The sequence below is a fragment of the Capra hircus genome, chromosome 12 (assembly GCF_001704415.2).
Source record: "Capra hircus breed San Clemente chromosome 12, ASM170441v1, whole genome shotgun sequence".
NCBI lineage: Eukaryota > Metazoa > Chordata > Mammalia > Artiodactyla > Bovidae > Capra > Capra hircus.
The window spans coordinates 14,774,082-15,017,874 of NC_030819.1; the positions used below are offsets into that span (position 1 = coordinate 14,774,082).

At 41.4% G+C, this 243,793-nt stretch overlaps 2 protein-coding genes across 2 annotated transcripts in view; one reads left to right on the plus strand and one right to left on the minus strand.

Moving 5' to 3' along the window:
• The window catches only part of LOC102173859 (multidrug resistance-associated protein 4-like), a 180,169-nt gene extending 153,856 nt beyond the window's left edge, over nt 1-26,313 (plus strand). The window contains 7 exon segments of the mRNA XM_018056299.1: nt 517-708; nt 9,226-9,381; nt 15,472-15,561; nt 18,907-19,079; nt 19,513-19,618; nt 23,210-23,344; nt 26,164-26,313. Coding sequence (XP_017911788.1) covers nt 517-708; nt 9,226-9,381; nt 15,472-15,561; nt 18,907-19,079; nt 19,513-19,618; nt 23,210-23,344; nt 26,164-26,313 — 1,002 coding nt within the window.
• LOC102185549 (multidrug resistance-associated protein 4) lies at nt 67,130-237,560 on the minus strand. The gene is given in 32 exon segments (XM_018056443.1): nt 67,130-67,830; nt 79,297-79,431; nt 90,483-90,588; nt 91,027-91,199; nt 100,066-100,155; nt 106,913-107,068; nt 112,972-113,163; nt 114,456-114,556; nt 122,252-122,362; nt 123,508-123,627; nt 136,781-136,931; nt 159,879-159,958; nt 163,926-164,072; nt 170,513-170,607; nt 171,300-171,337; nt 172,093-172,233; nt 173,577-173,774; nt 176,249-176,345; nt 183,185-183,271; nt 183,495-183,589; nt 192,740-192,931; nt 196,908-196,997; nt 199,035-199,136; nt 204,084-204,333; nt 205,675-205,800; nt 208,301-208,464; nt 210,791-210,880; nt 214,497-214,546; nt 214,549-214,720; nt 229,130-229,250; nt 229,789-229,899; nt 237,075-237,560. Coding segments are annotated over 31 exon segments (3,855 nt in total). The 5' UTR covers nt 237,149-237,560; the 3' UTR covers nt 67,130-67,830.

Below are 243,793 nucleotides of genomic sequence, written 5' to 3' on the forward strand. Positions count from 1 at the left end.
TCCTCTTTTGAATATTTACATCTTCTTCTAAAGGGAGAAAAGCAATCAAAATGAAATCTTTCCACTTCTCTCTTCTTATAGAGTAGAAAGTGATTAATAATTAAAATGAGGCTTGATGACTGTCCAATTCTGCTCATCAATGACACAGGGCCCTTCTGTAGCTGCACATTACTGATTAGTGTTCATAATTATTCTTTTCTTTGACAAAACTCTTATTTGCCTATTTAGATGTGAAAGGTAGATCAATAAAATCTTACCATCTTTCTGATGTTTTTAGTTTTAATACCATGTTAAAGGAAGTAGCTATAAGTGAAAATGTTATAAGAAAATGGCATATCATCAAAGTCCTCCTTAGACTCCTACTTCTGTGCTTTGGGGATGATAAGACCTGGGATATTCTTAACCATAAAAAAGCAGATATCAAGATGAAAAAGCAAAATATCTCATTTACAGTCTCTGAACATGCATAAACCAGACCCTCTGTTCCTAACCCATGTGATGTCATGTATCTTTCAGATGATGTCAGCAGAAAGGGTGATTGAATATACAGAACTTGAGAAAGAAGGACCATGGGAACTTGACTTTCGTCCACCAGTATACTGGCCCGACAACGGAATAATTGCCTTTAACAATGTGAATTTCAAGTACAGCTCAGACGGGCCTCTGGTATTGAAGGACCTGACCGTAAGCACTGAATCAAAAGAAAAGGTTTGTTTATGCCATTTACCTCTTTAAAATCTAGATTTATCACCACACCTGCTGTTTACTTCCTTGTCCTTGTGTCAGGGAACTCTGTTCCTCTTGGATGCAGATTAGATCAATGACATCGTGGGTGAAACTTTCTTAGAAACTAACTGTGTAGTGAGGATCCCAGCACTTCTTTGTGTTGTGAGCTCCCTCATTGTGGTTGGTGGGCCATGGATCCTGGAGCTGGAACTTAACCTGACCCAGGATACTATATGTTTCACCCAATTATTCACATGGAGTCTCTGAAGTCAACCCCTTCACCCTGTCCATAACTCTCCAATATCTCCTTCCTGTCCATCTTTTCTTCTTTATGCTTCTGGAATCTTCTCCTCCTCCCATGACACCTTTCAGTTGCAGCCGCCTCCTCTGTCCCTTGGCCCTTCCCATAGACTTGTCTTCCACTCACCCACACTGAGCTGTCATCCCCCTGCTGTCACCCACGGACTGCTTCTTTCTTTAGCACAGATTTGATCCTTACTGGCCTGGGTAAGATGATGCTGGAACCATAGTTCACCCCTAGGTACACTCCAAATAGGGACTGTTTGGCCAGCTTGGGGCCATCAGAGAAGAGTCCAGAATCATGAGTCCATCAAGGGTGAGGAACCAGAGCCCCCAGCTGGATGCAGGGTCCAGAGACCTGCTTAAAGTGGATGAAAACAAAATGAAAGAAGCAGGGGAAGATCCACCTGGGAGATGGCAGAAGGGTTTGTGGTCTTGGCAGTGTCCATGTCCACTGGTGATGCTCCTTTCACACTCAGCTTGGGACCCTCAGCTGGGACTAGGGTTGACTCTTTAAGAAGAGAGTAAACCATAACAGACAAGGCAGTAGGAGTCTCTTTCCCCACCTTCCTCTCCAGCCTCGAGTCCATACACACCCCCTACACTTGGATCTTGCATTGTTGTTGTTCAATCCCTAAGTTGTGTCTGACTCTCTGCGACCACAGGGACTGCAGCAGGCCAGGCTTCCCTGTCCTCCACTATCTCTCTGAGTTGCTCAAGCTCATGTCCATTGAGTCCTTTATGCCATCCAACCATGTCATCCTCTGTCTTGTGTATATTCTCCCAGAGCACCTTGTCCTCCCAGCTTCCAGTGTGAATGTTGCCCTAGACCCTGGGGACACTTCTCCTCCATCTCTAGATGGTGGATGTATCATTTTCACAGTCAACTCTAATGCCCCTCTATGCTTCCACAGGATCTTATATATTCTTTAAGATAGTGTGTATGGTACACTTGTGTTCATAGCTGCCAAAGTAGGAAGCAACCCAAGTGCCCATGTTGAAAGTGAATGGAGAAACAAAATGTATTACATCCTTAAAATGCAATATTATTCAGTTTTAGAAGAGGAAGAAAATTCTGACCCATGGATTAACCCTGAGGACATCATGATATGTGAAATAAACCAGATACAAAAAGAATAAATACTATATGATTCCACTTATATGAGGTTCCTAGAGTGAAAAAAAATTATAAAAACTGGAAGTAGAAAGATGGTTGCCAGAGAATGGGAAGATGTTTTTTAATGGGTACAGCTTTAAAGGCAAAAATAATCTGGAGGTTGGTTGTACAACAATGTGAATGTACTTAACATTAAACTCCCCACTTGAAAATGGTTGAATTGGTAAATGTTATCACAGTTAAAAGCACCTGTGGCATGCTTTGTAATTTTGGATCTGTGTCACACAGAACCCTGAGGCTTCTTAAGATCAGAGAGCATCTCCTGAAAGTGGCATTCTGCAGGGCACCAAGAGGGTGCCCTGGCTGGGAAGGTGTGAGTAACACAGGTGTGAGTAACACAGGTGTGAGCAACCAGTAACCAAAACACACACAAGACAATCCCATAAACTGATTACTTTGTGTTTTAAATACTTTAAGAACTGTTCTTTAAAACTCTTTCCACCATAGACGCATCTAGTAGAGTATAGCTATAATTTAATGAGTGACACCCTTGTGGCATGGGCTTCTGCAGTGGTTCGGTGGTCAAGAATCCACCTGCCAAGCAGGAGACATGGGTTCAGTCCCTGAGTTGGGAAGATCCCCTGGAGAAGGAAATGGTAACTCATTCCAGTATTCTTGCCTGGAGAATCATTTGAACAGAGGAGCCTGGCAGGCTACAGTGCATGGAGTTGCAAAAGAATCGGCCATGACTTAGTGACTAAACAACACTTGTGATAGAAAAAAGAAATATTCACCTTGGTGCCTAAATGATACCTAGGGAGCAGTTTCAGCAAATCATATGGCAAAAGCTCTCCCCTTATTATTCCCAGTTTCACTGAAGGCCAGGGAGAAGGTGAGGACTCCTGTGCTGGGAAAACATTTACTGGAGCTCATGCCCAGTGATGTGTCTGTCAGATTTCCCGTTACAAATGTAATTCTGTTCATTTACACTCATCTTAAATTTCCCCAGATGCCAAAAATATTAGTTATTACTGTATGACTCTATAGTACACCTTAGAGACAAACATACTTTTATTCTTCCATTTTAAACCCCCAAAGTCTTAGAGTCTGAGATTCTGAAATGCTTGAGGGAAAATTAGATTTGGAGACTGAACTAATAATTGTGATAGCTTAACTTTTCATGGTGTCTTGGTCTACTCAGAGCATCACCAGTAGCTTCATTTCTGAGTTTGGAGATTATACCGAGGCAGTGGAGAAGGCAATGGCACCCCACTCCAGTACTCTTGCTTGGAGAATCCCATGGACAGAGGAGCCTGGTGGGCTGCAGTCCATGGGGTCGCGAAGAGTTGGACAGGACTGAGCGACTTCACTTTCACTTTTCACTCCCATGCATTGAAGAAGGAAATGGCAACCCACTCCAGTATTCTTGCCTGGAGAATCCCAGGGACAGAGGCGCAAGGTAGGCTGCTGTCTCTGGGGTCGCACAGAGTTGGACATGACTGAAGCGACTTAGCAGCAGCAGCAGGGTGTTCATGAAACCATTGCACTCCACCTGTGTACACCCCATGTTCCCCCTCCTGCTCACCTGTCCCACCCCCATCACTCCAGGTCACCCCTTTGTTGTTAGATTTGATTGGGAGAGGCTTCTGGAAGGGACATGGGAGCGAGCCCACTCAGCAGAAGTGGGGCTCTGTTCTTTTTCCATTGTTTCCTCTGCTGTCCTGATTCCTGGACGATAGAGTCAGTACGAAAGTGTAGAAGGTACTATGCTGGTTTCTAATTCGAGGAAGAAATAGCAAGTAAAAATAAAGCCCCCAGACAAGGTAAATATCACCCTAGGCTTCCTGGGTAGATTCTGAACATCGCTGCATTTCTCATGTTGATGATTTTATAATTGATTTGATCATTTTAGAGAGTCCTGGGCCATTTTAGAGCTTTTCCATCACTGGAGGTAGATTGATTTGGGTTGTTGTTTTTTTCTTGCTCAGAACTATTGCTTGGATAACCCATTTTTACAGAAGCCTACTAGACCTTGCTATAATGTGCAAAAATATGCTTCCTAACTTTTCTCCTTTTTTACATGATATTTTCTCAGAAACCCATCTCCAAACTCCCAGACTGTCCACCTTACCCTGCCTGCTTCCTAATTCCCTGTGATTCAGACTGTGGTGCCAAGGCCTGCAGCACTTGCATCTCCTGGAGCCTCTTAGAAATGCAGAGTCTCAGGTTCACCCAGACCTCTTGACTCAGCATCACATTTGAACAAGACCTTCCAGTAAAGTCCGTTCTCTCCCATAGGCAGTTTTTGATGACTGATAGCCTGTGATTTCCAAGATATTTCCTTTGACACTTTGAAATTGAGCTCATGAATCACCCAAACCTCTCTGGTAACTAAGCATGAGGCTCTAGAAGGTTCTGTCACTTACCCTACAGATTTATTTGGTTTTATATTCTGCAAAGCATGCCTTTGCATCATAATTTAATACCCTGTGATTCCACTGCATTTCTTTGCATCTTTATGTGAAGTCTGTCTTCATCACAGGCAGTTTTCATCCTGCCCCTGCCTTCCCTACACCAGCCTCTTGCAGGGACTGGAGGGATTTCCCACAGGCTCAGCCCCGCCTGAACCTGGAGTAAGAGACAGTGTGAGATCCTTTCACCACCTGATGGGATCAGATCAAAAATGGCAGGGCACGAGGTCTGTTTGGCCTATTTCCTGGGGAACTATGTACCCCACTTAGCTGCAGGTTTCTCTTCCAGCCCAGCTGTGGGTGCCAGTTCTTCCTGCTGACAGCCAGCCCACCTGACTTTAAGCACCCTCTTTACTTAGTGACGTCAGCCCCCTTGTGCCACCCACCATGTTATACTCACCAATATTAATGCCATGCTTTAATTGTCTAGCCATAGGACCTATATGGGAAGCCAGTTGTTTGAACTGCAGCTACACCTCTCTCCACTTTCTCTGTTCTACTTAGACAGAGGGACATACTAAGGGGTCTGGCCATCTGGGTGATAAGGAGGCCATCAGCAGATGGAAAAGAGCCTGACAGGCATGGATTTGAGTCCCATGCTGTGACTTATGGGCTCTCTTATTTCAGGCAGACTAATTCCTCTTATAAGCCTCAATCTTTTCTGTTGCAAAATGCAAGTGATAGGACCTAACCTTTAGGGTTGTTGAACAACTTAAACAAGATAAAACACATAACACCTGGCATGGAGACCAGCACACAAGTCAATGGTTGAGCAAAGATAGTTGTCATTTTCATAGGATATAAAATGACCTTAACCACTTACACTGTGTAAAATTTTGTCTATCAAATTGAAACTGAGGAGTTGGCCATTTGCAACTCTATTTATAGCTGTAAGATTAATCTCCCATGCCTGTCTCTTTGTTTATTTATGTACATAAGCAATATGACAATCAATTTTCCATAAATTTCTCTAGTCTGAGTTAAAAATCTCTCCCTCCCATGGAAGCCTCTTTTGCACAGGACACCACAGATACCATAAATAACACAAAGGCAAGTCCAATGCAGATCCTGCTGTCAACACATCTAGTCTACTTGATGAAACAAGAAAAGTACTAGGTTAGCTTTGTAAGATAGAAGTGATCACAATTTTTATAGAAGCTTGGAAAAAGATGATATAGCATTTGTTAGGGTTGGGAGAAGTCCACAGGAGAGGATAGGGAGAGAATTCCTGGGAAATTAGGCATGTGAGACAGACTTCGTGATGTGTGGTTAGGATTTCATCAGATGGAAATGCATGTGGAAGTCATTCTGGGTTGGACCTGCATGAGCAAAGGTGTGATGCCCTGATCCAAAGAACGAAGAACTAGGCATCTGGCAGTTCACTCCTCTGTGCAGTGAACCACGAGGTGTGTAATAGTTACATGTCCAACCCTCACAACTACCTAGTGACCCCAAGGAAGCCGACTTGTAGAGATGAAGGATGGAGAGGTCAGTGGGAGCAGTTTCGTAGAAGAGACATCCTAGGGTGGAGTGATGGGCATGGAGCTGGCTTTTGGGAGTTTAACCTGAGAAGTGAGTACGTGGACTAGAGTAGGCAGATGCGGGAGGCAGGGAGCCTGTAGCTGTCATGTCTCCAGTAAGACATCCTGGGACAGGAACTCCACTTCTTGGAATCAGACTGATGTTGATTAAAACAAAGCTATAACACCCGGGTTTGTGAATGTGCAGAGAAACGAGTGGGAGTAGAAAATGGCATGTGGAATTCCCTGGAATTCCCTTCCAGTGGTTAAGAACTGGCCCTTCCACTGCTGGGGGCCCAGAGTTTGACCTCCATATTGGGAACTAAGATTCCCCAAGGCACATGGCATAGCTAAAAAAATAAAAAAAAAAATCTTATTTCTAGAAAATAGGTTGCCACTCCTTAACAGCTTCCTCTGAAGGTTCATACCTATTTCTTGTCAATTACATATCTAAGAATTTCTCTGAAGGAAATTATGGAGGTTGTTTGCAAAGATTTAGCTTCAAGAATATTAAACAGTTACTTATAAGAGCAAAATATTGGAGACTATCTAACTACCTGGAAATCAGGGGTTTGTTAAATGATCATACACACTGTAATATTATGTAGCCATTAAAATACTTTTATGAAATACTAAATGAAAAGAGATTACAACAGTATGTTTGTGTTAATCCCATTCTGTTTAAATGTATGAATTTATATCTTTAAGAACACATCCACATACAAGTATAGAAAGTAAAAACATCAACATCTTAAGAATGGTTTTTATCAAAGTATAGTTAGAATTTATTTACTTTTCAAATACATTTGCATGGATTATGATTAAGAAAAAAGTTTGCTTTAATTTGTTTTTTAATAGGTGATACAGACTGGCATTCAGGTGCTGAATGTAGGCATTAAAATGAGGGATTGAGTCATGAGAAGTAGAATCAAGGCTTGGCACCAAGCTTGGCACCCAGAAATACAGACATACCTGGTTTTATTGTGCTTTAAACATAGTGTTATTTTAAACAAATTGAATGTTTCTGCCAATCCTTTATCTTGCAAGTCCATCTGCACTATTTTTCATACAATCTTTGTTCCCTCCCTGTCTCTGTGTCATATTTTGGTGATTCTTGCAATATCTCAAACATTTTCATTATTATCATATTTTGATGGTAATCAGTGGTCCGTGTTCTTTAATTTTACAACCCAGTGAAGGTTCAGATGATGGTTAGCATTTAAGTATTTGAAAATTAAGGTATATATATTACTTTTCAGACATAATTCTATTATCCAATTAGTAGACTACAGTATAGAATAAACATAACTTCTGTATGTAAAGAGGAACAAAAAAATTAATATGAATTACTGTATTTTGCAGTGTTCACATTATTGTGGTTGTCTGGAACTAAATGCACAGTATGGTCAAGGTCTGTGTGTACACAGAATATGAATCATATATATACACACTGCCAAGTCACTTCAGTCGTGTCTGACTCTGTGCGACCCCATAGACGGCAGCCCACCAGGCTCCCCCATCCCTGGGATTCTCCAGGCAAGAACACTGGAGTGGGTTACCATTTCCTTCTCCAATGCATGAAAGTGAAAAGTGAAAGTGAAGTCACTCAGTCATGTCGACTCCTAGCAACCCTATGGACTGCAGCCTACCAGGCTCCTCCACCCATGGGATTTTCCAGGCAAGGAGTACTGGAGTGGGGTGCCATTGCCTTCTCCAATAAGCAGAAAATGGCCTATCTGTGTTATATAAGTTGGGGTATAGCATGAAGGACAAAATGGCTACAAAATAATAAAAATATCTAAACTCACTATTCTTACATTTAATCTCTATAGAGAAACATTCTTTTTTGAAATGCTATGACTGAGTTTGCAGACAGTCATTTGAAACTTTGGAGACATTTAAATGAGAAAATGTGAAAAGTTCTCAGTGTTCTGATTACAGTGTTCAGAAAGATTTAGTTCTTCTCTGTACAAAGCCATGGGTTTTAAAATTTTACTGAATGAATTTACAAATGATTGAAAGCATGTCTAACACCCCTCATCAATTTCAAATTCCTACTCATCAATTTCAAACTCCTAAAGAGAAATGAAATCATCTCTTGGAAACTTCCACAAAGGAGCTGGGCAAGCTCATTAGGTAAAAAAAAAAAAAAAAAAAAAGGCCACTTTCTATATAGTACATGTTTATATGTACACATCTGAAAGCCAGTTTTTACAGTATAATTTTATTCCTAACCAGCGTTTTACCTGCGTTATATTGATTCCTCAATCTTATTCTTAATGCACTTAATTTCTCTCTACTTGGGTTTCAATAACTAGACTGAAGCTTGCATGTATCTTTCCAGTAAACAGTTGTATTAAGTTGTTTATAAAATGCTTTTTGAACTGTTCCAATGAAAGTTCCCATATAAAGAGCAAATGTTGTTGATCACAGACCAATGTATTTTAAGACACTGAGACCTGCATTTTATAATTTTAAGATGTTTCCTTTCAAGATAGAATATAATTAATATATTTGCCATCAGGAAATGATTTAGTTTCTCTGTCAAGGAATAATTCTTCTCAAATAACAGACCCCTGAGAAAATAAGTCGTTGTTTGTGTATAACACTTCTGACTTGACTGGTTGACATCTCTAATATTATCCATGTAGTTCTCAAGGTCAAAAAACCTAGAGAGTAGGAATAAAGTTAATTTAAAAGTGAACTTCTTATGGACCACTTAGGAGACTGCTGGCTTTTGCACTGCCAGTAGATTGATTCTATTTTTTTTTTTAACTCTTTTGAGGACCAGGGAGTCTCAACCAGGGACATTTGTGAATATCTGCCGTTTTTAGTTGTCACAATTTGGAGGTTGTGTCTGGTGTCAAGTGGATAGAGTCCACGGCTACTGCTAAACTACCTACAATACTCAGGACATGCCCCCTGACCCCCCAAGAATGAATCACCTGGCCCATAATGTCAACAGGGCCATGCTTAACAAACTTATAGGCTACTCTATATAGAACTTTTAAAATTCATCGTCAATATCCAGGGTTTCTCCTAGGTTGGCTTCATATTGTTAATTCTTGATCCCTCTTGGATCTCTCTACAGGTTTGCATTGTGGGAAAAACAGGAGCTGGAAAAAGTTCCCTCATTGCTGCACTTTTCAGATTCTCTGACTTCCAAGGTACAATTTCAATTGATAAAAATTTGACAACCAGTATGGGACTTCATGATTTAAGGAAGAAAATGTCAGTTGTACCTCAGGTATGCACGTCAGAACATTCTCATGTATTCTTTTTATAAAGCACCTAAGTTCAATTGCTTTTATGTTGATTTTTTTTTTCAAATTGCATTAAGGGGTTGATCCCTTTCCCCCAATAGATCATAGCAGCAGGTATTTTCAACAGATATTTTCATCAGATACCAGGGTTTGTTTTTTTGTTCTTTCATCTGTTTTGTGAGCCTATGATTTAGTAACTTACCCAGGCAGATTTCTGCACTCACACTTCCTCAGATGCCATAGTTTTACCCACTGATAACCACAGAATACTAATAACAAAATGATAGATGTTTAACACTTGAGAGGTTTCTGTAGAGAAACATGAATTTTAAGTGACAGATGAAATTTTGCTATAGAAAATAAAGCTATCTTTTTTCAAGGTGATTGTCTTTGAGTGGAGCTTTGAGAATTACAAGGTGTTGATGCTGTGGGGAAACTCAGAACTTAACCCTTAATAAATGATTAACCAGGGATGCAGTACAGCATAGTGAGAAAGAACACAGGGCACAGAATTCCATCTCTGTGCTCCTCAGTTTTCTCTCCCTTGCAAGACAGCTAACAGCACCAAATCTTCGAGCTGCTTTGAGGACTATATAAATAGGTCAGCACATGTAGGATGCTTCATGTAGACCCAGTATGTGGTTGCTGTGATGGTGGAGCGTTGAATAGACCTTCTCTTCCTGACCTCTGATTCTATTTTATTTTTTTCTGTTTCTTAAACGAGTACAAATTTCACTGAGTATTTTGGAGACTGGATTATATATGCACATGTAAATATGTCATATTTATATTCCACATATAAGTGATATCATGTGGTATTTCTCTATCTGACTATTTTACTTAGTATGACAATCTCTAGGTCCATCAATGTTGCTGCAAATGGCATTTCCTTCTTTTTTATGGCTGAGTAGTATTCCATTGTATACATGCACCACCTCTTCTATATCCATTCACCTGTCAATGGACTTTAGGTTGTTTCCATATCTTTTTGAGTAATAGTTTGTCCCTGGAGAAGGGCATGGCAACCCACTCCAATTTTCTTGCCTGGAGAGTTCCATGGATGGAAGAGCCTGGTGGGCTGCAGTCCATGGGATTGCAAAGAGTAAGACAGGACTGAGTGATTAACACACACACCAGATATATAATCAGAAGTGGGACTGAAACTTCCATACTGTTTTTCATAATGGCTGCATCTACTTCTTAATACATTCCCACCAACAGTATAGGAAGGTTCCCTTTTCTCCACACCATCTTCCACATTTGTTATTTGTAGACTGTTCAGTGATGGTCATTCTGACCCTCGTGAGGTGGTGCCTCTTTGTAGTTTTGTTTTGCATTTCTCTAATAATTAGCAAGATTGAACATCTTTTCATGTGTCTGTTGATCATCTGTATATCTTCTATGGAAAAATGTCTGTTTGGGTCTTCTGCCCCGGTTATGATTGGGTTGTTTGGTTTTTTGTTGTTGAGTTTTATGAACTGTCTATATATTTTGGAAATTGAGCCTAGTTGGTCTCATCATTTGCAAATATTTTCTCCCATTCTACAGGTTGTTGTTTTATGGTTTTCTTTGGTGTACAAAAGCTTGTCACATTAATTAGTCCTATTTGTTTATTACTGCTTTCATTTCTATTGCCTTGGGAGACTGGCCTAAGAAAACACTGGTATGATTTATGTCAGAGAACATTTTGCTTGTGTTCTCTTCTAAGAGTTTTATGGTGTCATATCTCGTTTCAGTCTTTAGGCCATTTTTTTTAAAATTTTATTTATTTATTTATTTTTTAAATTTTAAAATCTTTAATTCTTACATGCGTTCCCAAACATGAACCCCCCTCCCACCTCCCTCCCCATAACATCACTCTGGGTCATCCCCATGCACCAGCTCCAAGCATGCTGTATCCTACATCAGACATAGACTGGCGATTCAATTCTTACATGATAGTATACATGTTAGAATGTCATTCTCCCAAATCATCCCACCCTCTCCCTCCCTCTGAGTCCAAAAGTCCATTATACACATCTGTGTCTCTTTCCCTGTCTTGCATACAGGGTCGTCATTGCCATCTTCCTAAATTCCATATATATGTGTTAGTATACTGTATTGGTGTTTTTCTTTCTGGCTTACTTCACTCTGTATAATCGGCTCCAGTTTCATCCATCTCATCAGAACTGATTCAAATGAATTCTTTTTTATGGCTGAGTAATACTCCATTGTGTATATGTACCAAAGCTTTCTTATCCATTCATCTGCTGATGGACATCTAGGTTGTTTCCATGTCCTAGCTATTATAAACAGTGCTGCGATGAACATTGGGGTACATGTGTCTCTTTCAATTCTGGTTTCCTCGGTGTGTATGCCCAGAAGTGGGATTGCTGGGTCATAAGGTAGTTCTATTTGCAGTTTTTTAAGGAATCTCCACACTGTTCTCCATAGTGGCTGTACTAGTTTGCATTCCCACCAACAGTATAAGAGGGTTCCCTTTTCTCCACACCCTCTCCAGCATTTATTGCTTGCAGATTTTTGGATCGCAGCCATTCTGACTGGTGTGAAGTGGTACCTCATTGTGGTTTTGATTTGCATTTCTCTAATAATGAGTGATGTTGAGCATCTTTTCATGGGTTTGTTAGCCATCCGTATGTCTTCTTTGGAGAAATATCTATTTAGTTCTTTGGCCCATTTTTTGATTGGGTCGTTTATTTTTCTGGAATTGAGCTGCAGAAGTTGTTTGTATATTTTTGAGATTAGTTGTTTGTCAGTTGCTTCATTTGCTATTATTTTCTCCCATTCAAAAGGCTGTCTTTTCACCTTGCTTATATTTTCCTTTGTTGTGCAGAAGCTTTTAATTTTAATTAGATCCCATTTGTTTATTTTTGCTTTTATTTCCTTTAGGCCATTTTGAATTTATTTTTGCATAATGTCTAAGGGTTTTGGCTGTCCAACTTTCCCAACACCACTTGCTGAAGAGACTGTCTTTTCCCCATTGTATAGTCTTGCCTCCTTTGTTGAAGATTAATTGACTGTTGGTGGTAGGTGTGTGGGTTTATTTCTGGGATCTCTCTTCTGTTCCATTTATGCATCGTCTGTTTTCATGCCAATATCATGCCATTTTGATAACTGTAGCTGTATCATCTGAAGTCTGGAAGGTTATGCCTCCTGCTTTGTTCTTTTTCCTCAGGATTTCTTTGGCAACTGTGGGTCTTTATGGTTGCATATATATTTCAGGAGTATTTGTTCTAGTTCTGTGGAAAATATCATGGGTAATTTGATTAACAATTGTCTTAAATCTGTGGATTGCTTTGGATAATAGTCCTTTTAGCAATATTCTTAAAATTAAAGAGCATTTAATATTGGATATATTTCCGTTTCTTTGAATCATTTCTTTGAGTCATTTCCATTTCTTTGAATAATTCCATATTCTTTGAATATTGGATATATTTCCATTTCTTTGAATCATCTTCAATTTCCTTTTATAATATTTTCTAGTTGTCAGCATGTAAGTCTGTCACCTCCTTTGTCAGGTTTCTTCCTAAGTATTTTAATTTTTTTTGATGTTATTTTAAAAGGGATTTAAAAAAAATTACATTCCCTTTCTTTAAAAATTTAAAATTTACATTCCCTTATTTCACTGTTACTGTGAAGAAATGTAACAAGTATCTGTATGTTACTCTTGTGTCCTTCTTTGTAGAATTCATTTGTAAGTTTTAGCAATTTTTGTAATGGTCTTCAGGGTTTTCTATATATAGTATCATGTCATCTGTATATTGTGACAGTTTTACTTCTTCTCTTTCAATTTAGATACCTTTACCTTCTTTTTTCCTGTATGATTGCTGCCTAAATAATCATTCTTTTCATTCAACTTTTTACTGAAATTTTACTGATTTTGAAATATATATTTGGCATATAATAGCAAAGAGAAATACTCTTGCTTTACTAAACTATGTTATTCCATCTCATACTGCTGAATAAACACACATAATTGCCCAATATGTCTTTTTAGACTGACAGATTAGCTCAGGTAATGGCTCTATAGAGTGTACCTTGAAAAACCAGGTGGATAATTTAAAGCTTAGACCTCTTAGTAGACGTAAATTTGCTCTGAGAGGAACATGAAGGGTAAAACTGTTCAGGTCATTATGAGCCATGACTAGGAAAGAAATGTTCTTGTCATTGCTGAACGCAGAGCCCCATCTCACTTCTCCCAACTGGATTCAAAGCTGGTTCCTTAACCTGGCCTCATTTGGGCCCTTCATCTCCTCAAAAACTAGTCCTTGAAGAATCTCTCATCTTGGACCCCAAAGCAGAATCCTGCCCTTGGGGGAGGGGTATGGAATATTGGGGACCAGCCTTCTGCCCCTTGCCTGGCCACATCTACATGATTTTGTAAACCTAATGGGAACAGCTAAAAGTAAGGGAAATCACCTGCATGTTAGGCTCTTAGAAGTAATAGTTATAAGAAGCAGTTTTTTATAAACATCTAACGTAGAATGACGATTATTTCCTTGATGAGGAGCTCTTACCATTGCTTACATGGTGGTTGAGTCTTTGATTCTAAATTAGTTTTACGGGAGACCTTAAATTTGTGCCTCATATTTTTCAGTGCTGTTCAATAATCATTTTAAAATGTCGTGTGACCAGTGATTTTCAGTGCTTTGGAAGTATATCGGCCACTTAATCAACTTTGGGCAAATGAAGCTCCCTCTATAATGTCTTTTTAATTTTGGATTTTGCTCAGGGATACATCTTTTTTGGTGGGATATAATTCTGCATCTATTTCTCTCTCACCAGACTTGAAACTAAGACAATAGGGAGAGAGAGGGAGGCTCACTGAGTGTCATTTTTCTTCATGACTAGGGAATAGAAATGTCTGTCTTCTCCATCTTTCTTCTCAGGCGTTCGTGAAGTGAGGAGGAAAGTCCAGCCCCAAGGCCAGGTGGGATTTTGAGGCTGGTGATTCCAAGCAGTTACGGGCACTTGTGGAAGCGTCAGGTCTCCTCTTGTTCCCACACGTGTGCCTCCCCTTGCTCTGCCCCCTTCACTGAAAGGAGCCTGTTGGGCTCTTCTCTGCTGCCCATATTCTTGTGGCCTGTCTTACTGAGCCTTCCAGAGGAAAATGCAAGTGGCCTACATGGACTTATGTACAAGATTTTCTCATGAAACCCAGAAAAGGCATATATTTCCACAGTAATTACCTTGTGGTTCCTCCCAAAGCAGATGAATAGGAAGAGGTATTCATTAATTTAACATTTATAACATTATTTTAATAATGTTATTATGACACAGGTCACAGTGGTTTCAGGTCCTCCTGGCCTTGCAGTTAGTAATGAGGTTCTGTGAGGCAGGTCATCCTGACGCACAGGTGAGAGAACGTGGGGACCAGCTGGTACAGAATCAGAGGAGCTCTCTCCATGGGCAGAGGAACTGCGGACCCCAGGAGCTGACGTTCTCTTTGTTACGTGTGCAGATGTTCCATTCACACCTGTGGAGAGAGTCCTTATCCCAGAAGGCTGTTTACTGATGGAGAAAATATCCTAGCTCATTCTTCAGTGCCAATGTGTGGAAATTTAATGGGTTTGCTCTGAGGCACAAACTGCAACTAATTGTGCTATTGGTATTTCCCAGCATCACATCAGGATTGACAATGAGTTTATCTAGTTTTCTTGATGTAAAGTTCCTCCAATAAGTATATCCTCATTTGGGTTGGAAGCAGACAATTGGTAAGAAGCAGTCTATGGGTCACAAAGAGTCAGACATGACTGAGCGACTGAACAGCAAGACATTACCAGGAAGGCATTTTTGAAAAATTATATCTTCCTTTATCTTCTTCTTAAGGTGACACTTTTCAACATTTTCTTTCGTTAGCGTCCAATGGTCCAGAGATATTTTGGAGCATACTTTCTACAGTGGGAGGTTAATTTAGAGATGCTATTTTATAAACAAGCATTTGCAGCCTTATTATTAATGATTATAGTGAATTGTGAGGGGATATTTTTTTGGCACTTTAATTCTGTTCTGTAAGCATACAAGCAAGATGACAGATGCTACAGTAATAACATTTCCTGTTTTGGGATATTTAGGAACCAGTTTTATTCATTGGAACAATGAAGGAAAATCTGGATCCCTTTAAGGAGCATAAGGAGGAGGATCTATGGAATGCCTTAGAAGAGGTAATTTTTGTTACAAAATTAACTTGTTAGCATCAGTATATGATTATGTACATTTATAGTAGTGCAGAGTTGGGAAGATCCTCTGGAGAAGGGAAAGGCTACCCACTCCAGTATTCTGGCCTGGAGAATTCCATGGACTGTATAGTCCATAGGATCACAAAGAGTCCTACTCAACTGAGGAACTTTCACTTTCAGGTAATTAAGGAGAGTTTATTGGTTTAACTGACTTTGTTTACCTGCTAGGAGAACACGGATGAGATGGGTACATGAGTAAATTAAAATATGTATATAATAGTGATGGAAAGCAACAAGATAATGCCATATGCTTTTATTTTAGCTTTTCCTGTAATACCCAAAGCAACTAGATACATTTTCTTGTCTTAAAATAGAACGCTAAACTAGAATTTATAATTATGGGTTCAAATTCTACTAAGTGACCAAGTGAATTATTTACCTTAATTACCTTGCAATGTTCACTTTACTCCTCTGGTCTTAAGGAATATCAGCTAAGTGGAGGCAACTAAGTAGTTTTTCATTATTAACTGAAAGATAAATGAGATCATACTAATAAAATGCTATGAAGTTTCAGAAGGAAGTATCTATAAAGGTAAGTTATATAATTGGAATGTGATAGTTACTTATTGACAATCAGGTTCTTTTAATGCTGCAACATGAAAGTAGGTAAGAGACCCTGGAGATTTGCTAAGTTTTTAATGGGTATGTTCATTTCTAGAGAATTTTCTGTTATTTGTATTATATGTCCTTTTGGCCCACTTCTGTGAATTTCTTCACCCTTGCATGCAAAGGATTTTGACTTGTTAATTTGCTATTGGTTTATATACTTTGATACAAATTATTTTGTGTATTGGCCCTAGTTTTGCAAATTGATGGCAGGAACTGTATTTAGACTTCTAAAATACAGTCAGACTTTCCAATTTTTCATAGGACCTAGCTTAATCTTTTGCTTTTAAAAGGTAACCCTTGATAAATAGGTATTAAATATTTGATTGACTTCATTTTAGAGAGTGTGGCTTATTTCTTTAAAAAAAGACATTGTTTTTTACACAAATCCAAATGACCAGTTGTTCATGTTGTTTTGAATTGATGCATTTGTCATTTAGTGTCATTCTTCCAAGGATAGCTCTGGAATCTGTAACATACAGATGAGCTTTGACTGTGAGCAAGCAGATTCGGAGGCCTGATGATTTCCTGCCAGTAATTCTGATTTCTGAAGGATTTCAGCACCCAGTCTTTACACACCCACCCTGCTTTTCAACAACATGGGGATTTTATTTTCCTAAATCAGGCTGACTGCTTCGCCTTCTACTTGAGAAGTTGTGGACTCCTGATTTCATTTAAATTTGTGAGTCTTTCTACAGTGAAATTCTAGAAGAGAAGAAGTGAGGATTATACTTAACGATCAAAGATAAAGATAGGATGATCCACTGATCTTGAAACCACAGGGTATATTTAATGGTGATAGCATGGTATCTTAAAAAAAAAAAAAAAAAAAACTGGAAGTACTGGCAAATTATTTTTCTATTTGTTCCCCAGCTCAAGATCTGTCTTCACAGGTTCTCAAGTACTAAAATTACTCCAGAATTTTAGAACACATTTTCCCATGAACAGAGAGGAAACGGTAATTGGGAGACAAATCCTGTCAAAAGCTACCTTAGTACTTGGCCCAAACTTAATTTATCTGTACCAGGCAAAATTTAGTAGCCTCACAATTCTGAAAATGTTGAGGTGGTGGAAGTGGTAGACGACACTAAGATCTACCTTTATTTAAACTACATTTGGAGCTTTCTGTGAAAAGAAATAAACATGAGTTCATTTCACAAAGTGAAGCGATTAGTTTCCATGTATTGCTTCTGGAATTGACCCTGTTACTTTGTTGATGTCCTAGAGTGAGAAATCGTTCCATCACTTTGTTTCTGTAGGAATTGTTTATTACTTTTAAAAAGAAAAACTGCCATATCTTTCATTGAAAAACATACAAATGCCATAAAGAAATAATTTCTAGAGGAACAGAATGATGAGATGATTCCTTCCTCTTAGAGTTGTCACTAAAGCAGTGAGGTCAATTTTCAAGTGAACTAAAAACCCAAGTCATTGGTTTTTAAATGATTCTAAATGAAACCTGCAAACCCAAACTCATAGAGTTGACCTGCAAATGAGTGGGAGGGCACCAATATGTTTTCTTCTTTAAGAACTTCCATTAAAAGAAAAAATTCTCTTAACCTATGTCCTGCTTCACTCTTGGCAGATATGGACATTCAAAAAGAAGACAGTCTTAAGAATGGAGCCCAATTCATCTTGGTTATTTCTCAGAATATGCCAAAAGTACATTTTTCATATGCTGAATAATAGCCAGCTGATGGCCAACTGAAGAAAGCTTATCAGAAATTAGTGCCAATTGGGGCACTTAAAAAGCAAGGGCAGCTCTACAGACATAACATGAGTAGTGACTTTATCACATAAGTGAGCACTTTATCACTCAAAGGCTAAAAGAGTACAGTAGATAATGCTCTGGAAATGAATCATTGATATGTTGCTTCTGTTAAAAGAGCAAAACAGCTTAGATACTAGGATATATGCAATTAAGAATATGGTCTATTATGTCCAAACTGGGAGCATGCAGGTAAATGTTCAACATTGATAGTGTCTCTGTCAGGATGCAAGTATGTCTCATTACACAGGAAACCAAGACATAGAAATCTGGGCATCAGCAGTGTGTGCATTAGGAATCACATGGTTCTGCCCTTGCTGTGGGACAGCTCACATGTCCATTTCCTGGGCCTTGTATTAAAGTGAATGGGCTCTCCCTTGACTTCATTTACTGCCAGTCCTGCTCTAGTAAAACCTCTTCCCCATCTGTTTATTGGATTTCCCTGTCTCCTTCCAGCCCACACCAGCCTTTCTTTTTGAGAAGTAGGAAGGTTCCACAACATGTAGAGAACACTGAAATCTTTCTGTACTGACTAGACTCTAGCATCTTTCTCAGTGAACGCTAATTGGTAATAGCTCTCTCCATTACCTGGCTGTACATGCACATAAGAACTCGTGAAGACCTCAAAGCCCTTATGTCTAAGTGAAAGTGGAAGTTGCTTAGTCATGTCTGACTCTTTGTGACCCCATGGACTATACAGTCCACAGAATTCTCCAGGTCAGAATGCTGGAGTGGGTAGCCTTTCCCTTCTCCAGGAGATCTTCCCAACCAGGGACCATACCCAGGTCTCCCACATTGCAGGTGGGTTCTTTACCAGCTGAGCCACAAGGGAAGCCTAGGAGGCTTGTCTATTCAGTAGCAGTTTGTTTAGGAAAACGTTATTTCTGTATCCACAGGTACAACTTAAAGAAACCATCCAAGGTCTTCCTGGTAAAATGGAAACTGAATTAGCAGAATCAGGATCAAACTTGAGTGTTGGACAAAGACAACTGTTGTGCCTTGCCAGGGCTCTTCTCAGAAAAAATAAGATACTGATTATGGATGAAGCCACATCAAACGTGGATCCAAGGTAATAAGCTGAGATCTATAAAACCTGGTATCCAAGATATAAGTGTGGTAAATGGAAATCTTTTAGCGATGCTAAGAAAAATTTCTAAGAACTCTCATTGCCTTAAAGGTATCTCTTGTTAATATTAATTCAAGAAAACAAAAGAAGAAACCAAGACAAGTTATATGGTGGTGTTATTTTGAGGCATCCTGAGAGAGCTAGATTTCTAAATCCAGCTCCTGATACTTTCAAGTGATTTTGAGGGAAGACTATTTCCCATTGTTTTATGAAAAATAGTAAATTTCTAAGAGCTTTTATACTTATGTTTTTAGGAACAAGATTATGCCTTAAAGTGTCCATTTAAAAAACATTATAAAAATATCATATGATATTTTAAAGTCTTAAGTCAACTTTTCCAGTCAATACTGAACGAAATTCACTTCTTTAATTCTAGAACTGATGAGTTAATACGAAAAATAATCCATGGGACATTTGTTCAGTGCACTGTGATAACCATCACAAACAGATTGAGCAGCGTTGTTGACAGTGACAGGATAATGGTAAGACCCCTCACCTGCAGAGTCTCAGGTGTTTCCATTTATGCTCAGTCCTTCAACTTACCCTTCCTTGAAAAATTTGACAGGATCCTCTGGTAATTTAATTTTCTCGGTTTCTCCTCTCATTCCTGACAGTAACTCAAGTACTTAACTATACTTTCAGAATGTGCTATTAAATAATATATCCAGTAATTTCTTATTTTTATATTAACACATTTTTGACCAGGGGATTTTTACAAAAACTAACACCCTGGCTGGTGATTTGTTACATAAGTGAATATTGAAACATCTCTGGTCGGTAACATTCAGGTAACAAAAGATGTATCAATGCATCTCTGGTCAATAATGAGTTAAAAGTTTATTAAATTGTCATTTTTTTAAAAGATGTCCAATCCTGAAAATATGCCACATCCAAGTTATGGCTTCATATTTCAGAGAGGTAGAACACCATCATTTTGGCTGAGTCACAAATACTTCAGCATTTTTGTATTCCCTTAATCAAAAAATTAGCATTTCATTTAGACTGCAGGAAAGTTGTTGGCTAAGGTTGCAGGATTTCATAGCTATTGCTGTCAAAGGTGAGTCCATGAGAAGAAAGGGCCTAATAAGAAAAACAAAGTATTTCAACAGGAACAATTTAATACAGGAAATTTGCTACATAGTAATCAAAGGGCTAGAAAAAGAGAACACTAGGGTAATAATTTTAGGAAGCAGCTATCATGTCCTAGGAGAGATCTCCAGACCTAAGAACTCAGAGGAGAAGCTGTAGCGAGTCAGTGCTCAGACCTCCAAGGAGAGGTCCCTGCCCAGGTGCTGGTCATATTTGTGAGGGAGCAGGATGGGGCTGGTTCTCCATGTGCTAACAGAAGTTGGGAGCTGGAGTCACATCTCACTGCTGAGGCGATGCTGCTGGAGGTACAGAAACCAGGTAGACCACTGGCTCCGACTCCTGCTTTCAGTCTCCCTCGAGTGCCGGCTACTGGCAGAACCTAACAAAGGGCCAGCAGGCCAAGGGTACTCTGAAACGTGATTTGCAGAAACCCAGCCACTGCATCACAGATAATAGCAGAAAAAGAAAAGTGCATGGGGGCTGAGATGCTGCAGATAACCAACCAGGAGGCCTCTTACACAGTAGATCTGGGCTGCACACCCAGCAGGCTCCAAGTTTTGGTTTCTGGATGTCCGTCTAGTATCTTCCAGGTTTGATTGGTTCTTTCTTCCTTCATAATTTAATAATCTAGTAATTTCCTTCCTTAGCTTTATTTCCTTCCTTCCTCCTTCTATTCCTCTTCTGTCTCATTTTTATCTTCTCTCTTTCTTTGTTCTTTCCCTGCTGGCTTATAAATGTTAGGATGTGGGTTTATAAAATAAGAAAATCATCCTTCAAAGGAAAATTGAGTTGTGTGAATTGTCTGTAGATATTAATCCCTTGCCTTTTTGTTAACCCCTTGTCGATAGCATCATTTGCAAACATTTTTTCCCAGTTTGTAGGTTGCCTTTTCATTTTGTTGACAATTTTTGTTGCTGTGAGAAAGTTTCTAAGTTTGATTAGGTCCAATTTGTTTATTTTTTGCTTTTATTTCTTTTGCCTTGAGAGACTGATCTAAGAAAACATTGCTACAATTTATGTCTGAGAATGTCTTGCATATTTCTCCTCTAGGAGTTTTATGGTGTCATCTTATATTAGGTCTTTAAACCATTTTGAGTTTATTTTTGTATATGATGTGTGGGATTATTCTAATTTTATTGATTCTCATGCAGCTGTCCAGCTTTTCCAGCACCACTTGCTGAAGAGACTGTCTTCTCCGTTATATATAATATGTATAGTTATATTATATATAACTATACATATTATAAATATATATTTATTTTAATAGAAGGATAATTGCTTACAATACTGGTTTCACTTCTGCCATACATCAACATGAATTGGCCATAGGTGTAGATATATCCCCTCTCTCTTGAATCTCCCTGCCACCCCTGCCCTTGTCTACCCTTTCTTAGATTAATTGACCACAGGTGATAGAGACCTGTGTTTTAAAACTGCATTTTTTCTTCTTCTTCAACATCAAAAAGAGTAGTTATGTTTTATTGTGCTATGTTTAAGTAAAACTACACAATTTGGGTCATCTAAAGTGACGCAGCATATTATAGAACATTTGAATTACTATGTGGATGTGACAGATTCAATTATTCTTGAACTCTTTTGAGAAAGCCATCCTTAGCAATGATTCACAGGAGTAAACAAAAAACTAACTGGAAAATGGCCTTTATGAGACAGTGTTTCCCATTAGATGCTCTGGGATGGAATAAACTGTGATACCTAGATATGGAAAAAACAACCTGCTTCCTGTTTAGAGCTTCAGTGTATTCTCTTAAGATACAGTCACTCTAAATATGACCTAAATGAAGAACTAAGTACCACCTAACATCAGAAGTATTTTTATAGCTATGTCATTTAAGCCAGTGGTTTCAGACTCTCTTTTCTACTTAAAATCATTATGCAAAGTCACTAATAAGTAGAAAGGCAGAGTTAAGAGCCCCTCCTATCCCCCTTCAGCTAGGGGACTATCAGTGTGCACAAAAGGGCCAAACGACAGGCCCCTGAAGAAAGAAAGAAAAAAGGACCAAAGAAAGACAATTTGTGAAATCAGATTCAAATCCTCTGCAGTTCACATTGGGCTATCCACCTGGGTAATGTGTGGGCTGTGAGCATTAGAATTTGAAGCTCAATTTCTTACTTGCTTCTTTAGCCTTATTCAAAGAGAAAATTGGATTTCTAGAGATTTCTTTTGTACAGTGCAACTCTGCTAATGCTGCTATGTAGCAGCTCCTTTTGCCAGTCTTTCACTCTGAGAGTAATAAACTACAAAGTTAGGCTGAAGAAGCATCTTAACCTTTCAGACAAGGTATTCTGCCCCTCTCCAGTTCAGTTCAGTTGCTCAGTCATGTCCGACTCTTTGCAACCCCATGAATTGCAGCATGCCAGGCCTGCCTGTCCATCACCAACTCCCAGAGTTGTGGTCGCTTGATGGTTGCAATATCCTCTGTTTAGTGATACTACAAGCACTTGTTTAGTTCACAACCCTTTGAAATTCTGGAGACATTTACTTTTTTCCCAAATCTTGCTCAGATTCTATCAAAACAACTTGACAATTAATTTGCTGTCAGGTCACTGCCATCTGGTTTGTCTGACATTAACCTGCTTTTTAGATAAATTGAGATTGATTTTCTTGAACCAGGAAATTTCCCAACTCTGTGTATCTTTATAAATAGCCTTCAAACCTCAGAATTTAAGCTAAAAGACTAATGATAACCACCCCAAATCCCCTTGGCAGAATTTAAAATATTTCACACTGCTGAAAACTTTCATTTTTCTTTCTTTCCTATAATGTTATAATAAAAGGTCAGGTTAGGCCTTTGTCTGCCTAGTAGAACAAGGCAATCAAACCATTAAAACACCAGCCAGGTCTACCACCCAAATAAATTTTCTCTATTCTTCTCCTGTCCCTTTATAAAATATTGTCTGAGTTATAATACTTTATTGCAAAACACTGTATACTATGGGTTTTATTTTTTTCTGCTGATTAACAGGTCTTGGATTCAGGGAAACTGGAAGAATATGATAAGCCACATGTTTTGCTGCACAATAAAAGCAGTCTATTTTACAAGATGGCACAACATCTGGGTGAGACCGAGGCTAATGCTCTCATTGAAAAAGCAAAACAGGTGAGCCTGCTGCAGAGAGTTGTAATTAAAGTTCATCTCCAGGGTTCACTCTTAACACTAGGGGTCTGGTACAAGCACTTTGTGCCCTTTTCAATTGGAAGCTTCCAGAAACTAAGCTTCATGACTGGGTCTTAATAACATGTGGCAAGTGGAAGGCAGATCTGCTGAGAATATGCAGCAGTGGTGAGGTGGGGTCACGATGTGTGCTCACTCATGTGCATAAGTGAGAGATGGCAGATTGGTCTTCCCACACGCTTGGACTCTGGATTCTGATTCTCATGGAGCGCAGAATACTCTCATCTTGCAGAACCTTTACATTTCATTCTGATTGGTGCTCAGCACATTTGTCCCTTGATACAAGCGCTATCAAGGGACATCCAGTAAATTTTAGAGTTTAAGGAAAATTTTTTGGAATATTTTAGGTCTAAGAAGATCTACCAGGGAAAAGTGTAGGTCTCTTCTGTTTTCTAATCTGTAAAGAAAATACCTACCTGATACTGTCCCTTTCTTCCTAATTCTCTGTTGTTTAGAATTAGGTCCACTTACCCCCCATGTTTCCTCTACCTACTAGAAGATGAAATAGTCATCAGGACAAATCAAGAACTCACAATACCTAACTCTATAGTCAGAATGGTGCTTGAAGGTTTACAAAGCACTTTCTCAGAGATGATGTGTGTGAAGTACTAAGCAGTGTAGAGTGTGAGAAGGGTTCTCAATGAATAACATTCAGGTCACGTGGCATCTTCCTAACAATGGTCAGGTCCTACAAATGTGGTAACTGAGGTTTGGTTAAGGGACTTAGCCAATGTCATGTAGCTTCCTGTAATTCTTTCTGGAACAAGGTGGGAGTGGGGTTGATGGAGGGAGGGAAGGTCTGGTGTTCCTGCCCCTTGAGATGCATGGCTCAGGGTGGAATGAAGCTTCCCATTGAAACTTTATCTCTGAACAATAAATTATGGGTCATATTTCCTTTTTTATACTTTTCCACATTTCCCAGATTTTCACTTGTATGTAGAATAAAATTACTTGTGTAATATTTAAAATATCGCTTAAAGAAAACATATCCCAGTATGTAAGTACTTCTTTGTGAAAAGTTTATCTAAAATATAGCCTAAGTTCTATCCGTCCCTGTTTCATCTCATTCTTCCTCCTCAGAAATGAAAAGCTGTACCTTCCACTGTTCAAAGGGTAGGAAATTGCACAGGGTCACAGAACGGGGTGAATAGTTGACAGAGTCATTCAAATTTAGGTTTAGGGATGACAGTCTGTATTCGGAACTTTTCAAAGTACTTATATTGTATGCAGATATAGAGTAGCTGCACTTGGAGCCCTATATTTATTTTTATGCCTGAAAATCAGAGTGCTTTCAACCACTCTAGTGTGTCTCCCAGTCAAATCTTACTTCTGAACATTTGATAGTCATTTGTGATTCCCTGTATAACCTAATCACAGAACAGCCAGGAATCTCTCAAACCCTTTTGTTCTTTTGAGGTTAGGTATTTCACATCAAAGAAAAATGTCCCCACCTATGTGTCAAAGTCTTCATTTAAAAACTGTTACTACTGTATATTATCAAGACATTGAGTAATGGGAAATTGATCATAGAATTTTAGATAGGTCCATATAAGATAATAGGATTCAACACCCTCATTTTACAGGTGAGGAAACTAAGACACCTTAGAAGGAAGATGGCCCTATGTACTAATATATAACTGGTGTTAAGCTAAGTTTGCAATAGATTCAAAATTAAAAATATTTTCTTTTAATGAATGTTTTAAATCAAGTGTAACACACATGCAGAAGTAAACATAGGTCATAGAACTAGAAATCTTATCTTCCTGGTCTAGTAATCCTGCACCTACTCTAACAATATTAATGGTAAGTTACATTTGTCTAGTTCCTTATAATTTATTGTACATTGTTCTCACATGTATGATTTTACTTAATCTCACGATGGTTCATTTTTATCCATGTCATAGATGAGCACATTGGGTCCAGGGCTCACCCAAGGTCACCTGGTCCTGGGATCACCAGAGGGGCAATTATTGGGGGAGGCTGAGGGCTGCCTTAGATACTGCATTCTGTGTAGAGTCTGAGAACACTGCTCCTTCTGTCACGTGGTAGCCAAGGCTAGACTATCACCCAGGTTCACAGCGTGGCAGAATATCAGTGTTGGATTTCAGGCCTGCCACTGGCTCAGGTCACCGCTATGGAAAGATATAACAAAATACTTATCCTGATTCCCATCCCAGTTGAGTATCTTCTTGACATTATTTCTGCATGTGGTCAATCCTCTTAAGAAAACCAGCTGTCAGACCGTCAACTTTTAAAATTTTGTTTACTTATTTTTGGCTGTGTTGTGTCTTTGTTGCTGTGTGCACACATTTTCTAGTTGTGGCAAGTGTGGACTATGGGCTTCTTCAGGGTGTTTGGGGTTCTCGTTGCAGTGGCTTCTTTTGGTGCAGAGCACAGCTTCCAGGGTGCTCAGGGTTCTCGTTGTGGTGGCTTCTTTTGGTGCAGAGCACAGCTTCCGGGGTGCCCGGGGTTCTCGTTATGGTGGCTTCTCTTGGTGCAGAGCTCAGGTTCTAGGGTGCTTGGGCTTCAGTAGTGGTGGCACACAGCCTCAGTAGTTGTGGTGCATGAGCCCAGTTGTTTCACGGCATGCAGGATCTTCCTGGACCAGTGATCGAACCTGTGTCCTTTGCTTTGGCAGGTGAATTCTTACCACTAGACCACTGGGGAAGCCTAGAAATACACTGCCTTAGAGAGGAGGACTTTAAAACTTCTAAAGATGTTGTTTTTGTCTTTTTTCTCCTCAGGTGCACTTCAAAAGAAAATAGCCAGATAGTACTCACAGTGACCAGGTGACTATAAAGGCTTTCAATGGACAGTCCTCAGACTTAATTTTGGAGTCAGCATTGCAATTCTACCATAAGTTCACATCTGTTCTGAAGGCATTTATCCAATAGTTTTTGCACTGCATGAGCTGTATTATATTTTCCTTATACCAGCAACAAATATTTACAGATACAAAATCTTAATTTGATTCCAAGCTCTTGCAAAAAGATTTTTATTTGTATATAATACTTTTTTTTTTCTTATCCAAATCAGAGATTCAGGCCACCAGTAAAAGCTGTCTACCAGGTTTTGTGCCTTGAGAGACTCCAGAGCCAAAGCTCATTCTCTAAGGTACAAATTGAAGTCATCACAGATGATTTTTGCTTCTCCCCAAATTATATACTGCTGTCCAATTATATTAGACAGGATTCCATTTACTTGAAGACTATGTGAAGTTGCCTTTTTGTCTCATCACTTCTTTTAACAGAACTGGGCTCCATTATCCTACCCAAAGACCTCTGGTTAAAACAGTACAGAGAAAATGGGAAAAACAAAAAATATAGACTAGTTTAAGTTTAAGTGACATTATATGAGAGCAGGGCATCCTTCCTCCGGAAAAAAAAAAATACAGAAGGACAACATTATATATTTTAAAAGAGAAGGGAGAGAAAATATACTAGGTGATTTGGTAAATAAGAAAATATGTATAATAACTTATCTTCTAGATTGAGGATTTTTTTTACATTTTTTTCATAAAATATATATAACAATTTGCCACATAACTGTTTTTAAAGATACAGTTGCACTAATCATATTCAGTATGCTGTGTAACCATCAATGTCTGGTTAATTTCTGATAATTATTTTAGGACTATTCAGTTATTTCTACAGAGTCAATTCTGGTAAAGTTTCATTTCTCTAGGAGTGAATCTGTTTCTGTGAATTTTGATTAGCATAAGGTTATTCACAATATCTTATAGCTTTAATTTCTGCAGCATCTATAATTGTGGTTTAATGCTTTTTAATTTTCTTTGAGTCTTTTTATGAATAGTCTTACATGACTTTTTCCTATTTTCAAAGAATCAATTTTTTTGGCTTGATTGAATCTCTGTTTGTTTTCTAGTTCATATTATTTCTTTCCCTCTACATTTGAGATTTTTTCCTCTAATTTCTTAAATTGGAAACATTAATTTTTAACTTACTTCTTTTTATAATTACATAGAGCCTTTTTTTCCCCCCACCTAAGTCCCACTTTGGCTGCAAACTACAAGTTTTGGTACTTGGCACTGATCAATAACCATAGTATTATGTAGTTTCTGATTTCTAATTTGATTAATTAAGTTCTCTAAATTTAAATGCTAATGGAGTTTTTCTGTTAGATTGAACTATGTGTATGTAACTGCTAACATTCAGCCTTTTTTTAACCTATAAAATGGTACTTTCATATGGTTCAACATGATAGTTTTATTATTAATATATAACTTTCATTTTGGTCAGACAACTTTAGATTCAGGTTTTTAAACCAAAGGTAACCACATTCACAAATCCTTGTTTCCACCCTTTTATTTGGCAATTTTAAAATGTTATATATATAAACAGTAATGTTCAAATAAAAATCCTCCCCAAGTACTGGACTGTTTTTTGATACCTCATGCAGGTTGGTTCTCTGGGATGCAGACGTGGATGCTGCTAAGTGTTGGGGTGTGTATTAGGGGTGCCCCTGGCATTCCACACTTGGTGAATGAAATCGGAAGAAATGGGGTAAGGATACAGAGGGAAAAAGTCAAGCTGGAATACTGGCCAGGCAACGTTACCTGACCCTGTGGGGGCTCCGGAGTGAAGATGGCTCTTCAAGGTTATCCTGACATGTCCGCTGGCCAGGGCTTTATACCTCTACCTGCACAGGACATTGCATAGAGGCTGCCTTCAGAAAACTGGTGACTGAAGACTGCCCACTGGCAGCACTTCCAGCAGCTGAACACAAGTCCTTGCAGGGAAGTGAGGACAGTGTGTCTCCATGTCCCCCCACAGCATGTGCCCCAGCTCCAGAGGCAGGTGATAAGGGTGTGCTGTGGGCGAAACTCTTGGTAACTTACAGTTAAGTCAAAATGAGGAAGTAATTCTCCTTAATGCTCTCTGGTCTAAAAAAGACAAGGTCCATGTAGGGGAGATATCCACTGGGTCACCTCAGGTGTAGCCACCTTAAGGTCAATCCTCATCCTAGATAACTCGTATTTCTGTTATACTCTAGCCACCTCTCATTCATTAAACTGAACCACTTGTTTAGTGTCCTGTTTTTGCCATCTTGAGATAATTTTTAAACAAGGGGCCCTCCTTTTTCCTTTTTGCACTGCATCCCGTAATTTACATAGCCTGCCCTGACTGGAGTCTGCAGGTCTTAAAACCATGGGCTTCTAGAGACTTGGAATTGCACCCTATTCACTTTTTAATTACATCTTCCATTTCCTTCTCTGGGGGATCTTCCTGACCCAGGGATCAAGCCCAGGTCTTCTACATTGCAGGGAAATTCTTTACCGTCTGAGCCACCAGGGAAGGAAAGGGGCTTGTCAAATACACACTCTACTCCAGGCTGTGTGTCCAAGGCAGAAGCAAAACATGTTCAAGAATAGTTCCCCTATTCATTAAATAAAAAATCATCCTTTTTATACACATGAAGTTTGTCACAACTGGGTATCAGGATATACAGTGAGAGAGTCACACAGAGAGTAGGAGGGAGACCTGGTCATAGACTTGGGTCAGAAGGAGCTCCATGCAGTTGCAACACAGCTGTCACTTAAGGAATATGGGAAAATGTGGGGATGTTACTGGAAGACTGCAAAGGTGCAGGACACTAATTAGATAAAGGAAGCTGTTCATAAGCTGCTTGCTTAGGAAAAAAAGGAGGGGCACTTTGGTTCAGAACTGAGGAATATAATTATTCAATAAACCATGACGGGAAAGGGGACAGTTTGGGGGGAAAATAATGGAGCCTATCTTATACTGAATACTAAATAAAATTCTAGCTGCCTTTGTTGTTAGAAAAGGAAGGGTAAAAGAACTAAAATATTTATAGAATTTTAGATGATGCCAGGATTGTAATAAAGACATTACATAAGCAACAGGAGAAAAAGAGGCTCAACATAATTAATGATATATAATGTAAAACTTCAACTAAATTACAATACAAATGAAAATCTGGCAAAGTATTATAAACACTAGTGCAAGTTATTTAAAAACTATAAATGCCTCATAGGAAAAAATCCATTAACAGACAATTGAAAAACAACAAATAGATAGAAAGTTCAGTTCAGTTGCTCAGTTGGGTCCGACTCTTTGTGAGCCCATGGACTGCAGCACGCCAGGCCTCTCTGTCCATCACCAACTCCTGGAGTTAACTCAAACTCATGTCCATTGAGTCGGTATTGCCATCCAACCCTCTCATCCTCTCATCCCCTTTTCCTTCTGCCTTCAGTCTTTCCCAGCATCAGGGTCTTTTCAAATGGGTCAGTTCTTCACATCAGGTGGCCAAAGTATTGAAGTTTCAGCTTCAGCACCAGTCTTTCCAATGAATATTCAGGACTGATTTCCTTTAAGATAGACTGGTTGGATCTCCTTGCAGTCCAAGGGACTCTCAAGAGTCTTCAACACCATAGTTCTAAATCATCATTTCTTTGGCACTCAGCTTTCTTTATAGTCCAATTCTCACACCCATACATGACTACTGGAAAAACCATAGCTTTGACTAGATGGACAATTGTTGAATTCAGAGTTCCCAAGAATATCAAGGAGAGATAAGAAAGCCTTCCTCAGTGATCAATGCAAAGAAGTAGAGGAAAACAACAGAATGGGAAAACTAGAGATCTCTTCAAGAAAATTAGAGATACCAAGGGGACATTTAATGCAAAGATGGGCACAATAAAGACAGAAATGGTAGGGACCTAACAGAAGCAGAAGATATTAAGAGGAGGTGGCAAGAATACAAAGAACTATACAAAAAAGATCTTCGCAATTGAGATAATCACAATGTTGTGATCAGTCACCTAGAACCAGACATCCTTGAATGTGAAGTCAAGTGGGCCTTAGGAAGCATCACTAAGAACAAAGCTAGTGGAGATGATGGAATTCCTGTTCAGCTATTTCAAATCCTAAAAGATGATGCTGTGAAAGTGCTGCACTCAATATGCCAGCAAATTTGGAAAACTCAGCAGTGGCCACCAGACTGGAAAAAGGTCAGTTTTCTTTCCTATCCCAAAGAAAGGTAATGCCAAATATAGATGGAACAAAAAATTCCATCTCTCTGAGTCAAATAAATTCAAACTGCTTGATATTATTTTTAACTTTAGACTGAGAAAAAAAATGTAATTCAGGAACTCAAAGTTGACAGTGAAATAAGCATACAAACAGTTATTAAGGGGGCAAATTCCAAACCCTATGAAAAACAATGTAGCCTTTCACCAGTTATCCTAGTTCTGGGAATATAGATAAGGAACAGTGTACCAGAAGCATGGCTGTGGATACTCCCCATATCATAATCAGAAATCAACTGTGTTAAACAAAAATGAAAGGATGCACAAATTACAGTACCATGTTTCAAAGACTATTTAATGCCCAATGTAAACCACAGAAAACTAAGAAAGATTCAGGATTCAAAACTGTCTGGTTTTATAGAAAACAATGTGGTTGTATGCAGGTGTGCATAAAGATTTCTAGGGGAAAGACTAAGAAACCACCAAAATATCAGCAAGTATATTTGGCTAATAGAAAGAAATCCTTATTCCTTTCTTCTGCTACAGTTTTAAATTTCTTACAGAAATAGTAAAATATTTATTCTTTTCTAAAATTTATAATCACCACTAGCCATAATGTATGATTCCTCTTAGACCTTAAGTCCAAACTGAACTGTGAAAACACTGAAACCCCAATGATGTTGAAATGGAGTAGGACCCTACGTGCCTTCCCCCCAGGTACTCCAATGGCCTTTTGCCTATAGCAAAACTTTAGCCAAAGGATCAGTTCAGTTCAGTCGCTCAGTCGTGTCCAACTCTGCGACCCCATGAATTGCAGCACGCCAGCCCTCCCTGTCCAATACCAACTCCCGGAGTTCACTCAGATTCACGCTGAGTCAGTGATGCCATCCAGCCATCTCATCCTCTGCCGTCCCCTTCTCCTCCTGCCCCCAATCCCTCCCAGCATCAGAGTCTTTTTCCAATGAGTCAACTCTTTGCATGAGGTGGCCATAAGTTTAATCAAAGTGAGAAAATACATAAGCAAAGGAAAACAGTCAAACAGGACAAAACAACAGTAGTTTAGTTAATAAGCAAATTCAAGGACCATTAGTTCCTCCTTCAGTTCCTCCTATTCGAAACCATATCCTGTGAGCTGTCTTGCAGATACTAAAACCCTGGCCAGGTAGAAGAAGTTAACTATACTATGACCAGACTGTAGCTATGATATGTTGCTAAGTCACTTCAGTCGTGTCTGACTCTTTGTGACCCCACAGACGGCAGCCCACCATGCTCCCCCGTCCCTGGGATTCTCCAGGCAAGAACACTGGAGTGTGTTGCCATTTCCTTCTCCAATGCATGAAAGTGAAAAGTGAAAGTGAAGTTGCTCAGTAAATGTCCAACTCTTCGTGACCCCAAGAACTACAGCCTACCAGGCTCCTCCATCCATGGGATTTTCCAGACAAGAATACTAGAGTGAGTTGCCATTGCCTTCTCTGAGGTATGATATGAGCTGCTACAATTTTGAGAACTGCTTCAAGGAAATGGGAAGAAATCAACCCTGGACCCAAAGATTAGCTGCATCTAAAACAATCAAGACGATATTAGTCAGACTGCCAGTGACCAATTTCAAGATGACTATCCGAGCTGACTGTGCTGTTTCTCCATGGAGCCCCTGCCATTGGTCTAAAAAAGTTCTTGCCCACTGATTGTTGGGACGCAGGGGTAGGGAGTGAGACTTTGGGCTGACATCTGCCCTCCCCGATACCCCTGTGACAGCATCCAAAATAAAGCAAACTTTCCTTTCCACCAATTTTGCTTCATTATTGGCTTTTGAGAGGTGAGCAGCCAGACCCCACTTTCCGTTTCAAGGTCATTTGTATAAAAGTCAGTAAGCTAGTTACTGGCATCATTTGCAAGTTTCAAAAGCAGATGAAATTTGGGAAGAAAGCAAATACCCAAAGAATAGGTGAAAAAACAGTTTTTATCTATGAGTCTCTGGGCGCCACTTCCTAGCTGGACTCATTCTCACTTTCCCGGCTCAGCAAGTGAGGTACACAAAGAAATCACTCAGCTACCTCAGACTTCACATACAGATGGCAACAACTAACTTCATAAAGTCTGGACCCCTTTTGAAAGTTAACATTGAAGGAACAATGCCAATGGGAGAAGCGGCTTAAAGCAGAAGCCGGCCTCCACCTTCCATCAGAATCTCCTGGAGCTTGTTTAACCCCATCCCCAGAGTTTCTAACTTTACAGAACTGGTCTAGAAGGAGCACAGGGGGATCTGCATTTCTAACAAGCTCCCAGGTGATGAGGATGCTGCAGGTCTGAGAGCCAGACTCTGAGAAAGTGAAAGTGAAGTCGCTCAGTCGTGTCCGACTCTTTGCGATCCCACGGGCTGTAGCCCACCAGGCTCCTCTGTCCATGGGATTATCCAGGCAAGAATACTGGAGTGGGTTGCCATTTCCTTCTCCAGGGGGTCTTCTGGACCCAGGGATTGAACCCAGGTCTCCCGCATTGCAGGCAGAGGCTTAACCTCTGAGCCACCAGGGCAGACTCTGAGAGCCACTACCCTAAAGCTTGATTACCTAGATGTTTCACATGCATCATTTCCAACAGCAAGAGCTTGAAGAACTTCCCTTGAAAGACTCCTGCCAACAAGACCAAAGGTGTGTTTAGAATCACCTTCTCCCTGCACTTAAGAACAAGTGTCTCAATAAAAGGAGCTTGGTACAGTATTTGCATCCAGGATAGCACAGGCTGGGGAGACAGATGGCCTGGTTTGTGTTCCCACTCCAGCACTTACTAGCTGTGTGATGTGGGCAATTTACTCAGCCTCTCTGCTTCAGTGCCTTCAGGTGTGAGATGAGAGGTACTAGCTCCTTCCCTTCCTGCAGGAAAACTGGAAATGGGTATCTACCAAAATCAACGAGAAATCCTCTCCTTCCCATTTGTATATACATGCATTATTGAAAATCCACAAACAAAACAGAAATGAGTTTCTTGCCCTCCCTTAAGGAGATGTCTGGCTACTTTATTATTATTTACATTAATCTCACCCATATTCCTTGCCATTTTTTCCTTAAGGGCCAACAAATGTAGCTATACACATTGGAATCACCATGATCAAAAAGCAAAGGAGACGTCCCTGGGACATCCTGCAAGCTGTCCTGTGATAAAAGGAAATAGAATTTTGGAAAGATGAATGAGTTAGGGTCCAGTAACAAAAGATCTCATCATCACCCAATGTGATTAAAGTCCGCCTAGTTAGTAGTTCCAGCTACTGGATGGATGACTTTAGTTAAAAGTTTCACCTTTTCCAAGCCATTTTCCACCTGTAAGCTTCCTCCCAGCTTAGGGACCTGTCGGTTTCAGGACCATAGGACTCCTGGGCAGGACCACCTGCATTAACAGTCTGTGTGTGAAGTCATTTAAATCATGTCCAACCCTTTGTGACCCCATGGATTGTAGCCCGCCAGGCTCCTCTGTCCATGGGATACTCCAGCCAAGCATACTGGAGGGGGTTGCCACGCCCTACTCTAGGGGATCTGCCTGATCCAGGGATGGAACCCACATCTCTTCTGTCTTCTGCACTGGCAGGAGGGTTCTTTGCCACTAGTGCCACCAGGGAAGCCCCACCTGTATCAAGACCATGCACCACTTCTCTAAGGGCTGGGAATAGAGAGAAGACCCCACCAGCTTCAGGGACCCCATCCCCCGAAGATGGAAGTGAAATATTCACAATAGAGAAAGGGGCTGGTCAAATATTAATACAATACAGGGCTGTTAAAAGTTAACACTGAAGTAACAATGCCAGTGGAAGGGGTTGCTTAAAGCAGAAGCCAGTCTCAACCTTCCACCAGAATCACCTGGACACAGTCCCGGCTGTGTATCCCAGGCAAAAGCGAAAACGTGTTCAACAACAGTGTTTTCGTCCATTAAATACAAAATAGTGTGTGTGTGATCACGTGAAATTTGCCACAGCTAGGTTCCAGGACATACAGTGAGAGCCACAAAGGGAGGGCGGGAGACATGGTCATGGACAGGGACAAGGGGACGCGGTGGAGTTGGACCGCAGCTGTCACCTAAGGAACTGGGGGAAAGTGGGGACATTATTGGAAGATGGCAATGGCGCAGCGCACTATCTGGATACAGGAAGCTGTTCACAAGCTGCTTGTTTAGGGGAGAAAAAAGGTGCAGCTTTAGTTGAGAACTGAGAATTCCTGACCGATTTGGGGGAACCCGGCTAAGGGTAGGTTGGGGAGGGGGTCTAGACCATTCGAGACGCCACAGACCTCAAGAAGCCGACTCACCCCGACATCTGTCCCACCAAAGGCGCCGGCGGCGGGGGTGTCACAGCCCGGGCGGGGGACGGGGGGCACGCTCACCAGACAAACGCGCGCGAGCAGAGGTTCGTGTCCTGCAGCGGGTTGGGCTTCTCCTCCGGGGAGGGGACAGCGGCTGCCTCTTGCCGGCCGGGGCGGGCGCGGAACCGGGACACGCTGCTCCTGGAGGCGCCGGCGGGATTGCTGGAGACCCAACCACCTCACCGGTCCGCTCGGCGAGAGCCCGGGAACCACCTGCTTCTGGGAGAGGAGCGTCGGCTGCCCGCCCTGTGGTCAGCTAAACCGCCTCTCGGGCGTCGTCTCGGGGGCATCTGCTAAACGCCCGCGCTGCCACGGCTGCTGGAAGCCAAGCCGGGGCGTGGCTGCGGGAGGAAGGGACGGCCGGGAGGAATCTGCCCGGAACCACGGGGAGATGCGAGATCAGGAGCCAGAGCAGTTGATGGAGGCGGGTAAGCTAAATGCTCAGCAAGCGGGGCCAGCACCTGGCTGCAAACTCTACGGAAGAGCTTGCTCTGAGCCCAGGCACCCACCCAGATGCAGAGAGGGAGCCGCAGACTCTGTCCGCCTCTGCTGCTCTGAACCGCCCCCTAGCTTCTGGAACGACCCAGAGAAAGCTGGGCAAAGGCATTAACCGCCCACCCCCTGGGCACTCTGTCCTCATCAGGACCAAACAAGGGGGAGAGGGAGGTCCCCAGCTGTAACCAAGCAGACCCTGTGGGACTTTCCTGGAATGGACCCCTCCCCCACCCCAACCCCTGCACTTTCACTGCCATAGGTATGGCTTCAACCCCTGGGTGAGAACTGAGATCCCACAAGACTCTCAGTATGGTCCCCCCCCAAAAGAAATTCATTAACTTGAGATGGCTATGTATGCGTACTAGGTCGCTTTAGCTATGTCTGACTCTTCAACCCCATGGACTGTAGGCCGCCAGGCTACTTTGTCCATGGGATTCTCCAGGCAAGTATACTGGAGTGGGTTGTCGTGCCCTCCTCCAGGCAGGATCCCAACCCAGGGATCGAACCCGAGTCTTATACGTATCCCACACTGGCTAGCATGTTCTTTACTACTAGCACCAGATGTCTGGTTTCCTTTAACTAAAAGGGCTTCCCTGGTAGCTCATCTGGTAAAGAATCTGCCTGCAATGCAGGAGACCCCAGTTTGATTCCTGGGTCAGGAAGTTCCCCTGGAAAGGGAAAAGTTACCCACTTCAGTATTCTTGGGCTTCCCTGGTGGCTCAGACGATAAGAAACTGCCTGCAGTGTGGGAGACCTGGGTTCAATCTCTGGATTGGGAAGACCCCCTGGAGGAAGGCATGGCAACCCACTCCAGTATTCTTGTCTGGAGAATCCCACGGACAGAGGAGCCTGGTGGGCTACAGTCCATGGGGTCACAAAGAGTCGGACATGACTGAGAGACTAAGCACAATTTTTGATGCTCTGACTACTTGGTTTTTATTGCAAAATCCCATATATATCCTGGTTCCTCCCTTATATCTTGGGAGCAGTCCTTAGAGCTATCTCTGAACTATGGGGTTTAAGTCCTCAGCAAGTTGGCTGAATAAAATATAATTCTCAGTTAGGATTCTGGACTCTCTTCCTTACCTTACCTTTAAAAAATTTCCCCTGAAATCCATCTGGGAATTCAGGTCTTTTAAGCATAGGGCCCTTGTACTCCCTGCTTGACTCTCACGATAAAGCTTTCTCTGCTCAGAACTTGAACATTTTGGTTTATACAGCATCACTGTGCCTTGGGTACAGGAACTTGGGTTTGATGACACAACCTGTGGCCAAAACAAAACAGAATTTATCCTAGATGATAAAGACCTGCAAAGAGCTATGCTGGGGGCCTGGTGAGGAACTCCGCCCATGGCAAAGGTCATGAGGAAAGAGGCTTGGCATACACAAAGGCGTGATCAAGCCTCAGGAAACCCCCTGTTCCCGAGCATCTACCCCAAAACCAGAGTCTGTTTTATGCTCTCCCCCATAACCGTTTCTCTCGGAGAAGGAATAAACGTGCAGCTCCAAGGCAATAAAAATTCCTGGGTGTGACAAGAGTGTTTCAGCTTACAGACTCCTGTGAAGGTTATCTAGCCCGCCTGTATAGGTTCGTCCGACCACATGTGATTGTTTACAGCCTCCCAACCTGAGAGGCACGAGATGATTTAGTCTTACTAAAGGCAAATTCTTTTGGGGAGTTAGAAATTATTAGTATAGTGGGTTGGTTAGGAATTATATTGGTGAAGGGTTTTTTCATTTGCTGTGTCAATGATTGCTGCTAATTCCCTCCCCTGGATGGGACAAGGATGTTTCAGGTCAAACCTCTCTGCTGACAGACTAGTTTGTGTGACAGGATTATCCATACTCCTGCCACTATGCACATGATTGTTTACTACCTCTCAACCATAAACAGCACAGAGAGTTTTGGAGTATTTTGAGAGTCTTAATTAGCATAGGGCTTTTTCTTCTTGTTGAGTCAATGATTGCCACCAGGCCTCCATAGCCTTAGGCACCTGGGAATATATTAATCAATGTATTTGGACTATAGAAAAGGAAATATAGTAGTTTTTAAGGTTAGCAATACTAGACTTTTTGAGTTAATGAATTTTCTCTTTTGTAATAGATCACTGTACTTTGTTATAAATCACTGTGTCCTTGCTATGTAAAAATGTAACTTTATCACTATCTTAAGACTAAATAGATCTTAAGGGGAACATTGGTGAAAGGATTTTCATTTGTTGGGCTGATGTTTGCTGCTAAATCTCCATGTTCCCTGCCCTTATAACGAATATAACTATCATATAGGAGAAATAAGTATTAACCTTTAAGCATATAGGAGAAATAAGTATTAACCTTTAAGATTAATCATGTTAACTTTGGGTTAAATAAATTCCCTTTCTTGATTGTAACTCACTACACCCTCACCCTATAGGAATGTAACTTTATTTGGAGGGTGGTGCCTGGTTTAAGAAAAAACACCCTTGAAAAAAATAAGTTTTTGGTTATCAGAAAGAAAGGATCATAAAATCCCTAAGACCTTTTTATGTGAAGCACCTGATTTTGATAAAGGTCGGGATTGCTGACCCCCGCGTGATTCTGTACTCATCCCTATATGTAACAAAATGTATATAAGCAAACCCAAAAATAAAGAAATTGGATCAGTTTCCAGAAAGACTGATTCCCCCATGTTGCTTCTTTCTCGCTCCCGTTTTTCTGGCTGAATTCCCATCTGGAGCATGGATGCTATTCCATGTGAACCAAGTTATTCAGCCTCTTTTTCTCTGCTAATCTTCTAATCCCTCTCTATCTGTAATTAAACAAGTTATTTCCAAAGACGCCGACGCCGTCCCCACCTTCGAATTCCCTGGATCCACCTGGGCTGGACCCCGGCAGAGCTACAAAGAACCAAGAAAGGCAACAGAAGTTTAAAGGAGCTCAAATGCTTTTGAAGGATGACTGAATGCTATCAATGGGGACAGGCCTTGGCATGTTGCACTGTTTAGGGCACTGTGCCTGTTAGCTGTTTGCTATCCTCTTAGATTGGGAAAAGGGAACATGGAGAGAGAGAGAGAGACTGCCTTATGATTTCCTTCATCATGTGTGCTCAGAGCCTGGACGAATAACCGTGGCATATGTTACAGATCAGCAGCCTACATAACTAGTCCTCACCTGATCTACAGTTCTCTTTGACTTTTCCTACACTTTCCAGCCCTGAAAATGCTCACCTATTAGTTCTACTTCAAAGATGAAGAAACTGCTTGCTGAAGCTGGAAGTCTAGTGACTTCATTTGTCAGAACCTGGACTGTTCTCTCCAGTCCCCACAACTATCTCAGGACCATGATTATTGTTTAGTTTTTAAGTCATGTCCAACTCTCTTTCGACCCCTAAGAACTGTAGTCCACCAGGCTCCTCTGTCCATAGGATTTCCCAGGTGAGAATACTGGAGTGGGTCACCATTTCCTTCTCTAGGGGATCTTCCTGACCCAGGGGTCAAACTTACATGTCTTGCTTTCACAGGCAGATTCTTTACCACTGAACCACCAGGGAAGCCCAGGACTATAATTAGCTGTCTCCAAACTGCCAAATACAGCCAGTCCCTTGAGGTTCTGCTGTATTTTTTTTAAAAACTAAGATCTTTTAAAACTTCTTGGTATTATTTTCTGAACATTAATAAGGTATTTTAAAAACGTATTGAAAAATCAATGTTAAATAGTACAGAGAAGACTGGATATGAAGCCAATCTAAATGCTTCAATTATTACCCAAGTTTCCCAGGTCTAGAACAGGAAATCCCCAGTCTTCTTACATCCTACAGTGTTATGTTGAGCCTTAAAATTTGTGAATGCACTTTGTAAAAAGCCTAAAACCTAAGGCAATATACAAATAAAAGGTTTGGATTTTTTTTCATTCATTGGATAGATATTTAGTGAATGCCATCTAGGTGCATGACTGATAACCAGGGCACAGAGCTTACAAACCTGGAGGAGATGTCCTAAGACCATTATCTGCACTTATTTACTGATCTTAAAAGATTCAACACTGTAACTAAAAAGACATAACAGAGCTGAGGATGTGGAGAAACTGGAACCCTCATACATTACTTCAGGTCCCTGTCCTGGCCCTTCCAGATTCAGCTAAACCCTTTGAGCTTTACATTCAAGAAAGAAGAGGCATCGCCTTGGGAAATTAGGTCAGACTGGGGCTCCTTACTCCAGTGGTTGCTGATTTCTCTAAACAGATCAAATTGCTAAAATATGGCCTCCATGCCCGTGGCAACAGCAGGTACTACAGCCCTGCTAAAGGAGACTGAAAAAGCTACTGTTTGGTCAGACAATCTCTATGTGGTCCTCACACCAGGTTCAGTTTTAGTAACTTCTAAGGACTGCCATCTATGGGGTTGCACAGAGTCAGACACAACTGAAGTGACTTAACAGCAGCAGCAGCAAGGGAATAGATTGGCTATCCCCCAAAGGTCAATTCAAATTCAGGTTATGCATTTAGATAAACCTAGTGGTCACCATAAAAACTGTCATACACTAAATCCCACTACCTACAGAAACAGGGTCCTTGGAGTCTGACTGTATAGAAACCGCAGACATGATCTATTCCAGCTGCCTGACCTAGGAAGTGAGTTTCTCCCAAATGCAGAAGAGGAATAGCTCACAGTTTTATAAGAGAGGAAAAAGGCTGGTAGGATGTGCAGTGACCTCCTAGACCCAGACAGACACGCATGAAGCCTCTCAAAAGGCTGAGCTGACAGCCTTCACCTGAGAATTAGAACCCGAGACAGGGAAGATCTTAAATGTTAACACAGATTCCAGGTGTGCATATGAATCCCACACACACGTGGAGCTATTTGGAAAGAAAAGGGTATGTTTACTGTAGAAAAGAATCAGGTAAAATATGGATTAAACATATTAGGACTCTTAGAAGAAGCTCAGCTTCTGGAAAAAGTGGCAGTGATTCAATGTAGGGGTCATTAAAGAGTACAGAGATAATAAAGGGAAACAGCAAAGTGGAAACAACTGCCAAAACGGTGGCCCTAGAACCAGTAACTTGGCAATTACCCCTCATAACGAGGCTGCTGCTGCTGCTGGTGTCCGACTCTGTGCGACCCCATAGATGGCAGCCCACCAGGCTCCCCCGTCCCTGGGATTCTCCAGGCAAGAACACTGGAGTGGGTTGCCATTTCCTTCTCCAACGCATGAAAGTGAAAAGTGAGAGTGAAGTCGCTCAGTCGTGTCCGACTCCTAGCGACCCCAAGGACTGCAGCCTTCCAGCCTCCTTCATCCATGGGATTTCCAGGCAAGAGTACTGGAGTGGGGTGCCATCGCCTTCTCTGCATAACGAGGCTAGATCCATCCAATTATTCCCAGGATATATGAGCAAAGAATCAGACAAAGCCAAGAATCGTGGCTTCAGTATATAACTGAGCCGGACCCTTCTGGGATAGACCTCCCTACTCCCCAGTCCATGTCCTCTGTGTGCTTCTTATCTGTAGGAAAACTTTAGTCTCCCAGGCCTCCCCTAAGTCATCAAAAGCTGACTTAAAAATTAATAATTGAAAGATCAACATGTAGCAACAACAACAACATTAAACAGTAGATCAGTCACACAACAGTCACAGACTCTTCAGTTCCTCCCTGAAGGACATAAATAAAAGTGTCTGATACACATCCCTGAGTTGTTTTGCAGATACTAAAGCCCCATCAAATGGAAGAAACTAATTGCATGATGGCCATGAGCAAGTGGTATCCAGACCAGCTGGGACTTGAGAATTGATGTTAACCCCTGCAACACCCCCTGTTACTTCACCATCAACCAGAGAATTGTGCACGAGCTAATCACATATCCTACAACTCCCTCACTTTGCCTTTAAAAACCCTCTCCTAAAATCCATTTGTGTTTTCCAGATTTTTAAGCATTCCTCCTTATTTGGCACCTGCAATAAAGGCTGCATTTTTCTTCACCACAACCTGATGTCAGTAGATTGGCTTTACCGTGAGAGGGCAAGCTGAACCAAGTTTGGCTCAGCAACAGATGGAGATCTAGGAGGCCACATGGGGCTAGTTACTGAACGTGAGCAATAGTTCTTTCCCCAAACTTCAGCTTCTCAAACCATCAGGGGAGACTCATAGGAACTCATCACAGGAAGGAAGCTCTATATAATCGGTTAGGTGAGTTCATGGTGACTCCAGGCATAGAAAGTATAGCTAGTCTGAAAGTTGAGCCATGCCCCATTCTGCATAGTGAATACCCAGACCCCAGATAAAGCCCATTCAGACCAGAGGGACATATCCTGGAGAAGACTGGCAGGCTGACCCCACTGTCATGCCAACATCACACGGCAACTTCAGGGGTCTCTAGGCACTAGTGGACATTGTTCAGGCCAGGCAGAAGGGCTCCCCACTAGAACTGAAATGGCAAAGTGGCTTAAGTAAGAGAGAAAACTCCCAGGTTTGGGTTCCCAGGATCCTTATGATGAGGAAGATCATAAATAACAGAAAGAAAAAAAAAATGACAACTGACATGCCCCATTTATGGCAGGCCTTTCCCAAAGTGCAACGTGTACCTGCATTACACATTAACCAGACCTCCTCAAAGCAGGAGGATGAAATCAATGTGAGACAAAACTGGCCCCTTTCTTCAGAAGTCAGCACTGTAATAATTCTATGATTAATGCTTCTTTTTCATCTCATAGAAAGGTACAAGGGGTCACATGGACCAAAGGCTTGTCTGTACATGAGTAATTTTTTAAAAAGACAAAAAACCCACAACACTTTGTTGGTTGAACTATGGATATGATGCTAACCTGTGAACCTGGTACATAATTTGTCTCAAAAATGTATGAAAATGCATCTTTAATTCGTAATCAATGAAGACATTCTCACAGCTTTGAGAACCTGTTTCCTGGGTTAGCACCTTCATTTGGCTTGAATAAAATTCTCTATTCTTTCTTATTTTGATTACTATTTGCTTTTATGTCAGCACAAAGTGATAATGGCCCAGCATTCCTGCCTCAAGTGACAAAAGGGATGACAAGTGCCTTGGGCATAAAATGGACCTCACGCTCATCCTGGAGACCTTGCTTATCCAGGAAAGTAGAGAGATCCAACCAGACCTTAAAAGGAATTTAGTCAAGCTATGCCAGAAGACTCAAAAAAATTGATTAACTTATTCCCAATTGCCTTGCTCTGCATGTAATTAGCCCAGGGATAAAGTCAAGTGTGTTTGAGCTCATGTGTGGTAGACCCACTCCCCAAGCCCCAAAGAGGAGACATTTTAGACCCTTTGAAATGAAACAACTTAAGTGTGCCCTCCAGGTAGGAGAAACTATGGTAACCAGACAAGGCTGCACCTGCTCACCTGCCCTCCACTCGTTCCAGCCAGAGGATGAGGTGGATCTAAAAACCCAAAAACCAGCAGCCTGCAATACCAATCACTCCTGAGAGAAGCAGACCCCACCTGGTGATGCCAACCACCATCAACCAGAAGCTGCAGGAGGTCACTCCATGGGGACACCACACTCAAGAGAAGGGGCCCGGAGCACCCACCTATGAGGAAACAACCTGGAGCAAATGGACGCCTTGGACTACTTGTGTGAAGATCTCTCTGACCTGAAGCTTTCTTCAGAAAACAATAAAAGTGTGTCCCCAATGAGCAAATGACTAATTGCAGGAATTGTTGCAATGAAGGCAGTTAGAGACTTTGGCCGAAGGAAACGTATACAACACTCACCATGAAATAGGTAACAGCCACCCTTGTGACGCTGGCCGACGAGACCCGCCTGGACTTCTAGTGTGACATAAGCCCACTGCCTTCCTGGCTGGGAAGGTCCTGGGGACCGAGTTGCCTCTGGTCATCCGTTCATTGCCTAGGGAGGGGTCTGTGCACCGGGCAGCGTGTGAAACTGTTTTCACGAGGATGCACGTAGCCTCACTGAAGGAGGCGTGGATGGACACTGGGCTGCAGACACCAGGATGGCTGTTCTGGGGAACAACGTAGGGCCAGGGTGATGGGGCCACATGAGCCGCACTGAGTTTGTCCTTTCCTGGGCCTCTCCATGACCCTCAGAATCTAGAAAACTCCAGACGCCTGTAGCTCAGGGACAGCAGTTAGGGCCGAGGCCCAGGGGCACCAGACACGTCCACAGGTGGTGAGATAAGTCTTTCCTTTCCAGGGCCTGACGACCCCACACTCAGCAGGAAGCAGCTGCAGGAGCTGGACCTGCACCTTCAGGACAAGGAGAAGGATGGGCACAGAGGAGGGATGTGTCACCACAAAGCCCATCAACAGTTCCTGGGGAGAAAGCACAGAAGCTGCTCATCAAACAGTCTAACCTTTTTTTTTTTTTATTTGTGCTGAGCTGAGCTTCACTTGTTCAGAGTGCCTCCTGCAGAGGCCTTGCACCCAGCCTTTCAGACCAGATGCCCTGATGCAAAATGGCCACACCTTAGCTCTTGAGGGCTGGGCACAGAGATGCCGCACTCGGCACTGTGATCTGGAGCTTCAAGCAGCACAGCTGAGGCCTCCTGGGAGAACCTCGCCCTCTCCCAGCTGACAGGAATCATATAAAACAGCCCTGCTGGTTTGGGGGAAAGCATGTGCTCTAGAACAAACTCCTACCTCTCATGCTGCATTGGGAATAAAGCTCTCCTCTCATTCTGAATCAAACTTCTCATTCTATGGGTGCAAGTGACTCCTGGCAGAAGGACCCTTTTTGAGGTCTGACTCAGGAGTGTAGGGGACAAAACAGGAAGAAACCAAACCCTCTTATGCCCAATAACAGTAGGATTCTCCTAGAGACTTAGATAAGGGAGAAGTACTAGACTAGCCAAGAAAACTGTTGGATTCTTAAATTCAACTGTGGTCTGCGTTGTTCCCTTGAAACGTGATGCTTACCCTTGGAAACTCATTGCTCCCTGCCTTATAGAAGCCAGGTTAGGTGTGTAGACCTGTTCTATCAAGAACCAGACAGCCAGGAACCTCTCAGAGGTGGGATTCTTGAGGGAAATCTATTGTCCAGGAGACCCAGGAGCCAACAGCATCAGAGTGTTTTCTCCTTCAGATGCCCCCACTCTATTTGCTATGAAGTAATGAAACTGGATGTCATGATCTTAGTTTTTTGAATGTTGAGTTTTAACCCAGCTTTTTCACTCTTCTCTTTCATGATTCTCAGGCAGGGTGCCACCTTTCTGGTTACTTAGATGGTAAAGAATCTGCCTGCAACATTGGAGACCCAGGTTTGATCTCTGGGCTGAGAACATAGAATTCTGGGAAGACCTAAATGGATGTGAGGGGAAGTCCAATGGCAGAGGGAACAGAAGGGTGGAGGTGCTGGGGGCAAGGCAGGGGGAGGACCAGCTGGATCCAGAGGGCGCTCATTCATCTCACTTTCCTCCCCACGTTAGTCACAGGCTCATTCACACAGTCAGGGGGCTGGTGATGGAGATGCAGTAGGCCTTCTCTTAGCCTCAGCCCTGCTCTTCTGGGGAAGATGAGAGAAGAATTTGCAGAGGCTGAAATACAGGACTAAGTGATATCCATATCCTTCCAACCCTGGGAAGGGATGACAGATCTGGACACTATAAAATGTGTGATGTCTGTACTTTGGGGTGGAGAGTAGCAACCATTTATACAAAGAGACACAACACGTGTGTCCCTCAAGTCATTTTCCATTCACAGCCTTGACCTCAGAGTCTCAACTGTTATGCCCAGAGAGTCCCTAAAACTGAGAGAATAAGACATCCACAGCAATACAAAAGCATGAAGGGGTTTTATTTCTAGCTCGAGCTAGGGCTCCTGCCACATCCAACACAGTGGAGTGGAGCAAGGAGCCCCAAGCCCAGATTTACAGCAGTATTTATAGGTTTTAGAACAGAGAGTTGGCAAGGGCTGATTGGCTGCAGGAGTTTCCTAGTATTTACTAATTGGCTAATCTTTATTGGCTGCAGGGGTTTCCTGGTATTTACCAATTGGCTATTGGCTGCAGGGGGATGTCTTTTATGTCCTGATAAACTCAAACCAGGTTACGGGGGAGTATGCTGATTAGACAAGTCCTGGCATCCGTGGGGATGACCTCACTGGGCAATGACTGAGCTTTTCCCCTGAGTCCTACCTTAGTCCCTGAAGCCTATCATGGCATTTGTTAGGACCCAACATTCCCCCCCTGTCTTTTGGTATACTGAGGAATCTTCCTCAGCATTTTGGGGCAGGGCCTGATATTGCTGCCTAAGTACTAGTACCTGGACTGTATTGATGCACTCCTTAACAAATGTGATGTCTATTTAGGATACAGGGGCCAAGAGTGAGCTTGGCCAGGGACTCCCTGATTACCCCTGAGTGATTCACACAAAAACAACGTTTTTCTCCCAACACAGCACATAGGCCCCCTGAGAGACTTTATACTCAAGATACTTTTTGGGAATTGGGGCGGAGGTCTCTTTCTTCTGTAACTTCTTCCTGCTGTACATGGGCATAGGCCTGCCTAGCAGAGCAGAAGTCTCTCTACCTGATCTAAGTTGGAGTTTTCCACATCTAAAACCAGCTTTTACCCTTGTAGTTGCAGCAATTTAGTTGGCCCCTCTCAGAGATAAAATAGACAAGGGCCAAACAAGAGACCTAACAGGATGGTCATCTCTGGTCCCCGGAAACAGAAGGCAACATTTGGGGTGAGGGTTACAGGGTTTGTGACCCCTTCTGATTGGTTGGTGGTGAGGCAACAGAGCAGTGCTCCAAGAATCTTGTGTTCAGTCTGAAGTTACCATCTTCCACCTGGGTGGGGGCTCAAAGACATTGTTATGCTTTTTTTTTTTTTTTTGAGTAGGAACCAGGACTCTGTCTGGAGGCTGTACCAACCTTTGATTGTTTTTGTTTTTGTATCCCCTCCCTTCCCCGACTAGCAATTGTTTGAATCCATGCTTTGGAATTCAGGGAAGGCCATGGAGGCTGAACAAAGTCTATATCCTACAGATAAGAAATGGAGAACACAGAGCAGATCTGTACTCCAGAGCCCCACAGAATCCCGCTCAGTTTTAATTTTAGGGAACTAGGCAACAATGACTATGATAACTTCCTGTCAAAATGGGGCATAGGACTGCCCCAGCTTGGAGCAATACAAGCTGTAATCTGAAAGTACACCCATAGCATCACCTAGTTATTTTTCAGGATATCTGAACTGTAGCTACTCTATTTTGACTTTTAATTGTAAACTATATCTTAATAGCCAAAGCAGATTTCACCGTTAATGATGTCAGTGTTTCTCTAGATATGAGAAGATGCAAGAATTGGGACTCAAAATTTTCTCCTGAAAAGATCTAATTATCTGACGGCCTGTTCTGCCAGTTTTCCCAGAGCACAGAGTGCCTCATTCCTGATTTTCACCCTGAACTCCTTTCAGGGGCATTGAAAGTCAGCAGTTGCAGTGGCCATGATTTAATCTTTGTAGATGCAGATGGCGATGGTGTCAGTCTTCAGTTGGCAGAGCCCCTTTTTGCTCATAAACTTGACCATGATTATGGGGTGGGGGGGGCACTTCATGACCATTTTATCCCATGGTGCTGAGAATGTCCATTCTCAGGTTTGGCAAAGATTTTGTTGACAGGCCACTCAATGTGCTGTTACTGGATTAGGCCATAAAACAGTATCCAAAATTCTCTGGACCACCTGTCTTATTAGCTTCTTGGTCCAGGAAAATATTTCCTCTTGTTGCTTCTTGCCATATCTAGAGTTACACCGTTACCATCATCGATCTCATATGGGACTATATATTATTCTATTAGAGTCCTCATACACACATTTGACAGTGCAAGAAGCAGCAATTTTGTAAGACAGGGGAAATACAAATAACATAGCCAGCAGTATTAGTAAAGTCACAAGTAAGACTTATGTTAAGAACTTCCATTAGATGTAGCCCAGTATATCTTCAGGTCATCTGACTTAGTCTGTCCTGTAGAATCTTTATCTTCCAGGGAAATTATATATTGGTACCATCTATAAGGCACATAGCCCAGTTTTCTAGTGTTACTAGACTGATTATTTTTAGTATGATTTAATTTTTTTTAAGTAAATTTTCTCAGGGCCAACCAGTTAGAGTCTGGTAGTAGAGAAATTTACCAAGGTAACCCAGAACTAGACACAGGTAATTGGCTACAAACCCAACAGTTGGATTGATTTTTAAAACTAGCATAGGATCAGGCCTATGATAGAAAAGCATTTTTGACTTATATGCAAAGGTCTAAGAAGTCAAGAAAACATAAATGATCATACGAATCAGGTCCAGCATCTTGGGGAAGCTGTCTACCTCTGATGTCGTCGTCTTCTCATCCTGGTGTAGTGTCGTTTCTCCTGATAAAAAAGTTCTTCCATCCATGTTGGAGACAGTCCCTTAAATTATGTCTTTTTCCAGTCCTGGTTGCAGGTCATGAGGCATCTGATCTTCATCCAAAGATAGATTACTGAGATAAGCTTCAGAAACAAACTTAGGGTGTTCTTCAAGAATTCAATTAAATTTTACATTAACATCACATAACAGCAAAAGAACTATCTAAGAGATGAGTCTTACTAGATGCAGACCTCCATTAACAAACTGGTATTTAATGTTTTGAAATATCTTTTTCTCCTTAAAGTTACCCTTATTTTTATTAAGTATAACCAAATTAAGGCTAGTTTGTTTGCCAAATAGTTCTGTTCTCACTAATTTTGGTCTGATGATTTTTATAACCATAATTGATTATAGGCTTTTTGTTTTGCTGAAACATTTATAGAGTCTCAGACTGAACTTTTAAAATAAAACAGGGCTGGGAATCTCACACCAAAGGCTTATCACAGATTTTGCCTAACAAATCTTAGGTGAATTCTTCCCTTTCTTAAGGTCTCAAAAATTTCTTGAGATTTTTGTATCCGTGAGATAACCTTCCTAACTCATTTGATAAACCTACTGGAGACCTAAGAACTTCCAATTTTTGAAGGAGTCAGATAGAAAATATAATTGTTTTGTTTATAATGTTTAATTTTACCAAAGTATTGTCATAATTAGTTTGAGAGGAAGATTTTCCCTACTCCCCGAAAACATAAAATTCAACCCCATAATTTTTCAGATAGAAACCATAAAAGTTATAAGCATATTCGCTGGTTCATTCAGTCCTTTTGCTAACTTTTGTGAAGTCATCAGGTTTTCCATTAAAATACCAGGACATATCAGAATGTTAAAAACTCCATATAATTTTTAGGATATCTGTATTAATAATTTTACCATACATTATAACCTGAGTGGATTTATTACTCATCTGATAATCTTTTTCATGTAATTTAACCAACCAAATAAACAGTTTAATATCTCTCTTTGGGATGTTTCAGGGGACCTCTGAAGCACCCCAAAGTTAGCTAGAGATATAAAAGCTCATATCTCATTTACATTTTTTAGAAGTTTCTTCACTTGAGGTAATTTTCTTGCTGAAAAACTTGTAACAGATATAATATTTGACTTATATTAATCCTAGGTACAATGAAAATATTCTACTTAACATTAATTATTCTAAGACGTGTATATTAGATAGGTCAACAAACATTAATATCAGGTATTTAACATTTAATATTTCCCAGTTCGCATGAACCTGGAATTTATTGTTTAATTTAGAATTACTTGATTTGTAAGCGCTTACCTTTTTTAAGCCAAATAAATAGAGCTCATATACAAAAATATTACCAAGACATATTTAGACAGACACAGTGCAAGATCTAGCTTCAAGTCTTTTTTTTTTTACCTTTTTCCTCAGTGTCAGATAAGTGTTCCTGAGAGCCCTGGTCTCAAGGCACAGGGAAAGAAAATCAAGTTCTAACAAAATGGCTGCAGGTCTAAACCACATGGTTGCCAGACAAAGCAAAATTTCCTTTTCCTGAGGATTTTCTCGACCCAGGGATCAAACCCAGTCTCCCATATTGCAGGCTGATGCTTTAACAACAAAATGAACACACAAAGAGCAGAGACAATGCTGGCACTCACACAGACATGGCAAACAGATAACAAATACACATCGGCCAAGAACACAGCACTAGGTCTTCCTGGGCCCCCCTGAAACTTTATTTCCCTCGAAGTAATCTTATCAACAAGGCGCCTACAGAGCCAGCTGCCTCCCCAGCACAATGCCAGGCCTCGGCCTTACACTGGTCTTAACCAGAACTAACACCAGTGTTCAGATATCTCTCCTCCTAGTGAGGAAACCCCTTCTACCGGGAGAGTGTTATTCTTCCCAGTTAAAGGGATCCCAGACAGGCTCCCAAATGTTATGCCCAGAGTCCAAGTCCCCAAAACTGAGAGGATAAGATGTCCACAGCAATGCAAAAGCATGAAGGGGTTTTATTTCTAGCTCGAGCTAGGGCTCCTGCCACATCCAACACAGTGGAGTGGAGCAAGGAGCCCCAAGCCCAGATTTACAGCAGTATTTATAGGTTTTAGAACAGAGAGTTGGCAAGGGCTGATTGGCTGCAGGAGTTTCCTAGTATTTACTAATTGGCTAATCTTTATCGGCTGCAGGGGTTTCCTGGTATTTACTAATTGGCTATTGGCTGCAGGGGGATGTCTTTTATGTCCTGACAAACTCAAACCAGGTTACGGGGGAGTATGCTGATTAGACAAGTCCTGGCATCCGTGGGGATGACCTCACTGGGCAATGACTGAGCTTTTCCCTTGAGTCCTACCTTAGTCCCTGAAGCCTATCATGGCGTTTGTTATGTCCCAACATCAACATGTCAGAATAGCCAGAGTGAACCCTCAGGGAACGTCTCCATGGCACATTCATCCTGGGAGGCCCCTTCACACACACAGGACAGGCTTTGTGCAAATCATGGCAACTGGCTGCTGGCCATGATCTTCCTGAACTAGCAAATTATTTTCTCCCTTCTATTTCAACTCTCTTCTATTTAAATCATATACGTGTCCTTACTCTGATGCCCTCCTCCATTACACCTGAAATTTATTAGCCACTAAGTCCCTAATTGAAGGGGAAAAAGAAGCGTTTGGGACTGGAAACTTGTTCACCTACAGCTTGGGTGCTTTCAAAGTCTAGCTGAACTAGCTGATCCATCCTGTGCCCAGGCTCCCAGACAAGTGCTAGGGTCCCTGGAGGTGACATAGCTGCTACCATTCCAGGCTGAAGAAGGATGGAGATGAGAAAGGATTGGACACACGAGAGTCAGGAGAGGGGACAGGGAAATGGGGGTCTCATCTCACAGAGGAGGAGTCCTGCTTGGCAGACCCATGTTTCACTTGTGACCTGAGAGTAAGAGTCAGTCAATAAAAGACAGAGGGGAATTTCCAGGCAGTGGAAAGATGGACCCAAAGATCCATAACAAAGGAGAGGTTGGTGAATTCGAGGAACTGAAAGGGATTAAGACACTTTGGAGCTCAGGCTGGAGAGAAGAGAGAAAGTCTGGAGATACAGACCTAGAGATCAAACCCAGGGCTTCTGAATTGCAGGCAGATTCTTTACTGTCTGAGCCACCAGGGAAGCTGTAAAAACCATACCTGGACAAAGAAACAGTAAAAGTAATCAGGTGATTCTTCAGGAGTATGTGTTTCCTGTGTGTGGAGAGTGGAGTAGATGGGGAGGGTGAGGCTAGGGCCCCCACCCTTCCTGTTGCCTGTGTGGCCTACCAGACCCACTTTCCATGGCCTTTCCCCTTTGCTCACCTGGATGCCTGAATTCTGCTGCTCCTTGGTGGTCATTTTCAGTATGGTACAGTTGTCCCTGGAGGTTTCGTAAAAGCACAGCTTTAGTTCATCACAACCCTAAGAGCAGGATTCCCAAGGTGTGGCTTACTGGGAGGGAAATCATGGGAACTGTATGTGATGAGCAGCTCAGCAGTAACTTCAGGAGTCTCTCCTGCACAGGGAAGCTCAGGGAGCTCTAGGTTACCAGCCAAGCACAGGTCTGGCACATGCCTGTTACTGGAGCCTTCCTGTGCCTGCAGTTTGAGGAAATTGGTCTTAACAGCCAGTGACAAGCGCCTATGATATCAATCAGAAAGTGCAGAACTGTAAGTTGACAAACTTCACAGTAAATGGCAACAGTCCTGCTGTATATTCTGCCCTGTATAGCAAAGATGTGCTTTTATTTAATTACAATGTTTACCTGTAGCACAAGCCTAGAGGGTGTTAGGATCCCCATCTCACAGACAAGGAAGCAAGCCTACAGAGCTTAAGGAAATTGCTCAAAGTCATACAACTCCTAACTGACAGATGCAGCCTCTGAACCCAAGCAGGTGGGACCACAGTCTGTCCCAGCTCCTCCCGTGTCCTGGCAGGACCCTGTCCGAAGATCTGCCCAGTGGCTTCAGCCCGACTCCCCGGATGGGTCTGGGTGGTCCCTCCAGGCGTGCACAGCCCCTTTGCTCCTATTGCCCCTGATTTGGATCCCTCCTTCTGCAGGGCAACACCACCCCCGCCCCAACTCCAGAGAGCCCCACAGTCAGCAGGAGGACACACTTGCCCCGTTCTGGCAGCTTCTCCCTGCAGCCAGCTCCTGGGGGTGGGTCAGGCCAGGTTGTGAGGACTCATGAGAGAAGCAGGAAGGGAGTGAGCTCGTGGTCAGCACCTTCCTGTGATCTGGGACCTCCCTCTCTCCCTCTGACACTTCCTGCCACTTGTGGCAGCTCCTATCTATGTTCCTCCCCATGTCCCCCAAATACAAGTACTCCTGTAGCTCTGCTGTGGATCACAGTCACCAGGGGAGAGTCAGAATGCAGAGTCCTAGGCTCCATTCCCAAAGATCTGATCCAGGAGGTCACACAGTGGGGCCTGGGAATTTGAATTTTTATCAAACATCCCAGTGGATTGGGGGATTGGGATGTAGCGGGTCCTGTGAGCACTCTGAGAAACATTTAATAGACCTGCCACTCACATCTGTGGGTCCTGGATCAAGAGTACAAATGAAGGCCACAGTGTATTTTTAAATATTTAAAAGTTATAAATCAATCAAAGAAAACTGTCAAGTACATCTTCCTAGCTATTAATACCTGGCCGACTGGGGTTTTGGACACTGAGCTCCAAGCCAGAAGGTAGCACAGCAGAGGGAGGGGCCGACTCAGCCCCTGGCCCTCCCCCTGCTCTTCCCACCTCTGGCTCTGACCCGCTCTGTGCCCTGAGGAATCTGCTGCTCAAGCAAGAGCACCCCCATTTTCAAGTCTAAGCTCAGGCCGCCCTCTTCCCACCCATAAACATCTGTATCTTGACCACCTGTCAGGCTAGGACATGGACCCCAAAAAGGAGGCCTGCACTGGCTCTGGGAGCAGGAATTCTAGGGTCCAGGTGCTCAGAGCATGGCCTGGAGGGGGCGGGGCTCCAGGTGGTCACACCCCCTGGTACTCTCTGGATGCCTGCACCTGGGGGAGGGTGCAACTGCAGGATGACCAAGCAGGGCCTCTAAACAAGTGCTTCTCAAACTATAATGTGAGCAGGATTCACCTGGGATCTGGAGATTCTGAGTCAGTGGGTCTAGGGTAGAGACAAGATTCCGTGTCCTAACTGCCTCCCAGGCCAGCTGATGCTGCTGGTCCACAGGCCACACTTAGAACAGCAGAGCTCTGGGGCAGGGTGAGCAGAATTTTTCTGTAAAGGACCAGGAAGTACATTTCCAGACTTTGTAGGTCTTTGGTTTCTGCTCAGGAAAACATCTACTTCTGCTTCATTGACTACACTAAAGCCTTTGACTCTGCAGATCACAACAAACCAAAAAACTTAAAAACCACCTTACCTGTCTCCTGAGAAACCTATATGCAGGTCAAGAAGCAACAGTTAGAACCAGACATGGAACAACTGCCTGGGTCAAAATTGGGAAAGGAGTATGACCTGTATATTGTCACCTTGCTTATTTAACTTATATGAAAAGGAATGTATGTATATATATAACTGAATCACTGATGTACAACAGAAATTAAGATATTGTAAATCAATGATACTTAAGTAAATTTTTAAAGAAACAAGAAAAAAAAAAGTCAAGGGTGTCAGTAGGTTCACTATTAATAATATTTACTCTGGTTACTTGCTTAGCCAGGTGTTTGCCAGACTTTTCCACTTTGAAAATACAATTCTTCCCTAAAGAGTTAATCTGAGAAGATACTTTGAGTCCATAAAAATGCTGTATCTCCCCTAACCCATGAACATTCACCGTGTATTCAGACAATGATGAATTTTGTCTGAATTATTTATGACAAGGATGGCTGCTATATGGTACTTTTCTGTCAATCTGTCTACATTTGTGAGTTGACCTTTTACTGCAAAAAAGGACTTTCTCTTCCTACTATCTATTTTATGTCTTATAAGAATCAATATAAACTCATGGATTTAAAAAAATTTTTTAGTGCTGTAAAAATGTAGGGTTTAGAAGCCCTGTCTTCTGCTTATGGTTATTTACTTATGACATTTCTAATGTGATAAAAATGCCACCTCAGAGACTCATTTTTTTGTCCAGATAATCTGAAAAATTTAATTTAAAAAATGTTTTTCCTGCAATGTCCTCCAGAATTAAATATGATAAGCTTTTTAATCAAACACTGGTTTGGAATACCCAAAGCTTTCACCTATTGTGATGGATTCTTGTGAGCATGTTTGCTGAGTGAAAGAATGAATTTAGTCAGGATCATCCAATGTAGACTTCTTGTAGAACATTCCTAGTGTGTCTAAGTCTTAACCTTGGTTCTTATTTAAAAAAATCACACAATCCCAGTTTGACTCCTAAGGCAAGTCAGATGGGCCTGGAGTAATGATGGAAGTCTCACAGGACTGGGGTATACTATTCCTTCTAATAATGTTATTTTTTAGGTCTAAGTTAAAATAAATATATATTTCTCACAGTTTCCAACACACATTGCTGTTTTAGTTTTTGGAAAAAAGAAACACTTTCCTTAGAACATTAGTTTTAAAAAACAAAAGCTCAGTTAATCCACATTCTTTCTGTTTTTAAAGGAAAATTAATAGCTTACACGTAAAACCTTGTGTTTAAAAAAATTCTGAAGGTTTTAAAGGGGCCTGTTGTGCTTCCCAGGACCTTCAACAGTAAGACCATGCTGTTGATTCAATAATAGAATTGGTAAAATATATGCACAGTATTGTTTTTAGACTTGATTAAAAAAAAAACAACCTTTAAACTTGAACAGGAATTTAATTATTTCTAACTTTTTAATGCTTGGGAACGCATGTAAGAATTAAAGATTTTAAAATTTAAAAAATAAAAAAATAAATAAAATTTAAAAAAAATAAAAAAATAAATTAAAAAAAACAAAGATAATGGCAAAATAAAAACTATTTTCAGATAAAAGAAAAAAAATACATCTTGTAAATATTTGTCAAAAAAATAAATAAAATAAAATTATAAATATTAAAAAAATAAAAGCATTGATAATGTATAATAGGGCCTTTTGAAAGCCTGTGTGCTCTAATTTTAAGATAAATATGATGGTAACCATTAATAAAGAGGATAGGGCTGGAGAGGATAGTACTGATTAACAGATAACCACATATCCAGCATTGCTCAAAAGCAGTGTTTTTCACCTGTCTGGGATTAAATATGAGTTTTATTTAACTTTACATTTTCAGCCCATTGAAACGTAATCAATGATCCACTGTGCATGACTAGTGTGCAGCTCAGCCACAGGCCCCTCCCCCGCCCCACAAGCGCAACCCTCACACTGGTCCCTGGGGAGTTCAGGATCCCACCCATCCTAAGGGCAGATGTCACAGCAATACAGGGTTTTGTGTTTCTAGCTTTCTTGAATTTCCTGTACTTATTTCTAACCGGGTTACAAACAGGTCAGGGACTGGCACTAGCACACAGACCACACTGTGTCACTGTCATAATTAATCTTTGCAGCAGCCCTCTGAGAATCATACTATCCCCACCTCAACTTTCAGACAAAGACACTGAAGCACAGTGGGCTTCCCAACCTTAAGAGCCCACACTTACCAGCTAGCAGAACTTGAATCCAAACCCAGTCAGTACCCAGAGGAGCCAGTATTTGTCCCGACTCCAGAGCTTGTGCCCCTCCCCATGTGTTTGTGTCATTTTAACTACATGTGGAGGAAGAACACTCTGGTTTAGGCCATCAGATGAGGACCTCCTCAAGAACACCTTCTACAGCCTACAAACCTCCTTCATCCACACCCATCCTGTTCTCTCTGGTGATAAGAATCACCAAGGTCAGTGATTCCACCCTGTGTCTTTGTTTTATTTATTTACTCTGTTTTACTTTACAATAACGTATTGGTTTTGCCATACATCAACATGAATCCGCCACGGGTGTACATGAGTTCCCATTCCTGAAACCCCGTCCCACCTCCCTCCCCATACCATCCCTCTAGGTCATCCCAGTGCATCAGCCCCAAGCATCCTGTATCCTGCATCGAACCTAGACTGGTGATTCGTTTCTTACATGATATTATACATGTTTCAATGCCATTTTCCCAAATCATTCCACCGTCTCCCTCTCCCACAGAGTCCAAAAGACTGTTCTATACATCTGTGTCTCTTTTGCTGTCTCACATACAAGGTTATCATTACCATCTTTCTAAATTCCATATATATGTACTCAGTTGTGTCTGACTATTTGTGACCCCATGGACTATAGCTTACCAGGCTCCTCCCTCCATAGGATTCTCCAGGCAAGGGTACTGGAGTGGGTTGCCATTTCCTTCTCCAGGGGATCTTCCCGACCCAGGGATCGAACCCCGGTCTCCTGTATTCCAGGCAGACGTTTTAACCTCTGAGCCACCAGGGAAGCCCCAATATATGTGTTAGTATACTGTATTGGTGTTTTTCTTTCTGGCTTACTTCACTCTGTATAATCGGCTCAGGTTTCATCCACCTCAATAGAACTGATTCAAATGTATTCTTTTTAATGGCTGAGTAATACTCCATTGTGTATATGTACCACAGCTTTCTCATCCATTCCTCTGCTGATGGACATCTAGGTTTTTTCCATGTCCTGCCTATTATAAACAGTGCTGCAATGAACATTGGGGTACACGTGTCTCTTTCAATCCTAGTTTCCTCGGTGTATATGCCCAGCAGTGGGATTGCTGGGTCATAAGGTAGTTCTATTTGCAATTTTTTAAGGAATCTCCACACTGTTCTCCATAGTGGCTGTACTAGTTTGCATTCCCACCAACAGTGTAAGAGGGTTCCCTTTTCTCCACACCCTCTCCAGCATTTATTGCTTGCAGACTTTTGGATCGCAGCCATTCTGACTGGTGTGAAATGGTACCTCATTGTGGTTTTGATTTGTATTTCTCTGATAATGAGTGATGTTGAGCATTTTTCATGTATTTGTTAGACATCTGTATGTCTTCTTTGGAGAAATGTCCATTTTTGGATTGGGTCTTTTATTTTTCTGGAACTGAGCTGCATAAGTTGCTTGTATATCTTTGAGATTAGTTGTTTGTCAGTTGCTTCATTTGCTATTATTTTCTCCCATTCTGAAGGCTGTCTTTTCACCTTGCTTATATTTTCCTTTGTTGTGCAGAAGCTTTTAATTTTAATTAGATCCCATTTGTTTATTTTTGCTTTTATATCCAGTATTCTGGGAGGTGGATCATAGAGGATCCTGCTGTGATTTATGTCAGAGAGTATTTTGCCTATGTTCTCCTCTAGGAGTTTTATAGTTTCTGGTCTTACATTTAGATCTTTAATCCATTTTGAGTTTATTTTTGCGTATGGTGTTAGAAAGTGTTCTAGTTTCATTCTTTTACAAGTGGTTGACCAGTTTTCCCAGCACCACTTGTTAAAGAGACTGTCTTTAATACATTGTATATTCTTGCCTCCTTTGTCAAAGATAAGGTTTCTGTAAGTGTGTGGATTTATCTCTGGGCTTTCTATTTTGTTCCATCGGTCTATATTTCTGTCTTTGTGCCAGTACCATACTGTCTTGAAGACTGTGGCTTTGTAGTAGAGCCTGAAGTCAGGCAGGTTGATTCCTCCAGTTCCATTCTTCATTCTCAAGATTGCTTTGGCTATTCGAAGTTTTTTGTATTTCCATACAGATTGTGAAATTATTTGTTCTAGCTCTGTGAAAAATACCGCTGGTAGCTTGATAGGGATTGCATTGAATCTGTAGATTGCTTTGGGGAGTATACTCATTGTCACTATATTGATTCTTCCAATCCATGAACATGGTATATTTCTCCATCTATTAGTGTCCTCTTTGATTTCTTTCACCAGTGTTTTATAGTTTTTTATATGTAGGTCTTTAGGCTTCCCTGGTGGCTCAGAGGTTCAAGCATCTGCCTCCATTGCAGGAGACCTGGGTTCGATCCCTGGGTCGGGAAGATACCCTGGAGAAGGAAATGGCAATCCACTCCAGTATTCTTGCCTGGAGAATCCCATGGACGGAGAAGTCCATGGGGTCGCAAAGAGTTGGACACAACTGAGTGACTTCACCTCACCTCACCTCATGTTCCTAAGTATTTTATTCTTTTCGTTGCAATGGTGAATGGGATTGTGTCCTTAATTTCTTTTTCTACTTTCTCATTATTAGTGTATAGGAATGCAAGGGATTTCTGTGTGTTGATTTTATACCCTGCAACTTGACTATATTCATTGATTAGCTCTAGCAATTTTCTGGTGGAGTCTTTAGGGTTTTCTATGTATAGGATCATGTCATCTGCAAACAGTGAGAGTTTTACTTCTCTTTTCTAATTTGGATTCCTTTTATTTCTTTTTCTGCTCTGATTGCTATGGACAAAACTTCCAGAACTATGTTGAATAGTAGCGGTAAAAGTGGGCACCCTTGTCTTGTTTCTGACTTTAGGGGAAATGCTTTCAATTTTTCACCATTGAGGACAATGTTTGCTGTGAGTGTGTCATATAGAGCTTTTATTATGTTGAGGTACATTCCTTCTATTCCTGCTTTCTGGAGGGTTTTTATCATAAATGGATGTTGAATTTTGTCAAAGGCTTTCTATGCATCTATTGAGGTAACCATATGGCTTTTATTTTTCAATTTGTTAATGTGGTGAATTACATTGATTGATTTGTGGATATTGAAGAATCCTGGCATCTCTGGGATAAAGCCCACTTGGTCATGGCGTATGATCTTTTCAATGTGTTGTTGGATTTTGATTGCTAGAATTTTGTTAAGGATTTTTGCATCTATGTTCATCAGTGATATTGGCCTATAGTTTTCTTTTTTTTGTGGCATCTTTGTGAGGTTTTGGTATTAGGGTGATAGAATGAGTTTAGAAGTTTACCTTCCTCTGCAATTTTCTGGAAGAGTTTGAGTAGGATAGGTGTTAGCTCTTTAAATTTTTGGTAGAATTCAGCTGTGAAGGAGTCTGGACCCAGGCTTTTGTTTGCTGGAAGATTTCTGATTACAGTTTCTATTTCCATGCTTGTGATGGGTCTGTTAAGATTTTCTATTTCTTCCTGGTTCAGTTTTGGAAAGTTGTACTTTTCTAAGAATTTGCCCATTTCTTCCACGTTGTTGATTTTATTGGCATATAATAGCTGATAGTAGTCTCTTATGATCCTTTGTATTTCTGTGTTGTCTGTTGTGACCTCTCCATTTTAATTTCTAATTTTATTGATTTGATTTTTCTCTCTTTGTTTCTTGATGAGTCTGGCTAATGGTTTGTCAATTTTACTTATCCTTTCAAAGAACCAGCTTTTGGCTTTGTTGATTTTTGCTATGGTCTCTCTCTTCTTCTTCTTCTTTTTTTTTTTTTTTTTTTGTCATTTATTTCTGACCTAATTTTTAAGATTTCTTTCCTTCTACTAACCCTGGGGTTCGCCATTTCTTCCTTTTCTAGTTGCTTTAGGTGTAGAGTTAGGTTATTTATTTGACTGTTTTCTTGTATCTTCAGGTATGCCTGTATTGCTATGAAATTTCCCCTTATTACTGCTTTCATAGTGTCCCACAGGTTTTGGGTTGTTGTTTTCATTTTCATTCATTTCTATGCATATTTTGATTTCTTTTTTGATTTCTTCTGTGATTTGTTGGTTATTCAGAAGCGTGTTTTTCAGCCTCCATATGTTGGAATTTTTAATGGTTTTTCTCCTGTAATTGAGATCTAATCTTAATGCATTATGGTCAGAAAAGATGCTTGGAATGATTTCAATTTTTTTGAATTTATCAAGGCTAGATTTATGGCCCAGAATGTGATCGGTCCTGGAGAAGGTTCTGTGAGCACCTGATAAAAAGGTGAAATTCATTGTTTTGGGGTGAAATGTCCTATAGATTTCAATTAGGTCTAACTGGTCTATTATATCACTTAAAGTTTGCATTTCTTTGTTAATTTTGTTTAGTTGATCTGTCCATAGGTGTGAGTGGGGTATTAAAGACTCCCACTATTATTGTGTTATTGTTAATTTCCCCTTTCATACTTGTTAGCATTTGTCTTACATATTTCAGTGTTCCTATGTTGGGTATATATATATTTATAATTGTTATATCTTCTTCTTGGATTGATCCTTTGATCATTATGTAGTGTCCTTCTTTGTCTCTTTTCACAGCCTTTGTTTTAAAGTCTAGTTTATCTGATATGAGAATTGCTACTCCTGCTTTCTTTTGGTCTCTATTTGCATGGAATATCTTTTTCCAGCCCTTCACTTTCAATCTGTATGTGTCCCTTGTTTTGAGGTGGGTCTCTTATAGACAACATATATAGGGATCTGGTTTTTTATCCATTCAGCCAGTCTTTGTCTTTTGGTGGAGGCATTCAACCCATTTATGTTTAAGGTAATTATTGATAAGTATGGTCCTGTTGTCATTTACTTTATTGTTTTGGGTTTGGGTTTATACACTTTTTTTGTGTTTCCTGTCTAGAGAATATCCTTTAGTATTTGTTGGAGAGCTGGTTTGGTGGTTCTGAATTCTCTCAGCTTTTGCTTGTCTGTAAAGCTTTTGATTTCTCCTTCATATTTGAATGAGATCTTTGCTGGGTATTATTTTCTTTCATCACTTTAAGTATGTCTTGCCATTCCCTCCTGGCCTGGAGAGTTTCTGTTGAAAGATCAGCTGTTATCCTTATGGAAATCCCCTTGTGTGTTATTTGTTGTTTTTCCCTTGCTGCTTTTAATATTTTTTCTTTGTGTTTGATCTTTGTTAATTTGATTAATATGTGTCTTGGGGTGTTTTGCCTTGGGTTTGTCCTGTTTGGAACTCTCTGGGTTTCTTGGACTTGGGTGATTATTTCCTTCCCCACTTTAGGGAAGTTTTCAACTATTATCTCCTCAAGGATTTTCTCATGGTCTTTCGTTTTGTCTTCTTCTTCTGGGACTCCTATAATTCGAATGTTGGAGCGTTTCATATTGTTCTGGAGGTCTCTGAAATTGTCCTCCTTTCTTTTAATTCGTTTTTCTTTTTACTTCTCTGATTAATTTATTTCTACCATTCTATCTTCTATTTCACTAATCCTATCTTCTGCCTCCATTATTCTACTATTTGTTGCCTCCAGAGTGTTTCTGATCTCATTTATTGCATTATTCATTATATATTGACTCTTTTTTATTTCTTCTAGGTCCTTGTTAAACCTTTCTTTCATCTTCTCAATCTTTGTCTCCAGGCTATTTATCTGTGATTCCATTTTGATTTCAAGATTTTGGATCATTTTCACTATCATTGTTCAGAATTCTTTATCAGGTAGATTCCCTATCTCTTCCTCTTTTGTTTGGTTTGTCGGGCATTTCTCCTGTTCCTTTACTTGCTGGGTATTCCTCTGTCTCTTCATCCTGTTTATATTGCTGCCTTTGGGGTGGCATTTCTGTATTCTGGCAGTTTGTGGAGTTCTCTTTATTGTGGAGTTTCCTCACTGTGGGTGGGGTTGTATCAGTGGCTTGTCAAGGTTTCTTGGTTAGGGAAGCTTGTGTCAGTGTTCTGGTGGGTGGAGCTGGATTTCTTCTCTCTGGAGTGCAATGACATGTTCAGTAATGAGTTATGAGATGTCAGTGGTTTTGGAGTAACTTTGAGTTACCTGTATATTGTAGCTCGGGGGTGTGTTCCTGTGTTGCTGGAGAATTTGTGTCATATGTCTTGCTCTGGAACTTGTTGGCCCTTGGGTGATGCTTGGTTTCAGTGTAGGTATGGAGGCATTTGATGAGCTCCTATCAATTAATGTTCCCTGGAGTCAGGAGTTCTCTGATGTTCTCAGGATTTGGACTTAAGCCTCCTGCTTCTGGTTTTCAGTTTTATTTTTACAGTTGCCTCAGGACTTCTCCTGCTATACCACACCATTGATAAAACATGTAGGTTAAAGATGAAAAGTTTCTCCACATTGAGGGACACCCAGAGAGGTTCACAGAGTTACATGGAGAAGAGAAGAGGGAGGGGGGAGTTGGAGGTGACCTGAATGAGATGAGGTGAAATCAAAAGAGGAGAGAGCAAGCTAGCCAGTAATCACTTCCTTATGTGCTCCACAGTCTGGACCACTCAGAGATGTTTATGGAGTTATATAGAGAGGAGGAGAGGGAGGAAGGAGACAGAGGTGGTCAGGAGTATAAAAGAAGGGAATGAAAGAGAGAGAGACAGATCCAGCCAGTAGTCAGTTCCCTAAGAGTTCTCCACCGTCTGGAACACACAGAAAATCACAGAGTTGGGTAGAGAAGAGAAGGGGGATGGAGGAGACAGGGGCGATCTAGTGGAGAAAAAGGAGTGTCCAAAGGAGGAGAGAGCAGTCAGGCCAGTAATCTCGCTCTCAAGTAAAAATGGGTATTGAAGATTGGGTTTTTGAAGGTACAAAATTGATAACAAATAACAAAAAGAAAAGATTAAAAATCTAGAGTAGAGGATGGATTTTCAAAAATACAATATTAAAGAATAGAAGAAGAAATAAAAGTCTCAAGAATTATTTTTAAAAATAAAATAAAAATTAAAATATATATATATATATATATATATATATATACGAAGTTTGCTTTAAAAATAGGGTCCTTTTGGAGAGGAAGTAATAGTAGGTTATAAAAATGAAAATTAGAGGAAAAATAGAGGACTTAAAAATTAAAAAATGTTAAAAAGAAAAGAAGAAAAAACAAACATCAAAAAAAGAATGATCGTTATAATGGTAACGATATATCTAGGACTTTCTCTGGTGTTGTTGTGGGCAGTGTGAGGTCAGTTCATTTTCAGATAGTTCCTTGGTCCAGCTTATATTTCTCAAGATCTATAGGCCCCTTCCTATGTAGTCGGTACTAACGACAGGGTTTTAATCTATTGCACCTGTCACTTCCAAGGTGGTTCCCTCTGTTTTAGCTTCTTCTATTTGCTGGTCTCTTCAGTGTCTGATTTCCGCCCTGACACAAGCAGGGCGGTGGTGGACACTTTTTTTTAGGCTCACTTGTTCAGTCGCGCTGTGGGGAGGGAGGGATGCTGCAAACAACACTGGTGTGTGCTCGCAGTGTCCCAGCCACTTTGGGCCTACCCCCGTTCACGGCATACACAGCTCAGGCTCTAGGTTGCTCCACTGGGAACGGTTTGAGGCTGGCCCTGGGCTGCATGCACCTCCCAGGTCTAAGCCACTCAGGCTCACGCATTCAGGTAGCCCTCAGAGGCGCAGACTGGTTGGTCCTGTGTTTTGCGCCCTTCCCAGGTCCGAGTAGCTCAGGTGTTTGGCAAGTGCGGTTCCTGTGACTTATCGCCTCTCCCGTCCCTCCTGCTCAGTTTTCTGTGTGTACAGCTGGCGCACCTTCTCAGGCAGATGGTGACTGTCCAGAGCCCCAAGAAGTCTTAGCAAAGAAGCTTGTTTGCAGTTTGGTAGTTAATGTCTCTCTGGGGCCGCTATTGTCCCCTTCCGGCCCTTCCGGCTCTGGCTGCCTGTCACCAGAGGGGGATGGTCTGCAGCCAGGTAATTCTGTTCCATCCTTTGTTCTGTGCGTGGTCCTGGTGGTGTCTTATGTTAGAGCTTTTCTCGTGGTAGCTATTCCACAGCCTGGTTTGCTAGCCCAAGTTAGCTTGCTCTGGTTACACTCTGGGCATTCAGAGCATTCAGGCCAATCCTTGTAAAGCAATTCAGCCCGTGCCTCCCTGCCCAGCCCCCACTTGATAGTGGTGGATGCAGGCATCTGCACAACTTCTCCGCTGGGGGAGTTACCGTTGGGCTCATAATCTGTGGGTTTTAATTATTTATTTATTTTTCCTCCCTGTTATGTAGCCCTCTATGCTTCCAAGGCTTGCCACAAACTCAGTAGTGAGAGTGTTTCCTGGTGTTTGGAAACTTCTCTCTTTTTAAGATTCCCTTCCCGGGACTAAGCTCCCTCCCTACCTCTTTTGTCTCTTTTTTTGTCTTTTATATTTTTTCCTGTTTTCAAAGACAATGAGCTGCTTTTCTGGGTGCCTGATGTCCTCTGCCACAGAAGTTGTTTTGTGGAATTTACTCAGCGTTGATATGTTCTTTTGATGAATTTGTGGGGGAGAAAGTGGTCTCCCCATCCTATTCCTCCGCCATCTTAGGCCGCCCCCACCCTGTGTCTTTGGGCGCTCTTAGGTCATCCATCATCCCAACCAAACCAATGGGTCAAGAGCAAGAACTGTATATGTTTTCCAGACAAAGAAGCTGAGATTCAGAGGTTGAGATGCTTACCTGAGCATATAACTAAGACTACGTGGTTGTAGGGTGTCCAGAGCCTATTTTGTCAAGGATGGTGCCATCCTAATATCCTGGCACCTTGACTGGTTACTGCTTGCCCACACCCACACTGCTAGTGAATACTAAAGAAAGGACAGACCAGTGTGACTGGCTCAAAAACCAGGACTTTCTGTTACCCCAGGCTATCTCTTAATATCTCAAAGTTATAAAGTTGAGAAGGAAGGCTTGCTCTCACTCATCATTTCTCATTCTACAAACATTTACTGAGCACCCTCTGTGCACAGATACTCTGCTGGAAGACATAATCAAAAAGTGAACAAGGAACAGTTTCAAGTCTTTTTCTCATTTAGTTGAGTGAGAAAAAGACCACGTGTGAACATTCACAGTCAGGGCAGGCTACATGCACAACAGAAAGAACAGGCCAATTGTTTAATAATAAAGTCTCTCAAGATGGTGACACAGGACACTAACCTAGTATGGCTCAGTTTAACATGAGAGGGGCTCAGGGTAACACACAAATCCGAGTTACCTAGGATGATGACTGATCTTAATGTGAATTCATAGAAGAGGTGACAACTGGGCTGACCCTGGAGAATGAGGATATCTCCCATACATGGACCTTCTCCTCTATTTTTTAGACCAGAGGGTATTCAGGAGAATCACTGAGTCATCATTTTGACTTAAACATCAGTCATCAAGAGTTTCCCCCATAGTACACGCTCATCACCTACCTCTGGAGCTGTGATACATGCCAAGGGGAAACATGGAGACATACTGTCCTGACCTCCCTTCAAGGACTTATTGTCCAGCAGCTGTAAGTGCTGCCAGTGGGCAATCTTAAACCACCAGGCCTTCTACATTCAATGACCCATCCAGGTGGAGATATAAAGGCCTGGTCATTGGATGCATCAGGACAACCCTGAAAGGCCATAAGTCACTCCAAACTCTCATGGGGTCAGCTCAGGTCGTCTGGCAAGTGATCCAGCTTGATCCTTCCCTCTGCCTTACCCTGTTTCTTCCCTCCTGATTCCACAGTGTTGACCCCAAGGGCAACCCTGATACACATCCCAGCACTAAACTCCATCTGAGTTTGCATCCCAGAGAACCAGCCTGCAACATGTATCAGAAAACATTCCAGCATTTGGGGAGAATTTTTATTGAAAATTACTGGTTACATATATTTTTATAACATTTTAACCCCCCCCCCAATAAAACATAAAATGGAAGAAACCAGGACCTTTTATGTGAATGTGGTTACCTATGGTTTAAAATTCACAATCTAATGTTGTCTGACAAATGAAATTAAGTTATATGTTAATAACAAAAGAAAACTATATGTTGAACCTAATGAAACTGCTACTTTATCACTTATAAAAAAGACTGAATGTTAGTAGTTCCACATGGCTGAATCTAATCTAAAAAAATCCATTTGAATTTGAAATTTAGAGAACATTATACTTATGAATAACTCATGGGTAAAAGATATAGTTAATGAATTAGATTAGGAATTAGAATATGCATTATACTATGGTTATCAACAGTGTTGAGTATCAAAACTTGCAGGTAGCAGCTAAAGTGGATCTTAGGGGAAATGTCAGCTTTATATATTTATATTAGAAAAATAATGATGTTAATAATCTCTTTTCAATTTAAGAATTTAGAGGAAAAACCTCAAAGTTAAGGAAAAGTTGCAGGAAAGAAGGATATGATGAACTGGGGAAAAGAGCAGAAAGTTGATTCTTTGAAAACAGGAAAAAGTTATGCAAGATTAATTATTAAAAAGAAGGCTAAAAGAAAATTAGAAAACCAAAAGAACACAGTTAGAGGTGCTGCAGATATTAAACATACAAAATATTGTGAACAAATTTATGCCAATCAAGAAAAACTCACAGGAAATAACTTATCAAAATGACTCTGCAGAAATAATACACTGAATAGGAAAAAACATAGTTACCAAAATTTACCCAGATAATGTGGCTACACAATACTGTAAATGTGATTAATGCCACTGGATTATGTGACTAAAAATGGTTATATGGTAAATTTTATGTTATATATACTTTACCACAATTTGTAATGTAAAACAAACAAACAAACAAACAAAAAAAACTAAAATCCTCTATCTAGAAGACAGTCTAGCACATGTCTGTCCTTCATTAACAAATACCTTAGAAGGGCTCCTATTTTGAGAGAGCATATTTTCTCTTCCTTCTCTTTTAGAACATATAATATTGTCCTTCTGTATTTAACCATATATCTATTTTTTGTTACTTTTTTTTTTCAGTCGCTCAGTCATGTCTGACTGTTTGACATCCCATAAATCGCAGCATGCCAGGCCTCCCTGTCCATCACTAACTCCCAGAGTTCACTCAGACTCACATCCATCGAGTCAGTGATGCCATCCAGCCATCTCATCTTCTGTCGTCCCCTTCTCCTCCTGCCCCCAATCCCTCCCAGCATCAGAGTCTTTTCCAATGAGTCAACTCTTTGCATGAGGGGGCCAAAGTACTGGAGTTTCAGCTTGAGCATCATTCCTTCCAAAGAAATCCCAGGGTTGATCTCCTTCAGAATAGACTGGTTGGATATCCTTGCAGTCCAAGGGACTCTCAAGAGTCTTCGCCAACACCACAGTTCAAAAGCATCAATTCTTCAGTGCTCAGCCTTCTTCACAGTCCAACTCTCACATCCATACATGACTACTGGAAAAACCATAGCCTTGACTAGATGGACCTTAGTCGGCAAAGTAATGTCTCTGCTTTTGAATATGCTGTCTAGGTTGGTCATAACTTTTCTTCCAAGGAGCAAGCATCTTTTAATTTCATGGCTGCAGTCACCATCTGAAGTGATTTTGGAGCCCAGAAAAATAAAGTCTGATACTGTTTCCACTGTTTCCCCATCTATTTCCCATGAAGTGATGGGACCAGATGCCATGATCTTCGTTTTCTGAATGTTGAGCTTTAAGCCAACTTTTTCACTCTCCTCTTTCATTTGCATCAAGAGGCTTTTTAGTTCCTCTTCACTTTCTGCCATAAGGGTGGTGTCATCTGCATATCTGAGGTTATTGATATTTCTCCCAGCTATCTTGATTCCAGCTTGTGTTTCTTCCAGTCCAGCGTTTCTCATGATGTACTCTGCATAGAAGTTAAATAAGCAGGGTGACAATATATAGCCTTGACATACTCCTTTTCCTATTTGGAACCAGTATGTTGTTCCACGTCCAGTTCTAACTGTTGCTTCCTGACCTGCATACAGGTTTCTCAAGAGGCAGGTCAGGTGGTCTGGTATTCCCATCTCTCTCAGAATTTTCCACAGTTTATTGTGATCCACACCACAGTCAAAGGCTTTGGCATAGTCAATAATTGTTACTTAAACTATAGTATATTGTTATGTTTTCCTATCAGTTTTCTCTGTAGTATTTTAATCAGTGGTCTTTTGGTTGAAAAATGGAGCCTAGTCACGTTAAAGGAAGTGGTGAGACAAAACAGCACCTTCACACAGTCTTCAAGTAAACAGAATCCCTGATATAACTGGAAAGTAATAGGGAATTCTGGAAACAGTGGGGGGAAAAAAAAAGAAAGAAAGAAAGAAAGAAAGAAAAACACCTGTGACAAATTTGTCTCAAAACTTAGAAAATGAGTTTGGCTCTGGAGTCTCTGAAGACACAAAACCTGGGAAATGGCTATTATTGGTGGTCTGCACCTCTGATTTGGATAAGAAAGAAAGCAATATAACATTTAAGTAAACGTAATAAATCTTTTTCAAGAGCTTGAAATCACTGAGTGAAGTTGGAGAACTCACATTTTTTAATGTGTAAATATTTTTGGCTGGTGTAAAAGAAGTAGAATATAGTTTATGCAGTGCAAAACCTATTGGAAAAAAGCCTTCAGAATAGACACGAACTCATGGTAGAATCACAGTGTTGACTCAAAATTTGTTGAGGTTGAGGGCTGTCCACTGGAAACGTTGATAACCACAAGGTCACTATAATATCTGGCTATCTCCTTTTGAAGTACACCTGAGGGAGAAAAAGACAAAAACAATATGTTTAAAAGTTTTAAAGTCCTCCTCCTAGGGCAACACATTTCTAGGTTTTCTTCTTCACGTGAAGCAACCATATCACTATTGGAGACAGTTTTAAAAAACCAGGGCTGTATTTATTCTATGGAGGAAGTAGCCCCATTAAAACCCCCAGTGGGTCTGGACGTAATGCCAAATAACCTGTAGATCTCCTAGATTTCTGATCATTCTGATTCACAGATATGCTTTATCACTACAATAAATTGATAAGCAAAATCATTTTATTCCCTGAAATAAATTAAAAACAGGGTAACAGGGAGGATAGGAAATCTAGCATCTGAACAGGGTTTGTCATTTTCACACATAAAAAGAGCACAACAGATTTGGATGTTAGTATCAGGTTGTTATCTTTATATTTTATAAACTCTGATTGACAGGCACTGAAACACTGGCATATATGTATGAAATATCCTGGTGTTTAATTTGTGTAGCAGAGCAGTTATAGGGCCTATAGAGATGTGATCTGTGGATAGTGGGCCCCAAGAATGAAAAGGGAATCCAATGCTTTAACAATGACTCAACCAAGAGACTTCTCTAAAACATAAGATGATACCCAATAATAGGACAGATCTGTGCCAGACCTTTGAGCTCTTGAATTCTATCAAATTCTAGCCGAACTGGAAGAGATACATCTATATCAGTATTTTTAAGTACATCAGGTATATCAGTATTTTTTCAGTGTATAATCAAAACACAGAGGAAGTAAAGTGCTGTCAAGTTCAACAGTCATCAGTTTTTAGTAGCTGTATTATATCTTGGTTCTTTACATATGCACATAACAAAATAAGGTTTCACAAGCCCTGACATTATTTTATCTCTGAACAGGTTTGGGCAAAAAACGACTTCAAGTGTAACTCTTTTCCTCAAAGAATGTGAAAAGTTTCAATTGAGTCTTTAAAACAGAAAATGTATCCTCTAACAGAGGCTGACTCATATCACAAACTGGGTTGCTTAGACATATGATTCCAGATCTCTTTTATAAAACCTGACCACAAGTGCATTGTGGGCCCTGTGAACAAAATTATCATGAGAGAGAATGAACTTCACGCATGAAACAGAAAAGGACTAGGACACCTACCTTCATAGTAAGTGCACTTTGTTATTCTCTTGTTGCTAACGTAACCTGCTCTACACATAAAATGCTATATATTTAAGTGTCACTTAAGGGGAAAAATAGAGTTTTGCCAAGAAAATGCACTGGTCATAGCAAACAACCTCTTCCAACAACACAAGAGAAGACTCTACACATGGACATCACTAGATGGTCAACACCAAAATCAGATTGATTATATGCTTTGCAACCAAAGATGGAGAAGCTGTATACAGTCAACAAAAACAAGACCAGGAGCTAACTGTGGCTCAGATCATGAACTCTTTATTACTAAATTCAGACTCAAATTGAAGAAAGTAGGAAAAACCGCTAAACCATTCAGGTATGACCTAAATCAAATCCCTTATGATTATACAGTGGAAGTGACAAATAGATTTAAGGGCCTAGATCTGATAGATAGAGTGCCTGATGAACTATGGAATGAGGTTCGTGACATTGTACAGGAGACAGAGATCAAGATCATCCCCATGGAAAAGAAATGCAAAAAAAGCAAAATGGCTGTCTGGGGAGGTCTTACAAATAGCTGTGAAAAGAAGAGAGGCAAAAAGCAAAGCATAAAAGGAAAGATACAAGCATCTGAATGCAGAGTTCCAAAGAATAGCAAGAAGAGATAAGAAAGCGTTCTTCAGCAATCAGTGCAAAGAAATAGAGGAAAAGAACAGAATGGGAAAGAAGAGAGATCTCTTCAAGAAAATTAGAGATACCAAGGGAACATTTCATGCAAAGATGGGCTCGATAAAGGACAGAAATGGTATGGATCTAAGAGAAGCAGAAGATATTAAGAAGAGGTGGCAAGAATACAGAGAAGAACTGTACAAAAAAGGTCTTCACGACCCAGATACTCACAATGGTGTGATCACTCATCTAGAGCCAGACATCCTGGAATGTGAAGTCAAGTGGGCCTTTGAAAGCATCACTATGAAAAAAGTTAGTGGAGGTGATGGAATTCCAGTTGAGCTATTTCAAATCCTGAAAGATGATGCTGTGAAAGTGCTGCACTCAATATGCCAGCAAATTTGGAAAACTCAGCAGTGGCCACAGGACTGCAAAAGGTCAGTTTTCATTTGAATCCCTAAGAAAGGCAATGCCAAAGAATGCTCAAACTTCTGCACAATTGCACTCATCTCACATGCTAGTAAAGTAATGCTCAAAATTCTCCAAGCCAGGCTTCAGCAATACGTGAACCGTGAACTTCCAGATGTTCAAGCTGGTTTTAGAAAAGGCAGAGGAACCAGAGATCAAATTGCCAACACCCGCTGGATCATGGAAAAAGCAAGAGAGTTCGAGAAGAACATCTATTTCTGCTTTATTGACTAGGCCAAATTTTGACTGTGTGGATCACAATAAACTGTGGAAAATTCTGAAGGAGATGGGAATACCAGACCACCTAACCTGCCTCTTGAGAAATCTGTATGCAGGTCAGGAAGCAACAGTTAGAACTGGACATGGAACAACATACTGGTTCCAAATAGGAAAGAAGTACGTCAAGGCTGTATATTGTCACCCTGCTTATTTAGCCTCTATGCAGAGTACATCATGAGAAACGCTGGACTGGAAGAAACACAAGCTGGAATCAAGATTGCCGGGAGAAATATCAATAACCTCAGATAAGCAGATGACACCACCCTTATGGCAGAAAGTGAAGAGGAACTAAAAAGCCTCTTGATGCAAGTGAAAGTGGAGAGTGAAAAAGTTGGCTTAAAGCTCAACATTCAGAAAACGAAGATCATGGCATCTGGTCCCATCACTTCATGGGAAATAGATGGAAAACAGTGGAAACAGTGTCAGACTTTATTTCTTTGGGCTCCAAAATCATTTCAGATGGTGACTGCAGCCATGAAATTAAAAGACGCTTACTCCTTGGAAGAAAAGTTGTGAGCAACCTAGATAGTATATTCAAAAACAGAAACATTACTTTGCTGACTAAGGTCCATCTAGTCAAGGCTATGGTTTTTCCAGTAGTTATGTATGAATGTGAGAGTTGGACTGTGAAGAAGGCTGAGCACTGAAGAATTGATGCTTTTGAACTGTGGTGTTGGAGAAGACTCTTGAGAGTCCCTTGGACTGCAAGGAGATCCAACCAGTCCATTCTGAAGGAGATCAACCCCGGGATTTCTTTGGAAGGAATGATGCTCAAGCTGAAACTCCAGTACTTTGGCCACCTCATGCGAAGAGTTGACTCATTGGAAAAGACTCTGATGCTTTTGGAGGGATTGGGGGCAGGAGGAGAAGGGACGACAAAGGATGAGATGGCTGGATGGCATCACTGACTCGATGGATGCGAGTCTGAGTGAACTCCGGGAGTTGGTGATGGACAGTGAGGCCTGGCATGCTGCGATTTATGGGGTAGCAAAGAGTCGGACACGATTGAACGACTGAACTGAACTAAGGAGAAAATTAAACCCTCCAAGAATGCTTCGGCCCACCGGCTGAAATCTGAGGCTATTTCTACTGTAATGGAAGCACTTTAAAAAAAGCCTTTGGTGGGAGTAGAGTGAAGTTTAATTGCATAATATCACTCTCCTCCTTTTTATTAACATAGACATATTTTGTGATTATACAGTTACTCTTTTGGTGAAACTAAAAAGAGTTAAAGGAACAAAAGAAAATTCATTGCATTCTACTGCTTAATATTCTTTCCAAAATTATCTGGTTCTTTTCTCCATAACCCTTCTCAATATAATTTTTTTTAAGAAAATATTATTTTTAGCAACTTTTAACTGAAAAGGACTTTGCTTCATGGTCTGAAATACCTGAGCTGAATACTGAAAAGCATCTTCAGCAGTTGGGGGCCCTTGATTTAAAGTCTCTAAAGCAACCTAGGAGAACTATGGGTATATTTGTTTTATTATTGGGAGGCAAGGTTTTACCTACAGCCTTTTACAAAATGATCCCATTTTTATACCGTAAAACGCTCTATATTCTCAAGGCACTTAAGCATCTGCTCTCTCATCTGATCCCTGTGATAAGTGTGAAGAAGCCATCAGGGCTATAATCCTGCTCTACACACAGGTGAGGACCTGAGGCTCAGAGACCCTGAGAGACACAAGACCACGTGGATGCTATGTGCCTCCTCCATCTATCCAACTGGACCAGGCTCCTAGAGCTCGGATATGAGAATTTTATAACTTTTGGGCTGTATTAGATGATTTCACTAATAGACAAAATAACACCCCTGTTATACACTGGGAACAAAGAAACTTCAAAAAACCTCAACCTGATCTGCGTCATCATAGAACAGAATGGATGACAAGCATCTATTCTTGGAGCTGAACCATGTCCCCTCTGAAAGGCTGTTGCTGAACCATGAAAGATACCATGATTCTTGGCCTCCAGAGGAGAAGAATTCAATTTGGGGCCAGTGATGAGGCTTGATCACTCAGAGCTTTTGTGTAGTAAAGTTTTATTAACGTATAAAAGAGATAGAGAAAGCTTCTGACATAGACATCAGAAGGTGGCAGAAAGAGTGCCCCCTGCTAGTTTTTAGGCGGATGTTATATAGCTACTAGTAGTAGTAGTTAGTCGCTCAGTCGAGTCTGACTTGTTGCGACCACATGGACTGTGGCCCGCCAGGCTTCTCTGTCCATGGGATTCTCCAGACAAGAATACTGGAGTGGATTGTCATTCCCTTCTCCAGAGGATCTTTCTGACCCAGATACCTAACTCAGGTCTCCTGCATTGCAGGCAGATTCTTTACCATGTGAGCTACAGAGAAGATCCATATAGCTACTAGATGCATGCTAATTAGAGAAAGGAAATGTCTCAAAACTCAGAGACTGGCACCAAGCCCCTCACACACAACATGCATTTATTTTGAGATAACATTGGCACAAGGTGAATTTTCCCTGGCCATAAAATAATTGACATGAGTCTTGAATAAAGTCAGGTTTCTAAGCAGATACAGTCTCACTGACATATCTTAAGAGGACATTTGCATGAGAAAAACATACTGGTTTGTCAAGTTAATTCTGAGTCTTAGGGGGAACCCACATGAAGACAGAGTCTAGGGTAAAGGCATAAATCATTTACATAGTTTAAGACAAACATTTCCATAAGAAAAATGCTTTGGTTAGCTCAAGGTTTGAGAAAAGTTAAGTTCAGGTGGAACCAGGTATCCTTATGGCAACAGAGAATTTTAAAAGAAACCTCTTTTTAAATTTGTATCAGTTCAGTTCAGACCCTCAGTCCTGTCCTACTCTTTGTGTCCCCATGGACTGCAGTACACCAGTCTTCTCTGTCACCAACTCCTGGGGCCTACTCAAACTCATGCCCATTGAGTGACTGATGCCATCCAACCATCTCATCCTCTGCCATCCCCTTCTCCTCTTGGCTTCAATAATTCCCAGCATCAGGGCTCTTTCAAATGGGTCAGTTCTTCACATCAGGAGGCCAAAATATTGGAGTTTCATCTTCAGCATCAGTCCTTCCAATGAATATTCAGGACTGATTTCCTTTAGGATTGCCTGGTTGGATCTCCTTGCTGTCCAAGGGACTCTCAAGAATATTGTCCAACATCACAGTTCAAAAGCAAAAATTCTTCAGTGCTCAGCTTTCTTTATTGTCCATCTCTCACATCCATACATGACTACTGGAAAAACCATAGCTTTTACTAGATGGACCTTTGTTAACAAAGTATAATGTCTCTGTTTTTTTCTTTTTTTAATATAAATGTATTTATTTTAATATGCTGTCTAGGTTAGTCATAACTTTTCTTCCAAGAAGTAAGCGTCCTTTACATGGCTGCAGTCACCATCCGCAGTAATTTGGGAGCCTCTAAAAATAAAGCATGCCATTATTCCCATTGTTTCCCCATCTATTTGCCCTGAAGTGATGGGACCGGATGCCATGGTCTTAGTTTCCTGAACGTTGAGCTTTAAGCCAACTTTTTAGCTCTCCTCTTTCACTTTCATCAAGAAGCTCTTTAGTTCTTCACTTTCTGCCATAAGGGTGGTGTCATCTGCATATCTGAGGGTATTGATATTTCTCCCAGTGTTCTTGATTCCAGCTTGTGCTTCATCCAGCCCGGCGTTTCTCATGATGTACTCCGCATATAAGTTAAATTAGCAGGGTGACAATATACAGCCTTGATGGACTCCTTTCCTGATTTGGAACCAGCCTGTTGTTCCATGTCCAATTTTTACTGTTGCTTCCTGACCTGCATATAGATTTCTCAGGAGGCAGGTCAGGTGGTCTGGTATTCCCATCACTTGAAGGATTTCCCACAGTTTGTTGTGATCTACAGTCAAAGGCTTTGGCATAGTCAATAAAGCAGTAGATGTTTTCCTGGAACTCTCTTGCTTTTTTTGATGATCCAGTGGATGTTGGCAATTTGATTTCTGGTTCCTCTGCCTTTTCTAAATCCAGCTGCTTAAACATCTGAGAGTTTATGGTTCACATACCGTTGAAGCCTGACTTGGAAAATTTTGAGTATTACTTTGCTAGACTGTGAGATGGGTGCAATTGTGTGGTAGTTAGAGCATTCTTTGGCATTGCCTTTCTTTGGGATTGGAATGAAAACTCACCTTTACTAGTCCTGTGGCCACTGCTGAGTTTTCCAAATTCGCTGGCATATTGAGTGCAGCACTTTCACAGCATCATCTTTGAGGATTTGAAAGAGCTCAACTGTAATTCCATCACCTCCATTAGCTTTGTTCATAGTGATGCTTCCTAAGGCCCACTTGACTTTATATTCCAGGATATCTGGCTCTAGGTGAGTGATCACACCATCGTGATTATCTGGGTCATGAATACCTTTTTTGTATAGTTCTGTGTATTCTTGCCACCTCTCCTTACTATCTTCTGCTTCTGTTAGGTCCATACCATTTCTGTCCTTTATTGTACCCATCTTTGCATGAAATGTTCCCTTGGTATTTCTAATTTTCTTGAAGAGATTTCTAGTCTTTCCCATTCTATTTTTTTCCCCTCTATTTCTTTGCATTGATCACTGAGGAAGGCTTTCATATCTCTCCTTGCTATTCTTTGGAAATCTGCATTGAAATGGGTACATCTTTCCTTTTCTCATTCGCGTTTAGCTTCTCTTCTTTTCTCAACTATTTTTAAGGCCTCTTCAACAACGATTTTACCTTTTTGCATTTCTTTTTCTGCAGATATAAATTTGTACACTGAAGGGGAAAAATATAACACTAGTAGTTTGTTTCCTCCTGCAGCTTAAGAGAGAGATGAAAAATGTCTGACACTTGCAGCCTACTCCCTCCATTTGGAGACCCCTGGTCTTCCTGACTATTACCCTCTTACCTCCAATTTTACATGTTGAAGTCCTAAATCCCCCAGTACCACAGAATGTGACTGTGTTTGGAGACAGCATCTTTAAAGAGGAAAGAAAGTTAAAATGAAATCATACAGGTGGGTCCTAATCTAACAGACTGGAGTTCTCATAAGAAGAGACCAGGACACAGGCTCACAGAGAGGGAAGAGCATGTGAGACACAGAGGGAAGATGGTATCTCCAAGACAAGGAGTGAGACCTCAGAGGGAAACAACCCTACTGACACCCTGACCTCAGACTTCCAACCTCCAGGGCTGTGAGGATATAAGTTTCTGCTGTTTAAGTCCCCTACAATTTGGTCTTTGTATGGCAGCCCTCACAAGCTACTGCCCCCTTTAGCTTTATATGTCTAAAAGGTACTTTCTCTACTATTTCATGGATCATTCAAAAAGGGTCAATCAGACAGTGATCAGCTCACCTGAGCTACGAGTTCAAGAAAATGTGATGTGGAAGCATCTTCTCCCAGATGTTGGGTTTTCTTTCAGATGAGTGAATTCTGTTCTATCAGTAAAACCCTTGTGACTCAGGCTACTGCTCCCTGTGTTACAGCTCTGAACAATGCACTGATATCTGATGCTTACATATTCAAAAAACTGATAGTCTGATGGTTTATGCACCTAAGATGATGCAGAGTATGCAGAAATAATGTCAAGATATGATGAGAATTAAGAAATGTATTTGTTTCTGTAGAGGTGACCTGAGCCAGTGGCAGGACTGAAATCCAAGAGTGAGGTTCTGCCTCTCTGTGAACTTCGGTAACTGGCCTTACCTTGGCTACCAAGTGACAGGAGCTGTGTTCTCAGGCTTAACACAGAAAACAATACCTAGGACAGCACACAGCCTCCCTCAGCAATTCCCCCTCTCTGCTTCCTGGACCAGCTCTGTGACCTTGAGTGAGCCTTGGACAAACTCTCCTCATTCATGACATGGGATAAAAATGGACCATCAGGAGGTTAAGTGAAATCATAAAAGTGTGAACTGTATAAAATAAATTATAAAGGACTACACAAGTGTAATTTACCATTAATACTCTTAGAGTAGGTGCAGGATTACTAGACCTCCTGGAATCACAAGATTTCTAATTCTAAGACCTATGTCTGCTTCAGTATGTATGTTACACTTGATTAAAAATATTTACCAAAAGAAGAAATTTATAATTCTGTGTCTGCTGCAGACTAGCTTAACACCAGTTATATACATAGGGCCACCTAATGCTGGGCTGGAAGAAGCACAAGCTGGAATCAAGATTGCCAGGAGAAATATCAATAACCTCAGATATGCAGATGACACCACCCTTATGGCAGAAAGTGAAGAGGAACTAAAAAGCCTCTTGATGAAAGTGAAAGTGGAGAGTGAAAAAGTTGGCTTAAAGCTCAATATTCAGAAAATGAAGATCATGACATCTGGTCCCATTACTTCATGGGAAATAGATGGGGAAACAGTGGAAACAGTGTCAGATTTTATTTTGGGGGGCTCCAAAATCACTGCAGATGGTGATTGTAGCCATGAAATTAAAAGATGCTTACTCTTTGGAAGAGAAGTTATGAGAAACCTAGATAGTATATTCAAAAGCAGAGACATTACTTTGCCGACTAAGGTCCATCCAGTCAAGGCTATGGTTTTTCCAGTAGTAATGTAGGATGTGAGAGTTGGACTGTGAAGAAAGCTGAGTGCAAAAGAATTGATAATTTTGAACTGTGGTGTTGGAGAAGACTCTTGAGAGTCCCTTGGACTTCAAGGATATCCAACCAGTCCATTCTAAAGGAGATCAGCCCTGGGATTTCTTTGGAGGAAATGATGCTAAGGCTGAAACTCCAGTACTTTCGCCACCTCATGCAAAGAGTTGACTCATTGGAAAAGACTCTGATGCTGGGAGGGATTGGGGGCAGGAGGAGAAGGGGACGACAGAGTATGAAATGGCTGGATGGCATCAGTGACTCGACGGACGCGAGTCTGAGTGAACTCCGGGAGTTGGTGATGGACAGGGAGGCCTGGCATGCTGCGATTCATGGGGTTGCAAAGAGTCGGACACGACTGAGTGACTGAACTGACTGAAGTGACTGACCTTCCTTCTAAAGCACCTTAGTTTTCTCACCTGTACAAAGAGAGGGTTGAATTCTTTTATCTTATTATCTGGACCAATCTAAAATTCTGTGTTCTATTTCTCATTCGCAACCCACTCCCATACTCTTGCCTGGAAAATCCCATGGATGGAGGAGCCCGGTAGGCTGCATTCCATGGGGTTGCAAAGAGTCAGACATGACTGAGCGACTTCACTTTTATTTTTCACTTTCATGCATTGGAGAAGGAAATGGCAACCCACTCTAGTGTTCTTGCCTGGAGAATCCCAGGGATGGCGGAGCCTGGTGGACTGCTATCTATGGGCTGGTACAGAGTTGGACACGACTGAAGCGACTTAGCAGTAGCAGCATTTCTCATTACTCAATGTCACGATAATAAAGTTTTAAAATGAAGACTTTGACAAACAGGTGGGAACACCTCTTTTTAATGTGAAATACATAAGGCCAAAAGAGCAAAAGGGTTTGGGAGATTCCTGGCTCTGGAGGTCTCAGGAGGGATAGTCTGACTGGGAGACATCTAGTGGATAAAAGCACTCTCTGAATTTCAGGCATAAAAAATATACAGAGTTCCTTGTTCAGCTTCTCAACATTTGCACACAATGTAAGTACTTATGAAAAGTTCAGAACACAGACTTCTTTTCCCTAAACCTAAGCATGAACTCTAGCTCTGCCAACTCTTCAGCCAACTCTGGGACCCAGGAAGTCTTCTACCCAATGAGCAGTGGAAGGCCCTGCTCTGCATTTCCTCATTTCTAGAGAGGACTGAGAGGAGACAATGAGGAACTCAGGCCACATTTTAGATAAATCTTTCATATAGAAGTATTTAAGACACTGGGACATATTTTCTTTAAGACATTTTAAATATTACACAGATAATCTTATTCTATTTACAAATGAAAATCTGGGAGAGGCAGAAAAGAATGAAGAATGGAAAATACACCCATAATTTAACATCCAGGAATAAATTTTCGATAGGGAAGCCAAATTCCACCCTGAGCCATGCATGTTAAGGGGCAAAAACAGTAGGCCTTCCTTCCCTCCCTCTATCTTCCCATCAACTTCAATCCCAATCCCACCTGGTTCCAGAAAGACTTACAGATGGCTACATGACAGTGGCTAAGCCTCTTAAACCAGAACTTGGTCACCACTACACCTCTGTTAGGAAGATACCACGGGACCTGAGTGTTACCCATTGAGCCCCTTCCTCACACCACATATAGTGCTTAGTGCCTCACACACCTCATCTCTGTGAAAGTGCTCTGTAACCTTCAGGTACCATTCAGACCACAGTGTGAAGGTGTTTTGAGCTCTTGATTTGTCCTGATGACAATTTCATCTTCTAGAATATAGAGGAAGCATGGGGGACAAGCGGACCTAATTCTAAACAACAAAGAATTAGGGAGAAAGTGGTAATTTCAGGTAAGAGTTTTCTTTATAGATTACAAAACAGAATAGACCTACACCTTTCTCTGGAAGATCTTCCTAGAATCAAAATATTCCAAGATTTTTCCCCTTAAACTCTCAAATTTCCTGGATATTTCTCAACAGAACTTGTATCACTAATATACTGAGCACCAATCAGAATGAATTTAAAAGATCTGCAAAATGAGTGTTCAGTGCTCCATGAGAATCTCAGCTCAGAGTCTGAATATGTGGAAGGTCGATCGAAAATCTCTGTCTCAGGCACAGGTGTGTGCACACAGAAGGGTGCACACATCCAGACCCCACCCCCAACACTGCTGCAGATTCTCAGCAGACCTGCCTTCCACCTGCCACATGTTGTTAAGACCCAGTCAAGAAGCTTTCTCTCTGGAGGCTTCTAATTGAAAAGAGCATAGAGTGCTTGTTCCCAGACCCTTGGTGGAGATCCTGTGAACAGTGAATCCTGGAGGTGAATTTTAATTACAACTTCCCGCAGCAGGCTCACCTATTTTTCCCTTTCAGTGAGATCAGCAGCCTCCGCCTCACCCAGTTGTTGCACCAGCTTGTAAAACAGGCTGTTTTCATCTCGCAGCAACTTATATGGCTGATTATATTCTTTCAGTGTCCCTGAATCCAAAACCTGTTAACAGCAGAAAGAAACCCATTAGCACACAATATCCGCCGGTAACATAACTCAGACAATATTTCAAGAGGGGGCATGACAGGGAGAATTTAGGTGGTAGGACTAGAGGTATTTAAGTGGATTGATTCCCCTGTTTTACTGGGAGACAAGGGCCCAGCCCAGCCTTTCATCATTATATGGTTATAGGAAAGGAAGAAAATGAAAATTTTAGAATATGGTAACTGGAACTGAACAGTCTGTAGTATTTTATATTCTGCCCAGGGCATTTGGGGTTGTTATCATCAGTTAGTGCTTTTAGTGCTCGGACTTTGACCTTTGAGGGCTATTTATAGATACACAGAGTTGGGAAATGTCTTAATTCAAGAAAATCAGACTGCATTTATCTAAAAAGTAGGTTGACATCATACAAACCACATGGCAGTTTCCTGACAACAAATTAATTGTCAAGTTGATTTGACAATCTGAGCGATATTTGGGGGGAAAAAGGTAAATGCTTCTGGAATTTCTTTAGGGTCCTGGATTATGTCAGCCCCTCCTGGAAGGATTAACACTGAAGCTGAAGCTCCATTACTTTGGCCACCTAATGGAAAGAGCTGATTCACTGCAAAAGACCCTGATGCTGGGAAAGATTGAAAGCAGGAGGAGAAGGGGACAGCAGAGGATGAGATGGTTGGATGGCATCACCAATTGAATGGACATTAGTTTGAGCAAACTCTGGTAGGTAGTAAAGAACAGGGAAGTCTGGGGTGCTGCAGTCCATGAAGAGTAGGAAACTGAGAGACTGAGCAACTGAACAACAACAAGAGGGGCAGAACCCCTTGTCCAAGAGGTTAAGATGCTTCCTGAAGTTAGCTGTGGCTGTGGTTTATTATTATGAGAGTGGAAGGCTGGCAAAAAGAGCTGCTATATAAGCAGCTTTTGCAGAACTGTTGTGCACAGAAGGAATTTCTAGAAATCCAGTTTTCTTTTTGGATAAGACTATAAAAGCAAATAAGAAATTGAGCTCGAAACTGAAGTGATCACAGCCTGCACAGCACATGGGGCAGCCCAACCTGAACTTCCTAGGATCTGAATATGTTTTCACAAATTACCTTTATTTGCTTCTTTCTCTTTCTTTCTTAAGCTGCCTGCCTTTCACCCCTTTTATTGCTCATTAACAAACCTGCTAATTGGAAATTGAAAGGGAGAAGAAGGGGCTCTTAGCTCTGCCTTTCTACTTTTGAGTGATCTTGGTTAATGGTTATTGAGGGGGAAAATGTACCTGAAACAACTGACCCAAATAATACAACTACAAAAATAGTTCTGATGTTAAGTGGGATTTAATTCTTCATTTAGGTCATATTTAGAATAAATGTATCTAAAGAGAATATGTGGTATGGGCTTACCTGGTGGCTTAGTGGTAAAAGAATCTGCCTGCCAATGCAGGAGTCACAGGTCTGATCCCTAGTCCAGGAAGACCCCACATGCTGTGGAGCAAATAAGTTCATGCCCCACAACTACTGAGCCCACATGTCACAACTACTGAAGCCTGAGTGCCTAGAGCCTGTGCTCCACACAACAGAAGCCTCTGCAAGGAGAAGTCTGCACATTTGCCGCAACTAGAGAAGAGCCCACAAAGCAACGAAGACCCAGCACAGCCAAAAATAAATTAATAATGTTATTTTTTTTAAAAGAAGAGAATATGCTGGAACTCTAAACAAGACACAAGTTATTTTTTCTACATGTAGGTATCGCAGTTAACTTCATCCTTTGTATTTAATTGGAACCATTTTTTAAGTCTCACAAAGGTCATATTCCTAATAATCTTTTGTTTATACTGTGAATCATTGTTAAGAGCACCTTTCTCAAAAGAGTCCAAGAATAATTGAATGTCTCATCCACATAATGAATTTTCTGTGTCAATTGGGCATGTCAATTTAGATGCCCTGAATGTGCAATTTTACTTAAGCTTAGCATAGATAGAACATAACTGTTCCTCCTGATGTTGAAGAAGAAAAACTGCAGTTCTAAAACACAGGTCTCCAAATATCTGTGTTCAATTAATCTATGAAAGATTAGGTAAGAATTTATATTGAAGAAAAGACAGTCTCTTTGCTAGATAGTTCTGGGAAAGCTGCCTACCTGGAAATGAAAGAAATTAGAATACTCCCTCATTAGTTCAGTTCAGTCGCTCAGTCGTGCCCGACTCTTTGAGACCCCATGAATTGCAGCACGCCAGGCCTCCCTGTCCATCACCATCTCCCGGAGTTCACTCAGACTTATGTCCATCGAGTCCGTGATGCCATCCAGCCATCTCATCCTCTGTCGTCCCCTTCTCCTGCCCCCAATCCCTTCCAGCATCAGAGTCTTTTCCAATGAGTCAACTCTTTGCATGAGGTGGCCAAAGTAATAGAGTTTCAGCTTTAGCATCATTCCTTCCAAAGAAATCCCAGGCTGATCTTCAGAATGGACTGGCTGGATCTCCTTGCAGTCCAAGGGACTCTCAAGAGTCTTCTCCAACACCACAGTTCAAAAGCATCAATTCTTTGGCGCTCAGCCTTCTTCACAGTCCAACTCTCACATCCATACATGACCACAGGAAAAACCATAACCTTAACTAGACGGACCTTAGTCAGCAAAGTAATGTCTCTGCTTTTCAATATACTATCTAGGTTGCTCATAACTTTTCTTCCAAGGAGTAAGCGTCTTTTAATTTCATGGCTGCAGTCACCATCTGCAGTGATTTTGGAGCCCCCCAAAATAAAGTCTGACACTGTTTCTACTGTTTCCCCATCTATTTCCCATGATGTGATGGGACCAGATGCCATGATCTTCATTTTCTGAATGTTGAGCTTTAAGCCAGCTTTTTCACTCTTCACTTTCACTTTTATCAAGAGGCTTTTTAGCTCCTCTTCACTTTCTGCCATAAGGGTGGTGTCATCTGCATATCTGAGGTGATTGATATTTCTCCCGGCAATCTTGATTCCAGCTTGTGTTTCTTCCAGTCCAGCGTTTCTCATGAGGTACTCTGCATAGAAGTTAAATAAGCAGGGTGACAATATACAGCCTTGATGTACTCCTTTTCTTATTTGGAATGAGTCTGTTGTTCCATGTCCAGTTCTAACTGTTGCTTCCTGACCTGCATACAGATTTCTCAAGAGGCAAGTCAGGTGGTCTGGTATTCCCATCTCCTTCAGAATTTTCCACAGTTTATTGTGATCCACACAGTCAAAGGCTTTGGGATAGTCAATAAAGCAGAAATAGATGCTTTTCTGGAACTCTCTTGCTTTTTCCATGATCCAGAGGATGTTGGCAGTTTGATGTCGGTTCCTCTGCCTTTTATACCAGACATAAAAATAAACTCAAACTAGTTTAAAGACCTAAGATAAGACTGGGTACTATAAAACAAAAGGAAAACACAGGCAGAGAACACTTTGAGATAAACTACAGCAATATTTTCTTAGAACAGTCTCCCAAAGCAAAAGAAATAAAAGCAAAAATAAACTGGCTCTAATTAAAAGGCAAGACAATAGAGGCTACAAGAGCTAAGATGGGACATAGACTGAAAAATAGCTAGAAACAGAATTTCACCAAGTTAGCTTTTACATTACTGGCTTGATCAAAGATTCCAGATATTTCAGAATAAATAAACATAAAGCAAATCTAAATGCTCTTTATGTACAGAAAAATAGGTATAGCTTTGGATTTTTTTCATCCCCTATAAGAAAAATCTCGTAGAATTTCCCACTATGTCCCCACACTTTCTGTAACACAAGTTAAACTATAAACTAAATCACACATTAAAATTGGTGTGATAATAATCCCTGAACCCCAAGATCTCTCCAGGAAATCCAATCTTGTCAAGCTCTAGTAGGTTAATCAAACTACATTATGTTGGACAACTAAGTGAGTTACATAAGCTCAATGAAGATGTGTTTATCAAACCTGTTTATGTGTAGATATTCCTGGTAGCTGTCTAGACATAAAAATTAAATGGACCCACTGCAAGATAACCTGATCCATTCATTGGCAAGATGCCATCAGTGAAAAAGAGGAATGCAAGGAGAGGTGGGCGAGTGCACAGAGAGGAGCGGGGCAGGAGAGGATGAAGTGAGAGCCTGATAAGAAATGATGACAACAATAGAGAGAGAGCCCCACCTATTGACAAGTAGAGTTGCATGGGGAAGCTCTGTGTCATATCTCTGTTTCTGGCTGCCAGGTAATGACACAGGGACCGCTGTTCAAACTTGCATCGTGGGCCCCTCATTGGTAACATGGGTGCCTGTGATTTTCTCAGTGACAGGATAATGTGGCAAGAATTAGCTCAAAATCCTTTCCTAGACCTTGAAATAATAAATTAGTCTCTCACTAAGGGGGTGATGAAGGCTGGGTCACAGTCACCTCCACAGTCACTTTCCCAAATCTGTTGCCTTTGCTCATAAGCACTCCCCTCTTAAAGTAATCTCTTCTCCCCACCTGGGCTTTCTACCACCATATTAGTTATTTTCCTTTGAAAACTTAAGTGAAATCTTTTGGAGTTTTTGAAGGAGTTTCCACTTCTGAAATATTCTAATTGCAGCCATGTAGGCTTCTGAAAGAAATGTTCCATGAAGGTGAAAAACAGAACTTAAGTAAAACTCTAGTTAGGTATGAGCTGTTTTGTGCTTTCCAGGTGGGTATATTACAACAGTTTCTGGTTTTGATTTCTCTAGGAAAAATTCTAAACAAAAGAGGTGGAATCTGAGTTTCCTGTCCCTGGTTTTGGTTCTTTATCATTCATTTCCAAAGAATTCTCTAGCTGCAGACAGTGAAAATGTTGACCACAAACAACAATACTGTTAATGCAAGTGCAGACTGTCACATGCCTCTTTGTTCATGGTTCTAGGGAGAATTCAGGTGATATGAAGGCTGCAGTGTGCAGGAATTAGAGGCAATAGCTGTGCTATGGGCTACAGAGAAAGCAGGTCACAAGCACCCAGCTAATCCTAAAATCTGTAGGAAGAACCCTCTAATGTAGAGACAGTAGTGAGTCTTAGGAGGAAAAGGATTTCTAATTTGTCTGTCTTGCTCCATTATTTTGGAGCAAATGAGGACAATTAACTTAGTTGCTGTTATGACTTTTATGCTTAATCATAACTTAGATGCTATTATGACATCTTTAAGATACTTAAAATTAAGAGAATTTCCTTGGAAAATAAAATTCTGAAGTGGTTTAATGAACTAAAACTGGGTAAATTCCTTCATAGAGCCAACACATACACAAAGCTATTAACTGGGTCACAGTTGTTTCCCAACAAGACTTTTCTCTTGTTCACTTACACTAAGCAAAACTATATCCATCTAATCATTTCAAGATTTTTGAATAAAAGTGAAAATTTAAAAAATATGTAATCTCTAAAGTGAGAAGTTTTAGTTGCTCAGTAATGTCCGACTCTTTGTGACCCCATGGACTATAGCCGCTAGGTTCCTCTGTCCATGGAATTCTACAGGCAAGAATAGTGGAGTGGGTAGCCCTTCCCTTCTGCAGGGGATCTTCCTGATCCAGGGATCAAACCTGAGTCTCCTGCATTGCAGGCAGATTCTTAACAGTCCGAGCCACCAGGGAAGCCCATATTATGTCAAAGTTTCAGATTAATTATACTCAATCTCTAAGATGAAATTTTCAGTTCATTTCAGTCACTCAGTCATGTCCGACTCTTTGTGACCCCATGAATCGCAGCACGCCAGGCCTCCCTGTCCATCACCAAATCCCAGAGTTCACTCAGACTCGCGTCGAGTCAGTGATGCCATCCAGCCATCTCATCCTCTGTCGTCCCCTTCTCCTCCTACTCTTTGCATGAGGTGGCCAAAGTAATGGAGTTTCAGCTTTAGCATCATTCCTTCCAAAGAAATCCCAGGGCTGATCTCCTTCAGAATGGACTGGTTGGATCTCCTTGCAGTCCAAGGGACTCTCAAGAGTCTTCTTCAACACCACAGTTCAAAAGCATCAATTCTTTGGCACTCAGCCTTCTTCACAGTCCAACTCTCACATCCATAACATGACCACAGGAAAAAACCATAGCCTTGACTAGATGGACCTTAGTCAGCAAAGTAATGTCTCTGCTTTTAAATATGCTGTCTAGGTTGGTCATAACTTTTCTTCCAAGGAGTAAGCGTCTTTTAATTTCATGGCTGCAGTCACCATCTGCAGTGATTTTGGAGCCCCCAAAAATAAAATCTGACACTATTTCCACTGTTTCCCCATCTATTTCCCATGAAGCGATGGGACCGGATGCTATGACCTTGGTTTTCTGAATGTTGAGCTTTAAGCCAACTTTTCACTCTCCTCTTTAGGCAGCTATTAAAAACATGCTATAGAAAATTAATTAATGACATGGGGGATTTTAAGAATATATTGTTGCTATAAAAATTCTGCTGATGAAATACTCTGTTTTGCATAAGACTAATTATCAAACTATTAATGGTTTTAATTTTATCCAAATAATATTATAGCACTACACAACTGTTACTTTCTGGTGGTGCATATTTTATAATCTTCCTTTATGAGATTTAAAAAATTTTTCCTAATTTTACCTTGCACATTTCTTGCCTTTTTGTAACAACAACAACAAAAAAATTTATGAGTTAGGCTCTTCATTTTAAAAAACAGAATAAAAGAAAATATCCATCTATTTTTGTGCCGAAGTATTCATCAGTGCAACAGTATGTAATTATTACACCTTAACATTTGCAGTGACAGGCCTTCATGGTGACAGCACTGTTGGTTATGTCCTTCGTCAGCATCTGTCATTTCCCCAGCCCCTCCCCAAGGCTGGCAGCCCTCCCTGTGAAGCATCAGGCTTTGCAGCAGATTGACTTGTCTTTATATCCTTAAAGCTTTCAGAACAGAAAATCACTTGCTTTCCAGAAAGGAGCTGGTACAGGCATCCCTCAGAGCTACTGCGGGTTCAGTTTCAGAACACCGGAGTACACTGAATATTGCAGTAAAGTGAATCCCGTGAATTTTCTGGTTTTCTGGGGCATATAGAAGTTATGTTTACACTATACTATACCCAAGCATGTGTGCAATAGCATTATGTCTGAAAAAAAAATAATGTACAGACCTTAACTTAAAAATAAGGCTTGCTAAAAAACATTAACCATCATCAGAGACTTCAGTAAGTCATAGTAGTAATATCAAAGATCACTGATGTTACAGATCACCAGAGCAACTGCAATGATAGTGAAAATGTTTGGTATATTGTGAGAATTACCAAAAGGTGACACAGAGACATGGAATAAGCAGATGCTGCTGGAAAAATGGTGCCTATAGACTTCCTCAATGCAGCTTTATGACAAGCTCTCAATTTGTAAAAACTGCAGTATCTGGGAAGCACAATAAAACAAGGTATGTCTATAGTTCTAAAGCAAGAAATAAAAATAAGATTGCCTCAAAAATTGAAGGCTGGAGAGAGAACATTATTTGTGATGTTTTTGCTATATTGAAAGCCAACTGGTAATTAGAAGCTCTAGAATAACATATAAGCTTTACACCCGGGGTGAATGGAGCACAGAGGACAATTCCCAACCCTGAAGCTGGGGGATGCCTGTCTCTTGGTGCCCTGAGGTCTAATCCTATTATTCTCACCAGAGGAGTCAGCAACCACAACCAGCTCAGACCGAGATGTAAACACAGGGCCAAGTTTACATCTCCTCGTGGGACCTCCCCATGACATCACTGATGACCTCAACCAGGGGACCTTAAACTGAAGGTCTCCCAACACAGGAGTGGAAAGAGCAGCTCCACAGTGAAGGGTAAGATCCTTTCCTGGAAACAAGGTCACTCATCACAAAGGTGACAGGCTCCAAACAGAACCCTTGCCTTTCCCTTCTCCCTCCATCTTCCCCCTTCACCCAGATGCTCAGTCTCTGCACCCAGAAACCAGCGTCAATCTCTCTCTGCCCTCAGAGCCCATGTTCAATCCATCACACAGTCCACTTGGCTCCACTTCCTTATCTACCCCAGCTCCCACCATCTCACCATTTCCACTGCAGGCACCTTAGACTAAGCCAACAGCATAGAGAGGGCACACTGTAAGAGAGTGAACATTGAATCTGGAGAACTGAAAGACCATTAGTGTGGTTTTAGCTGTAAAGGAAGGAGGAAGAACAGAGTGAGACAAAACTAGAGAGTTGGGGAGGGATGGGCAGTGAGCTGCTTCATGAAACTACTTTAAATATTTGTTCATAGACATTGACCAAGAGAGAAAAAATGTGAGGTTATAGAAATTTATAATGTCCTTACCAGGAGATATTGGTAAGTAAAAGACACTTGCAAGAAAAGTTATGCCAAACCTAGACAGTGCATTACAAAGTAGACATTGCTTTGCTGACAAAGGCCCATATAGTCAAAGCTATGTTTTTTCAGAAGTCATGTATGGATGTGGGTGTTGGACCATAAAGAAGGCTGGGTGCCGGTCTAAGAAATGATGCTTTTGAACTGTGGTGCTAGAGAAGACTCTTAAGAGTTCCCTGGACTGTAGGAGATCAAACCAGTCAATCTCAAAGGAAATCAACCCTGAATATTCACTGGAAGGACTGATGCTGCAGCTGAGGCCTCAATACTTTGGCCACCTGATGCAAAGAGCCAACTCACTGGAAAAGACCCTGATGATGGGAAAGACTGGGAGAAGGAGGAGAAGGGGATGACAGAAGGTGAGATGGTTGGATGGGATCACCAACTCATTGAACATGAGTTTGAGTGAACTCTGGTAGATAGCGAAAAACAGTGAAGCCTGGCATGCTGCAGTCCATGGGGTTGCAAAGAGTTGGACATGACTGAGTGACTGAACAACAAACCAGCAAGTAAAGCATTTAAAAACTGAATGTATTTTGATAATATCAAGAAAGCTGACTGGTTGAGAGGGTATAGATGTTCACATCTGCAGATCAGGTGCTGAGTGATAACACTTTAGGACTGAGCAGGAGACATGTCCTCCTAATTCTGTCCTTCAGTTTCCCTAACCAACCACACATTTCAAGCTGACAGTACTTCTAAGAATTAGATGATAAAAAGAATCTGCTACCATGAATGTCATTAATGCTGTAATACCAAAAACCAAAAGTAAATCTTCAGGGTACATTTAGGAACAAAGAATTTAATTGAACAGACACTTAACTGAGCTGGAGATCAAGCCATCTTTCTGCTGCTATGTCTAAAGCCTACCAAAGAACTTGAAATAGGTAAATTTCAGGGCATCATTTATTTGTTATGGAAAAATGGTGCATTGGGGGACAGTCTTTGAAATACAATGTTGAGAGGTAAGACCAACAAAGTGACAGGTAAAAACTAGAAATAAAAGGTTACTTTTCCAATTAGCATTCAAGAACACAAAATGAAGGACTAAGGATGCCTGACACAAAACATTTCTAGACATGAAGAGTCACTGTTGGGCAATCTTGAATGTCACCCCATCTCTCATGAAAGTCTGCAAGTAGAGCCTGCTTCCTACCGTGATGTCAGTCCAAGTAGCCATACACACTGCTTGGAGCCTAGAGCATCCTTTTGGTTAGGGATGCCCCTCTCCTGTCATCTGCCTTCCCAGAGGGAGGCATGTCCAGCTTGGGGAGTGAGACTACAGGCACTGCCTCAGTGCTGACAGCCTGGTATCTGCTCAGTGCCCCACTGACGATCCCATCTGACAATGCATGTGAAGTAAGGACAGGAGGTGATATTCCAGAAGCTGCCCAAGAAGTCAAAAGAGATGGTACTATTATCCTTAGACATAAGGAACTGTGGGTATTACTGACCACTCATTAGTGATTATTACCTGTTTTGTATGGACCATCAAAATACCTTAAAGTATCTTGCATTCCCTGAGACTATTTGTTGTCAAAATTTTTCCTTTGAGGAATGTTTCCCTTATGTTATAAAGCCACATCCCATTTCTCATTTATTGAAACTGAGAAACTGAGGGAAAGGACAAGGAAAAAGATAAAATGAAAAAGAGAGAGAAAAGGAATAGATGGAGGAAGGAAATATTAAATTCCTAAGGAAGAAAGAGCCAACCAAACCTGGAAAGGATGATACTAGACAGCTATCCAGAGACCAAAGCCTAGAGCCTGCCGTGTGTACAGAACAGAGCTATTGTTAAGAGACTCGCTGGTTGTTTAGTTAGTCTCTCCTCCCTGATTTGCCTTTCTTTCCAAACTCTCATCTGTGATGCAGAAGCTGGGTCTCTGCAAGTCACTGCAGCAGTTCAGAGACTCTTTTGCCAGGTGGCCTTTGTTAGGTCCTGCCAGTAGGGGGCACTAGAGGGAGACTTAAGGTGGGGAACACAGCTAATGTTCTACCTGAATCTGCTACTAGCATCACCTCAGCCCTGGGACCTGACTCCAGCTCCCGGCTATTAGCACCTGGAGAACCAGCCCCATCCTGCCCCCTCACAAACATGACCAGCAACCAACCAGGCAGTGACCTCTCCTCAGAGATACGAGCATCAATTCTTTAGGGCCTCTCTTCCTAGTTCTCAGGTCTGGAGACCTGTCTGAGCTTATGGTAGCTGCTTTCTAAAATCATTACCCCAGGGTTTCACTTTTCTAGCCCTCTAATCCCTATGTAATACATTTCTTATATTAAATCCTTTCAGTTAAAAAATACTGTTTTTCTCACTAGGCCTTTTCTTCTCATGGACTCCTGAGAAATTCTACAACTTTAACCATCAACCTCCTGGCAGTCTAAATTCGAGCTATTACTTTGATAAGGGAATCCAAAAATGCTGAAACAACTATGACACAGAGAAAATGACTGTGTTCTACCCCACTAAAATATGGAGCTATAACTTGGGTTTGGAATATTTTAACAGTTAGCCATCATAAAGAAATGACAACTCAAACTTTTAATATGAAAATACAAGATTATTGGATATATTATTTAATAGTACATTCTAAAAGTATAGTTAAGTACTTGAGTAATTTTCAGGAATGAGAGAAGAAACTAAGAGAAACATTAATGGAGGTTCCTATCAAATTTTACAAGGAAGGATACATTGAAAATTGAACATAAATGGTGAAAATGGTGAGGGTCTTACCATTATCCAATCAGAGTCAATAATGGTGCTCAACCTGTGTGCAATGATCACCACAGTGCACTGGGCAAATCTCTCACGAATTTTTTTTTGTATTAACTCATCAGTTCTAGAAACAAAGAAGTTGATTTAGTTCAGTAAAGACAGGAAAAGCAGACTTAAGACTTAAAAATATCCTATGATATTTTTACAATGTTTTTAAAAGTCAATACTTTAACATATAGTCTTGTTCCTAAAAAAACTAAGTAAAAACTCTACTTAGAAATTTACTATTTTTCATAAAATGATGGAAAATTAGTCTTCCCTCCAAATTGCCTGAAACTATCAGGAGCTGGATTTAGGAATTCAGCTCTCTTATGATGCCTCATAACAACATTGACACCATATAACATGTCTTGGTTTTATCCTTTGTTTTCTGGAATTAATATTATCAACAGATATCCATGAGGACAAGCAAGCACTTAGAAACATTTCGAAGATTCACTAAATGTTTCCCATTTACCACATTTACAAGTCAGTTTAACATTTCCTGGGCTCAGCTCCATACCTTGGATCCACGTATGATGTGGCTTTGTCAAGAATCAATATCTGATTCTTCCTGAGAAGAGCCCTGGCAAGGCATACCAGTTGTTTCTGACCAACACTCAAGTTCAATCCAGATTCTGCTAATTCAGTATTCATTTTAGCAGGAAGACTTTCGATGCATTCTTTAAGTTGTACCTGTGGATACAGAAAGAATGACATTTTTCTAAGCAAACTGCTACTGAAGTAGACAAGCCTCTTAGACGCTAGAACTTTGACATCCTCAGGACTTCTTATGTATCTTACATGTACAGCCGGATGATGGGGAGAGCTCCTTCCAGTGAATGTTAACTTAGAAAGATGGTGGCGTCAAGTCAGGACAGAAAGATCTCAGTGTCGCCCATTCCCATCACAGGACATCCACCAGAAACCCCACCTAGGGGTTAGTTAAGGAAGTCTCTCAAAAAGTGAAGCTATTTCTCCCAATGTGATTTAAACAGAAATGTTAAAAGGATCTTTATGGTTGAGTCAAGTTTCCCAAAGTACATTTTGCATAGGGGTTGGTACACTAGAGAAAAACTTTCAAAAATTTTACAGAAGCTCTGGTTCTCTGAAGATATAGTCTTATTGGCCCTTTACTATTTTCTAAAGTTTAATATATGCAAGTTTCAAACAATGGCAAACTGCCCCTTATACATTAGTAATCCTGGAGCCCATTCTGATGATGGTTCTTTCCCAAGTTTAATCCTATAAACAGTGGACCAATCAAATTCATTTTCTTCAGTGTCATAAATGCATTGTAGTGAATGAAAACACATGAAAAATAAAACAAAACATCTTATTTCCCCCAGCATATGGATATAGGTTGCTGTTGTTCAGTCGCTGAGTCATGTCCAACATTTTGCAACTGCTTGGACAGCAGCACACCAGGGTTCCTTGCCCTTCACTATTTCTTGGAGTTTGCTGAAACCCATGTCCATTATGTCAGTGATGCCATCCAACCATCTTGTCGTCTTTTGTACCCTTCTCAACCTGTCTTCCATCTTTTCCAGCATTGGGGGCTTTTCCACTGAGTTGTCTCTTCACATCAGGTGGCCAAAGTACTGGAGCTTCAACTTCATCATCAGTCTTTCCAAGGAAAATTCAGGGTTGATTTCCTTTAGGATTGACTTTCTTTATCTGCTTGTGGTCCAAGGGACTCACAACTATCTTCTCCAGAACCGCAGTTCAAAAGCATCAGTTCTTCAGCGCTCAGCCTTATTTATGGTCCAACTTTCACACTGGTACATGACTACTGGGAAAACCATAGGTTTGACTACATGGGCTTTGTCGGCAAAGTGATGTCTCTGCTTTTTAATATTCTGTCTAGGTTTGTTATAACTCCTTTTCCCAGGAGCAAGCATCTTTTAATTTCATGGCTGCAGTCACCATCTGCAGTGATTTTGGAAATAAAGTCTGTTATTGTTTCCACTATGTCCCCATATATTGCAATGAAATGATGAGATAGGATGCCATGATCTTAGTTTCTTGAATGTTGAACGTTAAGCCAGCCTTTTCACACTTCTCTTTCACTTTTGTCAAGAAGATCTTTAGTTCCTCTTCACTTTCTACCATTAGGGTGGTATCAGGTGCATATCTGACATCATTGATATTTCTCTCAGCAATCTTGATTCCAGCCTTCATCCAGCCCATCATTTCTCATGATGTACTTTGCATATAAGTCAAATAAGCAAGGTGACAATATATAGCCTTGATGTACTCCTTTCCTGATTTGGAAGCAGTCCAAATTGTTGCTTTGGAACCAGCTGTTCCCTGTATGGTTCTAACTGTTGCTTCTTGACCTGAATACAGGTTTTGCAGGAGGCAAGTAAGGTGGTACGGTATTCCTATCTCTTTAAGAATTTTCCACAGTTTGTTGTGATCCACACAGTCAAAGCCTATAGGGTAGTCAATGAAAAAGACATTTTTCTGGAATTCTGTTGCTTTTTCGATGATCCAATGGATGTTGGCAATTTGATCTCCAGTTTCTCTGGCTTTTCTAAATCCAGGTTTCACATTTGGAAGTTCTTGGTTCATACACAGTTGAAGCTTAGCATGAAGAATTTTGAGCATTACCTTGTTAGCATGGGAAATGAGTGCAATTGTGTGGTAATTTGAACATTTCTTGGCACTGCCCTTCTATGGGTATGGAATGAAGACTGACCTTACCAGTCCTGTGGCCACTGCTGAGTCTTCCAAATTTGCTGGCATATTGAGCGCAGCACTTGAACAGCATCATCTTTTAGGATTTAAAATCAGTTCAGTTCAGTTCAGTCGCTCTGTCATGTCCAACTCTTTGCAACTCCATGGACTGCAGTATAGCAGGCCTCCCTGTCCATCACCAACTCCCAGAGTTTACTCAAACTCATGTTCATTGAGTCAGTGAGGCCATCCAACCATCTCATCCTTTATTGACCCCTTCTCCTCCTGCCTTCTATCTTTCCCAGCATCAGGCTTTTTTCAAATGAGTCAGTTCTTTGCATCAGGTGGCCAAAGTACTAGAGTTTCAGCTTCAAGATCAGTCCTTCCAATGAATATTCAGGACTGATTTCCTTTAGGATGGATTGGTTGGATCTCCTTGCAGTCCAAGGGACTCTCAAGAGTCTTCTCCAAAACCACAGTTCAAAAGCATCAGTACTTCAGTGCTCAGCTTTCTTTATAGTACAACTCTCACATTCATATGTGACTACTGGAAAAACCATAGCATTGACTAGATGGACTGTTGTTGACAAAGTAATGTTTCTGCTTTTTAATATGCTAAGTTGGTCATAACTTTCCTTCCAAGGAGTAAGCATCTTTTAATTTCATGGCTGCAGTCACCATCTGCAGTGATTTTGAAGCCCCCCAAAATAAAGTCTGCCACTGTTTCCACTGTTTCCCCATCTATTTGCCATGAAGTAATGGGACCAGATGTCATGATATTCGTTTTCTGAATGTTGAGCTTTAAGCCAAGTTTTTTGCTCTCCTCTTTCACTTTCATCAAGAGGCTCTTTAGTTCTTCTTCACTTTCTGCCACAATGGTACTGTCACCTGCATATCTGAATTTATTGACATTTCTCGTGGAAATCTTCATTCCAGCTTGTGCTTCCTCCAGCCCAGTATTTCTCATAATGTACTCTGCATATAAGTTAAATAAGCAGGGTGACAATATGCAGCCTTGACGTACTCCTTTTCCTATTTGGAACCAGTGTGTTTTTCCATGTCCGGTTCTAACTGTTGCTTCCTGACCTGCATACAGATTTATCAAGAGGCAGGTCAGGTGGACTGGTATTTCCATCTCTTTCAGAATTTTCCACAGTTTATTGTGATCCACACAGTAAAAGGCATTGGCAGAGTCATAAAGTAGAAATAGAGGTTTTTCTGGAGCTCTCTTGCTCTTCTCATGATCCAGCAGATGTTGGCCATTTCATCTCTGGTTCCTCTGCCTTTTCTAAAACCAGCTTGAACATCTGGAAGTTTAAGGTTCACATATTGTTGAAGCCTTGCTTGGAGAATTATGAGTATTACATTACTGTTGTATGAGATGAGTACAACTGTGCAGAGTTTGAGCATTCTTTGGCATGACCTTTCTTTGAGACTGAAATGAAAACTGACATTTTCCAGTCCTATGGACACTGCTGAGTTTTCCAAATTTGCTGGCATATCCAGTGCAGCACTTTCACAGAATCATCTTTTATGATTTGAAATAGCTCAACTGGAATTTCATCACCTCCATTAGCTTTGTTCATAGTGATGCTTCCTAAGGCCCACTTGACTTCATATTCCAGGATGTCTGGCTCTAGATGAGTGATCACACCATCCTGATTATCTGGGTTATGAAGATCTTTTTTATACAGTTCTTCTGTGTATTCTTGCCACCTCTTCTTAATATCTTTTGCTTCTGTTAGGTCTATACCATTTCTGTCCTTTATTGAGCCCATCTTTGCATGAAATGTTCCCTTGGTATCTCTAATTTTCTTGAAGAGATCTCTAGTCTTTCCCATTCTATTGTTTTCCTCTATTTCTTTGCATTGATCACTGAGGAAGGCTTCCTTTTTTAATTTTATTTTTATTTGGAGGTTAATTACTTTACAATATTGTATTGGTTTTGCCATACATCAATATGAATCTGCCACAGGTATACATGTGGTCCCCATCCTGAACCCCCCCTCCCACCTTCCTCCCTGTACCATCCCTCTGGGTTATCTCAGTGCAATTGTATAAAGGATATATTCTTATAAAAGTAACTGGCTCCAAAACATCATATCACATTTTAAACAAAGGAAAGCACTGAAAAAGTTATAATTTAAGGAAAACAAAACAAATAACTACTATTCAAAACTATACATCTCAGTATCGAATACTTCAGATTGATTTTGAGCTTGGGAAAATGATAGAATACAGCAAAACTGAAGAATAATACACTGGCCTCTAAGGCAGCCTGCCTCCATCATTGCTGTGTGCACTCTGTGTAGTGGCTGCTGACGCCCCTCACAGGAGGGGAACACAGAGGTCAGGTGGTTTCCACATTTGGTGGAAATTTCTTACTTTTCAAATAGAAAATCTGGTGTGGGTCAGAAGGAGACACTGAAATGCAAACAACAGATGGGGAAGAGCTTTTACTAGAGCAGGGCCAGCAGTAAAGGAAGTTCACCTAACACAAACCCTGGGGAAATGGACATGTAACCTGTTGCTCCTGTAAGGACCAAACCCCATGATTCCTGATGCACCAGCAGCTGATGCCCAGGTTTCTGTATCTTTGTTTCCTGTGTGATGAGACACACTTGTGTCCTAACAGAGACACTATCAATGTCAGACATTTAACTGTATGATTTCTTCCCAGTTTGACAGGACATTTTTGTTGTTTAGTTGCTAAGTCATAGACCTTATAGACTACTGTAGCCCACCAGGTTCCTCTGTCCATGGGATTTCCCAGGCAAGAATATTGGGGTGGGTTACCATTTCCTCCTCCAGGGAATCTTCCCAACTTAGGGATCAACCCCACTTCTCCTCCATTACAGGCAGACTCTTTATCACTGAGCAACTGTGGAAGCCCCCATACTTTACTCTTAATTCCAAATTCCAGTATCTAAGGTGTTTTGTTTTTGCTTTTAAACAGAAGCAACACATCAATGATTCATTTCCAGAGTTTTATCTACTATGACCTTTTAACCTCTGAGTGATAAAGTGCTTCATCTTCAGGCACTACTCATGTTATATTTTTGGAGCTGCCTTTGCTTTTTAGCACCCCAATAGCACCAATTTCTGATGAACTTTTATCAGTTTACAGTAAGTTGGCAAATTTCAGTACATGAAAAATGTATTTTCAGCATATTTAGAAAAATAACCAAAATGAGACAGGCAGCATCCATAGGATTGTCTTCCTTCTGAATGTCCATTACTGCCAATGAAAAAGGAGAAAACAGAACTAGAGGACCTTAAAAAAAATTTTAAGCCATCATTTCCATTTAATTGCAGTTCATAAAGAGGAAAACATAGTGGTTCCCTCCTACTCATTCTCAGGTTAACTCTGTAAGTTTGGGTTCACATATCCAGTTAGGCATCATTTACAAGTTAATAACTAGGGTTTCTGGTTCACTTAAAACCTGACTTCATTGATTTAGTGATACCTCTTGATGAGGGTGAAGGAGGAGAGTGAAAAAACTGGCTTAAAACTCAACATTAAGAAAACTAAGATCATGGCATCCAGTCCCATCATTTCACAGCAAATAGAAGGGGAAAAGGTAGAAGCAGTGGCATATTTCTTCTTCTTGGGCTCTAAAATCAGTGCAGATTGTGCCTTGAAATTAGAAGATGGTTGCTTCTTGGCAGGAAAGCTATGGCAAAACTAGACAGTGTGTTAAAAAGCAAATATATCACTTTGTTGACAAAGGTCCATATAATCAAACCTATGGTCTTTCCAGTAGTTATGTACAGATGCAAGAGCTGGGCAATAACGGAGTGCTGAAGAGTCAATGCTTTTGAACTGTGGTACTGGAGAACACTATTGAGAGTCCCTTGGAAAACAAGGAGATCAAACTAGTCAATGTTAAAGGAAATCAACCCTGAATATTCTCTGGAAAGACTGATGCTGAAGCTCCAATATTTTAGCCACCTGATGCAAGCAGTTGACTCATTGGAAAAGACCCTGATGCTGGGAAACATTGAAGGCAGAAGGAGAAGAGGGATCAGAGGATGAGATGGCTGGATGGCATCATCGATTCAATGGACATGAACTTGGGGAAACTCCAGGAGATGGTGAGGGACAGGGAAGCCTGGCATGCTATAGTCCATGGGGTCACAAAGAGTCAGAGGTGATTTAGCAACCAAACAACAATAACATAGAGTGATAAATCACCCCTTTATCCAGATCATCTAGGAGTTATTTCTTTATCACATTTGTATGTTTTTCAATGAATGATTTGGTAAGTTTTCTTTTAAAATAGTCATAAGGAATCAATTCCTAGAGAAACATAATGATGGGATGATTTCTCTAAGTGATATCACCAAAGTTAACAGGGTTAATTCCAGAAGCAATACATGGAAACCACACACTTGACTTTGTGAAATAAACTCACATTTCTTTCTTTTTATAGAAAGTTCCAAATGTAGTTTAAATAGAAGTAGAACTTAGTATTTTTATAATTTAGATTGCCTATAAAAATAGGCAAGGTATATAAAAATACTTCATTATTTTTATAATTTAGATTGCCTCTCTGTCCATGGAACAATGTGTTCTAAAATTCTAGAGTAAGGCTACTTGAGAATCTGTGAAAAAAGATCTCAATCTGGGAAACAAATATAAAAATAATTTACCAGTACTTCCAGTTATTGTTTTTAAGATGTGTCCCAATTTTCACCATTAAATTTGTCCTATGAATTCAAGAGTAGTGGATCATCCTATCGTTCTTTGTGTTTAATGGTTAAATGCTCTACACACCTCTTCTCTTGTAGAATTTTACTGTAAAAGACTCACAAACTTAAATGAAATCAGAGGTGCACTGTTTTTCAGGCAGGAGAAGGTGAAGCAATAGACTCAATTTAAGAAAACAAAATCCACATGCTGCTGAAAAGCAGGGTGGGTATATAAAGACTCAGTCGTGACATCCTTCAGAAACCAGAATTACTGGCTGGAAATGGTCATACCTCCAAATCTGCCTGCTCATAGTCAAGGTTCGTCTGTATATTACAGATTTCAGAGCTTACCTAGAAGGGTGACACTAAATGATAAACACACCAATTCAAACCAATGTGAACAATCAATCTCTCAAATTTGTGTAACAACAACAACAAAAGATTTAAAACATATGCCACACTTCTCTGAAATGAAAAGATCAATAAACATTTAGTTATTATTAAATTATTATTATTATTTAGTAGTTATTTAGGTAGTGCATTTTCCCTGTGTTCTCCTCTAAGAGTCTAATAGCATCTGGTCTTACATTTAGGTTTTCAATCCACTTTGAGTTCAGTTTTGTATATGGTATCAGGGAGTGTTCTAATTTTATTCTTTTACACATAGCTGTCCAGCTTTCCCAGCACCACTTACTGAAGAGACCACATTTTCTCCATTGTATATTCTTGCCTCCTATGTCATAGATTAGTTGGCTACGGGTTTGTGAGTTCATCTCTGGGCTCTCTAGCCTGCTCCATTGATTTGTATTTCTGTTTTTGTGCCAGTGCCATACCAACTTGATTACTCTAGCTCTGTACTACAAACTTTTTTGCCAACTCAATAATACATTCTGAAGTCAGGGAACCTAGTTTCTCCAGCTTCGCTTTTCTTTCTTAAGACTGCTTTGGTTACTTGGGGTCTTTTGTGTTTCCATTAAGACTGTAAGATTTTTGGCTCTAATTCTATGCAAAATGCCATTGGTAATTTGTCAGAGATTGTACTGAATCTGTAGATTCTTTGGGTAGTATAGTCATTTTCACAATATTGTTTCTCCCAATCCAAGAACGTGGTATATCCCTCCATCTGGTTTGCATCATCTTTGATCTCTTTTGTCAGTATCTTGTAGTTTTATGAGTATAGGTCTTTTGTCTCCTTAGGTAGGTTTATTCCTAGGTATTTTACTCTTTTTGTTGCAATGGTAAATGGGACTGTTTTCTCAACTTCTCTTTCTGATCTTTCATCATTAATTTATAGGAATGCTCATTCTTACTTTTTAAAAGCAAAAGACTATGTATGGCAGAATCACTACAATATTGTAAAGTAATTAGCCTTCAATTCAAATAAATTAAAAAAAGAAGTCTAGGGTTTCTGCCATCAGTAGAACTGATTTGTAAAAGGAGTGCAAATACACAAAATAGTTAAAAATAAAAAAATAAAATACAAACTGACAGCAACTTTATAGTCAATTTTTTTTTTTTTTCATGCAAGGGTGAGGAAACTCAAAGAAGTAGAGCAAGGGACATGACATAAATAACAGAAAATTCTTTTGAAATGAACCAATCCATATAAAAGCTGAGCAGATGTTCCAGGGTTCTGTTATCTGCATTAATGCTACAGCATTACAATGACATAATTGCTAATAAATAATCATCATTAATTCTGACTATATAATTTACCTTTATAAACACTTTTCTATGAAACTTCTACATTTTTCTAGTATGATCTTGTTTATATCTTTTAGCTAATAAGGAAAAATTACCATTGTCCCCACTCCGGAGATGTTTCCTAAGACCAGAGGAATAAAATGAATATTGGAGTGTAATGGAGTAATTAATTCACTAGGTCACTAGTAGAATTTGATCCCACAGTTTTAACATCTTCTTGAGTACTCTGCTAAGGACAAGATAATGTGTCTATTTGTTCAGGGTTCTAGGAAAATAGCTGAAATGCAAACATGTCACATTATATTGTTGCTTTTCATCATCATCAATACACATATTTTTAAGCGCACACATGTCATCAGTGTTTTCTTAGGAGGTTACCGAAGTCAGTGAAACTGATACGCTCCCCTTAATTATCTGCAAAGCTCTCAATGTAAACACACATATACTGATGCTAACAAGTTAATTACAGTTACTATTAATAAATTACCTCTTCTAAGGCATTCCACAGTTCGTTATCCGTATGCTCATGATAGGGATCCAGATTTTCCCTCATTGTCCCAGTGAATAAAACGGGCTCCTAAATATGCCAAAACAGTGAGTGTTATTACCTTAACCTATTTTATTTTATTCTAATGTGTACAGACTGTCAAAATTAAAATACAAAACATCTAAATTCATTAATTATTAATAATAAAGTTGCAACTGTATGTTTACAAAACAGTAGCTCTAAAATAATTTTCCATTGTACAAAGTGTGCTACAAAATATCTTCTGAACTACTGAACACTAACAGAAGAAAGTGTTGAAGAAGTTTTTTTTCATCTTAAGGAAAAAACTGAAGACAGAGGAAGATTTGATTTTTTTTAAAAATACCACCCTGGTAATAAACATCTGTTTAAACACTCACACAAAGTGAGGAAATAATTACATGAGAAACTTAACATCAAGATCTACATAAATTAACTGTCAAGCCTGGTGTGACTGGGAAATATCGAAAGCATGATTAGTAGAGGTTTGTGCCTCAAAGCAAACCATTAAATATTTACACATTAGCACTGAAGATTAAACTAGGTTATTTTCTCCATTGGTCAGATTGTCTTCTAGGATCTGGAATCTCTCCACATGTGTGAAATGAACATCCCCACATGTGCAAGGAGAACGTCAGCTCCTGGGGTCTGCAGCACCCCTGTCCATGGAGAGATCTCCTCTGATTTTGGCAGCAGCTGGCCCCCACATTCTCTCAGGGGGGAGAATTCTCATTCTCATCTTGTGTCAGGATGGCCTGCTTCAACTTCGTTATTAACTGCAAGGCCAGGAGGACCTGAAACCCACTGTGACCTGTGTCATGATACTTTAATTTAAATAGTTCTTCCTATTCATCTGCTTCAGGAGGAGCCACAAGTAGATTACTCTGGAAATATATGTCTGCTCTTGGCCTCAAGAGAGAATCCTGTACATAAGCTCATGTAGGCCATTTACATTTTCCTCTGGCAGGCTCGGTAAGCCAGGCCAGAAGAATATGGGCAGAAGAGAAGAGCCCAACAGGCTCCTTTCAGTGGAGGGGGCAGGACAAGGGGAGGCACACATGTGGGAACAAGAGGAGACCTGACTCCTCCACAAGTGCCCAGAACTGCTCAGAATCCCCACGTTTAAATCCTGCCTGGCCTTGGGGCTGGACTTTCCTCCTCATTTCACAAAAGCCTAAGAGGAAAGACGAAGAAGATAGACATTTCTTTTCCCTAATCATGAGGAAGAATGATACTCAGGGAGCTTTCCAAACCTTCCATCAATATGGTCTCAGGTTTAAGTCTGGTGAAAGAGAAATGAATACAGAAAACTCAGGGTGTGCCACCAAAAAAAGAGACATATGCCTGAGCACAATCCACAATTAAAAAGACATTATAAGGGGAGATTTATTCGCACAGAGTTGATTAAGTGGCCAACATGCTTCCAAAGCACTGAAAATCACTAGTCATACAATATTTCAGAATGAGTACTGAACTGAACTAAAAAACCTCGAGACCAAATTTAAGGTTTCCCTTAAAACTTGAATTTAGGATCAAGGACTAAACAACCACCTAAACAATGGTAAGCGGAACAACCATCATTCTACTTCAGATTTTTATAAAAACTTGTTACTGTTCGTAATTATCAACCTTAAGATTCCCACATGCTGGTGATTTCTCATCCTTCAGCTGTCTTCACACAAGCAATGTAGCCAGGCAAGGGGAGGATGGTCCCCAATATTCTTCCTCCTTCCTTTCTCCATCTTCCTTCCATTTTCCAGGTCCTTTCAAGTAAGCAGGCTACTCCCTGCATATAATCTCAATCAGTGTTCATTCTGGGGGACATATTTAACTACTTCAGATCCTGAGCACAAAGAACACACATACTTCAGCTACCTGTTGTGTTTAAGGAAATTATTTAAGAAGAACTTTCATTTTAGATTATTCCTAAAATTTTGAACAGAAGTTGAGGAGTACCTTCTTAAAAATACAGTATTCATCTTTGAATGTTCCCCCCATGACTGATGGTCTATGTCCCCACTCCCCTGTCTCTGCTCTTACCCAGGTCCTTGTTACCATCACTTCTCCCCCAGTTCTGACCTGTTCATGGGGGGTCAGCAGTGATGGGAATGAGCCTGGGAGGAAGAGAGACCACCATGGATGCTCCCTGCTGCTTCCAGGATCACAGGGACCAGCCATCCAGGGAACATGGTGTGGGCCTGGCTCAGCAGAGAGGGGCAACTCAAAGAAACAGCACTGGTCTCCCCCTCTGCAGAGTCTTCTCTCAGCTTCCTAAGTTCCCTGCATTGGGGTGTTGAGACACAAACATCATTGCTTCCTACTCATTTGAAGGGAAGACAAATATAAGTTTGCACACTTGGACAAGTAAATTCAAGCAACCAAACTAACAGACTTTGTCCACCTCTGCAGCTAGCAAGACGCTGTAAAGACAAAGGGCTCTTGGTTGGGGAGGGATAACATTTTGAGTATCTTCTCCTGACACATACCAGCCCATGACATACAAGTGCATAAACCCATTTGTAAACTGAATTTGTCCAAATGAAGGACAGGGCAATAGGAGTAGTATCTTCTGGCTTTGCTCTATACTTACTTACTCTTGCTATGTTTTGAGGAGTCCTTTCAAGTGGGACGGTAGGAAAAATGGGGAAAATATCTGATGAGTACAACACAGTTGAAGAATGGATGCTTTTGAACTGTGGTGTTGCAGAAGATTCTTGAGAGTTCTTTGGACTGGAAGGAGATCTAACCAGTCAATCCTAAAGGAAATCAATCCTGAATATTCACTGGAAGGATTGATACTGAAGCTGAAGCTTCAATACTTTGGTTACCTGATGTGAAGAGCTGACTCACTGGAAAAGACCCTGATGCTGGGAAAGACTGAAGGCAGGAGGAGAAAGGGATGATTGGATGGCATCACCGACTCGATGGACATGAGTTTAAGCAAGCTCCGGGAGTTGGTGATGGACAGAGAATCCTGGCGTGCTGCAGTCCATGGGGTCACGAAGAGTCAGACAAGACTGAGAAGTGGACAGGTGGAGACTGGAGAGCGTAGGTCTCTGTCATATGCCTAGTACTTTGGGTTTTACTCTGCTACGATGGGAGTCTTTGGAGATAAAACTGAAACTCTTTGCTATACAACTGAAAAACTGAATCAACTATACTTCAATTTTTAAAAAAATAGACACACATAAAATTTTAATCCTGGCTCTGCCCCTTACTTGAAAAGTAGGATAACCTCCCAGTGACTCAGTTTTTAAATCTGTCAGATAAGGATATCAACAAATTGTGAGGATTAAGCAGGAAATGGTGGGATAGAAACTAAAATGTGTTAACAATTCCATAAATGTTAGGAATTATTATTAATACTCGTGTAACTTGTCAGGGACTGTAACAAGCACTAGAGGAACAGAAATGAGAGATACAGGCCCTGTCCTCAAAGAGAGAAAGAAAATAGTCAAGAGTGTGGGGAGGGCTGAGAAAAAGGCTGGAGGTCTTGGTAGGGCATTGGAAAGTAAGAGTGTCTATAAGGGGATGGTCAGGAAAGAAGCTGACGGGAGGAAAGACAGAAATCAAAATACAAAAAAGTTTTAGTCTGACTTCTTGCTCTTGGTGGAAAATGTTAGATACATTTCTCTGTGGTGCTTTTCCCCAAAATTCCTATTGTATTTTTTTGTTTGTTTGTTTGTTTTTATTTTCTGTTTCTTTGCTTTACTATTCATATTTATGTAACAATTTAGTTTTTATTATTAAAAGATAAATATAAAGAAAATCAGCAAAGATGATAAATATAAAAAAAAATCACCAAAGACCATGAACACATAAACAGAAAGTAAAGAGAAAAGTTATTTCAGAAGGTGTTACTCTTTTTACTTAAGTAGAAATAATACCCAAAAGGCCAGTGCCCTGATTCTTAACAATAATAACAGTTCCTGATGACTAAACATTCCTAAGAATGAGACAAGGGCACAAACATTATCTCACTAAGCTACATCTTCACCACAAATCTGTGGATCAGTGATTTCCAGACCGGGTTTAAGGATGAGGATGTTGAAGCTTGGCAGCCAAGTGACATCATCAAGGCCCCACAGCTGACAAGGCAGAGCAGGAATAAACTGTGGGTCACACTGACACTGGGTCTACACTCTTAAACATTCTAGCCCTCTCTGCCTCCTGAATGGCTTCCTGGGAACCTTTACACATTGCAAGTTCTCTCCAGATTTTCTCTCTTTAATCAGCCAACACTGCATGTTGGAGACAAAGGCATATAAAGTGGAATTTACACAGATACAAAGCTTAGCACTATTTTGCAAACATGCTTTCTGGAGTGTGTACCTAGAACATGCTCAAAGGAAGGATGGAAATCAACAGAATAGAACCAAAACATGCTGATGTCAAGGCAAGTTTAGTCTTTGCTCAGATGTGCTTCCAAATATTATTAGCAGAGCCAAGAATCATCTAATGTTATTTATTTACAGAGTTATTTTATGTACACAAGCATACAACTTTTTCCTTTTAAGAAGCATTAAAAATAATGCAGGGATGTTTCTAAAGCTTTGCATTCAAGGATGTGAAAGGACTTTACAGACATACCCTTTATTTCTACTAACTAGTCTCACATGGCCATTTCAGAGATGAGTACCATCAAAACATAAAACTAAGTTCATTTATTTTCTACTGCAACCATAAGTCATAAATCTTATAGCCAGAGGAAATCTTTAAATATGGGGACTGAATGTGCTAAAAAGTTCTTCCCATTTTTCCTAAAAGGGATACCTTTGAAATTTTTTTTTCCAATTGTGATAAAATATACATAAAATTTGCTAGATTAACCACTTTAAGTGCACAGTCCAGTGATGCTAAATACATTCCCATTGTTGTACAGCCATCACTACCACCCAGCTGCAGATCTCCTTTCATCTTGAAGAACTGAAACTCTGTGCCCTTTAAACAAGTCCCCTCTCCTGGCCACTCCTGGCACTCACCATTCTACAACCTGTATCCATGAATTTGCTATTCTAGGTAACTCCTATTAGTAGAATCATAGAGTATTTGCCCTTTGTAAATGACTTACTTCACTTAGCTTAATTTTTTCAAGGTCATCTGTGCTGTAGCATGTGTCAGCATTTTCTTCTTTATCAAGGCTGAGTAATACTCTACTGTATGTATGTGCACCGCATTTTGCTTGTTGATTCATCTGTCAATGGACCCTTGGGTGCCTCCACTTTTTGCTGTTGAGAATAATGCTGCTATAACATGCATGTTCCAGTCTCTCTTCAAGACCTTTCTTCCAATTCTTTTGGGTTTATACTCTTGAGTAGAATTGCTAGGTCATATGATAATTCCATCATCAGCTCTTCAGAGCAACCATCAAGTTGATTTCCATAGTAGCTGCACTATTTTACATTCCTATCAGCAATGAACAAGGATTCTAATTTCTCTACATCCTTGCTAATACTTATCATTTTCTTTTTTTCTCTCTCTTTTCTTTGATAGCAGACATCTTAAAGGGTGTGAGATGGCATTTCACTAGAGTTTGAAAAGAATATCTTGGTTTTAAAATTACTTAGATTAATTCCAGGTATTTTTGAGGTCACGGGCAGGTAGCAACAGCCATACCCAAGTCCGCATTCGCCTTCCTTTGGGTGCCATGTTGTACATGCTTTCTGATAACGGGCATTTCACATTACACCCACATTCCAGGAAGCACATTTGCCTGGCTCGTTTTGTCTCACCTCCTTTCTGTTTCTCATCTCAAGGGGGTATTTTTCTGAGTTTGCCTTGATGGGCAGATGATTACTAAGTATATAAATAAAAACTCATTTTTTTTTTAATCACCAAGTCTATCAAAGCAGAGAGCAGGACGATAGATGAGGACACAGGATCTAGGCTGCCCTTGGCTATATACCTGGAGGATAGTAATTTCTCAGTAAATGTCACAGAGTTATGTTGAGTGAATGGACCACAAGGAAAGACAAGAGTGTCTACCTGTGCATATAATCCAGTCTCCAAACTCTCCTTGAAAGTTTTACTACCTTACGAAGAAGAAGAAAAGAGAACAAAATCAGAGCGCAGGAAGAGATGCCCAACTCAACACTCCACCATCACAGCAGGCACATATGGGTCTATACAAAGCACTTCACACTCACTGACCTATTTTGTCCTCACAACTGATTGAGGGGATGATACCATTATCTGCCTTGTAAGACAGATAAAACCAAGGTACATAGAGACAGAATTCTGAGTCCCCTGCTCTTCCTTATTATTCTGTACTGCCTCCCTGGTGAAAATTATTCATTAATGACTGAATTGTCAAAGTCTCCCCAAAGCATCTATATATCCTATGATTCTCAAAGCCCCACAGTTTCACAGAAAGTTCTCCAAGGAGACAAACACTTTAAAAAGATGTCCTTGTTTTCCTCAGCAAAATTACATCTGTAAGACACTTATTAATAGAATTCATGTTTCCCTATAGGAACCTCTCCAGCACTAAGCAAATCATGTATCCTTCTGTTCTCAGAATTATGTGATTATCAGTGGAAACACTGTGGAAAATGAGGAAGTCTGAGTCCAGAAATCTATCTCTGTAAGTTATTAAATCACATGCACAAAACTAATAAATGAACAACAACAACAACAAAACTGGTATCGATGAAACTGTCTGTGAAAATACCTGCTGCTAAATATATGCTCTATTGGGAAAAAAAGCATCAACTCATTCACTTATCTTGAAAAGACCAAGCAAATTAAAAGCACTTAAACTTTAGACACCTTATGAAAAGAACATGTGAAAGTGCTCTGCTGTGCATACCTGAAGTGCAACTGACATTTTCTTCCTTAAATCGTGCAGTCCAATACTGGTTGTCAAGATGTCATCAATGTAAATGCCACCTTCAGGTTCTGACAATCTAAAAAGCGCAGCAATGAGGGAACTTTTTCCAGCTCCTGTTCTTCCCACAATGCCAACCTGTAAAGAGACCCAGGGGGATGAAGAATTAACAGGATGCACAAAACCCAGGAGAACTCTGATTGTTGAAGATGAATCTTAAAAGTTCTGTTGTATATAAAGAGTCATCTATAAGTTTCTCAAGCAAGGCCCTACTGACATTTTGAACCAATAATTCATTATTGAGGGTTGGGGCCTGTCCTGTATATTTTAGGATGATTAACAGTAGCCATGAACCCACTAGATACCAAATGCAACCCCCAAAATTGTGGCAACCAAAAATGACAGAAATTCACAAATGTCCCTGATTGAGACCACCATCATCCCAAGAACACATAATATAAACTATAGTGACTTTCATGTCTTCTATTCAGATTTCCCTGATTAAATGTTTAATATGCAGAAAATTCTTTTCCATAATTATCACATAGTATCCATTATGTAGTATGTTAAAGGGGGAGACACATATGTGTATGTGGTGTATATATGTATGTGAGTGTATGTTTGTAACTAACATTATAAATAAAGGAAGATAACAAATAAATAAATAAATAAATAACCTGACTGCAGTGAAAAACCAGCAGTCTCCTAAGTGGTCCATAAGAAGTCAGCTTTTAAATTAGTCTTATTCCTACTCCCTGGGTAATTTGACCTTGAGAATTACATGGGTAATTTTACAGAGATATCAACAAGTCAAGTCAGAAATATTGTACACAAACAAGTTCTCACTTTCTCAGGAATATGTTATTTATTTAAGAGGAATTATTCTTTGGTAGAAAAATGAAAACATTTCCTGATATTAAATATTTTAATTATATATTATTTTGAAAGGAAACATCTTCAAATATAAAATGCAGGTCTCAGTCTTGAAAGACAGAGGCCAGTAGAAAAAATGTACATAATGAGACCAACAACAACACAACCAAATTTGCTATTTACACAGGACCTTTCATCTGAGTAGTTCAAAAGGCACTTTCAGTTCAGCTGAGTTCAGTTCAGTCGCTCAGTCGTGTCCGATTCTTTGCGACCCCATGAATCACAGCACGCCAGGCCTCCCTGTCCATCACCAACTCCCAGAGTCCACTCAGACTCGCATCCATTGAGTCCGTGATGCCATCCAGCCATCTCATCCCCTGTCGTCCCCTTCTCCTCCTGCCCCCAATCCCTCCCAGCATCAGAGTCTTTTCCAATGAGTCAACTCTTCACATGAGGTGGCCAAAGTACTGGAGCTTCAGCTTTAGCATCATTCCTTCTGAAGAAATCCCAGGGCTGATCTCCTTCAGAATAGACTGGTTGGATCTCCTTGCAGTCCAAGGGACTCTCAAGAGTCTTCTCCAACACCACAGTTCAAAAGCATCAAATCTTCGGCGCTCAGCCTTCTTCACAGTCCAACTCTCACATCCATACATGACCACTGGAAAAACCATAGCCTTGACTAGATGGACCTTAGTCGGCAAAGTAATGTCTCTGCTTTTGAATATGCTATCTAGGTTGCTCATAACTTTTCTTCCAAGGAGTAAGAGTCTTTTAATTTCATGGCTGCAATCACCATCTGCAGTGATTCTGGAGCCCCCCCAAAAAATAAAGTCTGAAACTATTACCACTGTTTCTCCATCTATTTCCCATGAAGTGATGGGACAGGATGCCATGATTTTCGTTTTCTGAATGTTGAGCTTTAAGCCAACTTTTTCACTCTCCTCTTTCACTTGCATCAAGAAGCTTTTTAGCTCCTCTTCAGTTTCTGCCATAAGGGTGGTATCATCTGCATATCTGAGTTGATTGATATTTCTCCCAGCAATCTTGATTCCAGCTTGTGTTTCTTCCAGTCCAGCGTTTCTCATGATGTAGTCTACATATAAGTTAACTAAGCAGGGTGACAATATACAGCGTTGGAACCAGTCTGTTGTTCCATGTCCATTTCTAACTGTTGCTTCCTGACCTGCATACAGATTTCTTAAGACGCAGGTCAGGTGGTCTGGTATTCCCATCTCTCTCAGGATTTTTCACAGTTTATTGTGATCCACACAGTTGAAGGCTTTGGCATAGTCAATGAAGCAGAAATAGATGTTTTTCTGGAACTCTCTTGCTTTTTCCATGATCCAGCAGATGTTGGCAATCACAGGTTATCACTCATCAAAAACTGCCCATGGTAGAGAAAGGTGGAGGTCATGTTCAGATACAAATCTGAGTGAGGAGGTCTGGGTGAACCTGAGACTCTGCATTTCTAAGAAGCTCCAGGAGACACAGGTGCTGCTGGCTCTGGCACCACAGTCTGAGTCACAGGGAGTTAGGAAGCCAGCAGGGGAAGGGGATTATCTGGGAGTGAAGGGGGCAGTTTTTAAGAAAATATTACATAAAAAAGGGAAAAAATGAGGGAAACTAATATTTTTGCACATTTTAGCGTGGTCCACTAAGCATCTGTAAAAATGTAGCATCCAAATAATAGCTGTCAGAAAATAGAAAGCAGAATCAATCTACCTCGAGAGCTGAAAAATATTTTATTGACCAGGACTCTCTAAAATGATCAAATCAACCATAAAATCATCTAAATGAAAAATGCAGCCCATGTTCAGACTCTAACCAGGAAGTCTAGGGTGCTATTTAACTCATGTTGATTTTTTTCTGTTTGGCTGTGCTGGGTCCTGATTGCTTTGCACGAGCTATCTCTAGTTGTGATGAGTGGGGGCTACTCTCTGTTGCAGTGCACGGGCTTCTCACTGAGGGGGCTTCGGTTGTTGCAGAGCAAAGACTTCAGGAGTTGTGGCACATGGGCTCAATAGTTGTGGTGCAGAGCTCAGTTGCTCTGTGGCATGTGGAATCTTCCCAGACCAGGGATTGAACCAGTGTCCTCTGCATTGGCAGGCAAATTCTTATCCACTGCACCACCACAGAAGTCCTAGTTCCTTATTTTCACTTGCAATTTCTTCTGCGAATCAAAATCCTGACTAGTACCTACTATATTTTCCTATTGGCTCTAACTTCCAGGAATCGGAACAGAAGAGGAAATGAGGGAAAGAGAATAAAGCCCCACTTCTGCTGGGCTGGCTCACTCCCATGTGCCCTGCCCGCCGCCCCCCCAACCCCCGCCAACAGCCTCTCTCAATCAAATCCAACACCAAAGGGGCGTCCTGGAGTAACGGGGGCTGGGACAGGCGAGCAGGAGAGGGAACCTGACATATACACAAGTGGAGAGGAATCACTTCATGAACACGCTGCCCGGGTGTCATCTCCAAACACAGAAATGAAGCTACCAGTGATACTGAGAGTGGACCAAGGCACAGATCAAAAGATGAGTCACTTTAGTTATTAATTCAGTCTCCAAATTCACTTTTCCCTCAAATGTTTTAGAATCTCAATAATCCTATGATTTGCACGTTTTAAGAAGGAAGAATAAGAATCTGTTATGTTCCTAAGTTGTCCTACAAAGTTTCTTAGATAATTCCTATTTTATGGATTTGGGGGAAATTTAAGATAAGTGCAGGTGAACAGAATTACATTTACAACAGAAAATCTGACAGACACACTGTCTGAGAGTGAGTAAACATCACATACAATGGTCTCAGGGACAAGACTGTATCAAGAGCTGCGGTTAATGTTTTCCTGACACAGCAGTTCACATTTTTCCTGAACTACACTGAAACTGGAAATAATTAGGAGGGAGCTTTTGCCCTGTGACTAACTGAAACTGCTCCCTGGGTAGCATTTGGGCATTAAGTTGAATATTCTTTCATGTTAGAAGTGTTTCATTCATTAAATCACAGCTACAGCCATTAGATGGGTCTGGGGTGGTAAGAGTTTTAAAGAGCAGTTCTTTCAGTTATATAAGGTGTTGTCATGTGTGTGTGTGTGTGGGGGGGGTGTTGATTTCTGCTTGCTCACACCTGAGCAGTCCCTCAGCACCCTCTCTGTGCCCTGCAGAATGCCACATTCTTGGAACAAAGATGAAAACAAGCTGCTCCCTGATTTTAAAAACCCTAAGGTACTATGAGATACAGATCTCAAATTACAAAGCATGCCACAGGTGTTATCTTTTAATTATGATGAAATTCACATAAAATTTAACCATTTTTAAGTATATAGTTTGGTGTTCAGTACATTCACATTTCTGTGCCACCAAGCTTGAGAATTTTTTTTTTTTCCCTCGTAAAACTGAAATCCTTACCCATTAAACAAACAACTCCCCATTTTCCCTCCCCGAGTCCCTGGAAATCACCTTCCTACTTCCTGTCTTCTTGGATTTGACTACTCTAGGAATCTCACATAAATAGAATCAGAGTATTTTTTCCTTTTGTGTCTGGCTTATTTCATTTAGCAAGATGTCATCAAGATTTATCCACAGGTCAGAATTTTCTTCCTTTTTAAGGCTGAATAATACTTCATTGTAAGGATTTAGTTCCTTCCAACGTTTGGCTGCCATGAACATAGGTGTACCATAAATGCTATCTTAAAAGAATATATAAGACACTAAGGATATATTAGTATATATATGTATATAACATATACATATTAGTATATGTATATGTATATGTACATATACATATATAGTACATAGTATATGTATATGTAATATGTATATGTATAACATATACATATTAGTATATATATGTATATAACATATATATATGTATATGTACATATACATATATAGTACATAGTATATGTATATGTATATGTAATATGTATAGTATAACATATACATATTAGTATATATGTGTATATAACATATATTAGCATATATTAAGTATATGTTAGTACATTAAGTATGTAGTATATTAAGTATGTATATTAAAATATATAATATATATTATCATATTAGTGTATATAAGGGTATATTAAACCAAGGGTCTCAAAGATACACTAGACTTGACTCAGAAAATGAGGAGATTTTCACCATCCAGATGGCAGAGGGCCTGAGTCTCTGAGGCTGAGGGGCAGCGTGCGCACTGGGAACAGGGAGGACGTGGTGCTTTGGGAGAAACTACACACAATCCCAGTGCAGGGGCGGTGTGTATGTCAGAGACATACTTACAGCAGAGGGAGGTGGGGAAGAGCTTCCAGCCACCTTGCCAGTTCTTGTTTAGTCTCTTCTTCAAGACTCTGTCCTGGTCCCAGCTGAGGGCCTCAAGCTGAGTGTGGAAGGAACATCACCAGCAGACATGGATGCTGGCAGGTCCAGGTCACAATCCTCTCTGCCATCTTTCACGTGGATCTTCTCTGCTCCTTTCAATTTGCTTTTGACTTTGAGCCAGTCTCTAGACTCTGCCTCCATCTGAGGTCCTGGTTCCTCACTCCTGACTGGGTCATTATTCAGGCTCTTCTCTGGTTCACATAAGCTCACCCCACGGCCCCTGCTGGAGTGGGCTTGAGGCTATGCTATGGTTCCAGCAGCAGCTCACCCAGCCCAGTAAGGATCAGATCTGGGCTAAGAAAGAAGCAGTCTGTGGGCAAGGGCAGGGGGCTGGCAGCTCAGTGTGGGTGAGTGGAGGACAAGGCTACAGGAAGGACTAAGGGACAGGGAAGGAGGCTGCAACCAGAGGGCACCATGGGAGGAGGAGATTTCCGAAATACAAACAAGAAAAGATGGAAAAGAATGAGATATTGGAGAGTTAGGGCCAGAAAGACAAGGCTGATGTCCCAGACTTTGTATGAATAATCAGGTGTCACATATAGTGTCCTAGGTCAGGTTAAGATGGAGCCCCGGATCCCAGGGCCTGTCAACCACCATGAGGGAGCTCACAACACAGGGGAAAAATTGCTGGTATCCCCATTCCATGATCAGTTTCCATGAAAGATTCACCTACAATGTCACTGATTTGCATCCATTAGGAGCAAACAGTCCCCCTGACATAGTGATAAGGAAGCCAAGAACAGATGTGCTACTAAATCTTTAGCTGGATTTAAAGAGGCAAATGGCTTAAACTAACCTTTCCTCCTGGGTAAATGAATGCTTCCAGGTTCTTCAATACCAGAGGATTGTCCAAGTTATATCTCAAGTTCACACTGAAAAAGGAAATCCTTCCATTTGGGGGCCATATTGGTGGTGGACGATACTCAAGTTCCCAGGGTGCTTCATTCTCAAGGTCTGTATATTCAATCCCCCTTTCTACTGAAATCATCTGAAAGACATATGACATCACATGAGTTAGTATCAGAGGACCTAGTTAATGGGTGTTCAGAGATTGTAAATGAAACCTCCTGCTTTTCTACGGTTCAGAGTATCTCAGGTCTCAACATCCACAAAGGACAGAAGTAGGAGTCTGATGAGGCCTTGGATGATCTGCAAAGTTGCTCATCATCTTCAACACTTTTACACACGACTACTTCCTTCAATTTTATATAAAAGCTAAAAAATTAGAGAAATGAATGGTAACGTTTTATGGATCCACCTTTCACATCTGAATTAAAAAAGCAAAAGTTTTTTTTTGAAAGAAAAGCACCCTTATGGTCATCGATCAGTATGTGTGGCTACAGAAGGGTCATGTGTTACAGATGTCCAGAACTGGACAATCATCAAACATCATTTCAATAGTCACTTTCAACACTGTTAGCAGAAATAAATGGGAAAACTTCATTTTTATTGCTTTTGTCCCTTTAGGAGAAGGTACAAATATTCAAAAGTATATAATTTACTTATTGACTAAGGCCTCTTAAACAACCGTAAGTCCACACCTTTAAGAGCACATTCTGAGAGGAAGCCTACCTACCAGGAAGAAGGGCCAACAGCAAATGCAGGTGTTCAACACACACAAGAATAAGTGATAAAATGGGGTGGGGGTGGAGAGAAATATTAATTAAATAAACCTTAAAATACTGGATTCTTTTCTTTTACCAAAAATAAGGAATTATCCATTAAGAAGCAAAGATAAATAAACTGCTAAGAAATCAGCTTACATTGTCTCCAGAATTTCAGAACCTCTCTCCTACAGAGACATTTATTGTATTTGAAGACAATTTGTGATGAATGTAAAATCTTCTGACATGGCATACATATGTGAGAAAAGATGTGTATATTTTTATTAAATTTAAGCAGATGGAAAGTGAAAGTCAGTCAGTCATGTCCAACTCTTTGCAACCCCATGGACTATAGCCTGCCAGGCTTCTCTATCCATGGAGATTCTCTAGGCAAGAATACTAGATTGGGTAGCCATTCCCTTCTCCAGGGGATCTTTCCAATCCAGGGATAGAACCTTTGTCTCTTGTGGCTCTACATTGCAGGCGGATTCTTTACCATCTGAGACACCAGGGAAGCCCTTAAGCAGATGGAGGAGAACATTAACAAAATTTGTAAGATTAAGTTAAAAAAAAAAAAGAAGAAGAAAGGGTTTTATTATTTTACGTAAGAATTGCTTTTATGCCGTATAACAGCAAGGAAACCTGAAAAGGCTAAGAACAGAAAGATAAACATCACCATGTTCTCAACTTCGGCACTTTGCCTGACGCACCACTGGAACATCCCCGTGAGTGTGAGCGTGAGAGACAGCACCAGGCCAACCTGCCCGAGATCCAAAGCTAAATGAGGAAGAAGAGGAATAAAGTCAGTCTACTTCTCAACCCTTCACACAGGTCCTTCTGTCAGTCTATAAGAAAGACTCCTTTATTTTTATGATTTTCATTGAAGTATAGTTGATTTACAAAGCTGTGTTAGTTTCAGGTGTAAAGTGAATTAGCCCGATATGTACATATAATCTGCTCTTTTAAAATTATTTTCCCATATATGTTATCACAGAGTATTAAATAGAATCCCCTGTGCTATACAGTAGGTCCTTTTTAGCTATCTGTTTTATTATATAGCAGTGAGAAGACTCCTTTATAATATTTAAATCATTGGTATGTAATGATATTATCACTCATAATATTACTTCTATTGTATGAGACAATAATATAGTAAAACACACACACACACACTATGAGGGACTTCCCTGGTGGTCCAATAGCTGAGACTCTGAACTCCCAATGCAGGGGGCCCACGTTTGATCCCTGGTCAGGCAAAGAGACTCCACGTGCCACAACTAAGAGTTCACATGCTGCAACAAAAGTCCTGCCTGTTATAACTAAGACTGAAGATCCTGCGTGCCACAACTAAGACCCAGTACAGCCAAATAAATAAAATTTTTTTAAAATTATTATGAATTTAGAAAGAGCTAGCAAAGTTGTCGTTGTTCAGTCACTAAGTCATGTCTGACTCTGTGACACCATGGACTGTAGCATGCCAGGCTTCCCTGTCCTTTGTTATCTCCCAGAGTTTGCTCAAATTCATGTCCATTGAGTTCATGATGCTATCTAGCCATCTCATCCTCTACCACCTCATTCTCCTCCTGCCTTAAATCTTCCCAATAGCAAGGTCTTTTCTAATGAGTCAGCTCTTTGCATCAGGTGGTAAAAATATTGGATCTTCAGCATCCGTGAATATTCAGGGTTAATTTCCTTTAGGATTTCCTAATTTGATCTCCTTGCTGTCCAAGGGACTCTCAACAGTCTTCTCCAACATCACAACTTGAAAGCATAAACTCTTCAGCCCTCAGCCTTCTCAATGGCCCACTTTTACATCCGTTGACAACTCTTACATGACTACTGGAAAAAAACATAGCTTTCACTATATGGACCTTTGTTGGCAAAGTGATGTCTCTGCTTTTTAATATTCTGCATAAATTTGTCATAGCATTCCTTCCAAGAAGCAAACGTCTTTTCATTCATGGCTGCAGTCATAGTATGTAGTGATTTTTGGAACCCAAGTAAACAAATTCTGTCACTGCGTTCAACTTTTCCCCATCTATATGCCATGAAGTGATGGGACTGGATGCCATGATCTTAGATCTTTGAATGCTGAGTTTTAAGGCAGCTTTATCACTCTGCTCTTTCACTTTCATCAAGAGGCTCTTCAGTTTCTCTTCACTTTCTGCCATTAGCATGGTATCATCTGCATATCTGAAGTTACTGATATTTCTCCCAGCAATCTTGATTCCAGCCTGAGCTTCATCCAGCCTGGCATTTTGCATGAGGTATTCTGCACATAAGTTAAATAAACATAGTGACAACATATAGCCTTGTCACACTGCTTTCCCAGTTTTGAACCAGTCCATTGTTCCATGTACAGTTCTATTTTTTCTTGACTGCTTACAGGTTTCTCAGGAGACAGGTAAGATGACCTGATATTCCTATCTTTTTCAAAATTTTCCACAGTTTATTGTGATCCACAGAGTCAAAGCCTTTCACATAGTCTTTTCTGGAATTCCCTTGCTTTCTCTATGATCCAATACATGTTGGCAATTTGATCTCTGGTTCCTCTGCCTTTTCTAAACCCAGCTTTTACAGTTGGAAGTTCCCAGTTCACATATTGTTGAAATCTTGTTTGAAGGATTTTGAGTATATCCTTGCTGTTGCTGCTGCTGCTGCTAAGTCCCTTCAGTTGTTTCCGATTCTGTGCAACCCCATATATGGCAGCCCACCAGGCTCCCCCATCCCTGGGATTCTCCAGGCAAGAACACTGGAGTGGGTTGCCATTTCCTTCTCCAATGGCATGAAAGTGAAAAGTGAAAGGGAAGTCACTCAGTCATGTCTGACTCTTAGCGACCCCATGGACTGCAGCCCACCAGCTCCTCCGTCCATAGGATTTTCCAGGCAACAGTACTAGAGTGGGGTGCCATTGCCTTCTCCTGAGTATATCCTTACTAGCATGTAAAATTAGTGCAATTGTATGATAGTTTGAACATTCTTTGCCATTTCATTTCTTTGGGACTGGAATGAAAACTGACCTTTTTCAGTCCGTGGCCACTAGTAACTTTTCCAAATTTGCTGGCATATTACATGAACAGCATCATCTTTTAGGATTTGAAATAGCTAGGCTGGAATTCCATTACCTCCACTAACTTTGTTCGTAGGGATGCTTCCTAAGGTCCACTTGGCTTCACCCACCAGGATGTCTGGCTCAAGATGAGTGGACTACACCATCGTGGTTATCTAGGTCATTAAGATCTTTTTGGTACAGTTTTTCTGTGTATTCTTGCCAACTCTCCCTAATCTCTTCTGCTTCTCTTAGGTCCTTGGAGAAGGAAATGGCAACCCACTCCAGTATTCTTGCCTGGAAAATCCCATGGGTGGAGGAGCCTGGTAGGCTACAGTCCATGAGGTCGCAAAGAGTCAGACACGACTGAGCGACTTCACTTTAGGTCCTTACCATTTTTGTCCTTTATCCATATTAATCCCACCTGGATTGAGATATACTTGACAGTATAATATAGTTGAGGATTGTTCAGATTTTTGTCCTTATGCTTCAATTATCATTATGTAATTTCATTCTCTACAACCAAAGTAGCTGCAGTTGAAATCACAAAAACAAGGCAGTGGGTTCTAAGAGCCAGTGCTTTTAAATCTAAAATATTACTCTCATTTTTCTACTATTAAAGAATGTGATTCTGGGCTATTTCTATCGAATAGTGAGGGATGGTGAATTCATGCCACACTTTCCAACAACTGCTCATCTGGGACCCACACAGCAGTAAGTATAGTGCTTTTGCTATAGAGAGTCTTTCTCAGATCCCTAAAAGGAAGGGATCTAAGTAGCCCTAAAGCTAAAACCTAAAACCTAATCTGTATAAACAGTTTAACAGAAAACCTGGTTCTCTCTATCCAGCTATAGGACACTACCTGGGATTTTCAGAAGGTCATCTTGCTACAGTGATGTAGACCTCAACCCATTCAAAGAAAGATAAAAAGATAAAAGATCTCAATGGAGACCTACTGTAAACAAACAAACAGGCAAACTACTCAAAACAATCTACAGATTCAGTGCAGTTCAGTTCAGTTCAGTCGCTCAGTCGTGTCTGACTCTTTGAGACCGGATGAATTGCAGCACGCCAGGCCTCCCTGTCCATCATCAACTCCCGGAGTTCACTCAGACTCACGTTCTCTGAGTCCGTGATACCATCCAGCCATCTCATCCTCTGTCGTCCCCTTCTCCTCCTGCCCCCAATCTCTCCCAGCATCAGAGTCTTTTCCAATGAGTCAACTCTTCGCATGAGGTGGCCAAAGTACTGGAGTTTCAGCTTTAGCATCATTCCTTCTGAAGAAATCCCAGGGCTGATCTCCTTCAGAATGGACTGGTTGGATCTCCTTGCAGTCCAAGGGACTCTCAAGAGTCTTCTCCAACACCACAATTCAAAAGCATCAATTCTTCAGCAGCTCAGCCTTCTTCACAGTCCAACTCTCACATCCATCACATGACCACAGGAAAAACCATAGCCTTGACTAGATGGACCTTAGTGGGCAAAGTAATGTCTCTGCTTTTGAATATGCTGTCTAGGTTGGTCATAACTTTTCTTCCAAGGAGTAAGCGTCTTTTAATTTCATGGCTGCAGTTCACCATCTGCAGTGATTTTGGAGCCCCGAAAAATAAAGTCTGATACTGTTTCCACTGTTTCCTCATCTATTTCCCATGAAGTGATGGGACCGGATGCCATGATCTTCATTTTCTGAATGTTGAGCTTTAAGCCAACTTTTTCACTCTCCTCTTTCACTTGCATCAAGAGGCTTTTTAGTTCCTCTTTACTTTCTGCCATAAGGGTGGTGTCATCTGCATATCAGAGGTGATTGATATTTCTCCCAGCTATCTTGATTTCCAGCTTGTGTTTCTTCCAGTCCAGGGTTTCTCATGATGTACTCTGCATATAAGTTAAATAAGCAGGGTGACAATATACAGCCTTGATGTACTCCTTTTCCTATTTGGAACGAGTCTGTTGTTCCATGTCCAGTTCTAACTGTTGCTTCCTGACCTGCATACCGATTTCTCAAGAGGCAGGTCAGGTCGTCTGGTATTCCCATCTCTTTCAGAATTTTCAACAGTTTCTTGTGATCCACACAGTCAAAGGCTTTGGCATAGTCAATGAAGCAGAAATAGATATTTTTCTGGAACTCTCTTGCTTTTTCCATGATCCAGCAGATGTTGGCAATTTGATCTCTGGTTCCTCTGCCTTTTCTAAAACCAGCTTGAACACCAGGGAGTTCAGGGTTCACATATATCCCTATCAAATTGCCAATGGCATTTTTCACAGAATTAGAACAAAGCATCTACATTTTGTATGGAAATACAAAATACCATGAATAGCCAACGTAATCTTGAGAAAAAGAAGAAAAATGAAGCTAGAAGAAATCATGCTCCCTGTCTTCAGACTATACTACTAAGAGAGTAACAAGCAGGAAGGCCAGAGGTCTCCAGATGGAGGAAATAGCCTGCAAGTGCCAGACATTTTTATCTCTCTTAAGCAGCAGGAGGAAACAAACTAGGGATATTTTTCTCCTTCTGTATATAAATTTAAAAGGAGGTTGATGCATGATACAGGATGCTTGGGGCTGGTGCACTGAGAGGACCCAGAGGGATGGTATGGGGAGGGAGGAGGGAGGGGGGTTCAGGATGGAGAACAAGTCTATACCTGTGGCAGATTCATGTTGATGTATGGCAAAACCAATACAATATTGTAAAGTAACTAACCTCTAATTAAAATAAATAAATTTATATTTTAAAAAAATACTGTGTTGCCATAATGACATCTGGTTTCACCTGAAGTTAACTATTCTCAAACCTAGAGATAACCAATGCATTTCTCTCATGGAAATGTTTATCTTAAGCTATGCTAATGTACTATGCATTTACCCCAAACTCCGTCTTCAAGTCTGTTGCCTCTTGGCTCAAAACCTACTTGACAAACCAACATGATATGTTCATATATTGTTCCCCTAATCTATGTAAATGAAACTATTTGTATGGTGATCTGCCCTTCTTCAAAATTCAGGTTAATCCTTTTATGGCCCAGGATGAACCATTTGGTGCCAAGATTATCACAAAATACATCTTATGGGTGAGGGGCCTGGTGCCATTCTGAGTTTTAAGACATTCCTTTCTTTTATTAACAGACTGCTAGTGACTATATAACATCCAGCTAAAGACTAGCAGGGGGGTACTCTTTCTGCCCCCTTCTGATGTCTATGTCAGAAGCTTTCTCTATCTCCTTTATACTTTAATAAAATTTTATTACACAAAAGCTCTGAGCAATCAAGCCTCGTTTCTGGCCCCGGATTAAATTCTTCTCCTCTGGGGGCCAAGAATCCTGGCATCTTTGTGTGATTCAACAACAACCTTTCACTAGAAAACTACAGTAATTGAAACAGTAGACTACTAGCACCAAACCCAGAAATATAGATCAATGGAACAGGACAGAAAGCCCAGTGATAAATCCATGTATCTGTGTCACTTATGACAAAGGAAGTAAGAATACACAATGGAGAAAAGACAGTTTCTTTAATAATTGGTGCTGGGAAAACTGGACAGCTACAGGTAAAAGAATAAAATCAGAACACTCCATAAACAAAAATAAACTCAAAATAGATTACAGACATAAATGTAAGACCAGACACTAGAAAATTCTTAGATGAAAACAGAGGGAGAACTCTGACATAAATTGCAGCAAACTTTTTTACCCACCTCCTAGAGCAATGAAAATAAATGAAACACAAATACATGGGACCCAATTAAGCTTAAAAACTTTTGCACAGAAAAAAAAAAAAAAAAAAAATACCAAGACAACCTGCAGAATGGGGGAAGTATTTGCAAATGAAGTGGCTGACAAGGGATTACTCTCCAAACTATACAAGCAGTTCATGTAGTTCAATGTCAAAAATAAATAAACAACCCAATCACAAAATGGGAAGAAGATTAAAACAGACACTCTCCAAAGAAAACATACAGATGGCCATAAAGCACGTGAAAAGATGGTCAACATATCTAATTATTAGAGAAATGCATATCAAAACTACAGCAGGAAAAATTAAAAAAAAAAAAAAGCAAAAATCTACAGTGAGGTTTCACCTCACACCAGTCAGAATGACCATCATAAAAAGTCTACAAACAATAAGTACTGAAGAGGATGTAGAGAAAAGGGAACCCTCCTACACTGTTGGTGGGAATGTAAACTGGTACAGCCACTATGGAGAACAATATGGAGGTTCCTTTAAAAACTAAAAATAGAGCTACCATATGATCCAGCAATCTCACTCCAGGGCATATATCCAGAGAAAACCATAATTCCTAAGGATGCATGCACCCTAATATTTACTGCAGCACTATTTACAACAAGCCAGGACATGGAAGCAACTCAATGCCTGTCAACAGAGCAATGGACAAGGAAGATGTGGGTGCCATACATACAATGGAATGTTACCCAGCCATTAAAGGGCAAAATAATGCCATTTGCAGCAACATGGCTGGACCTAGAGATTTTCAAACTGAGTGAAGTTAAGAGAAAAATAGAATATGATATTGCTTACATATGAAATATAACAAAAGGCTACAAATGAACTTATCTACAAAACAGAAGTAGAGTAACAGATATAGAAAATAAACTTATGGTTACCAGGGGATACGTGAGGGAAGGGATAAATTAGAAGACTAGGATTGACACATACATACTACTATATATAAAATATTAAAAAGATAACTAATAAGAAACTACTTTAAAGTACAGAGAACTCTGTACTTATCCATATGGGAAAAGAATCTAAAAAAGAGTGGGTATATGTATACGTATAGCAGATTGACTTTGCTATACATCGGAAACTAAGACAACAGTGTAAATGAATGATACCCAAATAAAACCTAACGTAAGAATGAAAGAATGGCCTGGGTGAGCCAAAGCAGGGGCCCAAGGCACCACAGGTCTGCTGGATCAGGCACGTCATACCTGGTCTTTGCTTCTAAAGATTCTGAAAGTGAAAAACAGAAATTCTTTTCTAAAGGACAATTCATTTGAAGTATTAATCAAAATGCAAAGTACTTAAAAATATATACATGCACCCAATGTTCATGGAGTATGAAAAAAGAATCTTTTAAAAAGTGGGTAAATGTATAATAGATTCACTTGGCTATATGCCTGAAGTTAACACAACATCATAAATCAACCATACACCAAAAAAAAAATTTTTAATGGTCTCAACAAGGACCTATTGTAAATAAATAAGTAAATGGAAAAAAGATAAAAGTTCTCATCAAGACACAAATGACTTCACATGGACATTGTGGAGTCACATGCTGCAGACACTTTAATACAACTCATTAGAACCAACGAGTATATATTAGACAAGATTGACAAGAGTTTAATAACTACAAACAAAGCTATAAACTGTAAACATACCACAAATATTCACATCTGTACTTACTTTTTGCCAGAATCAGGGATCCAAAGGCAACAAGGGTGACAAAGATGGCACAGAGGACATCCAGATACACAGCGAGCCATCGGGATGTCATCAAAAGCAGGAACCACGCCTCTGCATTTGTGAACCGTAATAAGTGTAATACATAAACAGGAAAACCATGTTCATCAGGGAGAGCATTTTCTCAGTTGAGCTACAGAAGATTTTACACAAGGTAGGACAGCAAAGTTACACACCTGTAACTTCAAAGGAAGCTGAAGATTCCAGAAAACTAGGTTCAACACAAAACAACATATGGGACACGCAGGAATCGGTACAGGAAGCATGCTTTGAAAACTTCAACCCATGGGTTATCAAGAGAAATACCATCACAGGAAAGAAGATGGAAAATCATCTCACTGGTGTGTTCCCTGCAGTGCTGGGCCTGAACATAAAGATCCTCCTCTCAAAGGGTTGGCTGTTCCCAGCTCTGACAGCAGAGAGCACAGCTCACACTGTTTCCAGCACCTTCTGCCCTCTCTACAGGGCCTAAGGTGGTTATTCTTAGGAGCCAGTGTCCACATGACCATCAGAAACAGGATCTGTATGTGGCTTTCAAAATGCCATGTTATCTTCGAAATACATTAATGACTGGAAAGTTTGGCCAGTTACATAGAGAAAATTCTGAATTTTCTACCTAGGCAGGAAAAAAAAAAACAAAAAAAAACAACCCTTCACTGATACAAAGCATAATCAAGTAGGTAGCAAATCAGGAAATTATTTTCCTCAATACGTCTGCTACTCTCCATGTCTGCCATGAAAAGAGTCAGAAAACCACACCCTGAGGGGCAAGAACAGACACCACCTGGTTCTGAAAATAAGATTTTATTGGAACACAGTCATTGGCTGATGTCTGATCTTTGCCTGTCTTTGTGCCACAATGGCAAAGGTGAGTAGCTGTAACATAGACAGCACACAAAGCCTACAATATTTTCTATCTTAACCTTTGGAAAAAAAGAAAAGTTTATTGACTCCTGCCTTAAAGAGACAGAAGTCCACAGGGCACAGAGATGGAAGGACAATGCTGCCCAGTCAGGGGAGAAAAGCAGGGCTGTGAAGGGGGAAGAGGGGAACACAGAGGGGATGCTGAGAGAAAGGGGTGGGGGAGGCAGGTGTGCAGAGGGCGAAGTGGGCTGACACACAGAGAGGTGCTGAGAGGGAGTCAGCCTCAGAAGGCAGCACATCCCATCCTTAGAAATCATCTCCAGAAACGTACAGACCTGAGTGCAAATCCTGGTGTGCATCAAACAGCTCCTGAAACTTCTGTTCAGCTTTGTATGCCCTGATGGTCCAGAGTCCCCAGAGAGAAGATGCTAAGTGAGAAAATACCGGGCTCCGACCTGGGGAAGCAGAGACAGACACACAGCAGAGAAAGTCAGGGAGGCAGCATGCGAGGAAACCACTGCCTCCCGGGCTCTGTGGTCACACGTCCTGCCAAAGGGAATCTTCCATGTGACCCTCAAACTCCTGCTCACACCAAGCTTTACTTTAATGACCTGGGAATGAGAGATTCTCTTTGAAATTATCTTTGATAAATTCAAAATCCCAGCTAGATTTAGATAAAGAAATTCTTTACTGGTTCTTTCATCACGGTTTTCTCAAACATGCCTCCCTCCAAATTCTTCTGGTGTCTTTCTAGGTGGAAATTGCTCACAATTTTTTAAAAGTATATTGAAGTATAGTTGATTTACAATAATGTGCTAGCTTCAGGCATGTACAGTCATTCAGTTATTTTTTCTGATTATATTCCATTACAGGATATTACAAGATACTGAATAAAATTCTCTGTGCTTTATACTAAATCCTTGTTGTTATCCTTTTGACATGTTAATAGTAGTGTGACTATTGATTCCATACTTCTAATTTGTCCCTCCCTCCCTCTCAGTCCCCTTTGGTAACCACAAGTTTGTTTTCTATGCCTCTGAGTCTATTTCTAGTTTGTGTATAGATTCATTTGTATTATATTTGGATTCCATGTTTAAGTGATATCATATGCATCTTTCTCTGACTTTCTTTACTACGAATAATAATCTCTAGATCCATCCAGGTTGCTGCAAATGGCTATATTTCATTCTTTTCCATGGGTGAGTAATTATTATACACTAATTTTTTAACCAGTAGCACTTTAAAATTTATTTCCTCATTAGAGTCTTCACCACACTGAATTTTGGTGAGCTACCTGTGGGCCATCTCCTCCTTAGATGAGTAACCTAAGGGCTGGAGTAGAGTCAGTGCATCCCCACACTGGACCACAGCCAGACAAAGGACAGGGAGAGACGAGTAAGGGGAGCGGACAGTCTGCCATCTACCCCGTCCTGGGCCTCTCCCTGCACCTGCACCAGGAGCCTCTGTGCAGGTCACGGAGCACTCGGCACTGCACCATCCTTGTGTCCACAGGACCCAGCAGACGAGGAGCCTTTGAATGGCCTTGACTTCTGCTCCGGGAACCTGATGGGTGTTTTCATATCTGCCTGCTGGATACTTGTCCTAGTATTCAGAGGTCATTGTGGCATGTGACACTCACATCACCCTTTTAGAATCTGACAGCAGCCTCAGTGTCCATCTTTTGAGTGACTTCATGTGGCTGGGGGCCTGATGTCACATGATTGCCCACTCGTTTCCTGGCATCTTCTCTAAGAGCACACTGACCATGAGCTCCAGGGTTAGGCACTTGTCCCTCAGGGAACAGCTGGGCTGCAGGCTGCCAGGCAGGGAGGACCCTTATGGTTCTCATTCCCCATTGTGAACGAGGAAGTAACTTTCTGTTGTCAGGGGCACATGTGAGCCTGTGACCTCTGTCTGGGATGAGTGATAACTTGCGCTGTATCAGCAGGAAATACTGACATCACTTTGTTACCTGTGTGTTTCCTACAGAAGACCTGTTAGTACAATGATGTTGTTTACGGGAGGTTAGTAACACATCTTACAGGGGACAAGAGAGATTTTATAAAATGATGGGGAAAGAATCAAGGGGGAAACTCTACACTGTTCTCAGGTCCTCAATTCTTAGTCCAGGCTCTGAATGCCTGTCTGGTGACACTTCAGTCAGTACTGACGTGCACCTGGGCACTCCACGTTTGGAGGGGCTGAGGTACAAACAGGTAAAGACACAGAACCTCCTATGGTGTTTAGGGTCCCCAGTTCATTAAGAAAGGAAGGAGCAGGCTTCCTCCTGTGAGGCACTGGGGCTCAGAGAGGATGGGAAGCCCTGGGCTGGGGGAGGACAGCCTGGGCTGGGGGGCAGGTGACCATCCACACAACCCCGGGTGGGACTCTTTCCTGCCTGGGACATCTGATCAGGAACCTTAACTGTTAGGGACCTCAGCTGTAATGTTGCTTTAAGGAAAATCCCTTCTCTGAACGGTGACATGTTCTAACCTTTCCCCTTTTTACTTCATTTAGGCACAGAGTTGAAAGTGATTCAGTGGTGCTTTTGATCATCCAGTTGTGTACTTGTAATCTCATTCCAGCAGCCACATTGCTTTCTCTCTTCATTCTACTGAGTAACTTTTTAGCTGCCTATAACTTTGTATTGTAAGAGCAACATAAACTCAGGTTGAACTCAGGCTCCAAACAAGAAAGTCCAGGAGCTCTGTTCAGGTCTTTTCTGCAGCCCTACCAGATGTCCCAACCACCCCCAGAACTCATTGGTCTGCACACTGGGTGCTTACAGGGATGATACAGGTGAATTCTGGGGCCCATCACCCTGTCAGGAGGATCAGAAAACCCAGCTCCAGAGAGAGGAGAAAGCTCACTAGAACCAGGCTCTCATTTCCACTCCGCAGAGAGTGACATCAACACTGTTCATCACAGACAGGGCTTCTAAGCAGGAAGCAGATGTGGCTGTTCCCCCAGGGAGAATCCTGGAGTGAACTCTTCAGCGTGGCCTCCCTCACCTGTTTCGCTCACCAGGAGATCTCTCCAGCAGGGATAGAGGGCAGTGTTGACTTTAGAAACCAGGTGTCATCTCAGCCTTGAATACCAGGGAACCAAACACCCCATCACCTACCTCACCTCATGCCCAAGAGTTACAGGATGGGGGGATCTGGACCATGAAAATCTATCCTGTTACTTTCAAACCCCACTTAGGGCTAAGCAGAATGCCAGGATGAGTGAACTGGAAGGTCTGCCCCCCAAAATTAACTAGTACAGGGGGAGAGGGGATGTCAAGGCTCTGTTGCTATGTTGCCCAAAGTAGCACCTTTTTGCCAGAGGCACTGAGTTTGCTGTCCTGAAGCAGACTATGTCACAGCCATGGTGTCAGTCCGCAGTCACAGTCGTATAAACCTACAGTTCACAGGACTGATAGCTGTTTCCCATAACCCTGAAGACACTTGGGGACACACCCCACAAGTGTGGGGTGATCTTCCTTGGCAGGGGGCCCTCCCGGCTGATAGCCCTGTTGCAGGTTATTATTCAAGCTATGTGAGACCTGCTAGTTGTGAATAGGTTCTTAATTGCCTCTTGTTCAAGGTTCTAGTGCCTTTGGTAGTGGCCAGCAGGTACTTTACAAGAATCAATTCAAGAAATCCACATGAGATCCCCAGAGACTAAGGGATTCATAGCACTGACTGCCCAGTATTAACTATATTAACCCACCTAAGTGGTAGACCTGGTTGTGAGACCCACACTATCTTATTCCCAAGGCTGTGTTTTCAATCACGGCTGCAGTGTCTCAGAGGGAGAATAACAGGAGTTAAGGATGCTCGTGTGTGACGATAAGCAATTTTTCTCCAGACTTTAGTATTTTATGTTCAGAAAACCCCAGATCTTACTCAGTTAACACCCAACAGCCTTAGCCATTACTGCGCATCTTATTAATCACTTTGTGCTCACTCATTTCAGTCGTGTCTGACTCTTTGCGATCCCATGGACTGCAGTCCTCCAGGCTCCTCTGTCCACGGAATTCTTCATGCAAGGATACTGAAATGGGTTTCATGGAGGAGATCTTCATCCAGGAGATCTCCCTGACCCAGGGATCGGACCCACATGTCTTACATCCCCTGCATTAGCAGGTGCATTCTTTACTGCTAGCACCACCTGGGAAGCCCCATTAATCACCTTCCATTGAACAAAGTCCCTGGGAATCTGGCATGAGAACCCCTTAAAACAGCAGACTTGATGATCCATGGTCTTAATACACCTGACACATGTGCTAACCCTCCCCTAACAATGACCATGGCAGACATCGCTAGCTGATCCCAGCACTTTCAGACAAAATTTGTATATGAATTCATCATTCAGGCACTGTGAAATGCAAAAAGCTGGCTAGAGAAGCTAGAGAAAGGCAAGCAAATGCCACCCTGGTTTTATGTACTTGTCTATGACTGAGCATTGCTATGATCACTTTTGCAAAAATGTGACCCCAAAGCCCTGTTAAAATCAGCTGCCAATATGTCATCAGATAAAAATGTCAGCATAAGGCCCAAGGGCAGTGAGGCCACAGGACCTGAAAATAAATGTTAGGATTCAGTAGTCCTTCAGAGCACAAGGATGAAGCAGGCATATGCCATCTGGCCACAGCAGTCAGGTGTCCCTCTCTTTGCTGTTGGTTCCAGTAGTGACCTTTAAGATATGCTCTCGCTTGCTCAGTCATTCAGTCATGTCTGACTCCTTGCAACCCCATGGACTGTAGCCCACCACATTCCTCTCTCCATCGGATTATCCAGGCAAGAATATTGGAGTGGGTTTCCATGTCCTCCTCCAAGAGATCTTCTCAACCCAGAATTGGCAGGCAGATTCTTTACCACTGAGCCACCTGGGAAGCCCTAAGATATACTATCAGTTCCTATTTAGAGGAAGCAGCAGTGTTATCATTTATGGCACAGACCCACCTCCCCAGGTCAGTAGGTGCCCAATATACTACTGGAGAGGAACAGAGAAATAGCTACAGAAAGAATGAAGAGGCTGAGCCAAAGCAGAGACTCAGTGTGGATGTGTCTGGTGGTAAAAAAAAAGTCTGATGCTAGAAAGAACAATATTGCATAGGAACCTGGAATGCTAGGTCCATGAATCAAGGTAAATTGGAATGGATCAAACAGGAGATGGCAAGAGTGAACATCAACATTTTAGGAAATCAGTGAACTAAAACGGATGGGCATGAGCAAATTTAATTCAGATGATCATTATATCTACTACTGTGGGCAAGAATTCCTTAGAAGAAATGCAGCAGACCTCATAGTCAACAAAGGAGTCCAAAATACAGTACTTGGATACAATCTCAAACATGACAGAATCATCTCCGTTCATTTCCAAGGCAAACTATTCAATATCTCAGTAATCTATGTCCATGCCCAAACCACTAATGCAGAAGAATGGTTCTATGAAGACCTATGAAACCTTCTGGAACTAACAACAACAACAACAACAACAACAACAACAAAATGTCCTTTTCATTGTAGGGGACTGGAATGTAAGGGTAAGAAGTCAAGAGATAACTGGAGTAACAGGCAAGTTTGGCCTTGGCGTACAAAATGAAGCAGGGACAAGGCTAACAGAGTTTTGCCAAGAAAACACGCTGGTCATAGCAAACACCCTCTTCTAACAACAAAAAGATGACTCTACATATGGACGTCACCAGATGAGCAATACCAAAATCAGATTGATTATATTCTTTTGACCTGAAAATGGTGAGGCTCTACACAAGATAAGGAGCTGTGGCTCAGATCATGAACTCCCTGTTGAAATATCAGACTTAAATTGAAGAAAGTAGGGAAAACCACTAGAGCATTCAAGTATGATCTAAATCAAATCCCTTATGATTATACAGTGTAAGTGACAAATAGATTCAAGGGATTAGATCTGATAGACAGAGTGCCTGAAGAACTATGAACTGAGGTTCCTAACACTGTACAGAAGGCAGTGATCCAAACCATCCCCCAAAAAAAGAAATTCAAAGAGGCAAAACTGTTGCCAGGGAGGCCTTACAAATAGCTAAGGAAAGAAGAGAAGTAAAAGGCAAAGAAGAAAAGGAAAAATATACCCATTTGCAGAGTTCCAAAATATAGCAAACAGAGATAAGAAAACTTTCCTCAGTGATCAATGCAAAGAAATAGAGGAAAACAATAGAATGGGAAACACTAGAGATCTCAAGAAAATTAGAGATTCCAAGGGAACATTTCATGCAAAGATGGGCACAATAAAGTACAGAAATGGGATGGAACTAACAAAAGCAAACAATATTAAGAAGAAGTGGCAACAATACACAGAAGAACTATACCAAAAGATCTTAATGACTTGGATAACCACAATGGTGTGATCCTTCACCTAAAGCCAGACAGCTAAGAGTTCCAAGTCAAATGGCCTTAGGAAGCACGACTACGAACAAAGCACGTGGAAGTGACGGAATTCAACTGAGCTATTTCAAATCCTAAAAGATGACGGCTGTTAAAGTGCTGCACTCAATATGCCAACAAATAAGGAAAACTCAGCAGTGGCCACATGATTGGAAAAGGCCAGTTTTCATACCATTCCCGAAAAAGGGCAATGCCAAGAAGTGTTTGAACTACCACACAATTGCACTCATTTCATATGCTAACAAGGTAATGCTCAAAATCCTTCATGCTAGGCTTCAACAGTACATGAACCGAGAACTTCCAGATGTACAAGCTGGAATTAGAAAAGGCAGAAGAACTGAAGATCAAAATGCCAACATTCGTTGGAACATAGAAAAAGCAAGAGAATTCCAGAAAAACATATATTTCTGCTTCATTGACTACACTAAAATTTTTGTCTGTATGGATTACAACAAACTGTGGAAAATTCTTAAAAAGATGGGAATACCAGACCACTATACCGCCTTCTGAGAAATCTGTATGCAGGTCAAGAAGCAACAGTTACAACGAGACATGGAAAAATGGACTGGTTCCAAATTGGGAAAGGAGTATGTCAAGGCTACATACTATCACTCTGCTATTTAACTTACATGCAGAATTCAGTTCAGTTCAATCGCTCAGTCATGTCTGACTCTTTGCAACCCCTAGGACTGCAGCATGCCAGGCACCCCTGTCCATCACCAACTCCCTGAGTTTACTCAAACTCATGTCCACTGAGTCAGTGATGCCATCCAATCATCTCATCCTTTGTTGTCCCCTTCTTCTCCTGCCTTCAATCTTCTCCAGCATCATAGTCTTTTCAAATGAGTCAGCTCTCCACATCAGGTGGCCACATCAAAGTATTGGAGTTTCAGCTTCAACATCAGTCCTTCCAACGAACACTCAGGACTGATCTCCTTTAGGTTTGACTGGTTAAATCTCCTTGCAGTCCAAGGGACTCTCAAGAGTCTTCTCCAACACCACAGTTCAAAAGCATCAATTCTTTGGCACTCAGCTTTCTTTATAGTCCAATTCTCACATACATACATGACTACTAGAACACAATAGCCTTGACTAGATGGAACTTTGTTGGCAAAGTGATATCTCTGCTTTTTAATATGCTGTCTAGGTTGGTCATAACTTTCCTTCCGATGAGTAAGTGTCTCTTAATTCCATGGCTGAAGTTACCATCTGCAGTGATTTTGGACCCCCTAAAAATAAAGCCTGACACTGTTTCCACTCTTCCTCCATCTATTTGCCTGAAGTGATAGGGCCGGATGCTATGATCTTAGTTTTCTGAATGTTGAGCTTTAAGCCAACTTTCTCAGTCTCCTCTTTCACTTTCATCAAGAGGCTCTTTCATTTTTCTTCACTTTCTGCCATAAGGGTGGTGTCATCTGCATATCTGATGTTATTGATACTTCTCTGGGCAATCTTGATTCTAGCCTGTGCTTCATCCAGTCCAGCATTTCTCATGATGTACTCTGTATATATGTTAAATAAGCAGGGTGACTATATACAGCCTTGATATACTCCTTTTCCTATTTGGAACCACTTTGTTGTTCCATGTCCAGACCTAATTGTTGCTTCCTGACCTGGGAGCTCGTATACACCTGTGGCGGATTCATGTCAATGTATGGCAAAACCAATACAGTATTGTAAAGTAAAATAAAGTAAAAATAAAACTTAAAAAAAAAAAGAAACCATAAAAAAAAAGAGGCAGGTCAGGTGGTCTGGTAGGCTCATCTCTTTCAGAATTTTCCACAGTTTGTGGTGATCCATATAGTCAAAGGCTTTGGCATAGTCAATAAAGCAGAAATAGATATTTTTCTGGAACACTCTTGCTTTTTCAATGACCCATCAGATGTTGAAAATTTGATCTCTGGTTCCTCTGCCTTTTCTAAAACCAGCTTGAACATCTGGAAGTTCATGGTTCACGTATTGTTGAAGCCTGGCTTGGAGAATTGGAAGCATTACTTTACTAGCGTGTGAGATGAGTGCAATTGTGTGGTAGTTTCAGCATCCTTTGGCATTGCCTTCCTTAGGGACTGGAATGAAAACTGACCTTTTCCAGTCCTGTGGCCACTGCTGAGTTTTCCAAATTTGCTGACATATTGAGTGCAGCACTTTCACAGCATCATCTTTCAGGATTTGAAATAGCTCAACTGGAATTCTATCACCTCCACTAGCTCTGTTTGTAGTGCAGATTCCTAAGGCCCATTTGACTCCACATTCCAGGATGTCTAGCTCTAGGTTTGTGATCACACCATCATGATTATCTGGGTCATGAAGATCTTTTTTGTACAGTTCTTCTGCGTATTCTTGCCACCTCTTCTTAATATCTTCTGCTTCTGTTAGGTCCATACCATTACTGTCCTTTATTGAGCCCATCTTTGCTTGAAATATTCCCTGGGTATCTCTAATTTTCTTGAAGAGATCTCTCAGTTTCAGTTTCAGTTCAGTCCCTCAGTCGTGTCCGACTCTTTGCAATCACATGAATCGCAGCACGCCAGGCCTCCCTGTCCATCACCATCTCCCAGAGTTCACTCAGACTCACGTTCATCAAGTCTGTGATGCCACCCAGCCATTTCATCCTCTGTCGTCACCTTCTCCTCTTTCCCATTCTATTGTTTTCCTCTATTTGCACTGACCACTGAGGAAGGCTTTCTGATCTCTAGTCACTTTTCTTCTGAATTCTGCATTCAAATGGGTATATATTTCACTTTTTCTTTTTTCTTCTCTTCTTCTCTTCTTTTCACACCTATTTGACAGCCATTTTCCTTTTTTGCATTTCTTTTTCTTGGGGATGGTCTTGATCCCTGTCTCCTGTACAATGTCACAAACCTCCATCCGTAGTTCATCAGGCACTCTGTCTATCAGATCTAGTCCCTTAAATCTATTTCTCACTTCCACTGGATAATCATAAGGGATTTGATTTAGGTCATACCTGAATGGTCTAGTGGTTTTCCCCACTTTCTTCAATTTAAATCTGTATTTGGTCATAAGGAGTTTATGATCTGAGCCACAGTCAGCTCCTGGTCTTGTTTTTGCTGACTGTATAGAGCCTTTTGGAGAAGGCAATGGCACCCCACTCCAGTACTCTTGCCTGGAAAATCCCATGGATGAAGGAGCCTGGTAGGCTGCAGTCCATGGGGTCATGAAGAGTCGGACACGACTGAGAGACTTCACTTTCACTTTTCACTTTCATGCATTGGAGAAGGAAATGGCAACCCACTCCAGTGTTCTTGCCTGGAGAATCCCAGGGACAGGGGAGCCTGGTGGGCTGCTGTCTATGGGGTCACACAGAGTCAGACATGACTGAAGTGACTTAGCAGCAGCAGCATAGAGCCTCTCCATCTTTGTTTGGTATACAATCAATAATATAATCAATCAGATTTAGGTGTTGGCCACCTGGTGATGTGCATGTGTAGAGTCTTCTCTTGTGTTGTTGGAAGAGGGTGCTTGCTCTGATCAGTGTGTTGTCTTGGCAAAACTCTACTAACCTTTGTCCTGCTTCATTCTGTACTCCGAGGCCAAATTAGTCCATTACTCCAGGTGTTTCTTGACTTCCTACTTTTGCAATCCAGTCTCCTATAATGAAAAGGACATCTTTTTTGGGTGTTAGTTCTACAAGGTCTTGTATGTCTTCATAGAACCATTCAACTTAAGCTTCTTTAGCATTACTGATCAGGGCATAGACTTGGATTACCATGATATTAAATCATCTGCCTTGGAAATGAACAGAGATTACTCTGTCGTTTTTGAGATTGCATCCAAGTACTGAATTTTGGACCCTTTTGTTGACCATGATGGCTACTCCATTTCTTCTAAGGGATTCTTTCCCACAGTAGTGGATATAATGGTCATCTGAGTTAAATTCACCCATTCCAGTCCATTTTAGTTTGCTGATTCCTAAAATGTTAACATTCACTCTTGCCATCTCAGTTTGACCATTTCCAATTTGTCTTGATTCATGGACCTAACATTCCAGGTTCCTATGCAATATTGCTCTTTACAGCATTGGACCTTGATTCCATCACCAATCACTTTGGCTCTATCTCTTCATTCTTTCTGGAGTTATTTCTCCACTGATTTTTAGTAGTATATTGGACACCTACAGACCTGGGGAGTTAATCTTTCAGTGTCCTATCTTTTTGGCATTCTCAAGGCAAGAATACTGAAGTGGTTTGTCATTCCCTTCTCCAGTGGACTACATTTTGTCAGAACTTTCCACCATGACCCATCTGTTTCTCATGATATGCAGAGTACATCATGCAAAATGCTGGGCTGGATGAAGCAGAATCTGGAATCAAGACTGCCAGGAGAAATATCAATAACCTCAGATATGCAGATGACATCCTTATGGCAGAAAGCAAAGAAAACCTAAAGGGCATCCTGATCCAGGTGAATGATGAGGGTGAAAAAGCTGGCTTAAAACTCAACATTCAGAAAATGAAAATCATGGCATCCAGTCCTATCACTTCATGGCAAATAGTTGGGAAACAGTTGACAGACATTATTTTCTTAGGCTCCAAAATCACTACGGACTGCAGCCATGAATTAAAAGATGCTTGCTTCTTGCAGGAAAAGCTTGACAAACCTAGACAACATATTAAAAAGCAGAGACATCACTTTGCTGACAAAGGTATATATAGTCAAATTTATGGTTTGCTAGTAGTCATGTATGAATGTGAGAGTTGGGCCATGTTGAAGGCAGAGCACGGAAAAATTGACGTGATAGATGTGGTCCTAGAGAAGACTCTTCGTAGTTCCTTGGATAGAAATGAGATCAAACCAGTCAATCCTAAAGAAATCAACCTTTTATATTCATTGGAAGAACTGATATTGAAGCTCCAATATTTAAGCCAACTAATGTGAAGAGCCAACCCATAGGAAAAGATCCTGATGCTAGGAAAGTTGAAGGCAGGAGGAGAAGGAGACAAGAAATGATAAGATTGTTGGATTGCATCACCAACTCAATAGCCATGAGTTTGAGCAAACTCTGGGAGATGGTGAAGAACAGGGAAGCCTGGCATGCTACAGTCCATGGGGTCAAAGAGTTAGATACAAATGAGAGACTGAACACCACTACCACCACCACCTAGAGAGAGAACATAAACATGTTAATCAACTGGCCACCACATGTGGTTATCTGAGGTGTGCAGGATGGGGTACCTGAATTAAATTTATTGTCTAACTTGTTGCAACCTGCTGAGTGCAAAAAGCCCAAATATTCCACAATGATAGTGCCAAAGTTTTCAGACTCCAGATCAAATATTGAGAAAATCCTGTACTGCTTCTTGACAAAAGCCTCAGGAGGAGCCCTTCTCTCCACTTCCATTTGAATGGGAAATGGCCCTTACCCCAGGCAAAAATTCTGTCCAATATTCTTTCTGGAACAACCCTTCTATCAATGTATCAGAGACCTGCTTTGCAACAAGACTGTTGAATGACTCCATTTCATGAGTGGCCTCAAACCATAAAACGTCTGAAGCCTTGTCTACACAGAAGACTGGATGGAGCTCATTACTTCTTCTTCTGCCTCCCCAGGTTCTACCATCCTACTCAGTCATATAGGAGAATGACACACATCTGGACTCTACTGCTCCCGATTCATCCAAACACCTCGCCAAACTCGACCTCACAGGAGGTTAGCTGCTTCTCTTGATGAGTGAAAATGTGTTCTACAGATTTTATGAAACTGATGATCACTATCCTTTTTCAGATAAAGATAAGTATCTCAAGTGTTTATTACTAAAACCAAAACATACAAATGCTACAATAAAAAACTCCTTTGACTGGATAAACTGAGATTTTTTTTTTCCACTCCATAGATATAGAGAACTATGAGACTCAATATGCTTCTGTTCTTGGCTTGGTTTCTAGAAGGTTAAGTTGGTATTATTTTGCAATAATTATTCATGGCTGAGGTCTCTGATACAAATATATTCTCTCCTTACTTTTTGGCTATTGTTTTTATAACTTTTAAAAACTATATAAGAATCTATTTTCCTTATTCCTTTTGTTTTAATATTGATGAAATGCATGTATTCATAAGAGAGAAATTTGATTCTTTCATCATCTGTGATTACCTGTAGAACAGAATAATTAATCGTAAATTATGTTCCCTTTATTCTGTTGTTTTGGCTGCACCTTGCAGGATCTAGTTCCCCAACCAGGGACTAAAGTGGTGACTCCCACATTGGAAGCGCAGAGTCTTAATCACAGGACCACCAGGGACGTCTCTGTTCCCCACTATTCTAAAACTAGGAAGTTGAATGGAGTAATCAACTAAATGCATACTGAACAGATCCCCCTCCTGTGTACTCCTAGGGGATTTTCATCATCATTTATGTGAATAGCTTCGAGAAAGAGGTATACAAACAGTGTGGTATCACCCAAATACTGATAATGACAAAGAACAAACCTGAAAATAACAGGGCTTATCTTTTCAATAGGGTTTCCCTAGTGGCTTAGACATTAAAGAATCCACCAGCAATTCAGGAGACCTGGGTTCAATCCCTAGGTCAGAAAGATCCCCTGGAGAAAGGAACGGCTATCCGCTCCAGTATTCTTGCTTGGGGAATTCCATGGACAGAAGAGCCTGGTGGGCTACAGTCCATGTGGTTGCAAAGAGCTGGACATGACTGAACAACTAACACACATCTTTTCAACACATTTAACAACTGCAACTTACTAGAACATGTGAAATAACATATTTTTCAAATATATCATTTCTGACATATATTTCCTGAGGTCTCCTTTCCTTTTCCTAATCTTTTCCTTTCCTTATCATTTCTGGTAACTTTAGGAGAAGAAAAATTCTCTATTTTCCTTCTAAATTAGTTCCAACATGATGAAATACTTTCAAGAATAGTATTAATAGAGTGGATACTCTGTGTTAGGAAGTAAGTCATAAACAAGACAGAAATGGTCCCTGTCCTCATGGTGCTCATATCCATCCTCCTTGGACTAAAATGCAAAGTGCAGCTGACCCGCAGCCAGCTCCATTTGCCTTAAGGGCCAAACCTACTCTCAGGGGCCATAACTTTCAATCACCTAATGTTAACAGTGAGAAATTCCACAGAACAGTCTGCAGAGTTTTAGGGGTCTGGTTAATTGCAGTATGAATGGAAGACAGGCTGCACTGCCCTCCCAACCTGAGAGCCCCAGTACTCACTTGTACATTCCAGGCGTTTCACATCTCGTGACGTCTCTAAGAAATATCGCCGAAGAAAAAAGAAAATGATGCCAAGGGGAATCACAAGTATAGCAGTCCGAGGAATTGCAGCCACCATCACGCCCACCACACCAACCATAAGTAGAAATGTCTGAAATAGCGAAAATACAGAGGCCTTCATGTCAAGGATACTTTTGAAAGATAAACTTTGTTGATTTGTTAGGATTAAACCCCTTTCCTTGAAAAAACTTGTTGAAACAGCAGGGAATGTTTTCCCTTCCAAAGAAATACAATTATAGGTGGTCCTCATGATGTTTATTGCATGCACCCAACACTCTGATAAGAACTTTCTAAGTATCAGCTCTTGTGATACACTCAGCAGCGCTTTGAGATAGGCATTACTATTTTTAACAGATGAGAATATTTGAGGTTCAGAGAGTAGGAGTTGCATCTCAAACCGTCAGGAGTCAGCAGGTGTTAATAGAGAGATGAGTGAGCATGAATCACAGTAGAGGAATCCAGACGCCTCAGCTATCCATGTAGGGATAAAGCAGTGGTTAATTACAAATTCAGTGTAACATATCTAGTGTCAGTATTATCTAATTTTACAAATGGAGACAGTGAGGCACAGGGAGAGGAAAAGCAACTTAATGGAGACTGCAAAGCCTCTCAGAAAGCTGGGAAGCCCATGTCATGAGCCATTATGACATATTTAAGCTTACTTCCAACATACAGCCACATTTGTATCATTACACTAAGTATTTAAAATACCCATTTCAAAGGTTAATGATTATAACAACACAAGATTCCAGTTACAACGTGTGTACTGTATGTAAGGCCCTGTGCTGAGTTCCCTGAACATTCTATTAGTCATAATATTATCCCTTGAGATGATTTACTCTTGGAAAATGATCTTGGCCTAAAAAACAGCAAGTAGAATAGAAAACAATATCATTGGTTGGCACTTATTTAAACATCCATCTTTATCAGGAAAATTATGATACCCTGGAGGACAGTATCAGGTAATAAGAATGCAATCAACATTTAGTGTCTGCCTGCTATAAAAGTCAGGTGAGGTGGTAGGGACTTGCAGATTCACCCAGTCTGTACCAAGGCCTCTGAAGTTTATGATCTCTGGTGGATACAAATCCATGGTGATCTGCACAGGGCACAGGGTGTTGGGGAAACACAGGAAAGAATACTTGAATATTCCAAGACTTATGACTTATTTTACAGGCTTGTTTAACAAACAGAAAGAATGGCATGAATGATTTGCAGGCAGTAATCACAGTTGATGGAAATTTTGGCCAAAAGTGAGCTGGGATGAGAAGGTTGAGATGCTTGTCTGAGTTAATACTGGTTGTCCTTTACAGATAAGAAATATGAGGTTGGAGGATAAGTGGTTGTCCTAAAGTTTCCCAGGAAGGTATTGCTTATCCTAGAGAAGGAGAGGAGCAGTTTGTGCTCAGGGAATCCCAGAGCCACAGGTGCAGGAGGGAGGAACAAACGACCAGAACTGTGACTTTGTGGCCAGGAGCCCTTGGGGAGCAAACTGCATGATCTGGATGGAGACCCATGTGCTTTTCTTCCCATCTCTGCAGTGGTATCAAAAGAAAACTCAGAGTGAAGAGGATGGAATTCTGAAGGAATAAATTGTAATAATAAGTGGAGAAAAATAGGGGTGTCTGACCTCCCTCCAATTAGACCTACAGAAAACAATTTCTTACAGCCACTGGCTTGACTGTGCATCCCACCATGCTACAACCTTCATGTTCATGGGGAGCAGTCCTTCCAGCTCCGTCTATGTCTAGCCTTTGGTCACTTTGCTTGCCATTGTTGTTTGTCAAAAAAAAAAAAAAAAAAAACCCTACTAAAATATCAATTATAAAAAATCCAAATTACTGTTTTTTAGCCGACTTGCATCATTTGATGGATAACATTTGTCCATTTCAATAATCTGGCTCTCCCCAGGTGGCTTCCCTGGTGGATCAGTCATTAAAGAATCTGACTGCTATGCAGGAGACCCAGGTTTGATCCCTGGGTCAGGAAGTTCCCCTGGAGAAGGAAATGGCAACTCATTCCAGTATTCTTGCCTGGAATATCCCATGGACAGAGGAACCTGGCATGCTAGAGTCTGTGGGGTCAAAGAGTCAGAAAAGACTGAGTGACTAAACCACTCCAGGTGAGGGCCTTTTATGACTAACCCAGCACAGCATGTAACCTGGGAAGCAGAGGTAAGATCAAACTGAAGGGCTCCATGGAAGCTGTGTCAATGCTTTTTCATTAGGTACCCACTGAAGACCCATTACTATTGCTCTCAGAACTTCTGGAGTTAGGTTTGGTCTTTCATATTTCATGGCCCTAAATTCTAGGCAGTGCAAAAAGGATGTCTCTGAAGGTTTTATTATACATACACACACACACACACACACACACACACACACACACACACACACAGCATATTGGTTTCCCTAGTGGCTCAGATGGTAAAGAACCTGACTATAAGGCAGGAGACCTAGGTTTGATCCCTAGGTCTGGAAGATCCCCTGAAGAAGAGACTGGCAATCCACTCCAGTATTCTTGCCTGGAGAATTCCATGGACAGAGGAGCCTGGCAGGCTACAGTCCATGGGATCTGAAAGAGTTGGACATGACTGAGCACTTTTACTTTTATATGTATATACATTTGTGAATCTTTTATTGCCAGCCATCTCAAGCACTTTATAGAATTTTATAGAAGATGAAAATAGTATCTAAAAAAAAAAAAAGTCAACATCTGAAGAAGGAAACAAAATATCCTAGTGTACAACAAACACACAATAAATCCCTTCCCTGAAGCCGACCTCATTTCTTTCTTCTACATTCCCAGGAATTCCTAAAAACCCAATTCAAGCTACACACAATTCCCCCCATCTGGTTGGATTCCAGGCCCATCTGATGGACCACATCACCATGGCCAGTGCTTTGGCACCTCTGTCACACTACAGCACAGAGACAAGGATGGAAATATAGAAAGACACATATTGACCCAGAAGCAAGTGACCCAAGTCCTGATTTCGCCCAAACAAGGAGAATCATTATTTTCTGTATTTTTATATATTTCCCATTTGGAGCACACCATTTGGGAAATTCTATCCAAAGTCTATGAATCCACATGGACAAATAAAAAACAAATTCTTAGATGAAATCTTCCACTTGAGAGAAAATGGTGATTTTTCACAATTCAGAAAAATTCTTTAGTTTGCAGAGAATGACAATCTATACCTGAAGGAGAAATTCCATTAGCCAAATATTGTGCTGAGATAGGCCTGCAATGTGGAAGACCTGGTTTCAATCCCTGGGTTGGGAAGATCCCCTGGGGGAGGACATGGCAACCCTCTCCAGTATTCTTGCCTGCAGAATCCCCATGGACAGAGGAGCCTGGAGGGCTCCATTCCATGAGGCTGTAAAGAGTCAGACACGGCTGAGCAACTAAGTAAGTAAACAAACTTAACACTAACCGAGGGTCAGTGCTAAGTCTTCTTCATGTAAGCCGGTACAGTAGCTTGCACGTCTCAGGAAGTTTAGAGATCAGCTCTGATTCTCAAATCCCTCCTTCATCACCTCTGTGTCTTTTGATATAATCCAACTCATTTAGGTCTGTTAAATCAGGACATTATAAAACATTGGTGAGTCTTAGCTATATGGTGAGATTTATACAAATCCTGGACTTCCCTGTTGACTCAGATGGTGAATAATCTGCCTGCAATGCAGGAAGACCAGGGTTTGATCCCTCGGTTGGGAAGATCCCCTGGAAAAGAAAATGGCACCCCACTCCATTATTCTTGCCTGGAGAATTCCACGGACAGAGGAGGCTGGCAGTCCACAGTCCACAAGATTGCAAAGATTCGGACACAACTGAGCAACTAACATGCACAGACACACACGTACAAACCCTAAGACTAAGTTTTCTAATCCTGCCCTTTGCGTGGGATACATTTATCACACTCTTCATCCCTCATTTGGCTGTCTTGGATCTTTTCACAACAATGTAAGCTCTAGGACCTGGGTATCCATCAATTTGCTCGCAACTGAGAGTCATGGCTAACTCCACTGAAGAATGAATGGTGGGGTTTGGTTCACAGTTTGTTAACCAGCACAACAGGAAGCTTTAGGGAAACATGGTGTATGTCTTCTTTCATGTTTAGTGTATCTCACTGAGCAATAGCTTCCTTTCTACTTTTGTCAGGGTTCAAGATTTTTACAAAACTTAAGTCTGGAGTCCACTTATTTGCTAATTTAACAAGGTACACCTTAAAAAGAGGAGCACTATAAAAGTATACCACAGGGAAATCTACTCAACACCCCACGGTAACCTATATGAGAAAAAAATCTAAAAAAGAATTAATATATGTATATATATATAACTGAACCAGTTTGCTGTACATTTATAATACTGTGAAATAAACACAGTATTATAAATCAACTATATTCCAATGAAATTTAAAAAAAATTTAAAGCTAAAAGTCAAGGCTTTTGAGGTCTATCTTATCAATTAAAAAAAAACACAGCGTATCAAAGTATGTAGAAGAATGAAAATAAGAAAATATAGACTCCTGAGAGTCCCTGAGGCAGCAAGTAGTGCAAACCAGTCAATCCCAAAGGAAATCAACACTGATTATTCATTGGAAAGACTGGATGCTGAAGCTGAAGCTCCAATACTTTGGCCATTTGATGTGAAGAACTGATTCATTGGAAAAGAGCCTGATGCTGAGAAAGATTGATGGCAGGAGGAGATGGGAGCGACTGAGGATAAGATGGTTCGACAGCATCATCAACTGAATGGACGTGAGTCTGAGCGAACTCTGGGAGATTGTGAAGGACAGGCAAAACTGGCATGCTGCAGTCCATGAGGTCGCAAAAAGTCAGACACAACTGAGCAACTAAATGACAAAAGACCCAAATGAAAAGAAAACTAATGTCTAAGCAGGAAAATCAACAAACTCAAAGTTAGTTCTTTGAAATCACCACAAAATGCAAAAGAAAAGAAAAGGGGGAAAATTGCTATTAATATGAATTAAAAGAGGATAATACAAGATATTGGACTTCCCTCTAGCATAGACGGTAAAGAATCTGCTTGTAACATGCGAGACCCAGGTTTGATCCCTGGGTTGAGAAGATCCCCTGGAAAAGGAAATGGCAACCAACCTACTCCAGTATTCTTGCCTGAAGAATCTTATGGATAGAGGAGCCTGACAGGCTATAGTTCACGGGGTTGGAAAGAGTCAGACATGACTGTGCAACTAACACTTTAGCTTTCACTTAAATACAAAAGATACCATGACCATTACAAAGAGAATATAATAAACATTGTGCAGATAAACTTTTAAATTTTAATGTAAAGGACGAATGTCTTGAAAATGACATGAAAAATGAACATAATGACATAGAAAATCTGAATAATTGCATATATATTTAAGAATTTGAATCCTTTTTTATTTTCTCAGTTCTGTTCCCTCACTCAGTCATGTCCAACCCTTTGCAACCCCATGGACTGCAGCACGACAGACTTCCCTGTCCATCACCAACTCCCGGAGCTTACTCAAACTCATGTCCATTGAGTCAGTGATGCCATCCTTTGTCGTCCCCTTCTCCTCCTGCTTTCAATATTTCCCAGCATCAGGGTCTTTTCCAATGAGTCTGTTCTTACATCAAGTGGCCAAAGTATTGGAGTTTCAGCTTCAGCATCAGTCTTTCCAAAGAACACTCAGAACTGATCTCCTTTAGGATGGACTGTTTGGATTTTCTTGCAATCCAAGGGACTCTCAAGAGTCTTCTCCAACACCACACTTCAAAAGCGTTAATTCTTTGGCACTCAGCTTTCTTTAGAGTCCAACACTCACATCCATAACATGACTACTGGTAAAACCATAACCTTGACTAGATGGACCTTTGTGGCAAAGGGATGTCTCTGCTTTTTAATATGCCGTCTAGGTTGGTCATAGCTTTTCCTCCAAGGAGCAATTGTCTTTTAATTTCATGGCTACAGTCACCATCTGCAGTGACTATGGAGCCCCCCAAAATAAAAGCTGCCACTGTTTGTATTGTTTCCCCATCTATATGCCATGTAGAGATGGGACCAGATGCTATGATCTTAGTTTTCTGAATGTTGAGTTTTAAGCCAACTTTTTCACTCTCCTCTTTCACTTTCATCAAGAGGCTCTTTATTTCTTCTTCACTTTCTGTCATAAGGGTTGTGCCATCTGCATATCTGAGGTTATTGATATTTCTCCCAGCAATCATGATTCTAGCTTGTGCTTCATCCAGTCCAGCATTTCGCATGTTACACTCGTCATATAAGTGAAATAAGCAGCATGACAATATACAACCTTGATGTACTCCTTTCCCTATTTGGAACCAGTCTTCTGTTCCATGTCCAGTTCTAACTTACTTCTTGAATTGCATACAGATTTCTCAGGAAGCACGTAAGGTGGTCTGGTATTCCCATCTCTTTCAGAATTTTCCACAGTTTGTGGTGATTCACACAGTAAAAGGCTTTGCTGTTGTCAGTAAAGCAGATGTTTTTCGGGAACTCTCTTGCTTTTTCTGTGATCCAACAGATGTTGGCAATTTAATCTCTAGTTCCTCTGCCTTTTCTAAAACCAGCTTGAACATCTGGAAGTTCATGGTTCACATACTATTGAAGACTGACTTGGAGAATTTTGAGCATTATTTTGTAGCATGTGAGAAGAGTGCAATTGTGCGGTAGTTTGAACATTCCCTGACATTGCCTTTCTTTGGGATTGGAATGAAAACTGACCTTTTCCTATGGCCACTGCTGCATTATCTAAATCTGCTGGCATATTGAGTGCAGCACTTTCACAGCATCATCTTCTAGGATTTGAAATAGCTCAACTGTAATTCAATCACTTCCACTAGCTTTGTTTGTAGTGATGCTTCCTAAGGACCACTTGACTTCATATTCCAGGATGTCTGGCTCTAAGTGAATGATCACACCATTGTTTTTATCTGAGTCATGAAGATTTATTTTGTATAGTTCTTCTGTGTATGCTTCCACCTCTTTTTAATATCTTCTGCTTCTGTTAGGTCCATACCATTTCTGTCCTTTCTTGTGCCCAACTTTGCATGAAATGTTCCCTTGGTATCACTAATTTTCTTCAAGAGATCTCTAGTCTTTACCATTCTATTGCTTTCCTCTATTTCTTTGCATTGATCACTGAGCGAGGCTTTCTTACCTCTCCTTGTTATCCTTTGGAACTCTGCATTCAAATGGATATTATATTTCCTTTTCTCCTTTTCCTTTAGCTTCCCTTCTTTTCTCAGCTATTTGTAAGACCTCCTCAGACAACCATTTTGCCTTTTTTCATTTCTTTTTCTTGGGGATGTTCTTGATCAGTGCCTCCTGTACAATGTCATGAACTTCTGTCCTTAGTTCTTCAGGCACTCTATCAGATATAATCTTTTGAATCTATTTGTCACTTTCGCTGTATAATCGTAAAGGATTTGATTTAGGTCATACCTGAATGGTCTAGTGGTTTTCCCTACTTTCTTCAATTTAAATCTGAATTTGGCAAAAAGGAGTTCATGATCTGAGCCACAGTCAGCTCCCCATCTTGGTTGTTCTGATTGTATAGAACTTCTCCATCTTTCGCTGCAAAGCATATAATCAATCTGATTTCAGTATTGACCATCTGGTGATGTCCATGTGTCGAGTCTTCTCTTGTGTTGTTGGGTTGTTTTATTTTACTTGATTTTATTGTTTTGGCCATATCATGCAACTTGTGGGATCTTAAGTTTTCCTACCAGCAATTGAACCCAGGCCCACAGCAGTGAAAGCACCAAGTCCTGACCACTGGACCACTAGAGAATTTCCCGAATACATAATTTTTAAATTTCCCACAGAAAAGACTTAAGTCTAGAGGGCTTCACAAAAATATTTTGCAGAAAATTTTTACCAAACTTTTCCAGGGTACATGAGTCCAGCATTATCATGATATAAAAACCAGATAAAGACATTAAAAGAAGGGGGGGGCGGTCCTAAGATGGTGGAGGAATAGGATGGGGAGACCACTTTCTCCCTCAAAAATTCATCAAAAGAACATTTCAGTGCTGAATAAATTCCACAAAACAACTTCTGAATGCTGGCAGAGGACATCAGGCAACCAGAAAAGCAGATCATTGGCTTCAAAAACAGGTAGGAAAAAATATAATAAGACGAAAAAGGAGATAAAGGAGGTAGGGAGGGAGCTCCATCCTGGGAAGGGAATCCTGTTCTGGGAAGAGACTCTTAAAAAGAGAGGTTTCCAAACACCAGGAAACATTCTCACAGCCGTCTGTGGCGAGCTTTGTAAGCACAGAGGGCAACATAACAGGAAGGAAAAATAAATAAATAATTAAAACCAACAGATTACGAGCCCAACAGTAACTCCCCCAGCGGAAAAGCAGCGCAGACGCCTGCATCCGCCACTAGCAAGTGGGGGCTGGGCAGGGAGGAATGGGAGGCGCCAGCCGGCGGTGCTTTTTAAGAATCCAGCCGCGGGAGGCTCAGGCTGCAGTGTTTTTATTTTTTTTTTTTTTTTTGAGAATCAGGCTGGAACGCCCCGTGCGTGGACAGAGCAAACTAACTTGGGCTACCAAACCAGACTGTGGGATAGCTACCACGCAAAACGCTTGAACATAAGACATCACCAGGACCGCGCACAGAACAAAGGACGGATCAGAAATAGCTGGCTGCAGACCATCCCCCTCTGGTGACAGGCAGCCAGAGCCTTAAGGGCCAGAAGGGGCAATCGCAGCCCAAGCGAGACATTACCTACCAAAATGCAAGCAGGCTTCTTTGTTAACTAAGACTTCTGGGGGTTCTGGACAGTCACCATCCGCCTGAGAAGGAACGCCAGCGGTACACCCAGAAAGCTGAGCAACAGGGAAAGGCCATAGTCGCAGCGATTGCGCTCGCCAAACTCCTGAGCCACTCGGACCTGAGAAGGGCACAAAATGCAGGCCCAACCAAATCTGCGCCTCTAAGGGCTTCCTGAGCGCCGAGCCTGAGCGGCTTAGACCGGGAGGTGCATGCAGCCTAGGGCCGGCCTCAGACGGTTCCCCGGCGAAGCTGCGTAGAGCCTGAGTGGTGTGCGCTGCGAGCAGGGGCAAGCCCAGAGTGGATGAGACACTGCAAGCACACGCCAGTAATATTTGTTTGCAGCATCCCTCCTTCCCCACAGCACGACTGAATAGTGAGCCTAGTGTATCTACCACAGCCCTCCCTGTGTCAAGACGGATATCAGACACGGAAGAGACCAGCAAACAGAGGGAGTTAAACAGAGGGAACCGCCTTGGAAGTGACCCCACACAACCCACAACACCAGAGAAAGGGCCAGATATACCTTTACTACTTATACAATCAATTTTTTTTTAGGGGGGCGGTGTTTTTTTGTTTGTTTTTTTTTTTGAGTTGATGAGGATGCGTGATTGTTTTTTCTTTTTTTGGTTGTCTTTTCTTTAACTTTCTTAAATTTTTAAGTAATCTATTTCTCTAATTATTATTTTCAATAATTCTTATGGCTTTGGTTTTTTTTGTTGGTGGTGTTTTTTTGTTTGTTTGCTTGTTTTTTCTTTCCTTTTTCCTTTTCTTCTTCTTCTTTTCTTAAATAGTGTATTTTTGAAAATCTAATCTCTACTCCAGATTTTTATTCTTTGCTTTTTGGTATTTGTTGTCAATTTTGTACATGTAAAAACCCAATCTTCAGTACCCAATTTTACCTGAGAGCAAGATTACTGGCTTGACCACTCTCCCCTCCTTTGGACTTTCCTTTTTCTCCACCAGGTGGCCTCTGTCTCCTCCCTCTCCCTTCTCTTCTCTACTCAACCCTGCGAATCTCTGTGTGTTCCAGACGGTAGGGAACACTCAGGGAACGGGTTACTGGCCAGATCTCTCTCTCTCCCTTTCATTTCCCTCTTCTATCCTCCTGGGCACCTCGGTCTACTTCCTCCCTCTCCTCTTCCCTGTATAACTCCGTGAACACCTCTGAGTGGTCCAGACTGTGGAGCGTACATAAGGAAGTGATTACTGGTTAGCTTGCTCTCTCCTCTTCTGATCCCACCTCATCTCATTCCAGTCACCTCTAACTACCCCCTCCCTATTCTCTTCTCTATGTAACTCAGTGAACCTTTATGCGTGACCCTCAATGTGGAGAAACCTTTTATCTTTAACCTAGATGCTTTATCATCAGTGCTGTATAGATGGAGAAGACCTGAGGCTAGGGTAAAAATGAAACTGAAAACCAGAAACAGGAGGCTTAAGTCCAAATCCTAAGAACATCAGAGAAATCCTGAATCCAGGGAACATTAATCATAGGAGCTCATCAAACATCTCCATACCTACACTCCATACCAAGCACCACCCAAGGGCCAACAAGTTCCAGAGCAAGACATACCACGCAAATTCTCCAGCAACACAGGAACACACCCCTGAGCTTCAATATACAGGCAGCTCAAAACTACTCCAAAACCATTGACGTCTCACAACCCATTACTGGACAATTCATAACACTCCAGAGAGAAGAAATCCAGCTCCACCCACCAGAACTCCAACACAAGCCTCCCTAACCAAGAAACCTTGACAAGCCACTGATACAACCCCACCCACAGTGAGGAAACTTCATAATAAAGAGAACTCCACAAATTCCCAGAATATAGAAAGGCCACCCCAAATGAAGCAATATAACCAAGATGAAGAGATGGAGGAATACCCAGCAGGTAACGGAACAGGAGAAATGCCTACCAAACCAAACCAAAGAGGACGAGAGAGGGAATCTACCTGAGAAAGAATTCTGAATATTGATAGTGAAAATGATCCAAAATCTTGAAATCAAAATGGAATCACAGATAAATAGCCTGGAGACAAGGATTGAGAAGACGCAAGAAACATTTAACAAGGACCTAGAAGAAATAAAAAAGAGTCAATATATAATGAATAATGCAATAAATGAGATCAGAAACACTCTGGAGGCAACAAATAGTAGAATAATGGAGGCAGAAGATAGGATTAGTGAAATAGAAGATAGAATGGTAGAAATAAATGAACCAGAGAGGAAAAAAGAAAAACTAATTAAAAGAAATGAGGACAACCTCAGAGACCTCCAGGACAATATGAAATGCTCCAACATTCGAATTATAGGAGTCCCAGAAGAAGAAGACAAAAAGAAAGACCATGAGAAAATTCTTGAGGAAATAACAGTTGAAAACTTCCCTAAAATGGGGAAGGAAATAATCACCCAAGTCCAAGAAACACAGAGAGTCCCAAACAGGATAAATCCAAGGTGAAACACCCCAAGACATATATTAAAAAATTAACAAAGACCAAACACAAAGAACAAATATTAAAAGCAGCAAGGGAAAAACAACAAATAACACACAGGGGGATTCCCATAAGGATAACTGCCGTTCTTTCAATAGAAACTCTCCAGGCCAGGAGGGAATGGCAAGACATACTTAAAGTGATGAAAGAAAATAACCTACAGCCCAGATTACTGTACCCAGCAAGGATCTCATTCAAATATGAAGGAGAAATAAAAAACCTTACAGAGCAGCAAAAGCTGAGAGATTTCAGCACCACCAAACCAGCTCTCCAACAAATACTAAAGGATATTCTCTAGACAGGAAACACAAAAAGGGAGTATAAACCTGAACCCAAAACAATAAAGTAAATGGCAAAGGGATCACACTTATCAATAATTACCTTAAACGTAAATGGGTTGAATGCCCCAACCAAAAGGCAAAGACTGGCTGAATGGATACAAAAACAAGATCCCTATATATGCTGCCTACAAGAGACCCACCTCAAAACAACGGACACATACAGACTGAAAGTGCAGGGCTGGAAAAAGATATTCCATGCAAATAGAGACCAAAAGACAGCAGGAGTAGCTATACTCATCTCCGATAAAATAGACTTTAAAACAAAGGCTGTGAAAAGAGACAAAGAAGGCCACTACATAATGATCAAAGGATCAATCGAAGAAGAAAAGATATAACAATTATATAAGCACCCAACATAGGAGCACCACAATATGTAAGACAAATGCTAACAAGTATGAAAGGGGAAATTAACAATAACACAATAATAGGGGGAGACTTTAATACCCCACTCACACCTATGGACAGATCAACTAAACAGAAAATTAACAAAGAAATGCAAACTTTAAATGATACAATAGACCAGTTAGACCTAACTGATATCTATAGGACATTTCACCCCAAAACAATGAATTTCACCTTTTTCTCAAGTGCTCACGGAACCTTTTCCAGGATAGATCACATCCTGGGCCATAATCTAACCTTGATAAATTCAAAACAATCGAAATCATTCCAAGCATCTTTTCTGACTATAATGCACTAAGATTAGATCTCAATTACAGGAGAAAAACTATTAAAAATCCCAACATATGGAGGCTAAACAACATGCTTCTGAATAACCAACAAATCACAGAAGAAATCAAGAAAGAAATCAAATTATGCATAGAAAAGAATGAAAATGAAAACATAACAACCCAAAATCTGTGGGACACTATAAAAACAGTGCTTAGAGGAAAGTTCATAGCAACAATACAGGCATACCTCAAGAAACAAGAAAAAATCAAATAAATAACCTAACTCTACACCTAAAGCAACTAGAAAAGGAAGAAATGGAGAATCCCAGAGTTAGTAGAAGGAAAGAAATCTTAAAAATTAGGGCAGAAATAAATGCAAAAGAAACAAAAGAGACCATAGCAAAAATCAACAAAGCCAAAAGCTGGTTCTTTGAAAGGATAAATAAAATTGACAAACCATTAGCTAGACTCATCAAGAAACAAAGGAAGAAGAATAAAATCAATAAAATTAGAAATGAAAATGGAGAGATCACAACAGACAACACAGAAATACAAAGGACCATAAGAGACTACTATCAGCAATTGTATGCCAATAAAATGGACAACGTGGAAGAAATGGACAAATTCTTAGAAAAGTACCACTTTCCAAAACTGAACCAGGAAGAAATAGAAAATCTTAACAGACCCATCACAAGCATAGAAATTGAAACTGTAATCAGAAATCTTCCAGCAAACAAAAGCCCAGGTCCAGATGGCTTCACAGCTGAATTCTACCATAAATTTTGAGAAGAGCTAACAACTATCCTACTGAAACTCTTCCAGAAAATTGCAGAGGAAGGTAAACTTCCAAACTCATTCTATGAGGCCACCATCACCCTAATACCAAAACCTGACAAAGACACCACAAAAAAAGAAAACTACAGGCCAATATCACTGATGAACATAGATGCAAAAACCCTTAACAAAATCCTAGCAATCAGAATCCAACAACACATTAAAAAGATCATACACCATGACCAAGTGGGCTTTATCCCAGGGATGCAAGGATTCTTCAATATCCGCAAATGAATCAATGTAATTCACTACATTAACAAATTGAAAAATAAAATCCATATGATTATCTCAATAGATGCAGAGAAAGCCTTTGACAAAATCCAACATCCATTTATGATAAAAACTCTTCAGAAAGCAGGAATAGAAGGAACATACCTCAACATAATAAAAGCTATATATGGCAAACCCACAGCAAACATTATCCTCAATGGTGAAAAATGGAAAGCATTTCCCCTAAAGTCAGAAACAAGACAAGGGTGCCCACTTTCACCACTACTATTCAACATAGTTCTGGAAGTCTTGGCCACAGCAATCAGAGCAGAAAAAGAAATAAAAGGAATCCAAATTGGAAAAGAAGAATGAAACTCTCACTGGTTGCAGATGACATTATCCTCTACACAGAAAATCCTAAAGACTCCACCAGAAAATTACTAGAGCTAATCAATGAATATAGTAAAGTTGCAGGATATAAAATCAACACTCAGAAATCCCTTGCATTCCTATACACTAATAATGAGAAAGTTTAAAAAGAAATTAAGGAAACAATTCCATTCACCATTGCAACAAAAAGAATAAAATACTTAGGAATACATCTACCTAAAGAAACTAAAGACCTATATATCGAAAACTATAAAACACTGATGAAAGAAATCAAAAAGGACACTAATAGATGGAGAAATATACCATGTTCATGGATTGGAAGAATCAATATAGTGACAATGAGCATACTACCCAAAGCAATCTACAGATTCAATGCAATCCCTATCAAGGTACCAGCGGTATTTTTCATAGAACTAGAACAAATAATTTCAAGATTTGTATAAACCTCGAATAGCCAAAGCAATCTTGAGAAAGAAGAATGAAATTGGAGGAATCAACTTGCCTGACTTCAGGCTCTATTACAAAGCCACAGTCATTAAGACAGTATGGTACTGGCACAAAGACAGAAATATAGATCAATGGAACAAAATAGAAAGCCCAGAGATAAATCCACACACCTATGGACACCTTATCTTTGACAAAGGAGGCAAGAATATACAATGGAGTAAAGACAATCTCTTTAACAAGTGGTGCTGGGAAAACTGGTCAACCACGTGTAAAAGAATGAAACTAGATCACTTTCTAACACCGTACACAAAAATAAACTCAAAATGGATTAAAGATCTAAATGTAAGACCAGAAACTATAAAACTCCTAGAGGAGAACATAGGCAAAACACTCTCCGACATAAATCACAGCAGGATCCTCTATGATCCACCTCCCAGAATTCTGGAAATAAAAGCAAAAATAAACAAATGGGATCTAATTAAAATTAAAAGCTTCTGCACAACAAAGGAAACTATAAGTAAGGCAAAAAGACAGCCTTCTGAATGGGAGAAAATAATAGCAAATGAAGCAACTGACAAACAACTAATCTCAAAAATATACAAGCAACTTACGTAGCTCAATTCCAGAAAAATAAACGACCCAATTAAAAAATGGGCCAAAGAACTAAATAGACATTTCTCCAAAGAAGACATACGGATGGCTAACAAACACATGAAAAGATTCTCAACATCATTCATTATTAGAGAAATGCAAATCAAGACCACAATGAGGAACCATTTCACACCAGTCAGCATGACTATGATCCAAAAGTCTGCAAGCAATAAATGCTGGAGAGGGTGTGGAGAAAAGGGAACCCTCTTACACTGTTGGTGGGAATGCAAACTAGTACAGCCACTATAGAAAACAGTGTGGAGATTCCTTAAAAAATTGCAAATAGAGCTGCCTTATGACCCAGCAATCCCACTGCTGGGCATACACACCAAGGAAACCAGAATCAAAAGAGACACATGTACCCCAATGTTCATTGCAGCACTGTTTATAATAGCCAGGACATGGAAACAATCTAGATGTCCATCAGCAGATGAATGGATAAGAAAGCTTTGGTACATATACACAATGGAGTATTACTCAGCCATTAAAAAGAATACATTTGAATCAGTTCTAAGGAGGTGGCTGAAACTGGAGCCAATTATACAGAGTGAAGCAAGCCAGAAAGAAAAACACCAATACAGTATACTGACAGAATACACCAATACAGTATACTATACAGAATTTAGAAAGATGGTAATGATGACCCTGTATGCAAGACAGCAGAAGAGACAGATGTGTAGAGCGGACTTTTGGCCTCTGAGGGAGAGGGAGAGGGTGGGATGATTTAGGAGAATGGCATTGAAACATGTATACTACCATGTAAGAAACAAAGTGCCAATCTATGTTCAATACAGGATACAGGATGCTTGGGGCTGGTGCATGGGGATGATCCAGAGAGATGATATGCGGTGGGAGGGAGATTCAGGATTGGGAGCTTGTATAATCCCGTGGTGGATTCATGTCAATGTATGGCAATACCAATACAGTATTGTAAAGTAAAATAAAGTAAAAATAAAATAAAAAAAAAAAGGACATTAAAAGAAGGGAAAATTACAAACTTAACTGTCTTGGGATATTAAACAACATACCAATGAACTTAATCTAGCAATATATAAAAGATAATACTCCACAATCTAACTTGACCGGGTAAGTCCAAAATGCTCAGGGTTGGCTGTTACAAAGGACAGACTGGAACCCTTGGGCAGGAGCTGATGCTGTTCTCCACAAGCAGAATTTCTTTTTACTTCAGGGAAGGCTTAGTTCTTAAAGCCCTACAACTTACTGAACTGTGCCCACTTGACTATGTAGGATAATTGTTCCTACTTAAAATCAACTGATGATAGACTTCAATCACATCTACAAAATGCCTACAGAGGAACAGACAGATCACTTTTTGACTGAATAACTGAGGGATGTAGTCTGGTCAAGCTGACACATTAAAGTGACCATTAAAAGTGGAAATATTTCCCAGGTATTTTCTTGAGGCTACATAATTCTGACACAAAAAGCCAACAAAATATTTTAAAAAGCTAATTATAGACCAATATCCTTCATGAACAACAGATACAAAAATTCTTGACAAACTACATACAGCAATACATAGAAACAATGCTACATTACAACCAAGTAAACTCTATTCCAGGAATGTTAAGTTCAACTTTTTCAATCTGACAACAGATGCCTACCTACAAATTGGAATTAATATTATTGGTAATGAAAAATATATTGATAGGTTTTGCCCTAAGAGTACAAGATTAACTGATCTAACCAACTCTCTTCAACACTAACTGGAAACTCCAGCCACAACAAGTCAAGAAAAGGAAATAAAAGTCATAAATACTGGAAATGAAGATACAAAACTGTCATTATTACAGCTGACATGACTGTATATGGATAAAATCCTACAGAACTAAAAACAAACAAAAAAAAAACTACTGCCATCAACTCCAGGCAATGCAAAGTTAATTCACACATAAATCAACTATATTTCTATAGACTAGCAACTAGCAAGTTTATAATGGTATCAGAAACAAGCCTTCCCTAGTGGTCCAAGTGGTTAAGAATCCATCTGCCAATGCAGGAAACACAGGTTCGATTCCTGGGAAGAATCCACATGCGCAGAGCAGCTAAGCCCATGTGCCACAACTACTGAAGCCCATGCACCCTACAGCCCATGTTTTGCAACAGGAAAAACCACCAGAATGAGAAGCCCACCCACAGCAACTAGTCACCCACTTTCCCCGCAACTAAAGAAAGCCACACGCGGCAAAGAAGGCACTGCTGCTGTTGCTGCTAAGTAGCTTCAGTCGTGTCCGACTCTGTGCAACCCCAGAGACGGCAGCCCACCAGGCTCCCCAGTCCCTGGGATTCTCCAGGCATGAACACTGGAGTGGGTTGCCATTTCCTTCTCCAATGCATGAAAGTGAAAATTGAAAGTGAAGTCGCTCAGTCGTGTCCGACTCTCAGCAACCCCATGGACTGCAGCCCACCAGGCTCCACTGTCCATGGCATTTTCCAGGCAAGAGTACTGGAGTGGGGTGCCATTGCCCTCTCCAAAAGAAGGCACAGTACATCCAAAAATAAACAAATAATTTAAAAAAAAAAACAATCCAATGATAATATGAATAAATTTAACCAGAGAAGTGTAAGATGTCTATACTAAAAACTACAAAATATTTCTAAAATTATAAAAAGACCTAAATAAGCAGAGAGAGATATGTATTCATAATTGCAGATCCAAGATTGTTAAGACTCAGACTTCTCAAATAACCTATAGCTAAAAGGATATATTGATAAAATTTTCAGCAGGCTTTTATTTAAAAGCAAATTGGAAGGTTTCTAAAATTTATACATAAAAAGTAAAGAATCCAGAATGACCAAAGCAACCTTGACAAAGAAGTACAAAGTTAGGTGATTTAAACTATGGGTTTCATCTCTTGTTAAAATGTACAGTAATTAAGAATGCAGTATTGGTATAAGGATCTAAATATTGGCATAAACTGTAACTTTTAAGGAACAAAATAAATTATACAGATGCAGATTTCCTTAATTCAATGCATAAAAGTCTTTAACAAATGTGTCCAGATAATTGGAAAAAATAAACTTCAGCCACTAATTACTCTTTCACATACAAAAAACAGTGCAAGATGCACCAATATCTAAAAAGGTAGAACATAGAAAAGTATCTTCACACTCCTAAGGATGTGCAAAGATTTCTTAGGATACAAAAACATCAACTACAAAAGAAAAGAAAAAAATGGCAAACATTAGATGTCATCAAAATTAAACCTTGATCTCTACTAAGGATATAAATGGCAAGCCACTGACTGGAAGAAAATATCCACAAAGCACTAGTATTACATATATATTAAAAATAAACATCCTTAAGGGGGATTTGAGGAAGGGGTAGGGGAAGGGATCAACACCCACAGAAATCTCAGAATGACAAAGTCATTGTTCAGTGGGAGAGGCTGGGATACTCTCTACACACTTCCTCTGACATTTCCACACAATGAAATGCAAGGGTCAGTGGTGCTGAGACAAGTAAAGGCTGCAAAAGCAAGTGACCCACAATAACCTATTACACTGAGTCTCAGGCTTTGTTCTCAATATCCAGATGCAGTGGTCTGTTCTTTTGCTCTTCCCTCTCTGGAAAGAAATGACTGAGGACACCTCCTTCACATCTTCTTTTTCTTGGGCATTTTCACTTCATAAAACTGCAGTCAGTGAGTTCTACGTGTGCTGAGGAGGGAATGAAACAGACCCTGGTGGTCTAATCACTGGTTGCTCAAGAGGCCTCAGAATAAGCCCCTTGTGTCTATGGAAGGATGTGAAGAGTCAGTTGAGCTCTGCCAAGCTGCTGATTTTTTTTTTTTTTCTAATTGAGGGGTGTGTGGGAAATAAGCATTTTACAACTTAGTTTTCCTTAATAAATTATAGTATTTTGCTGAGAGCATCTGTGTGCAAGTTCAGAACAGTCCCCCAATTTTTTTTGAAAACTAAAATACCTAAACTTAAAATGCACTTTAAGGTTTAGGCACTTTAACTTCCACATCTCACCTTCAATTTCACTTGTTTAGCAATAGGAAGACTCCTTGGAGATGATGATTTCACTGACAAGAATTTTAGATAATTGAGATCCTTATTCAGTGCTATTTGGGACTTCGGCAAATCGTATGAAAATGATATTGCTCTGAAATAGTTAATGCTCAGTGGTCTGTCTTGAAAACAACTGATTTTTATTCTGTGAGTCTACCAAAGAAAGTGTCCATTAAAATCTTTAAGGATTACAAACCTAGAATCTGTGTGATACGAACTCATGAGATGATATTTATGGGCCTGGAAACTGTCTCTGAAAATAACTTCAATGCAACATAATGCCATTTTACCAAGGCAAAAGGAGACGAGGGCAGGAGAGAATGAGATGGCTGATGGTATCACTGATTCAATGGACATGAATTTGGGCAAACTCCAGGAGACAGCGAGGGACAGGAAGGCCTGGCATGCTGCAGTCTATGGGGTGGCAAAGGGTCAGACATGACTTAGTGACTGAACAACAAATGCCACTGTCATCAGACTATTTCTCTCACCTACAACACACGTGGTATTTTTTAAATTAGGTATCCATTACTTAGTGTTCAACATGCATTTAGACGTTATGCGAATAATAATATTAAAATGTCTTCATTTTTATCTGCCCCCAAAACCTTAAGAAGCAGGTATTATTTTCTCCATTTTACAGAAAGGAGAGTGTGGCTTTGTGGGGCAGAGATGGTAAGAGGGAGAGCTGGGATGGAGGCTTGGAAAGGGAGACTGCGGGGCTCTGCACTGCCACAATTTAAAGCTGTTGACATCATGAATGATTATCAGGTGCAATCACACCGCATAAGTTGATTTTTTATGCTGCTTTCCTTCATCCTTTGAAATAGTGAACAGCTCCAGTTTTCCCAACTCTAATGTGACTGAATAGGCAGCCTATCTGGTAGCTGTCAGTGTACAGGATGGTGCACAAACTCACGATCGCCCTCTGCTGGGAGGCGGTCTCTGAGTCACATCGTCTTAGTGGGCGGACTGTCCTGCAGTGTGGACCACTACACAGAATCCAGGCTTTTCATTAGCCACACTTGGTGTCACTATTACAAAATATTAAATAAACTATCTGAGATGCCATTTATGAAATCTCTCATTTATGAAATGAGAAGGAATTAGATGAGGAAAAAAAGTAATACATACTTTAGAAGTAAATACATACTTGAAGTAATAAAAATAAAAATGATCAAGAATTTTCCAAGGTTTATCAAATACACCAAGGATGAGCAGAACCATCAAAATTGAGTTTGAACACAGTTGCTACTGCTGCTAAGTCGCTTCAGTCGTGTCCGACTCTGTGCGACCCCATAGATGGCAGCCCACCAGGCTCCCCTGTCCCTGGGATTCTCCAAGCAAGAACACTGTAAACAAAAGTGAACACCATGCCAAACCTTTCCCTTCCCCCTTTTCAGCTGGTGACTGACAGAAAGACTGGGTCCCCCACAGGAACTCTGCTTCCACCAGCACTTCATGCCACACCATCCACAGCAGCCTTTTCCCCTCATCTGGGATCAAAGGTCACCTCCTAGAAGCTCCAGCTACCCCTGGACTAGGTTCCCTAACTGCCTCCAGCCCCCACATATAGTTTGCCTTCCAAGACTTCCTCCACAGAGCTCCCACAATTAGGATTCCAAAGCCATCAAGGGGTGAGTCTCTGAATGTCTTCCTTCCCTGGGAGACTGGAGGAGACCAATAAGGACAGGGCTTCATGCCTGACTCACCGCGGTACCTCAGGGCCTCAACTCTAATCCCTGTTTGTTGAAGAGAAGGAGCGAAGAGAGGGAAAAACAGCACCTACCATCGCTCATACTCCCTTCCCAGAAACTAAAATCTCAAGCAACCAGCAACACCTCCTCAGACCCTACATCCAGATGGGCCTCTCTTCTGATTCATTCAAACTCCTTCCAGGAGTAGCCTGTCTTTACATCAACCCCCTCCATGGCTCCTGGATTTGCAGCCCTTTGCTCTGTAACTCCTCCCATCTGAAACCTGCTCCTCAGGTCACCAGACACCTCCTGATTCCAAATTAACCAACAAGTTTCTGTGGACTCACCTTCTCATTTGCACTATACAGACCTGTCTTCCTCAGGTCTCCACTGGATCTCCTCCTCTCATCCTTGCTGTTTAATATGTGTCTTCTATACTCCCCTTCTTTCTCTGCTTCTCTCTGAATATCAAGCCTTCCCTAAGCTTCCGATCCTGGCTCCTAAAATGCTTCCCTCTCTCTTGGCAATATTATCCATCTTCAGAGATTTAACTGCTTGCTCAGTGAAGAATACATAAGCTCCATGCTCATCCCAGGTCTCTCTATCAAAGAGCAGACTCTTCTAATGAACTACAGGATGCCTCCACCAAACTTCAAGATAATTGAACTATAAGTGGGAGAGGAGGGAATGGAAATCACCTAGACTAGAATTTTCTCTCCTCTTTAATGAGAATATTTCCTACTGAAATCAGATAGCATCTATCCCTGTCCCTCCATATGCCATGCAAAACTATGTGACAAATTTTGATTATGAGGACTAACAAACCATATGCTAAGCACACAGTGGAAACCCAACCTTGGCCTAGCTTACTGTAGCAAAGAAACAGAACCTTTCACAAAATCCTTTCAAAGTAATTCACAATCACTGTCAAAACATGACACTGTTTTCAGGGAAAAATTGTTTCTGAGGATAAATTATGTAGCTAAACCCAGCAGGGCACATTTATAAAACAAGTTTGCAGAAGAGAAGAAAACAATCAGACATCTTTGCAGGAAAAGTCCTCTGCCTCCGAGTTTCAGCTTAGTTCTCACTGGTACCAGTGGAAGCCTTGCCCGCTGGCTGCACTATCTGTAGGACCATGTTACACTGTTCATTGCTGCATTTCTGTGTGCAGCTTTGGACAAATGCATTTCATTTCCAAAATTAACACTTGGAAAGAAAAAGTAAATTCCCCACAGGCTTAATCACTGATAAGTAGACAGAAAAACAGAAAAAAAGTACGAAAAAAAAAAAAAACACTCCATAAGAGCAACAATGCTAAATGTGATGATGAGAACTGAGATGACCTAACATCATTCCTTAGACTCTCAAGTTCACAAACAGGCTGAGTAGGAGGTATTCCTGTAAGTCTTTCTCTCTCTTTATTTTTTGACACCTTAAGACAGAGCAATCAGCTTGTGAAAAGCAAAACTGCCTACAAAACCAAAAAACATTTTCTGAGATGATTTTGATCCCGTAATCAAATTACTGATTTAAAGCCTTTCTATCTTCAATAAGCGCTTTCTATTGTCCTTTTTGGACTTCCCAGGTGGCTCAGTGGTAAGAATCTACCTGCAATGAAGGAGATGCCAAAGACACAAGCTTTATCTCTGGGTCAGGAATATCCCCTGGACAGGGAAATGGCAATACTGATTCTTGCCTGAGAAATCCCATGGCTGGAGGAGTCTGGCAAGCTGCAGTCTATGCAGTCACAAAAGAACCGTACACAACTTAGTGACTAAAGAACAACATTGTTCTTGTTAAAGTATTATTCTCACCTTATTTGTACCCAACCTTTGCTTTGTAAGTAACCACACATGGTTTTATCCAAATTAAATGCTGCAGTAAACATTTGTCCTCTATGGGAATACAATGCACAGTGCTTGTGCTCAGTTGTGTATGATTCCTCTATCTGTGGAAGTTTCTAGGCAAGAATACTGAAGTGGATCCCATTCCCCTCTCCAGGACATCTTCTAACCCAGGGATCAAATCCATATCTCTTGCATCTCCTGCACTGGCAGGTGAATTCTTTACCACTAAGCCAGATGGGAAGCCCAATACAAAGCATAATTTAGTTAATCTAGGCTATCTTTCCATGAGAGGTGATTATTTCTATATTACAAAATGCACTCACAGTAAAGGGAATCCACGCCAGACACCTGGAAGGCAGAGGGAGAACCACTTACCCAGCATGCTGCTGCTTCAAACCAGCCTTGATGTGACTGTGTAGCCACTCTTGCCCCAGGTGTTTCTCATGTTAACTCAGGCTTCCCATCACAACTTCACCTTTCTCTCACAAACATGACCTTTACTGAAGATAACAGGATGCATTGCCAGAAGACCATCCTTAGCCCCTGCGAGAAGGCCTTGAGAAACAGGCACTCTGCTAGTCCCTGTGAAAACTCTGACAGGATTGTTATGTTACCTGCATGAAATCTTGAAATATCAGAGGCAGCAAGTCATCCATATGCCCAATGTCTTTGGAGAAACGATTTAAAATTCTTCCTGCAAGAACAGGATATGAGAAATAGCTCATTTCCTCAGATAGAAGCTTTAAGATAAACAATTCATGAACAAATCAAAACATTAATTTTGAAGAATATATATTTAGGGACTTCCTTGGTGGTACAGTGTCTCCAGTGCAGGGGACATGTGTTCAGTCCCTGGTCCGGGAAGATTCCACATGCTGCAGAGCAATTAAGCCTGTGCACCACAACTACTGAAGCCCATGTGCCTAGAGCCTGAGCTCTGCAACAGAAAAAGTGACCACAGTGTGAAGCCCAGGCACTGCAATGGGGAGTAACCCTTGCTTGCTGTAACTAGAGAAAGCCCACATGCAGCAACAAAGACCCAATGCAACTAAAACTAAATAAATAAATCGTTAAAAAATACATGTTAAGTCCATGTATTAAATACTTTCTGGAGAAGGAAATGACAACCCACTCCATTTTTCTTGCCTGGAGAATCCCCATGGGCAGCAGAGCTGGCAGGCCGCAGTCCATGGCGTCATGAAGAGTTGGACATGACTGAGTGACTAAGCACCATTAAATATTTAATGTATTGGGCTTCCCTAGGGGCTCAGTGCTAAAGAATCTGCCTGCCAATGTAGGAGACATGAGACAGGGGTTCAATCCCAGGGTCAGGAAGATCCCCTGGAGAAAGAAATGGCAACCCACTCCAGTATTCTTTCCTGGGAAATCCCATGGACAGAGGAGCCTGGCAGGCTACAGTTCATGGGACTACAAAAGAGTCAGACATGACTAGCGGTAAAACAAGAACATATGAAGTAAACCAACATCAGTGGTAAAAAGAAAGACAAAACAGGATGATACCTAAAGAAAAACAAAAATACCACCAAATGGCAGTGGGTGGGGAATTGAAATTGAGCCCTGATTTTTAAAAGAATGGGGGAATCTTGTGGCAGTATCAAGAAGGGTTGGTGGATCTGAGAATTTCCCTCCCTTTAGATCCATCCCATCTAAGACTCACTCCAACAGCTAAATTGGCAAACAAACAGTTGCAAAATACCTAAGTTAATCCTAATTGTCACACCAATTTGGCTTTAATTATCAAGATTAGTTTCTCCAAGTGATACTCTTTAAATCAACGTAATTATAACCTCTTTGTAATTTTTTTCCCTCCAGATGGCTCACAGAACCTCACATTCTGGGAAATTTTGGATTGTGGCCATTTCCAAGTTGTGAGTTTACTATTCGGGTAAAGAGTCGTTATTTTCAAAGGAGTACCAGGTGTGACAAGCACAGATTTGTGAATAAGCATCTAAGAAGACCAAAGGGATGTAGGCAGGAAAACAGACATATTACTAAATGACTAAGATTGATTTTATTTCCCTTCTCAGAATCCACAATAATAATACATCCGTAAGGCTGCAGGACAGAATATGGAAATTTTTGGTAAATATCTGCTGTAAACTAAAAATGTCACCTGTCACATCAGTAAACAAAGGATGGTGCAGTCACTCCTGAAAGGGTGGTGCTCCCTGAGGAGACTCAGGATGAGAAAGAGCAGGACACTGGCCCCAGACAGGGGAAGTGCACATCAAAGGAACTATAACAGGGAGGAGCCAATATTGACTCCATGCTGGATCTGTTTCTTTGACCACTGCTATTCACTGCTTTTGTCAAGGAACCCTGCCCCTCTGCATGAATGTTAAAGTGGCTTTTTTCCAGCTCACAGGGAGACAATCTGACCCTCACCAACTGTGAATGGCTGCAGAAAAGAAAAAATGAACAAACACCCTCTTATTGTACAAGATAAATGGCCTTTGACATTATTTTCTTGCCTCCTCTCCTCTCTGTCCTATAAAAGAACCAGGCATCCAGACCCCAATAAGATGGTTATTTTGACACATTAGTCCACCATCTTCTCAGTCTGCCAGGTTTCCAAATAAAGTCATTATTCTTTGCCTTAACACATGTCTGTAAGTCTTACCAGCCTTGTGAAGCAAGCAGAGCGAGCTTGAACTTGGTAACAAGTAATACCATTCTGTGTAGTTTTCTCTTCATGCCATCATATATCACAAAAAAAGTCCACTATAAACAATCTATTACAAATTCTACTTTTGAAAATAAACAAAGGGAAGAGTTCAATATAATACATTGCTAAAAGAGTAAATAACTGATGCCCCTAAACCTTTGAGCCTATCTTTGCAGTACTTATTTGGGCTTCTATTTTCTTGAAGCAATGAAGTTCTGATGATAGATGCAGGAGGGGACGACAAGATACACACTGTGCATGCCTGCTGCTCTAGGATTAGTGACCTGAAAGATTTAAACTTGGTTCCAAATCCTTGAATAATAAATCGGCATCTGGAGATGCCTACAGGTCATCAAGAGCCTGGTTAACAATGGTCACAAACTCATTCCCACTTGATGCTCCCAAAATTACAACAGTAGTGTTCATATTAACAGGTAAAGTAGAGCAACATCATAGACATAATAGCAAAGACACTTCCAATCACTTTCTCACTCCAGCTTCATAATAAGATGAAATCTGTATGTGCCTCTGCAGTTTACCATCCTGTGCTCCTCGTAATGCCTGAACTAAAGAACATGTGTTTAAAAAGTTGGCTTAAAACTCAATTCAGAAAACTAAGATCATGGCGTCTGGTCCCACCACTTCATGGCAAATAGATGGGGAAACAATGGAAACAGTGACAGCCTATTTTTGGGGGCTCCAAATTCACTTCAGATGGTGACTGCAGCCATGAAATTAAACGATGCTTCCTCCTTGGAAGAAAAGCTATGACCAACCTAGACAGCATATTAAAAAGCAGAGACATCACTTTGCCAACAAAGTTCCATCTCGTCAAAGCTATGGTTTTTCCAGTAGTCATGTATGGATGTGAAATTTGGACTATAAAGAAAGCTAAGCACTGAAGAATTGATGCTTTTGAACTGTGGTGTTAGAGAAGACTCCTGAGAGTCCCTTGGACTGCAAGGAGATCTAACAAGTCCATCCTAAAGGAAATCAGTTCTGAATATTCAGGAAGGACTGATGCTGCAGCCAAAACTCCAATACTTTGGCCACAAAGTAGTCTTGATCACACAGCTAGTTGGTGGCCTGGCCAAGGCTACTGCTCTCCTCCCTCCAGTCACATCCCTGCCTCAACAGGCCCTTTCAATCATCACCTGCAAAAACAAAGCCACCCTGGGCCTCAGCACAAGTCAAACAAATGAACAGAGTGGGCATGTACTCTGATTAACTAATTCTTCATAGGAACCCAGGTCAGGAGACTACCTTCCAAACAAAGCAAGACTGATTGAAGGCCTCAGGGTGGAGGAAGGAGCCACTGGAAAACTTTCAGGGATATTCTTACTTAATACTGTAGATCTACCTGCTACATACCACAAGACATCTTTAATGTAACCACAAGTCCATTGTAAAACTAGAGTTCATTTTATTGAAGAGGATGTTTACATTTCACTGATCTTGTATTTTAATTAATCTTACATTACCATTTAGGTAAAACTCAAAATATGAGCACATATCAGAGCTCTGTGGTCCCAAAAATGGATGGGCAATGAAAGAGAGAAACACACAGCCTGTCTTCTGTAGAGATGTTCCTGGAAGAAGGTCTTTCCTAGTTAGCTTAACACTATGTAACACAGCCAATGTTTCAAGAACTAGTAAAAAACATTTCAACACATTTTAATCATCTGTTGGATGTTTCATATGCCACATATCAAATGGACTCCTAAATCATCCTGTAAAGTAAACATTCATGTTATTTTTACATATATGAATAAATTGGAATAAAAGCTTATATGCTCCTATATTCACATTTTCTCTGGTAGGAAAAATTACCAATGATGCTTTTTGTAGAAAATGAATAAACATACACAGTGATTTTCTTCCAAGCATCTCTTCCATTTTCAAATATGGAAATGTAATCAGGCACTAAATGTGTTAACAAGACATATTCACTAAGAAACTTGAGTGTCTGACTTACCTATTGGATTTCTATGGAAGAACAATACTGGAGCTCTTAAAATGGTCTCCAACATTTTGTTGTGCAAAGTTCGTGAAGAATTAACAAGGATGTAGAATATCAACAGAGACCGTGTGATGCCAAAAAGGACAGTAGACACAGTTAACCCTGAAATAAAGAAACATCACTCAGCACAAAATCTGCGTCTTATCCTCAATCGTGCTAAGGCACAGCAGGCAGTTTAAAAAGATACTGTGTATTTCATTCTATAAATACAATTTTTATAGATATTTACATATATAGAATACAGAACTAAAAAATTATATATATATATATATATATAAAGTAGATTCTGTAAGAGTTTAGTGCTTTCAAAAATTACATTTATAAAAATCACTTGTTTTCCTCTCGCTAAATAGAAACAACATGGGGGAAAAATTGTGTAAATAGCAGCTTCATTCTGGGCTTGCCTAATTCAATTTTAAGTTCTAATAAAACTTAAAAGAAAGATAATTATACAAGTAGCTGATCTTCCTTTCTCCACATTTCAAATCTCATTATTTACAACACGTCCCATAATCTAAAAGTAAGGTATGCTTTGTGTCATACTCTTTGCAAGCCCATGGACTGTAGACCCCAGGTTTCTCTATCCATGGAATTCTCCAGGCGAGAAAACTGGAGTGGGTTGACATTCCTTCTCCAATGCTTTGCTATCAGCACATGAATTAACAGGGAAAAGAAGAAATGATCTATCATTTCCTTGTAACTTACAAGGAAATTTACTTCCATGTAAAATAACTTTTTAAGAACCTACTGTGTAGCACAGGGAACTCTATTTAATGCTCTGTGGCAACCTAAATGGGAGGGAAATCCAAAGAGAAGATACATGTTCAACTAGTTCACTTGGCTGTAAAACAGAAACTAACACAACATTGGAAAGCAACTATAATAAAAATTAATAAAAATTAAAATATTAAAAATAAAGTAACTACTTCTATTCCCAAGTAACTATGAAGAGTATGAAAAGACCATGCTAAGTTGCAAGTGGATAACCTATTAAATAATTGAACTGTAAGAAACTACAAAATATATTTTGACATGAGATAATCTAAACAAGATAATCTAATCTCTCACTATTTTATAGAACCCAAAAGCATTTGTAAATAACTATAATCATTTAAATTTATGTCTTATTATGAAATAAATGAATACTATGCATATAAAAATTAGAAGAGCCCTCCAAACATCTCTTCAACTCACAATGTGATATAGAGAGGTGATAACTTTGGCAATATATATTCCATCAAGTATGTTTTTCCATTCAGCTGCCACATCAGTGTTATTTAAATTCTGAAAGCTGCTTAAATTTCTGAATTCCATCAATAGGCCTTTGCCTTAGCCCACCATCCTATATGAACGTGTAACAGAATCACTTCCTTTTTCTTTAAACTCTCATTGCCCACCAATTCAGAAAGTAAACAGCTGGAAGATTCAAGTTTCTTATCAAATGATCGATAAAATAAATACCAAATTTCAATGAGAGGATTTTTACATAACTTACTCATTGTAGAAAGCTTGTAAAGCATTTCCTTTGAGGATATTTAAATTTTTACTTAATTAAAAAAATTATTGGGGTATAGTTGCTTTATGATGTTTTGTTAGTTTCTGCTGCTCAACAAAACAAATCAGCTATATGAATACATATATCCCCTCCCTCTTGGACCTCCCATCCCCCATCCCTCCCCTCTAGGTCATCGCAGAGCATGAGCTGAGCACCCTGTGCTATATAGCGGCTTCCCACTAGCTATCTGTTTTACACATGGTAGTGTACATATGTCAATCCTAATCTCCCAATTCATCTCCCTCACTATCCCACTCGCACTCTGAGTCCAAACATCTGTTCTCTATATCTGTGACTCTATTGGTCCCCTACAAAGAGGTTCATCTGTACCATTTTTCTAGATTCCATGTTGTTGTTGCTCAGTTGCCAAGTTGTGTCCAACTCTTCACAACCCCATGGACTGTAGCATGCCAGGCTTCCCTGTCCCTCATCATCTCCCCAAATTTGCCCAAGTTGATGAATTGGTGGTGCCATCCAACCATCTCATCCTCTGTCACCCTCTTCTCCTTCTGCCTTCAGCCTTTCCCAGCATCAGGGTCTTTTCCAGTGAGTCAGCTGTTTGCATCAGGAGGCCAAAGTATTGGAGCTTCAGCTTCAGCTTCAGCATCAGTCCTCCCAATGAGTATTCAGGGTTGATTTCCTTAAAGACTGACTGGTTTGATCTCCCTACTGTCCAAGGGATGCTCAAGAGTCTTCTCCAGCACCATAGTTTGAAAGCATCGATTCTTTGGTGCTCAGGTTTCTTTATAGCCCAGCTCTCACATCCTTACATGACTACTGGAAAGACCATAGCCTTGAGTATATGGAACTTTGTCGGCAAAGTGATGTCTGCTTTTTAGCACACTATCTAGGTTTGTCATAACTTTCTTGCCAAGAGGCAATTGTCTTCTAATTTCATGGCTGCAGTCACCATCTGCAGTGATTTTAGAGCTCAGGAAGAGGAAATCCATCAATGCTCCCAGATTTTGCCCTTCTGTTTGCCATGAAGTGATGGGACTTGGATGCCATGATCTTAGTTTCTTTAATATTCAATTTTATGTTGGCTTTTTCACCCTCCTTCATCACCCTCATCAAGAGGCTCTTTAGTTCCTTTTTGCTTTCTGCCATTCAAGTGGTATCATCCACATATCTGAGGTTGATATCTCCAGCAATCTTGACTCCAGCTTGTAACCCATCCAGCCCAGCATTTCACATGATGTGCTCTTTGTATAAGTTAAATAAACAGGGTGACAATAAACAGCCTTGTCATACACCTGTCTCAATCCTGAACCAATCAGTTGTCCCATACAGGGTTCTAATGGTTGCTTCTTGACCTTCATACAGGTTCTCAGGAGGCAGGTTAAGATGGTCTGATATTCCCATCTCTTTAAGAGTTTTCCACAGTTTGTTATGATCCACACAGTCAAAGGCTTTAGCTTAGCCAATGAAACAGAGGTAGATGTTGTTCTGGAATTCCCTTGCTTTCTCTACGATCCAGAAAATGTTGACAGTTGATCTCTGGTTCCTCTGCCTTTTCTAAATGCAGGTTGAACATCTGGAAGTTCTCAGTTCACATAATGATGAAAACTAACTTGAATGATTTTGAGCATAATGTTAATAGCATGGGAAATGAGTGCAATTGTCTGGTGGACTGAACATTCTTTAGTATTGCCCTTCTTGGAACCTGGGATAAGGATTGATCTTTTCCAGTCCTGTGGCCACTGCTGGGTTTTCCAAATTTGCTGATATATTGAGTGCATTACTTTAAATCTTTTAGAATTTTAAATAGCTCTGTTGGAATTCCATCACCTCCACTAGCTTTATAGGCAGCAATGCTTCCTAAGACTCACTTGACATCACACTCCAGAATGTCTGGCTCCTGAGTGACAGGCTACATCATCATGGTTATCCAGATCATTAAGATCTTTATTGTATAGTTCTGTGTATTCTTTCCATCTCTTCTTGATCTTTTCTGCTTTAATTAGGTCTTTACTATTTCTGTCTTATATTGTGCCCATCTTTGGATGAAAATGTTCCCTTGATATTTCCAATTTTCTTGAAGAGATCTCTAGCCTTACCCTTTCTGTTGTTTTCCTCTATTTCTTTGTACTGTCCATTGATGAAGGCCTTCTGGTCTCTCCTTGCTCATCTCTGGAACTCTGCATTTAGTTCTAAGAAGCCTTCTAGGTTTCAAGGAACTGGTCAACTTCAGCTTCTTTGGCATCGGTGGTTGGGACATACACTTGGATTACTGAGATGCTGAATGGGTTGCCTTGGAAATGAACCAAGATCATTCTGTTATTTTTAAGGTTGCACCCAAGAACTGCATTTTGGACTCTTGTTGATTATGAGGGCTATTCCATTTCTTCTAAGCAATTCTTGCCCACAGTAGTAGATATAATGGTCATCTGAATTAAATTCACCCATTCCTGTCCATTTTAGTTCACTGATTCCTAAGATGTTGATGTTTACTCTTACCGTCTCCTGCTTGACCACATCCAATTTACCTTGATTCATGGACCTAACATCAAGGTTCCTATGCAATACTGTTACTTTTTGATTATTTTCTTTTTTTTTAAATGTAAATTTATTTATTTTAATTGGAGGTTAATTACTTTACAATATTGTATTGGTTTTGCCATACATCAGCATGAATCTGCCACAGGTATACATGTGTTCCCCATCCTGGAACCCCCTCCCTCCTCCCTCCATGTACCTTCCCTCTGGGTCATCTCAGTGCACCAGCCCCAAGCATCCAGTATCCTGCATCCAACATGGACTGGCGATTCATTTCATATATGATATTATACATGTTTCAATGCCATTCCCCCAAATCGTCCCACCCTCGCCCTCTCCCACAGAGTCCAGAAGACTGTTCTATAAACAGTCTCTTACACAGTCTCTTACACAGTCATCTGTGTCTCTTTTGCTGTCTCACATACTTTGGTTGAAAAATATCGTATCAACTAAAATGCAATACTGTTCTTACAGCATCAGATTTTACTTTCACCACCAGACACATCCACAACTGAACGCGTTTCCACTTTGGCCCAGCCACTTCATCCTGTCTGGAGTTATTAGAGGTTGTCTTCTGCTCTTTACCAGTAGCATATTGGACACCTTCTGACCTGGGGGGCTAATCTTTTGGTGTCATATGCAGTTCCTGAGTTTTTCTCATGGCTAGTACACTGGGGGGGTTTGCCACTTCCTCCTCCAATGGATCACATTTTATCAGAACTCTCGAATATGACCCATCAGTCTGAGGTGGCCCTACATGGCACAGATCATAGCTCTATTGAGTTATACAAGCCCCTTCACCATGATAAGGCAGTGATCTATGAAGAGGCTAGATTTCATATATATATGCATTAACACAAGTATTTTTTTTTCTCTTTCTGGCTTACTTTATTTTGTATGACAGGCTCTACGTCTATCCATTTCATTCCTTTCTATGGATGAGTAATATTCCAGTGTATATGTGTGTTAGTTGCTTAGTCACGTCTGACTCTTTGCAACCCCATGGACTGTAGCCTGCCAGGCTCCTCTGTCTATGGAATTCTCCAAGCATAAATACTGGAGTGGGTTACCATGCCCTTATCCAGGGGTCTTCCCAACTCAGGGATCAAATCCAGGTTTCCCTCATTGCAGCAGATTCTTTACCATTTGAGCTACCTGGGAAGCCCTTCTCCCCCAGCCCAGTGTATATATGTACCATAAATGAGATGGAAAGACAGCCCTGAGAATAGGAGAAAATAATTATAACTGACCAGGGATTAATCTTCACAATATACAAACAGCTCATGCAGCTTAATAAAAAAAAAAAAAAATCAAAGAATGGGCAGAAGACCTATACAGACCTTTCTCCAAAGAAGACATACAGATAGCCAAGAGGCACATGAAAAGATGCTCAATATCATTATTAGAGAAATGCAGATCAAAACTACCAGTCAGAATGGCCACCATAAAAAATATACAAACAATAAATGCTACAGAAGGTGAGGAGAAAAGGGAACCTTCTTGCCGTAGGAATGTAAATTGACACAGTCACTATGGAGAACAGTTTGGAAGTTCCTTAAAAAATTGAAAATAGAACTACCATATGACTCAGCAATCCCACTACTGCCCATACACCTTGAGGAAACTATAATTCAAAAAGACACATGCACCCCAGTGTTCACAGCAACACTATTTACAAAAGCTAGGACATGGAAGCAACCTAAATGTCCATCAACAGATGAATGGATAAAGAAGGCATTTAAAATTTTTGTTAAAGACATCCTTTAAATACTATATAATGCTATGCTATATATATTCTAAATACTCTTGTCAATAGAGAGAGTCATGTTAATATTAGCCTGGCAAGCCAAATTTTAAATCAATCCCACAGTTGGGGAGGAGGCAGTACTGTAATCTCAGATTAAGAAAGAGAAAGAATCCTAATTCCAGACACTGATTTCCCCTGCTTAGCTTCTCAAGTTTATTAGTGAAGCTCAGGAGGTGAGCAGTGTGGTAAAGTGGAGCTTTGAATACCTGGGAAGGAATAACGTCTTTATTTGTGGCTCATGCTGACAAAGGATTTCATCTAGGATCAATAAAAGCCAGGGTTTATTCAGACAGAATTGGAATAACTGAACCACAAGGTGGGGATACATTTCTAATCCCCTTGCCCATTCTTATAAGGATATAAGATTTAGCAAAAGCAACTATTAGAATAGACAATAGCTACATACTTCTAGTGGCTGATTTTCTCAATATGCACTCCTGGTTTAACTACCAAAATCACTACCAAAATCCAGTATGGAGCAAATTAAGAGTCTTCATTCAACCTCTTTTCTTTTGGTAGATCTTTAAAATAATTATTCTGATTAATTCACAGAGTAAATGTGATTCAGACCCTTCATTTGTTAAGACATTATTGAATTACTCTGGAATCCCTCATTGCTCACACAGACTCATTGTAATATACACCTTAAACTCTGGAACTATAAAGCAGATGACTCAACTTTACCTGAATAAACTCCTAAGTACCAGTTCAGAACTAACACTACAGCTTCATCTTCTTTTACTAATGCCCCAGAATACAGGTCACTTTGTAGATTCGCCCTATGGAACAGGAAATTAAAAATATTATACTATAGATACACATAGAATTTACACAAATATCACAAAAAATTACCTCAATTCAAGAAATGTATTTTATGCTGGAAAGTGTTTCCCAGCCCACAAGGCCCTGTGTATGTCTCCCTCCAAAAATTTGAATCACAATTTTGAGTTTTCAAAATTATCTGTGAAGACAGACTTAGAAAATAAACTCTTAGTTGCCGAGGGGAAGGAGTGTTAGAGAGTTTGTATGGTCATGCACATACTGCTATAAATAAAACAGGTAGCCAACAAGGGCTTATTTTATAGCACATAGAACTCTGCGCAACGTTATGTGGCAGCCTGGATGGAAGGGAAGTTTGGGGGAGAATGGATATGTGTATGTGTACGGCTGCATTCCTTCACTGCTCAAATGAAGCTATCACAATATTGTTGATTTGCCATAGCCCGATACAATATTAAAAGTTCCAAAAGAGAAAAAAAAAACTGTGAAGAAGTTGCTGAAGGGAGGGACATGGGGAGAGACCACAGGGGGATCACACACCACACGCAGGAACTTTCATTTTTCTTCAGGGAACCTACGTGAGGGTCAGAAGAGGAGGCTGATCTAGCCACATCTCTCCCTCTGACTCTGTGGGAAAGTGAGGCTTTGTGTACATTTCACAGCCATTTGGGTCAGACCAGGAATCACTCACCAGAATGCAAGCCACCAATCCTGCAGGACGTAGGCAACCTGGAGCAGGAAACAACAGTCACTCACACACTGACATCACTAAGCCTCACACCCCGCTCACCAGTCTGGGGACAGAAAGGCTCCAGAGCATGGAGATGGTCCTTCTGACTCAGGTCTGCACTAAACCCCACACCCCAAATGACCACAGGTCAGGGGAGGGCATCTTACAAGTTAATATCTTTAAAAGAAATCCCCTTTTCCCTAGAAGACTTTGCTCCCCAAATATAATGTACTTCAATGTAAATTCAAGTGGATTGCAAGAGGCAGTAATAACAGTACAAATGTTGGGACTTTTCAAAGCAAAAGCTTGACAGGTACAGGATGGTCAGTCCTGGGTGTCAGCTTGACTGGGCCAGTCTCCAGTGATTCAACCAAACACCCATCCAGATGTTGCCATGAAGGTATTTTGTGGATGATGTTTCATTCATCATCAGAACTTCAGTAGAGGAGATCACACCCCACACTGCAGTGGCCTTGTCCAGTCAGACAAAGGCCTGAAGAGCAAAACCTGAGATTTCCTGGAGGAGGAAGAAATTCTGCCTCAAAACAGCAGGGTCAGCTCCCGACTGAGGATCCAGCCTTCAGGCCTGCCTTGCTGATTTTACATTCACCAAGCTAGATCCCACTATTGCATGAGCCAAGTTTTTGAGATAAATCTCTTAATACACATATTTAAAAATAATTCTAAAATACAGTATAAGTAGTATGTAAATATAAAACTGAGTGCATAAATCAAAATAAACCCCCTTACGTACCTGAGCAGCGATGTTTACTAGAATAAGGAAGATGATGACAAGCCAGTCAGCACCAGCTGTGAAGTAATCCTTATAGGTCTTAAAACCAACTTTTCCTTCCAAGTAGTCCTCTAGAGGTAGTGTTAACTGTATATTCTCAGTCTGGAAGGGGAAAAATGGCAGTGAGAGATGAAATTTTAAATAATGAACCCCAAATTTCAACTCTTCAACAATGTCCTCCACCATGAAGCTTTGGGAAACAGAGACATTGCATACACTGTTAGGATTGCAGTATGGTCCATCTCCTATGGAGAAGGGTGTGGGAATATCTGGCCAAATCACATACGCTTTTACCCCTGGACCCAGCCATCCCCCTTGAACAAATCTATGAGAAATAATCAAAGGTTATTAATGGTTGGGTGGCTTTGCTTAAAATAGATCATGACTGACACACAACAAAATCAATTAATGTATAAATGCAGAAGCTTGCTCTAAAATAATACACAAAATGATATGGAGATAATGTATCCCTCTAGATGACTCTGTCATTCAAGGATAGAAACATGAAACATACTTGAGGCTCAAAATACTAGCCAAATTCAGTAAACTGAGTTCACAGAGAGAGTTGGAGTAATATGAGTTTGGACAGCACGTTGCAAGCATATGATCTGAATCTATTTGGTTCCTAAGTTTCAGAGAGTGATTCCTGAGTTTAGAAAGTGAGCAGATAATCCGAATACTTATCAGAGTCATTCCAGGCTCCTAGGCTTGGATATTGAGGGTTTGGCTATCAAGGGAATATGCTGTTAAGGGAGATCTAGTGCATTTCAGCATTTCTGTCTGGGGGACTTAGAATGCATTATAGAGTCACAGAAGGTTAGGATGTCCTTGCTTCTATCCTGGCCACTGGGATTCAAGGTTGTTAAGATATGGTTCTCAGTCTTGAAGGGTAAGAAAGGAGGACAGGAACTAACACTGAAGTGTCTACCATGTGTCAGGTCCTTTGCACACATTACCTCTGGCCTATCACAAACCATCTGACACTGAGGCAAAATAATGCCATCAGTCACAGGCAGTGCTAGAGTATTCCAACACATAGGAAAAGTAGTTGATTTAACGTGGCAACAGCAGGACTCAGTCTAAGGGGGTCTTCACAGTAAGCCTCTGGATGCATAAGGGAAGCCAGGGGCCACCAGCATGAATAGGATGTAACTACGGTGAACTGATGAGTTCTCAATCAGTGTGAGTCACATAAACCCAGAAATTCATAGCAGTACAACCACTTCTGGTCTCCATAAGATTGTCCACCCTACACCCAAAGGGGAACCCCAAGCAGACTTGCTCCCCTCATGCTCTTCTAACTCTACCAATTCCATGGAACAACACTTTGGGAACTTAGGGTTTACTCTGGGACAAATGAAGATGTCATGAGCAGAGCAGACTGAAGGTCCCTGAGACCACCAAGAGCAGACAGACCCAGGCACACTGCAGGATGAGAAACTCACATCTTGGTCCTCTGGAGCCGCATCTTTCAATGAGGGTCTGGGAGACTGGAGAGACTGAACCAAAGACTCAGAGATCGCAGTGGGAGCTCCTGGGACTGGAGATGGTTCAGACTGCTCATTCCCCTTCTCAAAAAGGGAAAAAATATCTACCCCAGATTTCAGGAACTCAGAGTAAGTTCCTCTTTCCACCATTTTGCCCTAAAATTCAAAAGTTGAGAGGAATTAATTTATATTTGATAATATTAAACCAACCTAAATACTAATCAAGAAAAGTTATCTGGTTTTAAATTATGATTTTTGAAAAAAAAAAAATGATCCTTGGGTCTAGAATTCTTGTTGAGAAATCTACTTCAGTCAACTCAGTACAGAACTGAGCATTGCATTCTCTGCCAAATCCTGTCCCTATGGTAGTTTCTGAGGGAAATGAAAGAAATGTGTGCTCATGTGTCAAAAATGGAGGCCATTGACATGACTACCCTGGGCACCTGGGGACGGAAAGAAGTACAGAGGTTGATGGGAGAATCAGCACAGTCTTCTTAGACAACATGGGGATTGAGAGAAGTCTCATGTGACAATTCCAGGAAAGAAATTTAAACTTAACCCAGAGGTGGGGCCCAGCCCATCTGCACGTGGGTAAGAGTCACTCATTAATCTTCACTGCCCACTGTCACTGTCACACTGTCACGTGCCTGGCTGGGATAATAGGAACCAGCCCTGGACAGGAAACCCATGAGAGGCATCTCCATGGTCTCTACACCTGCCCCCACATACTCAGCAAGTTCCCAACTGAAAATTCAATATTCCACCTGATAAAGTAGTTATATAAGGAGTCCATGGGGCTGAGGTGGCTCTAAAGCCTTGGCAGTCTGTACCCACAAACCCAAACCTAAGCCAGAATCAATGCACTCAGATCCAAGAAAAAACTTAGGAACAACCAACCACAAGCAGCCAACCAGGCTCCAAAATAGGCATCTGCTTAATCCACAGCCAATCAAATCATTTTCTTTGAACACATGTGACACATCCTTGCACAGTTTCCCTCCCTTCCAAAGTCACACAAAATAATGTGCAGATGTTTCCCTATCTTCTGACCCCATGAAACCAGACTCAGCTGATTCCCTCAGTAGCAAATAAAACATCAGGGGAAAAAAAAATCTCAGGATGCAAAACTCATGAGAGCAGCTCTGGTTGAGTCTGAACCCTTCTCACTACTCTCCACCCACCCCCAGCCATGCCAGAAGGTGTGGACTGGATGGTGCCGCCTCCTCAGAAAGATGTGCTCAAACATGACCCCTGTGGCGTGACCTTATTGGATACAGGGCCTCTGCAGATGTAACCAAGTTAAGATGAGGTCACACTGGAGCAGGGTGTCCCTAAAGCCAGTAAGACTGATGTCACTATGAGAACAGAAGAGACGCAGACTGACATGGGGACAGCGGTCATGTGGCATCAGAGCCAGAGGCCACAGCGCTGCAGCTGGAAGCCAAGGAACCAAAGGAACCCAAGGAACCCAAGGAAGGCGTGTGAGCACCAGAGGCTGGAGGGAAGGACTCTCCCCTGGAGCCTCCAGGGAGAGCACGGCCCTGCCAGCACCTGGATTTGGGACTTGAAACCTCTAGACCAGGGAGACGATCAACTCCTGCCGTCACCCAGCTTGCACGGTAGCTCTAGAAACTGAATCTCTAGCCTGAGCCTACACTTCTGTCTCCTCAGCTTTACTAAGACTCCTAACTGCTTCTTCTGTCGCCCCTCCAGTGACCATCAGAGGAATCTCTTAACTCCCACTTCTAGATGACATCCCTCCTCTGCTCTGGACCATCCAATGCTTCCATCCCACTTCCGGTTTCCCTGCCCATTGCTTGGAGACCAGCTCCCTCCCGTCCCCTGCTCCCTCTCCTCAGACACGCTGGGCTTCCTGCCATTCCTCCAACCTGCCAGGTCAGCTCCTTCCTTTTGACCCCCTGCCTGAGACCCCCTCCCCCTGGTGACTGCGTGGCCGCCACCTTCATGTCACTCAGACCCCATGAGGCAGCTGCTCCTCAGGGAAGCCAAAATGTCACCTTCTTTGTCACATCCTTCCCATAAGAACAGGAGCCCCATGAGGGCAGGGCCTTGTCCTCCTGCTGCACAGGCTCTCACACGTATCGGAGACATAGAGACCTGGGCAGTGAGACTAGGAACTGGAGACACCAGCAGAGAGGGCGTCTCTGACCGAGGTGCTCGGATACCCAACCTCGCTTCTGGTGTTAATGGAAGATGCTCTTTTCGCAAACTGTGTATGACAATCACCTGGATACAAAAAGATCTTAGAATCTCTAATTTCTAAGTGATACATTTTGACTTAAGTCATGGAAGAGGAAATTAAAAAGTTCTAAATAAAATTGCAACAGTATCCTTAACAAATTTCATTAGAATAGTGATGATTCAATAGCCCTGCGGTTGCACTTTTATACACTTTAGGGTTTATGTGGCTTAGTGTGTAATAGTGGCATTTCTACAGGGCTTTAGGTTCATCCTCCAAGGCATGAACACCAGCTCTGAGAAGAAGGAGGCAAAAAACTGAGGGAGAAGAGGGTGTTTACCATGAACCCAAAGAGAGTGACCCGCGGGGAGGTCTGCCCTTCAACACACCTGAGTGCTCGCAATTCCACGGATTTCTAGAAATTACTTACATCTTTCAATATCAGAATCTGACTTGCATCTTTTAGGTGCTGCAGCTGATGAGTGACTAAGATTGTGATCTTCTCCTTCAAAGCCTGACAAATACACCTACAAATGCAAAAGGTACAGAAAGCAAAAGCACATTAATGGAGTGCCTCAAACTGAAAACCTATATTTTTAAAACAGTGAGACAAAGACCACACAGCAGTGAAAGATCTTTAGTTTAAATACCAAATCAATAATAAAAATTAAATAAACATAAGTCAATTAATCCAACTAGGTTCTTAAATTTATCAGCAGCAAATTTGCATCTAGTGCTATAAAAAAATTCATAAAACCAGTCTACTGGAGGAGGCAAAAACAGCTAAGTGTTTTCCTCTAAAACTCAGATTAACAATTATTTACATGTTTCATAAAGGAAAACAACTGAGTAATACTGAGGTCTCAAAACTTGACTAAACTAAAACACTATTTTATCGCTATTTGGGAATGGGAGGAGAGGGATCCATGTCATTTAAAAATGTGTACATTCTTGGCTTTCTAGATGATTATTTATAATTAATGATGTAAATATTCACAACAAAAAACTAATAGATTCTTGGTAATCTTTGCCAGAGTGCATTTGCTAGACACGTGTTCCCAAAGAATATTAGATAGAAAATGAATGTCAGTGTGGCCTCCATCAGTCACTACAACATTCCCAGTTCCATCCAGGAAGCAAGTCTCCTTTCATTTGGAGTGAACACCTTCCACACATGAAAGTAAAAGAACAGAATCCGAATGGCCCAAATCACAGTGGAAATCACCCAGTGACTCAGAGCACCCACCAGTTCTCTTAGTCAAGACACCCCTCACTATTCAAACTTAAATTGTTTTCACAGTAAAAAACAAACAAACAAACAAACAAACAAAAAAACTACACCTACATTTCAAATGTAAACCCCTAGGAACTCAGCCCCAGTGTCATCCCACAAAATCCACAACTCATCCAGGGAAGCAAGGGCTCCAGGCAGGTACTCTGGGAGCCCAGGGCCCTTGCAGAGCAAATCTCAGGAACCTGGGCCAGAGCTCAGCCTGTGAGTGGGCATCTGGAGGCAGCAGGCTGCAGCTCAGTCCCTCTCATGAGCCTGATGTCAGATGAGAGACTCAACCTCAGTTTCTTCATCTCAAAACAAGATCAAACAACTCATCCACATGTTCTGGAAATCAAACCACCAATCTACTCAGCAAATGTCAGCTTTCTTTTCCACTCCTCCCTAACCGTGAGTGGTCATGTGCTTTGGACTCAGGTCAGAAAACTCTTAAGGGGACACTCTGGATATTGAATCTGTGATCAGAAACAAGACCCTGGAATGTAAACACATATGCCATACATTCGCTAAGTCCAAAAGGATCCATTTTTACATTTTGACATGGGTTATCTCAGCATTCATACCTAAGTTTCTTTCATACCTAAGTTTCTTGACTAACACCTTTTCAAACTTAGTACTAAAACAGATTTTTTTCTCCTTAATTCATAATTGCCTGCCAATAATCCCTAAAAGTGGATGCTAATCAAATCTGACAGGGTGTTGTGTCCAAAGTGAACCAACCCAAAAGTTTTAAGATGTTTTCTTCCTAACATCCCATCACAGATGAGGTAGTATAAATAATTATAATGAAGAGATCAATTAATGGCTTTGAATTTTTCATAAATGATGCTTTAATCCAAATCACTAGAAAAATACACTATTTTCCAAGTTTTTAAAGATTTCCAAGTCATGCCATAGAAATGACTGAGTCAGCAACCAGTTGTATAATAGCTATTCCTATATAAAGGCTGTGTTAATCTTATAATCCCACATATAATCCAATATAAGGGCTCTATTAAGAGGAGACACATCTTGTGGTGGAGGCGATACAAGTAAGACATAGGCCCCACCTCCATTCATTCAATCAGCAGTGGTTTACTGAGGAGCCAGGTACTGTCCCAAGTGCTGAGGACCCACCACAAGTCAAGACAGAAGAGAATACTCTGCACCGTGTAGAGGACACAGTGAGCAAGCAAAGAGAATCCACTATTGGGCTGTGACCTGTGCTCTGAAGGAAAAACAAGGGCAGCTTCTGTCTTAGATGGGGAGACATGGGAGCCCTGAGACTAACTGGGGAAACATCCTGGAAGAAGGCACAGCAGGTGCAGGGTTCCTGGGACAGAACACGCTGGGCTGAGGCACCTTCCTGCATTCATAGTTTATAGGTGGTAGGTGGTGGTGGTGGTTTAGTGGCTAAGTCATGTCTGACTCTTGCAACCCCATGGACTGTAGCCTGCCAGGCTCCTCTGTCCATGAGATTTTCCAGGCAAGAATACTGGAGTGGGTTGCCATTTTCTTCTTCAGGGGATCTTCCTGACCCAGGAGTCGAACCCAGGTCTCCTGCACTGCAGGCAGATTCTTTTCCATCTGAGCTACAGTGGGTGGCAGGGGGACTCATAAATGGTCAAGTGCACCCACTGAGGGCTGGGGGAAGACAGAGGGCACGGGCGCCCCTTGGAGGAGTAGGTGGGAATGGCAGGTCCCGTCTTCCACCTTCCTTCTGTGTCCTGGGGCAGTGCTCCCTGGCTCTGGGACAGAGGGACCAGTGTGTATAGACAGAAGGGGTGAGAAAGGACCCCGCAGAGCCAGCACCACTGGACACCAAGTGGGTGTGCAGATTAGCTGGAAAGGCTGAAGGGGGCAGACGGCAAGGAAGCCTGTTTGTTTGAGGACCTGGAGCTGCTTTGTGAATGTGGTGGTGGTGGAGTGGTGGGGGTGGGCGGAGTCGGTGGGGGAGGTGTCCCTGAAGGGCTGGAGCAGGTGGGTGAGCTGTGTAGACAGGAGGGTGAGTCGTGTAGATAGCAGCGTGGGAGTCTGATCAGGACAGACCCCAAGATCTGATGACGCAGGAGGCAGGGGTCTGGTGATGTGGGGCTGAACCAGGTTGGGACACATGGCTGGACACAGGTGAGCCTGCATCAGTTCATGTAAGGCCCTCACCTTCTGCAGCTGATAGAATCCACTGTGTTCACAGCATAAAGCTGTAAAAGTCATGAACCTCAATGACCTTGGATATAAATTCATGACTGAAGGAAACTGTTAAAGGAAAGCAGAAGTGTGAGTCATTCATTTGTAATACAAAACCCTTCCCATGACCAAGCTTCCACAGGACCACCATCTCTCACAGCATATTGTTCCATCCAATTCTCTGACTTGAGAATAGTCTCCAGTTGCTGCTGAGTGGTTTCCTAAATTGCTTTCACGCTCTCTGCTTTAACTTTCCCTAGAGAATGTGCTTCTGATTACAAACAATAGTCTTAAGCTTGCTTCCATCAAGTATATATCCAAAACTGAACACTCAGAATATTTGAGAGGATTTTATAAATATCTCCAGTGTTTGAAAAAGAACTCAGGAGAACTTCTGCGATCAGCACCCTGTACTTGGCACCAAAATGCCTTGCTCTGCCTTCCCTGTGACACAGATGCAATGACCAGCAGAATCTGCTCATGGATGGGGAACTTGCACAGATGCTCACAAGACGGGGTGGCACATATTAGTGAGCTCAGGGTGGGGCTGGGAACAAGGAGGCTGAGACACTCATGGTGCCAGGAGGGCGGGGGTGGGGAATCTCTGTCACAGCACGAGCCGCTGTCACCGAACTCGTGATGAGACACTGGCACTTCTCTAAAGGAAAATTCATCAAGTCATGAACGGGAGAGGCTGGGAAACGGGGGTCTGATCAGAGAGCTGGAGACAACGCCATGTGTCATCTGCCCTGTTCCCTCTTATTCTCAAGGATTCTGTGCCACTATTCAGGTTTGTATGTGTGTTACAATATACCTAACATGAAATTTACCATTTTTGTCATTTTTAGCACACAGCTCAGTGGCATTAAGTACATTCACGTTGATGTGCAACCATCACCACCATCCATCTCCACGACTCTTTTATGACCCCAACACTAAGCATGTTTTATACAAGGGCAGGTTCCACCACAGTCTAACAACGCCTGCTTAGTGGATGTGGAATCCTAGCTCCTAGCCAGATTCTAGTGTCCAGAGCCCAGAGCTCCTCACAGGCCTCCCTCTCACATTTGTTAACCCTGCTGACGTCTCTACTTTGGTATTCTGGACTTGCTGTAAATCAATCATGTCCCCTCAGATTCACATGCAGTCACCTGAGTCATCAGTACCTTAGAATTTGGTGTCATGGACTTTAAAGGTAATTATTACTCTTAATTATACTGGATCTAATCTGATCTGACTGGTGTGCTTAGATGAAGAGACTAAGACACAAGGACAGAGACACAAGCATGTAAATCAATGAAGTTAGAGCACACCCCCTCACCATGCACAAAAATAAACTCAAAATGGCGTAAATACTTAATCACTTCCTGGTGGCTCAGAGGTTAAAGCATCTGCCTCCAATGTGGGAGACCCAGGTTCGATCCCTGGGTCGGGAAGATCCCCTGCAGAAGGAAATGGCAATCCACTCCAGTATTCTTGCCTGGAAAATCCCATGGACGGAGAAGCCTAGTAGGTTACAGTCCACGGGGTCGCAAAGAGTTGGACACTACTGAGCGACTTCAACTTCACCTTCACCTTCACTTAATCATAAGACATGACACCATAAAACTCCCAGTAGAGATTATAGGCAAAACACTCTGTGACATAGATTATACCAATGTTTTCTTAGGTCAATCTCCTAAGGCAACAGATATATAAGCAAAAATATACAAATGGGGGCTTTGCTGGTGGCTCAGTGGCAAAGAATCCACCTGCCAATGCAGGAGACACGGGATCCCTCCCTGGTCCAGGAAGCTCCCACGTGCACAAAGCACCTCAGCCCAGGCAGCACAACCACTGAGCCTGTGCTCTGGGGCCCAGGAGCCGCAACTACTAAGTCCATGCACCCCAGAGCCCGTGCTCTGCAACGAGAGAAGCCACCACAGTGAGAAGTCCATGCACCACAGCTAGAGAGTAGCCCCTGCCCACTGCAACTAGAGAAAACCCCGACCGTGTGGGACACAGCGAGGGGATGTGGTCAGAAGCTGAGAAAGGTCTCAGGAAAAAGCAGACCACCCACACCGTGAACCTGTAGCCTTAAGAACTGTGAGAAATTTAATTTCTATTCTTTGAGCACCCACATCTGTGACAATGTGCTATAGACTGAATGTTTTACTCCTGAAAACTCATCTATTGAGATCTAATCCCAACTGTGTTGGTATTAGGAGGTGGGGCCATTGGGAGGGACCAGGTCATGAGGGTGCAGACTTCATAAAAGGGATTAGTGTCCTTATAAAAGGGACCCACACGGCTCCCTCACCTCTGCCACCACATGAGGCCACAGGAATTGGACTCTCATCATGCTGAATCTTTCAGCACCCTGACTTGGACTTTCCCAGCCTTCAAAACCATGAGATAAAAACTTGTTATTTCTAAAGCCACCCAGCTCTGGTTCCTGTGAGAGCAGCCTGGACAGACACAGTACTAGAAACTAACACAGGAGCTGAGAGCGAGAATTTCCAAACAGCTTCTCCTTACTGCACACCCCACCTCTTCCAGGCGAGGACTTGCCTGCTATTCTCCTCACAGCCCTGCTTCCTCCTCCCTCCACACCTGAGCTTCTACTCCTGCTTCAACAAAGGACTGGGTCCTCTTCTCAGCCTCCATACACCTGCCCCCAGGGTACCTCCTGCCCAGCCCCAGGCACAGGGAGCTTTCCAACTTCAGTGAAAGCCTCCAGCTGACACTCCCACTTTACATTCAGCACTTACTATCCTGTATTAAAACACTCTGAACCCTGACTCTGCTGAGCTTTTCCCAGGCATCTGTCTTAACAAGCTCCACGTAGAGTGAGGTTCCTCAGAGGCAGGAATGAGAGCTGAGAGTCCTAGTCTCCCTTATTTTGCCCAGTGTGGGTCCTTCCCCTCTCCTGGCTCACCGTCCTCCTTGTAAACTAAGATGTTTTGTGCAGTAAGGCACTGATCTCAGTGCACACAGCAGGGAGTTAATAACTGCAGCTGGAAGGCTCATTGCCTTTAACAAAGTGAACAACAGCAAGAGACCTGACCATGGGGGAGATGTGGAGGCTGTTTTAGGAAAAAAACAAGTTCGCAAGGCTGTCAAAAAGCCCAGACTAGACTCTATAAAAGGCCTCAGCCAGTGTGTGTTAGGACACATTATACACAGAAAAGAATCAGAGTTGTTCTAATTTAGTCATTGTATAGCCAACCAGGAGCCACTGACAAGTTCTACATTTTAGAAACAGGAATGAGAGTCAAGACTCAAGCCAGATTATAGGTGACACTACATTGTAGCTCTAAGTATTAACTCTAGCAAGCATCCATGAAATAACATGAAATGATTGAAATCATACTCAGATGTGGAACAAATGATTCTCAAATCCTAGACTTTATTTCCAAACTGATAGAATAACAAGCATAAACCAACAGGATCTTTCCATGAAAGCCCTATGTCAGTACTGAAAACTTCGCTTCTAACGTGCCTTAAGCAAATGATGGAGGAAAAAAAAACTGGTAGCCAAGTACCAGGTTATAGAGTCTCACTCTCTGATTTTAAAACCCTACATCATCTTTCTTATTCCTTGGGTCTGGATCCACCTGGAGTGTCTGGTAATCAACTGCAAGTAGCAAGAGGGAAACTGCCATCTATGTCACTCCCTAAAGCATGGACCCCAATGCCCCCCACACACACACACACTGGAAGCACCTGCTGTATTTTCCTGTCCTGACCTCATCAGGATGCAAGATTTCTCTACGATAGATCTTCTGTGGAGGGAAGGGAGGGGAGGGAGGAACACCAGGGCAGCAGGAGCTGAGTCTCCTGGAGCACAAAGGCTTTCCTGAGCTCTCTTCCCTCATCTCTACAGGGCTCTTGGAAAGAAGAAACGATAGAAAACTGGAGCAAACTCACTCTTCGAACAAGTGTCTGCTGACTCCTGCATCCACTGCGCTGAGCGGATCGTCCAGGAGGTAGATGTCTGCGTCCTGATACACGGCTCTAGAAAACGTAGAGAGACGTCAGGAGGGGGACACTTCACACTCCCTGGGTCTCATCTCTGAACCATGATGGCGTCTAACAACTCCATGTTCATTCCAAGAGCCCAGGGAAAGGGCCAAGATCCTGCTTCACACAGACCCACCCGGTGAGCTGGGTCTGCGTGCTCACATCCACTGGGAGCTGCAGAGGAGGAGGGGCGAATGGCAACTGAAACCCCACTCACCTGGCGAGGCTGACCCGGGCTTTCTGTCCTTCACTCAGCGGGGTTCCTCTGTCTCCTATCTCAGTTAGATCTCCTTCCTCCAAAAGCTGTAAATCCTACACAGAGAGAAAACGGGGGGAAAGAAAAAGATATAAATTGTGCTCTACTACCATCTTACACTCTTAGCATTAGTTCCTCACACAAGTATTTGACTAACGTGCATGCATGCTCAGCTGCTAAGTCGTATTCAACTCTTTGTAACCCCATGGACTAGGGCTTGTCAGGCTTTTCTGTCCGTGGGATTCTCCAGGCAACAACACTGGAGGGGTTTGCTGTTTCCTCCTCCAGGAGATCCTCCTGACCCAGGGGTCGAATCAGTGTCTCCTGTGTCTCCAGCACTGGCAGGTGGATTCTTTCCCACCAAGCAACCTGGGAAGCTAGAGCAGTGGGTACAAGTCAGAGTAACTAAACTGTGACCTTTAACATTAAAAAAAAAAAAAAACCCTCTCAGTGTCTTTTGTTTTTGTTTTGTAGTTTTGCACAGCATCTATGCGTTTGACCATTTTAACAGATATTTACTGAGGACCTACTTATTGTATGACAGGCATTACTCTGGGAACAATGAACTCATTTGTGAAGAAACAAAACTCCTAGAGTTTCTTTCCATGATGGAAGACAGACGATGTGGAAAATTAACCTGAGCACAAGTACTGAGGACAGGAAGGAAAAGGAAGCCTGTTCAGGGGGATGGAGAGTGAAGGAGGGAAGTGAGTCCAGGAGCGGAGGGCTCTGCTCAGAGGGGATGTGAGCAGATCTGGAGGGGGGCACTCAGGCAGACCTGGAGAGGCTGCTCCTCACAGAGGGAGGGGCGAGTGCAGGGGCCATGGGGAGATGCCCAAGGGGTTCAGGATCAGGAGGCAGGAGAGCAGAGCTGAGAATGAGTGAGGGAAGAGATGGAGCAGGAGGAGCCTGGGGGCACTCCAGTAACAGGAAGAGGGGGCAGACGGACCTGTTTGAGGTTTTAAGGAATCTCTCCTGTGCTTTACAGAAAACAGACAGTAAGTGGGGAAGGGTGAGGGTGGATACAAGTGAGGAGGCTTCCAGAATAATCGAGGTGAGAGATGACGGTGGTCAGGGCCAGAGTGAGAACAGTGGGAATGGAGAGATGGGGTCACACTCCAGGCACATGTTGAAGGCAGAGTCCAAAAAACCTGCTGACAGGATGGGTGTGGGTTGTAGGAGAAGAGGAGACTGTGGTGTTTGGGGTGAGGAAGGGGAAGGACAGGGTCTCCATTTACTGAGTTGGGGAAGATGGTGGATGCAGGTTTAGGGAACTTAGCTCATGGACAACCTGAGATGACCTCCCAGTGGTGTCATGTTGCATTTGTACATGCAGGTGTGAAGGTCTGTGCTAGACACAGGTGTGAGAGCTGGTGGCCCAGGGTGAAGACACAGGACTTGTTTTTATCAAGGAATGAGTGTCTCTTAAAAAGACATTTTACTGATCTCTGCCTCAGCTTCCCACTTTCAGAGAAGGGATAACACCTAACCCAAGTCTTCACACTAATACTTAAAGTAAGTGACAGATAAGATCTGTACAAGAAATGGGAGCAGAAAGAGCAAGCTGGGCAGGAAAATCAAAAGGAAAGAAACGGTGTGCTCAAAGGACACTCAGCAGATCAGCTGGATTAAGCAGATGCTTATCTGTGAAAGCAGGAAAAACTCAAAACTAAGAAGGAAGTACAGTTGTAACTTGAGGATCTGGCAATCAATCAAAAGTTATATTTGAATATCATTTAAGAAGTTAATAGACAAATCAGGCTATTTTTCCCAGAGTACCATGGGGGAAAAAAAGAATAGATGACAAGAACATTCCCAAAATGACAAGATAGAAATCAGGCTTAAGTAGTTGTTCACTCGTTTAGTTGTGTCGGACTCTTTGTGATCCCAAGGAATGGAGCACTTCAGGCTTCCTTGTCCTTTACCATCTCCTGGAGCTTGTTCAAACTCACGGCCACTGAGTCACGGATGCCATCCAAGCATCTCGTCCTTTGTCATCCCGTTCTTCTCCTGCATTCAATCTTTTTCAGCATCAGGGTCTTTCCTAATGAGTTGGTTCTTCCCATCAGGTGGTCAAAGCACTGGAGCTTCAGCATCAGTCCTTTCAATGAATATTCAGGGTTGATTTCCTTTACGATTGACTGGCAAGGGATTCTCAAGTGTCTTCTCCAATACCACAGTTCAAAAGCATCTGTTCTTCTGCACTCAGCTTTCTTTATGGCCCAACTCTCACATCCTTACACGACTACTAGAAAAACCATAGCTTTGACTATATGGACCTTCGTTAGTAAAGTAATGGCTCTGTCTTTTAATATGCTGTATAGGTTTGTCATAGTTTTTCTCCCAAGGAGCAAACATTTTTAATTTCATGACTGCAGTCACCATCTGCAGTGATGTTGGAGCCCAAGAAAATAAACTCTGTCACTGTTTCCATTGTTTCCGCATCTATTGCCATGAAGTGGTGGAACCACACGCCATGATCTTAGTTTTTTGAATCTTGATTTTTAAGCCAACTTTATTACTCTCCTCTTCCACCTTCATCAAGGGGCTCTTTAGTTTCCCTTCACTTTCTGTTATAAGGGTGATATCATCTGCATATCTGAGGTTATTGATATTTCTCATGGAAATCTTTATTCCAGCTTGTGCTTCATCCAGTCTGGCATTTCACATGGGGTACTCTGCATGTAAGTTAAATAAGCAGGGTGACAATATATAGCTTTGATGTACTCCTTTCCCAATTTGGAATCAGTCTTTTGTTCCATGTCCAGTTCTAGCTGTTGCTTCTTGCCCTCCATGCAGGTTTTGTAGGTGGCCGGTAAGGTGGTCTGGTATTCCCATCTCTTTTAGGAATTTTCCACCCTTTGTTGTGATCCACACAGTGAAAGGCTTTATCATATCAATGTAGCAGAAGTAAATGCTTTTCTGGAATTCTCTTGCTTTTTCTATGATCTACCAGATGTTGGGAATTTGATCTCTGGTTCCTCTGCCTTAGACTTAAGTTACATGGTATTATATTAGAAGTCTTAGGTTGCCTATAATTGTCAATTGGCATATTCTGTCATAGACAGAGTTTGGAGTTTTTATCACTAAACTCCTCAGGCATCAACCTAGGATGCCCAGCAGTACTTTTCTGCAGATGAAGCCCTCACTTCTCTGTCTCTGCTGTAGCAAATTTGGGGAGAAAGCAAGTAGCACATGGTGTCACCATGATAAACAAGTCCTCTGATCTCCCTAAGTCTCATTTTCCTCTTCTATAGACTGCGCTGCAGAAACCAGAGGCACTGAACTCAAGGATGCTGTGAGAATATAAAGTGTGTGAACACCTGCACAAATGAAAAAACGACATAGGTTGATAACTTGCTATTGGTTACTGATCCCTATTTTCTCACCAAGCCAAGAGTAGGACCCTGTTTACAGTGTGAATCATAACATAAAAGCATATGACCACCATGGAAGAAAGAGACTCCATCATAACCCTCCCTGACATCCACAAAACACAGACACACACAGGTTCTTCACTCAATCAAATCTCAATAGAGGTGCATCTGATGAAAGGCAGCAAATGTTCTGTTGTGACAATTTATAATTACCTCACATTCTTTCTTTCTTGAGCTCAGAAATTAATACCATCTCTTGCTTTGTGTTTTCATTGAAAAAAAAAAAAAAGAGCTTTGTGATAAGTTCTCAGCCTCATGCACACACACAGAATTACTTGGCCTCTCCTTTACTGCTCACAGTCCTTGCAAACTGTTCTGCTTAGTTTTCCTGCTTTGATTTCATGTTATTCAAATGGTTTTCTTCTTAAAAAAGCACCACATTGTAATACAGCAATCTTAACCACATTCTAGAAAAAGTACTCACAGCCTCTCTCTCCAGGACATGAGAAACTGTCTCTGAGTCTGGTGGTAACACTTCGAGTGTGTTGTTGACTCTGCACGTTATATATGAACAAGCCACCAAGGGAAAAAACATTTTGGAGGATTTGAAGTAAAAGCAAGTAAAGTTGATTTCTCAGCTGCCATGTTCTGATCAGATCAAAGGGGGAAAGCCTGAGTTGGGCATATATTACAGTTCCTTCCGCTGACAGGAAAGTGTTCTTATTCATATTTGTTACCTCTAAGTTAAGTAAGTAAGTAAGTGCTAATCAGTCGAGTCCAATTCGGTGATCCCATGGCCTATAGCCTACCAGCCTCCTCTGTCCATGGAATTCTCCAGGCAAGAATACTGGAGTGGGTTGCCATTTTCTTCTCCAGGGGATCCTTCCAACCCAGGGAGTGAACCCAGGTCTTCCTGCATTGCAGACAATCTGCATTGCAGATTCTTTGATATTTGAGCCAGCAGGGAAGCCCCCAAATTTCCCCAATTCTCACTGAACAGCAGACACACACACTAGAGGCAAACTAGGAAATGGTGATGCTGGTTTGGTGCCATCCGTCCAGAAGCACATCAAGGGCCCTTCAGGGATGGTGGAGACTTACAGTAGAAGCACCACGGAGCAGACTGCTGAAACGGTTAACGGGGGCCAGACGTGAGGCCCTGGCAGGGGAGGGCTGGACTCTAGAGTCCAGCAGCAGGAGCCCTCCTTCCTTCACAGCTTTTCTTCCTTGTGGAATCGCCCCTCCTCTCACAGCCTGTCAGCATCCTGCCCATCTTTCCAGGCTCATCCCAAGCACTCTCTCCCATGGAACCAGCCTGGACTCGTCTCTCTTCCTGCTGGGTTCTGTTTACATCTCTCATTTCTTGTGAAGGACCCGTCTTATTCTGCTCCATCATTTGTACACGTGCACACGGCTTCTCACAGCTCCTGGGGGGTAAGATCTGTGCCCCAAGCTCTGTTCTGGAACGAGATGCTGATTATCTCTAATCCTCACAGCGAGATGCCCAGTAAGTACTGGCCCCATTTCACAGATGAGGAAACTGAGATTAAGTGAGGACCACATCACTGGTCTGAGAGCAGTCAGCTGTTAAACAGAAGAGCTGGAATCTGAACCAGCTCATGTCAGTTCAGAGCCTTCTGCTCTTTCACATCATGCTGCCCAGGTGGTGACTGAAGGTACATTTGAAATGAAGACAACACTTGAGTAATTCAAAATTTTGAAGGCATCTATACTTGGACATGTAAGTGTCAATAAACTTACTATCCTATGGCCAAGTAAGTGATCTATGTGGAAAAATATTAAACTAGAATTTATCAATTTGATACCTTTAAATATGTGTTCACTAAACATTTTCAAAAGCCTTATAGATAACATGGAGACAAATGTTGCACACAATATTTCTTATATTATGGTAACAGAATATTATTACTGCTGATTTCTATAATGTACTGTGTGTAGAGCACCTACAGAAATACCAGCTCAAACAATGGAAGTTAATACTCAAATACCTTCTTTCTTATGTGTCACATTTTATGGATGTAATTTTACCAGAAACTGAGCTTATAATTAAAAACTAATTTATTTTCAAAACCATTCTAAAACTTACAGAGTGCTTGTTGTGTCCTTAGCAAGCAGGTGTTTTAAAATCACAACCACATTTAATCCTCAAAACAACCTGATGAGATTGATGGTCTTATTATCTCCATTTTACAGATGAAGTAACAGGCTTGTAAAGATCAAACAGTCAAAACCACACACCTGATCAACAGAGAAGCTGGGACTCAATTCCTGAACCTTCTGACTCCTAGACCGTGGAGTTGATGTCATCAACCTGAATTGATACTGCCACTGTGATTACTTCATGTCTCCCTATTTTGTTACAGAAAAGTTTTCAGCTCAATGAACTTAATTACTTCAATAAGACCTAGTATAATACATCTAGTTGTTTTAAACATATGTTATATAAAAAATGTTGCTTTTAGAAAGATGATAATGACAATCTTACATGCAAGGCAGCAAAGGAGACTGATGTAAAGAACAGACCTTTGGATTCAGTGGAAGAAGGTGAAAGTGGGATGATTTGAGAGAATAGCTTGAAACATATACATTAACATATGTAAAACAGATGACCAGTGCAAGTTTGATACATGAAGTAGGGCACCCAAAGTCAGTACTCTGGGACAACCCAGAGGGATAAGGTGGGTAGAGAGGCGGGAGATGGGCTCAGGATGGGGGGACATATCTATATCCGTGGCAAATTCATGTTGATGTATGGCAAAAATCATCACAATATTGTAATCATCCTCCAATTAAAATAAATAAAGTGCTAATAAATAAATAGATGTTGCTTTTTTATGGCTTTTCCTCCAGGATTTGGGGGAGGTGAGAGTAAGGAGAATAATAAGGATAAATCTTTATTATATTTATATGGATGGATAGATGGATGGAGAGAAAAAGTTTAGAATAGCAACAATGGGCACCACTTACTGAAACCCTGGTTTGTTTACATTTCACAGGCATTTTCTGTAATGTTTACAGTAATCCCACCCCTCCCCCATTTAATAAGAAAGGAAACTGAGACAAACACCTGGAGTCACTACCCAGGACTGTTTCTCTCCAAAGGCCAAGGCTTTTCTACCACACTGTCTATGCCGTCTCTGTGTCTACAGGACGCCACTATTTCCTGTGCCTGCCTTACGTCCATCCACTGAGACCTGGAATCCAAAAGGAGATAAGCAGATGGTCTCATAACTTACTAAGTAGTTCCCAGGTGTCGTAAAGACCTTCTAACCTTTTGTTAATCAGAGTCATAGATGACACTTCAGAGCAGGAACAAAACCCTCTGACCCAATGTCCTCATTTTACTGCAGAAACGTCAGAGGTCCTGGCAGGTAACAGGATGTGTCCAGAGTGACAGTGGGCAAGTGATGAACCCGGGGCCAGAACTCTCTTCTCTGCTACTTCTCCATGCTGGGCCTCCCTTCCTGCCAAGGAGAGAATGGGCACAAGGGACCCCAACCCCATGTCCCAACTATGCACAGGACAGGAGAGCAGTCCATGTTCATAGACATCAAATCATGTACAGAAGACCTGCTGTGCATCCCAGTCCTGCAGGGCACGTTCCACCAAAGTCTGTGCTGCCCACATGCCCCATGCGGGTGAAGCCCCAGAACACTGCCCACATTAGTGGTCCAATCACCCCACGAGGCTGTGGCAAAGCATTGTCCCAAGGATCTGAACTTGAGCTACAAATGTAGAGATGAGGTGTCTCATCTGTCCCGGCCTCAGTTTTGCTAACTATAAAATGAAGATGGGAATATCGAAGATACTCATAAAGAATGAATAACTCATAAACCTTTTTACATGTGTCCGTGCACATGTGTGAAAGGCAGAAAAATGATTAGCACATGGACTCTGAATTAATGGGAGCTACTATTCTCACTGTTCTGCACTTGCTTTCCCTTCTTATTTGGTATCTGCTGTTAAGTCCCTTCTGCTGCTGCTAAGTCCCTTCAGTCATGTCCAAATCTGTGTGACCCCATGGACAGCAGCCCACCAGTCTCCCCCGTCCCTGGGATTCTCCAGGCAAGAACACTGGAGTGGGTTGCCATTTCCTTCTCCAATGCAGGAAAGTGAAAAGTGAAAGTGAAGTCCCTCAGTCATGCCCGACTCATAGCAACCCCATGGACTGCAGCCCACCAGGATCCTCCGTCCATGGGATTTTCCAGGCAAGAGTGCTAGAGTTGGGTTGCCATTGCCTTCTCTGTATATGGTATCTAGACCATTTAATAAAAATCTAGCTCATCCCTGCTAACTTGACATCATTTCTGCAAATGTACAGTCACCCATGAACAAGAACCTGGAGTAGAGAAATGAGCCCATGAAACAAGCAATTGTGTGTGTCCACATCATTGTAAAATGCTGCTCACCTAATGCAGGGCTTCCCAGGTGGCGCTGGTGGTAAAGAACCCACCCACCAATGCAGGAGACAGAGACTCGGGTTTGATTCATGGGTTGGGAGGATCCCCTGGGGAAGGAAATAGCAACCCACTCCCGTATTCTTGCCTGGAGAATCCCATGGACAGAGGAGTCTGGCGGGCTACCGTCCATAGTGCCGCAGAGCTGGACATGACTGAAGTGACTTAGCACGCACACATACCTGATGCAACCTATGATGTTCAATCCCTTGTTCCAGGCAAATCACTATTTCCTCAGAAAGCAGGTCTGGAGCCTTCAACACCTCACCTTTGGAAATCTGTCCCTGTTTTTTCCTCATAGTACAAAAGGGTAGTCAGATGTCCAGACTGCACTGAACAGACCCCGGGGGAGACCTTTAATGATATTATTCACTGATTTTTTACAACCCAAGAGAGTAACATAATATTTAACATTATTTACTCTTTCTCCTTTCTTTTTGTCAATTGTATTCTCTATCTCTTAAGTTTAGGTCTCATCATTTACTCACTAATCTTATTTAATTCCCAAAATACAGTTAAACCTTTCATCTTACCATTCTCTGTGAAACTTAGTGCCGTTTCTGAAAACAATCTCCCTCAGTGAAATGACACAATATTAAAAAGAAATTTTAAGCCATTCTGGTTTCCTTAAATAATAAATTACAAGTCAAAAATGAAGTGGTGAGAGAACCTCACAGACTGAATGGGACCAAGGAGGCATCAGCCAAGCGCAGGGGCAGACCTTATGTGGGTTCCAACAGTGGTGAAGATTTCTCAGTGAGATGATCAGCAGCATGTAAACACAGATGAGCAGGTGGCTGATATTCAGGAATTTGAAGTATTTTTCAGATGAAATAAAGTAGTGATTTTTTCCCCCAAAGCTTTCCTATCTTTTAGAGAAAAATAATGAAATGTTTACAGATGAACTGATCTGAGGTCTAGGATCTGCTCCACGATACTCTGGGGTGGGGGTGGGGCCGGCAGGGGTATAGATGCAGCCAGACTGACCACCAGCTGATTCTGGCTGAAGCTGGGGGTGGATACATGAGGGTTCATTACACCATGCTCTCTGTTTTTGTAAATATTTATAACTTTCCATTAAAAAATGTTGAAAGTGAATGAAAACTTCACAGAACGAAACAACCCCCCCTCCTCCAGATAATGTATTCTGTGTTACTAACCTATAAGAATTGAAACGATGGCATATATAAATACATATGCTTATCCTGCTGATTTAGCCAGAAGACCAACTTAAATGTTAAGCAACGTTCAAAAATCTATTTCTTAAAAAGAACCTTTAACAAACCTTGTAGTGTAAACCACTATCATCATTTGAAATTCAAGTATATGCAACTCAGAAGTCATTACTCACCTCTTCCAAAGCACAAGCCCTTATTACTTCTTCATATCTGTCTTCTTCATATTTCTTCCCAAATAAAATGTTACTCTTTACAGTCCCTGGAAACACCCAGGGCTGCTGAGAAACATATGCGATCCTCCCGTGCACGCTGACCTTCCCCTGGCTCGGGGGCAGCTCCCCCAGCAGAGCGCTTAATAGTGACGACTGCAACAGACAGCAACACACACTCGTGAACAGGCAGCACTCACGGAACACGCCCCGCAGCACAGCCCACCCCACCCTGGCGGTTGACACATGATAGAACCCGTTCCTTCAACAGGATCAAGTACAGCCCTCACAGTTAAGATCAAAAAAAAAAAAAGATAAAAATAACACTAATGGTCAATGAAAACGACCGACAAGGAATATATTAATAGCATAAACAATCTATTCTGCCCGAGTATCTCCCCAGGTGAAATTCTACTCAGCAAAGAATAATTGAAAATGTTTAACATCCTTCTCTCGGAGAAGGCAATGACAACCCACTCCAGTACTCTTGACTGGCAAACTCCATGGATGGAGGAGCCTGGTAGGCTGCAGTCCATGGGGTCGCTAAGAGTTGGACACGACTGAGCGACTTCACTTTGACTTTTCAGTTTCATGCATTGGAGAAAGAAATGGCAGCCCACTCCAGTGTTCTTGCCTGGAGAATCCCAGGGAATTGGGAGACTGGTGGGCTGCCATCTATGGGATCGCACAGATTTGGACATGACTGAAGCAACTTAGCAGCAGCAGCAACATCCTTCTCTAGCAGAGCCCAGCAGGATGTGTATTTGATATATCTGATGTTTAGTGCAATTGTACCTGCCTCTTGTATCCTTTACTTGACAAACACTTGTTCTTAAAAAGCTATGTGTGAAGAATATAGCCAAAGATGATTAATTGAAAGAACTCTCAAGTGAGTTGTGTCTGCAGAGCAAAAGTCCATGACAGAGGAAATCAGCACCCTTTCATGTACACATCCCACATTTTTTAAAATAAATGTATTTATTTTTAGTTCTTTTATCTTTTTCATTTTTTTTTACAATGTTGTGTCGGTTTCTGCAATACCACAATTCTAATTTTATTTATTTCTGCTTGCACTGGGTCATTATTGCAGTGCATGGGGGTTTTCTTGTTGAGGATCACAGGCTCTAGTGGGCAGGCTTCAGCAGTTGTGGCCCATGGGCTCAGTTGGTGCACCTCCAGGCCCCAGAGCAGAGGCCCAACAGTTGAGGTGCACGAGATTAGTTGCTTCACCACTGGGAGGTGGGAATTTCCCAGACCAGGGACTGAACCCGTGTCTCCTGCATTAGCAGGTAGATTATTTTACCACTGAGCCACCAGGGAAGCCTACATCCCACATTAGGGTTCTGTATTTTGTTGTTTCAGACCAAGTGTATGTGCACCTTTCCTTTCAATCTTCAACATCACACAGATGTGGTGTGTATGTATCCACACCATCAGAGTGCTCACAATGCTGGGCTGAAATAATATGTCTGCATATCTGTTTTGCCTCACAAGCTGATTGCCTCTGAAAGGCAGAGAGTCAGGGTCTTGCTCACGTCTGTACCTTTATCTCCAGCACATGGCTGCACATTCACTACACATGCACTGATGGGATCATGTCAAGTCACAGGAGGAAATGCTCAAAGCTTCCAGGAAAAGCCTTTATGATCTCCAGACATCCTGGAAGGGCCACAAAGATGAAAAGAAGTCCCCATTGTCTCTGTCTATCCTGAACAGTATCAGTTCAGCCACTCAGTCATGTCTGACTCTTTGCAACCCCATGAACCACAGCACATCAGGCCTGCCTGTCCATCACCAGCTCCCAGAGTTTACCCAAACTGATGTCCATTGAGTTGGTGATACCATCCAACCATCTCATCCTCTGTCATCCCCTTCTCCTCCTGCCCTCAATCTTTCCCAGAATCAGGGTCTTTTCAAATGAGTCAGCTCTTCGCATAAGGTAGCCAAAGTATTGGCGTTTCAGCTTCAATATCAGTCCTTCCAATGAATATTCAGGACTGATTTTTCCTTTAGGACAGACTGGTTGGATCTCCTTGCACTCCAAGGCACTCTCAAGTCTTCCAACACCACAGTTCAAAAGCCTTAATTCTTCAGTACTCAGCTTTCTTTATAGTCTTAACTCTTACATCCATATACGACTACTGAAAAACCATAGCCTTGACTAATGGACCTTTGTTGGCAAAGTAATGTCTCTGCTTTTTAATCTGATGTCTAGGTTGATCATAATTTTCCTTCCAAGGAGTAAGCGTCTTTTGATTTCATGGCTGCAGTCACCATCTGCAGTGATTTGGGAGATCAAAAAATAAAGTCAGCCACCGTTTCCACTGTTTCCCCATCTATTTGCCATGGAGTGATGGGGAACCAGATGCCATGATCTTCGTTTTCGGAATATTGAGCTTTAAGCCAACTTTTTCACTCTCCTCTTTCACTTTCATCAAGAGGCTCTTTAGTTCTTCTTCAATTTCTGCCATAAGGATGGTGTCATCTGCATATCAGAGGTTATTGATATTTTTCCTGGCAATCTTGATTCCAGCTTGTGCTTCTTCCAGCCCAGTGTTTTTCATGATGTACTCTGCATACAAGTTAAATATGCACGATGATGATATACAGCCTTGAAGTACTCCTTTTCTGATTTGGAACCAGTCTGTTGTTCCATGTCCAGTTCTAACTGTTGCTTCCTGACCTGCATATAGGTTTCTCAGGAGGCATGTCGGGTGGTCTGGTATTCCCAGCTCTTTCAGAATTTTCCACAGTTTATTGTGATCCACACAGTCAAAGGCTTTGGCATAGTCAATAAAGCAGAAATATATGATTTTCTGGAATTCTCTTGCTTTTTCCATGATCCAGCGGATGTTGACAATTTGATCTCTGGCTCCTCCGCCTTTTCTAAAACCAGCTTGAACATCTGGAAGTTCATAGTTCACGTATTGCTGAAGCCTGGCTTGGAGAATTTTGAGCATTACTTTACTAGCATGTGAGATGAGTGCAATTGTGTGGTAGTTTGAGCATTCTTTGGCATTGTCTTTCTTTGGGATTGGAATGAAAACTGACCTTTTCCCATCCTGCGGCCATTGCTGAGTTTCACAAATTTACTGGAATATTGAGTTCAGCACTTCCACAGCATCATCTTTCAGGATTTGAAAAAGCTCAACTGGAATTCCAAAACAGCCACAGCTTTGTTCGTAATAATGCTTCCTAAGGCCCACTTGACTTCACATTCCATTATGTCTGGCTCTAGGTGAGTGGTCACACCATTGTGATTATCTGGATCGTGAAGATCTTTTTTGTACAGTTCTTACATGTATTCTTGCCATCTCTTCTTAATATCTTCTGCTTCTGTTAGCTCCCTTCCATTTCTGTCCTTCATTGTGCCCATCTTTGAATAAAATATTCCCTTGGTATCTCTAATTTTCTTGAAGAGACCTCTCTTCTTTCCCATTCTATTGTTTTCCTCTATTTCTTTGCACTGATCACTGAGGAAGGCTTTCTTATCTCTCCTTGCTATTCTTTGGAACTCTTCATTCAAATGGGTATATCTTTCCTTTTCTCCTTTGCTTTTTGCTTCTCTTCTTTTCACAGCTATTTGTAAGGCCTCCTCAGACAGCTATTTTTCCTTTTTGCATTTCTATTTCTTGGGGATGGTCTTGATCCTTGTCTCCTGTACAATGTCACAGACCTCCATCCATAGTTCATCAGGAACTCTATCAGACCTAGTCTCTTAAATCTATTTCTCACTTCCACTGTATAATCATAAGAGATTTGATTTAGGTCATACCTGAATAGTCTATTGGTTTTCCCCACTTTCTTCAATTTAAGTCTGATTTAATTTAATTTAATCCCAAACAGCTGTCACATGAATAATTTCCTTCACTGAGACATCCAAATTCCCCACAGGCAGTTCCTAACAGGGAAATGGGAAGCACGAAGAACGAAAAGACAGCGTGCGTTTATCCTGATTTATTTGGCCATGAAACATTCTTGTAAAATGAATGTCCTATGAACACACCTAGAGAGACACTGTTCTAGACACACTCAATTCAAACTGAGTCACACACAGATCTGGGTTCCATTCTGAGAATTTAACAGGAGCTGTGGCATTGCATCAAGCTGACAAAAGACGTCATCAACTTACCTTTCCTGCTCCCACAGGTCCGACCACAGCTAACAGTTCACCAGGTCTGACAGTAAAGGAAATGCCTTGTAGGGATGGGGTCTCTGATGCCTAAAAATTAAAGTTTTTAATTTAATTTAACCATTTTAATAAAGTAACACAAATTTTTTTGGAAAGTGGAAAATATAACAAAAATCAACATAATTGATATGCAAAATATAACCCACATTTTTCTTTTTCCTATTTTATGATACTGTGTTGTGGAGACCTCTTCATCAAATTTTATCTCTTTGGGGATTTGAGGGAGCTTTAGCTCGTTTTTGGAAGTTTCCTTCTTTTTTCCAACTACCACACAATTGAGCTCATTTCATATGCTAGCAAAGTGTTGCTCAAAATTCTTCAAGCTAGGCTTCAGCAGTACGTAAACTGAGAACTTTCAGATGTATAAGCTGGAATTAGAAAGGCAGAGGAACCAGAGATCAAATTGCCAACATCTGTTGGATCACAGAAAAGCAAGGTAACTCCAGAAAAACATCTACTTCTGCTTCATTGACTAAAGCCTTTGACTGTATGGATCACAATAAACTGTGGAAAATTCTTCTAGAGATGGGAATACCAGACCACCTTACTTGCCTCCTGAGAAACCTGTATGCAGGCCAAGAAGCAACAGTTAGAACTGGACATGCAACAACAGACTGGTTCCAAATCAGGAAAGGAGTACATCAAAGATGTATATGGTCGCCCTACTTGTTAAACTTTTATACAGATTACATGGGATGCAAAATGCCAGTCTAGATGATCACAAAGTGGAATCCAGAATTCTGACAGAATATCAACAATCTCAAACATGCTGATGATGCCACTTAATAGCACAGAATGAAGAGGAATTAAAGAGCCTCTTGATGAGGGTAAAAGAAGAGAGTGAAAGAGTGGATGTTGGCTTAAAATTCAACATTTGAAAAACTAAGATCATGGCATCTGGTCCCATCACTTCATGGCAAATAGAAAGTGGAAACAGTGACATATTTTATTGTCTTGTGCTCCAAAATCACTTCAGACAGTGACTGCGGCCATGAAATTCAAAGATGTTTGCTCCTTGGCAAAAGAGCTATGACAAACCTAGACTGTGTATTAAAAAGCAGAGACATTACTTTGCTGATAAAGGCCCATCTGGTGAAAGCTATAGTTTTTCCAGTAGTCATGTATGGATGTGAGAGTTTTCATCATAAAGAAGGCTGAGCACTGAAGAATTGATGCTTTTGAACTGTGGTGTTAGAGAAGACTCTTGAGAGTCCCTTGAACAGCAAGGAGATCAAACAAGTCAATCCTAGAGGAAATCAATCTTGCATATTCATTGGAAGGAGTGATGCTGAAGCTGAAACTCCAATACTTCGGCCACCTGATGCGAACAGCTGACTCATTAGAAAAGACCCTGATGCTGGGAAAGACTGAAGGCAGGAGAAGAAGGGGACAACAGAAGATTAGATGGTTGGATGGCATCACTAATTCGATGGACATGAGTTTGAGCAAGCTTCTGGAGTTGGTGATGCACAAGGGAGTCTGGCGTGCTGCAGTTTATGGAGTCGCACAGATCTGGACATGACTGACTGACTGAACAACAACAACAACAGAAATGCTGGAGTGGTATCCATCCCCGTGGACAGAGAGGCCTGGTGGGTTAACAGTCCACAAAGACTCAGAGACAAGTGGAGCAACTAACACTTCACACTTCAGCTCAAAATATTAGATCCGGATTTTCAAGAAAAGCTATTTGTGCTCTATATCTTTTGCTTAAGGTGATCCTATTGTATAGCACAGGGAATTATATTTAATACTCTGTAATAAAACATGATGAAAAATAAAAATTAAAAGAGGAACGTATATACTTTAAATTCAATATGTGCTAATACACTGAAAGCTCTCTTGAAAATGAGAAAAAGAGTAACATGTCAAATGTCTCAGGCTGATTTTACACTTAATCTCCATTCATTGCAAACCTCATCCCTGATTCTGAGAATTTTTATAATATATTCTAAGTAAATGAGCAAGTCATATTTTACAGTATATGTAAAATCTCAAAATTCTCCAATAAATCTATGTCACAGTTGTCCTTTAGCAGTCATAATTTTGGAAAGCAAGGTTTCTTACCTTTTCCCAAGAAGCTGTAAAAGCTTGCACATCCACGATCATTTTACTATCTGATGGCAGCAGAGGGTAACACTGTGTTATTTCATCAAGTAACAGAAAGTTCTACAGAAAAACAGCAAAATATAGACTGTATATACTGCAAGAACAAAGCACAAACAAATCAACTGCTTCTCTGGAATTGGCAATGAAAAGTTGTATCCCTATCATTTATACCTACCTATCATCTTACAACTGTATTTTATTAGGTCTTGGTTCACATGAGAAAATTTAATATTATATAGTATGTAATATATTATTATATGTACAACTAAGTATATAATATAGTACAGCAGATATACATATATATATAACATAGCATATACACACATATAGAGAGTATGTATGTGTGTGTGTGTGTGTGTCTGTGTGTGTGTATAAAATAAATAAAGAAGAGTCCCTGGCCATGAGACTACCTTTGTTACTTTCTCAACAAGTGTACTGGTTCTTCTCTAAGAAGAAAATATGGCTTCAAACTCCAATACATTTAGAACCTGGGCATTTTTGTTGTTTTACTTTTGTGTTACTAATAATAAAGAGGTGAACTGGTAGGAAATTATTTCATAAATACTAACTGAATCCCACCATGTGCCAAGCACCATGAAACACTGCTAGAACACAGAGAGGAAGGCCCTTCCCAGGCCGCCAGGAAGCAGGTGGCACAGGATAGGCTGGGAACACAAGACCCATGACAGAGACTCTGAGTGCAAACCCTGTACCCTCTGCTTCCCCCTCATGTGTGTCAATACCACATCACTGCTTGTCATTACCTATTACTAAGTCATCATTCTAAGAAGAAAACTGTGTTAAGCTTCTATGTCTTAAAAAATATTTCACAAGCATCTTTTCACAATCACTGCCTCTTCTTAGTCAATGCCCTCTTTCCTCCACAGCAGGAATGGCTGCACCTCTCTCTTCTTGTTATCTTCTACACCACTTTGCAGCTAACTGATGCACAGTAGTTGAAGAAAACAAAGTCTTATAAATTGCTACAAAACTGACAAACACATACAAGAAAACTCCCTCTTGCCTTGCAAATGCTAGATATAATTCAGTGAGAAAAGCTAGAGCAACAGAGAAATTGAACAAACAACTTAGACAACTCCCACTCCCCAAGGTCCTCAAACCTGTGAACAAGAGGTAGAGACTGCAGGCTGTCCTTGAAATCTGCTCTTTCTTCTGTGGTAACAAATTCTGGATTTTAGCTGCACGTGGCAGCCTGGAAGGAGGCCCTCCCTCTGTCTCCAGGCTCCCGAGCAGACAGGAGCAGCCACGTGACTAAATCCAGGGCAGTGGAGAGTGACAGCAACCAGGACCTTCCTCCATCCCAGCCTGGGCCTTGGGGGCTGCCAGCGGGGTCAAGGTCACATGCAGTGGAGTAACATAAGAAGAGAGAAAGAGTCTGGGTCCCGACACCACGGAGGTTCACACTAGCCATGGGACTTGTTATGGGGAGAGTTGTATCACCACATAAAAGATGCATCCTAACTCCAGTTAGCTCAAAATGTTACTTTATTTGGAAATTTGGTTGTTGGAAATGTAATCAATTAAAGGGAGATCACAGTGCAATAGGGTGGGCCCTGAATCCAACATGACTGGAGTCTTCATGAGAAATGCAGAGACAGACACACAGAAAACAGCTACCTGATGATGGAGACAGAGGCTGGGTGATGGCTTTCAAGCCAAGGAATGGCAAGGTTTGCCTGCAACAACTCAAGAGCTAGCAGAGGCAAGAAAGGATGCTTCCTTATCGGATTCAGAGGGATCATGACTCTGCTGACAGCTTGATTTCAGACTTCTGGCTGCAGCCCGTGGGGTCACTAAGAGTCGGACATGACTGAGCGACTTCACTTTCACTTTCCACTTTCATGCATTGGAGAAGGAAGTGGCAACCCACTCCAGTGTGTTTGCCTGGAGAATCCCAGGGATGGGGGAGCCTGGTGGGCTGCCGTCTATGGGGTCACACAGAGTCAGACAGGACTGAAGCAACTTCACAGCAGCAGCAACAGCCTCCAGGACTGTGAAACAAAACATTCCTGTGGTTTTAAGCCACATGTTTTGTGGTACTTTGTATCAGCAGTCCCAGGAAACCCACACAGAGCCTCACAAGGATTCTTGCATGAGAGAAAAACAAATGACCCCTGTAAGCAGCTTTAGCATGGGTACCTCTGGGACCTACAGGTAAACCAAATCCTAACCCATATGGGGAAAAACTGAAATCAGCATGTGAGGATGTTTGAGAAAGAAAATGGCACATAAATAGTAATCTACTACTTAAACATCTTGACACCCCGTCTATCGTGCCTCAAAGTCATAAATGTGATTGCAAACTTCTACTTAAAAAGAAGAACTGGTCAAAACTGAATGTGAAAACCCATTTGCAGGAAAAGAAAGACAGGATCCTTGCATTTCTGTCAAATATCAGCTGGTGGAAGATGCTTTCATTCATCCAAGTTCACTGAGAACCTAATGCTGAGCACAGTGACTCCCACCCGCCCAGAGCCTGAGTCCACCAGGGGGCAGAATGGACAGAGAGTGGTCTGAGGACACGTTTGCCAGTTTTCAACCACCACAGCCTGAGTTCTCTCTCCCCACCACCATCATCAGCCAGGTACCAGCTCTCGCCTGTTCTGACACAATTCATTTCTCTCCCAACCATCTTTTCCTCTTGAAACAACATAATTTCAGAATCTCACTCACTATTAGTTATTTCAATAATGCAACTTTTCTTTTGCTGGTTACTTCCCCAGTCTTCCCCAACACCACTGACCCCACCCCAAGACTGCTCCCTCCTTATCACCTTACAGCCCATCTGAGAGTGTCCACAAGCTTACCACCCCCGCCAAGTGACTCACCTGCACCTAAGTCCACGCTCCCCAGGAGGCCTCTGCCTGGACACCCTGAGTACTGATCCCACCCACCCTTCTGGTCCATCTCAAACACTAACCCTACTGAAACCAGCTCAGCACATCCCCAGCTGGCACTGCCTTTCCTACCTCTGAATCCCCTGAGGAATACTAAGTCACACAGAGGGGAGACACTACATCATTCAGTGCTTTTTCAGTCCCAACTCCAGCTAAGACCTAGCCTTGCACAGTCAGCCCAACGAGGGCATCAGCTAAAGGAAGGAACAGACTGCATGGCTGTTCAAACCACCCAACCACTGACTGCATGGCTACAGCCTCACAAAGTCTAAGCTGACATAGCAACAAGCAAAAGGTGATGGGACAGGCTGGGACCTGGGACCCTCTACGGGAGTGCTTGCATCTGGACAAACGTCTCCTAGAGCAACAAAATACAAAGAAACCATGAGAGACTAAACACACCTGCACACATGCAAAGGCAATCACGAACAGTGAGACACAAACCGCCACCAGCCAACTGGCATTTCTGAGCTGCTGGGAGCAAAGCAGGGAACTGTGCACGAGCCTGGCACATGGCACCTACAAGACGGGGGGCAGACCACTTTAGTCACCCCTGTGGCTCAAACCACCAATCCTCCCCTACCCTCACCCCACTTAAGGAACTAGCCCACTCTTCTCAAAGTGTCAACGGGGCATCAGTTTCTTGTTTTCATACTTTGTGCTGTAGCACAAGCCTCAGTGAAGCCTTGTTTAAATTTCTTGTCTGGCCTATTATCAACTTCTATTGATTAAAAAGACCAAGGGCCCTGGAGGGTAATGTATATGTTGTATATTTGGTCTAGACAGAATCAAATTCCAGTTTCAGCTTAAGCATGTAACCAAGACATCGATACTCAATCTGTATACATTAGAATAGAAACACCCCACTTTCAAACAAAAAATAAAGAAAAGGAAAAGTATGCCCTATGTGAAGAATTAAATTTATTGAGCACCTGTCCACAAACAATGCCTCTGAGGTGAACAGATGTCAGTCTTCCAAGGGTTAAATGAGACCACATTCAACACATGATCAGCTTGTAAAGGCACCAGAAATGCTGGCTGGATTTTTCTCCAAGACTCAGTCTGATGAAAAAGCTGAAATTAAATGGCCAGTAGAGCCATGAATTGCAGACCCAGAACAGGTTATGCAGGAAAGTTGATACTACAAAAAAGACTGACTCGCTTGTAGCTGGTAATGGAAAACATCCTCAGAGACAGATAGTTACTAGATGTTAAAGTTACTGAAGACTTTCAATGAGTGCTTTGAAGCTGAGATCTTTTGCAATCCTATTGGAGTCATCCAAGGCCAGGACCATGGGCCCCCCTTCCTCACTTAGAGAAAAATAGACAGTTCTTGGACTTATGAGGTCATAATAAATCATTCATTTTTACAGAGCTGAGTTAATCTTCATTTTAAACAGAAATACTTGAGCACCTACTGCGTGCCAGGCCCTTGTGCGACTACTTAGGGACATTTAATTTATTTACCCCTGACTACTTAGGGACATTTAGTTTAAAAAAGGAGACAATAAGTATGGTCGGAATTACAAGTTTGAAAGGAAGAGGGCAGCTAGAGACAGGCTTAAACACCAAGTAAAATAATGACAGGAATAAAAATGTAGAGATCAGAAATCAACAAGAAAACATCTTTTGGAGGAAAGACTCCATTTTTAAACACAGAGAACTAAGTGAATCTGAAGCCACTCTTCCTGCCCAGGAACAGGGACTTCTCAGCAAGTTCCTCCCTCTCGCCCCAGAGAGGAATCCTAGTCACCCCAGGACTGTGCTGCCTAGTCATTCCATCAGCACAACAGATGCATCTGTTTGCTTCTCCTGCTTTTAAACATTTCAATAGTCCTACAGCCATCACTGCACATAAAGAGCCTGTGCTGCTGCCATTTATGCTACTGGCCCTAAACAAGTATGGATCTTACAGTACTTTTAATGCACTTTACCTAAGAAAAGAGGGGAATACATACATTTTGGAAAGATTGACAGCTTGGCACTGAAAGAGTTAAATCTCACATAATAGGCACACAGTGACACCACATAAAAGAGGTATTTTAGGTAAACTCTGTCTATAACTTTAAAAAGTTATTTCTCACTAAACCTTGATTCTTTGGATGCTGACGACAGCCTCTGACACCTTCTCGATGGCCATGGGGAAATAGAGGGTGCTCGAAAACCGCAGAGCCTCGAACAGCGTCACCACCACAAACACTTGGCTGGCTGTGACCAGGTTGTCAAGGAGCTCATTGGTGATGAAGGTGACAAAAATCATGATTTTGCTCACAGTGAAAAATGATGCCAAATTCATGCCTCTAAGGTAGGAACTTTTCAGAATCTTGGAAATTTCCTTACTGTGAAAAGAAAGTAGGACAAAGGTTTTATAAGAAGCATCAGCATACAAGACATGAATTCAGTGCCCTGTGTAAGTGGCCCCTTTCTGGGGAATGGACACAGATTAAGATAAACCATCCCTCACATCATGGAGACATTAGCATAGTGCACACTCAGGGGTCTGCCCGACACCAGGAGCACACACTTCATCGCCACTTCACTCTTTCAAGTAAAAGGAGGCTTTCTGTCACAATTTCAAACATTTTGGGTCAATCCAAGGGGGTTTGAACATTCATTCAAGAAACATTCATAATCCCAAGTCTGTGCCAGGCTCCTCACAGAAAGACACAGCCTGTCCCCTCCAGGCACTCATGAACTTGTGGGCAAAGAGTATTAGCAACCACAAAACTGGGAGACAATAGACAGAGACAGTCATCACAGCCCCCAAGGGAGCCCAGAGCTGGGATATGTAACTCGGAGCAGTGGAATCAGGGCAAGTCACATACACGTGGACCCTGAAGATGAGCTGGAGTCAGTCAGGCTTGGAGGCCAGAGTAGAAGTAAGATGGGCTCAGCCTAGGTGCAAAGTGAGAGGTGACAAGGTGGGGTCAGAGAAATGCTCACCAGATATTTAAATGAAAGATGGAAAAACAGTCTAAAAACATGAAGCAGAACAAAAGGGACAGTATTTTCATAGCTCCATTTGAATTGAATAATAGTGATTCATGAGCTTTCATGGTGGTAAAGAATCCACCTCCAATGCAGGAGACACGGGTTCAATCCCTGGGTCTGTAAGATCCTCTGGAGGAGGAAATGGCAACCCACTCCAGAATTCCTGCCTGGGAAGTCCCATGGCCAGAGAAGCCTGGTGAGCTACAGTCCATGGGGTCATAAGGAGTCAGATCCTACTGAGCGACTAAGCATAGCAACAAGAACAATAGTGATTCACACAGTTTGGCTCAAAACAAGTATACCAAGTCTCTGCAATCTTCCGGGTTATCAGCCATCACCATAAATTACAATTTTAGTTTGAATGTCATTGTCTCAAATACTATGCTAAAAGCATTGCTTATTGGGATTTGAGGTATTAAGAACTACTTAGAATTTCATTTCTATATAAGTAAAAAGCATATATATATTTTCCTTTGAGAAGATGGCAAATGAAAGAGCAGGTTAAGTGATATCTCCACTATTCTTAACCCTCCTGCAACATGTAGCGGGTGCAGTGAATAGTGAGTATTTAAGTTCACCTTAATGTGAAGATGAACTGAAATCCTTCTTTGGTAAGACACCTAAAGCATCCAGTAGAATAGGAAATAAAGCATGAAAATATGGAGTGATATCTATATACATAAACTTACCTTCTCAGTCTGGTAATACGGTCTATAAATGACTTTTCCCAAGCATTCATTTTTATTGTTCTGATGCCAGTTATGACTTCACTCATGGTCCTGATCCTCTTGTCTGTGAGAGCAGCAGTCTTACTCCTGAGGGGATGGACGTGAGATGAGCCTTAGTGACCACAGCCCAACTTTCCTCAGCAGCAGGAGTGGGCAGAGGGCGGGGCTAGAAATCATTTTCTACAGCCCTTTTGCATTTAGAACACAGGCAGGTCCTACTCAAAGTACAAATGGAGAAAAAGGCTTCAACTAGGAAGTCAACCATTCAGTCCATTTCAAGAAGTAACTTGGAGAATGTGCAGCATTGGCTAAAAGAGACCTGAAATGTGTCAGATACAAACCATCTGCTCAAAGAGGTCACGGTCAGGTAGGAGGCAGAAAGACACCCAGGAAGACAGAGCCTGTGCTGTAATGAAATAGGAGAGAAGTTCTGGGGAGCAGAAAAGATGGGGCTGTTAATTCTACCAGGAAAGGAGAACAAGAAGAGCTTCAAAGACCTGGTAGCACTGGAACAGGGCCTCGAAAATAGGGAGTATCTCTCTCTCCAGCAAAGACAGGTAAGGAAATTCCAGATAAAGACACTAAGCACAGGACTACACACACACAACACACACAAGAACTCAGTGAGCTTCAAATAGCACAACATCTCCATCGCCTGACAACCACCCACCTCCAACTCTCTGGGACCTACTGCAGTCTAACTCAGCAGCAGAAGGCTCTTCACCACCAGTCATTTTCTGTCACATGTGCTGCTGTGACTGTGGGGCTTCATAAAGACACAATGAAGATCAGCCTGGCCCTGGGGGTGCTTGTAACTTAATGAGAACATGAATAAATACCTGAAAGGCTCCAACACAAGCAAAAAATATATATATGCAGTGAGAAATGGGGCTAATAGATTATTACTATTTACCAATATTTAAATAACTTGGACATGGGTAAATTCTGCTGAAGGACAATACTTTTTCAGACATGGTGCCAAGAAGACCCAGTGAATGCCTTTCCTGTTCCTGTTTTAGGATCAGCCTTCAGTTTAAGGCTGGAGCCTCCACTGGCTAAGTCTATAGGGTCTACAACTCACACAAAGAAGAGACTAGAGAAGGCATTTGTCTTGTTTTGAACAAAACCATCAAGCAGACTGTGGATGCTACCAATTACGTATTATCAATTTTTAAAAGAAGTGTTTTTTTTTGAAACTAGAACACTTTCTAACACCATACACAAAAATAAACTCAAAATGGATTAAAGATCTAAACATAAGACCAGAAACTATAAAACTCCTAGAGGAGAACATAGGCAAAACACTCTCTGACATAAACCACAGCAGGATCCTCTATGCCCACCTCCCAAAATACTGGAAATAAAAGCAAAAATAAACAAATGGGATCTAATTAAATTTAAAAGCTTCTGCACAACAAAGGAAACTATTAGCAAGGTGAAAAGACAGCCTTCAGAATGCGAGAAAATAATAGCAAATGAAGCAACTGACCAACAACTCATCTCAAAAATATACAAGCAACTCATGCAGCTCAATTTCAGAAAAATAAACGACTCAATCAAAAAATGGGCTAAAGAACTAAATAGACATTTCTCCAAAGAAGACATATGGATGGCTAACAAACACATGAAAAGATGCTCAACATCACTCATTATTAGAGAAATGCAAATCAAAACCACAGTGAGGTACCATTTCACACCAGTCCGAATGGCTGTGATCCAAAAGTCTGCAAGCAATAAATGCTGGAGAGGGTGTGGAGACAAGGGAACCCTCCTACACTGTTGGTGGGAATGCAAACTAGTACAGCCACTATGGAGAATAGTGTGGAGATTCCTTAAAAAACTGCAAATAGAACTGCCTCATGACCCAACAATCCCACTGCTGGGCATACACACTGAGGAAAGCAGAATTGAAAGAGACACATGTACCCCAATGTTCATCGCAGCACTGTTTATAATAGTCAGAACATGGAAGCAGCCTAGATGTCTATCAGCAGATGAATGGATAAGAAAGCTGTGGTACACATACACAATGGAGTATTACTCAGCCATTAAAAAGAATTCATTTGAATCAGTTCTAATGAGGTGGATGAAACTGGAGCCTATTACACAGGGTGAAGTAAGCCAGAAAGAAAAACACCAATACAGTATACTAATGCATATATATGGAACTTAGAAAGATGGTAACAATAACCCTGCATGTGAGACAGCAAAAGAGACACAGATGTATAGAACAGTCTTTTGGACTCTGAGGGAGAGGGAGAGGGAGAGGGTGGGATGATTTGGGAGAATAGCATTGAAACATATATAATATCATACATGAAATGAATCGCCAGTCCAGGTTCAATGCATGATACAAGATTCTTGGGGCTTGTGCACTGGGATCACCCAGAGAGATGGTACAAGGAGGGAGGAGGGTGGGGGGTTCAGGATGCGGAACACATATATACCTGTGGTGGATTCATGTTGATGCATGACAAAACCAATACAACATTATAAAGTAATTAACCTCCAATTAAAATAAATAAACTTATATTTAAAAAATAAATAAACTCAGGCTAAAATAAAATAAAATAAGTGTTTCTCTTACCGGAGTGATGAAAACAACTTCACGAAGCAGCTTTGCAAAAGCAGAAGAATAATGAGAACTGCCATCCCGGAAAGACATGATATTCCTATTTCCATCCAGAGCAGGGCAGTCACTGCAACAGCCTGCAGTGGCCCCACCCACAGATAGTGCAAGAACATCGTCACCTTAAAAGAGAAAGACAAAGCCTTCTTCACTTCAGTTCAGTTCAGTCACTCAGTCCTGTCCGGCTTTTGTGACCCCATGAACCACACACCACGCCAGGCCTCCCTGTAAGTCACTAACTCCCGGAGTTTACCCAAAGTCATGTCCATTGAGTCGGTGATGCCATCCAACCATCTCATCCTCTGTCATCCCCTTCTCCTCTTGCCTTCAATCATTCCCAGCATCAGGGTCTTTTCAAATGAGTAAGCTCTTCGCATCAGGTGGCCAAAGTATTGGAGTTTCAGCTTCAACATTAGTCCTTCCAATGAACAACCAGGACTGATCTCCTTTAGGATGGACTGGTTGGACCTCCTTGCAGTCCGAGGGACTCTCAAGAGTCTTCTCCAACACCACAGTTCAAAACCATCAATTGTTCAGCACTCAGCTTTCTTTATAGTCCAACTCTCACATCCATACATGACCACAGGAAAAACCATAGCCTTGACTAGACAGACTTTGTTGACAAATTAACAATGCTTTTTAATCAGCTATCTAGGTTGGTCATAACTTTCCTTCCAAGGAGTAAGTGTCTTTTAATTTTATGGCTGCAGTCACCATCTGCAGTGATTTTGGAGCCAAAAAAAAAAAAAAAATCAGCCACTGTTATTTGCCACGAAGTGATGAGACTGGATACCATGATCTTAGTTTTCTGAATGTTTAAGCCAACTTTTTCACTCTCCTTTTCCACTTTCATCAAGAGGCTCTTCAGTTCTTCTCCACTTTCTGCCATAAGGGTGGTGTCATCTGCATATCTGAGGTTATTGATATTTCTCCTGGCAGTCTTGATTCCAGCTTGTACTTCTTCCAGCCCAGCATTTCTCATGATGTACTCTGCATAGAAGTTAAATAAGCAGGGTGACAATAGACAGCCTTGACGTACTCCTTTTCCTATTTGAAACGAGTCTGTTGTTCCATGTCCAGTTCTAACTGTTGCTTCTTGACCTGTATACTGGTTTCTCAGGAGGCATGTCAGGTGGTCTGGTATTCCCATCTCTTTCAGAATTTTCCACAGTTTATTGTGATTCACACAGTCAAAGGCTTTGGCATAGTCAATAAAGCAGAAATAGATGTTTTTCTGGAACTCTCTTGCTTTTTCCATGATCCAGCTGATGTTGGCAATTTGAGCTCTGCTTCCTCTGCCTTTTCTAAAACCAGCTTGAACATCTGGAAGTCCACAGTTCATGTATTGCTGAAGCCTGGCTTGGAGAATTTTGAGTATTATTTTACTAGCATGGTGAGATGAGTGCAATTGTGCGGTATTTTGAGCATTTTTTAGCATAGCCTCTCTTTGGGATGGTATAAAAACCATTAAGGACCGAGTATAGAAACAATATGCTCTGAAGGAATAGACAGAAACCTAAATAGAAATGATCTCACTGGGTTTAAACCTGCTAAAGCAGAAATCCAAGTGTCCACCCCAGATGACACTGTTCCAGGGCAGCACAGGGCTGACTTCAGGGATGTCCCGGGAGAATCAGACCAGCAGCAATGAAAGAAGATGTGGATTTTGACGACAACACAGTTGAACTCAGGGCTTCTTCAAATGCTCTCCATCCCAGAGTTTACCCCCATCTCTCCTGGGCTCCCCAGCATCCCAGGAAAGCCTGTATTATGGTACCTACTGCTCTCTCCAGTAATTACTTGTGTATTTACCTCCCTGATAGACTGTGGCTTCTATAGGGCAGAAACTAAGCTTTATTGAGAGGGGCCTTACTTCATGTTTGATGAGTGAATACATGAAAGATAAGATGAAAGATAAGTATCTACTACAACACACATCTGACCAACAGCTACGATGTTCTGGGTCATGTGATCTATGCTTAAGGTCAGTGGAAAAAAGAGTGTGGGGGGACAGCAGAGAGGAAGTTGTGCCTGGGGACCACCCACTTGAAGGCTCCTTATGCAGCAGGCACTGAACAGGGTGCAGGTGAAAAACAATCCCTGACCACCAGGCCTTCATCACCTAGAGGAGGAGGAAGACAGTTCAGCCACACCTACACCACGTGCCAAGAAGGGCCGCTCCAGGAGGACCCCTTAGGACACTAACCAAGCTGGGCAAGAACACTGCTGCCATTTATTATTAGAAAAACAAAACTCTCATTTATGAAACAATACATATAATTACATTGAGGTTGCATGCAGAGAAGTGAAAGTTGGATAAATAGAACCTTTGTCTTACATCCTCAACAGAACCCTGGCTGACACCAAACCCTGGCACCTGGCATCCCCCTAAGCTGAACCCAGTGAGAAAAACAGGAAATGGAAGAGGATCCCTCAGGGGCAGCTCACCTGGTCAAACCTGTTCACATCGTTGGACAGCAGGTTGACTACCTGGCCTGTGGTGGTCTTCCCCATGGCCGAGCTACTCAGGCGAAGGGCCTGAAATGAGAGAGGGAGACAGAGATCTGGATTCCTAAGGTGATATCAAATCATCTTAGAACATAACACAGTGGAGCATGCGTTCTGGGGTCATGAGTGGTGTCAGCATGAGCAGGATGACCCCTGACAGCAGGGCTCTAGGGACCCTTGTTCAGCCTCTAACTCCTCAGTGTGGCGGCAGCCCCAACCCCAAGGACAGCACAGGGAGGAGCAGGAGGTAGAAGCAAAATCCACCCCCTGTTTCAGTGAACTTGGACCTGCCTGAAAGTTAAAGGGTGTGGGTTTGACTTAGGAGCCAACTAAGTAATTTTCAGCCAAATTAGATGAGACTGGAGAGGTTGCCTTAGGAAAGAAATTCCGGAGACTTGGATTCAATCATTCATCCTGTGGGTGACAATATTTAAAAACTTTGGGCTTAGTTTCCTCATTCTGAAATGAGCAAGTATGATGTTCAAAACACTGTTCCTGTGAGGAAACTGTGGTCTTGATGCCAGTCTGCTGATTTTACAAAATACATAACCTGTGCTGCTCAATCCCTTTATTTAGTAAGATAAATGCCCTAGAGATCCGAGGAAGCTGAAAAGACACCAGGAGCTGCTTCAACAGACCACCAACTGGAGCCACTGATCCAAACACAATGTCATACTTTATAAGAAACTTTTTCTTTACTCCTCAAGTTAAAGAAGAATACAATGATCAAGTGAAAATGCAAAATGATATAACCACGATGGAAGAGAATACAGAAATTCCTCAAAAATTAAACATGACATTTAGCATACAATACAGCAATTACACTACTAAGGATACACTCAAGAAAACTAAAACCACAGACTTGAACAGAAGTTTGTACACTCATATTCATAGCAGCAATGTTCACAATAGCTAAAAGGTGGAAACTACTACCCACTGACAGATGAGCAAACACACAGAATGTTGCATAGACCTATAATGGAAGATTATTAAGCCTTAAAAAGGAAATAAATTCTGACACCTGCCACAACATGGATGAACCTTGAAGACATCACGCTACAGAACATAAGCCAACACAAAATGACAAACACTGTATGAGTCCACTTACATGAGGTACTAAAGTACTCAAATTCACAGAGAGAAGAAGCAGAATGGTGCTGGGTGTGGGGAGAGGGGTTGGGGAGTTAGTGTTTAATGGGTGCAGAGGTTCAGTCTGGGAAAAAGAAAAAGTTCCAGAGATGAATAAAGGTGATGGTTACACAACAATGTGAGTGTACCTAATGTCACTAAATGCTGTACTTAAAAGTGAAATTGGGTGTATTTTATCACCACCACCACCACAACAAAAACAATGATCAAAAGCCAAAGGTAATTTTACCAAAGCTGTGGAAATGTATTAATCAATAAATGGCAAGTTATTTTTATATATGATACCTCCTTCACAATCATTCAAAATTCAGCTGCAAAGAGCACGAAATGCTGAATAAGCCATTTTAGGAGTGGAATATGTGCAGCCTTAGAGACCTCCTGCAGACCTGCCCCAGCCTGGAATCCATGGTCAGAACAAACTATGGCTGCGGGCTTAGCAGCCATTCCATTTCTAATACTCAATCTGATTCCTCCCCAGGACCAGGGATCAGGAGTTGGGGCCTGAGCATGAACCACAGAAGTTCAGAGGGGCCTTTCAGAGCTGCTCGGCAGCACCAGCTGTGCCTTAAAGAAGCAGCCCACCTGTAACCTGAAAAGAAGTGTCTTGTTTCTGCAGCCCAGCAGGACTCTAGATGCAAGGCTGTGCATGAGGAAATTTGTCTTTTCCAGGTTTCTGGAATTTCAAGTTATGTCTATGTTATAATCCCTAACTCCTGACTTCGTATAGGACCAACATTTAGGTAAAATCAAGGCAGCAAATGAACTTCTTGGGAGATATTTACATTCACATGTGCCAGGTCAGATCACATTTCCTAAAGCCAAGATTCCAAAGTGTGGTGGGAAGAGGAAGAAACACAGGTAAAAAATGGCTCACCTGTGCAGCAAAGAGTCAGCTTTGACTAAACCATCACCTCACACCTAACTTAAGGTTTCACAACACGGTTCAGGGAAAATTTTGCAACTATTATAAGAATTAAGTATGATCTGGAAAGAAAAACATTTAGCCAAATTGTGGGGAAATCTGAGTATCCATCTCCTAAATGGTTAAAGATGCAACAGAATAACAAAGATGATGATAAATGACAGTGAAGACCTCTGACTGCGTTTGTGGGCACAGCTGCAATTTCCACATCACTCAGAAGGAAAGCAGCTCAGCTGCTGTTGTCAGGCAAGAGAGTAAGATGCCAGGTCCCCAGTTTCACACAATCCTGAAAAGTACAGGACTCTGCTCAAGGAAAGATGAGGAGAAGACATCTCACTTTCTGCTGAAAAAAGTATTTGGAAAAAGCATAAGCTCTAGGTAAGCAGCAACCAGGTAAAACAAGCAATATTTTCAATTTATGAGGACTTTATTTATTAATAAAAATTGCATATGTTTAAGGTTACAACAGGATACTTTGCTATAAATACAAACTGGGAAATGATTACTGTAGTAAAACCACTCAAAGTATCCACTACCTAATATAGTTACCCTATTTAACATGTGTGGGGAGAACATTTAAGATCTACTCCCTTGAAAACTTCAAGGCTACAATATAGTCAAATAAGGATTTTTTTAAAACAGTCTAAGGCAAAGACATATCCAGTATCAAGTTTATACAGAGCCCTTTAGCTCTTGACACTGATATATCTGTGGCAATATCTTTGTAAAGATACCTGAAAGCCTTATTCTTTTTACCCTAGTTTAGACAAGGGTAAACGATGGAATAATTTCATGGCATTCCTCAATTCAAAATCACTAAACATATTAAATCAGTTCTTATTAAAACTAAAATAAAAGGAAATATTGTATTAAAATAATTTAAATGAAGAGCAACAGATTCTCTTTAAATTAAGAAAACAATGTAAAATTTCAGGTTTCATCTCAAATATCCTATTTTCTTTCATACCATTAACAAAAATTATCTATAAAATATAAGGAGTGAGTCTATATTTAGCATGAATTCTCTTTATATTTTTCTCTAGCAAACATAATTACATTGAATATAATTAGATGGGTCTTTCAAAATTAGAATCATTCCCTTTATCAAATACATTCTCTGCTCTTAGATTTAGTTTTATAGATCCAATCTCTGAAGTTCACTTTTAAATACAAATTTGATGTAACTGTAGGTATTAATGAATGACAACAAATAAGTTCCATAAACAGCACTATGGGATTTGGGCATAAAGACATTGAAAATCAACTTGATACTTTTAATACTTATTCTTGAATATTAATTTAATCTTTTACAGTGCGAAGTTAGTGGTTATTATGTGACAGCCTATGGCTAAAAGTTGTCAAGGACAGCCCACACTTGATCTTAAAAGAAAACTTTTCATTATTTATCGGTAAAGTTTCCTTCAACAACAACAAACTTGGCTTGATGCAAAAGCAAGCTTCTCTAGGAAGGTGTAAAGGATCCCAGTTACAAAATTTGTAATTTACAGAGAACTTTCCCCAAATGTTCCTGATCCCTCAAGGGAGGAACACACCATGGTACCGAGCGACACTCACCTTGCGGTAGATCATGTGGCACACAGCTACTCTCAGCCTCATCCCCACGCGCTGATGTGATAGAAGTACAAGTGATGCAGAACAGCCCACACGAGCACGCAGGCGCTCAGCCCTGCCGCGTAGCCGTAGGCTTCGTGCAAAGCGGTAGAATCATCAGGATCATAGTTTTCAACATAACTAATAATTTTCCCCAAAAATATGGGTTGAACTACTCTGGTGCCTTCCTAGAAGAAAAGAAAGAAGTCTTGAATAGAAATGTCAGTTTTTCTTTACACAAGATTTACTTTTATCATTAGCACGTTTAAAATACATTTTGACAAAATGCTACATTTGTGACTAATTTAAAAGAAAAATATGCAGATCTATTATCTCCTATAAGACAAGCAGGCAACAGTTTAACTTTAAGACAAAATTTTACATTCAAACATAGTAAAGCCTTAGTACATTGTGCTTAGCACACCATGGATGCTCAACAAATATCACTAACAGGCTCAATACCAACTGAGCCTTAAGATGAATAAAGAAAAGGTGGCAGAAGAAGAGGAAGAAATCTGCTTCCACAGGAACAAGCCTGCCGGCAGCCTGCCCCTGTCCCCCATACTCTCAATGTCCCAGCCCAATAGAAAGCCAATGTGGTTCACATATGGGAGACAGGCTTTCATCACCTTCTTCATGAATCTTTATGAACTGAGACACTGGCACTAACACATCCACCCTTTTCTACTCCACACATAGATCCAGGGAATGGAAACCAGCTTTGGCTGGAGCACCACAAGGAAACCAGGTTTGGCAGCTCTGCAGGCTCTCAGCTCCCGAGAGCACCGCCTCAATATGTCTCTACCCTCCAGAAGTTGGAATGTTCCTTGGAGTGAAAAATTAAACATGGTGGAGGCCAAGCTAAAAAATCATGTCTTCCGTAGTTCTTGATCCACCATCCATTGAAGTTGGTGGTTTGGAAGAAATGTTACTAATCCTCTCTTCCTCAAGGCCTAAAGCAATTGACTCAGGGTGCACTGAGGCTTCCACGCTGAGTAAGACTTAGGGAAAGCAAGTTTCTTTCCCAAAGAAAAAGGCAAAGGAACAGCAATACCTACCCACCCTGCCAAACAGCCACTCCACCTCACAACCTACTTCCTCTCTCTAGTCACCCCTTGGAGGTCCTCTTCTTCCTAGGTCCCCTTCTTCATTGTCAAGGAAAATCATTCAACAAATCCAAGTTACCAAAACTAAACACCGTGGGCCGCAATATCATTTCCTCCACAGACTTCTCAAAAGACAAAATGTTAAAAGTTTGGTAGGCTTTCAGGAACAGGGTTCTTCCTCTCTCGGCCACCCCACATTACTAACACAGACAGGGTAAGCTTGGCTTACCTGACAGGTATGCTTTGATAGCTCTCCTCTGTCTGTCTGAAGCTGAGGAACCCACACACAAGAGGAGGGAAGGAGAATCCATAACACCAAACACCAAAATAAAACAAGCATTTTCTGCTCAGCCAACCAGTGCCTGATCAGGATATTTATCAAAAGATGTCCCCATCCCTCACATGGGTTCTCATTAAACCTTAATGTCTTGTCTACACAAATGAACACATGCACACACACACGTTAACAGGCTGCACCAACTGCCTCTGCCTCCAGGAAGTCATGGAGATTTTCATCTACTACAGAGGATAAAGGGAACACTATTTAGTTGAAGAAGTGCAAGTAACATGATCAGACTGGAGTAAAATGTAACGGATACATTTCCACCGTGTCCTGTCATCCATCCCAAGAGGCAGAGAGAGCTCTTGGAAGAGCCCCTCACACCGTGGATTGTCAAACACACTGTTTACAGTTTCCTGAGATGGAAATGTGGAGGCCCCACAGAGAAGCAAGAACATCAAACTACACATGGGCAGTCCCGGCCTAGGTGTCTCTGAGGGCAGCCCAGTGCTGGAGCCACAAACCACCAGAAGCCCAGCAGGAATACCTGCCATCCCAAATTTTCCTGCAACTTATGATTCTATTTGGGAAACACTGTTGCCTGTTACTCAGCTCTCCATTTGAGCTTAACATCCTTGTAATTACAGGAGAAATAAGAATAATAGCACTCACCAAAGATAATATGGATAAATTCAATAAATCCGGCAATAAGAAGTGTAAATAAAGGCAGGTCATTACTGCCTAAGCATATCTGGAGTTTTTCGCTGATAAACAATATTTAATAACCTAGTTGAGGGACTTCTTTGGTGGTTCTTTAGCTATGACTCCACATTCCCAATGCAGGGAAACTTGGTTCAATTCCTGGTCAGGGAAGTAGATCCCACATGCAGAAACTAAGACCCAACACAGCCAAATAAATCAATTAAAAAAAAAAAAAAAACAGCTGGAGAAATAGCCTCACTAAGGTATAATGCCACTTTATGGCTCATATCTTCCACTCATCTGTGAATTCTTTTTATTCCTGATAATGATTATTATTTAATTGGGATAGAATATATGTTATCTTTCAAAAATATAACAAAGGATTTCAAACATGAACTGTTACTGAGGCAGTTTGGGAGGAGAGTCAACTATTTTTTTTTTTTTCCTTTTAATCAGTATACTTATTGATGTAGTATATTTGGTGCTTTCAGAGCCAGATGCTGTCGGGAATACAAAGATGAATTACCCATCTCAAAAATCTTGTCATCTGTTGCTGTGCTGGGGCTTTTTGATGCTTTTCCAAAACCAAAGAGAAATGATTCTAGCATTACCTGTTTTAATTTGTACCTCATCTTTTTTTTTTTTTTGCATTACAAATTTTTATATTTTCACATTGTTGTTATTTCAGTTTTATTGAGATATAATTGTTGGTACTTCCTCTGATGACTCAATGGTTAGGAATCCATCTCAATGCAGGAGTCACAGGGAATGTAGGTTTAATCTCTGAGTTGAGAAGATCCTCTGAGGAGGAAATGGCAACCCACTCCAGGATTCCTGCCAGGATAATGCCATGGACAGAGGAGCCTGGTGGGCTACAGTCCCTGAGGTCACAAAGGGTCAGACACGACTGAGTGACGGAGCAGACATGCACAGCTGTGCCTCCAGCAAGGAGCAGCCCCAGCGACTCAGAGAAGTGACGAAAAGCACAATGCACAGGAATTTCCATCCTGGCACAAGATATAACTATGGAAAACAGAAAATTGATATTATGCTCCATATGAAAAATAGCAGCAAGTAAAAAATAATTTTCCAGTAATTTCTCTCAAAAAATTGAAAGCAAAATAATCAATAGCACAAAATTGTGAAAATAAAACCCAAAGTACATATAGAGAGTAAGAAGACACATATTAAATATGATTCTTCAAAGCTTCCAGAACACACAGGGCAGACATTACTGAGGCCATCAAAGGTAGACTGAGTGAATCCATCCCCTCCACACACAAGGAAAGGTTAGAGATGGAGAGTCGTTTAGCAGGACAGCTGGCAGCAGCATTTGTAATCTGTGAGTGTTTCCATTTCTGACGTTTGGTAAAACTGCCTGAGGCAAACCAGGCAAAAGTTTGTCCAGCTACCAGAAGATTAACTCCTGCACATGCTCAATGCTCTAGTCCAAGCATTAAGTCCAAATGAAATAGGGTGTGAATCCCAAGGATAGACTGAATTTCAGAAGACTCTGCTTGTCTTGGAGAGTCTCTCAGAGAGGCAAGGAGTGGCTGTGGCTCACCCTGGGGACACAGACACTGGGGATAGCCATTCCCAGGAGCTGCCCCACCACGTGTACACTGGTGTGGGCAGACACTACCAAGGAATTCTCTCATCTGAACATTCCCGATTCTCACCTTCAACTAATAAGAAATAAAATAACTGAGAAAATATTCATTATCAATCATGAAGCTAACCAAATTAAAATTTTCTTGATAAGCAGGAACAAGGTCAAACACTGTCCCTTAAACCTTTCCTCTCTGACATCAATCTATAACCACATGTATATTCTTTCCACAATTGAGAATATAGTTCTTATTCTTTCACAAGAATTCTTCACAACTCTGAAATCATAAAGAATCTTTAAAAGAGCTGAATTTAATACCACAACATCCATTATTCAGGATTATCTGACAGTCTGAGTCTCTGAGGCAGACTTTTTATTTTGGCCACACCCTGTGGCATACAGAATCTTAGTTCCCAGTCCAGGGATCAAAACCCCTCATATCTGCGTTGGGGGCATGGAGTCTTAACCACCGGACTGCCAGGGAAGCTTGTGGTAGCCATTTCTTGATAGAGTCCTTGGTATTCAGCCTCCTGAAAGCACCTGATATTGGGTCCCACCTTTTGCTGCTTAGGATAACTTCTTGCAGGGTTCAGCTAGAAACTAGAACTTCTGCAGTGGATAGAATTCCTCCTCCAAGTTAAGGTACTTAAAACATTTCTCACCCAATTTCCCCACATCTCATTCATGGAAACAAAAACACAAAAATAGAAGCAAGCTAACAAAGAAAAACACTTGAGTGGAACATATAAGCATAAAAGAGTGAGCTTGTAGGGAAAAACTGAACAGGCAGTTAATCTTTAGAACTGGGGGAGTTCTAAAGTAGAGTTGAGAAAAATCCAGAGATAAGGAGAAAAAGCAGTGAGTCTGGGATATCATAACCACCAGCATTCTAGATATCCTAGCCTTCACTCATCTTTTACACAGTGGTCTTCATCCAGACTGCAGCTTAGCATCACCTGGGTAGGGATAAGGGCACTCTGATGCCTGAGGTCCAGCCTCCAGAAACTGGTTTACGTTCAACTGATTAGGGTGGAGCCTGAAGATTCTTCTCCCTGGAAGATTCTGGATGTAGAAACTAACCCCATGTAAGCATCTGCTAACCTCCACTCTTGCACTGTTTTGGCATCTGAGCCTGGAATGGCTACAGACCTGCTATGAAGGAGTTACAATGATCACAAAGAGTTTTAACCAGAGTCCCATGACACATTTCATTCTTCTAGGAAAATCCTTATAAACCAAGTTTGGAGATTATAGTATTGAAATTGAAAATTTTCATTCTGCACAGTAGGAAAACTAAAATTTCAGATAAAACTATATGTAAAAAACATTAATAAAAAGATGAGTCAAAATTAGCCTGGAAAGTTATCTCTAAAAGGAGAAGGAGAATTAGAATAGAGTTAACAAGGATATCAGCCTTCTTTAAAAATAGCCTTGTCTTGATTTTGGAATCATGATAACATTATACAGAATTATAAGTATGAAAAAGCTAATTTTTAAAAAAGCAATTCCTAAAATTTCAGAGTAAATTTAAATAAAAGTACCTAAATATCTACCCATCCTGTTGGCTCAAAGAGCCATACAGAAAAGAACTATCAAAAGTGGTTTTAAACAAAACAATTTGAAAACACATTCTCTGCATGATACACCCACATGAAGACAGTATGAGCTACCAAAAGATAAATCTTATTATGTTTTCAGAAGTCACATTATAAGGTAAAACAAATTAATAATTATGTTGATATCACTGAGAATTGGGCTTAGATGTGGGACAAAGAGAATAGATGATGGGAGAAAAGAGATACAGATGTAAGCACAGTAAGATGAAGTAAAAAACTAGTGTCCTGTATCTGATTTGGATTGGGAACACCCATATGAACATATTTGTTTACCTTAGAAATGTATTCTAACTTGGTCTAATGAAAAAAAGCCAAGAAACAATAACCAAGAGCAAGAAGCCCCTCAAGCACCCAGACTATAGTCTTTAAATACCATTTCACACTAAGAGAAGACAGGGCTGCTTAGAGAAATGGATGATTCCAGGGCTGAGGAAATGCTGTACAAAATGAACTAGAAACATCCTGTCACACCAGAAACCAAAAAAACAAAACGAATGAAAACAGACATTTAAAAAAAAAAAAAAAAAACCTAGCCAAGACTTCTAGAGTATGTGCAAAAGACTTAGGGCCCAACCTGAACATACTCCCACTGCCCAAAGATGGCCAAAGGTTGCCACAAGCATAACAAATGAAGACTGAAGCAGATCAGAAATGCTTAAATCCATGAGCTCAAACTGACATTCACAAAACCAAACCAAACAAACAACCATGAAAACTCACTATCCCCTCTCCTCACTAGAGGAGAAACAACTCTCCATTTTGAAAACAGGTTTTAAAAACAGAAAAAAATTATTTTCCCCTACTCTCCCTATAAACACTATAGTTCAGCATTAACCAAAGAGCTTAGAACATCCCCACTTTGCAACCCTTAATAAGTTAATGGACCTTGAGCAAGGATCATGAATAGCTCCAACATCTCACACACACGCACACACACACACACACACACACACACACACAAGATGTTATGTACCTTATAAGGGAGATATACAACCCTACCTCCTACATAGATGAAAGGGGTGAAGAAAATCCAAATGAGCTATATCAAACTTCTAGACCTAAACAGCAACCTAAGGTGCCAGAGGGAAAAGTTAATTGACACAGGGGGAGAAGCGATCAGCCAAATCCAAGCTGTGGGAATCTCTACGGACAAACAACCTAGAGGCACAGGGTGGAGGGGAACAGAAAGGCAATCTGTATAACCTGTGTCAGCCAAGTGTACCTTATTTAATACTGCTTCCAACAGAAGTGGGGAAAAAGACAACTGTGAGCGCTGGCTAGATACTGATATAATTTTTTTTAAATAAATTTTATTGTTACTTTACAATACTGTATTGGTTTTGGCATACATTGACATGAATCCACCATGGGTGTACATGAGCTCCCAAACATGAACTCCCCTCCCACCTCCCACCCCACATCATCCCTCCAGATCATCTCCGTGCACCAGCCCTGAGTCTCCTGCATCGAACATAGACTGGTGATTCGTTTCTTACATGATAGCATACATGTTTCAATGCTATTCTCCCAAATTATCCCACCCTCTCCCTCTCCCTCAGAGTCCAAAAGTCCGCTCTACACATCTGTCTCTTTTGCTGTCTTGCATACAGGGTCATCATTACCATCTTTCTAAATTCCATATATATGTGTTAGTATACTGTATTGGTGTTTTTCTTTCTGGCTTACTTCACTCTGTATAGTCAGCTCCAGTTTCATCCATCTCATTAGAACTGATTCAAGTGTATTTTTTTAATAGCTGAGTAATACTCCATTGTGTATATGTACCACAACTTTCTTATCCATTCATCTGCTGATGAACATCTAGGTTGTTTCCATGTCCTGGTTATTATATACAGTGCTGCAATGAACATGGGGGTACATGTGTCTCTTTCTGTTCTGGTTTCCTCGGTGTGTATGCCCAGCAGTGGGATTGCTGGGCCATAAGGCAGTTCTATTTTCAATTTTTTAAGGAATCTCCACACTGTTCTCCATAGGGGCTGTACCAGTTTGCATTCCCACCAACAGTGTAAGAGGGTTCCCTTTTCTCCATACCCTCTCCAGCATTTATTGCTTGCAGACTTTTGGATCGCAGACATTCTGACTGGTGTGAAATGGTACCTCATTGTGGTCTTGATTTGCATTTCTCTGATAATGAGTGACGTTGAGCATCTTTTCATGTGTTTGTTAGCCATCCGTATGCCTTCTTTGGAGAAATGTCTGTTTAGTTGTTTGGGCAATTTTTTGATTGGGTGGTTTATTTTTCTGCAATTGAGCTGTATGAGTTGCTTGTATATTTTTGAGATTAGTTGTTTGTCAGTTGCTTCATTTGCTATTAGTTTCTCCCATTCTGAAGGCTGTCTTTTCACCTTGCTTATAGTTTCTTTTGTTGTGCAGAAGCTTTTAATTTTAATTAGATCCCATTTGTTTATTTTTGCTTTTATTTCCAGTATTCTGGGAGGTGGATCATAGAGGATCCTGCTGTGATGTATGTCAGAGACTGTTTTGCCTATGTTTTCCTCTAGGAGTTTTATAGTTTCTGGTCTTATGTTTAGATATTTAATCCATTTTGAGTTTATTTTTGTGTCTGGTGTTAGAAAGTGATCTAATCTCATTCTTTTACAAGTGGTTAACCAGTTATCCCAGCACCACTTGTTAAAGAGATTGTCTTTACTCCATTGTATATTCTTGCCTCCTTTGTCAAAGATAAGGTGTCCATGTGTGTGGATTTATCTCTGGGCTTTCTATTTTGTTCCATTGATCTATATTTCTGTCTTTGTGCCAGTACATACTGTCTTGATGACTGTGGCTTTGTAGTAGAGCCTGAAGTCAGGCAAGTTGATTCCTCCAGTTCCATTCTTTCTCAAGATTGCTTTGGTTATTCGAGGTTTTTTGTATTTCCATACAAATCTTGAAATTATTCGTTCTAGTTCTGCGAAAAATACCGCTGGTAGCTTGATAGGGATTGCATTGAATCTGTAGCTAATGATATTAAAGTTAATATTTATGCATAAAAACAATAAAGTGAAAGTGAAGTCGCTCAGTCATGTCCAACTCTTTGAGACCTCATGGACTATAGCCTACCATGTTCCTCTGACCATGGGATTATCCAGGCAAGAATACTGGAGTGGGTGCCATTTTTTCCTCCAAGAAATCTTCCCAACCCAGACATTGAACCTGGGTCTCATGCATTGTAGGCAGACGCTTTACTGTCTGAGACACCAGGGAAGTCTACAAAAATAATGTTTGTGCTAAATATGTTTAGTGGGGGGAGATTCCACATCTTTTAAAGATGCATACTGAAATATTTCTGGAGAAAAATGATTTGCTGTCTTGGAACTTCTTTAAAATAATCTTGGGAAGAGAGGGTGAGTTTCAGATGAATCAAGACTGCTCATTATGGCAATTATTGAGGCTGACTTAGGGTGACATAGGGGCTTATTTCCCTTTACCCTTCTGAGTTCTTAGCTGAAGATCCCTGTAATAAATGACAGAATAACAAGGGAAAATAGAACAGAAGTTTATTAACATGTATATTTCTGATACACATGCGAAATATCAAGAAGAACTGAGTAACTTCCCTGAGATAGCCCAGGCCATCACCTTAAATGCCATCTCCCCCTAAAGACAGAAGAAAAGGTGATGGAGCGCCAATGAGAGGTTAACAGGGAAAGCAGCTTAAACTACAGTAGGGTTGGGTTTGTTAAGCAGAGTTCATCCTTCTTGAAGACTGTCCTTCAACAGGATTCTGCTGTGATTTAGAGCCATCCTTCTTTTTCTGGTACAGAGAGGGAGACACCTTTACAAATGGAGATTTCCTTTATCAGTGTAGATGTCCCTCATAAGAGTAACTTCTACTCTGTCTTCAGAGTTTCTCCTGTGTCTATTTCTGAAAAACACAATCAACTCACAACAATCTTTCTGCCAGAGAGCCCTATTCTGGTATGACACATTGTGTTACCTTTCCATTCTATTTTATTTTTGTATTTTTGAAATGCTCTTAAAAATCCACAGGAAATTAAAAAGAAAAAGAAAAAAAACACTATAGAAATCAGGTGACAGAGGGGCGAGAGCTGTTGCTGGAAAAACAGCTCCTCTTGGCTCTGAGCCTCAGTGGAGGCTGGGGGAGGAGAGAACAGAACGCAGAGAACACGGGTCTAGAAGTCAGAACACCGCGCCTCAGAGACCAGGTCGGCCACCTGCGAGTCACATGACCTGAAGCCCATCGTGTGCCCTCCTGGGCCTCCGAGTATTTATCTGTGAAAATACCAGCCGTGCCTCCCTCAGAGGAATCTTGGGACACCTAAATGAGCTACAACAGCGCAGAGTGCTCTGAAACCACCAAAAAAAAACCAAGGATTTTCATCACTTTTATCATTAGATAAAAGAGACTTACTCTTTTACATAGTAAGAGACTTACTCTATTCTTAATGGCAGAGGCTAGATTCACCAAGGCTTGGAAAACTCATTGTTCCTCACAGGCAACCACAGTGGAACAAGAACTCTTGAGAAAAGTCATGTGTAAAACCAAATTTTCTAGACTATAATTAAAGTTTCACTTCTACCCAGATTTTGCAAAATTGTAACTATTATGAATGCAATCTTTCAGAAAGAGTCTCCTACTTCCTTGATTACATAAAGAAAATGGACTGAGGGGGGTGGAGGAAACAAGTGAAATAGGTGAGGGAACTTAAGAAATACAAACTCCAAATTATAAAGTAACTAAAAGGGGATTGGAGGCACAAAATAAATAGATAAACATTTTAAAAATAAATAAATCATGGAATTATACAATATAGGAAATATATTCAATAATATTGGAATAATTTTGCAAGGTGACAGTTGGTAACTAAACTTATGTAGTGTATAAAATATTAAATCACTAATTATGGCAGAAAGTGAAGAGGAACTAAAAAGCCTCTTGATGAAAGTGAAAGTGGAGAGTGAAAAAGCTGGCTTAAAGCTCAGCATTCAGAAAATGAAGATCATGGCATCTAGTCCTATCACTTCATGGGAAATAGATGGGGAAACAGTGGAAACAGCGTCAGACTTTATTTTTGGGGGCTCCAAAATCACTGCAGATGGTGATTGCAGCCATGAAATTAAAAGATGCTTACTCCTTGGAAGGAAAGTTATGACCAACCTAGATAGCATATTCAAAAGCAGAGATATTACTTTGCCAACAAAGATCCATCTAGTCAAGGCTATGGTTTTTCCAGTAGTCATGTATAGATGTGAGAGTTGGACTGTGAAGAAGGCTGAGTACTGAAAAATTGATGCTTTTGAACTGTGGTGTTGGAGAAGACTCTTGAGAGTCCCTTGGACTGCAACCAGACCATTCTAAAGGAGATCAGTCCTGGATGTTCTTTGGAAGGAATGATGTTAAAGCTGAAACTCCAATATTTTGGCCACCTCATGCAAAGAGTTGACTCATTGGAAAAGACCCTGATGCTGGGAGGGATTGGGGGCAGGAGGAGAAGGGGATGACAGAGGATGAGATGGCTGGATGGCATCATCTACTCGATGGACGTGAGTTTGAGTGAACTCCAGGAGTTGGTGATGGACAGGGAGGCCTGGCATGCTGCAGTTCATGGGGTCGCAAAGAGTCGGAGATGACTGAGCGACTGAACTGAACTGAACTGATGTATACCAGAAACGAATATAACATTGTAAGCCAATCATACTTCAATTTAAAAAATTATTTTAATTTTACATTAAAAACTTACATATGCTTAGAAAAAGAAAAGAAGGTGGATATAAAACCCTAATTTATAACTCAAGGTCATCACTGTGGATATTACTAACACCTAATGGCTAATGGCTAATGCTATGCTCTCAAGGACCAGCAGGGCGCACACAGCATGTCCCCTTCTTCTTGGTTCAAGGTCCCCTCCTCCTCTCCCTTGCTGTGTGGTCCTCAGTGGTTGCTCTCAGCCCACAGTATCTTTGCCACCAGCAGCCACTCCTCAGCCTCCTGGATTGAGCAAAGTGAGGGACACATGGAAGAAAGTATTGGGAAATAAATGCAAAGGCCACTCAGCTCTTGGGGAACCAGCCGTGAGTTGAGACACAACTGTGGGATGCAGAGGATTCTGTTTACTTCCTGTCCATTAACTGAGCTCCAAAGTGAAGGTTTACACACACGTAGGCTTTCCACAGCCTCCAACTGGACCAGACACCATCAGCAAAAGTGGCTTCAAACAAAGGCCAAGTGACTGGACAAGGCTGGGCCACTTCTAAGAGTCCTGGGAAAAGGGCATAACTCCCAGCAACACCTCCCCTCTCAGGGGAAGGGACTGGGTGAACCCACTCCAGCTCTCTGAGGTCACCCCATTTACACACCAGCAATGGAGACCTCACCTCTCAGAGAGAAGCACTGATGACCTGGGGAGGTGGTCTCTGTGACTCAGGCCCAGGCAGAGGCTTCAGGCTCCTCCTCTCCACCCTGAGGGCTCCGGGCAGGTGGAGACCTGTCCTCTCCACCCACAGTACCTGTGGAGGTGCACACAGGGGCCAGGGGTGCTGGGAGCTCTCCGGCTGTTCTGTTCTAATTAGGGGTGACCAACAAGTGCTCCACAGCCTGCTACTTGTTTCTCTGAGAGGAAGAGATACTCCTCAGTTTTCACAGGACAGCCCATGGAATTCTTCAGGCAGAATACTGGAGTGGGTAGCCTTTCCCTTGTCCAGGGGATGTTCCCAACCCTGGGATCAAACCCAGGTCTCCCTCATTGAAGGCAGATTCCTTACCAGCTGAGCTATCAGGGAAGCCCTTCTCATAAGACAGAGGTTTTCATATCTCAAAATCCTAAAGCCCTAAAAGCCTCACTCTGGACTGGTGTCACCCTGCTTTCTCCCACTGGTGCCACCAGAGTACCTGGAAGGCCCTACTCGTGCTATGGTTGGAAAGACCACACTGCTTGGGATCGTGGATGATCCACAGGGCATTCTGTGCATCTGAGGGATTAAAAGAGGGCTGGAGATCAAAAAGGAAACATGTTTGTGTTTTAGAAAATCCTGGGCTGAGTTTAGATTTCCACCACCTAAAATATAAAGAACAACAAGCAGTATAGATTGATCACAACACGGGAAGTTGATTCAGAAAATCAATTATTTAACTAACTAGTACTGCTACTAGTACTAGTAGTACTACCACACAGATGAGCCCCTAAATTTACATACTCTACTCCCCACTTCTCCGCCATGACCACCCAGCGACCAATCTCCTGAAAGGGCCCAGGGCTCTACCAGTTCCACTTTATGCAGCCCCAGGCCTGGCCTTCCGGGATCCCCTGCAGGAAGTATTACTGGGGCTGGACAACTTTGAAATCAACACTCCCAGCACCACAGTGGGGAGGATTCCCTCTCAGAAAGAACCCCAGATCCTGTGGCCTCTCCCTCTATGTCTGCTTCTCCCATGAGCTGCCACAACCAAGATCCAGGACTCATATTAGAATAGGATCCATCCAAGGCTTAGTGACCCCAACCAAGGAGCCAGCAGCCCAGGACAGCAAGAAAAACCAGCAGCTCAGTTCAAACCCAGCCACATGGGCTATGCTTTGAACCCCCCTGATTTTAAGACTCTTTAGCATCTGGTACCAAAGAGAAACTAGAGAACCAGGGACAGCAGAGAAAGACCTGCTCCTGATATGATCCAACATTAAATCCGGAGGCCACTCATCCAACTAGGCACCTGGCATGAGCCGCAGGCAGACACCGAGGCCCCAGGGTTTCCTGATAAGCAGAATTCATGAGAGATCTGCTGTGTGAGGTCAGGAAATCCTGCACAAACAGGCCACACCAGCTTGACACCTGGTATTTGAAACAGAGACTTACTGTGACTATGTGGAAATTCCATGACTGGACAGCTGCACATGGGACAAAGAAGGGCTGGGGCAGCCTGATCGGCTCCTGCTCCCTCTCCCACCCCATCCTTCACAAGACACTGCAGTATCGAGGTGGTCAGTGCCCTCTCAAAGGCAGCACCCTGCCCCACACACCTGTCCCACCCTCTGGCACAACGGCCAATCCTCTTCTGACATCAGTGAGAACTCCATCCTCCAGGACCATCCAGTCACCTGGGAGCTGGCAGATTCTCTGTCTTTCCAGTTGTGTGGGGTGGACTTCACCTGCCCAGCTGCCCACTGCCCGCAGTGCCCTCAGTCCAGCACAGCCTTTAAGCAAGAGCCACGCCGCCCACTGTAAACCACCTGGCCCACCCACCTCAGCCCCAACACAATGGACTGAGGACAGCTCACACCTTCTCCACCTTCTCCACCCCTTTCACAGCACCTGCATCTTCCACCCCTCCTGCCTTCACACACTCACAGGCCTCCTGTGTCCCTAAGGCAGCTCTAAGGGACCATGGGAGCACGAGCCCCCCAGTGGGGTCTGCAGCAGACCTCCAGCAGGTTCAGCCAGGACAGGGGGCTGCTGGCACTGTGTCCCCAGGTGGACTGTCCTCTGGGGGATCTCGACCCAGGATCTTCAGGGTCATGGAGCTCACTGACCTCACAGCTTTCTGCCTCTGGTTTGCCTGGCTCATTCCCTCCTACACCCTCTGCCAATGCCAGGCTATCAGGCCTACCCCTTCAACCAGGAATCTGCTCCCACAACCAGGGAAAGAAAGCAGCATGGAGGATCCAGAGAATTCACGGTGAAGCTGGAGCTCCTCCCTATGGGGCCTTTGCTCATGCCAGCCCACAGGGAAGGGGACAGCCTGGGCCAAGGTGTGCTCTTAGGAGTTCTGGGCGGCTACAGTCCAGATGCAGGGCCCTGGGTTCTGCTCCCCTGGAAGAGGAGCAGCGATGGTATCTTCTTAGAAAAGCATTTATCAGATGTGACCTGGTCAAGGCAACAATTTTTACCTTGTTAACTTATAACAAAGCACCATAAAATGTACATTATTCTGGGCTCGGGTTCAAATTACCCTCCTCTAAATCACAGGGCACATATTGCCTGAGGTTGCCGGAATCTTCTTTTGGTCAAAGATCAAACAGTGTTTATACTGACCACCAGGAACTTTCTACCATAATATAAAATGTCTTTTATTTCAAAGCCATCCTTCCACAACACTCTTTAATCAGTTAAAAGAAGAATAGTATTTGCCATTCTACTGAAGTCCAGTATTTGCCATTCTAAAGATAAATACAACCTCTGAGCTCTATTCATGTTTCCATGAGGGTTTATCCTCAGACACTTAGACTCTGGCCTCTCTCCCAGTCATCCCGTCTACCTCAGTACTGAGATACAAACACCAAAAATCAATGCACAGTATGAAAATCTTTTACCTCAAGAAATGCAAACATTCCCCAAACTGCATAGGATTTCCAGTAACACTTTATGATTGCTTTCATTAAGGAAGGCTCCCGTGCGTCCTTCTGGGCTCTCTTCACTTCCTGATCCCAGTGCCTGCGATGAGAAAGAGAGCACAGTGAAGAGCAGCGTGTCCACCAAAGGGGAAAGGGGGCGGGGCGGAGTGGGAGAGGAGCCCGCACTACAGGCGCTCTGCGGCCACGCAATAGATGCCGGCTACCTGCTCACAGGCTCCTGAAAGACGAGCGGTGCAGACCCTGAAGCACCAGAGAAACAGGCCTTGAGGGAAAAGTTCCAGATTCTGAAAACAAGTTCCTGTCAAGCTTTGCTGGACTCACAGGTCATGAGCAGCTCAGGAGGGCAGACTCCCTCCTCCAGGGACCCCACCTCCGACACAGAGCTCGGCCTCCAGGGCCGTGGCTGCGGGCTCCCTCCACATCCACGGATGCACAGGGAATACACGCTCCCCCAGACTCCAAAGTGGGCTAAGCCCGGGGTCAGCCTGAGGGGTGAGTGTGCAGTGTCAGACGAGGAGGCTTAGGAGAACCCAGAGGAAGGCAAATCCTCCCCCAAACCTTTAGCCCCACGTGGAAATTCTCACTCTTCCTCCCTTCTCTCTGACGTCTGTGCTCACCCTTGCAGCTCTTCTCCAAGGCGCTGGGAGCGATCTTCTGGAAGCACTGAATACATGTCATCTGGTTCTAATTTCCGTTTGTGACCGATTTTAAATAAGGGGTTTAGCCACCTGTTAAACATTAAAAGGAGAGTGACATATATCCAAATCACACATCTCTAATTAGAAACCTACATTCACGGACATTGTTAAAAAAAAAAAGAAGTCTACAATTTAAACATATAAAGATATGGGGGAATTTAGACATGTGCTTACACACATACATTCTAGGTATAGGAAAGTCATGCTGGCTTATACATGGCATAACTTAAAAGCAGGCTGTTTGTGGCCTATGAACATACACTGTACATCTGCTTTAATTATTAAGGAAAAAATATATCTAGAAATGAAAATAAAGTAACGGTGTTTCAGGCAAGCAGAATAGAGCTGAATGGCCATCGTGGGTAAGGCTGCAGATATGTTCCTGTATTACTGAGGACTTAAATCTTCTGAACTGTATCAGATTCAAGGATACCTACGTGGCACTATTAGTAAAGAACCCGTCTGTTAACCCAGGAGATGTAAGATATGCTGGTTCGATCCCTGGGTTAGGAAGATCCCCTGGAGAAGGAAACAGCAACCCACTCCAGTATTCATGCCTGGAAAATCCCATGGACAGGGGAGCCTGGCGGGCTACATTCCATGGGGTTGCAAAGAGTCAGATACGACTAAAGTGTCTGAGCACCAGTCATATTCAAAGCAGTTTCAACCCTGATGTCAAGATCTCCTTAGATCAGCTGTCAACAGAGAGGAATTTTTACAGGCAATTATCTTATGGACACAAAACCCTGAGTCTAACAGGCTCTGGACCCTGAACTCCTTACAGTCCTGTCAGACTCCCCTCAGCCAGAATGCTCATGTGAGCCTCTTTCTGACCCCGATCTTCTGAAAACAACCTTAAGATAAGTAACATCTTCCCAGCTAAAATGCACAGTTGATTCTTCTTATGGTCCTCCTTGGTATCACTCCCTGGCAGATTCATTTATTTTAAAAAGTAACAGTCAAACATCCAAAAGGGCTGGAATTTTGCTGACTGTTGGATCTGTCATCATCAGCCTTAGTCGGGGAATAAACACAGCCCGCCAGACTTTCAGGGAACTCCACTAACAGCTGATAGCATCACCAAACTGTGGTTTAATTCCTCCACGCCCAGGCTTCTGCCCGGGGACATCAAGGTTGCCCACTGCCACCACACCCCTGCAAAGGCATATGTGTTAGTCAAATCCCTGTTTTCTGGGAGTTCAACCAACATTCGCTATGAGCCCTCCACCTACAGGCATGGCCAACTCTAGATAGTTATCATGTTTAACGGTTGTGGGAACAGAATAATGCCAAACATGGAGGGGTCTGGCCATGTGCAAGAACCCTGGATGGAAGGGCGCCACCATGAGCCTAAACTTGACTCAAAAAAACCCAAAGACAGTGTGTGCACCCCTGAGGGATGTTTATTCCTCAAGGCCCCTGTGGCAAGGGCCACCCATGTTGGGCGATCAACTGTCTCCAAGAAATCTCTACCAGGGGACACTGGGCTATAGGTGGTTCACACCCAGATCAAGGTTACATTCAGGTTTTAATTATACTCGCACAACCTGTGAATCAAAGGGGCCATTCATCTAGTCAGGAGGGGAGCTTGACTGGTAATAGCAGTTGTCACTCTTGTAGGATCCCTGATGCACCTAAAATGAGAAACTATTTATAATCCCATAACCATAAAAAAAAAAATGTCAGAGACTGGCCTGGGTAAGTAGAGAAACCAGTTCTAACCTTAGAATGACAAAATCTTACTGGACCCTCTGGCCCACATGACTCTTGACCATTACAAAGCTCTTGATTACCTGCCGGCTGATCAAGGGGGAATCTGTGCCCCAGAAACAATTTTCTGTTGTTTCTGTGTTAATACAAGCAGTCTGATAAAAGAGAGTGCATCCCAACTGCCAGAGAAAGCCTCTTGCAGACTAAAACAAATATCATACGGTATCACTTATACATAGAATCTTTAAAAAACGGTACAAATGAACTTACCCACCAAACAGAAACAGAGTTACAGATGTAGAAAATGAACTTATGGTTACCAGGGGATAAGGGAAGAAGGGACAATTGGGAGACTGGAATTGACATATATAAACTACTATATTCGTGTCTGACTCTGTGGCCCCATGAACTGTTGCCCACTAAGCTCCTCTGTCCATGGAATTCTCCAGGCAAGAATATCGAAGTGGGTTGCCATCTCCTTCTCCAGGGATTCTTCCCATCCCAGGGATCTAACCCAGGTCTCCTGCATTGCAGCCGGATTCCTTATCATCTGAGCCACCAAGGAAGCATATATAAAGTAGATAACTAATAAGAACCTGCTGTATAACAGAGGGAACTCTACTCAATACTCTGCAATAGCCTTTATCTTTTTTCTTTTTTAAAGAAAATAATATTTTTTTAAAAGTGGGTATATGTATAATTGATTTACTTTGCTGTACTCCTAAAACTAACACAACACTGTAAATCAACTATACTCCAATAAATTTTGTTTTGTTTTGTTTTGTTTGTTTTGAGAGAGGCCACTTGGCTAAACACTCAGAACAAGAATGGCCTGACTGAAAAATCTGTGACAGTTTCAAAAGAAGGATCCCCAGATTCCCTGAGCTTCTAAGGCCATTCTTAGAGCCCTTCCAGTTACTCTCCTTCTCTTGCTCTTTGGTCCAAGATTCCTCAATTGTCTCATTAGTTTTATCTCTTGGAGAACTGAGATAATGAAGCTGCAGATGGTCTTTACCCAGGGCTATGAGAAACTGGGACTCTAGCTTGGGGACAAGCAGATTCATTTTTGTTGAATCAGGAGAAATTCTTCCCCTCTAACCTAGCATATGACAATGCCCATGCTCAGCAGGAAGTGTTTCAGAAGACCAACGTTTGCCCCTTCAGAGTCTATCAGGAAAGAGAAGCAGTAAAAAGGAAAGGCTGTTGCCCCAGATTTTATCCCTGCCTCTTTCTCAAATGGAAACCAGTTGCTCTTATCTGACTTTCAGACTCAATCATAAAAGGAAAGAGAAAAATAAGAACTGATTAGAACTAGCCAGGACCCAAATGGCAAAAGACCTAACCTCCAATAGACACAGAGCATCATTACGCATTCACTGTAATATAGTAGCACGCTAAATGAACCCACTAGGACCATTACAGTTGACAATGGCTATGACAACAAAGTGAAGAGCTCATACAAGGACTAAAAAGGAGTATTTTCTTAATTTCAGGTCTAAATCACACCCCACTCTTGCATAAGCCTTGAATATTCCTCCCTCTGTTAATTGGATTTCCTTCCATTTGCTTCAACCCTGCATACACAACCCTTAGATACACAGTGTCTAAGCCAAATTGGGTTGAGAGGTTGACTTGCAAACTAAGTCTCCGTTTCTCATTCTTTGGTCGCTGAGCAAAGCTTGTGCTCTACCAGTCTCACCATCAGTTTACTTATTGGTTGTGAGAATCCGAGTGGAGAAAGAACCTCTCCATCATGATAAGGGCTCTCAGCCTGGGCTAGGACCCTGGAACAAGTCCAGGCAACCAATTCCATGACAAGCACAGCAGTTACATACACAAGAAACGTAGACTCCAGAACCAGACTGCCTGGCTTGAGAAGATCCCACTCCACTGCTTACTAGCTGTGTGATAGTAAACAACTCACTCAACCTCTGTGCTTCAGTGTCTCCAGGTATGAAATAAGAGGCTCCTTCTTCTCCAGCAGGAAAACTGGAAATGGGTGCCATCCAAAATCAAAGTCTCCACCTTCGATTTCTATGCACATACATTTTCAAAATCAACAAACAGAATGTGCTTTGAGAGTTTCCTGCCCTACCTGAAATTAAAGAGACATTTATCTATTTTGCTATTATTTATGATGAAAGTGAAAGTGAAGTTGCTCAGTCGTGTCTGACTCTTTGCCACCCCCATGGACTGTAGCCTACCAGGCTCCTCTGTCCATGGGATTTTCCAGGCAATAGTACTGGAGTGGATCCTTCTCCAGGGGATCTTCCCAACCCAGGGATCGAACCCGGGTCTCCTGCATTGTAGACAGATGCTTTACCATCTGAGCCACCAGGGAAGGCCATTATTTATGGTAACCACACACATATTCCTTCTTCTAGGACCTTCTTTCCTTGCTGCTGCTACTGCTGCTAAGTCACTTCAGTTGTGTCCGACTCTGTGTGACCCCATAGACAGCAGCCCACTAGGCTCCTCTGTCCATGGGATTTCCCAGGAAAGAATACTGGAGTGGGTTGCCATTTCCTTCTCCAATGCATGAAAGTGAAAAGCAAAAGTGAAGTTGCTCAGTCATGCCCGACTCTTAGTGAACCCGTGGACTGCAGCATACCAGGCTCCTCCGTCCATGGGATTTTCCAGGCAAGAGTACTGGTGTGGGGTGCCATAATTTTCTGGCTAATGGACTCTGGTAAGCCAAAATGATTTCTTACCAACTTGGGACAGTGTATCAAAAAACTGGAAAACACACTGTAATGTGCTTTCCTTGTAAATGTGTGCTCACTCAGTTGTGTCTGACTCTTCACAACCCCATGGGGACTGCAGCCCACCAGGCTCCTCTGTCCATGGGATTTCCCAGGAAAGAATACTGGAGTGGGTTGCCATTTCCTTCTCCAGGGGATCTTCCTGACTCAGGGACTGATCCCATGCCTTCTGCATCTCCTGCATTGGCAGGTGGGTTCCTTATCCACTGAGCCACCTGGGAAGCCCCCTTTCTTGTATATACTGCTCATCTACTATTAGAGACTATGAATTGGGAATCACATTTAAGAGTTACTTTTCTTGATTCTGTTCCATTTCTTTAAGGATAGATTGTCCACTTCAATTTGCCTTCATAAGTCTTTATATATTTGAGAAGAAATATTTTATATTAGCAGCATCATTAAAACCTTGAGAAACACAAAACAAGCTGAAGAAAAAATTAGCAGATGGAAATTGCAATATGTCTTTCCAAAGACTTTATTCCTCAACGTTTCTTTCAAAAGAGTTTCTGTAATATGCTTTACAATATTAAAGGCATTTGTGAGTTGCTAAACACAACACAAGGCATATATAACAGAGATATTTTTATGAGTTCTATGGGTTGCTTAAGGTGTCTATTTAGGTGAATACACATTGAAAATAATGATTTATGGATTAAGACACAGTTCTTACACACTTGTAAATAGTTTAGTTTGACATTTTGTTTATTCCTTCAAGCACTGTATCTTTTGATTTTTTTCTACACGTTATAAATTGTTATAAATTATTTTGTGCTTTGCACAATAAAAGTAGCATTTCAAGGGTTTATTTATGTCAAGCACTATGCAAAGTGTTTCAGGTTTAATCCTCACAAGAACTCTGTAAAAAAAATACCATCCTATTTTATAGATGGGAAAGTTTGGAGATATTGTCCCAATCCCCAGGATCACTATTTCTTAGTGATGGAAATAGGATTTCAATCTAGTTCTGATCTCTGAAGCACAAAACTTCCCAGATTCACTCAACAGCAGATGGAAGTATTTAAGTATACAGTGCATATAGCTAGAAAAGTAATATAAAAATATATACAGGGACTAGCATACATAATTAGACTTAACAATGAAAGGTCATACGAAGTGACATCTTAAAAAAAAAAAAAAGATAAACAGTTAAGTATACTGTCCCAGAATGTTAGGTAATGTCAGCTAAGACTAAAAAGAGCTAATCTTTATACATAAGACTCATTAAAAGTACTCCAAATGTACTTTGACTCTATGAAGTAGTCCTGTTGTCCCCAAAATTGCAATTTGAATTTATCAAATGAGTAGATACAATTACCAAATTGCAGGACATAGAGACGTTAGAGAAACAAACAACCTTATGGGAACCAATTAACAAAATTCAAACTGAAGAAAGTACAAAAAAACTTAATTTCTTCAACAAATAAACAGTATGAGTGAAAAAAAGACCAGTATTCAACCTAGATGAAAAGAGAATCAAGAGATACACCCACCAACTCAGAAACATCAAAGAGGAATTATGAGGTAAATGAAAAAGGAATGATGACTGGACATTTGATATAAAATAATCATCTTTTTAAAAAGTTATGATAATGATATTATGGTTATAATTTTAAAAAAGATGACTCTTTACCTTTTGGAGATTGATACAAATGAAATGATACATTGTCTTGAATCTGCTTCAAAATAATATGGAGTAGGGATTGTAGGCAGGACATCAAATAGCCAAGAGATGTGGCCAAATACACTGGATATACCACCATCAAAACCCAGCATAGGAGCTGCCATCCCCCTGGGGATCCCTTAGGCTGTCCCATAAAAGAAGTATGTGGGAAAGATGAATGGGTTAGAGTTGAGAAACAAAAGATCTAGTAATCACCGAAGTGTGATTAAAGTCCAAAGGTTCAGGCCTGCCTTTGTGTAGTCCCAGCTATTAGATGAAGACTTAATTTAAGAGCTTCAGCTCTCTACAGCATTTTTCATCTGTGTGTTTCCTCCCAGATCAGGGATCCTTCAGTGGTTTCAGGACCATAGGACTCCTGGGCAGGACCATCTACATCAAGACCATGTACTGCTTCTCTCAGCTAGAGATCTGGATAAGAACCCACAGGTTTCACAGACCCCATCCCCACGGTTTGGTCCTCAAAGGCGGAAGTGGAGATATTTAGAATAGGGAAAAGGGCTGTGGTCAAATAGACACTCTGCTCCTGGCTGTGTGTCCCAAGAAAAAAGCAAAAGGTGTTCCAGAATGGTGTTCACATTCATTTCATAAAAAACAATTGTGTTTTGTACACACATGAAACTGGCCTCGACTAGGTTCCGGGACAGTCAACCACACAGGCAGGGAGGCAGGGAGAGAAAGACAGACATGGTCACAGACAGGGGGAGAGAGGGAGCCCAGGGCAGCTGGAACTCAGATGTTCACCTAAGGAACATAGGGAAAGGTGGGGACATTATTGGAAGATGGCAAAGGTGCAGGTCACTGATTAGATAAAGAAAGTTGTTCATAAGCTGCTTCCTTGGGGTGAAAGTTGCAGCTTCGTTCAGAACTGACCGTGAATTGCTGAGCGGTTCTGAGGCAGCTGGATAAGGTGGACACCGGGTCCCTGGGTCCTCCTCCCACCCCTACTGCCACCAGTCCCGAGTGCACCCTCCTTGTCCCTTGGTCCCCAACAGAAGCCACCAGTGTCAGGCATGTGCTTGCAGGAATTGTCACCACTTAGATGGGGCGCTCACCAGACAAACAGGCGCGAGCAGAAGTTCGCCTTCTGCAGCGGGCTGGTCTTCACCTCCGGGGACACAGGCAGCATCTTGCGGGCCAAGACAGACACAGACCGGGGTCGCCCTGCTCAGGAGGCGGTGGGGCTCCTGCTGCTCCTGGAGGAACCGGCGGGGATGCTGGAGACTGGCCGCCCCGCAGGCCCACTTGGCTGGAGCCTGAGAACACCTGCTCCTGAGACTGGAGCGCCCTTTGTGCGCCAGGTCCCACCTCCCAAGACTGAGAAGCTTCCAGAATCTACCTTTGAGGAACTCGCTCTGTGCAGCTGCTGTCACAGGCATAGGATGGAGGCAGCGTGCCACTTGTGGGGCTACAGGACCAAGGGACACCCAGGTAGAAAATTCCAGAAGCCCCACGCAGGTAGGAGGCAAAGCTACCAGCTCTTTGATAAAGGCAGGCAGGCAGGCTGACTGCGGGGCACAACCAGCCAGGCTCCCAGGAGAGCCCCTGGCTGCAAACTCTAGGGAAGTTCCTGCTCTGAGTCCAGGAACTCACTCAGAAGGTGGAGCTGGGAGGCTCAGGCCCCGCCCACCTCTGCTCCTCAGCAGCTGCCCATGCACTGCAGAGGAAACCCTGAGAAAGCTGGCAGAAGGAGATAGCAGCCCACCCTCTGGGCACGCTGCCCTCATCAGGATCAAACAAGGGCGCTGTGGGAAGGTCTCCAACTGGAATGGAACAGGACCCTGTGGGGCCTTCCTGGGATAGACCCTACCCCCACCGCATGCCCTCTGCCTGGCTCTTGTTTGTAGAAAAGCTTCAGTCTCCCAGGCCTCCTCCGAGTCACAAAAGGCTGGCTCAGGGATGATTGGGAGAATGTGAACATGTAATAACCAAAAAAGTCATCAATAGATTAGCCATACAGCAATCACAGAATCTTTACAACAGGATCTGGTGCACATTCCTGAGTTGTTTCGTAGATGCTAAAAAGTCAACCAGGTGGAAGAAGTTAACTTCATGATGACCAGGATAAACTGGAACCTAAGGATTTATGATGATAACCCCTGTTACATCACCTTGCTCCTCAACATCAAACAGAATAGTGCATGAGCTAATCAAGTACCCTGGACTCTCTCCCTCAGCTTGCCTTTAAAAATCCACCCCCCCCACCACCCCACCCCGCCCCTGCCGAAATCCCCTGGGGAGTTCCAGCCTTCTGAGCATGAACAAACATCCTATACTCCTTGCTTGACCCTTGCAATAACCCTTTCTTTGCTCAGAACTCCCAACTTTTCAGTTTGTTTCACCTCAATGTGCACTGGGCACAAGACCTTGGTTTGGCCAATACAAACCAGGCACCAAATATTTGATGAAGGCCAACTACAGGGTTTAGCACAGATTATGGTTATAGAACTGCAGGGCTTAGAGAAATGAAACAGAAGATTGGAAAACTTCAAATGATTTCAAAAGATGAATTCATGCAGTCATTGGAGATCTCCACAACATGTGAGACGGCTGGCATCTCACAGGTTACATTGTGGGGGGACTCCTGTGAGCTTTTTGCTGCCCTCCTACAAGGGGAATTTGGGACAGAGAGATTGCCTTATGATATCTTTCATCATGAGCTCAGGGCCTGCCTAGCAGAGTAACAGTGGCATATGTTGCAGGATACAGGTTATGTGCATTTGTGGGGAACTTACTTCATTTTTAACTCAAACAATGCCCTATTCAAGGAGGTGTTATCTCTATTTTACAGATGAGAAAAATGAGGCTCAAAGACAGCACTTCTCCAGGGTCTTCAAATCAATAAATGATGAATCTTGATTTGGATTCAAGTCCAAGACGAGCATGACTGTCATGGATCGTCATGGATTCAAGCCCAAGACCAGCATGACTGTCATGGATGGTCAGTGTGTGAAAAGTGCCAAGAATATGCCATCTGAATGAATCAATGACTGTAGGACTGAGAACAAAATCTTGGGACCTCACTCATAAGTGCTAAGTAATTTGTGTAGATGTCTTACCAGCTCAGCCGCTTTTCTTCCCTTTCATTCTAAATGAAGAAAGATCAAAGTTTGTGGAGCTTATAACAAGATCACCTCATTATTCTTTGATAATTTCCCATGCACCTTGGCTAAAATGGTGTTATTAACGATGCCTTTTAGCTTCAGTTATGCAAGATGAATATGTCCTTCAGAACTAGGAAATGGCAATGTGTACAATTGACGATTCTGTACTGTGTCCTGTTCATTCGCTGAGAGTAGAGCTAGGGGTTCTCAACATAAAAGAGAGAAAAAAAATCTAAATGATTAAGATGTGAAGTGATAGATAGATTTATGATGAGCATTTCAGTGTATATGTATGTCAAGTCATCAAGTTGTACATCTAAATATATACAATTTCTGATTGTCAATTAGACCTCAATAAAGCTGGAGGAGAAATCAATTTTAAATAAATCCTTAATGTATTCAAACATTTTTTATAACTCAAACAGGTAACAGTGGCAATGTATTGATTATTTTCTATTAATGGGCATGATGGTGGTTTATTATACTATTTTCTTGATATTATTTTCCTAATTTTCATGCAGGTTTGAAATTTTCTATTGCAAAAAGGAAGACAGAGCTGAAAATTGTCAGTTTTCAATTACCCATCTTTCTGGTGTTAACTCTTTCTCAGATAGTGCAATCTACAGTCTAAATAATCACTCCTCACCTAATTTCCAGTTGTCTTTGAAATTCTTTACATTTTCCATCCCTATAAATGTTCAGCTACTAGTTCTTCTTCAAAGATGAAGAAATTGTTTGCTGAAGTTGGGAGTCTGGTGACTTCCCTTGTCACAATTCCCCAGAATGTTCTCTACAGTTCCAACTATCTCAGGACCATACTTGTCGTCTCTAAACTGTCAAATCACTCAGTAGCTTCAGCTTCTGGTGTATTTTTTAAAACTAATTTTTTTTAAACTTCTTAGCATTCTTTTCTGAATAAACTAATATGATGTTTAGAAGAAATGTTGAAATCCAGTGTTAAACTGTTCACAGAAGAGTGGCTCTAGAGCCAGGGGACCAGATCCTTCATTCATCCTCCTTCCGACAGGGTTACTGTGAGCCTCAGGATTTGTGAAAGCATTTTCTAAAACCTAAAACAAAATACAAATAAGACTTTGTTTTGAACAGATGTTCAGTGAATGCCTTTCAGGTGCAGGACCACTAGGCAAGACACAGAGCTTACAAACGGGGGAGATGTCATAAGACCTCTATCTGCACTTGTTTATTGATCTGAAATGGCTCAATACTATGACTAAAGGAGCAATAACAAGTGATGGAGAGGATGCAGAGAAACCAGAATCCTCATATACGGCTGGTGGGAAAGTAAAACGGTACATCACAAAGTAACCACATAACCCAGCAATTCTTCTCATAGTTACCTAGCCAAGAAAAATGAAAACATATGTCCACTTGAAAACTTAGTTACAAATGTCATAACACCATTATTCATTAAAGATAAAGGTGTGAGGGGTGGGAGGAAGAAAGTGTACACCAACTTATGAATGGGTAAATGAAATCTGGAATTACATCCAATAGGATATGATTTGTCAAGATAGATACACTGATGTATGCCACAAAGCAGATGAACATTGAATACATTATGCAAGTTAATGAAGCCAGCCATTGACTCTAGTGAGGAGGACAAACAGTATCTAAGGAGAAATGCAATCTTGTTGGACTTGTTGATTCATTTCCAAACAAACCTCAGGGATAGATGGTGGAAATTTGTATCTGTGCAAACTATAAAATATTATATGGTCTACAGCAGGGGTCCCCAACCACTGGTCTGTGGCCTGTTAGGAACCAGGCCACACAGTAAGAGGTGAGTGATGGGCAAGGGAGAGAAGCTTGATCAGTATTTACAGCCATTCCATTCATCACTCACATTACCACCTGAGCTCCGCCTCCTGTCAGACCAGCGTTAGATTCTCATAGAGGCACAAACCTTACTGTGAACCACCCACAGAGGGATCTAGGTTTTACTTCTTATGAGAATCCAATGCCTGATGATCTGAGGTGGAGCTGAAGGGATGATGCTAGCACTGGGGAGCACCTGCAAACACAGATTATCACGAGCAGAGAGGCTGATGACACAGAGACCAAAATAAGACAATTGCTTGCAGACTCATATCAAAACCCTTTCAGTGAGTGGCAAGTGACAAGCTGCATCTGCTGGCAGCCTGTACAGTAGCATGAGTTGATGTACTTCAACTGGACAGCTGCATCTCGTGATAGGCTTTCAGTCAGAATCCGACACTCATTTCAGTGTGAGCAAGGCCTACCCATTATTTTCCATCAGCAGCTCTTCCCGCACTGCACACTTGTCTCCCCCTCAGTCTGGTGAGCCCCCAGCTAACTTTACCAAAATGAGTGAAAAACAAACACAGCTGGAGAGCTTCTTTGATAAGGGGGAGAGACCCAATGATGAGAGAGCAAAAGACTCTAAGACTGCCAACAAAAATAAACTTCATTTAAGATAAAATATCAAGAGCTCTACTTCAATTATGGGTTCATTGCAACATATATATGTGGCAACCAGTTATCCAAAAAAGTAAAGTGGCTGCATTCTGTGCCAAACTGGATCTATGGGGGTGACAAGTGAACATTGAGATTTTTGACAAGTTTCAGATATTCGCAGAGATTTTGAAGGAGACTGAGCCAGGGACATCTTTCTCCCAACTGGTGTGTGATCACCTATCTCAGCTTTCTAAAGAGTTTGAGCATTACATCCCAACCACAAAAGACTCTTGAATTGAGAAGTAATGGATCTGCAACCCATCTGTGAATAAGCCAGGTGAATCGACTTTGTTCATACTAGAAAGAGGATCAGCTTTTTAAGACTGCAAATGATGATGACCTAAAAAGTATGTTTGAGGCAAATTCAAATTTCTATACTTTCTAGATTAAAGTCAAGGCAGAATAACCTGCCATAGGATATTCTCTGTGGCAGAGATTGCCACAAAGCACTGAAAAGCCTGCTTCCATTTTGAACAAGCTATCTTTGTAAAGCAGGGTTTTCTGCAGTGACAGCAGTCAAAGCAAGATCACAAAGTAGATTGGACATAAGAATACACTTCAGGTGTCACTCTCTCCCAACACCCCTGGATGAGACCATCTAGTTATAGAAAAACAAGCTCAGGGCTCCCTGATTCTGAAATATAGTGAGTTATGTAATTATTTCATTACATATTACAAGGTAATAATAATAGAAATAAAGTCCACAATAAAAAAGTGATTGAATCATCTCGAAATCATCCCACTCTCCCTGGTCCATGAAAAAATTGTCTTCCATGAAACTGGTCCCTGGTTCCGAAAAGGTTGAAAATGACTAGTCTATAGGATCTCTGTCAAATCGTCAGAGCTTTAAGTGTTAAACCTGCAGCAGGTATAAGAGCAGTATTAAAATGATTCAGCTGAGATAATGCTGGTCCTCAAGCATTTTCAACCAAGACATATAGGAAAATGAAATTCACAATTTAAACATAATCCTGTGGGTATCCATAGTTCTGAATATAGTGATAATTTCTCTATCACTTCTCCTAGTAAAATAGCCACCTCTGTAAACTCAAGACTGAGCACCCAGCTGAAATCTAGCCAATCATCATATGCCATGAACTTGCCATGATCCTCCCATCATATGCCAAGCCCTTTGGAGGGCTTGGCTGAGAGATAATCTCATGGCTAACAAGACAAACTGGATTTCTTCCTTGAGAAAGTTGAGCAGTGAGGGGTGCGGTGGGGAGGAGATGAGGGTGATTTTTGTTTTGTTTTCTGGACAGAACGGTATGGACCTAACAGAAGCCGAAGATTTTAAGAAGAGATAGCAAGAATACACAGAAGAAGTGTACAAAAAGATCTTCACGACCCGGATAATCACGATGGTGTGATCACTCATCTAAGGCCAGACATCCTGGAATGTGAAGTCAAGTGGGCCTTAGAAAGCATCACTACGAACAAAGCTACTGGAGGTGATGGAATTCCAGTTGAACTATCTCAAATCCTGGAAGATGATGTGTGAAAGTGCTGCACTCACTATGCCAGCAAATTTGGAAAACTCAGCAGTGGCCACAGGACTGGAAAAGGGCAGTTTTCATTCCAATCCCTAAGAAAGGCAATGCCAAAGAATGCTCAAACTACCGCACAATTGCACTCACCTCACATGCTAGTAAAGTAATGCTCAAAATTCTCCAAGGCAGGCTTCTGCAATACGTGAACCATGAACTTCCTGATGTTCAAGCTGGTTTTAGAAAAGGCAGAGGAACCAGAGATCAAATTGCCAACATCCACTGCATCATCGAAAAAGCAAGAGAGTTCCAGAAAAACATCTCTTTCTGCTTTATTTGACTGTGTGGATCACAATAAACTGGGGAAAATTCTGAAAGAGATGGGAATACCAGACCACCTAACCTGCCTCTTGAGAAATCTGTATGCAGGCCAGGAAGCAACAGTTAGAACTAGACATGGAACAACAGACTGGATCGAAATAGGAAAAGGAGTATGTCAAGGCTGTATATTGTCACCCTATTTATTTAACTTCTATGCAGAATACAGCATGAGAAACGCTGGACTGGAAGAAACACAAGCTGGAATCAAGATTGCCGGGAGAAATATCAATAACCTCAGATATGCAGATGACACCACCCTTATGGCAGAAAGTGAAGAGGAACTAAAAAGCCTCTTGATGAAAGTAA